This window comes from Prinia subflava, chromosome 1 (assembly GCF_021018805.1).
Source record: "Prinia subflava isolate CZ2003 ecotype Zambia chromosome 1, Cam_Psub_1.2, whole genome shotgun sequence".
Classification (NCBI taxonomy): domain Eukaryota; kingdom Metazoa; phylum Chordata; class Aves; order Passeriformes; family Cisticolidae; genus Prinia; species Prinia subflava.
The window spans coordinates 104,008,489-104,262,060 of record NC_086247.1 but is presented as its reverse complement, the minus strand read 5'-3'; the positions used below and the strand labels follow the sequence as shown (position 1 = coordinate 104,262,060).

Below are 253,572 nucleotides of genomic sequence, written 5' to 3'. Positions count from 1 at the left end.
ATATTTCTGATGTTCTGCCAGCCAAGGTTTATGAGGTGTTTTATAAAAGTCTACATTTCATTGGTATTCTCTGCTAAAAAAGTAAAGAAAGAGGTGTTAAAACTGTGAATTGCTCCAAGAGCCAAATACGTCTGGGAAAGTGAAGAACAAACCCAAAACCCCTTGACTTGCATCCATCTCCTTTGTTGTGTCAGCAATGAAATGGAACACCAGTGAGAGACAAAAAGGATACGTAGGCTTTACATTTCTATGGGTGAATTTGAACAGGAGGTAATAGTAAAATTATTTTGCTGGAACTTGTTTTCTTTATGCTTGGTAGATAAACTGGTGGTTTTCCTAAGGGCCATCAGCACAGATATATTATCAGCTAGAGAATATGAGACCAAAAGCAAAGAGAAAAAATCAAGCAATGCTATACCCTACAAAGTAATCCCCCAAGACTGAAGTGTTACTAACATGCTATATTTAGGACAGAAGTCTTCAAGGTATTTTCTAGTTCACCAGGTCTACCAGTGGCTACCACAAGCCCTACATCCTGTAACTGATATTTAAACTCTAGCTGACTCCATAACTCTTTCTCCTTTTGCCTATTTACAGGCTGCATAACACCTCAATGCCTTCCCCTCCCTGTTTTGTGCATACCCCCTGTTCTCAGGTTTTCACTGATTTACACTCAGATATTTGAATTTCTTTTCCACACTGACTTCCTGACAAGGTGCAGAGAAATCCCTCCCTTCCTCCTTCTGCTTACTTCTCTCTTTTGTCCTTACCCCTTTTTGGTTGCACAAGGGAAGCTCCATTTCAGGGAAATCTTTACATAACATTTAACATTTCAATGCATTTGAGGAACACCAGAGTCACTTAAAAACGCTGAAACAGACTGAAACCCTGGAAATCCTCAGCTACACAGTTAACTCTTAAATGTGTATTTGTACTAGACAAAACTTACCTCAGGTGGCTTTCCTTGCACACCTTGCAGCAGAAGTGACAGCTCAGCTATCCATGGGCTCACCAAAATAGGGGTTACTTCACATTTACCTCAGAACAGAGTCCTATGATTTATCAAATTAATTAATCTACTGTTAAGTGGAATTTTATTCCATCAGTTAAAGACAGACTTTATTTAGAATTTATTTGCATTAATACTAAATTAGAAACTGGACTTCTAGTTTATCTACTAACTATAAAAATAGGGCCTAAAATAAATGTCCTTTTCTGTTTATACCTTCACTGATATATACAGGTACACAAAAGCATAGTTTCTGCTAAAAATAACTTCTCTCCAATATTAAGACCCAAGTTTTGTTATTGTTCCCTGATGCCCTACAAGTATGCAACTTTCCTGCTCTCCTCTGATCACTTTGGGACTAGCAGAGATCTGGGCAGCTCTCAGCATCTGGAGTCCAAAGTCTGGGAATGTGAGTAAGGAACTGGCTGGCTCTTCCAAAAAAAAAGGAGTGAAGACAAACAACCTTGATTCTGTAACTTAAAAAGCAAATCAAATGGTAAATACCTCTCTTATTTTCCAACCAAATCTGACAGGCAACAACTGTTTTAAATCCTCTGCCCAGCAAATGTGTGCTTTATACTGCAAATAATCTTTACACACTTTGTAAAGTATCAAAGTTGACCAGCTGTACTACAAACACCTTCAACCCTTTCTGGTCTATTATACATTTTACTGCATACTTTGAATGTGTATGCACTATATGGTAACAAGTAATAAGTGTTGGCTCCTTGTTTGAGACCATGGCACAATCACATCGTATGAGGCCTTGCTACGCCTGACCTGCAGTGCTCAAGAGCTGATTGTGAGGATGCTCAGGCAAGAGAGAATGGATTCATCCATGCTTGTGTAAGCTTAAGTAAAACATATCAGAAAACAGAATCAGGGAGAAGTAACTGGAAACCAATGATTAGAAAGGACAGTAGTTCAATAAAATAAGAAATCAGTAAAAAGCATCAGTAATTCTATGTCTCTATCATCCTCTTTTAACTGCAAAATTAAATACTTTATGAGAGCACCATACAATCTGACAAAGTCATAGCTTTCAAAGTTTCAGACCAGACTGGTTTTGTAAATTTTATTTTTAATAATAAATGCTGTTCCTCTTGACTCTTCCTCTGGTACAAAACAGTGTGTTATGTGATTGGCACAGGTGAGATAAGCCTGCCAGGAAATGGTTCTAACAGTGAAAAAGCACTTGAAGAGATTAGTATATAAAACAAAATTGTCAAATGGTAAATCCTACTAAAAATACTTTTATTCATAACTTGGAAGATATTACTACTTGTTATCCAAAAATTTTAAATTAATTAATACTTATAAAACAGGTACAACCTGTACAAACAGCATAAACCCACAAAACACTTGGATGAAGTATCATATTCTTACAATATAAAAATTCTCGTGACATATCAAGGAAGACAGATATTTTATATTGGACACAGTATGTCTGTCATTTTGCAAATTTTGACATTTCAGCTGGTTGATCTCCTTCAAAAACTGAGGCATTTGGAAACAATCCAGAAAATTATTAGGACTGCTCAATTTACACAACACTATGGCTTAATTGAAGCAAGGCAGATACCAATAATTAAATTAAAACTTGAAAGATGCTGAACTAAATTGCTGCTTTCCAGTAATAAGGAGATGCACAGTCCTTTCCAGAGTTTGTCTTGGCATCTTTGACTAACAAATATATTGCTTTCTTTTTTAAAAAAATTAGGTTCTGTAATTAGAAATAAGTTGCCTCTTTTATTACAAGATATGCGGGCTTCCAAAAAATGTCATTGACCCTAAGGATAGAAAATATACATTATTTTTTGTTTATTCCCAGTGTTAACATTTTGGTCTAATCCATTTTAGATCTCTGGCAGACATTATTTCCTAAATTAGGACACTAGCAGCTTATGAGGTAGGATCACATCTCAGTGACACATGTGATGCTAAATGAATTTAAAGTCAGACTGTGATTTCATGACAGCATAAACTTGAATTCAACACTTAGACCAGCGCTGCATGAAAACCACAATGGCCATTGCAAATTGAAACACCCACCCAGTATAAACTCTCCCAATGTTTCATGTGTGTTGATGGCCTCAGACGAGGAACTTTGCGGTGGAAGGCTTTAGTGCCAGAGCAGGGCACTAAGCATCAAAGCCCAGAGAACTGAGGACAAAATGATGGCTGGGGAACTACTGCTTCACCAAAAAATATATTCAGTTCAACTGCTGCTTTTCTGAAAATAAGATTACAATCTTAAGTGTTTGCAAGTTTTTCTGCAGCCTCTGCCAAAAGATTGCAGCACTAGGAAAAAAATTATTTATCCTTTTTTTCATACAGAGAGGAAAAGAAATAAGGCAAACCAAATACAATTTGTCTTGAGTTAAATTTTGCAGGGCAGATGTTCTCTGTCCTCACTGTTTTTTACTCATGACAGACAGCTTTTTAATACAACTGAAAAATGGAAAAATATCCTGTAAAACTACAGACTACTTTCTGCAGGCCTACACTATCCCTATGTTGCATAAATTACATATGTCTAATGTGACAGATGGTTCATAAAGAAGTCACAACAGGGCCCTCTATAATTTTTCAATTACACCAAACTATCCACTTTAACACTTATATTTGATATTGTATACATGTTATTGATTTTGTATGGTACTGAGACTAAGTCTGAGCATTTTTCAACCCTGCTGATGATATGATCTAAATTTCGGCTACTCAATAACTGGGAGTAAATCCACTTCTGATCCCTCCTTCTGCTACTCTGTGGATAGCAGAGTATAGGCTTTAGTTTTCTTTTCCTTCAATAAATGTGAATTCTAGATGTTCTTTCTCAGGGAAGATAAGATTGAAAAGATCAGATTTCTGAAATTAAACAGAAAAAAATTATTGTTCTTGGTAAATTGGTGTATTCCATAGCTTATATGCATCATAAAAAGGAACTGACTCCTTTACACACACATCATGTTTTGAATTATACAAGTAATTAAAACTTTAGGAACTATAGTATGATGCCTAAATGGAAGATAAAGTGCTCTTGTACAAATTCTGACGTTACTAATCCCACGGGAAATGATTGGAGTTCATAAACATTTTTACTGCCATTGGTTATGGGCAATGAATACTGAATGGCCAAACAACAGCCACTCAAGGTCTGCACTTGCTTCTGCAGGCTACATTTTTCTTTACTCAGCACTCACAGCAGACTTACACAAGAAGCTTGGGACTAGCTGTTAATTTGAAACATTCACGTTTTCAAGGTAGCCTTATTTGCAAGCTAGGTTGCAAATCCAGCTCTAACATATGGCTTTTCCTTCTAAACACATTAAAATTATGTGATTCTTGGCAGACTTGATTTCAGCTAGAAGACAGGACTGTAAGTAGGTTTTGGGATCACAGAGCAGTGTTTATCCGAATATAATTGGGGATTTTTTGTACATGCTATTTCTATTGGTCCTTTCAGTCAAATGAAATATGCACTATCAAATTCAAAATAATAGTAATAGTAAAGGTTCAGATGTTTACTCCCTTAAAAAAATATATCAAACCAGGGACCACACTCCCTCCAAGGGGCACCCTCTCCCCTAATAATTTGTTATAAATATACAATATACACTGGACTAAACCAGTTGAAATCGTTGGTATATTTAGCATTGTAAAATATCGGTAATTAATCTTATTATACATATGCTTCAGAAAGATTGCTAGCCAGTTAACTCAGGTCTCAAACATTTATTTATACATTATTGTGTTTGAAAAGTTGTTCAGATAATAAATTGCAAAATACCATACATTTTAAAATGAAGAACATGCTAATTAATAAGCATATTTCAGCAGTCTTTAGAAGGATATATATTTTGAAGCTCCTTCAAAAAAGATGTGCTGGAATTCCTCTCTTTGTTAGTAACTTGCTGGATGTTGATCCCTTTGGGCTAACGAGTAGAAGGTAATTTAAAAATCCAAATCTGACAGCACAGAATTTTTCTCTAATTCACTAGTGTAGAATGTTAGCGACCACAAAATGCACATAGCAAGCTTCTACAACAATATTAATTTGGTCACAATGTACCATGTATGGTACACAATGTACGGTTTGTTTTACAGCACACATTAAACAACAGAATTATAGCAATTAATATATTCAGTTAATTTTATTAGAGTTTTATTTTATCATTAAGCAAAGGCTTAATCACATTTTTACAAAAACGTGTGGGCAGTCTACTTGGTTTGATCCAGATGTTACTATTTTTTTCTCAAAAATTGTGAAGTTTCTGCAGTTTAAGAGAGGCCACAATCTTGAATAAACATATAACAAGGAAAACAAGAGCAGAAAACTGTCTCCATTCAGTGCTGCATTGCTGACATAGTAATATTAACTTTTGATTTTCTTGACTTCTTACATTTTAACTAAGTAACTGTATGTGTGTATGAATGTAGGGCTTCATTTATTTATTTTTGCATGCAATTTCCTAATTTTGATTTTTTTTTAATAAGAAGGAAAGCAAATAAAAGCACAAAGCTTTCTGTTTATGCAGTCTAAAGAAGCTGATTTGGTGCTTTTGATGTGGTATTCTCTGTGTGCTGGGTAAGGCACACAGGGATAAGTGTTTCTCAGCTGTGCAGTTTAGAAAACCCTCTGAACTGCCAGTGTCCTTTGGATACAGCTTGAATCCCACGATTAACAAAGTTTCTCTTTACCTGCCTTCATTCAGTTTCTGAGGAAAACACTGTACTAAATACTATAAATAACTGAGCTGCAGCTCTGAGAACACACAAAAAAGCATGAATCTGAAGCTGTTTGCACTGGACATTCCCGCAGCATTTTACAAATGGGTTTTAATGATGCAGCTTCTGTAGCAGTTTTCTTGTCCCTCGAGTCTATATACGAAGAATGGCAGCAAAAGCTGGTGAAATAAATTTGGATACTCATGTGTCAATGAGCAGCTGTCAAATGACAGCAGCTCTTTATTATTGATCCTCTCTATCTTCACAGTGATGTGAACTTCTTGACCTGTGAGAGGCACTTTGTGAAAGAGGGACTGCGAAAGAGTATGTGACGTGCAAAGCCTACGCATTCAACTTCCACACTCTGAGGGAGCACGAGGAGAATCCTGAATAGGCTACAGGAAGTATGGGCTAAGAAGGTGGGAAAGTGCAGCACTTCCAGATGGTAGTCCATAATCTTTAGTGACCTCATGCACAAAAGTATTCATGAGGTTCTGTGCAGGCAATATTATAAGGCCAAATATAAAATGCAGAATTTAATAATTCCGGTTTTGATTTGTTTTTGTCTATTAGTCTAGTTTAAGAAACAGAGTGCAATCTGATAGCTTGTCACCAGAGGAGGAAGTAATGTGCTGGAGAGTCCCCAATGCATAATAAATTATCAGAAAGAGAGAAGCAAAATGCTCTGTTTACTGATGGGTCCTGTCACATTGTAGGGAAGCATCAGAGACAGAAAATGGTTGTAGGGAGTTCCCTATGACAAGTCACCGAAACTGCTGAAGGAGAAGGTTTGCAGATATGAAAGCTTTCCAGCTGGCTATAGACATTGCTGAATGAGAGAAATGGCCAGCATTTTATCTCTACACTGACTCAAGGATATTGGCAAATGCCCTGTGGGAGTGGTTGCAGTGATGGAAGCAGCTGAAGAAAATCAGAATAACCAGCAGACTGCAGGCTGCTAATATTAAAGTATCTCAGGTGGATCTGGATTGGCAACATAAGCGTGAACTATTTTTAGCTCAGTGGGCCCATGACATCTTGGGCCATAAGGAAGGGATGTAACCCTCAGATGGGCTCATGACTGAGAGGTGGAACTCATCCATGGACACTCTCACAAAGTGAGCCATGAACATGAAACGTGAGCTGCATCAAGCAGAACAAGTTTGTGTGGAGGATGGTGCCTGCAGAATAAACATGGGAGGGCCTGGCAGGCTGGCTGTAACACACTCCCACCAACACACCAGGGCCAGGGCCATGTGCTTACAGTGGTGGAAGCAGCCTCTGGATGGCTGGACACAGATCCTGTGTCCCAAAGCACCACCCAGAACACTGTCCTGGGCCTTGAAAAGCAAGGCTTATGGTGACATGATACTCCAGGAAAAAGTGAGACAATGGGACTCATTTCTGAAACAACTTCATGGACACCTGGCCTAGAGAGCAGGGCATGGAGTGGCTGTATCACATCCTCTACAATGTACCAGCCTCCAGGAAAATCTACTGATACACTGGACTGTTAAATATAAAGCACAGCAATGAGTGGTGAGGCGTTCAAACTTTGGGAGCCGCTGATCACTTCTGGGAGATGTGCTGGGCATTGGTCAAGAAGGGGTGAGCAAATATTCTGTGCATCATTTGTTTGTCTTGGGTTTTATTAGCCACTCTTCCTCTCTCTTTCCTTTTCATTACTGTATTATTATTACTATCATCATCATCATCACCACAATTATTATCAGCTTTATTTCAATTCTTTAATTGTTAGTAACCCATGGGGTTCATCTTTTTTTTCCACTTCTCCTCCCCATCCCACCAGATAGGCAGGGGAGAGTGAGCGAGTGGTTGTGTGGCATTTAGCTGGTGGCTGAGCTTAAACCATGACATAACTTTATGAAGCAAATGCTCTTCAATTAACCTCCGTGATCCGTGGTAGACATCAAGCCACGGCCCAAATGCAACCTTTTGAAGATCTGCAAGAGTTACATGCAGACAAGCATTTGCTTGCTCTGTGGTGTAACATTGCCCTTTCTTATCTGAAAAGTTGATCCAGCTGTGGGCAAGGTTTCTGTCTCCATGTATTTGGCCACCCAAAATAAATATGGCATGATTTAACTCCTACTTATCTTCCAATACTGTATTTCAATGTTGCATGCAAATCATCCAATATGGAATGTACTTTGAAAATTAATTTAAATGTTTCACAAGTAAGTTTCCACTCTAACAATCATATCCTGAGATCTAAAGCCTCCGTTTCTCTTGGCATGAAAAACACTTTATAAACATTCATTAATCCCATCCTGATTTTGAAAATGTGAGAATTAGCACATGCAAATATAGTTGCAAAAAACACAAAGTAAACTAAAGGAAGAGTAAATCACATCTGTTCCCTGGACCATCTACTCCTCACACATCAAGTTCCCAGCAGTTAATCATAAACTGAAGAACTAGACTGAAATAACCTATAAACCCTGTTCTTTGAAACACAGTACACTTCATAAAAATGTTGTTCAGCCTTCTCTATTCAGTAGTACTGTTTGGAATTAGTAGAAGACTTCTCTCAGAAGAACATCAGACAATTTTCAGTTCTTAATAAAGTGGTTGCTAAGAGTAGCCTTAGATAGGAATATATGTTTTGATTGAAGAAGACTTTTAATACATTTAAACTATCAATTTAAAACAGACTGACAACTTGCTGTTTTCTATAAAACAATTTTGCCATTTAAAACTTTTTCAATACTTTTAACCTTTGTTTGTTCCTGAGTTTCATCACTTTTGTCATGAGACCTGAATGACATCCTACCTAGGTTTTACCACTGCCTGGATGACTAGGACATACGTGACTTCCACCAGAGCATAAGTCACAAACTTTCACCTTTAGCATTGGGCTTGAACACACATCAGTGACAATTTTGCTTGTAAAATCATATAGCTCTTTTGGCCAGGAAAACCCACAAGAATCCTAAAACTGTTACTCTCTGTAAAGCTAGCCACATAGTTGAAAGCATTCAAATCAAGACCAAATACACTTGGAAAAGATGGCAGCAAATGCAGAACATCAGCATTTTGCTAAATCACTTTGTTCGCCAAATCATGTCCTTCTCTGGAGAACTGCCATCCAGACCTGGAGGATGCAAAAAGCAAAGGATTCGTGCTTTTTAAAGAATGGCAAAATGTTGTCAGATCATAAGGTACATGAAAAAAATACTGCCAGCTGCTCAATTTATGGAAACATTCTGGGAGAATGTAGTGCAGATGAGAGGGTAGAAATTGGCTTAGGATCAGGAAATATCTTGTACTCGATCAGCCAACAAGCAAGAAAGAACCTGAAAAAACTGTAGGATTAATTATGTAATATACATATGTTTCCCATAAACTTGACTTTCAAATTCAGAATAATTTACAATAATTAAAAACATTCTCCAACTCAGGTCAAGACATCAGAATTGTTGAAATGCTAGTAATGACTAGTGCTTGATATATTTTCTTTGACCTTTTCTACTACTGGAATTTACATTTTTTTCCATTTTTTTTTCATATTTTAAAGCAAAATGTAAAGATTATCAAGTCTTCAGGAAGGAAAAAAAAAGCCATAAGGGGAAAAAAATAAGTTTTTCAAAATTCTAGACTATTTCTTTATATCCCCACATCACACCTATGATTTGATTGAATTTTAGCATAGTGTTGACTCCTCTTAATTGCATGCAGCTATTGTATGAAAAGTGACAACAGAAGGTGATTTATATATGACATAATAGAACAAGGTTTTATTCTGCTTCTGTTTGTGCTATTTGAAGGAATAAGCTTTTAGGGTGCCAAAATTACTGCTAGCCTTGTTAACTACTTTGGAAGCAAAATAGTTGACAGAAGGATAGCCAAATCTGTTCTTTTATGAAAGTGTAATAAGACAGAAAATCATTTCATTGTCAGATAATGCTTCAGTTTATACGACACAATTAGATTTGCAGTAAACTACAAGCAGATTTGATAATGTCACTTACAACAATAATCCTGGAAGAAGCAATAGTGTGGCATTCAGCTCCCTGACGCCGACGAGCAGGAAGCAACCTGCCAGGGAGCAGCTGATTACCCAACCCAGAGTTACACGTATGAAACTGAAAACAGACTTTGACAAGCTATAGATCATATTTTTTTAATTTGTCTCCCAACTACATAACAAGTTTAGCTCTAGTCTACATGCATTAATATTCCAAACACTCAGCTCATTAGTCTAATCAAGGGATGGGAAGACCACACAAATGTATGGATTGTTCAGCAACCCTGACCCCACTCATTCACACACATGTAATAGCCCAGCCATTCACTCATGCATAGAAATGATCACAAAAGCAAACAATGCCGTGCTCACTCATTCACTTAATTAGTTAGTCACTGTTTCACTCACTTGGTTGACTCAGTCCTTCATACTTACAGCCTTAGAATCTCATCTCACTTTCCCAGTGAGTAATGCCAATTAAAATACACTTAAGGCCCACATAGATTGAGAAAATCAGGATTACATCCTCAGTCTGACAGACACTAAACTTCATGAAGCAATCCCTCAATGTGACTTGGAGTATTTTAAGATCTTAAAAAGAAATCTAGTGCAGCACAGGCCATGCCTAGCCTTCTCTTTTCTCCTCTTTAACTCTCCTGCTTTGAGGTTTCTGCCCTCAGTATTATTTAAGTTCTATTGAGAGCAAAATCTGACTTTTTAAATGTAAATTATAGACAATGTTTCAACACTTATGTAGTTGTCAGCCATCTATCCTTCAAAAAACATTTCTCATCATCAGTCTGTGTAGACACTCAGTTATTTAATAATTTTCTTGGCTACGGTCCAGTTCCCTTAATTTCTCTTAATTGTATGTTTCATACTCCTCATGAAGGCTTTGGAGAGGAAACTGATATGTAACATTTTAAATTATTAAACAATGACCTTTTTTATTCTATGATACAAGCTGGATACAAATTCAAATTAGTCATTCTTTCCATTATATATCTGACCAGCATTTTCAGCTGACACCTAAAATGTAATGTTGTCTTTCAATCTCATGACCAAGTCTTGCATCATTGCATGACAGAGTTTAATGCACAGGTCTGTCCGTATTCGTACACATAAATAACTGCAATGGTGATCCTTTCATAAACCATGGTCATAAAGCAGGAAAAGCTTATTGTCTTCTGATTTTAGAAATAGGTTATTTTCCCAGTAACAGTTTTCTCAGACCAGCAGCAGAGTATACCTTTTTTACCATTTTGATCTTCAGAGATCAAAGTGTATATTACAAAGAACCTCATATTTGGCAAAAAGTAATTAGAAATAACTGGAAATCCTTATACCAAGGAAGTAAACTCATTGACACAGTATCACAATAGTGAATGGGTCTGGGTAATCCCTTTTCTAAATTTGCGTTGATTTTTGGATATTTTTATCAAGGGCTGAGACTTGAAAAGAAAAAGCCTGGGGTGCAAATGAGATTTTGTACTTTGTACATCTCCATAAACTTTTGAGAGCATTTTATGTTTATGACTTGCATTAGTTTATTTAATGGGTGGATGACTATCATTATCTTTTTATTTTCATTGTAAAGGCTTTACCATACATCTTCTTATACTGATTTTTAATGATATAACTTACCAGTCCTGGCTAGATTTAAGAGTTTATCAAATCCACTTTCAAACTATTGGTATTCCTAGTCTTCTCTCATAAAGGCATTCAGTCTTTCATTCAGTTTAATCAAGTCTATGTTGATAAACCTTATTTTCATTCTTACATTTATGAATTTACTAACCTTGAATATGTCAGATGTGTATATATATATATATATGTATATATATAACATAATATGCATTATTTCAAAACAGGCATGTAGGGTTGCCTTAAGTGCAAACACCTCCTACTATTTTAGATGTCAAGATTATGTAATTCTAGGACAGAAGAGGACAGGACTGTAACTTTTCAAAGAAGGAGCTGAAAGTAGACATGACATAAATATCAAAGAGAAAATGAGGAGGAGTAAATGATGCTAAAAATGGAGGCACATGAATGGCAAATTCACACAGAGATGGAACGGTGGTTACATTTCAAGGTAATCCTTTGGAGGTGAAATGATGGAGAGGACAGATATTTCACAACTGCATTTGCTTTTGCAAACAGTCTGACTTATCACTAGATGACTGTTGCACGTGGCTGTCGGAAGAAGTACCTTCTGCAGCCAAACACAAAGATTTGATTCTAGTCAGTGAACTCTGTCCATCTGCTAGGGTAATTTAGCCACTGCCTCTGGAGAACTTCGACATATCAGAAACACAATATTCAAATAGAGCTCAGGCTTTTAATCTCAGATTTGGCCTGATGGGAGACCATCATCCATCAACACTGATTGAATACCCACTTGAACCTTTAAACTTGCAGCAAAATTCTCCCCTGTGAGTGGCACACTCAGCAGTATCATACAGCTACACTGCCAAAAACACCTGGAAATGGGGTCAGGGCTTTGCAATTTAAGTTTTCAGGCATATGTCTTCATGGCAATTTTGTGATATTATACCATTTAGACCTTTAAGTGGTTTAAATATAAGAGTAAATGCAGGTCAGGTAAGGAATAAAAAGGAAAATGCAAGCAGAAAAGGAAGAGAAAGTAATATTCTCACATAACTTAAGCAGCCTCTGTGACCACAAAATAATCAGAAGTAGATTTTTTGAGGTGAAAGAATTTCGTATAGATAGCCTTAAAGACAAGTTCATTTCCAGTTGAAGGCAGGGGAAGTCAATTAATTCCTTTCACAAATTGAAATGGATGATCACATGCAATAAGCTTCATCTCTGCATGTTAAAGAAAGTTAACAGAAAGACACCTACACTGCTTCAGTTGTTGCATAAAACAACACCGGAGCTTTCCTTTCCTTAGACAAAAGGATATTCTCCTGCATTTAATATAAAACCATAGTTTGTGTCAGTTGTTTGCATCACTCTTCCTCCCGCCTTTACTTGTCTTACACCCCAGTAAAATATCCTTGAACACAGTATGACAGAGCTGAGGTGGCCCAGCATAGTGAAAACACTTATACCCAGTATAAAGTATATCACACCTCAGTCATGACACATGAGGCAAACACTCAGTGAAAGGTCAGGTAGCTTTCTGTTACTTGGGGATGTGTGTGAGGTGTGTGTGTGTGCGACTGATGCATTTGCAGGAACCAGATGCATGTGTTACCGTTCACAGCATCAGATGTAGGCAGCCCATAAATGGCACAGAAATCTGTGCATTTTCCTGTAACAGCACTGCATCAGATTTAGCAACATACTCCTTGTTACACCTTTTGTTCATGCATGCAGTCTGTCAATTGTCATTGCCACTGAACATGTTTGGCACCTAGACTGAGAAGCTCTCCTTTGGCTGGGTGAGTTTCCAGGTACCAGCTCTTGCGACAAGTGCATCAAGTGAATTGGCAGTCACTCCTTTAGTTGCACAGCAGGTAGAGTCCACAGCAGGAGTAACTTCTGTTAGCAGGGACCCTTAGAGCATGGTGTGGTGCTTCTTTTGGGGGCACACCTTTGGCGCTGGGTCTGTGCTGCTGTCCTTTCCAGCCCCCAGGCCCTATGCCTTCAGCCCACAGCGTGCTGCTTTCAGATGTGAGGAAAGCCTGGAAGGAGAGTGCAGGACCCTCAAGCACCATTCCTGAGACATGGCAGGTCTGATAGACACAGTTGTATGTGTTGTATTTTGCAATGACTCATCTCCTCCTCATTTAGCCTAATGAACACCATACCCAAAGTAACATTGGCCTATTCTCTGATTATTACATTCAATTCTGCAGAGAAGCATATGGCAACTGGGGGAAGAAAAAGAGGTCAGATAGGATGTGCAAAACAGTTCATAAGGTTGCATTTCTTTCAGGGAAATTGGTCCATAAGTACCAGCAAGGTATTAATGTAAAACATTTTAAAACATAGCTGATCTCAAAGAGGCTAGTAACAAAGCATAATCATTAATTGCTTGTTAAAAGTTAACACGAAATCCCTGCTTTTTTATAATAATGTTCCAAGAGGCCAATACTTAAAAAAGGGTAGGGTATATGCTGATTTCTGTGTAATCATTGCTGTGCAAAAAGATAAATGTTATAACAGATTTGGACTATACTTACTTTAGATTTTAGATTGTACTTACATTTCCATGTATGTAAACATTTTGTGAAATCTCATCAAATTCACATAGACCAAAATGCAGAATTTCAGATACACAACAAGCTGGGGTCTTAGGAAAAGTACAGAGTTAGGAAATGAATGATTAATGTATGGATGGCACTTCTTGAATAAATAAGATATACAAAGACAACCGAAAACACAAAGAAACAAAGATCACGCTCGTAAACGTTCCGATGGATGAAACATTCCTTGCAGTGCTACCGGCTTTGATTGTAGGGGTGGGGTGGGTGTATCCAGGACAGGGTGTGCATCCTCCTCCCCTCCCCTCCAACGAGCAAGGGAGTTCAAACACAAGCAGGCTGAATCTCTCGAGGCTGTGTGACTAATCCGTGGAGCCCACCAGCCCGGCCACAGAGGAGCCCCAGCCCGAAGCTGCACGCAGCTTTGTTACGCTGCCATTCCCGAGCACAAAGGAAAGCGACGCTGCCATCAGCAAGTCACCAGCTTATCCACGAGAATTACAGATGCAGCTACCGGTGTGTCTGCTCTGGGCTGCTGGTGCTGGGGGCAGCCTTGCCATGCCTCTCCTGAAAGAAACCGGGTGGGCAAGGGGAAAACTGGTCAACATCTCTCGTTATTCCAGGCCAAGGTAGTTCCCAGACAGGTCTTGCTTGGTTCTCCCAGCCAGATGGATAAAATACCGTATGATTCTGACTACAAGGAAATTTTAGGATAATAGTGCATAAAGAACAGCCTATACTTTGGAAATACCACCTTATCTGAGGTGTTTAAAATATCTAAAAGAAACCACTTAACTGTTAATTTTGCTTTGCAGCAAAATTTTACTCACACCTTCTTTTTCCTGGACTCAAATGCCACTCTTTAAAGGATGAAAAGAGGCACATAAATATTGCCCCAGGAAGCAATCATTGTTAGGGACATCCTCTGATGCTGTTAAACAATTATTTTTATGTCTAATTGATGCTGGTGATCTAGCACTGATAAATCCTTATTCTACTATTTTAGTCATGCATACAATATAAACTTGCACATTACATTCATGTGTTGGGAACAAGGAAAAAGCTCTTCTACAGTGAGTTACCTATAAAAAAAGGTCAAATGCTTTCAACAATTCTAGAAGGGTCTAAAACTGATACCTTTTCCTTGAGCCTGATTTTATTTCATTGTCACATAACGTGTATATTTCTTCAATGTTTCTCTTTTCTCAAAAGCACTGTTCCATGCTGCCACCAGAATTCACTCCTTTCAGAAAGGAGCCTCAAAATACCAGGGTTTGTAATTCTTTCAAAAACTGTTGCACTACTTTTGCCTAAAGATCCAATCTGAATGTCTCTGCATAACACAGATCCTTGTTCAAACAGCTGTTCTTTAATCACACAAATACAGCAGAAACCGAAAACCATTTGGGTGGTTTATTCTGTGAGAACAGAAAGTCTGTACGGAGCTCGTTGCAACATTAAACCCCTGTGTAGAGAATCAAACAGTTGCTAAAATTCTCTGGGATGTTTCAGACAGCCTGAACTATAGATCAGGAAATCAGGACCTCATGGAGTTTCTCGACAGGAGTTCATTGCTTTGAGAGCCTAGAATGGAGCCTTGCTGGAGACGTTGTTTTGTACAGTGCAAAGGAGAAAGAGTAATCCAGTTCAAAGCATGTAAAGTTTTCTAGTAAGCATCAGTTTCAGGTATAGCAGATGAATAATCTTCTGTGCAAGAGAGGAAAAGGATGTGATCAGTGCTGAGGTCTAGTTCACAGGGTAGGTCATACAAAAGACACAGATCTTTCCACCTTGTGGCTGAGTGTATCTGTTACGGTAAGTTACTTATCTAGCAACTGTTATTTTTCTTGCTGACCAAAACCAGATCTCATGAAGCGCAACTTGAAGGATCAAAATAGATTGCAAAACCTAAACTGTGAAGGGACTAGGTAGCCATTTTGGTGGTGGCAGCCATCTTGGGGCAGAATAGATTCAAAATAGCTGATTTTCCAAATATTTTTCAAAGGTAATATTTTGAAGTTAATCTTCCCAATTTTCATCCACTCCTCTAGAATTTAGAGGAAGGTTATAGCCATCTACCAGGATATGACATGTAACCCTACCAGGAAATAGTTTCTGGTGCATGTTTTTTGCTTGTAACTCATGAAACGCCAGAGATTTTTAAAAAATGAGCTACTATTAGAAATCCCTTTTCAAGGCCACAAGAACATACAGTGTAGGAATGCCTACACTTGAGGCCTCACTCCAAGTTTAATACACAATGAAATCTTAAGTACTTACACATAGAAAGAGACTATAAAAACACACAACAACACCAAGCCTCACTTGTCTCATAAGCCAATTCCATTATTTGGGAATGAAGGTGCATTTATGATTTATTTCCCTCGCAAGAGACTTTTATCACTCAGGACCTCATTACAGTGGCTGCTGCTCATTTTTTGAGCTTTGACCCTGAAGAAGGACTAAGGTATTCACAAGGAAGAGGCGAGCTGATATTTGGTGAGGAAGGATGATGGAAGCAAGGGTGTGTCAATTGCTCCAGTGCACATCGGAAGTGTGTGTCCACACTCGATGTGGGATGAATGGGAAAGGGATCCTGTCGCAAAGGAGGTGAACATTAGAAAACTTATCTTGGCAATTTTATTTTTCCCTGCTGAAGAGGAGTAAAGGCTGGAGCGACCACAGAGCAGAACAACAGCAGAGTAGCGGCCCACGAATCCGCAAGGTTTAAATACAATCTCGACAATAAGATAGATGAGCACGGCTCTCGGATTAGAAACGAGGGAAAACGATAGCAACCTTAGAGGCTGGAGACAGCACGTAGCGAGCAACAGGATGCGAGCCTGATGCGGAGCGAGCACTTTGCTGCTGCTGCGATTTATGACATCCCCCCCACGACAGGGGGAAACCGCGCTGGATGCGGAGCAGCGAGGGAGAGAGAGGAAGCCGCCGGTGCGATGCACAGAAGGAGGGCTGGTGGCGGCAAAGTTTGGGCGAGCAAAGGTCAAACAGGCGGACGCGAGGCAGCAGCGCTGCAAAGTGACTCAGCCGGCCGAGACATCCGCCGGGGAGCGGTGGGGCTGCCCCGCGGGCGTGGGCTGTCCCCAGCCTCCGAGGCTGATACATCCTCGTTTTCCCTACGTGTCAGATCTGTGAGCTACGCTCGCAGATCTGACACGCAAGCCCACGGCATGATTTGGCAATGAGGGCGCGTTTGTGATTTATTTCCTCCGGCAGAGACTTTTACCAGATTACAGCGGGGGGAGCGCGAGCCGCTGCTCACTCCTGCCCCTGAAGATACCCTGAGGTGGCCACCAGGAAGAGGGGAGGTGATACTTGGTAAGGAAAGATGCCGGCACTTGTGGAAGTAAGGATACGGCGACCGCCCCAGTGCCTCTCGGAAGCAGCACTCGATGCGGGAAAGGGATGCGGTCATAAGGGAAGGGCTAAATACCCGCTAGGAAAACTTGGCAATTTTATTTTTCCCTGCTGAAGATGGAGAAAGGCTGGAGTGACCTCCAGCGGCGGAGCTCCGGCGCCGGGGCAGCAACAGGCGGCGCGGCGGCGGGGACGGAGGGCCCGCTGCGGGCATTCCCGCCCCCCGGGACCGTTACGGCCGTTACGCCTCTCCCGCTCTCGGACCGATTCAAACTCGGCAGCGGCGCCGAGCGGGAGCGCGGCCCCTCCCAGTGCCCGCCAATCCTCTCGCCTGCCTCCCTCCCCTGTCCCCTCCCTCTCCCCCTTCTCCACGTGAGGCGGCCGGAGAGTTTCAAGCCTCCCCGGCGCGGCGCAGCCCCGGGCCCGGCCCCGCCGCGCGGCGCGGGGGGGGGCGGGCGCGCGAGGGGCGGGGGGCGGCGGGAGCGGGGGGAGCGCGAGCCTGCCGTCCCCCCGCGCGGGCAGCGCGAGAACAAAGAGTTCTCCCCACCCCTCCCTGCCCCCCCCGCACGTGGGGAGCGAGGCCGCGCCCCTCGCCCCGCCCCCCGCCGCTCTCGATTGGCCCGGCCGGGCCCCGGCCGCGTCCGTCCGGCCAATGGGGGCGGCGCTCGGCGCTCGCCAATGAGCGCGATGGCGATTGGGCCGGCGTGTTTGGCGCTCGGTCCGGGAGGGTGAATCCGGCAGCCGGAGGCGGAGGGAGCAGAGCGGGAGCGCCGAGCGGAGCTGGCGGCGGCACCGGCGGGAGCGGCGGCGGCGCGGAGCCGAGGCGGCGGGGGAGCGGGTGAGTGAGCGGGCGAGCGAGCGACACCTCGCGGGCTTGAGGCGGCGGCGGCGCCAGGAGCGGCTATTTATACCCGGGTCCTTTGTCATGGGGGAGGGGAGGAGGGGAGGGGGCGGCAGGGAGGAAGGGAGAGAGGGGAGGATGGGGGCAGCGGCGGCGGCGGCGGCGGCGGCTCCTGAGGAGCAGCCGCCCCCCGCGTCCCCTTCCCGCGGGGCGCCGGCGGGCAGACACGCGCGCTCCCGGCCGGTGACAGCTGGAGGGGGAGACATGGAGTCTGGAGTGCCCTTTGTCTAAGTTGGCTCCGTCCAGCCCGGCCGGCGGCTCCCATCCCCGCCCGGCGCGGCGCAGACCCGGGCTCGGGGCGAGCTCGCCTTCCCTCCTCCGAAGGGCGGGGGGCGGCGGGCGGGTGGCGAGAGGGAGAACGGGGCGCAGACCCGACCATTCCCTTCCCCTCCTCTCCGCTCCAGCCGGCGGCACGCGGCGGCGGCTCCGGGGTGTGTGTGTGTGTGTGTGTGTGTGTGTGTGTGAGCCCGGCGCACGCCGGGCAGGGGAAATCCGTGTGCCCGCCGCGGGCAGCGCGGCACACAGCTCGTCCCTCTCCTCCCGGGAGGCTGGGACAGGTCCGCCCGGGCTCCCGGAAGCCGGGGCGAGCCGGGCGGGGAGGCTGAGCGCGCCCCGGGCCGCCCGCCCGCACCCGCGGCACGGCGGGGCTGGGCTGGGGGCTCCCGCCCCGGCTTTGGGGCGCTCCAGGCTCAGGAGGGGAGCTCAGGAGGGGCCGGGGGAACTCAGTCTGGCGGCCACTCCGGCGAACTTCCGAATCGTGGAGGACACCGTGCGATCCCGATCTTCCAGAGCGCCACAAGAAAGTTCATAAATAGCTGAAATTTCTGGGGTTTGGGGTCTAATATCGCCAAGCACGGCGATATGGAGCACTTAAAATCTAAGGTGTCCGGGGAGGTGCGAAGGAGGTACTGGGCTGAGCCGTCCGTGAGCAACAATTGTGTGGTTGGATCTTTATCCAATAAAAAGAAAAAAATCGGTGTGTTGTGGCATCATGTACACTTATTTAACATTGTCAGGTCTTCGTGGTGATTCCAGAATTGTTATTTTTACACGAAAGAAAAGCAGTGCGTGCACGGATGTGCGGGAGGAATGGGATAACAAACTTGTACGTTACTCCAGATGTTTATTTCTAACTTACAAAGGACGGCACTGATTTTATTGGAGCAAAAGGAAAGTGTTTTGCGTTTTTAAAGCTGGAACATCAGATTCTTGTTCCCTCCGATGAGAAGCATTTAAGAGTTTGGAGAAGGTAATTTAATTCTAGCAGGATAGGTTTGTCTTTGCTTAAGTGTAGCAACTCTAGTTTCAGCTATTGTGAGTTTGGTTCTTACTAATTCAGATTTCATGAAGGGTTTTTACTAGCACATTTAGTGTAATCCTCACATCTAAGTGAGGATTTTTCTCATAGATAGGTTAGGGTTTGACACGTTCAGTTTCTTTATGCAATTTATAAAAAATTAAAGGTCCTTCTTTGTTTGTCCCCAGTGTCTATATCAATTTGAGAGTCCGGGGAATGTTTTTTTGTGGTAACAATAAAGCATCTGCAGAAGGGTGAGTATTATTTGTACGTAGTGTACTATAACTAGTCTCACTAGTGATTATTAAAGTGTGAATATTTGAAAGCTACAAAGTCTCTCAGAAAACACGCTTCCAGTATTTTAGGAGATATGACTCAAAAATTTTCTGTGATGTGTTGAATGTTTTTAAGAGCTAGTACTTTACAAAGTACTGGATTAAAAATGTCACATTTCTTGTTCTGGAGTTTCCTTTACAAGAAAAAATAAAAGAAAAAAAGGAAAAATATTTTTTCCTTCCTCTGCCTTCATGAGAAATGAAAGTAACAAAGTTAAACAACCTGTGGAGAAGTCTGTGACATTGTAATGTTCCATGAGATGCCAACTGCTATTTTCGTCTGGAACTTTGGAAGGATTCAAGACTTTAATTTAGGAGAAAAATTGGGAAAAACTTTCGGATGCTTTCATAGATTTTTTTAATATGTAATTTCACATTGAAAAGTGGCATACACTGGAAATCTGCACCTTCAAAAAGTTGTAGAATGTCACTCCTCACTTTAAAATGAACCGAAGTAGTGGTGTGTAAACTTAGGCCAGAGACTTGAAATTCAACCTCAACTCTTCCCCCCCTGCTGTGTTTTTTTCCTTTCTTGCTAAAATTGCCAACAAGCTGAAATATGGTGATTACTTTGAAGATGTGCTTTCAAACTGGTTTTTGTTTGTTCTGTAACATTGGAACTTTCATAGGTGAAATGTAAAAATGTATCTGCAACGAAACTTTGGCTTAGGGAGAAAGGAATTTTTGCAGTGCATTATTAAATGCATGAGCTGTATTAGATACAGAGAGAGTGCAAGCCTCTTTCTCTAAAAGTGCTTATAAGCTACACCTAGAATCCAGTGCAGGCCAACAGTGCTCCCAGGAAAGTTGGTGCACTCTAAAATTCCTCTTGCAATTAGTCAAGAAAAGTGTTCTGTCACCATTCACAAGACACTTCAGCTTCCTTAGCTGGATAGATCATGGATGTGTTTTCATAAGTTCACAGCTGTAATGTTAAAACTGAATAACAATTTTAGATGATGGTTCTATATTCATGTGATTGAACAGTGAGAGTTATTTTTAAAAATGGCTGCAATGCTGACAGAAGGCACATTTAATAAATGTCTGCTTTACATTGTGTTTGAACAAAAGTGCTGTGGAAAAACTTTAGTGTTGGTTGTAATCTGGAAGTTCTGTAATTCTACTGTTAGTTCTTACAGATGGATCTTAGCTGACTTGAGAAAAGTATCTGTGAAGCTTTAGGGGGAATAATGTTTTTTCCAGCAGGGATGCTAGAAATCTCAGAAACAGAACCTGGCCTTGGCTAAGTAAGGAAGTTCACTGAGTTGATAAAGTAATTTTGGCAATATTACTTATCCAAGCAAAATTCACTTTACCAGATTTTTTGAAGAGTGAAGGAAATAGGCTGCATACTGTAAATGCAATTCTTAATGATTTGATGGAGGCATTTGTGTAACACATTAACAAACAAGACCACTGTTAACAGAAGCTGTAGGACAGTAACAGGAGGTTTATTTTAATGTTGAAGTTGCTTCCAGCCTTCTCTTCCTCCTGTCAGCAAGGACTATGGAGAGCTGTGCTGGGCCCGTTGAAGTGGTGTCTGATTGAAGACAGCATCTGTAAATGTATCTATCTATAAATGTATCTACACATTTAACACCTAAGTGTATGACTTGTACAACTGTTCTGGAGTGCCTAAGTCGGTCTTTAAATGGATGAGTTACTCCTGCACTGACGTAGTTTAAGGAATAATTTTAGTTAAAGTAGCTATGTCTTCGAGGAGAACAGTGAGGTAAACAAAAATCTTGTATAAAATGTACCCAAACCAGCAAAAACTTGTATAAATTGTATGCAGAGGAGAGAGGGGTGCTTCACAGATGACAACACTTGTTACAAGTTGATCAAATGCTCAGGGTTTTTTTTTTTTTTTAGCTCTGAGTATATGCCCAAGGGTTTTGTTGAGCTAAAGATTAAAAGGAAAACAATGTACAGAATTACTAAGTAGGTACTCTATCTGTTCTTACAGAGATCAGTTAAAGACTGTGGGATGATGCTCTGTAAGTCAATTTATGGATGAGGTGAAACTAAAAATAAAATGTATAGAGGGATGGTTCTATTGAGCTCCAACCAAGAAACAGGGAAATTTTCTAAAACATACTACTTTCTGTAACTGATAGTAGCAGGCAGTTTGATTGTCACAGTCTTTTTCCAATTGTACACCTAAATTTCCACCAAGATGGGTCAGACTGTGGACTTGGTTCTGAATTAAGAGGTAAAGTAACACTAGTAAACTTGAGTAGAGGCAAGTATTAAGAAGAAGAGTGAAAAGTATGATTTGCATATAGAATTGACAGATTAACCTTCTCTTATAAATACTAAAGAAGAAAGGAATTTTTAAAATATATAATGAATTATTTGGCCACAAGTTTGTAAATTGATTGTAATTTAAAAATATTGGGAAAAAGGAGGAAGTCTATTGATGTCCCTGCTGTGTCCAGACAAAAATATAAACAAACAGTGCTCACCCCCAAATTAGTGTGGGTCACACTCTTATTTAAGAAACCTTTTGGCTACCTGGCTGAAGCTTGGGCATAGGATTTTTCATTTATTGTGCCTCTGCTCTGTTTGTGAAAACTGCTGTTGACTTGGAATGATTTATAATGCCTTCTCTGCTTCGTATCTAGTGGTAAAATCAGTCGTACTCTTAAGGTAAGAGGGCCATTTGGACATTTAGATAGATGCTGCACGTGATCTGAATGCTGTGGATAAAAATAACAGTGCAATGATGTGAGTGGATCAGCACAGTGTTGTCATTTGCTTGAAAATGTGATGTAGTATTTCCAAAGCTTCTAATTGGAATATATATGATTTCATTAGCAAATGAAGTAAAACTGGTGTCTTACTGTGTGCAAATAAAGACTTCCTTGATACACAATTACAGAATACTCCAGAATTTGCTATTAGTTTTCTTTTTTTGTATGTACATATGGTGCCTGCTTGAGTAACATTGTATGTGTAATTATGCAAGCAAAGTAGTACAAATTGCAGTTCACATCCTAGGCTTTTTTAGAAATGAACTGAAAATAAAGCTTTACAGGAGGGTATGATTTCTTTATATTTTTAAATTGTTTTTTGATCTAGAACCAGGCCTATTTCCCTTGTCAATTTTTTGTTGTATCTGGCTCCTTTCCATTCTGCTTTTTACGTGGTTAGTACAGTTTTTCCTGCCATGCGTTCTCTATTCACAGCCTGCATGTTCGGTTTAAATCCCAAAGCCATCAGATGTAATTTAAAGAAACAAAGTATTTGAAAGGAAGGAAACTCAAATCTTATAACTCATATATAATTTTATTTTTTTTAATGTGTGCTGGTTTCCTTTCCGTGTTTCTTAGCCTGAGTGGATCTGGCAAGCTTTATATTTTTGGTGTGTAGCCTGATTTCGTTTTTACTAATAAGATAAAAAATTCTAGAGCTGGAATTAATTTTGCTGCTTCTGTAAGAAGACGTATGGATGTGTGTTATAGATACGTGATTTACCCATGGAACTGCACCATGGCAAATGGATTAAAGTCTTTATTGTCATCTCTTTTTTAGTGGTACAGTATATAACCAGGACAGTGTAAATTCTGTCCTTTGTGATAACTTTCTCCTGTTGTATATCCACTAGTTTGTGCCATGCTCCTAGAGAGTATTTATTGCCAATGTGTTAGTGCAAAGCTAAATCCAGTAATTATTGGAAGAAGGGATCGACATATGTTGTTTTATTCTTACCATAGTTTAACCATTCCTGGTGTTCAGTACATGGTTGCTTTGAAACTGGGAGACATAAGGTCCCAGACCTTATTTAGTATTTGCATTTCTCTTCCACAGCCTAACGGAGATATTTTCTTTTTCACTGAAGGGTGGTGGAGTTTTTTGGGGTTGCATCTTGGGGTTTTTTTGTTTGTTTGTTTTGGCCTTTTCTTTGGTTTTTTTTTCCCCAAGATAAACTGTTTCTAATTAGTTTTCTGTATTAAGTCAAACTTCTGGAAGAGTAGTGGGTTTTTCTTCCTTTTTAAGTGACATCTAATACAATGTGCAGGTGGATTTATTGGTGTATACTTTACAGAATAAGTATGCCATACATTAGACACAGTTATTTTCTGAAATTTAAAATGATAATTTTTTAAAATAACTCTTATGGTTATTTTCATAATTTGAAACTCATTTTGGAATTATTCAGGCAAATGACAAATACCAGTTCAGCTTCAAATTTGCCAGACTGCTCTACAGTAAATTCTGTGTACGTGGAAGTGTAATGTCTTTCAAAGTTTAGGCTATTTGCCTAAGCAGGGAAAGAGCATGGAATAACTATTGAACCTCAATCGTTGTGCATCAGGGTTTTTCCTGCGTGAGTGTGAGTTGCTTTTGCAAGCTTGGGTTGAACAGAAGAACCTGTGGCTATTTTAGTTTTTAGAGTATAAAAGGTGTGTCCACAAAACAAGTTCAGGTGGAACTGAACTGAGCAGTTTGTGCTCTTCAAATTCACATCATAAATTATTTTGCCTGTGGAGACGTGTCTCAAGTGCTCACAGCAAGTGTTACTTTTTCTGCCAGATTTATCCAGGATATCAAAAAGCTAAGTTTTTAAGAGATGGAGGTGTTAAGCAACAGAGGTTAATTGGAATGTGTGTGGGAGTCATCTAACTTCTCTGAGTGTCTGTGAATGAGTGTGAAGAGAGAGATTCTGGAGGTACACATTTGAGCAACTCAAAGGGGAAGCTCAAGTTTTATGCACAAAACTCTGCTTTCTCCTGACAAATAGCCAGGCTTGGTTTGCAGTGAGGAACGTGGGATGGTTTTAATTGTAACTTGTAAAAAGTATGATCAAATTCGGGCTTGAAACTTTTTGTTGCTGTGGTGCTGCTTGGAGTTTTAAAATGTTTTATTTGTTTTTTGAGCCAAATAATCTTACTCATCCATCCAAATGTTAGAAGTATTTATAGATGCAGATATTCAAGTGAAAAGCAAATAGTTGCATTACCTGCTTCATGATGTTCGGCTCACGTTGCCCAGAGTGAAGTGAGATGTCAGTCAGTTTCAGTTACTGTCAATTTGGTTCAGTCTTTAATATGAAAAATTTGGTTATGATCTCCCTGTTCTCTCTTTACACTCCCCCCACCCAAGTGGACAAGTATTTGAACTTCTTATTTTTATTTCCAAACCGGTATTTTTCTTAAAGTATCAAATGTTGAAATGTGCTGAAAGAAAGTGGTAATGTAGGGAATTCAGAAATTTTTTTCTTTTAAATGGGTTACTCTTACTCCTTAAGTGGTATTCAGTAATGATTTCATGTCTGGTTTTATTTCTCTAAATCTTGAAGTGGGGACACAGAAAGATTTTTTTTTTTTTTTTTGTAAGGGAAGAATAGCTTTGAAATAGCTTTGCAGGCTTGCTTATACATATAGAACACTCCAGTATGAATTTATCTTTTTTTTTAAGGACTGTCTCAAAACAAATTTATGTTGAGTTATTTTTTGTGTTCTACTGTATTTGTGTAAGGAAATGTATGGAAAACCTAAATATTTGTATTGAAATCTTGTTTTCTTATTAACAGACATAACATTTTTTTCTCTGCTGAGGAGAATGAAACTGGGAAGCATCCATACCAGTGTTTCTTGATGAGTAAATGTTCTAAATGAGGAACTCCTACAAAATGAAATAATGTCAAAATAAATCTGAAGGCAGTGTGTTATTAGGAAAAAAGAAGTCATCAAACTGATGCCCTCCTTCTTTGTCTCGTAGAAAATCTGAAATAAGCTTGATTTCTAGAACAGTGGTGTTGTGGGATCTTGCTCAGCTACTTCACGTTTAATCAACCTATAATTAGTTACAAAAACTTTTAAAATCATTGGGGGGTTTTGTTATGACCAGATGAGTTCTTATGGGTTTTCTTAATGATCATTATTTAAATTTCTGAAGCAGGTTATTGAAAATTATTTTAGATGTTAAGGAACACAAATTTGATTATTTTCTGAAATGCTTCTGGAAGATCAAGAGTTACTTTTAAGCTCTTAGCTGCAAAATTTTTAACATGCTGGCAGATAGAGTAAGGGGTGTTGAATACTGGCAGTTGCTTAGCTTTGCTAGTTTTCTAATGCAGTAAAATAGATTCACTTATAAAAAGAGCAGGAAGATAAACTAAGATTTCTCATGCGTTTCCAGGAAGCAAAAGGGAATGAAGCACCATTTCTTTCTATTTAATATCCAAGAGCTTCTTGACTCCTCATTCTTTCCTTTCTTTCTTCCTTGTCCGTGGGAGTTTTTAATATCTGTCTGGTCAGTATATAAATGGTAGAAACTCCTGAGAAGGATTTTAATGCACCATAGTGTTAAAACCATGTATGTAAACGAACTGTTAGGGGAGAAAGTAAGAAATGCCATAGGAGGCAAACTAATATTTTTAATTAAAAAAAAATCAGATGGGGAGCATGATTGAAGACAACATGAGTTCTGTGAGCCCTCGAGCTGACATATTTCCCTCCTGTCTTGTGTGTCAGTAAAACTGAACTGCTCTGACTTACTAAGTGAGGAGAGCATTTCAAATAATAAGTGGTATGAACTGAGCACATCCAGAAACTGATCTGCAGACGTAGGCATTTAGTACTGTCACAAGGAGCTGAAAATTGGAATGCCTAAGGCCATGGGTCAGTGTCTTTAGGTGGGGCCAGAATGACTGGATCCTCACTTTCTTCAGTAAAAAGCAGCAAGATATTTTCAGCCAGAGAACTTCCTTGCTTCTGTCAATGGCTGCAAAAATGCTCCTGCTGTCAGGAGGGAAATGATAGCACAGGTGCAAGTAAAAGGGCTTCTTTTTGTAGCAATGCCAGCATAAAGTAGAGGTGATGCTTGAAAGTCAAAGCTGGCAGGTTTTGTCTGATAAGTTTGGGCAGTAACGAGGAACTGTGTTTGGAGAGATTAATTCAACTGTTAAAAACAGACTGGAAACAGTAATCGATGAAGGAAAGTACGTGCTGTGATCAAGGCAAGCCTAAGTCAGGAGTTAAATATATGGAGAGGAAACAGGTGCTCCTACCAAATCTGGCATGAAGGTTAGAATTCCTAATATCTAAGACAGAAGCATTCCCTAGCATCATCTTGGTGTACAGTGCAGGATTGTAGCTGCTGTAAAATACTGTAGGTAATTACTACATACTGCAGTAGAGAGCAGTGACAGCAAGTCTTTGGAATGGTGGTTGACTGCAGTGGCATTGCTTGGGCAGGGGCTGCTCTCTGTTGGCTGTGTCTGCAGCCTGAAGTGGTGTTTCTCCCTAGTAAATTTCTTTTTAATGGCTTTCCCAATCTCTAAGTTTTTTATTTTTTATAGAATATATGTACATGCTGAAGCTTTTCATAATGCCAGAGCGCATGTAGTCAGTCCTTCATGAAACTATTGCAGATCATATATGTAACTTAGTGGACACTAAACCACCTCACATTTGGTTTGTGTTTTTCATTTGAATCAGAAGTTCCTGTTGAATATGCAGAAGGGTTCATCAGCCTTGTTAACACAGGAAGGCTAAAAATCAGTCATTTAGAGGAAATTTTGACACACTGCTTAGCTCAGATTCAAGGTATTGCCTATGTTATAATATTTTAATAACCGCTCCAGTGGTAACTAGTTTTGGTTTGGGAAATAATCCTGGAAATAAAAATATAGTAATTATAGTTAATAAGTACTACAAATAAATAGTTTATTTGGATTAAATATGTCGTGAAACTACTCTTAGTTCACTGAGATGGCCACTCCTACATAGCCGTAGGAGAAAAGGCTGTGCATAGTCATTTTGTATATGGTAGATCAAGGTAGCACATCAGGACCAGGTGTGAAATTGCCATGAAATGGGGATTTTTTTTTTTAATATATGCCTCTATTGAAATTAGCTGAAATTCTCACACAAAAGCTACAGGAAAGCATCTCATTGGTCTTGAGTATTTTGAAGTACGAGTTGGGGGCTATTAACTTAAGAGCTAGTGGGGTAGTAACAAGGCCCTAAAAACCATTGTGTTTGGGAAGAAATAATTGAGGCAACACATGTTTCAAGTTTTGGGGAAGCAAATCACAGAATAGTTGCTTATTGTGAATGTGTATACCACTTGACTCACTTAGTGGCTTCTTCTAGAATATGATTAAGTTTAAAAAGGAAAAAAAAAAGAAGTGAAAAAAAGCCAAAACAAATCCCAAACCAAAAGACAACCAACTATTTAATATATCAGAGTACAGAGCAGCCTTCTGATCTTAAGTATGCCAAGTGCAAGCTAAGGCTGTAGTCACTTAAATGGCAGAAAGTAAAAGGTCTGAAAAGAGTGACACTTCAAAAGTACAAAGGTTGGCCTATAAGAAAAGCAGAACCCCATTAGGATAAGGAGACAACTAATTTGAAAATAACAGCCCTTATATGTGGTCTTTTTATTTATTTTAAACATAATGTTCAGTTTAAGCATTTTAGTTAGACTGTTTTCTTAATTAGTGAAGAGCTTTCCGATCTGTCTTTTTTAATTACAGTTTCTGAGAGAGAGCTGGAAGTTCCAACTGTACTTTTAACAAGACAAGGCATCTTTCAAATGAACCAACACATGGAATAGTAGTGGAAAGGAGTGTGTGAACTAGCTAGTTGATGGACTTGTTAAAGGAAACTAATATTTATATTGATTATAAGAATCAGTGATTGCACACCAAACTCACGAGTTTAGTCTGGTTAAGCTCTTAAGCATTTTAATTCACAAGTTACTGTTCCTTTAATGGTAGTGTTTTTCACGTTGTGTCTGTAGCAGATTGAAATACTAAGGGTATTAGTGCTGATTGTTTTCATCTTTTGATTATTAACTGAAATTTAAAAGGCAAACAAATTCCCTGGCATGAGCTTTAGAAATAGTGTGGTTCTTGTTTTGAGATGGTGGGCCCAGCTGAGAGATGTGTTGACTCGTAGAATAGTTTTAGATCTAGAAGTCATCTGATCCAGTCTCACACTTAGGTTAGGCCAATGCTGAAATCATATTTTCCAGACCACTTTTAGAATATTTTCAAGAGTGGAGATCCTGACACCTTTTAATACATTCATATGCTGGACCACACTCACTGGGAAGAATTTTCTTCCTATACTGAAATGAAATCCCTTACTGAGTCTTGTCTGTTGCCTCTTGTATTTTCATTTCAGCATAGATTAGCATCAGTTTCAGTAGAAGAGATAGAACAGTGCTCAAATTCTGTGTTTGTCTGTGTTTAGCTCCAATTTGTGTAGGAAAGCAAGCTATTCAGGGAGTTAATTCCATTATGTAGTGCTTAAAATTCTCTGAGAGACTCGTTCAATTTTGATAAGGCCCAGAAACAGACAGAAGTATGACACATTCTTAAGAGTGTGTTCAGGAGTTTGGGGAGCTTACATGTGGTATTCTAGAAGAATATTTGTAAATAGAACATGCCTTGAAGCCTTTGGCTTGTGCTAATACTTATTGAGTGGCTGTAGTGGGATGTGGGATGTATGAGGCAGAACGCAATTGAAGGAACCTACACTACCTTTTCATTTGTCTTGCACTGGCAAGTGATGTAGACACGTTTGCTGCTATTGTTTCTCGCTGACTACATCTTCTCAGAGCAATCTTTAGTTGATCAAGAGATAGCAGGAAAAAGCTTCTAGAAAGCTACTCCTGCAGAAGTAGTTAACGCATTAACTGCATTGATCGTGCAAAGTGCTGTAAAGAACAAAAAACTACACAGTGTGAATGATACATTTTACACAGTGTGGAAGATAAATGTTCTAGTCTAAGACAAGTGGATGATATGCTGGAATGGTTTGCTTGCATTGAAGAGGAGAGGTTTTCTTCTGCTTTCCCTTGACTCTGGTTTCATGGTTCCGCTTCTTGCTTGCCAGTTTGGATATTTATGATGCCAGCATGAACAGCTGTGGTCCAGTTAGGAAACTATTCATCTTTTGAATGCAGAAAAGATATAGCTTGAGGTAACTGATCAGCATGATCAAACTTACAATATTTGCTATGTAATGTCAGTCTGAGATGCTGAAGTAGTGTAGACAGACAATGAAGAGAGGAAATGAATGCCGTCTTAAGATCCCACTTCCTTTCCCAGTTCAAGTTGAGAAGTACACTCAGATGTATTTGTCATCAGCTTCCAAAAGCAAACAGGTAGATGAATGTGCTGTTTAGTTTTGGTTGAAATGTTGTTCTTCAAAGTGAAATTCTGTTAGGTAATAAACTAGTAACCATTGTTTATATCAGGAAGGAGAAAGTACACTGGCCATGGATTTAACAGCAGTTCCAGTGGAGGCAAAATCTTCAGGTTATTGGTACATATACAACCGCACAATATTGTAGTGACAGGGTAGTGTAAAAGGGATTCTACTAATTGAAACGTATTTTAGTGTTGCATATAGCAATTACAAATAAATAGCTGTCACAATATAGGAGCTTACTTGTAATGAGATTGCTCATAATAAAATCATGCCTATTTATAGCAGCAAACTTTCTGCTTTTGGAGCTGCCATATTATCTGGAAAGCCTATAGCCACCAGCAGTTTGTGCTGGTGTGAGGGCTGACACTAAAATGTCTTGGATGCATGTTTCCCACACTGCAGAACAGGTTTTTAATTCTACTTGCAAACCAGAGGTTTTCTGCTAACTTGAGGAGGAAAAAGGAAATGTTGTGAATTTTTACACACAGTAATTGCTGCTCAGTTTGGAGTTGGCATTGGTGCATCTGATGCTGTTGATGGTTCTCCTTCTTCCATCAGATTAGTTAAAGTTAATAGTTTTGTCTTTGATAATAGCCTGTAAAAATTTCCACCTCTTGAGTGATCAAGAACATTCTTGCAGAACATGTAATCTTGTCAGAGCTGAGCATGAGTGTTTTGCTAACCTACATCATCCATAACCATCCACCGCTGATGCCTGTCAGAGTGAGGAAGAGCAGATGAAATGTGGAGTTACCTGCTTAGATCAGTTAACGAACTGGTCCTTTTCTTTTAGATACTTCCAAAGAGAACCTGGTACTGGTTAAGCCAAATACAAGCTGCTGGCCTTTATCTGCTCAAAGAGTGGCACAGATGGCACAGATGGCTTAATAAATTTCCTGTTTCTTAAGAATAATTTTTCTGTACCGGTAAAACCAAGTGTCAGAGGGATGGCATGGTTTGACACAGGCTTGTGTTGAAGCCTGAACTGTTGCCGTCTCCAGTTTTAGTTCTTTGCCTCTTGTTTCTGCCCCGATGTCGCCCCTCTGTCCCTTGTGTGGATTCAAGAATTCATGGCTTGAACAAATTGAGCAAATCTGTGGCTGCTGAACAAACCAGCATGTGGAGCTGATTTTGTTAAAAAAATGTATTTAAAAACTAAGTATGTTCATTTTCTGGGCTGTTCAGACAGATTTTTTTTCCCTCCTGACCTAGTTTGATTACAGAATCATAAGCACTTAAGCACTGACAGTAGAGAAGGCTGTGTGGAAGTAGAAATAAGTGACCACAGATACAGTGGACAGATGATGTCTTTTCCAGGTCAAGCTGATACCAAATAGCATTTGAGGAAGGTGATTGAACTGATAGTAGCATTTGATGTAACTTATTTCTTGAAATTTAAACTGCCTTTAATGATACAGTACTTTGGCATATGGAATAACAACATGATATAAATTTTAAAGCATATATAAGTATTTTTAGGTATTTCTTCTTTAAAAATAGGTTGAGCTCTACTACAAGTTTAAAATACCACATTTCTGTGATATAAAATAGTAAAAACACACTACAGTTTATTCCCATCTATTTTTCTGATTATCCCTGTAAAAGATTAAATGTGCTGTAGTTGTTTTTGTAGTGAAATATTAATTATAAACTATATTAATCTTTTCTAGGTTGTATTTCAGAGATAGAGATTCTTGTTAATTTGAGCTCTGAAATACCCAAGTTGACTGTGGCCTTGGGAATATTTTTATTCCCATGGAAATGAGAATGTGGTATTTTGCATAGATAAGTTTAAAAGAAAACCATGTTTTGTTTTGCTTTGGAAAATCTAGAAAGCAGAGTGGCAACTATAAAACTTCTAGTTGCATCGTTTTTTGTGTTTGCTGTAGTAGCACAGGTAAAGAGTCCTTTGAGGTTCTGTGAGTGTCATTCCCCACCCCCCCACACCTACAGCTTGCATAACTTAATGTGGAAAGACTTAGCAGCTCTGAAATCACAACTGAACAATATTTGTTACTTAATCCAAAACAAGAATATTGGGGTTTGAACTTTTTTTAAACATATGTCTCTGTGCTATTAAAAAAGTGTGATAAAAATGCAGAAGATATATCTGGTAGATTAGAGCATTGATTTATAATTAATTTTCAAGTTAGTTTCTTTGAAGTCTGGCTATATGTCTGTGTTTTATTGGTTTGTTGGGTTTTTTCAGGTGCTTGATAGTTGTAGTAAGAGTGCTGGAAGCTGCTTACTCTGAAAAGATTTAGGATAGATTCATGGACTGTATTATCTTGTTTTGCATTTAGGGTGCATGAAACAGAATACTCAAAGGAAATTTCTAAGAGTTTCTAAACAGTAATGTTTAATTTAACATATCTGAAAAATAGTTGACTGCAGCTGAGCAATCATTTTATTGTATTGTGCTGTGTAAAATCCTGTAACAAAAAGATGAATTCTTTGTGAGGTAGTTTGGTCCAGTTAACAACTTCAGGTCTAAACTGAGCTCACTGAATTTTGATACTTGAAGTGCATTCTTTGTGGGGATATTTGGGGTTTTTTTCCTATTTTCTAGCAAGTACTGCTTTTTTTTGCAGGCTTTTGGAAAAATGCTTTTAATCCTTTCTGTCGCTAAAGTTCTGAATTTTTGGGTTGAATGTGAAAGTTGTCCTAAATTCTGCTGCCCAAGTAAAATTTTTTTTTTTGTTTGTGAAAGAACATAGAAGGGTGTGGTGGGGTGTGGTTGGTTTTCTTTGGCTTGTTGGTTTTTTTTTTTCTCTCTAAGTTCTGTAGATGCTTGAAGGAATTCTGTGTTGACTTCAGGTAGGGTTTGTTATATAATAATTCATCCATTAGTAAGGTTGCATAAGCTCAGGATGAAAGACTTGTATGCTGTCTGGATCTGATAATGGCTTACAGCTAAAGAGCGTGTCTGCCACCCCAGAGCAAACTGATGTATGAAACCAGTGCCTGTTTGTGGTTTCACTGCCTGCACTAGTTTTTTCTCTAGTGTTGGCCTGATTTTCTATAAAATTCTTCCTGCTTTATAGTTGTGCAGAGGATGCCACAGCTGTGGATGGGATCGTGAAATTTATCTGTGTTTATGAAAACAATCGCTATCGTGAGTTTTTATTTATCATTGGTCAGTTGAATCTGGTAAATGAGCCGTACTGGGGTGCAAATAAGGAGTTGGGAAGGGTGGGATGAGGGTAAGGTGCCATCGCTGCTGAGGAAGTTACTTTGGTGAGTACCTTCGTGGTGTAGTATCGACTCTAAATTAGTAAGGGTACAGTATTTGGAATGACAGCGCAGATGCAGGCTTTGAGCTTTCCAGTCAGTGGCAGTAGGTCATTAGGCAGGGCTGTGGGTGTGCTGAAGGTGAGCTGGAAGGGAGATCAAGCAGCACTATGGGATCATCTATTGAGCAGGGATCTGCAGTTAAATACATTCCTTTGGACCTTCAGCTCCTGAGTAGCACGTGTGAAAGCATTTGGCTTTGTGAGAGGTAGAAGCAGTACTTCTGTCCTGCCTACCCATGCTTCCCCATCTGAAAATTATTTTATACCTTCATTATTCTCTCATACTACTCTGGGCATCAAACCCCCCCATGATTATTTATTTCATTATTTTATTTGCATCAGGTTTCAAATGCGGTTTCTCCACTGGGTTTTACATTCTCCTCCAACCTCACTGTTCCCCCTCACCCCCTGCACTGAAGCTGGTGGTTAAGAGTGCTCTGAAGTGCTGTATTATATTAGCATATATTTAAAGTATGTGAAAACCCTAACGCGTGTAGATTAATTCACAGAAAAAAAAGAACTTGTGAATGATACTATACTGTACAAAATATATTTTGATTCATAAGTATCTCCAAACAGGAATCCTGAGTAGTGGGAAGGTAATGTAGTATTTCTACAGTTTAAATACTGTGTAATGTTAAGCACAATTACAAACTAATAGTGTTCTTTTAAAAGGGCAGGCCCCCTCATTTGTTCTCCCATAATTCTCAGTTGGAGATTTTAATTAATTTATCTCTTTTTCCTGAAATTTGGCATGGTAGCCAGAGGAGCTTAAATATAGTTTTTGACAGCCGTATGACTGTTTGAATAGGCTGCCTAATTTACAGAATTATCTGTGTGCTTGTCTCTCACTGATGGATATTGCCAAAATGATCAAAGAAAAATAGGATGTTGTGTTTAAATAAGGCTATTTCTATGTTCTGTAGGCAAAACAGGAGCAATTTGAGCTGAAATTGTTCAACACTTCTTTGTCTCACTGTGAATCCTAGATATATTGTACACTATTTGTCTGCTGAAAATAAGGCTTGCCCGATTTAAGCTTCTAGACATGAATTTTCTTAAAAACTTACTGTAAAGATGTAGATCTTGTTCAGAATTATGACATGCTTAGCAGGGTTTCTTTAAGAAACAAATGTATGTGCTTTAGGACACGGCCATTTTTTGTTTTTAATTTCCAGCTATGCAAGTATGAGTAGAAACTGAAAAGAACAGCTATGTCTTTGTTTCTATTTTCTTGTAGGTTTTTGTTTTAAATTGATGTTTAGGTGGCTTTAGTATGTCTCATTCCTAATACACTCTTATTGTTCTCCTTAAGAGGGGTTAGGTTTGTTATTTTTTAATACTTGGTGGGAGTCTGGAATAACATTGGTGCTCTCGTTAGTATAATTATTTCCTTTTTTGTCATTGCCTTGGGTTGATTGCCCAGTGTGGAATGAGCCAGTTCACAGCTTTCCCTCTTCTGCAAAGAGGGTGCAGGGAGTTATGGCAAAGGTTTCCCTACTTACTGTAATGCCAGGTGAGATCTGTCCGGGCTAGCTGAGGTTTTGCATGGAAGTCATAGTGCCCTTTGGGAGCAGAGCTTTCTCTAGAAACAGTATCGCTGCTGTGGAGTTATGCTTGCTTTCTTTGTATCTCTTCTGAAGTAGCAATACTCTGCCCATAAATAACTGAGTTGGGTGCTACATTGCTACATAGGTTTGTTTTTTTTTTTTTTGTTTGTTTTTTTTTTTTTTGGGGGGGGGGTTTTTTTGTGGATAGAACTTCTTAGAACTTGACTCTGGCAGTTAGATGATTTCTCTGGACCATTTTAATCAAACAAATTAAAAAATTGGGAAAGAATAAGATTTTAAAACAATACAAACAACTGGTGGGATTCAGAAGGGGAAATGGGGATGGAGAAGAGGGACAAGGCCTAGGGGCTCTGAGAATCAGACCACTGGGCTAAGACAATCAGTATCATGTTTTATTTATTAAATGGAAACTGTTTCAAACTGTGCTGTCTTAAGACAGGCTTAACTATTCACAGACAGATGGGATTTAACTTGTGCCACTTTGGCTACTGTAGCGAGTATTCTGGAACTTTATATGAAAAGTTGACTGTGACTCCCATACAGTGTAGTTTAAGGAAAAAGTGCAGGGTTTTTGTCTTATCTAGCAAAGTGGGAACTCTGTAGTTTGTTACAGTTCAGGGTACTTTCACCACTTCTACTGTTTACATGCACAAGAAAGTGATTTGGGCGAGGTTTGTCTTACACACAGGTAGCAGGCAAGTAGACCACTAGTAGGCTTGAGACAGCATTACAGCCCTGAACTTGCCCCAGAGGTTATGTTGATGTTTCCCTGAAGTCTTCTAATTCTCCAAATTACTTTTGATCTCAGGGATGGGAACTAGTGTACAGCACCCTACTTTGATAGTTCTTGATTTTACACCCCAACACTGGCTGTCCTTGCCTTTGAAACTTCTTATCCCAGTTTCTCAGGTCTAGCTTCTTAAATTAAAATTTTGGGGACAACCTTTGAACTGACATTGAGAAATAGTCAGTGGTATTTGTCTCTAGTCCTAATGTGGAGGTGATAGATCAATTGCAGTAAGAGAATTAAAACTCTGAATATGCTCTTCCTGCCCTGCCCTGCCTTGGGTTATTTTTATTCTGTACTTTCTTCTGAGATTTGGGACACAAACCAAATTGTCTCCTACCACAGTAGATATGTTAGCAACAGAGTAATTTTACTTTGGTTATGTTAGACTGCCCAGAAACATACAAACATGGTTCACTTGGCTCTACTGCTCAGACACCAGTAATATATTAATTTTGACAGTTTCTGAAAATTTTTACAAACATGCATCCAGGACACATTTTTGTTCCTTAGATATAATTTTTCTATACTCTCTGTGCATATGCTTCCTTTCCACTAAGTGTTTTTTCTCTTAATATGGACTTGCCATTTAAGATGTAGTTTGTAATTTGTTTATACACATTGGACTTAGTGGGATATATATCATACATTGACTGTTGCACATTAACATTATGGCTTTATGTAGGAGAACTTTTTCTTGCAATAACTTGACAGAAGCACAGTGCCTTTTATTTTCATTCTCTTTTATGTGTTATTTGGTGCTTTGACTACTAAGTTGTCTGTTCCGTATCCCAGATAGCAACTTAATAGTAGTGCAAGAGGAGAGTGTTCTTATAAGTCATTTTTGTTTTCAGATGAATAACCTGAGTGTAAATTATGCTGTTTTAAAAGGAAGTATTATCTTCTTATGAAGTATTATTTTGTTACCATTTTAATATAACAGGTAACAGTGATGTTTGTTACTGGAAAATTGAAGAGACGGGATTTTTTTTTTTTTTTTTTTTTTTTTTTTAATTTTGGTGGGGCTATATTTCTCTCAGGTCTTAAATAATTTTTTGTGGGATCTTCTTGGGGCTGTACTTAAGTTGTATGAAAGAAAGATGGAAATTCTGTTGGGTTTGTCTGTTGTTTTTAATACAATTATATGTGATTTTTGTATAGATATGCTGATGAGCAGGCCTTACCTGTCAATTTAATTTCAGTTAAAAAAGCTTTTTTTAAGCTGGAGTAATTTGTTATTATCTAGGAAACTAGAATAAGAAGGGCTGTGATTGGGGCAGTATTAGAGTAAGTAAATATAATTTATGTTTCAGTTTTCTGGACTATGTTACTTCAGTATTGTCAGCTGAGCTTTCATTTATCTTTTGAGTTCATTGATACTTTTTCCATGTCTTTTGGCTGAATAATAACCAAAGCAATTTAGATGTTCTGTATTGCTTACAAATTGAGATTGTCCTTTATTTAATGGTACTTATTCTGTATCTAATTTATTTCCAGTTAATGGGTTGTTTTTCAATTTTTTTACTTTGCTTAGTTTAGCATATGATACAATGTATTTTCTATACTTCATAATACTTTTATGCTGCTCTTTAATCAGTATCGTAATGTACTTTGAATCCCTGATTATCTTCTCTGAGTTCTAACATGAATGGTCCAGGATTATTTTTTTAAGTGTCATTTTATTTTTTATCTTTTGTAACCATTAAGGTTGTGCTGAAGGAGGTACAGGTGCATTTTACTTGCTGGCTTGTGCATGGAAGCAGGGTAAATGTGTTTGACACTTTGTTCTCAATTTATCTCCCCATGATGGTTCTCTGTCCTCACCCTCTGTCTAGTCAGGTGCATTATGTAGTTATTTGTATCCTGTGTCTTTTTCCTCAAAGGATATTTCCCATGATTTGGGTTGTCAATTTTGCTATTTGTTTGTTTTTCATCCTAAATCTAAAACCCCAACATTATTTCTTGCAAAATACTATAATTAAATTCTATTAAGTCTTGTATGAAAATGGGTTCAGGCTTTTGTAGACATAATACCTTTCTGTTCACTATAAATGAATGCATAGTCTTGAGAATAAACAGGTTCTGTATTGATTTCTTCTCTCATCATCATCATAAAGTCTGATAGCCCTCAAATCTGACCTCTACAGAACTGCTGAAAATAGAGCAGTAAGCTTCCAGTAACTTGGATTAAGCTGCACTCATGACTGCTGGGGAGCTGTAGTGTGGGGCAGTGAAGGTAGCACTGAGCATTATATTCGAGCCCAAAGATGACACTTCTGTTCACATTGACCTGCCTTGATAATTAGGAGGGCTGGAATTGTTTCTGCTCATACTGATTATGCTTGTTTGAGAATGTATTAACTCTGGGCAACTGAATGTTTCAGCCTTTCAGTCCATGTGAATGATATTTTGAGGTATTCACTGAAATATTGTAGTTTTCACAATGCAGCTCTTGAGAAGAAGCCAGTCTTTGATGTAGTGGTTTAGTTTCAGGATGCTGTCAAAATAGTCATTGCCAGCATAGCTGTAGCATACGGTCGTTGATTTTGAAAAATACGGAGCAGATTGGCATATTCTAGCTAGGCATTTGGATTATAACATAAAAATACAACTTCATTGCCAACTGTCCTGTAATGTAAAAATTAACCACTTGGCACTAGGAGGTTGATCAGTAAAGTGGAATCAGTGGGCAGTTTGTGGTTTTATAGAATACTTGAGAAAAGAGCAAAGTCTCTTATTCAGGCTGTTTCAAAACTCATTTCTGAATTTCTGCAATTTTTTCACATCTGAGTGGCTGGCTTAGAGGACTGAGTACTCCTTGGGGTACCTCTTTGTACTTGAGCTTAACTCCAGAAGTCTATTGTAGGAGTTGGTGTCTTAGTGAAGAGGACCCTTCCTGCAAGGAGGGAAAGGTTTGTCAGCCATGAACATAGTTCTCCAGAAGTTAACTTACAAGGCTACTTGCAAGGATTCCAGTGTGTATCTTTGCAGTGGGAATCTTGATTTTTTTCCTCTTCACCCCTTTAAATCTATTAGATACCTTTTTGTATAGAGGCATTAGAAGTACAGATGTGAAGGGTCCACTGATTTGCAATTAAAATTACTGTTTTCTGGTGCCTGTCACTTAAATATATTTTCCTTTCTTCTGTCCCATTGGGATGGTATTGCATGTGTGTGATTGAAAGGAATTAAAGGAATTGGATATGAAAGATATTAAAGGAATGTTGCTTTCCTATCTAACTTCTTCTGTAAGCAGTGGTGTCAGATTTGGTAATACAAACGTGACATTTTCTCTTGTAGGATAATCATGGGTCAAACCGGAAAAAAATCTGAGAAGGGACCAATTTGTTGGAGAAAACGTGTAAAATCAGAATATATGAGACTGAGGCAGCTCAAGAGGTTCCGACGTGCTGATGAAGTAAAGGTACTTTATCTTTTGGTTCTATTGCTTGTAAAATTTTACAAGTATTGATTATTTTCTGAAGTATGTGTCCTGCAGTTAACACTTGCTATAACAATTTCTTTGAATATTTTGTCAGCCTACTGAGAACTTGTCTTAACTCTGTGGTCTTATAAACAGGAATGATCACATTTATATGTGATTGGGTTGAGAATGTTAAGTATCAGCAGAGGTTGTGTTGAGCTAATATGGCAACTTCTTTAGCTGCATACTCTTCCAAATTCCATTTACAATTTAGTTCCATGCTAAATGTGTGACTCTCTAGATGTGAGAATATGGTATGAATTGAAGAAAGGCATCATGAACTATATTGAACCTCACGGATGTTAAAACTAAATTTGTATGTTTTGAGTACTTCTTTTTTTTGTTATAACATGTCTGGTTAAATGTTAGAATGCCTTAAGATGCTAACAGATGAATTTAGAGTCTTTCATTTATTTATAATATGATTAATTTTTAGAGTATGTTTAATTCTAATCGTCAGAAGATACTGGAAAGAACTGAAATCTTAAATCAAGAATGGAAACAACGTAGGATACAGCCTGTTCACATCATGACTTCTGTGAGCTCATTGCGCGGGACCAGGGAGGTTGGTTAACATGTGTTGTGGTAATTCCACTTACGAGGTTGTTAGCATGTTTTTATTTTATTACTGGAAAGTTGGCTGTTCTTTCTATTTTTTTTTCAGCATGATATGACTTGGCAGCTCAATGTGTTTTGTATGAGTGTCTTAAAGAATTTATTTATTGTGTACTTTGATCGTGCAAAGCAATAAATATGTAGCAGGCTACCTGGCTTTGAATGACACACAAAAGTGAAACTTCTTCATTTCTGATAATGATTGGATCATACCTCAGCATCCTTTAATCAAACTGTTCTGTCTCCATGGTACTGGGAGTTTACTCTTGCTCCTGTTGAAGATAGATTAATGAATCCTTGTGTTGCACAAGAGAGTGGATGCTAAATTTGTGAAAAACACTTTCACAGTTGTGGCATAATTTGAGCACTTCAACTGGCTTCCACAGAATTGCTAAGGTTGGAAGGGACCACTGGATGTCATCTAGTGCAGCTTTCCTGCTCAGCAGGGTCATCCTAGAGCATGTTACTCAGCATTGTGTCCTGTGTCATGGTAGCTTCAAAAGTGGTTTAAGCCCATTCCTGCTTTCTATATTCATCCCAGTTTAATTTACCTTATTTCTAAGTTGCTCTTTAGGGCACTTCTTTACACTTAAGAAATTTGAAGATGTTTTATCTGTAATAATCTGAAAAGCGAACTCGTTTCAGTAGGGTGAGAATGAAAAGACTTTAGTGTGAATAGTTTAAAAAAAGCAAGCCAAAGTAGTTTATCTGCAAAGGAATTTGCAGTTTGTTTTCCTAAAATTTTAGTGGAGAACTGGGGAGTGGGAGTGTGTCACAGAGGTGCATTTGTGTGGGTGCATGTTCAAATGCAAGGAGGTGAGGACCTTTGGGTGTTCTCTTTTAAATGTTCTTGAATATGCAATTACTCATGTACGGCTCTATAGCTATTGTGTGGGATCAGAACTGATAATAATTGATGCAGGTACACATCCAATTTTCACTATTTTTGTTAGTAGAAGATTGTTCCTCTTTCTTTTTTCTTTTCTTTCAAGTGTAGTGTTCACTATTCTTTATGTTAATTTCCTGCCTGTGTTGATAGAGCACACTAATTACTAGATTCAATCCAGTCTCTGTCTCATGAATCAGAACTTTAATGCTTGATTTAAGGTTGCCATAATTTATAGTGAGAGAAGTGAGATGAAAAAATGGTGGAGACTTTAAAAGATTACTTTAAAATCTTGTTTTCTCAATATGCTGAATTTCTTCAGAGTTGCATAAGACTCTGGCTGGTAGTAGAAAGGTCGTGTGAGAGCCTTCCTGTGTTTGGTGAGGAGTGCAGGGTCTTGCTGGTGACAGTCAGCATCGAGTGGAGACCATAACGTGCCCTGTGCAGGCCTGCCAGACACTGACTGTGCTCCATACCAGAACAGCAGAGCAGCATAGCTGGGGCTTAGCACCAAACACAGAGTCACTTTGATATAGCCCTTTTGTCAGCCCGAGACTTCTGGTTCCAAAGATAAAAGTAGTTAATGCTTTTACTTTTGTATTTTGCTTTAAAAATGCATGAAAAATATGCTAGGTGGCTGCTAGTTAGAAAATGAAACATTAACCTGAAATGGGAACGAAAAGGTAGCATAGGGCGGTGTCTAGAATATTAATGTACACAGCAGAAATCTAATTTCATTTGCTGCAGATTAAAAAGAAAATAAATAAATCTGGCTTGTGTCATTCTGCCAGGGTACTGTCTCTGTATATTGTTTGTTACATTACTTTGTATATTTCTTTAGAAATGTGAAGCTCTGTTCATCTTTCCCTTCTGGAAAGGAGAAAGATCTTTTGTCTCCACTTCCTTTTTTCCTTTCAGGTAGCTATGATAGCTGTTCTAAACTTTGTTTTATCTACCTCCAAATCTTCTCTGTTGTACTTCCCCTAGCTTTGTATGTTCTTGTCTGCTTTTGCTTGTAACTTTTTGCCCTGAGTTCTTCATACCGCAGTCCAAGTATTTGAGAAAAGTTGATCTGTGTTTGTTAACTGTTGATTATTAGGTGCAAGAATAATCTCATTGTTGTATTTTATGGATTGTTTATCCTTTGGAGGCTACATAAATCTCTGACTACCCAAGCCAGAAGTTCTGTAGCTGAAAAATTCATTGATGTATCCAGCATTACATATTAAGGGTTAATTTTCGTATTTCCTTTGCAAGCAGTGATCGTAATAAAAGGCTTGAGGATAGGATAAACAAGACAATAATTGGGAAACAAGGCAGGAATTAAAGAGACATATGGAGTTTTTATTTATATAAGGTGTCTTGCTGGCATTAAAGTAAAATTATATATATTTTCTTAACATAAATAATACATGATTTCTGCAGTGTATTGATCTGAAGCCAGGGGGAATTCACTTGCCTCTCAGATGGTCTGAGTAAATACACTAACAGCAGTGTAGCAGCAGCAACAGGTACTAAATCTGTTTTGAGATACCAAACCTAATTTGTATTGTAGGTTGAATAGTCTGAGTAAAATACTATCACAGCCACTTAATAATAAGTGGAAAAACACCATCATGATCTATTAACAAAGGTATTGACATAGAAATAATTCTTGGGATCGTTTTCTCTTGCTAAAACTTATTTTCCTATTATGCCTTAAAAAGCTGATGGATTTTTCAAAGGTTGATATGGCTAATTTTGAGAAACTCTTTGAATTTTGTGCATTGTAGAGTGTTCTGTGGTTTATTTTTGTTTGTTTCTTCCCTGATGTTGCTATGTAAGTGTAACTTCAACTTCTTATTTCAGTGCTCTGTTACCAGTGACATTGATTTTCCAAAACAAGTCATCCCACTGAAGACTCTCAATGCTGTTGCTTCTGTGCCTATAATGTATTCTTGGTCTCCCCTTCAACAGAATTTTATGGTAAGTTTAAACAAGTGTAGGGAGGAGAAAGGTATGGAGAAAAGTGAGGTGTTAATTTTAGAAGTATGCCAGCAAAATCTATTGTTAACCTCCCTACTATAGGTATTGGTAATAGGGCAGTAATAATCAGGAATAAGCTCCCTCAAATAAAATAAATAAAATGTAACTTTTCAAACTGAATCTCTGTCCTCAATGTACCTCAGTATCTCCAAAATCTTGCTCTAAAGTTTATTTAATTCAGATGTCCTATTGCCTTTTGTGGCCGTTAACAAATGTAGTTTTATTTGAAAGTGTCTGATTAGTGTAGTGAGAAATGTTTTCTGAGGGATATGAATGCTTTAATGTAGGGCAATTACCAACGTATCTGTAACAGAATAGTAATTCTTGTGGAATAAAGGGAACTAAATCCTGAAATAGTCTCCCCACATAATGGTCATTCTCATATCTGAGTATGCCCCTTTTTTTTTTTCTGGTTAGCTTCACTGTGTGCAGAAGCCATAACTTCAGATTTCTGATATAGGTATTTGGATTTTTGAAAAGCTTATCTTATTGCAAATCTTTTCACATCCATTTGTATATGACCACCTTTGCTTACTATTATTTTGATAATAATTACTGTGAAGTGGGTTAAACAACATTTTTTTATATCAATATACATACTGAGTTTTTCCACGCATTCTTCTCCTTGCATTCAATTCAATAGTGTTTGGATATTTTGGATTGTTACAGAATCATGATCAGCAGGAAAGTTTATTTTAACAATAGAAGGTTCTTTTGCAGTATTGGAAGAAGCAGCTGAGTATCAAGGTCCATAAATTCTATTGATAAAACATGGGACTAATAATGCATTTAGTCTATATGTAGTCAAAAAAAGAGACAGTGGAGTTCAGATTAAATTGTCAGACATGTTTCTCTGTTTGTTCTTCAAACAGTTTTAATAGCATATTTTCTTATCTCTGGCCAAACAATGAAAGGATGGTTCCCATTGTGGTTTCCTACTTTACTGTAAGAGAGAACCAAGGGGGGGACAAATGAATTTACCAAATGCAAGCTTCCCAAAGCTTAACTTCAAGAATTTCCATATTAAACTTTGTGGAAATGCTCTGCTAACCTTAAGATTAGGAACTAGTGTTAGTATTTTGAAGTAGCCACTAAGAACGCAAAAAATTGTTGAAAGTCATTGAGAGTTTTGTTTTGTTTTTCTAGTTAATGATAAATGTGCTAAAGCAGTGAAGCTAGTTAACTTACTGTTATAGGCAGACTCCTGTCAATAGTGCAAAACAATGCAGGAATGGTCAGTTGACAACAGTATTTAAAATTGTTTGATTATCACTGTTGTGCCTAGGTAGAGGATGAAACTGTTTTACATAACATTCCATATATGGGAGATGAAGTGCTTGACCAGGATGGTACCTTTATTGAAGAACTGATCAAGAACTATGATGGGAAAGTGCATGGAGACAGAGGTGAGCCCAAACACTCAGGTATACTAATCATTTTTTCCTATATAAATTACTGTTGTAGTGTTGCTTAAGGCCTGATGTGTGATTGTTACAGTAGTATCTCTACAACCTTTACATTGTGTAAACACTGGGTATAACAGGCTTCCTTATTTAAATGTACTGTTCTGCATTTTCATTAGGCTGCAGAATTTTAAGTAGTAGTGTGGAGAAATTAAGCACATTAACTTTTTCCTTATATCATACAGCGATTCATGGTATTCAGTTTTGTGCTCAGAGCTTTGGAATATGATAATGTGTATATGTGCCCTGCCTAGCAGAAAGTGACAGGAGGATAAAACTCTACAAAACTCTGATAATTACAACATTTGCAAATGTGATTCAACAGAATAACCTCTTGTAGGTTTGTGGGGTTTCTTCTCCTTCCTTTCCTTAAGGAACTTGCTAGCTATTTAAAAACACCCTCTGTAAATCAGCTTATAGAGCAAAGTTGTATCCTGTTGGTACAGAAGTATTACATGTATTTATTCTGAGGTGTAGTTTACTTGTTCTCCTGTGTGGTACTACCTGCAGTGTAATCTCTCACTTTGCTAAAGTCTCAGTGAAGTGTTGACCTTTCACTTGCTCTGTGCACCCTCAGAACTGGCTTATACAAGCCTCAGCTTCACAGTTGTGGAGGTTTCTCTTGACTGCTGTGATTCCTCCTTCACAGCAATATTACCCACATACTCCACCCCTTCACTCAAACAGAGAATATCTTAAAATTGATCGTATTCCTATTAATGCTGAAGTGTCTGAGAATCACATTTTTTGAGTTCACCGTCTATCATTCATGAAGGTTGAGCCTATGATTCAATAATAAATGCTACTCAGGCTTACAACTAGACTTGTAAAGTCTTCAGTATAGCTGCTTGTATTTCGTAAGAAACATGGAGTGTTTTGTGGGCTTTGGCCTTTGGATAATTTTACACATTTACTGATTGCTGATTTTCCTGTCAGAGAACTGGTTATGCCAAAATTATGACATTACTACTAAATGTCTTCTATTATTGATTTAATTTATTGTTAGAGGAGTTCAGCTTTAAAATTAATCCTGTTTGAGCATCTTGAGATGCAAGTTTATAAGGGCAATTACTATCATTAAGTGTTTTCCATAATATATAAAATATATTAGAAGTAGAGTTTTTTTAGTCTCCCAATAGCTAGTATTGTGTGACTGTAATTAAATGTAAATACTGTGGGAATCTGTAATCCAGAGGCATTCCCATGTAAGAGTCAGAATTCTAAACTAGGTCTGTAATTGCACTTTTGGGAGATAATTTGTACCATCCTGTGTGTGTATATTAAGAGTGTTTAAAACATCCGAGTGCTATTTCCATTGTCTGCATAGTCATAAAGCTGTTATTTTCTGTTGAATTATTTTGACATCCAAACCCAGTCCAGGTTCTAAAGGATTGTAATAAGCCCTACAGTTTCCACACAGTTCATGATTGTGTGGGTTTTTTGGTGGTTTTTTTTCTATTTTTGAGAAGTAGTCTTTGTCAGCACTAATTATGATTTTTCCTTTGTGTAGAAATGCCTTACTGTTTAATCTGTTCTGCCATCTGAGTGTCACAGCAGAATATAATCTAATAAATAGATATATGCTGCACCATATCTTTCAGTTTTCTCTTGATTTTTTTTGTATATGACTGTATTCTTTTTTTATCACCCAGCCAGTGTGGTCTGTTGTGGGAAGTGGATACTAAGGAACTACCAACCAAAAATCTCTCTGTAGATTCTGTAGCTGCCTAAAGATTAGTTTATAGACTCTTAGCATGCATTTCCAGACTGGCTTGACCCAGCCATGTTGGAACTGGGATTCTGGCATAAGATTTCTTAAATAATGTAGCTGGTAGTGTCTTTTGTCTTATGAGGAAGAGAAATTTATTATATATATGTAGCACAGAGAGTTGGGAGAAAAATTGTTGGAATTTTTCTCCTTCCCTTCCCATTTGACAGTCTAAGAAATGGATAATGAACAGTTTTAACTTGTCTTGGTTCATACACTGCAATTTAAGAGGGGAAAACGGCAAAATTGCTTTTCATAAATGACAGCATTTGCCCTAATTGAATTGAAGTGTAGAGAGGATTTAAAATACTTCATATACACATTGTGCTTTTTTTTATTCACTCACAATTTTGCTGGATTTCAGAATGTGGATTTATCAATGACGAAATATTTGTTGAGTTGGTCAATGCCCTTGGTCAATATAGTGATGATGAAGATGATGATGATGGAGATGACAATCCTGATGAAAGAGATGACAAGCAAAAAGATCGGGAAGGTAACAGGATGGGTATGTCTATCTTTAGATAGACTTACAACTTAAGTCTTTAGAAATTAAACTCAAAATGTTTTGTTTAACCACTTAGTAAATTTGTTCAAACCCATTTTCCTATGTGGTAGTTTTCAGGTCTAAAGTAGCATAATTTTCATAATTTCTTTTGTCTGTTAGTTCAAGATTTGTATTAAGAACACCGTGAAAGACACTTTTGCCAGTTTTTGTTCCCTGGCATACTGAGGCTGTCAAATGCACCAAAAATCAGTCAGGTATCTGTCTAATAAATACTTTGATACTCCTCAGAAAATGATGTATCATTATTCTAAAGCAGGCAGAGTTCTGAATTTCCATCTCCATCTGCTGGTGAAATAATGATTTCTCCGAATTTTACTAGTAGATTTTTCTCATCAGGAAAGATCACTTAACACAGTTAAAATTGTAGGTGGTTTAGAAATAAAAACCTTTACTTCTTTTTTACATTAGAATGTTGGTCAACTCTCCCTTTCTCTGAACACCTTCTTGAGGTAGCATAGGAGCAGAAATATATATTTTTTTTGTTTTCCAAATTTTTTGCTTCCTTGGCAGAAAAAGAAACCCACCCACCTCGGAGATTTCCTTCTGACAAGATATTTGAAGCCATTTCCTCAATGTTTCCAGACAAGGGTACAGCAGAAGAATTGAAAGAGAAGTAAGAACATATTTCTTAGTGTATACTGCTGTGTTGCTTTATGAAACAGATTCCTCTATGAAATAAATCCTTCATTAAATATTTGTTGATTAGGAATGGTCCCCTTTGCAGCTAGTTCTGTGGCATTTGTGTAACTTTTGGAAATGGCACTGAAAGGCTCTTTCTCCCAAGTCAAACAATACAGAAGTGTTTATTAGCCTTTCTTTTAAACTACTGAAAAGTGGGTGCTTGTATGTCTCTAATAAGCTGTTATTTTTTGAGGTGCTAAAATAAAAGCTACTGCTAAAAAGAAATATTGTCTCCTTTTTGGAGTTACTGATATTATATATGAGGTTGTGATGGTCTTGAAAACAAATGCATTATTTCCTGTTCAGTTTGTATTAATGAGTGTGGAATTAATAACTTGTCATGTCACTAACAGATTTGCCTTTTTAGCTAGCACATATTTGTTAGGGTTTTCTTTTAAAGTTATGATTGAAAATGCAGAGTAGTACTGGAATAAAAAGCACTTTTATAAAAAATATACTTAATAAATAATTTCTATTATTTTCCTTTCAAGATACAAAGAACTCACTGAGCAGCAGCTTCCCGGAGCTCTTCCTCCTGAGTGCACACCGAACATAGATGGACCAAATGCTAAATCTGTTCAGAGGGAGCAAAGCCTGCACTCTTTTCACACACTCTTCTGTAGGCGCTGTTTTAAATACGATTGCTTCTTACATCGTAAGTACAATTAAAGTGTGCTTGTATATGTCTTACTTTTTTTTGTAAGTCAGGAGACTTAAAAGTGCTGTAAGATCCAATGCAGAAGGAAGGAAAGAGAAGAAAAAATAAATATGTCTAATAGTACAGCTTGTACATGTTGACATTATTTTGTAGTGAAAACTATACCTCAGAAAAACAAATGCACCTGTGTGGGTAGTTTGCTATCCTTTTTGCATTTAGGACTTTGTATAAAATTCCTAACTTGGACCAATCTGTAACATCACTTCTCCTTTTTTGTAGTCTGCAAGAAAACAACATTATTTTATACTATTGTTTCTGTGTTTCAGTTTCTCAGTTTGTGCATGGAGAATGGGATGTATTTTTCCACAAAAAATCCTGGTTATTCATCAGACTTGCTTCATTTTCCAGTAGGGAGAATGAACACTTATGAACAGTTTTCTCTTTTATTCTGCCATGTTACTTTATAGCCACACTTGTTGTACTTGGTTATTTGAAGAATTGTTTCAGAGAGTTGAGTTTTAGAAATTGTGATGTCCTATCCTCTGAACTGCTTTGATGTTGCCCCATTGTTTGGGGCCAGCAAGCTGACAAGAGCTTAGCAGTGATGTTTGCTTTCACTTCCAAAGTGTGAAGAGATTCTGAAGTGCTACTTGAGACAATTATTCTGGACAGAGAATTAAATGTAAAGGGGAAACTAACAGTCCAATATGAAGTGGTTTCAACTTGTAGCCGTATACTGTGATGCCCTCTATATCCAATTAATTTTTGCTTTTGACTTAGCTGTTCATTTGCATGTTCCACCGTGAGTGCGCGTGCATGTTCATTTGGGAATCCTTGTGCTTTGACAGCAGCTCCTCATCCAGCACACATGCAATCTGCCTGTGTTTGTACTCCACACCGAAGGCTTTGCACAGTGCTGCTGCTTTTTCATACCCCTTGGTTGCCTGTCAGTGTGCCTTCAGAGGAGGAATTGGAGTTGTTCTCAGATGGTGGGGAGGGGGAAGCTTTTCATGTTCCTAGTTCCTTTAGTACTTGAGCATTTTGGAGTTAGGTCTGTTAGTTTCACTTTCTCCTTATATTCTGTTGACAGGCCTTGCTACAAAATGCAAAATAAAAAATAAAAGGAAGCTGTTACTTTTGCATAACATTTAAGAACAGTAAGTTTCTGGAGTAAGCTGCTGCCTTGACCAGCCTTGACACAACACTGTTTTCTGTGAAGCTGTAGGTCTTGTGGTGTCTTAGTTGCCTGGACACTCATTCCAAGAAGTGCTGTGTGCAGCCCTAGTCTGTAGGACAAGGAAGTGAAGCTGTATGCTGGTTCTTGGTAATCCATTTGTCTGGCAGGGGTTTTAGGAGTTCTTGACACTCTCAATAGTCTAGCAGAGAGATTGGGTGCCAATTTTGATTAAGTCAACAAAAAAGCATTGTCTGGACATAGTGAGATCAGGGTTATTCTAGTGGCATCTCTGAAGACTTTAGATATTTCTGCTACAGTGATTTTAGGCATTTTTCTCAATGATTTTATATAAACTTTCAGGAGTTTTTCAGTGGAGATGGTGATTCTTCTAAAACATATGTATATTTCACTACTCTATTTTATTAGTCTATGTAGATTTGCCTTTATGGTCATTTTTGCAGACTGATAGAAGTAGAATGGAAAGGTTTTGCTGACTACCTGTTGGGTACCTGGTACTTTACCAGACCACAGCTTTGAGGCACCAGTTCTGAGAGACTTTTTTAATATAAGTTCTGTGAGGAATGGGTTCACAGTCTTGGACTTCTTGTCCTATTCTTGGGTGCCAGGTTCAGTCAGTGAGAATGTCCAGAGCCGTGTCACTGCTTGAAGGACCTCAGTTCTCACACCAGCAGCATCCTATAAGCCAAAAGCACTGTGCCTCCAAAGTGTTTATACTAAAAGATTGCCTAAGTTCTTGTTGCTGGTGATTTTTGATCTGTCCCTTAAGCAAGTTGGTGTTCTTTCCAAAGTGGTGTATGTCCAAGGCTTTATTTAAACCATGCCTCGTACTTAAAAGTGCCCAAACTTTAAATCATCCCATCAGGATTTCAGGGCCATGACAGAAAGAGGGATGCATAACTCTCCAACTGTGGAGGCCTTCAAGATGTAATTTTATGTCAGATGGAGGGTGAAATTACTGGTTATGACAGTGCTCTTTGTGACAGCCTATGCAGCACATTCACTGTCACTGATAATAATGTATTTGATACATAAGCACTGCAAAGAGATCTCTTGACTTTTGCAGTGTGGACTCAGCACTGGAGTCTGAATGTAGTAACCTAATTCTTCAATTGCTATTCCCTGAAAACATACCCAAATTCCGCTGCAACAGTGACTGCCCACTGCTTTGGATGCATTGCTTCCTTTTGCTTTTGTCTGTAGTTACACCAAGGGAAGAGAATTGTTTTCTGTCTGTTTGTCTGTCTGTCTGCGTGTCTGTCTAGAGCACAGAATTTTTTTGTTAAAAACTGAGAGAGTCAGTTGTTTGGCCTCTTTGTTTTCTGTTAAATGTTAAGACTGTTGGTCAAAATTCACCAGGCTCATTGCTGGGAATAAGTAACTCATCAAAAAAAAGGAAAAAAACCAAACCAAAACTGCTTTGGTTATTGGAAGGCTGCAGCAGCAATTTTCAGTGTCTCTGAAACAATTTAACAATTTAACTTTTATTACATTTCTACAGTTGCCTCTATGTTCTGTTTCATGCACTTGCCAAGTGCTTGGGATCATGTCCTGGCTTCTGCAGATGATGTTTTTGATGAATTACTTTGGTTATCTGGTGGGCTACAGTGATCAGATTTGTACTTTGAAAGGGGTATATCTCTCGAGAAGGCATAGAGAATTAAAAAAATACAGGAATCCTATTAGGCCTGGTTTTGCTTCTTGTATTTCCCCCTCTTAGATTCCATTTTTGTTAAGATTAGCCTTATTTTGTAGAGTTTCCAATCTTTGTTTTAGAACATTTGAGTTAAATATAGGAAAAGTTATCATTAGATTTTTAACGTGTCAAGTCCCCTTGACGACCTGGCAATCCCTTTATGTGCAGGTGATGACATAACTGAAAAAACTTGTGTACCGACTTCATTTGCTGACAGCAAGGAATTATGCCTAAATGTCTGGACTAACAAAGAATTTAGAAGAAGGAAAAATATCAGGTAGGGAGAATTTCCCAAATAGCTTGACTGTGAAGCAAATGTACATTTCAGGCTAAACTGTTGCCTGTGTACTTTCACATTATTGAAAATGAGAGTTGAGCCCATTGGGGATGAGACAGATAATAAATCTCGAAGACAGAAAACATGCTTAGTGACACCATTTTAGAATTATTTCTCTTAAGCAAATAATTAAAGAAATACAGACTTCAGGTATTTAGGAAATTCTACAAAGTTTTCTGTGATTTTTTTTGGAAAAAGATTACTACTGATACTATAAAAATTCATAATACAGCTATACAAATAGTTATATTCTTGTCCTGGGTCCTTTCTTTATAACAAACCTCCCCAAAAATACCTCGCAATAGAGGTGGTAGATTTTGACTGTAGTTGTCTTTACTGTACCATGTCGGGCGTTTTTTAAATAGTTGAACACAAAATGTGATTCTAATTTTAAGTATCAGATGTAGCTTAATTTTGAGGTCTCACACGTTTTAAAAATAACAAAGGTTGATTTGTTTCATTATATTACAAGTGAAGCATTTCTTCATTTTCTAAAGGAAAACAGTTTTTAAAAAAAATACTCATTTTAGGACCTTGCACAAATGAATTTGTGAAAGAAATTATTACATCTGCAAGTGACATGTAAAAAGAATAGTTTGATTTCTCTACATTGCAGTAGTGTGGTATAGATCATGGCTTGCAAATATTTTACTTTTGCATTGCTGAAAAATTATTTTCCTTATGGTATGAAGAGAAGGTAAAAAAACCAGTCAAGTGGGAAAAAAAAGCAAACTGAATGATATGGTGTACTGTGCAAATTTAAGGATGCAGTGTTGAAAAACATGGGAGTTCCCCCCCCCCCCCCCCCCCCCCCCCCCGCCATTTTTGGGTAAAGGGCTTCCATCATCTTGTTGTTTCCTAAAAGGTGGAACAACTTGGCAGTAAATTGCATGGTTTCTTTGTTATTGCAACAAAGTGTAACATATTTTACCTACAGAATATATGAACACTTGAAGGATATGTGAAACGTGAGAAGTGGTGTAGCAATGAAAGCTTTTAACTGGAACCTGGGGGAAGAAAGAGCTCTTATGGCAACAATAGACATAAATTACATTCATATACTTGCTTGTAAAAAACTTTTACATATCTATCTATATGCACATATGTAGCAAATGAAAGCTTTTTTGTGTTTCCAGATTTATAAAATATAACATATTTGTCTGGAGAAAGGGATGTAACGTTTACTTAGTGTTATTTTATATTGTTTGTACCATTTTGAGAAAGTCTTGGAAGAGTACATTGCTTTCCTGGCGGGTTCCCATGTGCTGCTATCATTAATACAGGTGCAAAATTATAGAATTTATGATTTGATTTTTCAAATCACTCTCCTTTATGGGAGGGAAACATGAAGTGATGGTTCTGAGATGGAACTGGCCATCCTCCCCACTGGTGCCAAAACGAGTGCTTGCAGAGCTATGCTGCAAACCAGACCCCTGAAATGAAATTTGCTTTCAAAAGCCTTATCTGGGAAGATGTGGGCTCTGCCCACATGCTTTAACAGGAAGGAACTGCATTTAAAAAGTTGAGTCTTTAAAGCATAGTGGACATAGAGAGAGAAGCCTTGAGCATGATCTGGAAATAACATGAATAGGAAATGAAGGAGATGTGTGAGGTGTTGGTGTGGAGCAGCCCTTTTAGATTAATCTGGGTAAGAGGGGAGGAATTTCTTCTTTAATTTTGAACATATTAACAGTTTTTATTCACTGAATTTTTATAATCTTCACTGTAAGCTACAGTTGCCCAACTGCAGCTGTGGTAAAACTTCAGCATAAGTGGTTCTGCATAGCTTGGAAATTGCACATTTTAAGTTGAGCATCTTCATGGAGCATTAGCAAACAGACAACTAGCACTGAGTAGTCTCTTCTTTTTTAAATTTAAGTCCATTCTTCATGGACTTTTTGTTCCTTACAGTTCTGTATGCCACTGTTAACACATTTAGAGGGAATAGGTGTTTATTGCTATCTCTCTCTATATAAAAAACAAAGTAATTTTTCCTTGAGCACAGATTACTTGTTTCTAAAAAGACAATTACAGAAAACTTATGATAGTATTACAAAAAGATCCTAATACAATGTGTGAGCATGAATGTTTGAGTTGTGGTGAGAGTCTAGTGGCAGGTTTTCAAGGCTTAAGAAGAGCTCTGTAAGGGGTACAGAGGAGTTCCCAAAACTTCCAGCAAAACTGTGAGAAGTCAATCTCTCTGGAAACACCCTGCTGGGAGACAGGGATTGCCCAGGAGGAGAGCTGGCTTTGGCAAAGAGAATGGGTAGGAAATTCTGCCTCATATCAAGGTGCTTGTGTTGCATGTGTAACATACCCAGTTCTGCCCTTTTCTGAGTCACTGTCTTGCAGCTTTTACAGAGCTGTACAGAATCTGTCAGATACAGGGCCAGACACTTCTCTGCAAGGTGCAAACTTGGCTCACTTGTCCAGAGTGACTGTGCAATGCTAACTTATTTCCACCCTGCAGCTGGGATACAGGAACTGAATTCTTGTATCCTGTCAGCTTAGCTGGAGTGCTGATAAACTAATAGAGCAAAAATGCTTATGTATCCTCCTCACTGATAAAAATGTGACGTGGGTCCTATTACCTTTCCAAAGCATACATGGGGTTGAATTTTTTGACAAGATAGAAATTTAACAACTGAATCTTACACATTGAACAGATGATCATTAATAGGAGAAACCCTGAATAATTCTGTTCAACATGACAACAAAGTAAAGTCTGTTCTTTTGCTGGAAAGGGTGATAACACCAAATCTTCCTTGATCCATGAAACAAATGTGATGGTTGTCTTTGCTGATGTAAATGGGCTTAATGCTTTCAACTGGAAGAGGATAGGTTTACATTTGATGTAAGGAAGACATTCTTCACTATGAGGGAAGTGACGCACTGGACCTGGTTGCCCAGAGAAGCTGTGGCTGCTCATCCCTGACAGTGTTCAATGCCAGACTACATGGGGTTTAATAGCCTGGTCTAGAGGAAGGTGTCCCTGCCCATGGCAGAGAGGGGTTGGATCTAGATGATTTTTAAGGTCCTTTCCAACCCAAACCATTCCATCATATGTGAAACTTACTTACGTGCTGTCTCTGTATTTAAGTGGTAAGTCATATGTCACTACATGGGGTTTCTTTTATGGTTTTTTCCCCTTTTGTTAGTATTTTTATTCTGGTTTTAGATTCTTGGTAATCTTGTGTTTTGGATACAGTTTGAGGTTGCATATGTAATGTATTTTTATATGAAAACTTAAAAATGTGATGTTTTGATTCAACAGCATTCCATGCAACTCCTAATACTTATAAACGAAAGAATACAGAAACAGCATTAGATAATAAGCCTTGTGGACCTCACTGTTATCAACATTTGGTAAGATAATTTTATATATCACAATTCACTGAGTGCTAATGCTGGCTGCAGTATAGGGGGATACTTATTCTAAGGATGTACTGGATCTAGGATAGTGCATCTGCTTGTGGGTCATTTGCAGTCAAGTATGTTACCTTCAGCTGCTGTGAGAGAAAAAATTTAGCTTCCAGTCTTCTTAAGTAGGAATACTTGTAGATGTAGCCTGAGATATTTGTAGGGAAAAAATATTACTATCCCCTAGTAATGGTGTTGCTGCCATTCTGTCCAATCTAGTCAAAGAACTGCAGGCTTCGCTCTCTTGTAAACTGTATCACAACTAAAAATGATAAAGATTTTTTAGTTTGCCAAAGGCTCATTCCATCTGGGACTTGTGATCTCAAGAAACAATAGGATGGAAGTTAATAAATTGAAGTCTTTAGTAATATAATTTGAAATCTCTCTCATAATTCCCCTAAATTTTTTAGTATGAGAAACTATGCAACTTTTCCATCTGAAAGCTTGCTACATGGCATACCCCTTTCCACTAGAAAACAAGTTACCAATGCTTGCATTTTAAAAAATGCAGACCACATAATGTTTAAGTGCTATGTGCAAGAAAAGTTGTTGTATTTTTATGGGTGTTTTCTGTTGGAAATTTTAATTTTTTTCTGTCATCTGGGAAGATAGAAATTTACTACTGAATTATTTTTCACTTGGCAGCCAAAGTAAAAGGTGAACCGAAATACTGACATGAGTACTTTGTAAGTGTAGATTTTTTTCATGATAGCATCAAAAGTACTTGTGCTCACAGTCGGAGTGCCTTTAACTGGAATTTTGGGGCCCGTGATTATTTTGTAGAGCGATGGGAAGCTACTCAGTATGCAAGTAGAAGGTGTTCTCCCATCAGCCCTGACCACGAGTGAGAACACCTCTCGGTTCTTTTGCTGCAAATTGCGATGTTTTGTGTTCAGGAAGGTGCAAAGGAGTTTGCAGCCGCCCTGACGGCGGAGCGCATCAAGACGCCGCCGAAGCGCCCGGGCGGGCGCCGGAGGGGCCGGCTCCCCAACAACACCAGCAGGCCCAGCACGCCCACCATCAACGTGCTGGAGTCCAAGGACACGGACAGCGATCGAGAGGCGGGCACCGAGACCGGCGGCGAGAACAACGACAAGGAGGAGGAGGAGAAGAAAGACGAAACGTCCAGTTCCTCTGGTAAGGCCAGTGGGCGCTGCTTCGCTCAATGAGCTGCACTGCGCGAGAGGATGGAACAAAACCAAAGCTACAAAAGAACCAACGCAACGAAAAACAGCAAAAAGACAGCACAAGTCGAGCTGTGCAGTCCTAGAAAACGTGTGTTTGGAGTGTATGGAACTGAGTGAGAAGACAGAATAATAATATGAGTTTAATCAAACTCTAAGAGAATGTCCATATTGTCTCCGTTTATGTGTAGGTCATGCAATTTGAGTAGCTACTGTTAGCTTCTGTAAGAGGTATGTGAAAAGTGCTTGGTTTTTCTGGCACTTGGGGAACAACAAAAAACCTGGGGTATTTTTTAACTGCAGTTAATGATTTGCCATTGTGAAGGGCATGTAAATTTTGAAATGTCGCCTTACTCTCGATTATTTATTACAGAAGCAAATTCTAGGTGTCAAACACCAATAAAGATGAAGCCAAATATTGAGCCTCCAGAGAACGTGGAATGGAGTGGTGCTGAAGCTTCAATGTTTAGAGTTCTTATTGGCACCTATTATGACAATTTCTGTGCAATTGCCAGACTGATTGGGACCAAAACATGCAGACAGGTAAGAAGGAAAGCTACTTGCTAAGAGTCATAGCAATTTATTTTTAAAGCTAAAGTATACAAGTACTAGTATTGATTACTAAAAGGGAAAAGTAATTAATTTTCTTGGTTTTCCCAAGAATGCTATGGTCCAGAATTCATAATAGAATTCAAAATACATAAACGTTAGTTTTAAAACGATTTTAAAATTAAATTTACAGGAAGTTTAAATTAGAGTATCAGTTCTTAAATGACAAAAATAATCAACTTTAAATGTATTGAAAAGAGACTATGACTGGATATAATCTGTAAGTTGTTGGTTGGAGGAAATCATACTAACTTAGAATATGAGCAACTTTGTACTAGTGAGAGATTTATCGTGGATGTGTTATGGTATCTCTTGTTAGGTGTATGAGTTTAGAGTAAAGGAATCTAGTATTATTGCACCAGTCCCTGCTGAAGATGTTGATACTCCTCCCAGAAAGAAGAAAAGGAAACACAGGTAAATCTGTTACTAAATACCCTTAGCATAACAAAGTGGAGATCCAGGGGATCAGAACAGAAAGTGTTTTGGAGGAAAAGTTGTGCAGCTCTTCTTTTGCTTCTAAAACCAAAAGCAGCAATAAAACAAAATGGTGTTTTAGTTTCAGACAAAATGTTACTGCATTGGCAAGCAAAACCTTCCTCTTCTCTTTCCCTTTCCTTTCTTTTTAAGCTCTTTAACAGCCAGGTTCTTGTAGGTGTATTGATGGAAGTAGTCAAAACTGTAGATGAGAAATCACCTATTCAGCTTGTTGCAATGTTCAAGATAGTGTGGTACAATTATTTTTTACGGTGATAAACATTAAATTTAGAAGCGTTTCAATAGGATAGGGTAATGATTAGATGGTATTATAAAATGAAAAATTAAGGTTTTTTATGATGAAGTGTATTCTGGCAAGCTTCAGATAGCAAGCTAGTAGACTTGCCTTCTTTTTTTTTTGTGTGGAGACACTACTCCTTTGTAGCACCCCAGTTTCATTAGCACCTAGAACACCAACTAAAGAACCAGGTTAACAAGTTATTATTTGAAGTGAAGCTGCAACAAAGAACAGAATTATGCTTTTCTGGAGCCACAAAGATCATTTGACACAATTTCTCTTGAAATTGCAAAGCTTGGTGGCTACTGTCTGTCAGTGAAATGCATTTTTCTTTAAGAATTCCGAGGTTTGGAAAATGCAGATCTGCATTAATTATTTTTATTCTGAGAGACAAGAACATAGGCGATAAAAAGCTGACTGAAAATTAGCAAAAACGTTTCCTTAGTAAGCAATAAGTACACTTTCTTTCCATATAATTTCAACTTCTCCCTTTAACTTTCCTTAATTTCCCTAAATTTGTCCTTCCAGTTCTTCTCCCATCAATTCTTCTTGCTTCTGTCTTAGGTTGTCTATTTATTATTTCCAGGCCTAGTGAAATTCCTGAACTTGTTCAAAGATCCTGTTGATGTGGAGTAGAATATTTCTGCTTTTTAACAGAGGCAGGCAGTGTGAGCTGGGAAAAGATTGAGTGAGCATCGGGAAGAGATTTTGTTCTCAGCAAAAGCTATTGATTTTAATGCTGTTGGCACAGTTTTCAAGTGTTTGGGCATTTGGTGGGCTTGGCTGTTTAAATTTAGGTTATTAGCCATGGTGCAAGCTTGGAATATGCAGCTGAGAATTAGCTTGCTGTCAGATTCACCCAAGTTGCTGTAAAAATGGTGCCACTACCTCTATTTAAAAAGAGCAGCTAAAAGTCTCAAGCATATTTTTTCAGCTGAAATGGATTGTATGATTACCAGACTAACATTGTTTTAGAGGAGTTCTCAGACTTTTTATTCATTTAGGAGGTTTTTTTTCCCAAGTAAATGAAAGAACAGTCCATTGCATGAGGTTTCTTGACTTTATTTTCTTTTTTATTAGGTGCCAATATAAAAACTTTAGTGGTAGCAATTTAGTTTTGAAATGCCCTTTAATTCTTTAAACTCTCATTGAAGGAAGGAGATAATTTCACAAACTTCATGTCCCAGAATAGGTGGCAATCAAGCTGTCTCCATTCTTCTATGGCAGTAGCCTTTTTAAAAAGGAGGGCAGTTTAGGCTACCTACATCCTGCTGTAACCTGAGCACTCTGAAGATCTCCCACAATCAGCAATTGGGACAACCATCTGGAAACCTTTCTGTTTCTTCCCTTTCTTTTAGTTGAGTTTACTCACTCTTGGAGTAAATCCAGTCCTAGAGCCAGGAAGGCCCTTCCTTTCCTTTTGCCCTTTTGCACTGCAGGGCTCTTACCTGTCTGCAGGTTTTCTTTGTGCATGTAGCTTTGAGCTAAAGCAGCGTCACCAGAGAGAAGAGCAGCAGCAAAAGGCTGCTTTAGCTGGCCTCTTGTAACTGGTCTGAGCGCAGATGAAGTCTTTTCTTGCAAGACTTTGCCTATTTCCCATGTTGTCTTGGTGCCCATATGGGCATATTGAGCAACTAGCCAGCAAGACTGTACCCCTCTTGGATAATGGAATGTCTTGTCTCCCTCTTTCCTGTGTCATTTTTGTTAAGATAGCTGTAATAAGACTGATCAGTGGGAGAAGAAGACTTCTAATATTGTTGCTTTTTGGAGAACCAGAAAGTGTCAGAGCCTGGCCTATGTAACAGATTAACCTTTTATTTTGAGAAAACTCTGCCTTGTTGAGAAGTGAGTACTTTGCATAGAAGTCAGTAAAAAACCTGAACGAAGAGAGAATTCTGAAAAACATGGGCGTATGCTGGAGGGGGAGTGTACTTCAGTACTGTTCATTCTTTCGTGTGTGTTTTTCTTCCATTGCTGGGAGCTGAATTGAATTAGCTTTAACTAATCAGCACTCCTTCCTCTATTTTGGCACTGATTTTAAGGCCATGTAAAGCTCCTTCTTTATTATTTTGGTTTTCCTCTTCTCCCACATACCCTATTCAGAGACTACTTAGTAATTTTATTTGAAAGTATTTTTTTTCCCTCACTTTCTCATTTTCTTCCTCCTATACCTACCTTCTGCTGGACTGCTGCTCATTGCATGTGTTTGAATAGCTTATGTAGTTCTGCCAAGAATTCAGGATGACTTTTTGTTGGGATTTTAAGTCTCACTGTTATCAGGCAAAAGGTGCAGCTGAGGCATTGGCACAGATGTTCTTATGTGCTACCTGGTTGGAAGGCTGAGTCTTGGAGTGGTGGGGAGGCAGTGGATGAGATGATCTGGGAGACTGAAGTTGTTGAGTGATGCCAGAAAATCAAACACTGCAAAGACTCAACACATATTTGACATAATTGGCATGTATTTTGAATTTTTAGTGATCTTTCTGATAGCAAGAGTGTCCCTGTGCAAAGCAAGAAATGCTGGAGCAGCTTCTTCCCAAGAGTGTTTATAGTGCTGGGTTGGCTGACACTGCTGCTGCCTAAAACCACTGGCAAAGTCTAGTAGCTTGCTGGGAGGGAAAAGCAATATCTTTGACAGCTTCTGTCATGATGCTTCTGGAAACACTTGTTTTCTAAGCTGGCTCTCCTGCAGATGTCAGCAACCAGATGTACAAATGCACCGGCTTGCTTGGAAACCTGCCACGGAGTTTCCAGTTGGCTTTTTTTAAATGAAGCAATGAAGCTTCAAGTTGTGAGTGCTTTCTCAACTTTGTCTTTTCCTTGCCTTTCCTCCCTGCAGCATGGGACCAGGTCTTGCTTTCTATTTCTGTTTGAGATGGCAGATTTATATAGGGCAGATACAAAAATTACTCACCTTTAGTATGGTGCTTGCTCAGGCTCCAGCTTTGTGCACTAACCAGGGGAACTTGCAGTGCTTTGCGGCAGTCTTTGAAAGTTACAAGGCAGTGAATGTGCTGGATTGTGCCAGTCAAAACTCCTGTCCAGTTGGCCAGTGTTGGCAGCCTGCTTCCTGTTGTCTTGTGCCATTCCCCACAGTTCCTGCTTGCCACTGTGTGTCTCCAGCCCCCCCCTCCCTCCTGTGGCACCAATCTCTCCAGAGGAGGGGCAGAGCAGATTCGTGCCTTTCCCACTGTGACTGCCACCTGTAGTTTATTTTCTGCTTTGACTTGTTACTGTTAATGCTTTGTTGATGTGTATGCACCTTTGTGTACATTTAAAGTATTAGGATAAAGTATTAGGATTAGCTTACCTTAGGAGAAAAAGTAAAGCTGCTAATTGCTAATGAAAGAGTATTTGAAGAAGTCTAGCCACAGAATGCTTTTAAGGGTTTGCTGTGCTAGTAGGTTCTTATTATCTTGGAGTGACAGACAAGTTTCTGTGAAAGACTTGTTCAAAAATATGGTATGTTACATTTTTCCAAATACCAGGCAGACAAGAAAGAAAGCAGTTTGGTATGCATTAGAGTAATTGAAGTCAAAATTGCGCTCCTTTCAGGTGCATGAGAAGTGTCTTCTTGCAGAGCCAATGTCTCATAATTCATTAATCTATGTTGGTAGCCTTTTCTTCTGGAGTGAATCACTCTTAATAGGAATGTCATCTATTTGTTACAGTACTCTGATGCTGGGCTTCTTCCTTCCCCTCAGCTTTTGTTACTTGGACAAATCTGCCTTTGTGGGTTTCTAACTCATATGGAGTCCTTCAGTGCTTGTAAGAAAGTTGGTTAAGTTAAATCTCATAGTAATGCTTTAGAAGGGCAATTTTATAGAGAATCTTATTTATCTGAAGCTTTTGGAGGGCGCTGCACACCATTTGGTTGATGTAAAAGCTGCTATGCTTTTATGAAAGAAGTAGCAGCTAAAAAGTCCTATTTAAGTAGTTGCAGTGGGAGGTGTTTTCTCAGCATGCAAACTTCTGCGGAGTGTTGCATTCACTGGAAGGCAGGATAGCTTTTGTGGTTGTTCTGTGCTGGAGATCTTTTCGTACCTGTGTTCATGAGTGTTTTGGGCAGCTTAGTAAATCTGCAGAGAAAGTGAGGTTGCTTGATGCAGCTGGCAATGTATTATTTGGCCAAGGAATGAGGCTTCTCCATATTGTCTTGATGTTGTTACACGATATACTAAGGAAGTCCAAGAAGTATAAACTTTGAAAGTCCTTAATCTATTTTTTTGTTACGTGTGTTCACTGAAATACAAGTGGTAACTAAAATACATAGAAATGAAGAAAAAATAAAACAACTGATTTTTCCTTTAATTATAAGGCTAATGAAATTAAAATTCTGGTTTTTCTTTCAGTACTAAAGGTCCAGACAGGTGTTTTTGCATAATTGTATCTGACACACCATTTATGGAATAGCTGACATTCCCTGGCCAAAGAGCTTGCAATCTGAAATGGATACAAAATAAGGGGGTAAATGTAACTTGCAAGAACTTTCAAGTATAGTGAGTTATGTTATGCTAACCAAAAGCACGTTATTCTTAAAACAAACCCAAAACACAGCAAAGCAGCAAATGCAAACAGTAAAATCCACCACACAACAAAACACAAACACTTCTGGCAAGGGGTATGCTTGGCTGAGCTACCTGAGAAGGGGCATACTGAAGGAAAACTGTAAGGACATAAGAGAAAGGAGTGTAGACTTTGAAGCAGAAGGGGAAAGGCTCAGTGCAGCACCACCAGCCAGGACAACTGGGGAAAAGTGTCCAGCCAGAAGGAATACTGAGGTCCCATCAGTGTGGCTGTGCCAGGCAGACACTGTCTCCTGTCAAGTGCTTGGCACTCCTCAGGTGAAGGGTAGGACCTGGCTGTGATCTCTAGGTGACAACCAGAGTGGTGCTGGGGCCACGTCCTGAGAGGCAAACAGTTGTCCCATTTTGACCCCCTTGTTTGGGCATGACCCTCCAGATCTGCAACTTAGTATCCTTCCTTCGCTGCTCCTGCCTGCCAGCAGCAGCTCCAGCAGCCTACTCTTGACAGGGTTTCCTGCAAGGCCGTGTGAATTTTGGCATCTCTAGGCTGGGCTGGGTGGGGACTGCTCACCTGTACAATCCTGGGACTAGAGGAGTGGTGTGGGGAGCGGGGGGAGCAGCCTGCAGAGCTCTGGTCTTGTCAAGCCCAAGAGACTGGGACGGTGGTTCTGCTGCAGCCCTGCTGACTTGTGTGCCTTAGCAGGTGTTCATGTCTCCAGAAACTTTCCCATCCTAAGTCAAGTGTGGGTGCAAGATGCAGCTGCCTTTCCCAGCCCACTGCAGGAGGAGTTCCTGTCAACCTTCTTGTTTGTTTTGTGTTTTTGCAGGTTGTGGGCTGCTCATTGCAGAAAGATACAGCTGAAAAAGGGTTAGCATCTTTCCATTCAATTTATGTCCTGAACTTTTAAGATTCTACAATTGCTTTTTTTTTTTGGTTTTGGTTGTTTGTGGGGAGGGCTGCTTGTTTGCTTTTTTAATGTTAGGCCATTATATATGTTTCATGGGGAGCTAGAAATTTTAGGGGAATAAAAATTAAAAAACATTAACTCTCGTTACACATATGGTAGGGACAAAAGGTACTCTTTGGTTTACATAGCTGGAAGAGCTCTGTATAATTCCACAAAAAGGAAAGGAGGCTCAGTTTACAGTCTTTCCAGTATGGCCTCATTGAAGCACAGGTAAAAATGGTATTAAGAATAGGAGCTGCAGTAAAAAGTGCCTTTTTTTTTTTTTTTTTTTAGACAGCTTAATTTAGAAATAGTTCTCTGAAAAGTTGTTGGGAATGGTTGGGACTTCGAGCAACATAAATAATTGATCAGTTTGTCTTTCTCCTTTTTTGTTGCTGATTTCTAACTTGAGCATTTTTACAAATTTACAAATTCATGCAAACCCAAAACAAGCTCAGGAGTATTAATAGCAAATATAATTTACATAGCACCAAATTCTCCTAGCTGCACTATAGGTAAAGCTCTAGAATTGTCCCTGGTAGTTCCATTCTTGCCTAGAAGACTTCAGCATTGTCTGCACTGGAAAACTGACTTGGGAAAGCACAGTGGTATAGTAGTAGTAGTAGTAATAATAATAAAAATAATAATAAAAATAAAGGGATTACATTGCCAGTGTTACCTGTTTAAAGGCTGACTGTTGTTCCACATTAAAAATTGCTTTGAGTATTTAAACAAATTTATTTTGCTGAGTAATATAGTGCCATTCCAAAACATGCTCAGACAGGAAATTTTACCATTGTAGTTTCGTTTCTTAGTTTTCCACATAAGCAGCTTTCAGCTCTGAGTGCTCAAAGCAGCTGAGCATTGGCAGAATGAGGTGCTCTAGGAAGGCAGGTAATGGTGCAAAACACCTCACTAATGTTACAGTTCTGGTTTTGTGTTTTTTGGGGTTTTTAACCCCACTTGTGGGTTTGGGCTTTTTGTTCATGTTTGGGCTTGCTTAGTTAAATGACTAAAAGGGAATTTCTGCCTTAGAGTGAGAGGGGAACTGTAGATTGTTTATTTGCAACTTTCAACTTCACAAAATGTTGCTATTTTTATTCAGATGGGTCATCGAATCACGTTTACAACTATCAGCCATGTGATCACCCACGTCAGCCTTGTGATAGCTCATGCCCATGTGTAATTGCTCAAAACTTCTGTGAGAAGTTTTGTCAGTGCAGCTCCGAATGTAAGTAAGACATTTAAAAGTTACCTATAAACTTGTCTCCCTGTCCCACCATCGAGCTGTGTACTGCCAGTCTGTCCGTACTGCAGACAGCTACAGGAGCAGCAGATTGTGTCAGACAGCCTGAGCGCGTTCAGTTTAATTTGGCCCTTGAAACTGCCCATTGCTTAAAGTCAGAAGCAATCTTCAGACTTAAAATTGAGGAAGAGTAATGAAAATCATGGAAGGAAAGAATTTACAGTACTGAATGTCCCATGCAGATATCAATGGCTGTGTTACCAATATTCTGATATATTATAATCTGCAGAATTTTAATTTTATGCTGTATTTTTTCACATTTGCCATTTTTCTTTCCCACACATTCCTTTGTAGGCCAAAATCGTTTTCCTGGGTGTCGTTGTAAAGCACAATGCAACACCAAGCAGTGCCCCTGTTACCTGGCTGTCCGTGAGTGTGATCCCGACCTCTGCCTGACTTGTGGAGCAGCTGACCACTGGGACAGCAAAAACGTTTCTTGCAAGAACTGCAGCATTCAGAGAGGATCCAAAAAAGTATGTCCAGAGTTATACTACTGCATGTCTGTTACCTGCGTTTTGAGGTGTTCTTGTATTTTCAAGGCAGAGAATGGAATTTCTTTGCCTTCATGCTGTCAAATGGGAGAACAAAAAAACCCAAACAAAACAGCAAGGAAGGGAATTGTCACTTGTTCACTTGCTCTCATGTGTTAAGCTTTATCTACATTTTGTCATGTACCAATTAGTGTTTTCTGTGCAGCACTGCAGAATATCTCCTTTTTCCCATTCAGGCTTTGCTTCTTAATTGCAAATAGGCTGTTTTAAAGTGATACCTCTGCAGTCTTTCCCCAGATCAGCATAAGTAAGTTTATTTCAGAGTCTAGAGGCTATTTCTTTCTTCAGTTGTTGATTCTAAAGCATAAACTTCTATACACTAGACTAAGTCATGAAAGCCCATTCAGTTCTGGCAAATAAATGAATCAATAAGTCAACGTTTATTTCTACTCTGGAATGTCTTCTCACAAAATAGTTGATTGCTGAGCTAATCAGCAGTGGGCTCCTGTCTGCAGATTTTTTGAGGTTGAAGTCTTTAGTAAATGAATTTTTATGTACCCTCTCATTTCAAGGTGTCTTGGGTGGTTAAACTAAATTTTTTAGTAGTTTTCAACTACTTGGTCATTTTTCTTTTACATACATCTTCTGATCCACAAGCTGTAATTTTAGTGTGTGTTTGGTCATTAGAAGACTCTGGATTTGTCTGCTCTCCTGGAGTCCCAGCATATAAATGTCACTAAGTGATACAAAACAAAATGGGAAAAAACTGAACCCAAATCTAAGCTAGGCATATCTAAACTTTTTGGTTTTTCTGTTCCACAGCACTTACTATTGGCACCTTCAGATGTGGCAGGCTGGGGAATTTTTATCAAAGATCCTGTACAGAAGAATGAATTTATCTCTGAATACTGTGGTGAGGTAAGGATGGAGAACATTGGATATGAGCTTAACTGGTGAAATGATGCAGTGGCAGGGACTGACCACGGGATACCACTGTTGGTAACCTGGTGTCATGTTCAGACAGAGCCATGTGCCTGACTAAATGTCACAGGCTCAAACTCCAGGAGCTACACAATTGAAATGGCACAAAAATTTTGGAACAGATTCTTGTGAGATGGAGAGGCTGGAATGTCCTTTTCATTTTAGATGGAATTTCAGTTCCGACATGCTTGGAATTTGGTGGCAAATCATTTATTGTAGTACTGAAAGTAGGAGCTTTTGCTAAGCTATATTCTGTAGCAATAAAACCCTAAGTCAGGTATGCAGTTCTGATTTTGAGAGGAGAAGCAATTCTTGCTTTTCTTCTGCTCTGAAAGAGGTTATTTATGCGAAGAGCAAGCATGGATGTTTGCTAAGTGCAGAATGCTTGCTGAAAACAACACTTTGTTTGGGAATACTTTGAATTCTAGAGAATAAACTACCACCTGTCTTTCAGAGGGTGGAGGGGTGGTTTGACATTAAGCTGCTATGGTTACACAATGGAGGAGTGCTTCTCTTTTTTACAAGTGATGTTTCTTTCAGATTATTTCTCAGGATGAGGCAGACAGAAGAGGAAAAGTATATGACAAATACATGTGCAGCTTTCTGTTTAACTTGAATAATGGTATGTATGTATTATTGCAACCCTTGGCAATGTATCTAAAGTATGTATGCTCAGCATTTTGTTCAGCCCTGTTCTTCTGCATACAGCAGGCAACAATGAGAATTTTTTTTCCACATATCTTTCTCTATCAGTGTGTGGATTCATCCTGTTGATAGCTGGTCCTCTAAGTGCTAGTCAGCTAGATGGAGTGATGGAGCCTCTTGCACAAGCAACTATACAGGAGGAGTAGAACTCATGGAGTAAAATTATGTGCAGACATTAAGTAGCCTAAAGGATGTAAAAGGCTTGCCAGGAGTTGTCTGAAGTAATTTTACTGAATTAAATCAGCAGTAAGTTATAATGGTAATTGTGTTGGGGGAAAAAGCCACATACAGATATGTGGTATGTGGCTGCTGCCACTAGAAGAGAAAAATACAGACTGCACTGTGTCAAGCATAAAACACTAGAAAATAGTTGAAATGAGGGAAAAAAACCTGCTGCTTTATGTCAGTATTGACTTAACATATTTATGGAGCTTGTCCTTGTGGAATAAAGGAGAGAAGCTTCAGGGAGAAGCTAAGGTGGTGCCACTGTGGCAGAGGGTAAAGGAGAAGCACAGTGTGCAACAGCGGAGTTCAGCTGTTGTAGGGTGGTGGGCCAGCTCTTGCATCAGGGCAGCTGTGCAGTTACCTTCTCCAGCTGCCAAGAGCCAAGCACACTAGGTATTAAACTCAAAAATGTGTTTGTAGGTGACCCATCCATCATTTGTGGGTATTGTTGTTTTTTCTGTCCCCTGTAGATTTTGTGGTTGATGCAACACGCAAGGGCAACAAAATTAGATTTGCAAACCATTCAGTAAATCCCAACTGCTATGCAAAAGGTAAGTTTCACATTTACTTGCCTTTCATCAATGTATGAAATACTGTGAGATATTTCTTTTGCATGCATTTTATAGTGTTTGTACTAATACCTAATTTCTTTTAAAACAGTTATGATGGTTAATGGTGATCACAGAATAGGAATATTTGCTAAAAGAGCCATTCAGACTGGTGAAGAACTGTTCTTTGACTACAGGTGGGTAGATGGATTTCAGATGGGATGAGCTTTCAGGATCTGCACAGCTCAGAGTTAATTCCTGTGCCTGCCTGGTCCCTGCAGCCTCAGGTGTCAGCAGCTGAGAAGCAGCACTCCCCACACTGGTTTTGTTAAGCAGATGCCACAGCAAGACTGATTTGAGCAAAGCTGCTGGTTAAGAGCCTGCAAACCTGGCACAGCAGCTCGTGTAGAGCAAAGTGTAGTGACAAATGGGGCCAGACTTTCTCTGCTTGGGTTTTCTAGGTAGCAGTACAAGTTAACTCCCCTATCATTCAGAAATAGGCAAGAATTTCAGAGAATGAAATCACAAAATTATTACAGACAATTAGTGCTTGCTAAGCATGTGTCCTTACTTTCCTCTACAGTCCTCTCACTTGACAAAAAGCTGTCCAGTGGCAATACTGTGTAGGTCAACCTTGAAAAATGCAGTTGTTTTCCAGTACTGAAAATGAACTTCAGGACTGTGAGATTCAAGGTGAAAAAGTATGGAATTTTAGTGATTCATCTCCTCTTGATCAAACACCTCTGAAAGTAGTTTCTTGAGCGGGTCAGCAATGTTATGCACCTGCAAATTCACACAAGGAGAAAACACCCCAGCTGTTGAGGAAATGATGGAAAATCTGAGGGTATTACAGGCTGTGGTGTCATTCTGTCAGAACAATGAAGCTGAAACGTTCCACGATAATGGGGTTTTTTGTGATTTTTTTTTTTTTTTTAAATTTCAGATATAGCCAAGCTGATGCCCTTAAGTATGTGGGCATTGAAAGAGAAATGGAAATCCCTTGACACCAGCTACCTCTTCTTTTAAACAAACAGCTGCCTTATCTTCAGGAATTTCTAGTACTGTGGGCAATTTTAGAAAATTAAAAATGATGCAATTTGAAATTCTGTATTTGCAAAGTACTGTAACAGTAATTTATAGTAACAAATTTAAAAAAAAACCAACTTTTTATTGCCTTCTCACCAGCTGCAAAGTGTTTTGTACCTATGAACTTTTGCAATAATGTGGTGTGGTACATTTTTCAACCTTGAATAAAGGATACTTGAACTTCTTCATTTTTACTGGAATTGAGTTGGAATTTTGTGTCAGGCCCTTGAGAAAGCATGTGAATTTAACCTGTGACTTCTGTGCAAAGGCACCTCCATACTTGTCTCCTGTTACTGTTCCTTTGGGTCTCAGTTAAGATCAGTGTGAAGATGCAAACAGTGTAGCTCGGCCAGGTGCTTGTGGTGCTGCAGTGCCCCAGTGGGACAGGTGTGGTCTTGCAGCCCTCAGCTCCCTGGGCATGCAGCTACATCCATGTTCTCTGGCTCCTACAACTGCCACAATAGCTGTGATTTCTGTGACAAACACTACTTGCAAGACAAAGCTGTGGTACAAGGTGCCCTCACTGTGGCTTCTCTGAAGCACCAAACTGAATGATGAATAGAACAGTAATTACAAATATATTAAAAAATTAAGAGATGCAGAAAAGAAATGTATAGTTTTCACCCAGAGTCATTTAGATTGCAGCTAGATGTCTATACAGGGCTACCACATTTATTTCTTGCTAGTGGACTGTGAACTCTGCAGCCTCTTGCAAAGTAGAGTACAAAGCTCTGGTCAAATCAGCTGCAGGGTGAGGAGAGGCAGAGGGTGAGTCCATGAAATCCTGTCCATTTACCTGCTGTGCCAAGGGGGCTCCAAGCCTGGGGCTGAGTTCAGCTCTTCTGCTTCCACACTCCAGGCACAGCAGGCAGCTGCCACGTGCCCTCCACCTTGCTGGTGGCCCAGGTAAGACCAGTAAGTTCATGAGGAAAAGAACAGTCCAGAAGTAAAAACCTGATTTTCTCCCTCCTCGGGTAGAGCACAGCTCCTGGATGCACAGTATACAAAGCACTGCCTTAACCAGCCAGAGGCTTTGAAAGGCAGCTCAGATCAGGTGATTTCTGGCCTTTCGACTAAGAAAGGAATTCAGGCTGCTGCTTTGTCATCATAGCACACACATCCTGCTAAAAAATCTATTAGCCCTGAACTTTCTGCAGGAAAGGTTTACAAAAACAAAATGTCTTAGAAAAAACATAAAAAATTGAGGAAGCATCACCAGCTCCACTCTTCTAAATTTCCAAAAGCAACTTTAAAACTGAGCAGCGAGATGCTCCTATTGCCCCTAATGGCAGTCTAGCTCTTTCAGAACAGAAATCGCAAGCATACAAAATCTCAAGTGCAGATGACACCCCTCCCTTTTTCCAAATCAGTTTGGATCACATCGGGCACTGCTCCATAATATTTTTTTAAACCCAGAGTTCAACTGTAACTATTAGTTTCCCTCAAGAGGGAAACATTAGCGACACAAAACCTGTCTCCTTTTCTGCGAGAAGAAACACTGAACAAATCACAATTTCCATAAAGGGTAAAACGGCTACAGAAGTTAAGTTCTTTTCACGATCAAGATTAGGAAATACAGATTACCAAAAATCAGACCTGTGAGAATGGCAGCATTTTACTTGTAGCATGTGAAAAGTCAACACTCCTTTCATAAAGCATTGTGAGAACAAAATGAGGCCTGGTCAATCAAGGTCTGTGTAGTAACACTTGAAAGCATTTTAATTCCCATCACAGGTTGCATTTAATGGGAATTGTTCTTCAGGGACATACTTGATTTTCTGCTCCAGCCAAAGAAATCAGCTGCCTAAACCTCCTTTATTCTAGGCAATATTTATGCAAGTGTGATGCACTTTATAGCACAATGAGCAATATTAAAACCAGCTCAAATTTCAGATGACCAAGCACTGCCACATATATTCTGAGTGTTTACTGTTCTGCAGATCTTGTGAAATCATCACAAATTTATATTTTCAAAGCACAGACATTTCCTCTTCAAAAAGAAATAACATGCAGAGATAATGATAGATGACAGTATCTTCAGAGAACAAAATGTTCTTAAAGCACCAGAAAATGGGGAGGAAAAGCAAAACGAATTTCTAATAGCTTTCATAACCATTATACCTTTTATTTACATTTAGAAAGGTAAGTCATGAAACTTAAAACAATAAAACCAAATGCAACTTGTACAGAAATCTTTTGATTTTTTTTTATTATTTATCACACATTAAAAAATGAAACACACTATACAAATGGTTTTTCATAGCAGATTACACATGGGTCCATTCAGACTCGCTCTCCAAGTGCTGCCAACATGTATAAGTGCTGCCTGTGGTAGCAGCTGTTTATCATATAGCCAATGTATTGATTTAAATGCAGTAGCATGCAACCCTTAAACGAGAAGGGTCTGATTCCTTTCTGTTCTTAAATTAGGTTAAATGGCATTGGTGTCCATATTTACATACTTGAAATGTATCAATCCTGAGCAGTTCTGATGTAAATCTGAGACTGGCTGATGGAGTCCTGGTCTCAGTCATTAAAAAGGGAGGTCCAAATGGCAGCAGGGGTGGCTGCTATGAAGTTCTGTCGCTTTCATTCTTTCCATCACATACCTACTTGCCGAGTGTCACACAGTCAGGTAATTGCTAATAAAAATGCTAAGCCAAGTAACTGTAGGTGTCCTTCTCACCATCTACACGTTCCAAGTACTCCTTCTCAATGAGGATGTCGATGCATTTCTGTGGGAGGGACGGAACACAGGTAAGTGGTGGGACACGGGTGTAAAAGGCCACTCTGGGGTTGCTCCAGACTTTGATTTTGGCCCCCAAGGGAGTTCCCTGCCAAGCAGAGGACAAGAGTGTGCAAAGGACACAAACCACAGCAGTTCACTCTCCTCCTGACCACATCCAAGCAGAAGGCTTTGCTGGTCCACTGAGCTGAATTGCACTCACTGGATGCCATTCCAGGGGTGTGACTGGGAGATCATCAATATGCTGAGCAACTTCATAGTAAGGCAGCAAATAAAGAATTACACTAAGGTGCAGAGAGCTTATGTAAGCTCACAAAAGACAGCAGCAGCAGTGAGGAGCTGCCTCTGTCACTGCCCAGCACTGGTGCCAGTTCATGCAACTGCTCTCACTGCCTGTCCTTTGCCCCATCTACCCCTTGGCTGTGGATGTGAAAACTGCTGGTGAGCTCACTTGAACAAACTGATGAAGAAATTAATAGATATAAATGAATAATTAATATAATCAATATAATTATGAGTAAACAATTAAATACAATGTCCCACTCCCCAACATTTTTCCTGTAAAGGAAAGCAGAAAACAGTTTTATCAAGCCAACCTCAAGGTTGTCCCACAGCTGGTAGAGCAGGAACAAAAGGTAAGCTTTGGGCTATGGTAAGCTGACACTGACGTGAAAAGATGCAATCCAGCCACTATTTTACCACCACTGCCAACAATGAGAAACATGGCTGTTACCCTAACAGAAATGCAGTATTTCTGGTTATAATGTTTCCTACTTGCAACTCAAAAAAATCTGTCCTAGCCCATCCCATCTCCCTAGCTTTCCTTTTTAATTCAGAAGCATGTGTTTTGTCTGTGTATATATCCTATCCTCCCGGAATCCAGGTTCAGAGATGCGGGTCTCACATACCTTAATTACAGGAACTCGTGGCTTGAACCTTGAGGACAGCTGTGTTAGCACTTCTCCAAGCAGTTGCTGGTGTTTTAGAACCTTCCTCATTTTCATGATTCTCACAATAGCAGCCTGCACAGCAAGGTAGGGAAGGTGTTTAGGAGCAAAGCATTTTCCCTCTGCATTTACCTCCCCAAGATCACATCTGCCTGTGCAGAAGCACCACCACAACCAACTCGAGCACCAGCCAGGGAAAAGTTTGACCATAAGTGTCAGCTACTCACACAGACTTCAAGAACTCATAGAGTCTCCACAGCACACAGTCATCAAAAGTGCTTTTGACACTTGAATTTTTAGAACTGTGCTTACAGTCAGTCATAATAATACTACTAATAATAGCACCAACTGGTAACAAGAGCCACACAGAACTACTTGTGTAGCAAAAAGCCTTTTTTATATATTTAACTTTACTGTGACACTCTCTTAGTGGTACATCTGTATTTCCTTGCCTGCCTCTCAACTGATTCCAAATGAACTGATATAAAATCACTGTTAATTTCATACTATCTGGGTTTTACTAGGTTATTATTCAGATTTCACCCAGGACAAGATCTGGTGAACGTGTGCATGCAAGGAACCCAAACACTCATCGACATCGACAAACGTGAACACATCCTCTCTGCAGAAATGCCTTCCTCCACTGTCTACTACAGACTCCAAGCACCTTTAAGAACATTTTAAATATATTTTTTGAACTCTAACATAGTGCACTGCAATGGCATGTTGTCTTCTAATAAAAATTAGGAAAACCCTACAGTAAGCTTCATTAAATGATTACGAAGTTGTGATTCTGAGTTCATGACAGCATTCTGCAATAAAACTCACCTGAATCAGTAGTTTCCTATCTTCCTCTATATTTTTGTGTGTAGTTTCTTGCTCCTGCTTCTGTTCAGTCTTCATTGGCACATTGATGTTTACCCTTAATTTTTTGCTGTAAAGAAAAGCAGAAGTTAATGAACAACTGACTGTTTAAAAACCAAAGAAATGACTCCAAACAAAACCCAACTTCAAAATAAAAGCCACACCACAGTAATTACTTTATGGTAATAGAGGACTTCAGCTCTTCTGAAAACTCCAGACACTCTTTATTCAAGTTAAAAAAATAAAAATAAAGAATGCCCACAGCCAACCAACAAAACAAAATACCCTTCTGGTGGGCGTCTGTGTATTTCACAACTTAACTGAATCCATCTTAGTGATCTGTGAGGTCTAACTAGCACTGTACAGGCACACTGTATTCAAAAAATTTCTGTGTGTAGTAAGAAGCTTGGAGTCAGTGAAGAGACCAAAGGAAATCAATGGGAGCAGAATCACCTTTCTGATTTACAGACTGGATTCTGACCATAATGTGGAGAAATCTGTTTGCTCTGTAGAACTGAGCTCTGCCTTCCTTTCACATGCTCCCAGGCACTGAGGGCTGTGCTGAGGTGCACCCACAACCACACATGTCCCAAGACATGGTCCTGTGTCACAAGTGGGGAGCAAACCTCAGCATCAGAGCCCCAGGGAGCAGAGAGATCTGCTCAGCCTCTTAGCTGCACCGGGTAGAGGATCTGTGAGTTATTTAGCACAGTGCTCTCCATAAATTGGGAACAAGCAGCTGCACAATGCAGTAACACTGAGCTGTTTCCATCACTGCATTAATGCAACAGACCATGAGTTCTCAAACCTTTAATTATTGGTAAAGGGGGACAGAGCAGATAAAGGGTGAGGTACAAGGAAAGGTTTAAAAATGTTTCTTTCACTTGAGATCTTATCTTCGGGAAGCACTGAACTGCTCACTGAATTTATGTGTGTTTATATCTGTGCTCTGGTAAGCATGATAAAAACTACCACAGTGCTGTAAACAGCTTAAAATACACAACTGGTTAATGTAAGTAATAAAACTGACTGAAAATTGTGTTTATTAACTCCTCAAATCACTGTATCCTCTGTGGTTATAAAACGAGCCCGATCTTCTCATGCTAGCAGTAGTGGGTGAACATTTGTGCCTTTGACCTTTGCTGGTCTATGGACACTGCAGTAACCTTATAAAACATCCTGCATTTTGCCAAGTGCATGCCAGTAACGCACCTTGGCGAAACGGCAGCACTGAATCAATTATTCAAGAATTAGACAAGAATCAAGGAACAAAAAGCACATATGAAAATATGTCAGGCATTGACAGACTTTATGACAAGGTCAGAGTTAAAGAACTGAAATCACACCCTTCCTCCACCACTCGCCAGCCCTCTCCCTTAATGCTGGTACGCACTGGATGTACGTTTTATTTGGCACTTGAACCCTGAAGCTTTCACCCCAAGTATATTAGATTTCACCCAGATTTTGCAAGCAGAGGAGGATGCTACCCATTACATCTAAGTGATGTACTTAGATGCTGCTTACTTTTTGTAACCAAGATACAGTTTTATTAAAGTATCTGGTTTCAACTCCACTTCATCAACATTTGCATTTTCATCTTCCAAAACCTGCAAGAAATAGACAAACAAACAAATAAATAAATAGTCTTTAACATATTTCACTGTATGTTAAGAAGTCATAAAGCAAGAGTACTTACAAGCAATTTTGATTTCAACAGTATCTGTAGAACCTGCGCCAAGATATCCTACAAAATTATAGAAAATATTATCAGCGCAGATAGACAGCACCTTGTCTAATTTAAAAACTTGAACAAGAATGCACATATTTAGACTAAGAACTAATAAGTACACAACACTGCAAAATGAGGGGGCAAAAAAAAGCAGTAAAAACATAGTTCACAGAAATCAAGCAATGTCCTTATTAGGTGTTATGACGTATCCCCCTTGTGGTTGGTCAAATAACATAAAATTCTTAAGAAATACTAATTTCAAACAAGAGATCTTTCCAGTAGCTGCTTTAGGAACTATTTTGCAAGCAGATTTATAAGCCTAAGAAATCATTTTTCCCAAACCATGCAAATATATATACCATGACAAGCTTAAACTTCAGAAAGCAAGACTCTCTGCTTAACACCTTTTTGTTTTAACAGGGATCCACTCTGGTTGCTGTTGCTGGTTGGTCACCCAGAGGGCTCCTGGCAATATTCTGTGCAGGCCTGCAAAGCTGCTATTTTACCACAGTCTGTGATACATGGCAACCCCCTAAGACTTCTGGGTTTGCTGTAATCCATCAGCAACAATAACTTTCTTAGATATGCATTTCTGGAATTAAAGATCCTACTGAGTAGGAATATGTAACTTTCCAGAAGTCAGAGCAGATCTGATTCAAACCTACAACTAAAGGTCAACTAAATGCCAATTTGTGGGCCACAAAGCCTGCTTGGAAAGAAAAGGAGGGAACCTTTTCCACAGGAGAGAGTTAGCCAATGAACTGCAGATTTACTACATTCATGTAAAAAAGCCTTGAGATACAAAAGAGTGACAGATGCATGGATCAATCATTTAGGGAAAATGCTGGTTTTGCAAGAATGTTGTCTTTTAACATTAAAATATATGCATTGAAACACTGAAAACTTCCAATCAGAGCTCAGCAGAAAGCTAGACAATTCACTCCAGTCATGAACAGGAACGTACATGCACTAAGATTCATCAGAAGACCAGGCAATTATGATCACAGGAAAGTAAACCAGGAAAGTGAATTGACCAACAATAGAGCACATCTGTCCCCTTTGGGACAGAAACTGATTCTGGCTACAAGCGTGTGTAATCCAAATTTCTTATGATAGCAGGAAGAGCCCTGAAGACCAAAACACTTGCTCGTGATAGTGTGCTAAAATGTGCAAAGCCAGTACCATTTTTATTTGAGTACTGTCTGTCAGCTGCTGCACGGTGTAGGCATCTTCTGTGTTGTACTGCAGTAAAATCGCCATCTGGAATGTGGATGCCTGACAGATCCAAAAACAGAGAACACAGGGGAGAGGGGGGGAATCAGAAAATGAGAACTTACAAACACTTTCTGAATTTGAACAGCCTGAAATTCACCAGTTAAACACATACACTGGAATATGTGGACAACAGAGAACACCCAAGTGGTGCTAATAAAAAAAGAAGATTCTAATGTTGCTTTTACAACATTTCCCCTCTTCCAGCATTATCTAAACATAAACCCCAGGATTAGGATCATTTAGCTTGCTTCAGAGACTTCATCAAATCTTCTATTATAGTATCTTCTATTATAGTATAGTATAGTATAGTATACTATAGTATTAAAGTATTATCCTTCCACTTGCTAATATAGTCTTAAATTGTTTTCCTCTATCACTCCAACTCTTTCCCCTTTAATCTTCATTAAACCCAACACGGACTACTGAATTCATCCTCACAACCCTCCCAATTCCAGCAGAATAGTGAAACCAAATTTATACATCAAGCAGCTGTCAGTGGCTTATCCATGTCTATCACTACAGGGTTAACCTATGCTGATGACAAGGTCAAAGTCTGACATTATCTTGTTTCTTCTCACTGTAGTGAACTCCCCATCCCACCTACTTTTTGAGAGAAAGCAGACAGGAAAGTATAAGCAGCACAAGATCCTAGGCAAAGAGGTTGTATTTGTCTCACAAAATACATTTCAACACCTCTTTAAACTACAGGCAATGTGTTCCATTTCCTAAGTCAATTTTCTTTTAAACAGAGATCTTTAGTATCAGTACAGTAAATAAAATAAACATACAATAAAGGTTCTGCTGGCTGCATCCAGTCCTCTGAATACAACCATCACCAAGTGTTTCTATTGGCATGACTGGTCCTTACCTGTAATGTGTATCTGTTTTTGAAACAGTTGGTAACCAATTCCCCTTTGGACAGCTGATACAACCATGTTAATTTTCTTCCACTGTGCCGACTGGCATAAAATGCAGTAAATCTCTGGTAGCTCCGTTCTAACTGTATTAAAACATCAGTAATAAGTAAGTAAATATTATTTACCTTCACTTACCCTTACATGTTATGGAAGCAACAGGGGATCAGCAAATCTGGTCACCCTCAACCACTATGTTGTCTAAGTAACACAAACAGAAACTCAAAGTACTCAAATTTGGCAGAATGGATGAAAAATTTCCCTATGATGACTTTCCCCTTTAAAGTATTGTTAACAGTACACATGTAAACAGGCATTTAAGGTTCATTCTTCCTTTTAGGATACATTTAGCATGGCTAGAAAAGCAATTTGTTTTAACCACCTTCATCCTCCAGGTAACAGCATTAAACTTACTTCTCATGTTAAATATTCACGTCTTGTCTTTTCTGGATACGCATTTAGCACAAAACTAACAATTATAATATCTAAAGATTTTAGCAAAGAAAGATTTTAGCAAAGAAAGATTTTAGCAAAGAAAGATTTTAGCAAAGAAAGATTTTAGCAAAGAAAGATTTTAGCAAAGAAAGATTTTAGCAAAGAAAGATTTTAGCAAAGAAAGATTTTAGCAAAGAAAGATTTTAGCAAAGAAAGATTTTACCAAAGATTTTACCGGGCAAAGCTGAAGCAATGTAAGAAAAAGTTTCTTAAATTAAGTACACCCAGATTTGCTTTAGTTGCTGTTGAATATTTTGAAGGAAGATTCATTACCAACGGAGTTTTCATTGGAAAGATATGAAAACATATCTTTTCATATTATGTATGTAGGCATGTACACATAACATGTATTTCACACAGTTCCCTCCTACCACCTTACTCATCTATCTTGTCCCAAATATCCTCAGGCCAAATAGGCAAATACCAGAGACACTCGTAGTCCTCTCTGATACACAGCAGAACAGAAGGAGACACCAGCTTTATAAAATTAATTTCATCATGATCATTCCATGTTCAAATGAACCAAGTTCAAGTGCCTCACCTCAGATGGCAGAGCAAACGTGCAGGACTGCTGGAACGGCCATGATCCAGAACTCAGCACTTGGATGCTGAAATCCACTGAAAGAGAGGTGAAGAGGACGAGCTGAATTATCCCACTTTCTCCTAACCCCCTCTTCATACACAGTCCCAGCTCTAACACAGAAATGGTTCTGGCCTTGTGGTTAAACTAACAGTAAAAAATCATTAAGTACTATTTTATTTTTGTCAGAGCATAACCAAACCTATTCATGAGAGATGTCACTGCAGTTGGAGAGCTTTAGATTTACTGTTACAGGCACTCAGTCTTCTCTCATTTGGAGAAATTATTACTCTGTTTCTACCCCTACAATGGGTTTTCTCTTTTAAGAGTTCATCATCACTTCACAGTGCACAACTGCAAGAACAGACCTTTCCCACCTATACTTGTAAGGCATTTTGGTCAAGTCAAGTACAAATAATACAAAACTAAGTAAAATGTAAGCCTGATAGAACACAATTCTAATTGTAATCCAAGAAATAATTATTAATTCTTGACAGAATTTGGTTCAACGTGCTTCAATTGAAAAGTATAAAAAGGTGATAGGAGAAGCTAACAACGTGGAACAAATATACTTTTATCCTTAATACTTTCATATAAGTCTAAGTATTAAACAGATAAAAATCAAAACTGTTCAAAGAAAAACATTTCTCCAATCAAATATAAAAAAGAAGAAAAAAGAAAAAAAACAAGACAAGACAGTATTCAACTTAATTTAGTTATGTACCTAAATGTGAGCTGCAAGATCAGGAGGAGGCTACTCACAAAATATACAAAGAACTACTAGAAGACAAAGAACAGACTTAGAAGACTAATTTAAACATCCCAGCTATCATGGTCAGAAGAACACTAAGTCTAATTTGTGGCAGTATGAGTAAGTCAAATATTTCCCTCACACACAGTTCTGCAGAAATAAGAGGAAGCTCTAATATGCAACAGTAACTTAGATAAAGGTATTACTTACAATCTAGTGGTTCTGAATTGGTCAGGTGCTTTTTAAATTGCTCATTCAAATCCTTGCTTACACCAATATCTTGGAACATCCGCTGCAGCTTGGAGGTATACTCAAAACCACAAGCTTGCTGTGTTTTAAAAGCACAGATTCATCAGCAAGACACATTTTTGACATTGGATAATGAGAAGAACAAAGTGCTGGAACTTATTTCCTTAACAGAAGATGTACAAAGTTCTGTATTTCCCTTACTCAAAGTGCCGATACCCCCTGGAATATGAGCTTTAATTGTCATTGAAAACTCAAGAAAAAATTGTTTAAAAATTAAGCAAAACACAATGAAACAGACTACTCAAAGGGTAGCTGATTGTATTTTGCTTAACTCTGCATAAATACAGGTTAACAAAATTAAGCAACTTTCCAGTACTCATTCCCTTGAATAATTAAATGCATGTCATTAATATGGTTAAGAATAATTAAGCTTAGCTCCATCAGACAGACATGAACTGGAAGTTTCTACGATTAAAAAAAAAAACAGAAAAAAAGACCTAGGCTGTGTATTTTTCTGTGCATAAAATAAACAAGTGAAAGGATGTACATAACATAAGTGCTTTCCAAAATGGTGTGAAGACCTGCAAGGCAGTAGATCATGGGACAATCATGGAATACTCACTTTTAGTTTGGAGATCATGCTTGCCTCAGCATCATCACTAGCACTGTTTTGATGCACAAGTCTCTTTGCCAGCATTTTAGCATAGAATTTTTGAAACACATCTTTATCCTCAATGTACTTGAAGACAACCATCTGGAAAAGCCAACATAATTTGTAAGGAAAAAATATTTAAACATTTGTCTTGAAAAAGCAGTAAGAGGACCTACTTAGTTTGCACCTAAATTTTAAAGATTGGAGGCTTTGTTTGGCCTTTTTGGGGAGGGTGGAGGGACTGGTGGTATGTGTTTGCTTTAAATATGGACACTATTTTAAAACAAAAACTATATATTTCTCACGTAGAGCACATTAATACCCATATGGATAAACAATGATATACAAAGATGCTGTGGAAATTATGTATTTTCTATGTATAGACAGATCAAGTAAAAGCATAGCTTCAACACAGCCACTTTAAATCTGTTGTAAAGGGGTTTTTAATAAACAAAGTAAAATAATTTTTATATTTTATGTGTACTTATAGACATCTTACCACTTGATTGAGCGTATCTTCCAATTCTGCTTCTTCTGGATTCTTTGAGCTGCAATTAAAGAAGTGCATTTTTAATGAGTCCCAAACTGGCAGAATGAAACCAACATATGTATGCATATGGAAGATTCAGAAAGAAAAGAATGCAAATTTGAGTAGTTCTGAGATCAAAGGCTCTTTAAACAGGAAACAATATAATGAAGTGAACAGTTCACTGCTCCACCTGTCAGCAATCTGAGATTCCCAAATATCACAGGCTGAAGTCCTGAACCATGACTTGCTTGGCCCTTGTTGGTAGCCTGGTACTTCTCAGGATTTATGAGCTTAAACATGGACATCTCTCTTCCTGCTGTTAAATGCTATCTTTATTTCTTATCTTAGATAGCACAGTGAGAAGAAACCAGCTCACAGAGCTAGGAGTTGACTGGGTGAAAGCTCAGGTGGCACCACATTGTCTTCCTCCATTTCATGCTTGTCCACCAGGCAAACCCCAAACGTGCCCTGCACACAGTCAGTATTTGTAAAGGAGAAAATAAACCCTTTACTGAATGAAGGAGGGGATGGGAAAGGGAAAAGTGAGCAAGTTCTCCCATTTTTAGATTGTTTGGTGGTGGCTTTTTTTCCTCCATGAAAAATGAAATGTAGAAATGTTGCCAGGGCCAAACTGACATCAGTCCAGTATGAACTGAACTGATACCAACTCAGCATATGAGCTGCTGAATCACTTAAAGCCAAGTACCTAGAATTAAAACACGAACTGTGAGAGGTTAGAAAGCAGTTTTTGTCCTCCTCAATTTCTGCCCAGATGGAAGAAGGTACAGAAAAAACAACAGGAGGAAAGCAACAGTTTTAATGGAAAAAGAGAATATGCATCTCTTTACAACATACAACCCAATTTAAGTTTCTCAGTGTAAAACACCCTACCTAAAAACCCTTCTTCAGTTTTACTGAAAAACAAAAACTTAAGATTCCTATAAGGCAAGAAAAGTTTGCTTATTTGCTCCACTTTTTTTAAAAAAGAAAAGCAAACAACACAATCTTTAGGAATGGTCCTACTGAAATTTTTGTTTCCAGAGTTTGATACAATTAATTTCTTGCAAAGTGAATTTCTGTTTCTGAAGGCAGTAGAAAACTTCCTAGGCTAAAACCTTTCAAAATAAAAGCCAACATGAAATGATCATTTGTCTTTGAGGACATACCTTTTCTTTAGTAAGGAGTCACAGTATCGTGCCAGTAGCTCTGGGGATTTACTGGATGATTGAGCCATTTTCGTCACTGCATTATTATTTATAAACCGACCACAAGCCTATAAATCCCAAAAGACAGTGAAATTTTGGGAGACAGTTTTTTTTTATTTTGCATGGAAATAAAAAACAAAGTCCAGCATCTGCCACTACACGCACTTACTTTGTCTAGTGCAGCCACGAAGCCAGCATCATTGTTGAATGCAGACATGACTAAAGCGTTGTATTTCTTATGGACATCCAACACTGTCTGTACATACATTTTTGGATCCTGCAATGAGGACAGACTGGATTTTGTAACCTGTTGACTTTCTGCTTTCTACTTCCTCCAAAATGGAGCTATTCACTGGCCCAAGAAAATATGTATGGGCAAAGTCTATGACGTATTAGAAATATTTTAAAGATGAACTAATATCCAGACTGGTTCAGATCCTATGTCCACGACTGACTGATGTTACTGCAAGCTTTCATTTACAGCACCCAAAGTGCAGAGTGTACCACATAACACAAAAGACAACAAAGAAACAAACAATTTACTCAAACACTGCAAATATTTCCAAAGACCTAAACTTATTTCAAGTCACACCTGAGAGAGCTGGACAATCATAAAACGGCAGCTGCTATAGAGGAAAATCTCTGTAGTAAGAGGGTGACTGGTGTATATCCAGTAGGTACAACTAAGCACAGATACATCAGTCACTGGTAGTTCTTAAAAATTATCTGCTCAACACCCCATGGCAGCCAAATGCCAATAAACATCAAGTTTATTGTACCCAGAGTGAGTTCTATGTGCAGTTACTGATCTTTGATTCTCAATAAAGATGGAGTGGAGTCAAGGAGTAGGGACCATGATGGGCAAGTAAATCATCAGGCACACAGGACAGTTACTACACAACACACTAAAAAGGGCTGGAAGTCTTCAATTTGGAGATCAGAAGGTCTTGTTGGCAAGAAGTGGTGGAATATGGGCAGGGTTTTGTCAGAATACTGAAAACCATTTCCTGCTGCCACTGAAGACAGACACAAACTACCACGGACCACCAACCTAATGCCATGCTTGAGATGAAGAACTGAGATTATTGGGAACTTCTGAGATAAGGAATGCAAGTGGATTTGAAGGACTTCAGAAAGGTACTGATTACGAGGACTGAAAAAAAAAACCAAATCAAAGGCACAAAAGGCAGCAAATCTTCTGACTGAAAAGCAGTCTCGTCAATACAGCTAACAGAGACTAGGGCACAACTCCTTCTGCAGTAAAAATCTAAAATAGGTGAAATGAGTCAGGCTGGTATGACTATTTCTGCACTGACTACAGAGAAACTGAGAAGCATTTGTTCAGCTTATTATGTGTTTAGATACAGTAGAGGTAAATGAAGCTGGGAAAAATCAATCCTACCTAAGTGTGATAGACAACTAACAAGGCAATGATGAACAGCAATACAGTGGTGTGAAGGATACTGGAAGACAAGGCAAGATGGTTCCCAAGGGGAAAAGCCAGAGATACTGCTATGAAAATGAAGAACAAATGTGTGGAATAAGGAACAAAAGAAAGAGGTGAGGAAAGAAGAAAAAGTGTCAGAGGCAGAAAGAGTTTTGTAAATGGTTGGAGTCAACTAATACATACAAATCTTGGACCTCCTCTCTCTGAAAGTTGAAACAGCTCCTGGAGAAAGAGCTTTCATTTTTTTCTGGCCTAATTATTCAAGAGCTAAACAGAAAAAAATCTCAAGAGTGATGACCACTAGGGGGATGTGCCAAGCATGGAGCAGATCAGATTTCAAAATTTATGGAGACGTCTACAAAAGAAACTGAAGATTCCTCAACTTGCTCATGATTATGATTCATAAAAGACCAACACTGCTTAAAAGCTATGCACTTAAAACTATAGAATTGAACAACAGACACTACACCCTTCAATACAGATCACTGTTTTAGTATAAAGCTATTTCAAGAAATTCTCAGGAAAGAAACAAATTAAAATAAACTTTGTCAAAAATCCAAGTTGATCATAGAATCATGGTGAATCCTGATGGAACGAAACTGCAAGGATCATCAAAGTCCAACCCCTGACCCTGCACAGGACCACCCTAAGAATCACACTGATATGACAATGTGACAAACATCAGTGACAATGCCTGAGAGCATTGTCCAAGTGCTTCTTGAATTCCACTTTAAGTAAAATTTACCAGAATCTATATCCTATCCTGATCTTGCTTTGTGCAGTGTTTCGGTCTTTCTTTTCCCCTGGAAAACATCATATTGTCTATAGAGAAGAAGGTCGGCAAAGGATTTATACAACTTCATGTTGCCAAGATGCAACCCTAATCAATACAAAACGAAGTCTGAAATTACAATTTTGGGATAAAAATCAAAAAAGCAGCCTTTCCAAAGTCCTGATCTCCCCCTTATATTGTGACCTTTCCAACCATTTCAGCTCCTTCTTCTTCTATTTCTTATGCTTTTCCAAACGGAACAAAGGCACTATCAAAAACCTGAAACTAACAGAAACTTTCTCTAGAGAGTCCTATCCAAGTCAGAATTCTTTAAGATGATGAAATAAAATACAGTTGACTGGAGATAATGGTTCTTGAAACAGTGGACTTGCAGGTGTACTTGTATTGTTTAAGTATGGGGTGTTGTATTTGCACAACCAGCTTTCCAAGCAGCATGACATCCTGACAGAGAGCACAACCTCAGAAGGAAACTCATCTTCCTCAAAACCAAACCAAAAATCCACACAACCCACTCAATCCAAATGAAAACAAAAAAACCCACCCCAAAGACCCCCAAAATTTAAAGAGTATAAACAGAGTGATGTAAGTTTTTTTTTAGCCTTCTATCAACATCTGAGAATTGTCAAGTCCTGACAAGTTAAATTAGTGAGAGGGAAAACAAACAAACTGTAAGTTTTGTCAGAAAGCATTCACTATCCTCTAATGTGAAAGTGGCAGCAACCACACTCAAGAGTTGTTTTGATAGGATACTTGCATTTAGTGCAGCTTCTCCACATTTCTCAATTGCAGCTAGACCCTGATTATGAATGTGGGTTTCCAAAAGTTTTTTCAGTTCTCCAAGGCCATCCTGGATTCGAGATACAAGGTTATACATGCGACCCAAGTCTGAAAAGACAAAATAGGAAAGCTAACATCTTTCATCTGTACTGGCTATTACTTCAAATTCTCATTTAAAGTTGTCAAGAGGAGCTAAACATCCACTGTCAACATAAACACACGTGCAACTGCTTCTCCAAAAAGCCAGAAAAAATGACAGTAAATGATCATACAGTACAGCAAACCTTTGCACTCACCTGGAAAGCTAACACTAGTTAAAAAGAAAACAATCTGTTATATTAGGATCTATTTTTTACCTTCACAATGCAACAAATCTCAAGAATGAAAGCTCATCACTTAAATGGTAGAAAACTTACTTCTGATTTTTAGTTTTCACATGTTTAAAGCAATGATTTAAAAATGGTGTGAATCCTCTCTTATTTAAACAACATTTTGAGGTGCTGCCATGAACTTGAGACTGTTATTAATGTTACTACTGGCTGTGCTATATGCACTGCATTTTGCAGCTGACTGCTGTCCTTTAAATCTTATTCTGAAAAGGACAGTTCTCAGAGATACCAACACTTTTACTCTGGGCAGCATCAGTGGAAACAGTTGGAAACTTAAGGCAAAATGTTATGTATTGATATGACCTTAGCAGATAAATCGAAACATTATAGATCAAATTTCCTTCAATAAAGCACTGTCAGTAAGATATCTTTTAAAAGAAAACTAACTGACTGATTATCAGTAGAAATAATTGTGTCTGAAAGAAAAAAGAAGTTCTGAAAAGCATTACAATAGAACTAATGAAGGTAAAAATAAACTGCATGTCATGTCATGTATGTTAAATTAAAATCTCACCAGTTTTCAGCCAAGACTTTCTAAATCAGTTAGCAATTTTGGAAATTCTAATACTGAAGAGGGTTTTGATTTCTATTATTTAGTTTCAACAGGATAGATGCTTTGTATTTTCTGAGAGCAGAACTCTGTTTAAAAAACCCGCAAACTTTGAATTGGCCACAAACCCACCAGTCACCTCCTGCAATCCTGCCCTCACTGAACAGGCAAGTGAAACAGTAAAGAATCAGATTGTTTACTGTAAACTAAGGAGGATTTTTCACCATGTGGACTCCATCTAAAGGTTGACAGCTGCACCTAGCTCCTCTGAAGTGCAAGGACTTCTCTGCAGGGCTTGTGAGCAATTTTTTACCAGCAGAGGATTATCAGAATAAACAGAACAGAGCAATCTGTTCTGGTACTGGTACTCTACCTGACTCTGAAATACAACACATAGGGTTTGATGCCTTCTAATACTGAAGGGATGACATTTCAGTTCAGTTAGATTTCTGTATAACAGTTCCCTTTCCTTAAAACTTTGTCAAGCTAAACTTGCAGATTTGAAAAAGTAACTTTTTTTCTCTCTGTGAAAACCACGACTGCAACCTGATGTTAACTTTTTTAAGAAAGTAAGAATACCCTACAGAACTTTAAAAAAAGGTAGGAAAATAATGCCATGCATAGATACAATAAGCTGCTTCTATATCTACCCACAAACAAGTGCTCACAAGTTGGTTTACCAGGATGTCTGTGTTAGGTGAAATAAGGAACAGATGCTACAAAGTCTCATGGAAGATTCTCATGGTAACTCCACCTACATCATTACAGCCTTCTCCCAGTAAACCCAATGGTTTCCTATAGGTGTCATACTGATGTACGTAACACATAAGGAATGTGTCCCACAACCTTTATAACCAGTTTATGTATTAGCTGCACAGTAGCTTAAAAAGTTACAGAACACCAACAGGAGTGGCCTGTAATACGATATCCTCAAACAGTTTGCATGGGAGGACCTCAAAAACAGTGTACTTTCAAGAGCAAGGCAATAAATATTCTAATCAAGAGCAATCTTTTATTGTAAGTATAAGATAGTCTACCAAAGGCTACGTTAGTATATCACAAATTGGAGAATGAATTGATTACAGAGATTAAAGAGTGAATTATCAGACTATTATTGAAAATAAATTTTCTAATCTTGAAACTTCATGGATCTTAAAAAGAATGAGGGAACTGCTACAATTTCTGTAAGTGAAGCCTGATAACAGAAGAGAAAATATTTTGGAAGAGAAGAGAAAAATAATCAAGAATTTCAAGAAAGTCTAGTTAATCTTAGAAATAACCCACATGAAAGTAAACCCAAACAGTGCCCAAGACACTAGAAAACTTATTTGCTTTTTTACTTATTTGCTTATTTGCTTATTTGCACAAACTTATGGAATTGCATCACTATGGTAAGTGATTGTACTAAGGGCTCTTATAATCCATGAGGTTGATAAAGTAGGAGAAAAAAAAGTCTGTGAAGGCACCCTAAGTCCAGAAAAAAACCTTCTTGTTTGTTCTATTGCTGTTTCAATTGTCAGAAGTCATTTAATCATTTATAAATCATTTCACAAACCAACACCCATTAAAATCTCTTCCAATTATGGAGTAAATATTTACAAATACAAACAACATCTGACTCAAATACTAGTACAGATTATTCACATTTGAATCAGCCAACTTCTGACCTACTAATCATGCTGAATTGCCCTTTTTGATTTTGAAGCATGTCTTAGTTATCAACATTACTATTACAGATAGTCATAATTCATGGTTGCTATTTTAAGACTGATATACAATGAGACAGAGTCATAGTTACAATTTAAAACTCTCAAATGAACAATTTCATCATTAGTAACTTAACCACAGCATCTCTTACATTCTGCAACTTTCATAAGAGCAGTATTTCTGCTATACAGCCATACTCAAGACTTGAAATACAGATTTCATTAGTTCCTCAACCGGGAAATCACAATCATCATTCACTGTTATCATCTCTATGATCCACAGGAATTAGTTCTGGCTGTTATTTTGTGCTCTTTATTAACTCCTAAAGAAACTCATACAAACCAACAACACAACTGACAATTCCTTAAAGATACCTAAACTCGGAAAATCTTCACTTATTTCAGAGGAAGAGTTGAAGAAGTCTTTATTTTATGTATTGTCTATGACAATATAAACTTGATCTATTAGCAACACTTAAGAATAATTTTCACAGCCAAAATTAACTCATCAATTAATAATTTCCACCCTTTCCTTGTGCTCTATATGCAATATTATGTATTTTATACACTCCATTTCAAAAGCTGCTTATTTGCATCTATTCATCTTTTAACATTTCCTATACATACTTCTGAACACTTTGGATTTTAAAATTCACAGTGCTGACTCAGGAAGATCCATGGATTAAACTGAAACAGCTGGAAAGAGTACGGGTCTGTTTTTCACCTCCAATCTCACACAAGCTTTAGCTCCTGCTGGAAAGATGGCACAACTGCTCTTGAACTTCTTCCAGCCACATTAAGAGAAATCAAACTAGTACTGTTCTGCCTTAATATCTGGGATTGGGGTAGGGTCCTTGAAGCAGTATCCTCAGCCATCCTCATTTCATCAAAACTTGCCTGTCCATCAGTTTAGTGACTATCTTCTCTCTTAATCTAATTCCTGAACAAATGACATTTAGCTAGCACAAGATTTTACATCATTCACATACCATCAGAGAGGAGAGCTCTAAGCCTAAAGCCAGTGTTTGAAACTCCGTACCTTCATTTTTGTCAGCATCCAACAAATTCTGAAACTCTGTATGGAATATCTCCAGGTGTTTCTCGATAAGTACTTGCTCACACTTTCGTGCTAGCTCATCTTGTGTGCTCTCATGGAGATACACCTGAACTCTACGCTGCTCCTCCAGAAGGCGAGCTTCGGCCTACAGAAACACAGACAAACATGAAACCTGCAGGGAAGGCAGAACACCAATCCAACAGCAGAAAACAGGTGACTGTTCAGTAAATTCTTCTAGAAAACAACAATAACAAGCAAACCACTCTCTAGTTTGGTGTTATGGACCACCTACTTGAGCAGTTATTTTTCCAGGAATCATAAAATACATTTGGAATTGATGTTTATGTTGATGAAAATGCTATGTGCTGTTTAAATGGTGGGGGAGAATCACAGCAAGACTGTTTTCCTGTTGCTGGGGAATAAAGAGTTTACAGATGAAAATACGCTGTCAGAAAAAGAGCAAGCTGCTGACATGAGGTGCTGGCAATTTTAGGATCAGCAAGCTCTCCAGCTACAGAGGTAGTTTTGTTTAAGACAAATGTGAATGTATTTCATAGCTCCACAAAACTAAAAGGCAGGAAACTACAATTTAATGCTATGCCCATAACAAATTTATTTGAATATTCTCATCTACATTCTTACACAGAAAAGCTTCCCAAGAAATTACAATCATTTAAATTATACTAGCATTTAATCTGGGATATGAAATGCTACATATGCATATCTTCCTGGCAAACTAAAATTCTAAATGTCATTCAAGGAATAGAACTTATGCCGAAATGTAAAACTGAAATTGTTTACATAACAATTACCTCTATTTTGTTTGCAAAATTGTTAAGGATTCGCATTACAAACCATTTGTAACTGCAGCACATTATTAGGGATAGAGGGTGTATGTCCTCTTATCAGCCCAAATTATTCAAATTAACAACATCATCAAGATAATGTAATTAGGTTAATTCATTTTCCCAGTATGCCAGAGTAACAAGTAAGCACGAAAGATCATATTCCAGACAATAAAAAAGGAACAATTAGACTGCCAGTGCACTCCATCACACATAGACAGCTTTCAATCATCTCAGCTACTGTTAGCCTCACTCATTTTGTAATGATTTTGCAATTAGATCTTGTGAAATGGTCTTGGATTACTGTCTCCTAGAGCTAAACCAGTACTGATCAAAATATAGGAAATGAAATCAGCAATTTGAGAAGGGATATAAGCTCCAGCTCCAAAGTACTTGCCAGTTTCCTACCAGTATGGAATAACAATCAACTTCCTTACTGACAGCAAATAGCAGCAAATCTTTCTTATTAACATTGGAACTACTTATCCTGTATTTAACTAATTCTGTACTTCTATAGTTCAGGAAATTACGCCACTTCTAATGCTGTTTCTTAAAATATCCTTAGACCTTCGCTTTTAATCTTAACAGTCAACTGTCATTGTGAGGTCTTTTATGAAAAGAAATATTTACTCTAACTTCATGTTGTCTTACACTCTTTTTTTTTTTTGTTGTTGTTGTTCTTATAACTCCATTTTCCTTTCAAAGTCACATTTCAGAAATAACTGAAAAATAGTTCACACAACAGTATCTTCACTTGTTTCAACTATGAAGATGAAAATGTCAGTGTAAGACTTTGTATCAAGGCACAGTCTTAAGAAATATCTCCCTACAGCACATCAGGCTATGCCAGCTTTACTCATGAGATCTGGCCTGAGAAGAAAAATTCACAATCCTTCTAAACTCAGGAAGTCTGCCTATACAACTACATACACAAATCCTAGTTCTAGTTAAGATTTCATTGACTATTCTACAAGACACTAACACAATTCTACCGTAACATGGTAACAGTCATGCTATGCTGGTGTGCCCTAAGGTACTCCAAGGTTTCTTTTTATTTTGCAATGCTATTTATCGCCAGACAGAACTCAAAGTACAGTGCTCCAGTGAGAATGTCAAGTAAGTGTACTAAGAGCAGATTACTCAGTTCACAGTTCATGCTTTTATCAGATTACTTGCAAGATCTTATAGCCACTAGTCTGTAAGGAGATGCCAAGAGTGCCCAAATGGCTTGTATAAATCTCTAATACAATAATTTGAGCAGATATGTAAGGCTACACATTGTCCTGCAGAACATTTCCCCTGCTGTCTGCTAACTTTTTATGTGCTTTCATCTTCAACATCAGCTTCAAGCAAAGCAAGTTACTGTTTTGTGGATTTCTGAAGCCTTGAGGATTGTTTGGGGTACTAATAAGCTATTTCTACTTGTCCGTAATCTCTAGCTCTTGAAATAGCAATGACCTTCAGACAGCTTTTTACTGTCCTGGACTGAGAAGTCTGGATGAGCCAGTCATTCAGGTTCTGAATGACTGAAATTTCTTTATACATATATTAGGATGAAAGTTAAAAGGAGAACTTGAAAGGGAAGTAGCAAAAAATAATTAATTCAACAACAGAAAAGTAAACATAGGTTGGGTCTGGTAATTATTGGGAAACTACTAAAGGCACAGTTCCTTTTACTGTGTTATTTCTAGGACTTTCCCTCCCATGTTTTTTTTTTTCTTTTTGGGTAATTCATTGACTTTAATGCCACGTTAAGAAAGGATATTTTCTCTGGTAAAAAGCATTAGAATACTGCAGGGAGGGATGTGTATCTGCACATTGTATACTCGAAAAGCTCTCTTATTTTTTTAACTAAGCTGAAAGGGAATAAACAAGCAGCAATTCAGAAAGTGATGAAATGTGCTGGGAAAATATATATATAAAGCAGCACTTGTCCAAGGTGGAAAATGACCTATCTACTACTGGGTCAGTAAGACTGACCTAACAACCAGGCTAGAAATAGCCAATGTTTATCCTGCTTGCTCTTAGTTGCCCTGTCTGGGATCCCCAAAACCAGAGACAAGTTAAGTATTTAAATCTGGCCTCTCTGATAAGAAGCACAGTGTAGAAGTTCATGACACTAAAATATTCTGAGAGAATTAAAGCTAATTAATGATGTATTTCCTTAGCCAGCTTGCTCAGGCAGGTATTTCAATAAATGTGTCAACACACTCTTCCTTGTAAGGGAAGGGTAAACTTGTGGTATTAAAGCAGAATTATTGTTTTGGTATCTTGAAATCTTCAAAAAAATAATCTGAATTTATTTTAACTTAATCTTCTGTTTTGACTGTTCAGAAAGTTCCATACTTTCAGTGTACTCATTGAAATGCAGTAAGGAGACAAACTTCAGTCCAGATAAACACAGAAGCACATCACTACAGGAAAAAGCAGCTGTTTCTGTAAAATAACCATCATTTCAAGAAACTGATAATAAAAGCCTAGAACTTATATTCCATTATCTCTAAAAAAATCTGTATCCAGAAAAACAAAAAACACAAAGCAGATTAAATAATTTACCTTCTTCATGTACTCTGTGACTGGGTTCTGTTGCAAGAATTCAGTACTTTCTCGTGTATAAAATCTCTCTGTGTCAGCAAGAAACTGAGATTCAAAGGATTCCTTATAGACAGTTAGTGTAGGTCCTTTTGCAAATGCATCATCTTCATTCAGCCCCAGCTCCACTAAAGGAAAAACACAACCAAACAAAAAAGACCAAGAAATGACAAAATTGTTTTTTATGAAGTGGTATCCTGAAAATAAACAAGGACACTCCTTCTAACATAGATGAAAGCAATCAATTGGGACTGTATCAGCATATTTTTTTTAAAAAGTACATTGATTTTGCTTTTAAACAATATCAGTACAAGACATTACTAATGTCAACTATACTTTTAGATATTTCTTCAATGTAGGATTATAGGATTTGGAAAACTTCACTATCTCAAATGCTAGTTCAAATTCTCCTTCCATATTTTGTTCTTCCAGATTATATGCTTTTGCTTTTATTAATGAAACTAGTCAGTAATTTGGATGGCAATGCTCTCAATATTATGAAAAAGGGAAAAAGCAACCCCACTCTACTATGCAAACTACTATCCTTCCCCACTTCCAGATTTAGCTCCTTAATAACTGATTTGTGAACGATGAATACTCTTGTCTATCAGTTGCACTCTCAAGTTTTACAAATATGGTATGATTAACTGTTACTGTATAAAGTATCAGTACAAATGTGAAGTTAAACAATACATAACTGCATTTACATTACTGTAAGAAAAAGTCTACTGGATATCCGAGGAAGTGGGATGTTACTTCTGAGCTCTGCTAGGGTACATAAATTTATTTCTTTATTTTTAAGAAAGTAACAGAATCTTAAAGAAATCACATTTACCATAGGATTGTACAACTCCACTGATCAGCCTTGTATTGATAGTTTCACCATTTCTTTCCTTTTCAATCAATTTCAACACTGCATTTGTTACCTTAGAAAACAGGGATTAAAAGTTAAATCAAGCACAGAGAAAGCAGCTGGTACATCAAACACCATACTTAATTAGGAGTCTATTTTCATATTCAGGAAAAGTCAGGCACTTTGAGAACAACACTGAAGGAGATCTGAACATATAAAGTTCCTACAGAGAATGATACACCTTTAAGTTATACAACAATTACAGTCTAATTAGTGGCAAGGTGTACCTGGGTATTAAAGTGCTTAGTATTTTTTTCTTTAATTTCAAAATACACCTTCTAAGCCAAACTTCTCTTTGTTTTATTCTTGAAATAGAAAACACTGTAGCAGGAACTGAATTAACTACCTGTTCTTTGGACAAATAATCTGTTGCAACTAGTTTATCACGAAGTACTGCTATGAAGTGAAATCAACTTACACATGTACCTAAGAATTGTGATGGAATGTGTTTATTTATATTATAGTGTCAATTCACTAATTGTAAACATTTGGCTAACCTGAATCTCCCAGGCATCAGCATAAATGTAACAACTCACAGTAACATTAGGAGAGCCCAAATCTCAGCCTGTCACTATCTGTTCTCATCCAATCTTGACTCCCAAACTTTAAGACATGACTGTCATCAGCCTGTACTCCTGCTTAGCTTACTAACCACTGAAATTGCTACCTTCAGTCCCCTTAGCTTTTTTAAAGAAAAGCCAAGGGTTCTCTCAGCAGAGAGGTAACAGAATAGTCTTGGTATCAAGGTTCAATCACACACACAAAGGCCTTCAAATTCCTTCAAATATTTATATTTTTTTTAGTATCACAAAGGAGAAGCATAAAGTTTCATTGTATCTTCCAGGTCTGTGCACAATCTCTGCCCCCCCCTCCAGACTCCTTGAAGCTGTTACTAACAATATATGAAATCAACCCTATAAAATAATACTACAGTTGTAATATAATAATTTATATACCTGCTTATTTAATGGCCTGAATAAGCAGTCTCTCCAGGTCACCAAGGCAAGCTAGAAGTAAAAGAAGGAAGAAGATGGAATAAAGAAAATATTTACATATACACATATACATGTAGGGTAACTCTCTTTAAGGAAAGTTGATATAGTATTCTAACTAATCAAAACTTCTAAAACTGTATTTTGGCATTCACATTTCTCAAGCAATGAGATTGTTTCACATTAAAATTACAACTGGCTTTACCACTAACTTTACTAAGTTGTTCCTTTCTCTACCAGGGGATCCACTGCCAGCTCTGGAAACTAACAAAACCCACTTTGAGTTACTATGAAAACATATTTTTTGTTGGCAGTTTCCAAGCTGACAGAGTCCCTTAGCATCAGGCTACTAAAGTTAAGAGGAAGGGAACTAAGGATACCAACTGTTTTTCTACCATACGGAAAATTATTTTAGTGAAGCGGGAAAATAGCATGGCACTTTCCTAATCCTTCACCAGTGAGGACAGTAATTATCCTTTATTTTAAAAAAGCCCTTTTAGTTATCTGAGATACAGAAGTTCTGTTAAGTTCTTATTTATATTACTTCACATTAAAAAAAATTATCAAGATCACATATTAATCTTTCAGAACTGTACCAAAATAACTTATACTACAAACCAAATGTTGTCTGAATCTTAGCAGCTTGGATGGTAAAAAAATTTTAGAAATGTATTGAAGTCATCAGAAAAAAAATACTATTTACTGCTTCATTTGGTGTTTGAAATGCTTGGCTGAATTCTAAGTGGGATGACAAGGCCACGCTGAGGCACACAGATAACACTAAGCAGCAAATATTCAGAAACAGACAACCCTCAATAGTCTACTACTGGAAGTCCCAATACATACAAGGCAGATTAAACATCTCACAGACTTGGAATTTTTACAAATATACTGGAGCAGGAGTAGGGAAAGGAGGGGGAATGCCACTTTGCCCACTTCTTCAAAATTTCTATGAACCTCCTACAACATTCAAGGAGCGATCTGCAGGATGATAATGCAAACACGGCAGATAAAATGGACAAATCATTCACTTCAAAAAGCTACTTACTGAATAAATTTCATATATTCCTTTACGACCTTCATCGCACTCACGACGAACCCAATGTCGATTGAGGTAGGCACATATCCCATTCAATACTTTGCTTGAAAACCTATAATCTTCCCACTGCTGAGTGTAGAACTTCAGCACACTCTCATCCATCAAATCTTCACCATCCTGAAATCACAAGTTTGCCAGTACTGTTGCAATTTTAAGGTACAACCAAGATACATCAGGGTATAAAAACCGACTGTGTAATAAATCCACATCATGCAATGTATTTACAAGAACATACTCCTAATACACTTAGTTCTACATTATTAAAGCACAAAGCCAGTAGGAGATTTTCAAATTAAAAGGCTGGGAAAAAAATGCACAGCACAGATAAAGCTCCAGAAGACACCCCTGTCCCTCTGGATTCAAGACAAAATCCAGCTCTATTAGTAGTTTATTTATAAACTAAAATAAAGGCTGCTGTCAGGCATTTTCAACATGATAGGCATCCATTTTTTCAGCATCCCTAATATGCTGGTTGATTGTTTGGAAAGTCTAGCCATTCTTGCTCAAGTACAGGACAGCTTAAGATGTCATGTAACATTACTTCTATAAAATGTTGCTTCGGCTTGAAGAGGAAAAGCAGCTCACAGGTACAAGCTTAGGGACTGATCTGTATCTGAGGTAAGGTCAACAAAACATTCTAATGGCTATGGAGATAAAAGCACATTTGAAGATCACTCTGTTTACTTCCTTGGCTGCATAGACCCCTAGGCTTTTTGACACAGCTTTTCTTCTCACCCCAGTTTATGTTACAAGTGCAGATCAATCTCATACCCCATCTTACCTTAAGGAGATTTGTCAAGTAGTTCTTCAGAAATTCTTTTAGCCGTTTGTACAATTCCAAGCCCACAAACTGAGCACCTCCAGGTGTCTGGCCCTTTTTCGATTTAGAAGGAGGTACTCCAGCTCCCCGTGCTTGATTAGACTGGTGTACACTGGTACAGTAGTTATAAACATGACTGACAGCAAAGTTAAGGAACATACTTGCCATCATAAGACATTAAAAATAAAATGAAAAACAATGTTAATTTCAATAAGCTATTATTTATACAACTGTGAGTGACTTAAACACAATGCATTACAAGATGTACTAGCCCACATAAAATCAAACCACAGCTAAGAAAATTAAGTAATTTTCAGCAAAATTATCTGCAGCAAAATTGTGTCAGACTGCTGAGGGCATTGAAAATACTGACCCCAACATTAAATTTATTTAATGCTTACTTAACAAGACCACCAAGGAAACAACGCAGTGGAATTTGCTAATACGATTACTTAAATGAAATTTATTTGATCTATTATATTGGTCTTCTACAAATACAGAAGCTTTCATTTGAACTGAAAGAAATTTCAATACTAGTCTCAAGCAATATTCAGTAGTTGAAAACACAAGCGAATATTTTTGCATTCTTTCAAACACCATCCTCTGTAAAAGATTTGGCCATTTAAGATTGGCACACTGGACAAACCTGAAAAGCGATAATAAATGTGTGAGACACACACACATTTAAATGCACGCCATAAGATGAGAATCACTAAAACCCAATTGTAGGCTACAGGTTAATCCCGACATTTCAGTGTAAAATCAGAGTTATAGAATTGCTTAGATTAGAAAAGAGTTCTAAGATGAGTTCAACTGCTAATACAGCACCAAGTCCACCACTAAACCATCTCCCTAATCACCATATCTAAGGGTCTTTTAAATACCTTCTGAGACATTGATTCCACCACCTACCTGGGCATACCATTCCAATGCAGGACAATGCTTACTGTACAGAAAGTTTTCCTAATATCCAACCTACATCTCTGATACACCTTAGGGCCATTTCCTCTTGTTCTCTTGCTTATTACACGGGAGAAGTGGATGACCCTCCCCTTGCTCCTTTCAGGTAGCTGCAGAGAGCAAGGAGCTCCCCCCTGAGCCTCCTTTTCTCCAGGCTAAACACCCCCAGCTCCCTCAGCCACTCCTGATCAGCCTTGTGCTCCAGACCCTTCACCAGCTCCTTTGCCCTTCTCTGGACACGCTCCAGCCCCTCAATGTCTCTCTTGTACAGGGGCCCAAAACTGAGCACAGGATTCGAGGTGTGGCCTCACCAGTGCAGAGTGCAGGGGAGCAGTCACTGCCCTGGTCCTGGTGGTCACACCATTGCTGATACAGGCCAGGATGCCATTGGCCTTTTTGGCCACCTGGGCACACGCTGGCTCATGTTTAGACAGCTGTCAAACAGCACCACCAGGTCCTTTTCCACATGGCGGCTTTCCAACCACTCTTCCCCCAGCCTGTAGCACTGCCTGGGGTTGTGCTTGAAGAGCAGTACCCAGCACTTCACCTTGCTGAACCTCATACCTTGGGCCTCAGCCCACTGGTCCTGCTTCTTTGGACCCCTCTGCAGAGCCTACCCACACGCCAGCAGATCAGCACTCTCACCCAACTCGGTGTCCTGTGCCAAATCACTGAGGGTGCACTTGATCCCCTTGTCTCATTGCTGAAGAGATGAAACAGAACTGGCTTCAGCACTGAGGCCTTGGGAAGAAAGCTTGTGTCTGGCTACCAGCTTGCTGCCTGTGCTGCTTGCATTCATACAGATGCACTTGGTTGGACTGTTGATGCCACCACGATTTTTTTCAGCTAGAAGCCCTGATTCCTTTGTGACCAGGCAATTCTGTGGTTTCTCACACAGTGATCCTTTTTTATTTGATGCCACATGGATCTCCATCACCTACCTCCACTGAGATATCAGGTTGAAGGATCTCACTAGTGGATCTCACTAGCACACCATCCCTCAAAAATTTGTATGCTGTCCCCTGGTTTTATCCCTTTTCCTTTTCAAATCTAGTTTAAAGCTCTCTCTAGAAGACCTGATAACTCTCATAATCTGCAAAGATACTCTTCCCTTTTTGAGACAGGTGTATAATGTCTGTCACCAGCAGGACTGGTGTCACATAAACCTAACCCTGATTAAAGAAAAAAAGGCAAAAAATTGCCACTGACACCAGGCTCAGAGCCAAGTACTGATCTGTCAGCTCCTCCTGTTTCTTCCTTCATCATTCCTTGCAACTGGAAGGAGAAAGGAAAAACTACTTCAGCTTTCGATCTCTTAAGCTATCATCCCAAGTCTCTGAAGGGTCTCTGGATTACCTTTAGAGTTCTTGTTGCAACTTCACTGCTGTGTACCTGAAAAATCTGAGATCTGTCACAGGGTAGGAAGTTTGCTTTTTACATCTTTAAGCCAGGTATCAGACAGGCAGCAGACAACCCTAGCAAGTGCCAGCAATATTCTTCCTGTTATACTATTACAGCCTGGAAGATTTGCTGTAGCTGTTAATGTAACACTTCAAGAACACATTCTCTTTTCTGACCTAAAAAACTCAAACATTCAGAATTCTTCCAAAGTAGTAAGTGGAAGTCACATTGCCCTAAACACCTCAGAAGGCATCCTTAAAGAAGTTGCATTCCACAAGCAAGAAAAAAAAAACAGCGAGGTACCATCCAAATTGCACTTGATGAGGACTCACATCTGATAACAAAAATTACCCTAATGACTCACACAAATAACAATCAGCCAACAGCAATGAAGCTACTGAGCACTCACTCTTCTACTGACAGTCCAAACACAGGCTTTTGAGTCACATCCCTTGCTAGAAAACACTGTATTAACCAATACAGACGGTTTAATTTGGCTCTGGATTTTCACAGAATCACAAGGTCGGAAGAGACCTTCAAGATCGCCAAGTCCAACCCAGCCCTAACACTTCAACTAGACCACAGCACCAAGTGCCATATCCAGTCTTTTTTAAAACACATCCAGGGATGGTGACTCCATCACCTCCCAGGGCAGATTATTCCAGTACTTTATCACTCAACACAAGTGGACCCAGCTTTAATCAGAAGACAGGTTTCCCCCACGGCACACCATGAACTAGGAAATAAATATATTGCAGAGACTTGACTTTTATCTTTCCCTTCACAAAGTCCAGCACAAAAAAATGGGAAGACATCAGCACAAATAAATACCAAGAGAATTATAAACCACAAATATATGATGCATTACAGTCATTTTAAACAGATTTGCTTCTAAGTAGTATAAAGCTCAAGAAAATTGTCTTCAAATATCCAGTTAACTTCTTTAATTAATTTTATAAAACACTCCATAGACAAAACATACCCTTAAACTGTGTTTAATTATTACAGTATCCTGCATGCCACCACGAGCAAGGCTCAGGATCTTCACATCAAACTGCAAGGAAAGCCTACTCACAGTCTATATTTACATGCTTGTTCAGAAAGTCATTGCATAGTAATGCTCTTTGTTCAAGATTAACCCTTTTTGAAAATACACACCATACATTTATTTCTAATCTGTTACCTCATCCAGATGCTAAATAACTAAATTTCCCACAATGTCAACCAACAACATAAAGCCTTCATTTGTACTGAATTGAAGTAATTGAAGTTTTAATCAGCCTCTTATCTCTATCAGCCACTGATTTCCTAGACTTTATTGATTTATTTCACCTCCTCCTCATTTGTTTGTTCAAATTCCCTGGCACTGTTGCTACTTTTACTATCTACACTTTGATTTCAGAATTCCTTGTTCAGGTGAAGAACACCACACAACACAACCATTTTCCTCTAGATATGCAACTTACTTTCTTGCTACAAACAAGAAAAGCAGGCTTGCCCCACAGGTTAATTTTAAAATAGCTAATAAATAGATTTCTCTAAATTGTTTATAGAAAACCTCCCCATCATGATAACTAGGCGTTTAGGGCTGATTTATAAATATCCCCTTGACAGTCTTGCCTCCTTCTTCCCCTAACTCTCTTATCCCACATGGCTTTGAGCTTGCCTGAAAATATGAAGATTGTCCACATGAAGGGTAATTCTTGCAGTTTTGAGAGTACTGCCTGACAAAAACATTCTATTCATCTCTACAAACAATCACAACAGCCTTCAGAAAAATAAAAGGCCAAGATTAGACGACATAGGCCTTTTTCTTACCCCATACATTTTATTATTGAACCCACGACTCCTCATAAAGTAAATACAGAGACTGAGGCTTTTTGTCCATGCTTGACAGAAATCACCTGAGCTGCAACAAAAGTAATTCCAATAATGCTCATCTTTACCTTTTATTCTGGCTTGAGATTTGCTAGCCAAAGGGTCCAAGACAGCACTTTTGAAGTGCTCTAGTTTCATTGTTCCATACAAGTCAAACTAAAGTTAGTTTGCCCATGCAGAAGGCAGTTTGCAAGTGTAACTCTTTGACATATTTTACATAAAGCATGCTCTCTCACACTTTGTTTACAATCTGTCCCCCCATCTGCTAGAGCCAGCCCCTGACAGAAAGACTGACATATTCAAAACAAAATTAGATTTGCACTGCTTACAACAAAAGTGTATGACAGTCCATCTGAGAATCACAAGGGGAATGATATGAAAAGAATTCTTAGTTGCAGAAGGCAAAATAAATCCCTCAATGCTTTGTGTGCTGTAAGGTATACACATATGCAAACAGCTACCAGGAAACATTCTGGGGGCGTTTGCACCATTCTGTATAGCATTTGCATACCATAACAAGCAGAGAAGTTAATTCATCAATAGAAAAGTTTGAACCACAGTGAAACTGTGCTGATCCTCAAGCTTTGGGCTGCTGAACTTCAGATTTGGCTCAGCAGACAAACCATCTACAGGAGGAACAGATCAAGATCAATTCTTCTAACCTCTACACCTTCCCTACAGTAAAGGAAAAATTTAATTTACTAGTCTAAAAAAAATTTAGGAAGAAAACTGCAACAAAGTTTATAAAATAATTCAGCATTGTGCTGTTCATGAAAAATCCTTTTCAGAACTATATTCTCCTCCAAAAGTCTTCAAAACAAAAAGTAGCCAATGACAAAAAAATTTTACCACCTCTGTTATCAATATAATTTACACTACTTTTGACAACCTTGGTTCAGTTCCTAAAGACAGGCAACACAACAACAGCAAATCCTGTCCTGCCACACCCTAATGGATTTAAGGCCTTGTGTAAGATCCCTTTCACTGAAGGAACTGGTCCTAACACACAATCCAGGTGGAGAGCTTACTTGCCACCTGGTTTCCAGTAACATGGGAGCTCATGCAGGCAGTCACTTGTGGACTGGGGAAGTAACCAACATTACAACCAAGTGTGGTCCCTGTCCCAGGACCCTTTGATGAGCAGATCTCAACTTCTGTGTCCACTCGGGGGAAGGGAAACAGGCTCTTTCAGCAGCACTGCATACATTTTTTGAGCAAGTATGCCAACTAAACACAAGCTTGAGCATGCCATGGTCAACCCCAATCTACCCTCTGCCCTTGAAAAGTACCAAAGTACTCCATACAGGTTTTTTCCTCCGGAAGCAAATGCAAGCCTAAGCTATACGAGAAAATTTATCAGTTTTGTAATTCAACACACAACAAGAAAAGCACTCAGACTCTCTACACTGATGAGTATAAATCACTCAGTTTTGCAAAAGTCTTAAAGTTTTTAAGAGAAAAACGTTCTGCTCAGATAATAAAGTGATTCACCTTTCAGCAGCACAGCCGGGGCCCCAGAGTTCTTCCATTTTTCTATGAAAAATTAACATAACTGGAAGAAGTCTGTGCAAGGAACAGATATGTAAGACTAAAGGAACTGAAAGGGAAGCAGAATTAACACAACACAGCAGAAAACTACAGCGCAGAGATGCCCACAACCCAAGTTGAACAACCGTCCAATCACCATTTCTCATTACTTCCAGTCTCCTTATTATAAAGATCAGTTTTAGGCATAAATTTGCTATTTCACAGATCTTAAGCAGTCATTAACTTCATGCTCAGTAGCTGGCCTACAGGACTAAATTGAGATTAGTTCCACTTTTGTCAGAAATCTAGGAAAATTACACCAAAGGCATTCAAGAACATCATATAGAGAGTTACTGAAAACACTGATAGGAAAATTGCTGGGGAAGTTTATAGAAGCTTTGTATTATTGTAGAACCACTTCTAATACAAACAACACAGTTTATTATGTTTACTAAAGAACAGCTTTACATATTTTCTTCAAAATTAAAGCCATTCAAGTCCTGTCAAAATCCAGAAGACTAGGCTGGATTTCCCCAGACATAAGAGCAGCTGCTAAGAAAAGTGGACATGCCTACATGAGTTTAATGTTTTGTGAGTTAAATGGATGAAGGAATTTTGCATGAGTTTGTGAAATTGTGAAGTTGTAAAAAACCAATTGCTTTTCAGAACGAGTGCTTTGAGCACTCACTTTAGCTTTGTGAGGAGCAGCAGTAAAACAAACAACCCCGAAACCTTCATTCTTTTCAGGGAGGTATTAGCAAGAGATTTTATGTATGTTCAGTTCATCACCCGGTAAGTAAGGGTTACCCCCACAAACCAATTCAGAGAAAACAAACCAACAAAATTAAGATCCTGTACCCAGCCCAACACATTCACCACGTGCTAAAAAGCGATTCAGTTTTAATTGATACATTTAAGTCTTCAGATTTGATACAACTGCTCTGCTAAATCACTCAGTTTTAGACAAACCATTTTAGTCAGGGAAGGACTGAGGCAAGAGATTGAGGAGCTATTACAGCATCAGCCATGCAGCTGCTATGAAAATCCAGGCATAACTCAGCTCAAACATGTTTCTACAAGTCTGAGATCAGAGATCTCAGAGACACCTTCAGCAAAAGCCAGCTGAAGATTAACAGGTAACATCTTGTTTCCCTCTCCCCAGCATAAACTCAAGAGAATCACAGAGAAGCACTGAGTTACAAGGAAAACACAAAATTTCAAAGCCAAATGCATAAACAAAGTGTACAGTCTTTATGCCAGGGAGTGTAAGAACCTCCATAACTGAGGTGGCTTTTAAATTACTTTCCTTGCATTGACAGAGGTTGATTCTGAACAGAATATTACTGGTTACTATAAAAAGCAAGCAGAACAGCAAGCAATCATTGTGGAAGAGTGCATAAAGAAAGGAAATGATTGCACAAATAAAAACATATTCTGTCCTTCTTTCAAACTGAAGATGCAATCTTTGTAAATATACACAAATGCATACAATTATATGTACCTTTCCACACAAGAAAAAGTGTATTATGTACCCTTCAAACATGTCAACAAATACATTGACTTCTATCTTCATGTTTCACACAAGCACTAACTGGAACATGAGAAGTCCTATGAAACAGGATATTGAATATATGCAGGACTAATACTAGCAGACAGAAGAGGCTGTCTTGATGTATCCAAAGTGACCTTAAACAATTTGACATTGAAGTGAAAGGATGGCTTAGAGTGACAGAATATTAAGAGAAAGTGGAACAGTGTCTGAGATGTAAATAAAAAAGTGCATGCTCTAACACCTCAGTATCTTTTTTGCATAGAAAGAGCAAAATAATCTGTTCACAAAGAAAAAACAAGAACATACCGTGCTGCCTGGTAACAAGAGATTCATGTGATTAGAAAATAAAATATTTTCACAGTTTTAATATGCATCTGCTGATCTAAAATCCTACTAAAATACAGGAATTCAAGACAGAAGACGATTGCAATAGAAAGAATTACAAAAGACCTAGGCAAACAGATGCCAGGAAAGGGGCTTCATGGTTTTGCTTGGTCAACATATACCACTGGTGCTGAATCTACTCACAGCAAAAAAAAAAAGTTAAATATATTTACACTTTCTATTTTATGAACAGACAGATTATCCTGAGTCATCTGGTATTTTTAGAGTGTAAGCATACTACACTTAATTATTTAATGTTCAACATAGTATTTTCTTATATCACTTCCTAATATGTGAGAAAAAAATCCCATTTTATAAAATTATTACAGTGACCTTTTCTGATATACAATTACTTACATTTGATCCAATGGATATTCAGTAGCAACTACTTTGTTAAAATAAGTGAACAAAACTGAATCACAATAAGCAAGGATTTTTCATAAAATAATGAAATGTGACAGAACAGCCTAGCCTTTACCTATCCTCGACAAACTTAAAACAATTATTTTGAAAATATTTACTAATGATGCCTAATAATGGAATAATATAAGAAACACATTTGTAAGATCCAATTCATTGGTGTAAGACAAGCAAATTTTAAATCATAATAAAGCTAGTCATTTTCTTCAAATTTCCACATAAGATCTATGTGATAATGATGACAATCAACTACTCAAATGTATTCTAAGAACCTGTTGAAATCAACGGTGTAATTTTTATGTGTATAACATTTGAAAGACTTTGAAAGCCTATCTGAACACTGTAATGTGGACACTGTCATTTATATCTTAGTTAAACAACCACATCCTATCTTCCACAGTACTATTATTCCACATCTTCTTATCAATGAAAATGTTTAAAGACATCCTCATGCAGATACAAATCTTATTTGTTATAAACTAATAGCAATTGGAATCTTTAAACTCGTCTTATTTTTCTCAAATTTTCTTTAAATATTAAACTTCAACAAAAAGATTAATCTGTTCTGTATGGGCATAAATTAGCTCCATTGTTTAAAACAATCCCTAAAAATGCTTCTCAGGTTATGTTTTGTAAATCAGAGCAGTGAAAGCATAAGTTTATGTCAAAATTTCGGCATTTCAAATAAACAGTGCACACATACAATAGAGAAGTACACCACTAACCTTTCCATTCACTCATGCTACCTGAAAATTGTTGATGTGTGCTTCAACAACAAAAAAAGTATTTTAGGAAAGTTACTCAGCTCTTTGTCTAAGTCACTGTGAAAAATTACACCACTTTGATATAGTGCAGCAAAGTTTTCTGACATTTTAATATTTGGCCTGAGAAACTTCTTAAGATACATAAAACAAGAAAAGTAACAAAACCCTTTCATTCTCTCCACTGAGTTTCAATACAAATGTTGAGTAAACCCCTATTCATCCTCTCATACCATGAGGTCTGAGAAAAATAAATCGCAGGCTTACCATATAGTTAGTTTGAAAAACGGACATCAATTTCTGCCAAAAGAGAAGAAAATAGCACAGGATGTATGAATATTTTATCACTGTCAAATGGAGTTAAGAAGAAGTGGCTATAAAGACAAGTGGCCTACAGCAACATAAATAAGTTGAGTAAGAATAACTCTAGTAAACCAAGTAATAGGTTTTCAACCAATTCAAAACAAAAACTCAAAACTTGCTCCACAAAAGTACTGATCTCTCTTGCACAGACTAATTAAGGCTTCCTCCATATATATATATGGATTATATTATATATTATATATTATATGCATTATATATATATAATGAACGCTGACTTTTACAAGGGAGTCCTGTGGATCACAGCCTCCAAACTAATAATCACTAAATGGGAAACAGGGTGCTCAGGTCCTTCCCTCACAGTATTAGTGGTGCTGCTAGGTCTATTGTTCCTAGAAATCTAGTTAATTTTATTGACTATTTCTCTTTTTGGCATAAAGTCAATCTTGGCATGTAATTCTGAGCTAGCTTGTCATACTGGTTGTCAGATAATGTTACTGTTGTAGGAACAACTAGGCTCTTCAGTACTAGAAATTACATAATATCTGGGTAGGAACAGAAAAACATCATAGATTTCATTTTCAAGAATCTCACATGGAGGGGAAAAAATTGAAACACCAAAACAACAAACCACACAAGAAGGAAATACATGATCATCTGATCTCACAAAAAAAGGTACCTTGCAATTAAAAGCACAAATAAATCTAAATTACAAGAAGTACACATGAGGAACTTGGTAATCACCATTCAGAAACAAAATTTTTCGTTCACTTCTTCAATATTCCCAGATCTAGAAAACTCATGGAATAATCAACTTGTTTCTGCTCCCACTGAAATGAAGGGGAAAAAATCCCATAGGCTCCAGCCTTTACTCAAGAGACTGAATTTAGTGTTTCACAAAAAGAGACCTTCTGAACAAAGAAAACAAGTGCAGGTGTGACAGAGGTCTGAACTGCTTGAATCACGTAACTATTCTAATTCTTTTCCAGATGGACTTGACCAAGGCACAACAAAATCTACATCTCCAATCAATTTTGATTGAAATAGCAGATACAGGACTGAAGGTAGGTTTGGTTGTATGCACAGTTCCCCTCTTATAAACTAGAGGGATGAAATGAAATCTACTCCAGGAGCAATATCCTGACAAGAAAAAAAAAAGGGGGGGGGTGGGTGAGGAAAGAGAAAAACAGGACAAAAGAGGATGAGGAAAGACTAAACTGTCAATTGTCAAGACGTTCTTGTAATAGGGCTGATCTTCAGACCAATTACAGCTGCAGCTGAAACTCATCTGCAGCTGTTCTGCTTTCCAAACTAAGTTGGTTGATCAGCAAAGCTTCCTGAAATAAAAGTCTACCACTACAATACTTGCTGTACACAAAGACTGGGCAAATATGTCCCAGTTATTGCTTTGAAAGGGGTGTAATCTTTTAAGCACAACTTTTGAACACATGTACTTGGTATAGGATGTAAAATGCATTGCTATCTTCATAGCACATTAAATACTCAGCCTAAACAGAATCAAATATTCTGAGTTATCAAACTATTATATTAATCCAAGCTGGCCCCCAAAATTACCCCCTAAATCAATTCACTTACAGAATTAACAAAAACAATCCTTACTTTCAAACCAACAACTCCTTGAAGCAGAAGCAAGGAAGAAATGAATAACTAATAGATAGCATATCCCTTTTACAGCTTCATTCTAAGCATCTTGGGAGAACTTCAGGAGAGGGAAAAAGCCAGTGTTTTACCACTACCATTATAATCAGTAGTCTTCAGCTGCCCTGCTTAACAGACCTCACCAACAAGAATATATTAAAGCCACTCAGAAGAAAAAACTCCCAGAGGTTCTATTACACAGGTCAAATTTCTATCAGACGTTCAACTTTTACAGACCTGTTTCACTAAATCAAAACCAATGTTGAACCTAGTGCTGCAAGAAAACACTAATTTTAAATCTTAGGAAAAGTTCTGACCCTAAACAAATGTTATTTCATCTTCCCATCACTATAAAAGAAGTATCCTAGAAACACTCAGCAGGCTACTAAGGGCTTTTCCCACCACACCCTGGAGCCTGGATTCTACAGGGACAGATAGAAAAGACTACACACTGATGTTAAGATTACATGTACAGAAAAACTTTTCTACCTCCTTAGAAAGTCCAGGGAGCTACAGAACTGGCTGGTCTATAGCCTTCAAGCTCCTCTTTCTTTTATAAAAGCTCTGTCCTTTCAAAAAAATTATTTCAGGCTAAAATTTTATATGCTGCAACTCCAAATCAGTGCCAGCAACAACTATAGACATTAGTTCAGAATAATAACCTCATTAAAAACCATAACTCCAAATACTGATAGAGAAAACCATCAGAACAACTTAATGATAGGAAATGTATTCAGTTATCATTTCTATCATACGTACAGCAAAGTGTGTAGACCACCACCTCCTCAAGCAGTGCTGATTTTCCTGAGCAATACAAGGTTACAAGAGGCAAGGCAGAGCAAAAGATGTAAAACAAAGGTCATCAAATTCATTTACATACCACCTTATGGGCTAAATAAAAGAGAATTTCCTTTCTAAATAAAATCCTGAAGTCAAACACCACAGCTATAATACAACAAGAGACACATTTCTCCTTCAAATTAGTTTTAGAAAATCCTTATACACTACCTGACAGAAACAAGTTTCCTACAAACTTCCAAACAGTACCTCAGCACATTTGTACAAGGAGGTGAACCCCTTCCAGCATCTTATAACAACACCCAGAATGGGGAGATGCCAGAAAACAGCTCTCCAATGCAAGCTAGGAATTAAAGCAAAATCCACTGCAGACATTCTCACTCCAGCTGGGAAATTACACAATCAAGTCAAAAGTGAAGTATTACATAGAGAATGACAATTGAAAAATTTCCAGCTAACTGGACATCATTATCAGTAAGACCTGAAGCATAATGCCAGAGGCTAATAGAAAAAAGAATTTCTGTTTTCTTTGTATGCATTGTGGACTCAAAATCTGACCTATTAATAAAATTTCTTTAAACATGTGCTGTATTCAAAATAATAGTAATCAAACCTGAAATACAGAGGTAGCCTTAATAATTATGGAAGCCAGTTTTCCAGACAACAGAATGTTCCTGCTATTTGCCAGTAATATTAAATAGCAAAGGTCAATCTTCAAGACAAAATCATGCATTCTTAAAAATCATTAAGTGAAAGAGTTACAGAGCACTTTTGTAACTAAAAAAGTAAAAAGCTATCTCTAATCTACCAGCAGTGAAAGCACTACCATAGGTGCTAGGATACGTGTAGAGTTCCATGTATCTGGATTTTGCCATACTTTGTCTGGTGTAAACCTGTTGAATTCCAGCTCTTAGGTCATCCCATATCTGGTCAAGGCCAATCTGTTTAAGTCCATGTGGGTTCTGACTCCTATTTGATGACATTTTGTATTTCCTGTAATGTCTTCCAGTGCAGCAGCCTGAGCTCTTGTTATTCCTCCATCAGAATCACAAGTCAAGTAACATTCTACACTCAGTTGCAGCAACTCAGCGAGATATTCTTTACACACAAAAAGTGATGTTTCCCAGGAAAATAACCTGCAACAGGAAAAGAAAACATATGCATTATATGACAGTCCAAATTTATCCACACTAAAGACACAAAATTTATTATTTCACTGAAATATTGTTGTTGATGAGAAATCCATCTTAAGACGTGAAATACCAAAACCAAGGAACATAATTTTGCAATTCAGCAATTCAGTGCAAAAAGAGCCAGTTAGCACCCAGAGTTATTCAAAGGCTGTAGGTACTTAGACCAGCACAGCTGACAACAAAAACCTAATGCTAACAACAAAATATAACAGTAAAAAGCCTTCCAAGCAGCAGACACTATTTATCAGCAAGGGCAAATAGTTTCTTCCCATTCAACAGCTAAACTCCAGTACTACTGAGCAACTCTGGGTTCTGTGGTAGCTCATTGTTTAACAAACATCCTTATGGGTATCAAAGATTAACCAGAAGACACTACAAATAACTTTTTCTTCAGTTATCAATAACTCTTACAGACTTGAGATTCTATTACAGGTAACCTGAAAGGCCAAGGCATTTTGGTAGCAGAGAATTTTTCTATCTGGCATAAGCTGTAATTAATTTCTTTGCTAAGTAGAAGAACACCACTTCCTTCAACATCATTTTACCAGCAAGAGAACGTACAGTCAATCATGGTGGGAAGAAAGAACTACTAATAGGAGTACAATGAATAAATATTGAATGAACTGTGAATGAAACAATCAGAAAGTAAGAAAATGCACTACTCCCATGAGTTTTAAGTGCACAAAGTTTGGGATGTGGTGAAAAGATGGCTACCAATTCATCAGCCTCATGATATAATGGAGAAGGAACACATTCACCTGGAAAGGCCCACTGAAAACATCAAGAAGAGAAAATCCATTCTTACTCAAGTCCATAAAAACATGTTTGCAATTTCAACATGTCTTTATCCTCCAAAGAAACAAAATTAAGAACATATCAGAAAATGACAATGTACAAAATTAGCCCACAAATAAGAGAGTTGTACTGAGTCACAACCAACTTAATCTCACTGGAGTCTTTCCATTCATATAGGGAGTTTATAAGAAATATGGAGAAAGACTTTTTACTAGCAACTGTAGTTACAGGAGAAGGGTCAATGGTTTTAAATTAAAAGAAGGTAGATTCAGAGTGGATGTAAGGAGGAAATTCTTTAGGAATTCTTTAGGAGGAAATTCTGTGAGGGTGGTGGTGAGACACTGGAACGGGCTACCCAGAGAACTTGCAGATGCCTGATGCGGGCAGTGTTTAAGGTCATGTTGAAAGGAGCTTTGAGCACCCTGATCTAGTGGAAGGTGTCCTTGTCCAAGACAAGCAGACTAGACTAGATGATCCCTTCCAGCCCAAACCACTCTGTCATTCTGCACCTTAGAGCTGATTGACTGGAATACTCAAACCGCAGTGAAACATGGTGGCTTTCCATTTTTCTACAGTTTTGTACAGCTTTATGATAAATCTGTCATCCAAGGCTCATACGAACCCTTCCATAATTTCAAGAATAGTATAGGCTGAGACCAAAGAAATCTCATTATTTGTTCTTGATCTCTGAGCAGCAAAAAATAAAACATATTCCTTCAGGACCTACCATTAAGTCATACTTCTAGGCTATTCTATGTTTCACTCCAGGCTTCACAGAGTTTTGAAGATCAAGTATTGTTATACCCTCCCTGACCTCCACCCAATTATCTGAAGTTCTCTTTTGCCTTTTCTTCTGGAACCTAAAAAAGACCAGTTGAGATAGAGACATTTTTTCATTCCTTTCAGTCAATGACTGTCTTACTACAGTAACACAGAAATTACCACTCCTCAGAGTCCTTTGCTTTCCCATCACCCATACGCATTTAAATCTCAAGCTCTAAGTGAAAATACCAAGAATTATTTTCATTATGTGAGTCTCAACAACAAGTACTGTCTCATTTTAATCTGACTATGTAGCCTGCTTTCTTTTTCACAAGGGAAACAGTTACTCCGAGGATTAGGTGGAAAAGCAAGAATTCAATCAATATACATCTTAGAAAACACAACACTAAAATTCAACCCTGCCATTTTTGTTTTTCTAATTTCTCTAGTATAAGCAAGCTACTTATTAAAGACACAAGACAATTATGAATCATAATGCTGAAGTGCAATCTAGATCATACTTTGCTTGCATTTAACTTCTTTAATTTCTGGAAATTGGACCTGCAGTGGTACTACTGACAATGAACTTTCAGGACTGAGCAACAAAAGCCAGGAAGAACAAAGGTCCACAAGTGGCGATTCACCTCCACTGCGGGAAATATTCCGTGCATGCTACACACCCACAGTCTTGGACTGTGATCCCCAGTCAGCATTCCAATAAAAGCAAGAAAATTAATTCAATGACTACAACCCAGGAGAGCAGAAACACTTTGATTTCTTAAATCTGGTACTAAAGAAGACATGGTTCTGGAATCTGCAACCCCATGACAACTGCAGTACGTGTAAGAATTAACTGATTGCTACTCACTTATTAATCTGCCAATAGCAAGCAGCCTGGGTTAGAGTGCATTTGTGTAAAAACGTGTCAGTGTACCTAATACAAAACACTCCACTGCTGTCTAAGAGCTTCTAGCAACCCCTTGCTAACTAGCAGAAAGCAGACGTTGAGTTTCCCCCTCTATGATGATGGAAATATTTAACTCTCTTCTCTAATTAAACATCTCCTAGTTTTTATGAACCCTGGTCCATCTACAAATACTACCTTTTCCCAGAATCTTTTCAACTCGAGGTGCTCCTCATTCACACGTTATTAATTTTCCTTTCTCTTAAAGCAAACCTCTGTATTTAAGTCAGGATGCAGCTACTAAAAACAATGCTCTGAAAAAGAACTTAATTTTGGGTTTTATTTTCTCATGCAGTCCACTATATAAAAAAATTCTTTGTAAGTCATAAATCCACTGCATTTGATACGACCTCAATATCCTCTGGTTGGCTTCCAATTTGAATTTTGCAGTTAAGCACATGAATACAGAATGCCAGTATCATCTCACTAACTACTTAGACTCAAACAATTTACTTCTTCCAGTTCACAATCAGAAAATAGAGCCATGAATAATTCTGTAAGCTACTATCATTTTTTTCCAGATTTATTCATGTGCAGAAAAATAGAAAGGTAGTTATTAATATATTAATTTAACAAGAATAGCATTTTGATGCGTAGGAATACTTTAACTACACAAGCATATTAATGAAAAGATCTATTCCTATCTAGTGGTTAAACTAAACTATGGTATTAAATTTATAGAAAGAGCAGGGATAACACAAGGCTTTATTCCCTGGCACAGCTGCTATTAAACATATGACATTCTATTTCACCCGAAAAGTGCTATTATTCTGATTCACATGCAAAAAACGCTCAAAGGTCAAATAGACTCCTCCATAGTTACACTGTATCTCTTCACCCAACATCCCAATTGCCAAAAAGAGGGGGAAAGAGTTCCTAAGCCAGATTTCTCAGTGCCCAGGCTGTGTGCAGCTGCCTGAATTAAAACCTCACCATTAAGTCATGACCTTTAAATCAGTGAGATCTCTCCCTGGCAAAGTGCTCTTGACAGGACTATGCACAAGCAGGTCTTGAACTGACCACCACTGCGCTTTCTTGCCCAAACAGATCAGACTTGCTGCTGACCTGCTTCAAGGATAAAATCAGCTGAGTTGCAACATCCACTCTGTAGCTTTGGACCAGAGAACCCAGACTTCATTACAGCTTCAGAAACAGCTATATTTGTGTGAGATATATTACCCCTGCAGCTTCCAGACAACATATGCACAATTTGATGTAGCAGGATGATAGTGTTCAATACTAACCAATCTTTCAACCCTGCACTCAAGTACTGCAATTAAAACAGTCCGAACAAAAGGAGATAACACTTCTGGCAAAACTTTAAAACAGCCTTGAAGGCTTTCTTCAAAGAAAGGTTACTCTCTCTTTTTCATTTTTACTCTCTCTTTTTTACTTGGGGACACACATCATGCAAACCTCCTATGCAAAGAAATGCATTGCATTAGAAAACACTGGACTTGTTTTTATTGATAATCTAATAATAAAGAATATTTTTTTAGATATCCCACCTCTTTGGAAAATGATGTGTATGCTGGAAGAGGCCTTCAGGAAAATGTGAAAGTTAACCCTGCATTTATCTAAAAAACATAATAAACCTCACCACTTTTTCAGCATCCTAAGCCATCTGCTGGAGAAAATATCTAATTTTAACATCCTAACACAATACAACTTTCAGCTTTATAGCTCCAAGGCCTGTGCATCACCTGTTGTTTTCCCATAACCCCTTATTTCTAAATTACATACTCCAAGATAGTTTACTTCTGTAATTACAGATAGAATTTGAACTTGTCAGCTTCTTGCACAGTAAGAACTTACAGGTTCAGAGCAAGGTTTCCCAGCTGACGTGAGCCCAGATAGCACTGTTTTAAAGATGCAATAAAGAGGCACAACCTCTAGACTTATTTTATCTCTTGTCTAATTTCAAATATGACGAGAGCGTTCTTGTCATCTAACAGCATGAGTTTAAGTGATTGGATTTAATCATACTAAACTAACCTTAACTAAACCCAACACATTTGGGAAGAGAAGCATTTTTCACTAACAAGCTATGGCGAAATGAATGTCACTAAGAATAAGTTCAAAAACCTTTAGCATTATGAAGTTTCCAAAATTTACAAGTATATGTATTAAAAGTCAGAATTTCACCTCTGTACACTGCCTCAAATCCATTTTTAAAACTGAATGCAAGTTCTCCAGTAACAAGAGTACAGTGCTAGTTCATTTGGACAGTGGCTGCAGGTTGGTATCTTTCATAAAAATTGGTGCAGTGACCATGCTCATTTTAGTGGCCACTAAAACCAAAATATCAGCCCTCTGGGCTAAAAGAATAAAGCATAATGAAAGTTTAATCTTTGGCTTTAAAAGACAAGAAAAATGACTAATTTTAGTACAGGCACTCCCTTAAAAATGCAGGATGAAATTCCTCTTGTTAAACTCTATTCTCCACATTTTTTCAGCCCAACTCCTCTAACTTATTTTATTTTGTTCTCCTGTTGCTGTATTTCAGCAAGTCTGATCCAGAAATTCAACAGATGCTCTTGTGTTCACCAAAAAATAACACTCAACCTTAGTTCCTGACCAGTTTTACTCCCTTCAAAGTCTCTTCTTGGAGCCAAGGCAACTACTCAGATTACCCAAGATACTCAATACTGAATGGACACTATATGACACATGCACACAAGTATATTATTTTAAAAACAACCGAAAGCATTGTAGGCTAATTTATGCTCTAGCTGACATAAATTTCAAAATGGCTATAGTTAAAGTGACCCTTAGTATTACCATATCAAAATATTTGGCAAGGTTTTGCCTTGCAATACCCATCCAAAGGTACACCTGTTTTTTCACCATTAAGCTTAATACAAAAACGTATCATATAATAAACCAAATGCATAATAAACCTCTTGCAACCAAAGTGGTCAATTCACTTTTCATATATCCTCTCTTACCAAACTCGGACAGTTTCAGAGATAGGAAGGACACGGTCAATGATCCAGCCTACGAACCAGGCTTAAGATTACTCTTGAAGGCACGCAAACACCTTTTGAAAAAGGCATGCAAATGCTAAGTTCAGAGCTCAGAACAATATACCTCCCTCCACTGCTGTGGAGTTAGTCTGTAAGATACAATCTACATGATTAATTAGATATAAGTGCTAGGAGCCTCACAGAAGCATATACTTGTATACTTATACAGGTATATACTTATATAAGTATTTAAGTATAAGGTGGGGAGAGATATAAAATATGTTTGTTTTCACCTTTTACTTCTTTGCCTTTACAATTTATAAGCTATCTCTTTGAATTTTTTTCCAAGTAAAAAAATGCCTCTTGATTTCTAAAGGATGCAACTGCCATTCCAGCACATATTTGTCTGACAGAACGGAAAGAGGCAAGAGAAATATTTCTCTTTTGTCCCTATAATCACTTGCACTCACAATTTATGATTTCAAAGACACCTTTCATACCCAGGTACCTGCATATTAATTTTGTGTTTACGTGACTTCAGTTGAGGTTAGCATTATGAGCTCCAAACTGTAACATTGCTTAGTTGAGCCATGGCCCTGCATGTGACATCATACAGCACTCACATTTCTGTCCAGAATTATTTCAAGCCACTAAACATAAAGGCTATAAGCTAGGGAGACAGTTTATGCAATTCACATGACACAATTCTTAAAGCAAGACTAGGAACAAGCATAATGTCTGTAGCACTTCACATGCTACAAATGTGTAATTAATCAACATCGGGAGAATCTGCCTATAGCAGACGTTTTCACTGTGCCCCAGCAAAATGACAATCTTATTGTAAAAAATGGTTTGTCCAGAAACCAGTACCAGAAGAGAAATACTAGATTTTTTTTCTCCTTTTTCAATAAAGATATTTAAGAGACAAATTACAAAATTTACAATGTTCAGTTCCTCTGTATTATTACAAAACAGAGCTATATGTAGTGTGAAAAGCTTTAGCTCATCTTATTTTCAAGGGACTTAAATTCAGCTTATTATGAGAAAAGGCAGAGATTTATGCATGCATTCCTCCCTTCCAAAAGTTGTCTTTGGGTGGTAAAAAATTCTGTGCAGCATTAAGAAAAAAAAAAAGCAGAAGCAAGTATGTGTAATTTGGCAGTAATTTAAGACCAAGCTGTGTAAATTTGGTGTAAATTTTGGGTGATTAATACAGTATCTCCCTAACGATGACTTCATTTAGGGCTTCAATGTTCTCCCCACACCCCCTCCTCCATGTTTTACAGCTCTGATCAATGATATCTAAAGCACTGTAATTAATACACTCCTACATTACTTCATGTGCCAATGATACAGTTGCCAGCTGAAAAAATAAAACAAAGCCTGGACATGTTCTTCACAGCTAGAGAGACTCTAAAATTCACTTCTATGTTCAAATTGAAACACAATATATGGAAGTAACTTGGAATTGCAGTTTTCACACTTTTCTTATTTACTTAAATTATCCATGATTATGTTCACTAAAAACCTTTCCAACTGATGTGGTTCATCTGGATGCCCGAATACAAGGATTTTTCTGAAATATCAGTAACTATTCCTCAGAAGAAAACCAAGAAAGTTGGAGTGTGCCACTTTCCCTTCTCTTTGCCTATTCTTTTGCCAGCTCTTTAACATTCTTTCTTTATTTCTTCCTTTCGGCTTTACCTTTGTCTTTCTTGAACAAACAAACAAGTCCAGCAGCTTTTGACAAGTATCTCCCTACAATAATGTTACAGCTAATACAAAAAGCCTTAAACAAGCCACACCAAACTTCATCATATACATGCTGCCTCATAAACAAAGGTCAGATCTAGACTCAACAAGGTTTGCTGCTGTATTCTACTCAAGCAAACTCTCCCTTTTGCAATTCCAGACAAAGTAAAACCTGGTCATTATTTAGAATCCCACCAACAATAAGCTTCATGGTTGCTTTACTGCATCAACATCAATTTGGAAAACAGTGCAAGAGACTACATCCTTAAGTACTATAGGTAAAACTTTCCAAGTTTTGCTTGAAAAAAAGCCATCTTCAGAGAGAGTTCACTTTGCTGTTGATGAAGTAATCCTTATGTACAAAGATTGCAGATTGCTTCTAAACTGAAATGTCCTTCCCAACCTAAGGTCTTGCAAACTCCTCTGTCAAAAACAGGATGCAGACCCTACAGTATTTTTTAACTGAGCCTGCAGTTAATGTGCCTCACAGCTTCTTCGAACACTGATTATGCTCAGCTTTTACACTTTGGAAAAAGGAATGCTGCAGATTAGGAGAACAAAGAGAATCAAGTCAAGATATGGGGGCACTGAAGAGAAGGAAGAAAGTTTTATAGAAGTGTAGTGGGTTTGTGTGATCAGGTTTTGGTAGTGGCAGGGGGACTACATGGGTGAATTCTGTAGAGAAACTGGCTGTAGCTTCCCCCAAATCCAAGAGAGCCAATGCCAGCCAGCTCTAGGATGGATCTGCCACTGGCCAAGGCTGTGCCAACCAGAGATGGCAGTAACACCTCTGTGAGTACATATTTAAGAGGGTAAATGAACCATTGCACAGATGTAATTGCACTAAGAGAAGAAAGGAATGAGAATATGTGAGAGAAACTCTGCAGACACAAAGGTCAGTGGAGGATGCGGCACTGGAGTGGAGATTCCCCTGCAGCCTGCGTGAAGACCATGGTGAAACAGCTGTGCCCCTGCAGCCCATGGAGGACCACAGGGATGCAGAGACCCACTCAAAGACCATGGAAATCCACAGGAGTGCAAATTTCCACCAGCGGCCCATGGAGGAGACCCATGTCTGAGCAGGTGGATGCCTAAAAGGAGCTGTGAGCCCCTGGGAATCACATGCTGGAGCAGGCTCCTGGCAGGGACCTTCTGACCCATGAAAAGAAGAGCCTATGCTGGAGCAGGTTGCCTGGCAGGACTTATGAGCCTGTGGGGAACCCATGCTGGAGCAGGCTGTGCCTGAAGTACTGCACCCTGTGGAAAGGACCACATCGAAGCAGTCCATGAGGAGCAGTAGCCCATGGGAAGGACTGATGCTAGCTAAGTTTATGAAGAACTGTCTCCTGTGGGAAGATCCCATGTCAGAGCAGGGGAAGGACTCTTCTCCCTGAGCAGTGGTAGAAACAGCCTGTGGTGAACTCACAGTACCTTAGCCCCCCTCTCCCTGTGCTGCTGGTGGGGAGGAGGTAGAGCCCGAGAAGCATGGAGAGGTGAGGGGAAAGTGTTTTAAAATTTTGTTTTACTTTTCATTAACCTGCTCTGATTTTGATTAATAATAAATTCAATATATTTGCCCATGTCCAGTCTGTTTTGCCCATGAAAGATGGAGATTTGTCCTTGTCTCAACTCATGAGCCTTTCACTGTATTTTTTCTCCCCTGTCTACTTGAGGGGAGTGATGGAGAGACTTTGGTGGATACCTGGCATCTAGCCAGGGTCAAACCACCACAACATAAAGAGCTTGAGTATTCCCACTTTTTCTCTGGCTTAAATAATATATATGATACAAGCTGCACAATAAACCCAAACAAAAATCAAACCAAACAAGAAAACAAAAGACTAAACAAAGCCCAATGAAACCCAAATAAACATAAATAATGAAGGACAATGCACATGAAGATGCACTTCTTGAATCAGTCTGGAAGATGCAGAAAAGGAAAAAGAGGGAGGACAAGCCATGAAAAATGGTAGATACACAATATGCCAAGCAGAAGACAGAGTAATATACCTTGTTTTCTTAGAAAGTGAAAAAGAAAAAAACAGGAAAAAAAAAAGGAAAAAACCCAACAGCAGCAAAGAGTTAAATCCAATGCAATTCAGAAAGAACAAACACAGAAGGCTGGAAACTCTGAAATACCTTGGGCCAGTTTAGAGACCTTAATGATCCTGCAAGGACAATTCTTACACATAACTGTTTTCCCAAAAGATCTTACCAGACATCAAAACTTCAACTAAATCCAACTTACTAGGCTAAAACATCACAATCCTACTGATCGCCATCAAGAAAACATTAGTGATGTCTTACAGTTTGATTCAGACCCAGCATGACCTCCACCAGAACACCCAGGGCAGGCCTCTGAGCCCTAACACAAATCCCCCAACATTTTAACAGCACTCAGTGCACCACTACATACACTTTTGTATTGCCTGGTTAAAGACACAAACAGAAAATTTCACCTGCAATAATATTTCCACACAGAGCTTTTTCATGCCCTTGGAGACCAGCAGTTCTTACCAATAATTTTAAAACAACCATTAACATGTTGCTAACAAGCAAAAACCAATTCTGGCTGGAATCTCTTCCCAACAACTTGCTAATTTTACAACTTTTTCCCTCTTGTTACTTGTGCAAGAGCTCGACCGGCCAAGGCAATCCAGTTTGCCACTTCAATTTATAAATAAAGATGACGGTCACACTGATTAAACCTGTGAACAGTCTGATATTTTGAGACACTTGAATGTACCACAAAAGCACAGCTTAAATACTGAAGAGCTTCCTCCTATATTCACCTTAATACTAATGTTTCATTTTGAAGTGACAAATAATGGGTAAATCAAGGACTGTTGCAGTTACTTACATTCATTTCCTACATACGACAAAATCATGGCCTGTGAAAACTGCTCCCTCCTTATTTTCTTATTTTCCTGTTAAATCATGTCTAAATTACGTGCACAGATATCTAGTGCCAACGATCTTGATTCCTACTGTGGTGTAAATGCTGCAAACACTGTTGGCAATGAACAGTAGACCTCTCATATATTTCATTCCAGATCCCTAAATACAGTCAGCCCAAAAAAGAATGAGAACTTTCCCATTAAAATCTAGAAAGGGATTAGTATGTAATTTTCCTGGTTTAACTACAAAGTCTGAATTCTAGCAGCCTTAACTTACAGCAAAGAATTTATACCTCACAAAAAGTTAGTTCTGCTTAAATTCATTTTCAGCAAATTTTTAATCAGTTTTGCTCTCTAATGACTGCAGAAGGCACCCTTGGTATAGAAGTGAAACAATTTAACCTAATTTTGTAGAAGTTAAAATTGCCACACATCCCTAACACCCACATTTATATTCTCCTTCTTGTTGATTAAACTTGCACCATTAAGTTTTAAAGCTAAGCCTGCATTGGAATCTAACAAAATCAATTTAACTACTTAAGGATATAAACTTCAATTTTATACAACTCCTATTAGTAATGGCATCCTAGCATAGGCACACTTTCAGAAATAACAAAACTTTTTCAAAGTTATCTCTGGAAAAAAGAGAGTAAGAGAACAGTCTTTCTTAAAAAAATGCAAACATTCTAAAAAAGCATTTTCAATTGTACAGTGAAAAGTTTTATCCTTTGGCTACCCAGAAGCAAGCAGAGCATTTACCCATGAAATTATTACCACGAAAAGCAAGATGAAAAGACTAACAGCTAACAAATGAGGAGTATTTCCTAAAATCCTCTTTTTTCCCATAATTCAGTCCTCCTAGATAAAACTTCCAAGTGACAGTCTCCACTGTCTGTGAGACTAGAGGAGCTTGCAAATTTACATATGAAATTAAGTTTAAATTACAGAGCAAAACAGGGTCAACTAAGGTCAGACCACCAGCCTTAGCTCTGAACTCTAATCCACATTAAGATATTGTACAACCCGAAACACAGAGCAACAAAAAGCCAAGCTGCATCAAATGCATATTAAAAATACAAGAAGTTTCTGACTTCAGTTATGGCTGAAATTGCCTTACTAATAACCCAAATTTTTGTAGGTCCCTCCTTGAAATTTAAAAACTTCACTTTTGTCTACCTTGTATATTAACGAATCAAATACATCCGGGTCCCAGTAGCATTCCAATAAAATGGAAGAAGCATGTGCATGTCTTCAAAAGATAAGTACATTACTGGAGCAGAGTGAGAAGCTCCCTGCACTGCAAAAACTTCCCATCATCATGATCCTCACCATCCTACATGTAAATCCATTTCTTCTGCACAATAACACCAAGCTTGAGACATACAGCAACAGCAACTAGAGCAAATGTAATGAAATCCAAAGACAAGGAGAATTTTATATTACCTTCAGGTACTTCTAATTTAAAGAAAACCAGAAGCCAATGGTATTGAACTGATATTCAAATCTAGCACATAACTAAAAGATGTCAGAGAAAATATATTTTCTTAATCCTTTATTCCTAGTTGTGCTGTCAAGTAATGCCTTGTATCCACTAGATCAAACTAAAGCAGGGAACCTTTTGACTCCAAAACCAGAACAATCCAAAGGGGAAGAAAATGAGATAATATATTTTTTTTTCCTGAGATTTTGGAAGAACATCACATTGAAGTTACACTGTTTATTCAAGAACCATAAAACAGTTTGGGTTGAAAGGGACCTTTAAACATCACCTAGTAATCACCTCTCTTCCACAGACAAACACCTTGCACTAGATCAGGATGTTCAAAGCCCCATTCAACCTGGCCTTGAACACTGCCAGAAATGGGACATCCACAACTTCTCTGGTTAACCTGTTCCAATGCTTCACCACCCACCACAGTAAAGAATTCCTTCCTTATAACCAATCTAAATCTGCCCTCTTTCCATTTAAAATTTGTCCTTTGCCCCGTCCCTACAGGCCTTCATAAAAAGTCTCTCTCCATCTTTCTCATAATTCCCCTTTATACACTGAATGAAAGCCTCAATAAGGTCACCCTGGAACCTTCTCTTCTGCAGGCTGAACAACCTCAACTCTCTCAGCCACAGGAGAGGTGTTCCATCACTCTGATCACTTTCGTGGCCCTCCCTTGGATCTGCTCCAATGAGTGCATGTCTTTCTTGTGCTGGGTGCCACACAGCTGGATGCAGTGCTGCAGGCAGGGTCTTCTCAGAGGGTGAGAAACACCTGCTTCTTTTTACACGTTTAGGATACAACTGGCAAAGAAAGTAGTGCAATTTTGGAGACAGAGAGATACACCAAATCTGGCAAAAATTTACATATTAGTCTACACCCATTCCCTGAAGTGCAAAATGAAATTACTATTTTCCTATTTTCACAGTAGTTTCCATTTATTTTTCTAAGGTTCATAGATAAAGAAGGATTTGAAAAACACTGCATTAAATAAAGTGGAATGTAATCAATGTTTGATTTACATTAAATCAAAGTTAAAAAATATGTATTTGATTTTGACTTGTATCATTTATAAGAAGAAGTAAGGCAGCAACAGGAAGAGGTTCTCTCTTGTAACATCAGAGGTTTTGTGGGTAAAGAGAAAACTGACAGAGAACTACCCACTGGGACACAGATAATTTCCTAAAGCAGTGCTCTTTCCAGAAGCTGGGATAATGCAAAGAGTGTTTAAATCTGTGGTTACATTAAAGGCTACAAGTTGGAGCACTATAGCAGGGCACATCAGCTCAGCGCAATTTTATTACCAAGTCATTTAGTCATGTCTGTAACAGGTCTGGACTGCAGCGCTGTCGAAACATGAACAGTCACTCTGTTCTTGTTCTAGTAGTTCTTCTATCGAAAAACCTACAACTCTTACAATAAAATAGTAAGTTACTCATAGACAAGCTCAACACGTCTCTATAATTCTCCAATTGTTATATTTTCTTGCTGAAAATTCCCTTTTATCAAGCAAGGGAAACAGTGGTCTCCACAACAAACCAAAAAAATAGTTGTTTAACTTGCATGCTGTATAGATTATAATTTGTAATCAGACCTCTAAATGTTGGTTCCAATAACCACATCTTTAAATGGAGATAAGCTTGAAAAATACAGTTAACTAAAATTTTTCTAACAGCATACTCTTACCTAAAAAGCATGCTAACACCTAAGTATTCTGTTTAAAATGAGATCATGCATTCCTAAAACACATGCAGAACTTCCAAGGCCAAGTTTTCCATACTCTTCTTTTTTCCAGGTCTATGCAGCAGGAAGACTGTATCAAGCTGCAGGCTGCTCTGACTGCCTGTGCACATCCTCCTGATATCCCATCCAAGTGGGACATCTGCCCTGTTTTCCTTCTGATGCACAGACCCTGTTGGACAGCATGGGAAGTATAACAGCAGAGCTGGTAACATACTGACCTCTTACTAGGAAATCCCTCACCTCACATGCATAATACAAATTTTTGATGTTGAGAGTGGTGTAAGTGCAAGTGGAACATCTTTAAAGCTGTTTCATTCACTGGAATTTTGTGGGGTTTCTGATTAATTAAAACAAATCAAACTTCAGTGGCAAGAGAGAAGATTCCAGGTATTCCCAATTCATGCCACCACTGGCACCTGGGATATGACTCATTATTAAGCTAGGCTCTACTGAAATAATTGTTACTACACAAAACTAGGCACTACCTAAGAAACACAACAGATGAAAAGCAGTACTCCGAGGTCTTAACATAAAAGTTGTAGGATAACACTTTTTAAGCTGAGTATCTGAGAGCTTTCTCTAAGGACTCAGTATTGTTTTCATAATAATACATCTAGAATCCAAGAGCTTGCACCAAAACTACAAACAAGCTAAATCAAAAAAGAGGCATCCCCAAAGCAGTATCCAAATAAGGGTGTGCATCCATTTAGCTTAAATGAATTTAGTTTATTTAAATTAAAGCAATGCAATTTTCTCATGCCGACAGTTTGAGTAACAGGCCCAAGTTTTAAGGCCAGTTCAAACCGGTGAACAAAGGAGTAAAGTGGAAGAAGAATCATTTCACTAAAGCACCACCACTATTTTGTCAGCCAAGGAGCAGAACGCATATGCCTCACTTAGGTGCCCAAATTAAGACTGTTTTCTACATGATGCTTGGATAAGCAATGGAAACTTTCCTCCAGAGACGCTGTTAACGCAAGGCACTGAACAGGGATTCTAGAGCTAAGTGTACGAATAACTCCCGAGATCAAATGTGTTCACCACGCCTCCATGGGGCAAGTGTGTCCAGTGTTAAACTGCACCTCAAATATGTGGTCATGAGGTGACTGTGAAATGTAAGCAATCTTAAGAACCAAAGCAACTAAGACAGACACAAAATAAGAGGCTGAACAACAAATATTGGAAAGAAAAAGTTACAAAGCAGACGGAAAAGACTTCCTTCTGGTCAAGCCACCATCAGAGACACAAAGTGCCAATGCCACACAGACACCTAACCATCAACACAAAACATGGCAGCAGTTCATTGTCCGTAAAAGCTACATATTGTGGTACCTGTATAGTGTATTACCACCAAGAGGAGGCATCCCAAATACACTCCATATCAACTGAGTACTGAGTCACAATATGGTATTACAAACATTATTTGGCCTAATTCAAGCTATGCAGCCACCAGGTATTTCTGGCCCCTGTGCACTATTCCTTCCATTCCTGCCAAAAGGAATTCCAACACAGAGTTTTTTCTCTCTGAGTAGCATCAGGACACATGTCTGTATTACAGCTGAGGTACGTGATTATATATGAACACATATACCAAGGGAAAGGTTGCTGAGGAAGTCAGTCAAAAGGCAAAACAAAATAAAGTAAAACAAGTAAGTCATCTCTGCCTTTTCAGTGTTTAACTCTACCCCAGCTGAAACCAGAACACAAGTATTCAGATAACCTAGGGTAAAATTCCTTTCTCCTCAAAGGCATAGCTACAGGATTTAAATACAAAGTGGGGGAGATAGCATATGAATCTACAAAGGAAAGGAGTATGTGGAAAGAAAAGAGTATTCAAGTGAGATCACAAGGAAGGTTTTAATGACAGGAAAATAAGATCAGAAGGGCAAAAAAACATGAATAAGGAAATAGTTACAGGGAAAAAGAAAACTGGAAGGGGAAAGGTAACAGAGGGATAATGATGGTGCTGGAATATAACTTCAAGAGGAAACAAGAAGGATGGGGAAAGGATCACAGTCAGGACACAGTTAGCTTGCAGTTGCAAAGTTACTGGGAAACAAATGAGCTGGTTATTTGAAACAACAAAAAATGCAGGACTAGTCATCTGGACAGAGACAATAAATACACAAACAGACAAACAAAAGGTTACAGGGGGCACCTTCTCTGGTAAGGCCACAACAGTAGGTGGCAACAAGGGGAAGCCTGGTGCAGTCCTTGAGAGCAAGAGCAAGCTAGAGGTGACAAAGACGAACTGTGGCAAATATCCCCCAGCCACGATGGTACTGGGGGCACTAGGGAATTTCTCTAGGTACAACCAAAAAGCTCCTAGACAGACCTGAATATCACTAGGGCTATGGGGACTGCTGAGATACAACAGGGTGAAAGGAAGCAGCACAGAAAAGGACAGCGAGCAGGTGAACACCCCAAAACAGTGCCCGGTGAGGTTACGGACAAAAGCTCACAGGGAAAAAAGAGGGCAGAGACGTGGGATGAGTAGGGCCTGGCATGGCTGGGGTGGGCAGTCTCCGGGCCGAGGGGAGCACGGCGAGGGCTGCGGGAGGACGGCCCGAGGCCTGAGAGCCACCGGGGCGGGACGGAAAGGCTGGGGCAGCCACCCAGGCGCCCTGGCCATGCGGGGGCCGCGGTCCCGGGGGAAGGCCGGGGAAGGACGGAGGGAAGGAGGGAGGGAGCGGGCAGCCCTCCGGCGGCTGGGCAGAGCCTGCGGGGCCGGGGCAGCCAGCGGGGCGCTCCCGCATCCCGGCGGGGGCGATGCGTTCTGAGTGCGCAGTTCGCGGCCTCCCGGCTCCGGCCCGGCCCGCAGCTCCAGGGCCGGATCCACGAGCGGGCCGGGCAGCCACCACCGCCGCCCCCGCGCCCCGGGGCCGGGAGCGCGCCCGGGAGAAGAAAGGCAGGCGGGCGGGCGGGCAGGCGGGAGGGCCGGGCCCGACCGCCGCTTCCCCCGTTCCCCGCGGCGTGACTCAGTGCCGGGCCCCGCGCCGCCGCCTTCGCGTCCTGCCGGGCCGGGACAGGCTGGGCCGGGCCTCGCTGCGACACAACGCCGCGGCCTCCCCGCACTCACCAGCATCGCGCGTCCCGCAGAGTCAGGGCCACGTCCGCCCGCCCCTTCCGCCTCCGCCGGGCCCGGATCCGCCGCCGCCACCTCCCCCCGGCGCGGCCCGGGGATCGCGGAGACGCCGCCCCTCGCAGCCGCCCCGCCCCGGCTCACGGCGGGCGGGGGAATCGGGACTGCGGCCGCCCGCTCCGGCAGGGCCCGGTAGGGCCGGGGTTTGGTCTCGGCCTCTGGTGGAGCCTGCCCACCCGCCCGGCCGCATGAGCTGCTCGGCGGGAGAGGCCGACCGGCCGACCGCCATCTCCTTAGCTGCCAGGCCTGCCCTGCCCCGAGGGGTCGTTGCTCCGACTCTTCTGCCCAGGCTAGTCCAGTGCCAGAAGAGCTGAAGGATGAGCTGGAAGACCTCGGAGTGGTGGTTGATGAAAAACTCCACATGAGTAGACAAGTGTGCTCTCGCAGGCCAGAAAGCCGATCGAACTTGGGGCTGCATCAAACGCAGCGTTGGGGCCAGCAGGGCGAGGGAGGGCATTGTGCCCCTCTGTTCTTCTCTGGCGAGACCCCAGGTGGAGTGCTGTGTACAGGTCCGCTGTCCCCAACATAAGAAGGACATGGAGCTGTTGGAGCAAGCCAAAAGGAGGCCGCGAAGTTGATGTAAGGACTGGAGCACCTCCCCCAGGAGCACAGGCTGAGAAAGCTGGGGCTCTTCAGCCTGGAGAAGAGAAAGTTCTGTGGAGACCTCAGGAACCTTCCAGTATCTGGAGAATCCTAAGCAGAAGCTGGAGAAGGGCTCTTTGTCAGGAACTGTAGTGATGGGACACAGGGCAATGGGTACAAATTCAACAAAGGGAATTTTAAGTTAGGTATTTGAGAGATACTCTTTACTGTGAGAGTGGTGAGATGCAAGGGAATAAGTTGTGCAGGGAGGTTGTGGATGCCCCAACCCTGGCAGTGTTCAAGGCCAGGCTGGATAAGGCCTTGAGCAGCCCGGTCTAGTGAGATGTGTCCCTGCCCATGGCAATGGGGTGTTGGGACTAGATGATCTTTAAGGTCCATTCCAAACCCTTAAGATTCTATGATTCCATGTGTTTTAGGATGACATTGTTAGACAGGATAAGATTTTCCTCCATCCATAGCTAAGCAACTGCTTCTGTATTTATGAGAAACATGGGTTTCTAAGGTGTTCTGGACACAGCGAGTGGCACCACAACAGGTCTGGGAGCCCAAGGGCGTGGTACGGCTGTGCGTTAACAGTGTGTCTTTGTCACGCGAGTGTTAAACTGTGGAGCTCCTCTGAGTTATAAACATCAGGAGTCATTGCCTCTAAGAACATTGCCTTGAAAACTTCGATTGAAGTGTGCTTTTGTAAGAACATAGAAATCTTTCTGTAATTATGAGTTTCACAGTAGTAAAAAGACAACTTGGAAACAACACTGTGGAGAGAAGAGGGTAGAAATTGAAAGAAAGGTATTATATTGTTCAGCTGTGAGCTGCTTGGAAGATGTGTTAAGGTATTTGGTCTGACTTATTCAGGGATAAAAAGTTACATGAACCCGTTTGCAATGTGCAAATAAATTTAAGCAAAACTATCTACTGTAGATAACTTTATTGTGTGGTGATAAAACATAAATCTCCGAGCAAATTTGCATCTCTCACTTATATGGAGATTGAAAGTGGGGCAGTTACTTTTTCTTTCTAAGAGTATGAAATTGATGATACAAAAACATACCAGAATTAGGACAGGTTTCAGAAAAGTAGTATTTTGGAGTCAGTTCTGTCTTATTTATTCCTGAAGACTGGAATTATATTGCTGGACCAGTGTTGTAAAGGGAAAGAACAAGAATTGTAAAAGATGTCATAAAAAGTTCTTTATATTTGTATCAGCTGTTAAACCCATGAAATTCAGTAGTTTCATGGGAAAGGAAAGAGAAATGGGGAAGCAATAGGAAGAAACAGAAGATTTCGTTTCTTTGCAAAATGCTTCACTTGCATTCTGGTTCTACCAGCTGTTCACCTTTTCTGAAAATTGGCCTTCTCAAAGCTAATGGTCCTTAGTCATGTTAGTGCTGGAAAAATTATTTCCCCATATAATAATGCCTTCCCATGGCCCAGCCTGCTGAAGTGGACACAGGCAAAGTCAGTGACACAGGTCTTCCAATGGAACAGTGCTGACTAAGGAGCACTGTCTGAGGAACTGGTTTAATGCGTAGCAAGGACACTGTCTCAGTTCTGGCATCACGACGCTTAGAGTAATTTTGCCTATGTAGATATACTTTGCAAATACCATTCCTGGGCATGACTAAGCTTCTGGTTTGCTGACATTTGTGAATTGTGGTAGAGGAGCGTTTGTGTGGGTCGGCATCAGCATGGCTAGTTCTGCGTGGTGTGTAAAAGACTGGGACAGCGAGGGCAAACAAAGTAGTCTGTGGGGGACAGGAACCAAATCCAAAGGAGGCTAGCCTGTTTATGAAAAATAAGGACTGATTTAAGGACTAGTCTTGGGAAATTCAGTTTTGGTGCTCTATTTTACAGCAGTTGTTTTTGCAAGAGGGAAAGACAATGTTTTAAAGCCCAAAACAAGGGGAAAACAGAGCTATGGATAGCAAGGAAAGTGGAAGAAAAATGACAGGAAGGGAACAAAATAAGGGGAGAAGGAAGGCCTGAATTGGCACTATCTTCCATTAAACTGTATTGGTTTTTTTTTTTAGCTTTTGTGTTTAACTGCAGTACAAGCCTGAGATCTGACAGTTTGGAGTGTTGAAATTTGTTTCTCTTTTTCCCCAGGGTTGCATTATGATTTGTGTTCACTTTATAGAGGCAAGGCACAGTTCTCTGAATTTATTCGTGATAGTGGTAGCTAAGCTGGCGCTCTGAACAGGTACGTCATGAAAAAAGTCTCACTAGACAATTTGGATATGGTGCATAACAAGGCTCCATACATCCATTGAAAGAATTCCAACAGCAGGGTAGGTGGTCACAGAGAGAAAAGGGAATTGAATGCCAAAATACCTATTACCAAATGACTCATAGCAGGATGGCTAATGCATTTTAAATTGTCCAGTGGAATTTATGTACTTTACATGAAAGGAGAGAAGCTTCCCCTAGAGACTGAGGCAGCCATAATTTCAAAGACAAACTTCATGAGAGAAATCCACTGTTTTTTACTGAAATGAATTTACGGTGCTGCTGAGAGGGGCCTGTTTTCAAAATAACTTGCAGGTCTCACACTTGTTGCATCAGCAGTGAATCAGCATACACTAAGCAAGAAAATTATCATGATAGTGTTTGCTGTCAGTTTAAGTAGGTAGCTTCCTCAGCAAAGAAGAAAAGCCTGAGTCGTTCAAAGACACAGAGTTGCAGCGGCTGCTAGTTTATTGCTACTGTCAGGAATCTGGGCTGATTTGGAGGGATGCTTTCCCTGCTAGTTACATATGCAGTGATGGTCTGAAAACAGTAATTATATCACCCCCTCTGTACAGCCAGGAGGACAGGCTTGGTGTAGGCAGGGTAGATGCAACCAGATTGGTAAAGGCTGCATGGCTGTATTAACTATCTCTTGCTTTTTATCTGTTTTCCTCAGTCATGAATATTTGACTAAGCTCTTAAGTGGTAGTTACCCATGTAAATGCTTTATTCTTGCATTTGAGCTCAGCACAGTTTACTCCCTAGCTCTGAGAGCCTGTTTTCGAGCTAGTGAGAGGCTGCAGGCATGTTTTTCCTCTTACTATTTCCTCTTGGGAGGGTTGCAAACTAAAATACAGGAAAAAAGCCCCAACATGTTTGGGAAAGGGATATATGGTTGTATACAGTATGTGAGCATACTAACAATTTCTTCAGCTTTTTCGTTGAGTAGAAAATTTGAGTTTCAGGATTTTCCATGGTTGCTTGTAAATCAGTCTTGGGCTCAGTCTGTCATGCACATTTGTATAAAGTAAATGAGAGGAGATATCTTCTGTGCTTCCAAATTCAAAGGTGCCCAAAAGAATCTGTGAATGACAGATAATACTCCACTGCTCTGCTGCTTCTTGTGCTGTGAACTTTTGTGGGAAGGTGAAAAACATTTCGCAGAGATCAAATTGTTCTTCACAAAGGCCAGCCTCTGCATGTGTCAGACAGGTGGTGCCAGGCTCCTATATTAAATAAAAAGGCAGCCTAGGAACGTTCACAAACACAGTAACCTTGGTTTAATCTGCTCCTGTTATAAGCACAGGCCAATGCTTTTATTGTTAAGCGCTCTGGCTGTATCACCAGCAGGAGAATACGATGTGTATAGAGATGTGTATAGAAGACACATGACCAGCTCTCCTCAAGCCTTCTGGTTTTTTCTCTGCTCTGACAGGTTGTCTGTCACCTGGACAATTGATTTTTTAGAGGTTTATAACAGTCTGAATTCCAGCATCAGAACAGAGAAGAGGAACAGAGAAAAGTTGAGTTAGAACTGAGCTACAACCATATTTTGCTCCGTGAACACTTTGGCCTAATCACTTCTGACCTCAAATTGGGATGTGAAGATATTATGCAGAATATAGGATCAGAATAGATCACAATAGGAATAGAATAGGATCACAAGAAGTGAAGCATCATTGCCCGTCCAGAGAAAAGACAATTAATTTGGGTAGAAGATGAGCAAATATTCACCTTGTTCTCAACTTTAGGATATTTAAATTCCAAAATGGAGAATATTTGATCGTACATCTAAAGGCACACATGTGCTCTGTGAATTCATAATAGAAAGAAGATGGTGGTAGTTTCTTTGTTTGTTTCATTGGGGTTTTTTTGTTGTTTTGTTTTTTCTTTGCAATAATTTCTAGACTAAAAGCTTTCAATCAAAAGTGGTTTCCTTCTACTAATGCCTCTGCTGTCTACTGTGGCATATAATGCACTGATCCACTGCCTTTTTTTTTTTTCTGTCCTGTTCTGCATTGGGCTGAAGGTTTCTCTTGAGCCTGAGATCCAAGACTTGGCACTGGTTTAACTCATTAAAGCTCTTTCTTTGTAGAAGTTTTTACAGACTGAGAGACAACCTTGGTTATGCTTCTCTTTTTTCTTTTTTAAATTTTGAGTAGCAGCTAATCTGCTGCTAATGTAGCAGAACTCTAAGTTTCATTGATCTTTAGGAAAGGTAGTATTCCTTTTGTTTGTTTTCTGTAGTTATTTGATATTTTGTGAAGATAAACAGGCAGCTGTTCACAGACACAGCATGTGTAAGGAAGGAAATTGATGTTCTGTATGAACATTTTTCATAGAGGAACACTGCTCTTTGGGCTTGTTTCTCACTATATTGTTACCTGAGGGAGGAAGAACAAGGAAGACAGTGTCACAGGAGCAAGCCACAGCTCAGCTTTTCACACTCAACAGATTCAAAACAAGAGTTTATCATTACTGTTTCTTCCTCAGGCTGAAATTTCAGACCTTGCAAGGCTCACTTTCCTTGGTTTGAGCCCACTGAGATTCTTCACAGGACACATACTCTTGTAGAGTAATTAGATTTTCTCTGATCAGCATTGGGTCTAGCCTCTGTACACAGAATCCTAAAAGCAGGAAGGTCTAGTAAGGAACATGGCAGGAGATTTTTCGTAGTATATTTAAATACTGACAAGCTTCTGATTTTTCCTTCAGTGCCATGATACTTCAGAGTTTGTGTGCTTAAACCTCATAGTTTAGGTCTTATAGAAGTTTTTAGTAAGAAAATAAGTGGAAGAAATACTTGTATGCTAATTTATCAATAGTTTGGCAGGTAAACCTAGTGAATTGTAATATATTAAATATGTAGGTACAAATTGCAAAAGGAGAAATTTAAGCGAAGTATTAGGAAAAAGTTCTTTACTATGAGGGTGGTGAAGCACTGGAACAGGGAGGTTGTGGATGTCCCAACCCTGGCAATATTCAAGGCCGGGTTGGATAAGGCTTGGAGCAGTGTGGTCTAGTGGGAGGTGTCCCTGCCCATGGCAATGGGGTTGGGACTAGATGATTTTTAAGATCCCTTCCTACCCCTTAACATTCTCATTCTAAAACAAATCCAAAGAGAATGATTTGTAGTAAGCTAATGTGTTATCTGTACATGTCAGTGTATGGCATTCATCAATGTAAGATGAATGTTGGCAGGAATAGTAAGAAGACAGGTGGTTTGTGTGGTCACAAAATCAAGTGATACCTGAAAAGCTGTCTGAAATGTAGCCTTTGCCACAGAAATCTCTGCAAGTCCCTGCTTTTGATATTTGATATTTGTGGTGTGGGTCTGTGGGTACTAATGAGAGTGACAGGAGCTCCAACACCTCCAGGGGATCTACAGGCTCTGAGGATTGCTCTTTCCATGAAAAGACCCTTGGTGTGGAACTGACAGTGAGGCTCATGAACAGACAAGTCAGCCAGTGCCCGAGGACATCGGTCCTTTGCCTGGCACAGCGAAACTCAGCAGTGCTGCCCTTTACTGAGCATGCAACATGTTTCTCTAACACAGAGATTTCAGTCCTTTGCCTCTTTTCCCCCATGGCCTGGCTCTTCTCCCAGCTAGGGAGGTCATTATTTCTTGAGCTTTTACTTCTAGGATTGACCCTTCCCTTTTAGTACCAGTTCAGAGTTCATCTCACAACTGGAAACAAGCTGCTCCTTCACGGCTTCTGTTTCCTGCCTTTGCTTGTGAACAGCTTTTGCAAGAGCACTGCTGCTGCAGCTTCCTCCAGCTTTGCCTGGATGCAGCGCTGCTGTCTCTAACTGGTGCACTCAGCACAGGCCCTCCATTGCACCTGCCAGTGCTGCTGGAATGTGGTTTGTTTGCACTAACTCGGGAGCTCACTGGAGGGATAGATACAGGCATAGGTATGGATGTGTGCTTTTGTGCCTGAACCTTTTCTTCCTCGTTGTTTCTAAGAGCTCATTATGCTTGTTTTGTACCAGGAGTGGGCAGAGGCAGTACCATTTTCTGCTGCTGTTTTCAATGTGAGTAATGGTGTTTTGCTTAAAAGAACAGTTTGTTCAGACAGACACAAACATTTCTTCATTTCAGACGGGAATCCATCCATCTTCAGTAGCTTACACCAACATCTCCAATGACACACGGGGTGCCTTTCCCTTTCCCCCCACAGACCACTCAAGAAATAAGCCTTATGGGGGAGAGACCAACAGTCCTTCTGCATTGCAAGGGTGCCAAGAAACTTGGGATGAGATGTTCTCAAAGTGTCAGTCTCTACCCTCTGTACAGGACCCTTTCCTTCCGTGATATTTAGCTGAGGTGTTTTAAATGGATCTACACAACTGAGTTGGTTGTTTTTCTTGAGTGTTTCAGGGAAAACTTTTTCAGTCCACATGGCTTAAAGCAAATTGGAATCCAAGTGCTTTACTGATCTGTCAACAACATGAAATTAGGCAGCAATCAGTGAAGTGTTGCATTTGAGATCAGCAATAGTAATACAACAGGTAAACTCCCATACTAGACATACACTCATTTTAATGAGCACCAGAAGATTTCTAAACTCCCCTCTGTAGCAAGAGCAGAAGAGATTCTGAAGTGCTCCAAGACTTTCCACAGGAAAGACATGGACTGTGTAAAGCCCTGATGAGAACTCCTTTATACTCATGGTATAAATTGCTTTCTTCACATAGTCTGGATGTGCAGATGAATTTACAGGGGATGCCCTTGCAGCTGTACCCGATGCATGGCTTCCAAGGGCAGGGACAGCCTCCTGGGCAGAGCACTTTGTCTCTAGACTTTAAAGGTCCAGTAAAGTCAAAACCTTGAATTAATTTGCCATATTGAGGTAGTATAATCACTAAATGTCCAAAAATGTGTGATTTTTTTGTGTTATTCCTGTCTAGATCAGATAGATTTTAGTGATTGTCTAATTAGAGCTGCCAAAATGCCTTCATGTTCCTATCTCAGAAGTCTGAGAAAAACCTAATGAATCTTTATAACTTGGAGACCTATTCTGTAGGCTAATGGCAACTACCTTCACACCATTGCAGAAAAAAGCAGTAGACTTAGAGAAGCAAGTAATCATTTTTACCCTAATTCTCTTGTGTTTTTTCAGAGTGAAGTACACAAAACCCAGATAGTAATAGATGATGTACATTTTTTTCTTAAGAAAGAAGGTAATTTACAAGTCAATTATGAAAGAATTAAAATTGCTGTTGTAAAGTAAACCAAGTACATTGTGTTGTTTATGACTGATGCTCTTAGTTATTTGTCATTATGTTGGCTTTTTTTGTTCAACAATCTACAGTGGGGTTTCTGCATATCATTGCAAAATTAGCCCACTTTGCTGGACAATAAATACTCTTATCTCTTTGCTAAATAAAAGACTGCATAAAATGAGTAATAGTAGTACTAGTATGTGAAAAACCTAGTGCTCAGAAAAGCCATTATAAGTACACTTGAGCAATAATTACAGGCAACAATGCCTCCATTCCTTGAAATTTATCATAGAAATTGTAATAGCACTAAACTTGCTTAAAATCTGGGACAGTTTAGAATGCTGTCTACTTGGAGACATTACCAAAAACTCATCAACCTCCCTTAGAAATAAACGCACAAAAATAGCCCCAAAAGCTGAAAATGTGCTCATTTTCCTCTATTTTTGTATTTTGGTTTCTGGAAACAAGGTGTTCCCATGTAATAATAATAATAATAATAATAATAATAATAATAATAATAATAATAATAATAATGATGATGATGATGATGAATGCATCTATCTGTAAGAACCTTCTGGACTTCAGTTACACAATACAGCAAGACAACAAAACAAGATGTTTTGTCAAGAGCTGCATGTAATGTTGGGGCCCAGATGCCATATCCAGAGTAAGTGTTATGCCACTACACACACCCCTTGGCTCTATGCAGATCAGTTTTTAACTCCTCTTACCTTTATTTTTTCTGCTGAAGACACAAAATAGCATAAAAGTTGATCTTGGCTATATGTTTGGGAAGGATTACTTATCTTTTGTTACATCAGAGTATGAAACTGATGGTCAAAAAGTACACTATCCCTGCTCTGCACTAGTTAAGACTATCAGTCAAGATCATGCTATGTCAGTAAGGAAAATAATGGTAAATAATACAAGTGATTCCCAAGGCAACTAATCCCTGGAGGACAACATATGAAAATATTTGGAAATAATTCTAATGACATCAAAGTCCGTAAATCATGCAGGTGCTTTGTACACCCTCACAGTACACAGTGTGAATGGTCAATTCACAAGCTGTAGAGTGGTAGGCTGAACACAGATCAGCTGCTGGACTGCAGACATTTTTCCTCTGTTTTTACCAGTAAATATGATACTGATTGTTCCTTTTACTGATTGTTTCCATGCTATGTAAGATGACTTGATAAACTGGGACTAATAATTACCAAGGTGCTCTAGACAACACATGCTGGGCTTGCTGCTCAGGGTTTTAGGGCTTTTTTGTCATGTTCAAGAAATGTGTCCAATGGATTGTCTAAACTGGAATATTTACCATGCTTTAGAAAACATAAGTGAATAAAATGTTAAATGTGACTTAGTTTTCCATGTGAATAATTTTGGTTTTGCCATATATTTAACATCAATGTCATTGGTCAATGTCTGATAGTAACTGATGCATTGCTGCAGCCAGGCTCCACCTCAAAGGTTTTGTGTACTCAAGCAGGACAGCTGGTGTAAAGATACTTGAGATGCCGAGGATTAACTCCTCTTTAACACAAGTGTGGACAACTTTCCATTTAATTTGAAACATCCTGAATACCATTGCTTAATATTGGAAATGCAATTGAGATTTATTTCAGTAGCAGAAGATTACCATTGCCAATAGACTACACCCTTTTACAGAAATCTCCAGAAAAGCTGTTACTGTCCAAATTAAGGAAGTACATACAGAGAGATTTTAAAGTGTGAATCTACATTCCTGTACCTTATTTTACTGAAGTATGGTTAGTTATTGATCTGGTTTTCAAAATATTCAGAAACTAGCACTTAGGAGAACTATTAGTTCTCCTAATATTTGTTAAACTGATCTCTAGTGAGCCAAAAATTTTCATTTGCTCGTTAAGTGACTCAATCACTATCATTAAAGCCTCCATCACTTCAGAACTGTGATCTGTTCTCAGTTTACTTCTGATTAAATAAACAGTAAAATTATCCTAACTTCTAATAAAGTGATTCATATATCAATTTTTAATTTTTTTCAAAGCAATACTGATATCCCTTATAAAGATCACGTAAAGTCAAGCTTTTCCTATTTTGTAATGACCTCTCAATTTTTATAGATTTAAAGAGCTCTATGAAACTATCATTACTGTAAATGTTTTATATTAGCCCCATTCCTTATTGTTAAGTCTTTGAGAATTTACTTAAAGGTAGGAGTTACAGACCTCTACAGATCTTCCCCTATTAAGTTTGGGCAGCCATTTTTACAAAGCATTACAGATTACTTAGAGACAGTCGAGTCCTGGCTGCTTCACATTGCTGAGGCTGGTCAGAAGGCTTGTGGGATCTTCTTCAAGGACCTATGGTGCCTGTTCTTTTTGTTTGCTGTCCCTGACATTTCTACCCTCCAAAATCCCAGGCATCAACAATCAGTCTCATTAAATTCTTGCTAAATAAAAGCTGTAAATGCAGCAATGGGAGATGATGGGTAGGTGCTGAGCTCTGGCTCCAGCACAAAGCACAGTCCCTGTGTGTCATTAGGCAGAGTGATCTGCATGTGTGTGGGGGCACGTAGTGAAGAAATGGGACTCCCTCCCTCTCTGTTGCTCCCATGTACTGGTTATTAGGATATTTTCATCAAAGAGGTCATTTATGGACCAGTGTTGCTCTTCTGGAAGTCAGTGGTGCCCAGAATGAATGGTGTCTGTGCTTCCAGAGGTGGTGGATTGGTTGAGGGGGAGGAGGAGGAAAGGAATCTTTCAATAATGCTGTCTTAAGAGGCATAGTTTCTATTTCGGTATAGCTGGAGGGTTTTGAAATGTCCCGCTTTTAAGCTGCAAGCATATTGTATAGCATAGAACAACTCTTCAGACCTGGGTTAGATATACTGCCTCATATTTGTGCAGCCAAATTGCATGTAGACTGACTTCTAGAGGTGCTGAGGAAATCTAAGTTTCTATGCCTGCTGTTGGTATTCAGCACTGATGGCGCTTTATTGAAATGCCTAACAATTATGGCTCCAAGTCTGAAAATGTGATCCCTTATAAAAAAGCACAGAAATTTAGCAAGATTATTCTCCCATGATTTTATGAGCATAGTCCTTGGTTGCAGTGTGCTTCACACAGCTGTTGTGCATTTTCAGCTCTGAGTATTGCTAGTGGAAAGTGCAAAATCCTATGAAGCAAATTTTTACAGCAGCTCAGGAAGGACTGAAAAGACTTAATTTCTCTTAGGAGTGTGTGCCAGAGAAAAACTGATCAATGAAGGAGTCGAATGCATAGTGCTAGTTGCAGGTGCAGTCTGAATTTCTGCAGGATAAGTATAAAATACCGGAAGTATTTACAGAAATATTGCCTATCAGAAAGCAATCGGCTGGTCTGACTGAAGCCATCAACATACCAGAATAAACCAACAGCAGGAACACCACAGCGACTAAAAAAGCGTGCTAACATTGCTATTTAATTTATAAGATTCTGACAAGGGAGAGTCTAAGAATCTTTCTGTGATAAATTTGTGTAATTCTCTTCAACGTGCATCCATGTTGTAGGGAGGCACTGTTTTGGTAAGAAACTGTAAGAGGCAGTGAAATTCTAAGATTCTGTTCTTCACATCTAAAGATGAAGGCAAGTACACAGGGAGATTTCCCAAAGCACATAGGTTCCAAGCCCCTCATGTATTGAAGAAAAGTTAGGCATGGACATGGTGTTAAAAATAGTACCTGAATTGTGATTTGCAAGTTAAATAGATAAATAATACATAAATAATAGATAGAAATAGATAAATTCCTTTTCAAGGGCTTGCAAAAACCGATTTTCTCCCTCTCATTTGTTTCCTTACTGGCTCTACAGAATTTGCTTTGGGGAAAAAAAAAAACAAAACAGAGAAACCTTCAGTACTGAAAGCATTTGAAAAAAAATATGGCGAGTCAGAGGAGAAATGTATCGTAACCATTGGCAGGTGATGTACTGCTGGATGGAGGCAGCACAGAGAATGGAACATTTTGAAGTAACACAGAACTGTCCCTTTGCCTGAAGCACAACTCACTCCCTGCTGATAGAGATGGGCAGGAAGCTGGTATTTAACATCCCAGGCCTTTCAGTACCTAATACAGCACCAGGACCTCTTCACTACCTCAGTGTTTAAATGTTGACCAAAAGCAAATATTTATGAACACCACAACCTGTGCCGAGATTACTGGATGCAGGAATGTATTTCAGCAAGGACTCAGCTACTTTGTGAATTGAGGTTGTTCTCCATTCTATAGCTGTCAATGAATTGGGCAAGCCTTCTAACCTCTGTTCTAGCCAGTGATTGCTGAGAGTTTGAGGGAAAGAAGTGCCAGTGAAAGCTGAGTGTAGGTGCAGTACAGGAGACACAAGGCACTTTACCTTCATGCTGCTAAAATAATGTAAACCTTACCAGCCCAGCCCAGCAATGAACGTGCTCGAGCCCTGTGTTCTCCTACCCTGTTTTAGCTCTGTGAAATGGCATCAAAGCCAGGAATAGGAAGGGCAATTCCTCACCAGAACAGGATAGATACTGTTGGCTGTGAAGCCACCCCCATTTTTCATTTTAATGGGCAATTTTAAGCCTTCTTCACTTGGGTATGAATTCTGCCTCTCATGCTGGGTCTTGCACAATCAGACAAGAAAACGGTGACATCTGGAGATGCCCAGGGAAATAAAATGCCCAGGGAAGAAATTTGTTTGAAACAGAAGAAGAAAAATTATAACATTATCTCAGAAAAATACTGTTTCTGCATCAATATTATATTAAATATTAACATTAAAACTATATAGTAATACTATTGCATTAATAATTTTTAATGTAAAGTTTCTGCATTTTAAAAGGTGTGTTTAAAAGTTATTAAATTATTGTTGCACAGTAATCACAGAATATTAATGATAATATTGTAACCTTCATAGGTATTGAGCAGTGAGGATTTTAGCTATGAAAAGCTGAGGAGTCCCAAAGCCATTACAGCTAAACTGTGTAGTAATCACGACTTTTAAAATAAGGGCTGATGACTTTCTTTGTAACTTCCTCAGTCTTTGCATTTCTATAATTAAAAAAGCAATGTAAGTCATCACAAACATTTTCTTTTTCCCTTCTCTCCATTTTCTTTTTCCCTTCTCTCCATTTTCTTTTGTCTTTCTTTACTAATCTTTCTATTTCATTACCTCAATTTTTTTTTTACCATTTAAATCCTAAATGTTTTAATAGACTATATGACATTTTCTATCAAAAAAGCAAAGCAAAACAAACCAACAAAACTAGTTCTGGACATTTCTGCTTGATTTTTCTGGATATATTTCACTTCTGAACTTTTCTTCTCTGCTATTTTGTTTCTCTTATGAAATTTGAAATTGACCTTTTGCAATCACTCATTCATATTTATCTTTTCCAGTTATCAGTGTCTTTCTTTTTACTGCCTCTTTAGTCTTCCAAACTTGTTTAACTCTGTCTTCTGTCTGGTTTACCTTTGAGAATCATGAATGATAACATTCAGAACATGACAGAAAATGTTCAGGTTGACTTCAAAGACTGAAAGACAATCCTTAGAACACGAAAAAGAGAAGATATCATTGGTGTGAAGGATAGGCTCAGGGGACAGTTTCAATTGATCAAAAAGTCCTTGATCTTTGGAGAACCTCAAACAAAAGACTAGCAATATACAAATTTAATGGATGTGCTTATTAATGTCTTTGGTGAATCAGGTTAATACCCGTAGCACCACTTTACAATTAAATGCAGATAAGAAAAATCCTATTCCTCATCCTAAACTTGATATTCATCAAGTTTATATGCTTATATAAGATTTCTCCAGGGCAAATTTCATCAAAACAGAGAACAAAATTTACAAAGATGAATTTCTAATTGTGCTGAGATGTATCTTAATTTAGTAACCTAAAAGAAAATTGGCAGCCTGATTATCAGAATTATTGAGTACCCACAGTTTTTGCATAGCTTATATGCAGCAGCTAAACTCAGTGGCTCTGGCAAAGAGACCAACTTTGTTAGAGCATCTAAAGTCAGGCCAATGGTTTTGAAATATTTGTCTGCAAGAGGTTGGTACAAGTTGCATAGAAAACCTGGGAAAGTCATTATTCAGATCTTGGGTTTCCAGATGTCAACTCTGTTCATTAATCATGGGTCATCCTTGGGTGTTTTAAATACACATAGTGCAGTGGTGCTGTGGGTAGTCTTACAGAACATAATCAGGCAAATAATTTTACATGTGGCATGCCCAAGTTTTCATAAGGTGTCTCTGTTGTATGCTGTTTCAGCTTGCATTCCTGCAGACGTATCATTACAGAAGCTAAAGTAACACAGCTGGCAGAGGCCTGTAAGGATGTGGCTGGGTCTGTTTTCAGGTTAGCTCCATAGCACCTGAAAGCTGGATTAAGTCTATGCATACACAATAACCTCTTTTGGCAGTGCCTATAGCTGACATCAATAACTCCTTCAAATTCCTTCCCAGACCTCAAAAACGCAGTGAAAAGACCACATCTATTTATGAAAGGCAGAAGTGAGGTCTGGAGAAGTGGGGTGGTTGGCTTGTGCTGCAGCCAAAAGCAGATGCTGAGCCCGCTTGCCCTCCTGCTGCTGGGCAGGTCTTTGGCCGTGGTGCCTGACCTCAGCAGGATGGCTGCCTGGATAAGGGTGAGCGGCAGCAGCAGGAAGGGCACCAGTATGGAAGCAGGAAAGCTCAGTCAGGACTCACCCGCCTTTGATGTTGCAGCCTCAGGAGAAGAGGTGTTCCTTTCCGGGGCTCAGCAGGGACTTGTGTGAAGCCTACCTAAGGAAAAGGAGAGAGAGAGGCAGCAGAGGTGGTGTCTTTGCTGTTCAACAATGATATGTTCACTAGGCCATTAGCAGTTGAGGAGTGGGAAGGAGAAGCAGGCACAACCTGAGCTGATTAGGATGTTCAGGGGGATTCAGATTGCAGGAGGTGAGAGTGAAAAAAAAGACTAACGTCAAAATAGCATCCCCTTAATTTTAACTGGCTTTCTAATTTGATGTAGAACAGAAAGAACACATTCACTGTTTGGGATTACCTTAAATCAGTTAAAATAATTCTTGGAAAATACTATAAAAGATGCTTACAGAAAGTGAGTTATTCACCTGCAAGATTCCTGTCTGATTTTATCTTTTACAGTGATTTCTGCATTATGATTTAGAAATGGAAAGCTATGGATTTGCTGTGATTTGGAAACAGAAAATTATTAGCATAAGCTATATATGATCCACCAGCTATGAGGATAAAACTGATGCTGCTCTGGGGTGCTGGTTTTTATCAGCAGGAGTATTTTGTAATAACCCAAGCATCCTAAGCAGGACAGATGCTGGGGGTGCTATCATACCCAGGTAACGTGGGACAGGCTATGATTGTGATCTGATTGTCACTAAGCCTTGGCTTAGGCCATGACTTAGATGTTGTGGCCTTGGTTTTGCCTCCCCCCTTTGGAATGTTGCAGATAGAAACAAAATTAATCATATAAATATGAATAAAAGCTAACATAGAAATACCAAGATCCTAAAGATACTATATATATATATATATATATGTATATGTATGTCATACAATCTTTCATGAGCATTTTGTCCCCACAAAGACATGCTGCAGCTTACCAGGCAGGCCACAGCTGCCTTCTTCAAGAAGAAGATTGGTCTGTTCTTGGCTGTTTCCACATAGATGTCAGAATTTCAGTAAGCTTGTGTTTACAAGATTTGCAGACAAACTTTTTTTCTTCCCCCTTGCCCTTTCCTCCCCTGCCCAGCTGCTGCTTTTGCTTCACAGAAGACACGGTGCTATGTCCCCAGCTGGAGATAGGTCATAGTAAATGGTCATAGTAAAATGACCATTTTAAAGAGGTGAAACAACCCACAGACTAGAGTGTCTCCAAACCTCTGTGACCCACAGTGGTACCTGAGACACTGACAGTGTTTTGGTCCAGCCACGTCAGCTTTTTCAGCTGCTTGGTGTTTCTAGGTCAAGTCTGGCTAAGCAGAAGAGATTGCACTGTCACCTATGGTCAGTGATCTATTACAGGCAATAACCTGATATACACATTTGTTTTAATAGATCTGGAAAACTCCTCAAGTGAAAGATTTTGGGGAGAGGGAGGATATTTCAGAATCTTTTGAAAAATGGTTCTCGTTCTTGAGGTTTTGCTAAATCTAACACTGACCTTTTCAGTTCCCCAATTCTAGTGGTGTATATCGTAACCAGACACAAATCTGACCCTAAAGATGAAAAAAAAAATAGAAACACACTCATAAAACAGAAAACAAATTAATGCCTAAGCAGTTTAAATAAATGCCATATTAAAATAAACAATTTCAGGTATCATTCTCATGGAAAAGTTTTTAGAGAGTTCAATGAAACTGTAGTGTTATCTCAGTAATAATTCAGTTCAGTTGTTCTCAGTATGGAAAATCTTTTGAACATAACCACATCTCTTCATACTTCTAAGGAAAAATTAATAAAACTTAAAAAGAAAAAGAATATCCCCACCCTACACGGCTCTCAAGCTCTCAAACTAAAAAAAGGAATTTTTTATCTTTATTGCACAAAAACTTTGAAACACATTTACCTAGCAAGTAACATAGTTAATTCATCCAGTCTGTTGCACAAGTCAGGTAAGTCCAGTCCTTTATAGGATGAGTGTACCAGAAGGTATTAAAAGAAATGAATATGCCCCAGTTAGAGTACAATGAAAGCTTTTGCTGGTCACACTTGTTGTCACAGAACCTTCAGTTCCTTAAGTTTGTTTCAAGGTACTCTAGAGATTTCTGTGTTCATATTTTAATTGCATTTAGGAACAGACACTATTGAAATTTTTTCAGTTAATTTTTTCAAGAATCACTGCTTCTTAAGTTTATATAACATGAGTACCTGTATAGTTATTAATAAAAAAACTGCAAAAACATTATATATTGTTTTTACTGTTAGCAAATACTTTGTAACATAAAATTCTGAGATCTTAAAAAAAAAAAAGCAAACCCATCATCCTCAGTATTATTATTTTCATTCAATCTGAAGATTATTAGCTGTTGACTTCTACAACTTAAACCAGGTGGAAATTCTCTGTGATGCACAACTGGGTACTGGAAATCTTCTTCCTTTGTGTCACTTCCAGTTACAGACACAGGAAGGGAAGCAACTAAAAATGTTCTGGTGAAAATAATAGATTAAAAATCTTCCTGTTGACATGGGGATGGGAGTGAATCAAAGTCACTGCCCTTAAAATGCTTTCAGAAAGTGTAACTGGTTAAAAAAACCACAAGCCAGTGCTCCATTAAAGCAGGATAATTTAGGGAGGAATATTTCAAGTCTCCATTCTTCATGTTTGGTTGTAATTTAATTTAATTTCATCATTTTGCAAACACTAGGAAATGAAAGTAATGACCTCGGGTATGTAATGACCTCAGAAAAATAGTGACCTCAGCCAGCCCCTGGACTAAGAAGTTACTGGCTGCTCCTGTGGCTAAGACCACCTCCATGGGTATCCTTTCACTGTCTCCCTCCTCACTTCTGACTGGAGACCTGTCCCCTACAACTATTAGGCACATATAAAAGGTCTTGTTTGCCCCATAAATTCATGTTACTTCATATCTGGGAAGATAAGATGTGGGCTTTTTTTCCTCACTTATCCTGAAGGATAATTCTCAACAACAGGTATAGGGAAAGGTGAAAAATATTGCAATTTTTGTAGCACTCCCAACACAAGAAGTGCTTCTTAGGATACTAAGTAAAATAAAAACAAATTACCAGTGCTGAAAAAATAAATTTTAATGTTACATAAGGACAATTATTTTCAATTCTAGATGCATGGAAAGACTATGGTATTTTTCAGAGACATGGGTGTGGGTATATGTGTAGTTATCAGTTAATAATTTTTTCAAGGTATTTTTCAGTCTGCCATGAAAGAATAGAAGACGAATAGAAAGATGATCAGCAGGGAAAGGCAAACATGGGCTGACTTCCAGCTGCTTCTTGTAATAGCAAGCTGTCAGTCAGATGCAAATAATATATCTGTATTTTGCACATCCAATTCCACAGAGACAAGTAGGATACTTTTGGTTTAACTCTCTCAGAGTGTAATCTCCATTCTGATCTGTTCAATGTCCCTAAATGCAACTTAGGTAAATACAGATCACAATGATTTTTTTGTTAAAGTTATTTATTTATTTATTCATCTATTCATTCATTTATTGCAGGGGGATATCCTGGAAGTATGTTATTAAATGACTTCTTCTGAGGTAGAAGGAATAATGAAGTCTTTCATCTCCTTGGGTCAATTGTATGGTCTGGCAACATGTAGCAAGAACTTCTGCTCACCTTGCACAGCAAATATTTGCCTTCAGAATGTAGTAGCATCAGTGCCAGGTGTTTTCAGGTCATCATGTGCTGCAGAGGACAAGAAGAAAATCCAACCCGTGGGCCATTCTGCAACCCTCTTCCACCTTTCCTGGCTTCATTGACACGAGCTAGAGCATATACCTGTAAAACAGTATTCTGTTTGCAAAATCTGTCATGGTCTCCTTTTGGTTACTGTTGCTTGGAAGAGATAAACAATTTTTCCAAACACACAGGAAGCTTTCCTGTGAGGAGCCCAGGGCTGGGTGAGAAATCAGAGGCATTTTGCTGATGTCTCTCGTTTTGTTGGCAACTTGTTGTCACTTCATCATTCTATGCTATGTTTAACTGTGGTTTATAGATGCAGACAGAGAAACCATCCCTAAAACTATCCTAGCACAGGACCACACTAAGTACACAGCTGGCTGTGTGATTGAGAAACAGATTGGATTAGTGTTGTTTGGTTTAAATGAAGCAATAGGACGGATGCAAAGTATTTGCTTAAGATATTACCAGCAGTTTTAAAAACAAAACTTGACTGTACTAAGAAAACCAAAAGTCTGGGAGTAATATTTTTAAAGTGGGCAAGACTTGCCTGCATTGTACCTTCTAGCAGAGCAAAAGCTGGCTTTGAGTGTCTTTAATGGGAATATGGAAGGCTCAAGAGTACTGTCCTACAAAGTAGTTTTTTCCACCACTGGTGAATATGGTACATTGCTTTTGTTTATGAATCATCTGCTTATAAATACTTGGCTGAAATAGTCCATTCTGTATCCGAGTTTTATGTACATGTATTTTAGTATATGCAAGTGCACAAATATTCATGCACATGTATACACACACAGGTATGTTTTATGCACATATGAAGGCACACACAGGCTCACATTATATACACATAGAATCACAGGTGGTTTAGGTTGGAAGGAACCTTAAAGGTAATCTGGTTCCAGCCCCCCTGCCATGAGCAGGGACAAATTCTACTAGACCAGGTTGCTCAAAGCCCCATCCGATCTGCACTTCTGCTGGGTTTTTGGCCCAAATATGTTGCTGAGGAATTCCATGCTGTTACAAGATAAGTGGCTGTACAGTTTAACAACAGAAGCCAAGCTGATAAGAGAACATCATGGGTCACAGCTTGGGCATTGATGGAGATTAGGCATGGTGTAGATTAGCTCAAAGTCATCCAAGTGCCTGGAGTCTCTGCTGTGTACACTACAACCTTTCTGTGAAAATAGGGCACTCTACCACTTGTTTGCTTTCAGGAGCTCTTTATCAACAGCCCTGGTCTAATGTACTTATCAAGACTACTACACATTAGAAAAATAGCCATCAGACCATGGCTGAACTACTATGGTATTTGCCTAGAGGGTTCTCTCATGCATCATATATATAGTTTAAATAAAAGTTTAAAAGTGGACATACATTGTTCACAAACTTTTCTGAAATTTCTTCAAACTGTTTGAAATGTAACAACAGCCTGATTACTTCTACACCAACCCATCTTTTTAACCCCAAAGGCACAATTTGCATGAGAGTTACCTTTACAGAATAGACTAGGAAAAAAGCATGCCCAGACAGCTGATATAATCAGGACAAAATATCCTTGCAGTTCCTGAAATATGGAAGGCAAGTTACTGTGTGCTTTAGATCTTGTCTTCAAAATCTTGTATTTCCCTTTCATTCGCAACAGGAAAGTACTGAATGGATAAACTTTATGCAAAAGTTGACTTTCTGTCATGACAGTGCATGTGGTTCCTGTACCTTCCCTAAAACTGATCCATCCAGAACAGAAAAGCACTTGATTTCTCAGAAAGACTGGTCCAGTAAAAGAGACCATGTTTGGCAGGAAACATGGTGAAAAAAGTTGATTCTCTGAATTCCTATTAATAATTAATTTCTATTAAAATTAATAATTTCATATTCCTAATATGGTCAACTATCAAAGAAACATTAAAAGACAGTAAGTATATCTATAAATAATGTAACATAATGTAATGCAACTTAGCATAGCAGAATCCAGAGTATGTATCATATTCATACTATATAATATATAATGTAATATGTGGTATATGTGGTGTAAAATATGCTATATATCATACATATCTTCTGTCACATACTATATGTATTTGTGAGTGTGTATATGTAATATAAATAGATATATATATATTTAAAGGCAATGCTTCCACATTTTCATAATGACTGCCCAGAACTCTTGGTGCTATAAGTGTGAATTCAGCTATGCATTTGTGATATATAGCAGGAAAAATTCTAATACTTTCTGTAATATTAAAACTAATACTTCTAACTGAAGTTTTATGCTAATCTTACGTGTCTGTATTAGCAGTATAACTGGAAAAAAGCCCCCATCCCAGAGTCATTCAAAAGTATTTAGGGATTATCAGGTGCATGCATGAAAGCTAAATCAGATATTTTTTCTTCAGCTTATTAGCTGTTCATCTATGGTTTATGGTACCGTAGATGAACAGCTTTTAATGGTTTTAATGTTTGGGATGTTTTTTGTTTTTTTTTTTTTAAATCCCCTACTAGCACTTAACCTCCATCCTGTAAATTCTCTTAATTCTTCCAGGGCAGAGAAAAAATCCTTTGAATGTGAGACAAGCATGGGACCTTTAAAAGCCAAGCTGCAGGAGAAATAATTGAATTTAGCAGGTTCTAAGGTACAGTTTCTAAATGACTGTGTGGCAAATCACAAAAATCCCCATGATAACTGCTCAATAATTCATTCTTTGACTGCATCCACATAGCACACAAAATATTTATTTCATGAAATGGCAACAATATCTCATGATCTTTGTAGAGACACAGTCTAAACTTACATAATTTGAAATAATTTACAGACTTTGGAAAATTGGTATTGCAGAATAACTATGTTATAGATTTAAAAAAACCCAGTAAAAATATTTGTGCAGATGCAGTCTTTGATAATAACCTCAGATGCCTCTCACTTCTCTGTGTGTTCCTCTGAGTCCTGGGTCAGCTAACCTGGTCACCACCCAGGTCAGTGGTGATGCTACCTGTAATGCAACCTGTTAGTTCAGGATGACTGTAAAGCTTTGATACACTCTAAAATTATTAAATTATCATAGTTAGGAAATTATTACAATGCTTTTGTGGAGGCTGGTGTATGTTTACCTTCTGCATGTGTAAGAATGTGTTTTATTAACTCAGTCCTGTATACTTAGGCAAGGACGCTGAACTCTGACTGCATTCTTATCATGCTTTTTGTTGTTAATAGCCATGCTCCAGACCAAAATAAGCCCTCAGCTACGCCCAAACACCTTTGCTCTCTGTGTTAGCTTTGCACACACCCTGGCTGAACCTGCACTTGGGCAATTTCTTGCAATTTTCCTGAGGAGCTGCAGGAGAAAGTTAATTCCCAGCTTTACTTTGCCATTAAAAGCAGTAAGTGTGGTTTAGCATGCTCTAGAAGCAGAACAGCTGCTGAGATTTTTTTGTCCTATCGTTTTATATGGTTGAATACAGGATAAACCCACACTTCTGTACAAATTTTGGCATTGCCATAATTGGTTCTCACTGCTCTGCTTATGCAAATCAGTCACCACAACCAGTTTAACCAGTCCCTTGGGAAATCCCTTTACATACGGAAGCGAGAGTCTGGTGGTGCTTTTCCACATCACTTAGTTAAATAATGCTCTGGTCAGTGTCACAACTCACCTGCCATGCTTCTCACCTACCATGGCTGCCACCTTGCCCAGGGCTGGATCTTGAAAATAAGATTCATTTGAAGATGAACTCAGACTGTACCTTGGTTGTACTGTGCAAGCCAAGAACATAAAATGCAATGGCTCATTTCCATGGCCATCAGAGCAATTGCTTGCTTGCTGGTTAATTTTGCCCAAGTTTCTCTGATTGCTGGAGAGAAAAGGTAATAAGTATATTTTGTGCTTGGTGAGATGAATTTGAAACTCAAACTTCCCTGTGCTGGTGATGGGAGCAGGGTGGAGTAGGGGATGAAGCAGCACTGCAAATACTTGATACCATTCCTTTCTGCAAAGAAAGGTGATGGTTGGAGATGATAAGCTGAATTTGATAGTTCATTAAATCTTCCTAATGTTGCAGAGTTTTAGAAGATGTAGGGATAAGTAGAAGGAAAAAAATAGAAGGAAAGCCAAGGAAATGGGCTTGGGCATATGCTGGACCTGACTGTTGCTGATGCTTTGGACATGAAGACTCATCAGCACATGCATCAATCATTTGTAGAAGTCCACTCAAGGCTCCAAATATTTAATGTCATGCTGTGGATATCACCCAGGCTGAGGACAGCTGTGCCAGGGCAACTCAGGAGTTCAGGGCAGGTGACTTCATAACTCCCTGCAAAACATCGTGTGGATGTGCCCTATGACTTGACTGCTCCTGGTAACCAGTTTATCAATATCAATGGCTGCTCTTGGTATGTCTGCACATGCTGCCCTGGAGGTAAATAGGCGAATAAGAGAGATAAAGGTAGGAAGAGAAGAGCTGGAGAAATCAACTGCAGATTTTTAAAATGGATATATGGTTTCAGAGACCTTTATTGATGATATGAGAGAATATTCCCCACTGTGCTGTTGCTATTTGATCCTGACCATTCCGTGGGAGCATTTTTGCTTCCTGTAGGCTCCCAAAAGACTTGAGTCTTCATATTCCGCTTGCACTTATTTATATCAACTGCCTGGGACAATTTTTCTTTTCATTTACTTTACTTCTCATTTAGTTTTTTAGAGCAACAGTTCTCATCTCCCTAAGGTTAAACAAAACATAACTCCTTGGTGTCTCAGAAAAAATCTAAATGGCAATTGCAGGAAAGCATTCTATAGAAGCAACTCAGATTGTGTTATGTTCCTGTTTATGTTACTACTTTCAGTGGGGCAGAGCATTTCTAAAGACACCTAATCTGTGTATTCATCTCCATGGCCCATTAAGGCAAGCCAAGGGAAAGTCAGCCATATCATTGATTTGCTTGGGATTGTTGGTCTGAGGAACTCAGAGATAACAGCCCCTATAACGAGGAGACAGAAAGGATGTCCCTCTGAGCCAAACAAGCAAGTAAAGCTTTCTTCCCCTCAGGACAGCTGAAAACAATCAAAAGGTGCATGTTGTGACAAGTACCCAGCAACTCAATCAATGTGTGTGCAGGATAGCAGTGGAAGGTTCATTAGTAATTTGTAGATGGTTCAGAGAATGGCTTACTTCCTCGGGAGGTCCCTCATCTTCTTCCCCACCATCGCAGGCTTCCATCTGCAGCTCAGACACCAAATACTCCTGGGACAGGAGAAATGACATGGTGGCAATTTTATCTGTAGGTGTTTATGGCCCACTCTGTGCTGCTTCAAACTGTGTACAAAATGCCGAATGAACCCCTCAGAAGATATTAAAGATATTACCTGAGGGACACAGGATTTCTCTCCCCACCCAGGCTGGTTTTCCTCCTGTTGGAGCCAGCTTCTACCAGTGGTAGAGCTTCAGAGTCAACCCTGTAAAGGATTCACTGATTAAGCTGCCACTTTCTTTCCCATCACTGTGTGCCAATGTACTGTAAACAAGAAAGCAACAGGGGACTGCAGGGGTAATTGCTGGAATGAATCATCGTGGGCTAATTCTGGGGGAACTGTTTCCACCTTTTCAAATTGTGAGTGTTGGGGGACAAGCAGAAAAAACCAAACCCCAAACGACCTGCTAACTTAAGCTTCCACATACTTCTGAGTGTGCAAATACCAGGTTTTTATAAACTGATAGCTTCTGAAAAGTTCTTGAGATTTAAGACAAACTGAATTGTCTGCCTTCATGGCTTTAATGAGGAAGGCAAAAAAGACCTTCTCCCTAATATAAAAGTCTTTAATCCCCCTAGATTTCAGAGCTGAATGCAGTTTGCTGTGTTTTATCATGCCTTATCAATTATTTTGATGAAAAGCTGTCTTTCCCCACAAGAGGCACAGTAATCTGCCGCTTGGATGCCCTGGCATTTGTCCCAGCTGCCCTGCAGGTATTGTGGGAGGAGGTCGGCTTCCCCTTGGTGGGGACAAGCTGGGTTGGTGCTTCCACATGCTTCTGGCAGAAAAGCAGCTTGTGGCTTGACAGAAGGGGCCTGTGGGGCTTGTGCTCTTCCTTAACACCAACAACCAGCCAGACACACCAGGTGGCAAGGGACTGCAAAGAGATGTGCAGGTCTGGAAAGAGATGTGAGAGATGGGGATATGCAGCTCAGAAATTGGGTCCTTCATTATTTTTCCCTTAAATAAGGCTTCTGTATATTTGACCACAGCATCAGAGATCTGATTCTCTAGCTGCTGCTCCTGTCTTGTCAAGCTTTTCACTGCTGTTCATATTTCACAGCCTGTACAGAAACATCTGACTATGAAATCTGTGACTAACACCTTATTTTTTGGGTACACAGTGCCATCTAGCCCCTGACTAAATAAACTAGAGAGGGATTTTCAGAGTCCTGAAATGCTGTTCATTTTACAGGAAAAGCTGCAGGAACAGCTTCTGTTCAGTCCAATGTTCAAGCCTTGCTGCACTTTTCTCCTGTCCATAAGCCATCTACATCCCATCATCTGCTGCTTGACTTGTACTTCTTGCAGGTTACCTGCAGAAAGCAAAAGTTTTTTTATCTCTCTCTCTATCTCTATATGAGTTCTTGTATGTCTATGGCATGTCACTTCAGTTAGTGGCACACATTTCACCAAAACCAACCACTTCAGCTGCTTGGATGCCCCTTCTTACCTTTACATTCACCCCTTTAAATTCCTCCTCCCAGGACTGTTACTGACACACTCAAAAGGAGAAGCTGGCATGCTCTGGTGGCTGCCCAGACAGCAGTTGTAGTAAGCAAACAGCTTGAAGCCTGTTACATCTCTCAAAAACTATAGACCAAGTCTTCTCAGCATGCAGCAGATAATCATCAGGGTGATGTTGTCAAGGCATGGATCTGAATGGGTGTGCTGGGAACTGAAGCAAGAAATGCAAAAGAGGGTTTTGCTACTTGCTGCCATTTGTCCAGTGCCTTCCTGCAGCTGCCCAGGAAAGCCTGCCACTCAGCAGGGATGCTCCTACTATGGCAAATACCTTGGGGGCCTTTCTCATGGCACTCTGCTTCTCTGTAGAGGGAGAAGCTACCCTTCCCAGTGGAGCAGCCATGACTGTTGCAAGATCTAGGAGGCGTGCCCTGCACCTGAAGAAATTTTCATTACTATGACACTAAACCTGGTGAGGGTTTTTATTCCTGGGCAGATGTCAGTGGGCTTTTCCTACATTTTTCTTCCAGAGACTTTCAGTGACAAAAGCTCAAAACATTTAATGGAAACTGAACCTTGTCAAGAAAATGCTGTTTTGAATGAAGCTCTCTTACTTGGAAAATATTTTGAATGCCAAATTCTGCCTAATTGAAAAAGTTCCTCTCTGCCATTCTTTGATAAGGAATTAGTTAGCATTAATATCTGATACAAACTATTAACTACCGGATTAGCATCTATTGAAGTGACCGGGGCAGTTCACAAATCTCATCTAAATCAGGATGTGTGAAAAAATCACACATTAGATAGCTACAAGCTCCAGCTACAAGCTGATCATGCTGGTGAGTGCTAGTGCTGGTTAACAGCTCCACCGAGGTGCCTCTTGCCATGCTCCACCCAGTTCCCCAACCAGACACTCCTACCACAGGAGAGCAGCTTTGAAGAGCATTGCTGCACAAGAAGCTTTCAGTCACATGCGAAGTCTTCTTTATTCCTCAAGTCAATAAACTTTGATTTGGATACTTACTGGGTTTTCCAGGGGTTGATACAATTAAGGGTAGCAGAGATGCTGATTTGTTTCCTAAATGGAGCATGCACATTGCACATGCAACATATCTGGGCCTAAATGGACCTGCTATCCGCCAGGAATGAATATACTATCTATATTACAGTACTATGTGCTTTGGGCTGACAGGATGAGATAAAGTGGTTAATTTTGTTCTACAGTATCATGGGAAAAAAGAAAACATCTGGATCTGAGTATCAGTGTTTCAAAAATCATGTTTTAGGAACACTAAGGTGATAAATCTGGACCCATCATGATTCAATAACAGCACATGATGTTTCCAATATGACTGACACTTAGTTTTGTTTTCAACAATTGCTCATGTAAGAGCAAAGATATGAAATGTATTTTGAACAGAGGATGTAGATTATGCTGATTTAATACACAGTGATTTCCAGTTAGAGGGATAAAGGACATCTTAAAATCCCCCTTTTTGTATTTTCCTCAGGCAACATACAAAGACTTCTTCTCTTTGCTGGAGGTGTTTGGCAGTAACACCCAATGTGAGTGCAGAGTATCTCACACACGTAGCTCATGATCTTGTACCATCACAGTTGCAACAAGAAATGTGTAACAACTACTAAAAGTCCTCTAGGGCCAAGTGAAAAGTCATTCAGTGCCACCTTGAGCTAGTCTGTAAAACAACCCAGTCCACAGAAAGCCGCTTAGTGGTGCTTTAACATACGAACAGATATTACACAATATGAATTTATACGTGTTTCAATTTGTTATTTGCAGACAGGCAGCAGCAACCTTAGTGCAACGCCAGTAGGTTTTTTTTCCCCAACCAAGAAGAGAAGAGCTGTAATGATCCTGTGACAAGCCTCAGAACTGTGAGTGACTAGGGAAGAGTAATGGAGACATAGAGGCAATTTATGGTCTTTAAGCTTGACTGCAGCCTGCTATTTGAGCAGTGTACCAAACAGCAATCCTGAAGCCTTCCCTTTTACGACCACGCTTTCAGACAGCCAATGTCTTGAATGGGGTAGGTGTACTATCACACAAAGTGCATCAGTGCCAGTTTAAGCTTGCCTTGAGATGATAAACTGGGAAGTAACCTGAGAACAGAAGAAAAAAATAGTTTCCAATGTTGTTGGAGAGGAAAGCTCTGGCACTGTGGAAGTGCTGACCTCTGTAGCAGGTCTCCCAGCTTTGGGTTAGTCCCAAGAAGGATCTAAAATGATCTGAAATGCTTGAAATCCTCATATCATAAAACCATATTTTTGCAGGAAGCCATGTCCAGCACCAATTTGCTGTGCTCACAAATGCAACTTGTTCTTGTGAGCAGTAGATGGCACTCTTTGTATTAAATTGCTCTAAGAAATTTCTATATTAATAAAAACAGGCACACACATAGATACTTGGTTCTCAGAAAAATAGATAAAATAAAAATCTGTTTATCTGAAATTTTACTTTAGGCACCATTAAAAAAAAAAAAGTGAGAACAAAGGCTAGTCTAGTTTCCAGGATTTTGCCATTGCACTGTGTAATTTCCAATGTTCCCATCTCTCTTTTTAACTCCTTAGTGTTTCCATCTTGCCTTCCACTAACACCTTTCAAGGCTGCAAAATTACCTACACAGATGAACATCCACTGCCAACACGAGAACCAGCCTTTCTTACAGCTTTTCCCCAGCATGTTCCCAGTATATTACTGGGATGGGATGATAAATTTTCTTCTATGCTTTTTAAAATGGGAAAGCACAAACTCACAAAGAGCTGCCTACATAAAGCCTGTCCTGCTTGGCCTCTGCTTTCCCATCTCCTATTCTACCTTCCTTTTCTGGTCTCTCCAATGAGCTACATGGAGACCCTGCTGTTTTGATAAGGTCCAGGGAAACTCCAAACTTCAACCCTTGTTCTCTGTGCTCATAGAGGAGCACTATGCTTGTTAGAATTCACACCATAGGAAAGTAAACCATGTGCTGCTTTTGCCTGGCTTTATTTGGTTTTGCTGCTTTTTTTTTTTTTTAAATTTCGTTTTCATTTCTGAAATTCTCTTTTAAGGAGCTTTTCTGAATTCACAGCAAGCTCCACCTGTGGAGCCTTCTGACTCTGCTGAAGTTGTTGACATGTTGAGATATGCAACTGATGCACTGTGATTCCTGTAAATCCAGAGAGCAGATGGCCAGCCCAGTTAATTTCTTTCTGTAGCAGAAGCTGTGGATTTCTCTAGGAATTGCTACACAGTAACACAGCAATGAATATTTGTGTGACAGGGTTAAGGAAAACCCTAATCTGACACTACAGCAAATCCTTTCTGCACTTCAGCCTGTGTTGGGGATAGGAGAGTACCAGTCACACTGTGTCTGTGCTGGGGAGGCAAAGATTGCCAGGACAGTCCAAAGAATAACTTGGCATCTTGTGTCACTCCCCCTTGCACAGGTCACAAATGCTGTCATTCAGGTGGTCTGTTGTACAGCAGGAAATACTTCGGAAGAAAATGGTTCATGGTGCTTCTTTAGAATCAGAGTCTGCTTAGAGGCTCGGCTGGAAGTTTGAATCCACAGGTTTTGATTCTGTCATGTGGATTTACAGAGAGGTAAAACCATTGAAAAGAGAAGCTGGCCAGTGTGTTTTACCTATTTTCTACTTACCAGCTCTTGTAGGAGGTGGGAAGAAAGAGGGCTTTGTCCTAGATTGTAGCCAGTCAGTCAGTGCATAAAAGATAATACTCAGATGCTGTTAACATATTAACTTTTGATGGTTATTTTGTTACTGGAAGTTTTAAAAATACTTTCAGTTTACACTATTTTTTAAAAACAGTTTTAATTATTTTTATTCCCCATTCCTTCAGCTTCCAGTAATAAAATGCAATTCCTGACAGAGGTCCAAAATGCCATTGCTATTCCACCATAAATCTCAAGGGCATCCTCTGTAGCAAATGGAAGTATTAATGGAAGAAGTGATGTAGAGAGCAAGCTGGTAATGTTTATTGAGACTGAGTCCCTAGTGACAATATCAATCATTAGCACTTTAAATTCTACTATTTGGAGGATATGAGGTGTCCAGAGGCACCCAAAGCCTCCTAAACTGACTCCAGATATTTTGGCATTTCTGCCTTATCTTCCCTGCCCTTTTTCCAAACCTTTCTTATTGCTTGCTGTGTCACACTGAGTGCTCCTCCTGAAACTGAAAAATACCTTACACTGCCATCCACAGCAACCTCTTTGCCCAGGACAATTGTTGCCATTGTGTTTTCTCATCTTTGATGTCCTTAAAAATGAAATGATGCTCACAACTTAAGAGGTACTTGAGCTCACCTTGCCTTCCATCCTTGTCTGTCCCTGACCATGAGCTGCTGGCTGTGCTGCCTGTGATGAGTGCTACTCCAGCATCCTATGTTCTGCATTCCCTTCTTTCCCCCGCTTCTGCCTGCCAGATGTCATTACTCACATTTGTGACAGGCTGCAATAAGACTTTCCACCATTCTTTTAGCTCAAGTTCCTGCCTGTGTCTCCTTGGTGTGCCCAGCACTGAACTGCCCTAAAAGCAGTTCAGATCTGAAGAAAAGAAGAAAGATATAATGTTCCTTCACAGAGTTCTCCCTCCTCCAACCCTTTTCCCTTAGGTATTTCAGTCCCTGCTGTGACAATGTGAGTGAGTTGTGATTGCATGCTTCATTCCAAAATCAATTGTACAAGCAACAAAAGGAGAGAAAAAAGGGGAAAAAAAGTCAATACAATTTATTGCAACTTATTGCAATGCATCAGAGTAATTCTTCTTTCTGTCAGAGTGAAAGAGTCCTTGTAGACTTCACAAATGAGAGAAGACTGGGAAGGTGGAAGGAGGGCAGTCTAGAAATTTGTTCTGGACTAGGTAAAAACACCTTGCTAGGTCTGAAAGCCCTGACAACAGTCAAAGAACCCATTGCCTTTCTGCATGGTGCAGAGGCCTGGGCTGGTGTCTTGCTTACCATCCTTTAAACAGCTCTGGCCTTGGCTGCTCTGGGAGCAGATGCAATTGCACCTTCAGCTCACAAAGGTGATTTGCAGCTGCTATAGTTCATTCATTTCCAAGTGAGTCATGGGAAGCCAGCAGCCAAACCTGTACCCTATTCCCACCTAACTGCTGTGTGGGAAAGCCATTCTAGCCTAAGGAGCTGGCAGCTGAGGGCTGAGATAGAGTTGGCATCAACTGAGGAAAGAAAAAGGCATTTTGCATGTCAACAGTATCACTGTCTACCTGCAAACCCTTCTTCTGGGTGGCAGGAAGTGTCAGCAAGGTTTTGGCCTCCTTGCCTCCATTCTGTCATCTACCTGCAGGGACAGGCCCATTTTTAATTTGCTGTGGTGTTCCTGCTGTGGTGGGATGTGCCTGATGTAACTCTCAGGGCACCCTGCTTCCCACATCCAGGTTCCTACAACGTGACACACAGGTTCACCTTTTTCACAGCTCCCTGCATGCAGAGGACAGAACAGCTTCCACACAGCCTCGTGCCTGGCATGAAGATTGGTGGCTGGAACAGGTAGGGGACTGACCACGGCAGTGTGAGTGCCTGCAGGAAGGAAGTGGTCTTGATGGACCACTAGAAGAATCATGTCTATAAACCAGGAGTTTGTCTTAATCTGAGAAATGCTTGCCCAGGAGCTGCCATTTCCCTTTTTTTTTTTTTTTTTTTTTTTTTTTTTTTTTTTTTTTTTTTTTTAAAAAAATAAGAAGGCAAGAACACCCCCCCAAATGAAGCCAAACTAAACTTCCCCCCCCCAATAAATTCTACAGCTTGAAACCCTGCTTTTTTTTAAGCCTTCTTTCAGCACAGTAGAAATTATTACCCCCAAATCCCTTACACAAAAAAGCAGCACTTTCACTTCACTTCTTATCCAGCTAAGTGTGCAGGCATCTGGAAATGGAGAAAAGCCAGTAATGGTGACCTGCCTACAACGTCCCATCATGAAACAAGTGAAGGATTTGGAGATTAACAGGCTTACCCAGCACAACGCTGCATAGGGATATCCTGTCTCATTGACTTCTGAGGCTTCGTGTTTGATAGGATTTAAAATGTTTCTTTGCTATAGCCCCTATAAATCAAATCAAGGAGCTAAACCCCTTAGTTCTACCCTTCCCTTCAGTGTATCCTGCTAAGATACTTAGCAGTTTGAACCTGCTGTATCTATGCAGTTCTTTGCCACATCTTTGTGATCAAACCATCAGTATGAGAGGGTATGGGAAACCTTTTTTTCCAGCTAGTGAAGATGCCCTTCCTAAAACTCCTGGAATAAAAACCAAGCTGACCTCCCTAGAGGAGCAGCCACTGCAATGATGCGTTTTCAGCATTGATGAACTTCACACCTGTTGGAAGAGAGAGGAATTGCTGAAACTCTTTTGGGATCTTCAGGGTTTTTAACTGCATCCTCTAAAGATGGAAGATGAGGTGCATTGTTCACAGTTTGGGGAGAAGCATCTGCTGTGTGCTTGAGGATACTAATGAAATGGAGATGTACAAAACACTGTGAGAGGTGTGAGGGAGTAGCACAAAGGCTGGTGGGAGAAATGAAGCCATCAAAAATACTTTTGCTCATCTCCTGGGGCTGTTGACTCCACAAACCCCCACAGGGCACCGCTGTACTTGAGGGATTCAGACAAGACTGGTCATCAGGATGAGGTGAAACCCTCTCCCAGGAAGAGACTGCTGCAGAAATACATCATGAAACATCACAGATGTAATCCATGAGAATGGAGAGGCTTGGAGAAAGTCAGGTGACTCTGGCTTTTCCCAGTTTACATGTGATCAGACCCATAACCCAGGACCCTGAGGCAGCAGTGCCCACAGTTCTCCCTGTGAATATATGAAAGGTGCTTTTCCATCACATAGCTAGGTTGCATCTAAAACCAAACTAGCAGAAGGGAACTTCTGGAAACAAAGAAAAGCAAAACACAACAAGCCCTCACCTTTGAATGGTGATTCAGAGGAGGAACAAAACAGGTCTTTCCCTTGTCTGCATTGCCTTCCTAGGCCAGCCCCTTTCTTTCACCCTTGCTCTCCATCCAATGACTGTTCAGGCCCTTCTGGGTTGCAACAAAATTAACAAAGCCTCTTTCAGGGCCCTAGGAAAAATCTTTCTTTCTGTCATCCCTGATGTTGTCTCACTCTTCCTCCAGGAAGCCTTCCAGCCCTGATCTGTGCTGCCTCTACTTGCTTTGAGCTCCCTAGACAGGTCATCTTGCACAGGTCCCCTCTGTCCCTCTGCCCCAAAAGCTGCTGCTGCTCAGGCTGGAGCTGCAGCATCAGGCAGCCTGCAGCCATGCTGCTGGGGCCTGTCTTTAAACAAGGGGAAAAAAAGCAGAGTGTCTGCCTGCCTGGCTTTCAAATCAGCAACATCACTTTCCACGAACACTGAGAGATGAGGAAGTCACAGATAAAAAAAAATTCTCTAGTACATGTGCAATGTGGGATCAAGCTACAAATCTTGTTAGGTGCTGATGGGAGGTATCAGTCAGAAGTCAAATCACACAGGGCTGCGGATCTATCTGGGTATCAAGGCTGTGCAGTCTGTGCTCAGTGTAGCATTATAAAATGCAGTGATCTTTATGGGCACGTGCAGAGATATAATTGGAACTGTGCAGAACACAAATTAGATTTGAGAGATTTCTTTTGCATCTCTGCTTTAAGTCATGGTGAGGTTGTTTCATTAGCAAGCAGACATAAAGAAAAAACTCCCTTTCTTGCTCAATTGCTGGTGGGTTTTTTTAATTAAGTAGCACAGCAATTCACAGTTTTGAAAGGACTAGAGCTGTGAGGAGATCTCACTTGTTCTGCACAAGAACATGGCAAGTAGGTTTGAAAGAGATGACTAAACATATAAAAACACCTCTGGCCCCAAAAGTCCATTAGCTGCCCCTGGTTGGCAGCTGAGAGGTTCTTCTGAGGAAGCAGAACAAGTACTTTGTGCTATGGACTTGCCTTGTTATCATTGTCCCTAGACATCTGCTTCTGGGCTTGACAAAACCAGGCCAGGACCTGGGGCACACCTTTGCTCTGACCTACCCTGGGCTGCATCCCTCAAAGGCTGAAGGCAGCTCCTGAGACTCCATGAGCAAACCAGAGGGTTGTCAGAGACGAGAATCCCTCTCCCCTTGAATCTCCAGACCTTCTTTTCTCTTGCTGAATTTCAGGGAAAGGCTCCCGTAGTGGCCTGAGGGAGGAAGAGTTGGCTGCAATTATGGGCCAGCTGAGGAAACCCAAAAGCCTTGCACAGAGAGGCAGTGGGCCATTGCACCCTGAGTACAATGGTGTGGTTTTTGTTTTGTGGGAAGCACTGGCATGCCTTCAGTACTCACAGCTGGGCTGCACAGAGGGAGAACTGGCAGGAGAAGTAGGAGTAGCTGTTGGAGTGTAGAACATCCCTCTGGCCACCCTGGAGGGTTTGGAGACCGGACAGGGGGGTCTGGGATCTGTACAGGGGGGTCAGTTAGACCCACACAGATCCCAGGAGGACACTGACTCTGATTCCTGTCCATGGGAGTGAACACTCACATGCAGGAAGAATCACAAATCCTAAGAATTTAAAATAAGTAGTGGATGGTTTATTATAGAATATAAATATAGAAATTAGGATTCTTAGCATATGGGGCTGAAGAGACAAGATGGAGGAATTGGGGAGTGGCCCCTGTCTTCCTTGTTCTTGCTCTCGTCCCCCATCTTGTGCTGAGTTGGGTTTTAGAGATTGGTTTAGAGTAGAACTGACATGTTAGCATAGGTAGTAGGTATTGGTAAAATTTTGTAAATAAAAAATACGTCTCGGACAGTGGTTGGGTCAGGGGTACTGTACATAAAGTGCAGGGCTCTCTGATCCGCCCAGTCCTGCCGCGTGTCCTGCTCTGCTGGGGACGCCTTGCAGAGCTGAGAAAGAACTAAGATAAGGTACCCTGCCAGGGAGGCCTGGCAGAGCTGAAAAAGGACTGAGATAATGAAGAATAAACAACCTTGGAAATGTGCACCGGCGGACTCAGCTTGTCATCTCTACCTCTGGTGTGTAACACTTAGGGCAAAGAGAAGACTGAAAACCTTATTACCTCTGGGAACAGCAACCCAGGGGAAACTCCCAGGGAACAGCAACCTTGGGGGAACCCTTATTACCTTGTGGGCCAGCAACCTCAAGGAGAATCTCAAGGAAACAGCAACCTTGAGAAGTAGCAGCCCATTGTGTGGCAGAAAGCTGTTGCTGGTCTGCACGGGGCCAGGGCAGGATGATGCTACAGGAAGAACTGCTCTGGGATGTCTGTTCCCCTAATGAGTACCTCCATGGGCAACACTAGTCATTGTTCAATGACCATGTGTCTACAGCCTGTGGCACACCAGCTCTTGCTCTGAAGGGGCCTAAAGCTTCCTTAGATCTTTCTCCCATTAAATAAACAATATTTGCATGTGCGTTGGTCTGAATTCTTTCTATTGATGTTATGAAACCTTTAAAAAATCTCCAGCCGGTCAGTCGTGCTACCTTTTGTTTCCAAAAGAAACTGGGTCCAAATTAGTCAGAAGATTCACTTACTCTCTCCATGGAGTCACTGTACACAGGAATCTGAAGAGCCCTCTGCACTTTGGCTCTTATACATGGTCTGTAAAAGTTTGGTTTGGTTTTGGGTGTTTTTTTTTTGGTTTTTTTTTTTTTTTTTTTGGTTTTTGTTTTTGTTTTTGTTTTGTTTTGTTTTGTTGTTGTTGTTGTTTGCTTGTTTGCTTTGTTTTTTTGTGTTAAATGAAGATGTCTAATATTTTAAAGGAACTGCACATGCACACACACACACAAAAACAGTCCTCATCTGGCAAGGCTCTTTTAATGTTGTACTTTTACCAAACCACAGTACATACTTCAAATAAGGCCTAACAGATTATACTCTTTATAAATTTACAAACAGTTTATTCTCCTTAAAGAGATCATAATACTTTTATCAGTCTTGTGTATTTCAATGAATTATATGTTTATTCAAGCATAACATAGCAAATGTAGCCATAAATCTGGTAGACTAAGTGTCTATAACAGAGGAATCTCAGATACACTATACTTTCAGATTAGGATGTTTTTTAATATACACATTTTTGTTTAATTAGGGTAACCATCATCTCCTGGTTATGCGTCCCGTGGGAAAATTGTGCTCAAGAAAGAAACCTGTGGACTAGAGTAACTGCAAACAGAGAAGGTCTTGGTTCACCTGACAGGAAATTGGGCCAGCTTTGTAGGCACATAACCCTGGGATTGGCTTTCTACCTGGTTTGGAGGGAAGGGGTGAGAGGCTGCTTTTGCTTTCCTAATAGCTGATGGCCCTGTTTTTTTTCTGGGTACAGACTGCTCCACAGCAGCAGGAACTAGATCAGTAAGAAAGCACAATTGCATTTCCATCCCTAGCCAACAGCCCAGGTTATTGAGAGCTGGCTGGCTGGTAGAGATGAATTACTCAGATGTGGCATATAAAAAAAAAAAAAAAAAAAAAAAAAAAAAAAAAAAAAAAAAAAAAAAAAAAAAAAGAAAAAAAAAAGAAAAAAAAAAAAAGGAGTAAAAGAAGAAAGGAAGTAAAATGACCTGCCTCTGTAGCAATTATCACAATCTTTTGCTACTGCTATGTGTATGAATCTAATTCTGAACCATCATTCATGTCCTAGTCTCTGCTGATCCCTTTTTCTACTCACAAGGCTATACCCATAAAACAGCAACTAGATGTTGCTAGTTTGCTATCTCGTCAAGCAAAGCCAGCAGAATAGGAACACCTCACTATGCTGTGAAACCCTCCACAGACTGCTAAAGAAACTGTGTTTTGAGGACCTCACACTGAGCAACATCATAGGCTGTGCAAGGCAGGTGTTTCTGAAGTGTTATATGGCACTGATGGCTTCAAACCATCTCTCAAAGGCTGAGAAATAAGTTCCTGCTTGAGCCCAATATGTCCCTGCCAGAGAACCAGTGAGGAAAAAAAAAACCCGACACTGAGATAAAACCCAGATCCAAACCATGCAAATTATAATTCAATAATAAAAACCAAAATCCAAGCCCGTACCCCAAGTGTCCCTTGCAACAGAGACAGCTGACTGCTTCCTAAACTGCAGAACCAGCCATTTCTGTAGCTCCTAAATAACAAGTTTGGCAATAGTTACCATGCACAAAGTAAAGGCCACTTATAAAACATCTCCATAAAAATATCTATTTATCTCTATATCTCTATTTATATATGTCAGTAAGAAGCATCAGACTGAGCACAGCCCAAGCACTCCATGACAGGGGGGGAAATCTATTTAATCTCCACGAAATTAAGCACTCTTGGTTAGGATTGGCATCCACACTTAGCATTAAGTCAGTACAGGTAATTTCCATCAATCTTCTCGTAGTTAGCGCTAGTCAAACGGGGTAGCAGAGTTATTGGGTGGGGAGCTGAAGCCTTTCAGGAATATTGTGCCAAATCATGCTTTTGTGTCAGAGGAGCTCGCTGGATTCAGGCGGCTCAATGTGTGAGTCAGCTCTTTAGGACTGAATATAATTTAGGTGATCCCTGCCCAGCCAGCCCACTGATGGGTCTTGATCCACTGAAGAGCAGAGGAAAAGTTCCCCATTGCTCGTGTACGGCTGAGACTGACCATGCAAAGCAGATCTGTGGAAAGCCAGGTCTCTGTGCTTCAGAGTTAATAGCAACCAAGTGATGCCTTAGCTTTCTTTATTCAGTTGACTTTGATCCCTTCTCTTAAACAGCTGTAGCTTCAAAAGATCAGATACAATGCAGGAGTTACAGTAGGGTGAGTGTAGTATCTCAGGTATTCCACATACAGAAGCATTTTTTCCCCTCCAAGATGCTGATCCAATGAAAATAAAATTATTCAATAACCAGTTGAGAGTTTTCTCGGATGTGTTCGTAACTGAAACCTGTAGGAGTGCTGACTTGTTGGCCCTGTTGGGCTGGACCTTTAACTCTCCAAGAGTTAAAGAGTTTTCCTAGAGGCTTTTATAGTACAAATTTTTGGTTCTACTTTGGAGATTACCAGCAGCCTTGTACAGCTGCTACGAAAGCACAAGGAATGGCTGAGAGCTCAGTCTGACATCTTGTGGCCCTAACAAAAATAGATGTTGTCTTTTGCTAGGCATTAATTTTATTATTGATATCTCTTGGGAAAATTTGAACCAAGCAATAGAAAGTAACCATGCTGAATGGAATGAAGTGCAGCTGCCTAATTTTCAGACTCTCTTTGCCAGGCAATGCTGTGATTTTGGAACAAATACAAACAAGTTATAAAATAATGCCGCAGACGGCAGAAACCAGAGTTGCACTTCCAATGACTGAGTACTATGAACAGATAAAAACCTACTGCAAATATAAAAGATGACAGAATGGAGTGGCACATAACCCTTCCATTACAATGGTTACATTTTAGGAAGGTGAAAGGCTTCACCTTGGTCAAAGTAGCAAGCACTGCTGGAAAGAAGTTTAAAGGTGTCAGTGAAAGGCAGTAAATTTGTCAGTGAGGGGGAACAATTCAAAAGTAGAGAAAGAGATGTGAAAAAACCCAGAACTGTCTGCAATTTTCTTTCCGTGGAGTGATGGGTAGAGAGTTTTGGAAAAAAGGAAACATTAGATGTCTAGAGAGATCTTACTCCTTACTCTCACCAGGAACTGTGTAATGAAAGGGACTGTAGGCTGTGTTTCAGAGTGTGCAGCAAAAACAATTTCTCTTTGTTACCTTGCCCTGCTGTAGTAGTTTATGCTTCAGGGATAAATGTCTCATTAGTGCAAGACACACAAGAAAACTCTGCAGACAGGTCTTGATTTTACAACAGAAATAACTTATAACTAGCTGCTGATACTGTGTCCAGTGTTTTATGATGGCAACTCATAGATCTACTTTTAAATATTTACCCAAAGGAGTTTTTCAAGACAAAGCAGTGCAGGGCTATTTGTTCAGCTTGTGAATGATTTATTGACTGTGGCAGGGTCAGACTCCTTCAGTGACACCCGCACTGTAAGCACGAGAACGTGCCCTTTGGAGAACAAATGTTAGCATACAGGGGATGGCTACCTTGTCTTTGTTCAGTCAAGTTTATCTTCCATGCTCCCACATGGTTTTAGGAAAATCATACACAGACTTGGCTAGTTGCTCCACTGTTAACCAAAGCTGTGATGAAATGAGGGAGAGCTGTTAGGCTGGGAATGCTCCAGATGAAGCCTGCTTCCACCTGAGTCACCTAAATTTATGGTTTTCTGGCCGATTCAAGAATTTGTTGCCTTGCTCCAGTGACTCCATCTTGTCTTAAAGAGCCTGTTGGTAGCTTAACACCCTGGAAATGGAGTCAGTGGGGAAAAAAACATTATGACTGGACAGGATGCTAGGTTATCTCATCTAGGTTCCCTTTCCCACAAAATGTTGGACCAGAAGGCCTTTTGTAGTCCTTTTCAATCTGTGATGTTCAATAAAGCGGGAAAAAGGTGACAAAAGACAGGGACAGGCAGCAACACATCTGAGAATTGTCTTCTAAGCAGGTAAAAGAGCTTGGGTCTTGTGACTGTACTCTCACCAGCAGACTAGAGCAGCTTGTTTAGGTTTCACATCTTCAGCAGTACTCTTGCAAAAGCCTATTTCAAAGCATGTGAAAGACAGGAGCTCAAGTATTTTGGCCAAAAAGGCAATGAACACCTGGCAATATATAACTGGGCACAGCACTGTACCCACCCCAAACTCCCTACTGGAAGGCAAGAATCTCTTTCTGGTACAGTTTATTTTTCTGCATGCTAAACATCCCCTCAAATGGTTTCTGCTCTACTGTCATTCCAGTTATTGACATTTCTCACCTGTCAGGTAATATGATCTACCTGCTTTTTCAATTAATTAGAATTTCTTTGAGCAGCTCTGTGCTAGAATTCAGAATGCTGGTTGTTAAATATTATCAATATAAATACCTCTGCATTATACCAATTAAAATGGTGATAGTACAGCTCTGATCCTTGGAGATAGCAGAATTAATGCTATGGAATCTGAGGAAATAACAATTTGCTCTTCTTTAATAGGCTATTACATACCAAACAAGAATATTAATCTATGGTAAAACTAGAGGTACACACCTTTATGTTTGTTGTTTAATCCAGATGCTTTTCCTTAACAGCAGCAGCAACAGCAGTGGGAGTACAAAAAGACATTATTGGAAGCTGCTGAATCACAGAAGCAGGATGTACTAAATTTGTTATTTGGTTATATGTATCTTTCCACAATATACCTTGCCCCCTTTTCAATGAAGTGGTTCTGGTTCTGCTTAAATAATTGCTCAGCTTTTCTCACAGGATACTTTGAAAACAGAAGACTAGTGAAAAAAACACTTATTTGTGAAAGAACCTGTTGATACCAAACTTTTCTTTTTTTTTTTTTTTACAGTAAGTGACTTTTAAAAAAATGCTTCTTCTGTAAAAAAGCCACAAATTGGCCCCTTTTCTTCCTGATTCTTAAGCTCTTGGCATAATCAGGGTTTTGAGCATAGTGCTTCAAGAAAAATCTGCTTATATGTGCAAGTCAGAGTTAAGAGAACTGTGTTACAGATTGTTAAATAAATGCTTTTCCATTACCGGGTCCAAGTCTTGTCTCATTTGAGGCACCATATGTGCCTGCTACTGTAGGGCACAGCCTGAGTTTATCTTCAGAATTGCACTTAATTTCAAGAGCGAGTGATTTTGCTAGCACTGCAGACTCAGGGATTTGGAGCAGGTTTGGTATCTTATCCGCCCACACCATGGCAGCGATTGCCCGAGTGGTGCAGACATCACATCCCCAATAACCTCAGGTTTTGGAGGGGCCCGTGCACATCCACTCAGCTGCAGTGAGACATGTGTGACAGCAGAAGGGAGCAGAGACTCTCTGTGTTACTGTGTTCAAGTATCAGTCGGGCTTTACACTTGAACATTCACTCCCACCTCTTTGTCCTAGAGCTTTTTTATATGAATGAGAAACATTCCTGCATAAAGCATGGCTCTCCTTCTAGGGGTTGCAACAGTCAGCACAAAACAATGGTCACAACGTGGTCTGACTGTGTTCTGAACACAGTATCCAACCAGGACTTGGCCACTATTACATTCCACAGAGGAAGTTAAGGTCTTGGAAGGATCCAGGGATTTGGTGGGTGGTTAAGGCAATGCACGCTGTAGACAGAGCCATCTGATGCTTCTTTGCCTAGGTTTCACACTCTCCCATTCAAGTGCATTTAACACAGTTCTTTTATAAAATGCTTCATGTCATAAAAATGTTTTAAAGCCTGACAAAGTAGTTTATTAAAAGGAACAGACACAAGTCTGTTGAGCTGGGCGTACATTTTTTCTTGATGGTTTCAATAAAAGGCTCTCATTCACGAAAGAAAGGACAGAGTTATGACAGGAAAGGAAGGCAAACAACCCGCACTCAGTCATTTGTAGGATGTAACCCTTGTGAGACTAGCAATGCCACAGAATCTGCAGTAACAAAAGTGAGCAGAACTGGAAGCAGACTGCTTGCTGCTATCTGCAATATGATCAGAAAGGGAAAAAGGGAAAGGGAAAAAGCAGAAAGGCAGTCATTAAATTTCTATCCAAACCCTGCCCACCTCAACAAGTACAGATATATGCTTCGTAACAGATAATGCTGATGCAGGAGGAACATACTTGCACTTCAACAGATCTTCCCTGGTTTTAGCACCCTCTTCTTATGTATAACTGCATTCTGAAGTACCTTTTTTTCATGTACAGGAGGTCTTTTCTTAAGAGGCCTTTCCAATTTCTGTCCTTTCCAAATTGATTTCCTGGTACTAGAGATGTTAAAAATACAGGCAATGATAAGAATATACAAAACATGAGGAAACAGCTGTTACAGTGATTAAAACTATTTCAAATGTCTTTTTTCTTTTTTTCTTTTTTGGCCCCTCCTTTTTATTTACCAATCTGGCTTCTAATAGAACTTTAGTTAAAAGGAAAGACATTCACAGAAGATGTTTATGCATACAAACACACTGCCCTTCATTCATTTTAATTTGCATGCTGTTGCTGTTAGAAGGCAAGATTTCTGTTTAATTTCTCTAGGATGGATAATGACATCTGATTATGAGAATTTAGGGTCTGCTTTTCAAGAATGACACCCTTTCAGGATTAGCATGCTTGATGGAATGTAAAATCATTCACGGGAGAAACCATATTGAAAACTATTGCTTGTCGAACTTAGCTTCACATTTCAACAGATACCCTGGAAATTAGATGCATCTGCCATTAGAGTACATTGTTTTAATTAAAATGAATTCTTATCAGTACAATGAACTTGTACATATATACCACTGCTTCGGCAGTCTTACTAAAATATTTGTGATGACCATCCTCTCACATATATCAGGCTGCCTGGAGCATGACCCTAAAATGCTGCCGTACCTTTGAAGTGGTAGCTGCTAGAAGAGATATAAAAGGTACAGGTAAAATTTAAGACACAAAAAATACAAAGCAGAAATGCTCCAGTATGAGTTAAAGATACATATTCCTATTTCATACATCAGAATTTTCTGTCAGTAAATACGGAATGAGCAGTGTGTGAGAGACCTGATTCAAAACCGCCAGACTGGATTATGGATTTTCCTTGAGGCTGGGTTGACATCAAAATAAGATTTCCATTGTTTTGGCTCCTTGAAGCGCCATGTCTCATCACCTGGTGGTCTGCAAGTCTTGTGAATGAGAATCCAAAATATTGCTTACATTATTTCACTAACACTGAGAGCCCTGATCTCCAGCCCAGGCTTGCTCTCCCCACTGCTGGTGGCAATTTTGCCATCATTTCCTGTGGTGTCAGGAATGACCCTTTAGAAACACAACTGGGACACTTTGGTTCCCAAACCAGTACAAGAAGCTACATTTTTCTGCACAGTTCAAATAGGTGAAACAGCTAAAAAACAGGTGATAAAAGACTGATTATTTAATATTCTTTGGGGAAAGTACAGAGTTTTATAAAAGCAGGATCCACTCTCCCCTCAAACAGATTTTCCCACACACCTATTAAACAACATGTATTTTTGGCACAAGTAAGAGTGGGTGAAATAAGCTATGGATGTTGTTTCAGCCTTCAGTGATAGGCTTGCAGCAGAAGAAATTCTCAGAATAGGTATAGTGCTAGCAAAATACACAGGCTACATCTCTGAGTCTGCTCCTGCTTCACTGCCAGGATGCTGAATGTCCAGTGCCTACAGTTGAACATACACCATTCTCAGAAATGTAATACAAAGCAGACAGGCAGGAATTCACAGCTGCTTGTCAATAACATCATGTCTAAGGTCCAGTTTAAGGAGAAACAAGAACTCTAATATTTTAAGGTTTCTAGAGTTATGAAAGTGACTGTATTTTAACACAGCACTAATGTATTCCACAGAAAATGGTCCATGGTGTCCAGTCAATGGAGAGGTGCAGATGCCCCTGACTTGATTTCAGAAATTTAAACTGTTTTTCAAACTTAGACAGTAATTTTTAACTATTCCTTCTGCAAAGGTCAAAGGTTATTTTCCAGAAGTCCTTGCCTAATCTCCCAGGGTTGTGGGATATTAGCTGGTAATTTTTTAGAAAATCAGTGAATAGATACCACAGGCTTCACTACCATAACCACAGACAATTGTCTCTTGCTTTGCCAAGAACTTGGTTAGACACGGGAGACCAAGCTATCCTTCCCTTCTAATGCCATGCTGAGGCATTTGGCAATTTGCACTATGGCCGGTAAATCTGTCTCTCCCACATAAAGGAACAGAGGACTCTAGTTTCTTAGGATACATAAGTCTGATCTTCCTCACAGACATTAAATTCAGATTAGGAGCTTTTTTTTCTGCAAATCAAATACCAATCTATACAAATGATGTTGTATTCACTTCTCATGGTAACTTGACGTTCCAGGCAAGGATGTTTTTCAGAGTGGGCTGAAATACCAATAAATAAAACGAAACATAAAATCATAGAGAAAAGATAATGTCTTTTCAATCCTACAGAGACATCCGTGATTGCTAGTTTGCTGAGCGGTGGTACAGGGTAGATCCATCCCCTGCTGATATTCCCTAAGGAGAGAAGACTTATTTTACACCCATGATCAAACCCAGGACTCATCTGCTTGATTGCAGACAAGAGAGGGAGAGATTATACTGGAGGCAAGGCAAAAGGCTGCAGAGCACAGGAGTAACAGAGGTAATTTTTATGCCTACCTGAACCTCTCTGCCATTTATGTTACCTGAGAAACAGTAATTGCTTTTAAAACTGGCAACTTTTTTGTATGCTAATTCCAAATCCATAAACAGAAGAAATTAATGGGCTTGATTTGCTCTGATATCTATGTTTCATGATAATGTTCCTCCAGAACAGGACTTAAGGCTACCATCCTTAAAACCCAAACTATCTGGCTTGCCTTTCTGATGAATTGTGCTTATCAATGTCTTATCTGATAAGACTCAAATATTTTCTTTCCCCTACATGATTTTTTTTTTATTTTCAAAGTATCAGTTAAAATAATGAAAGTTGCAACCAAAGAAATAAGGAAATTAAAAATGCCAGCACTGCTCAGTGTAGTAGATTGCAAGTTTGGGTGAAAAAATACATCTTTCTTGTGCAGAAAAATTAATTAAATCTGTGCATACGAAACCCAGAAATATTAAAGACAATGCAAATCTAGGGCTGTCACAAGAATAAGTACCTTTAAAGGGAAATTCCTGGTATTGCGTCTGCTCTTTTGGCACATGGCAAAGCCCTGCAGTATATTTATTCCTTCATTCTGTTCCACTGCAAAACCTGTCCATTAAAGCCTTACATTCCTATCAATTCAGACCATAAGAGAACCATGCTTCTCTAGAGAGGGCAAGCTAAAGCTTTGTTATTGCCACTAAAAGATATTAAGTCTTCAGGCTGCCCCTTTGTCTTTCCTTCTGGCTGCCTGCCTGCTGTTCAGGTGACACCTACAACACTCCCGATTTGAGAGGAAAAATGGGATGCAATGCTGTACTTGGTATTGGCCTTGCTATTCTTAGAAATGCCTTACAAAGACAGTAAAATAGTTTGGGTACATCTCTGTATTGAAAAGTAACTCTGCCCTGTGTGCTGTGTGTTCCTCACGTGCTCTGGAGGCAGTTTTCAAGCCTCCTCTGCTTCACCTTCCTGACTGTGCAAACACTGCCAGCGGGGGCTTTCCTTGCAAAGGGACTGAAACAAGGGATTTAAGGAGTAAATTGCTTCTCTCAAGTTGAAAATAAAGAAGGATGTGAAGTGTGTGGGTTCAAATGCATTGACTGAAGCTGTATTAATATTTCTATAACAGCCTATTAAGAAGAAACAGAAGCAAACAAATTCTGGCTCTAATTCCCTACTACAATGTACAGTATATGCCAATATGCCACAGGCAGAGGTGAGTTTGACCTGGCACGTGCCTCAGGTGGTGACCTGGTGCCATAGACAAAGACACAGGAACAGACTAGGTCTACAGACTCGCACAGCATGATCCTCCCTCAGAGACCAACAAAGTAATACAAAAACCCTTTAAAGCCTGCTGTCCTTTATGATAATCCTCTTTAGTAATAGTAGTAGTAGTCATAATAACGGTATTTTTACATTGCTGATAAAAATTGCACACAATCAGTCAAGTGCCTTGGTCGAGAAGATGGGTCCTGCCAGGGCTGACACGGGCTGATGAGATGTTGAGAAACTGGCGAGTGAGATTTGCATTAGTCCTCACCCCGTCCCACCCCCAGCCCAAACCCCTGGATAAATGTCACCAAAATAAACGGTGATGTGGTCAAGGTGCGGGGCTGAGGGCAGCCTGCGGGGAAGGGGCCTGCCAGGAGGGGACACAACGCCGGGAAGAAAGGGCTGCCACACACTTCTGTTCTCAGGACAGAAACCACCCACATTTTAAACAGCTTTTAAAAATATAAAAAACCAGCCCTGTTTCTTGTCACAGGTATCCAGAACATCTCTAAACACACAGAGAAATAGACAGGTATTACTGAAAATTGTAACCAATGCTGAAGCTGCAAAACTGCTCTTTGTTGTAGTTGTTGGGATACAGAAGGGGCAATTTGCTGTAAATAAATATTAAAAAGTATTTTTTCTTAAATGCTTGAGATATTCTTTTTTTTTTTCTCCAGTCTCAGTGGTATATTCCTGTCACTTGCTCCTCCAGTTGTGCTGATCTTTTTATCCTATGTGTGCTCAAGTGTCCGACACAGAGTGTTCTCTCTCCACTGCAAGAGTCATCCCAGTCCCACCCTGGCCCAGCTCACGTCCCACCCCAGGCCCCATCCCCGTGGGCTTAGATCAGCCACTCCTTCTTGCTCTCGTCGATGGTCTCCGTGAAGTTGGGGTCGTTGTTCATGATGGCGGCGTCGGCGCTCTCGGCCGACTCTGCCCCCTTGGCCTCGTTGGTGTGGTAGGTTCCCTTGTGGCGGAACATGTAGCGGATCAGGAACACCAAGGTGCACAGGATGGTGAAGATCACCACTGCAATCACCCCTACACATGGGAGGAAAGAGAAGAGGCCCCCGGTGAGACCAGCTGCAGACTTTAACACAAACAAAGGATCCCAAAACTCCTCTGAGCTGACTTGAAGATACTCAGGCAGGTGGGCATCGCCACAGTTGCTTGGTTTCTACTACTCTAATATTTATATACTGTTTTCACTATATACAAAATGTATCTCCATGAAGTCTGCTGGTGACTCTCATCCCATAGGTAAAAACTTCAACATTCATGCCTGCCCACTTCAACATTCATGCCTGCCCACTTCAACATTTATACCTACTAAGCTTTGCTGACCATGAGGCAGAGGGTGCTGAGCACTCCCAGAGCAGCGGGGTGTATTGGTGATGCGTGGGCAGCTCTTTGAAGGTGGAATCTCTGGTGTTCACTTTCTAGTCAATTAGTCTAGTAAAGGCCTAGTAAAGACCTGTCATAGCTCCTCTGCATGTCCTTGAAAACTGGCTTGGTTCACTGTTGGCTCATGCCACCCACCAAGCACTGGCTGCACATAATTGCAGATGTTCCTGCTTTATCATCTGTTCTAGCCTTAACTGCTCTCCCTGCGATGGTCTATTTTGGGTTCAACCCTGTTATAGAGAAGCCTCATGAATTTTATCCTCTTAGGCATAGGTATCTATGTGATAAAACAGCACTGTAACTGTTTGGGGCCCATCTCTACAGGCAAAGAAAATTTCCAGGATGAAGATGTTATAAAATTTTCAGGTTAAGAAAAATCTTGTAATCAGCCAGAGTTATGTTATGCCACTTTATGTTAACTGATGTGTTGGGCAGGTGAACTGAGGCTGTTCAGGCGTGGGCTGAATTTTTCTGAGGAATGCAATGCTATCCTTCCAGTATTGTAAAGTTTCAAAGTATAAGGCAAAGTTATAAGTAATAACAAAAATATTAACTAGAAAGAAAAAATTACACAGCAAATCAAAACTAAAGCAACAAACCTACACCTGGATAGGGAAACACATACCCTTGCTAACAACTGCAATTCAGCCATCAGAGACACTTACTGCAAAGTATCTTAGAAAATCAGACAGTTTTCTTACCTCCAATAATAGCTGAGTTTCTGTTAACTCCATCTCCTATAGCTTGACCATTGTATGGAAAATCAGCACTTGCTGTAAATAGAGAATTAAAGTTTCATGTTATCTTAGCAGTGAAAACTTCCGTAAAAGTTCAGAAATACATCCAACATCTTCAGATACAACTTAAAGAAAACTGTGATCACTAGGTATTTACCTATAGATGAATAAAACCAAAAAGATCTGTCAATATTATCTAACCCCTCAGAACTACTTCCTCCTTGTAACAAAAATAAAATTTAAATAAAGGAGATACCCTAGGTAAGCGTTGCTATTGGTACAGAAGGGCATTTTGGCCTTTACTAACATAAAGTCAGTAAATTTTGAGTGGCAAAATAGCACAAAACTAAACCAACCCCTCTCTTTTAAAAATGGGTGATCATGCTTTTTATTACAGAGATTCTTGCCTTTGTCACTGCTAGGCTCCAGAAGCTTCCAGGATTTTGTGACCACCACTGGGTACAAATTCAAGCTCCTTGAAAGAAAAACTTGAATCTCTTTTGCTGCTGCACATTCCAAGGTAAGAGAGGAGCTGCAACTTCTGTTGGTCAGAGCTATAGAGCAGCTACCCCACAGAGCACATGCTGGCACTTCTGCCACTCTGGGAGAAAGCCCAGCATGCCAGCTGAGCCACTGCTGGAGCTGCTTTGGAGCTGAGCAGCAAGATCTGAGCTGGAGAGGCTGAGGCATGGCAGGCATGGGAGGCTGTGGATGAGGAGAGCCTCCAGCACACAGGTAAGGAGAGGAAATACAAGCAGATGTGCCAGCATTCACTTGCCAGTGATCTGAAAAGGAGAAACTCCTTGTAGCAGAACTGGATGAAATTGGATGAATTTGGACGGTAGTCTTGGTTTTAACCTCCAGAAAATATCACAGAGGCTTTTCAAAGGCAATCTCATTAATTAAACTTATCAGCATTTTCATTATAGTCAGACATAGCAACTAGACACTGCAATGACTAAGCAAGCCTAGGGAGCCTGGGTGAGCTGTTGCAATAATTGCCTTCTTTGCCACTGGACTAAGACATTGATTTTGAAGTAGAGAAAATGTTGGTAAAAGTGAGTTAGCTGGAGAAAGTTAAAATAATCAAGGATATGGACTGCTTCTTAGGGCAGCATTTAAAAGCCAGCTGTATTTTCCTCACTTGATGGATTAGGTGATACTGTATGAAAATAATCAGTTGCCTTTACAGACCAGTGATGCATTCAGTATATCAAAAACAGGCTGAGGGAATTCAACTGCCTTTCTGTTGTCATGGACTAAAATCCATAATAAAGTTCCTTTTGTATTGTAAAGCAGCTGCACAAATGAATGAATGGTTTCAGCTTGCCACATGGCCTGAAAAGAGGTTTGGGGCTAGAGTAGCCCTCTGTGTGCCTGCTCTGGGAGAGAGTGGAACCAGCTGTGTGTTCAGCAGTAGTTTTTGGCTGGCTCCCCAGGGGACAAACAGGAGTGTGCTTCTCAGAGCTCAGTGGAGGGGCCCTGTCCAGCAGTTTTTGCCAGCAGCACTTGTGCCTTTGACATTGATTGGTCCTCTGGCTTCTGAAAACTTCTTCTGCACCCCTCTGAAATGAATCAAGGTATAAATTGCAAAAGATTAATAAATCCCTGGTCCTGTATCAGTGGATTTTGCTCTGAAGAACAGTGCAGGACCATTAAAGAAGACATTTTGGCACAGGATTCAGAAACATACCCTTGCAGTGCTAAAAGGGAAGGGCTGGCAGTGGGAAATCCTACTTTTAAATCTGTCCTTCCTGCATCTCAAGGAAGATCCTAAAGCCAAACAATACTAAGGGGAAGCATCAGTTTGCCCAATCACAAGGACTTCCTCTGCCATTCTAACCCCAAAGGAGTCCCCTTGCCATCCAAGCAGCACCACAGGCAGTTAACAAGTCCTACCACTTGTCACTTGGTTGAGAGCTAGTCTCCTGTGTCTGCACACAAGAAAACTGAAAATCTACAGTGGTCACAGCTCCTCCTTCCCTTACAATTGAATATTATCTTTTATTTTCTTTTAAAAGGTTATTTCAAGGACAATGGCACCAATAAAGAGTGAAGGAAGAGGAAAGCTGCTGTTCACAGCTCTGCATCATCCCTCCCGAGCTGCCACATCACACTGGCTATGCTACAAGGGATTCCTGGCAGGTGGAAGACCACAGCCTATGATGTTCAACAGGCACTGAAGCCCACTGCAGGGTAAAGAAGAACCTGATGCATGATGTGGAGCTCCATCTTTGATCTTGTCTGAGAGCTGCTGCTAGGACTGGAGCTGATACTCCACACACAGCTGCTCTCCAGTCATCTTACACACGCAGGAGGAGCTCTCCATCGGATCAACAGGCACATGGGATTCACCCTGAGACTCTCACCTCTGACAAAAAGGGAACAGGAACATGTGTCTGGGAACAGGGGACACTGTATTTCAGCAAGAGCTCACCATCATATTGGCTAAATTGTGCCCTGCTGCAGCTGCTGCATAAACAGGAGTGCTGAAGGGAAAAAAAGGAGCTCAGACTTTCACAAATCTTTTGTTTGAAGCACTTGCAGCAGTGTTGGCAGACATTATTGCTATGCATTAATGAATCCCTATTCTATTATTCTCATGTAACTGAGTGAACTGCCTGTGTATTATGGGGGGATTTTGACTGAAAAATTGTACCAAAAATCCCAGCCAAATGTAGGGTTACAGAATATATTTTGCTGCAAAAGAATTGATGCGATTATTTTACCCAGTGTATTACTAGAGATGGATAGAGTACAAAGAAAACAACTAATTAGTTTCCTTTTTTAATGGGAAGTTCCCTTGAAACTCATCAGTAGCTTCTCAAAAGATCAGAAACAGCTACAGACCAGAGGTCTAAGAACCATGAAAGGGCAATTCCTGCCACAGCAATTAGGCAGAAAAGAATCTATGAGGGTACAGCCCTTGACCTCCAAGAGGAACTTAACAGAGTGTTGTCCCCAACAGGTACCAAGTGCAGGTATTTCAGACAGGAGTTACACCATTCAAACACACGGGGATTCCTCTCTGACCTTACTACAGTCACATTCCTTGGCAATACTAAGCAACTCTGCTGAAAAGACAACTAACAAGAGTTTTTCTTCCATTGCTGGAATTAATGTGAGAGCATGCCAACAAGGGGACAGCAGTAACACTGATCCTCTGGTAAAAGCACAGAAGACTATATAAAGTGCTGTTCACAGGCTGTAAAGAGTAATTCCTAAAATGAATCTTCCCTAGGTTTCTCCAAGTAGCCAGGGTCTCATGTGTGTGATTCAAAACATGAAGAACAGAGCAAAGAGCTTTTAAATCTATCCTGGAAAACAGAAAATCTATCCTGAAAAGCTAAATATTGACCCAAGAAATGTCCTGCCAGCTGCCTGAAATTCTCTGCTCACGCAGCTGTGGCACAGAGCCATCAGTTTGCTGTCACGGCACACCAAAGACCTTTCCCTAAAACCTGCAGCTGGTGCAGAGACAGATTGCTCTGTATCAGGAAATGCTAAGCTCCTCCATGCCTTACAAACATCACTTTGTCTGGTTCCCTTCCAGCATCCAGGCTGGCTTATGCTGTTCTTTGCACTCTGTCTTTCCACAGCAGGACATCAGGTCTGCTCCAAACACCGCCATCCTGCAGCTAAGTTATGTAAAGGGACACAGTACACTTTTCTTTCTCTTTCTTTCATGGGCTGCTGTTTACAAGGCCATAGTTTCAATAAGCACAGAGTAAATCTACAGAGTCTGTACTTATGTTTTGCACTTTTCAACTTTCTGTTATTAGGCTTAGGGTAATTGGGATTAAAGAAACTTTGCAGCACCTAAAAGGGTGATTAAAGACTGACTGCAGGCAAATTCCATATTCTGGCCATCATTTTAATGACGTTTGAAGCTTTAGATGAGCACAAAAATGCAGTAGGAGACCTACCATCCTTCAGCATGCCCAGCATGCTCATTGTCACAGCCAGATGCAAAACAGCAGCCCTCAATGAATGGTGAGGGAAGATGGGACTGGATAAACAGAGCACAATCAGGATTAGATGTTAAAGATGACAGATGTGCTTGGTTTAGCTGAGTGAATTAATTCTGCTTCATTATAACAGGCATGATTTTGCATCTGCCGTTTTCAGAGTGAAAATGTTTTACAATGGATCCCACTTAAAAGCCTTTTGCAAATTCACAAAATGGAGATAAAAAAATGACCTTGGTAAAGTAGTCCAGAAGGTGAGTGTGGGCTGAGAAATTAGCAAAAGGCTGTTCAGTAAGGGCAAGGGGAAACCCAAAATCAGAGCAAGGGTAAGGATTTTCAGATAAAGAGCAGTATCAAGAAGCACCCAGTAAAAAGGCAAATTTTGTTTTGAGATACATTACCAGGAGTAATATATGAATATATATGAGTCATTGAAAGCAATTTTTTTAACTGAACTTTTTTACTGAGTGGGCAAGTCTTGGTTAAAATATATCACATTACAAAGGAAGATACAGTTTAGATTTGCTCCAAAGAAGGAAGTGTGAGAATTATCACAGGCCTAAAACAATCAATGAAATGTGAAATGTTGGAAAGTGAGTTTGTTCAGACTAGATCTAACGTGCTGCAAGAATTCTTTGGCCTTTCATCTCTACAGATGTCCACAATTTTGGGAGGTGTTCTCCATTATTAAAACCAGCTAGGTTTTTACATAAATATGAACTGGAGAAGCAACCAGAACCACTGGATGTGGTGATCACATGGTATATAAAACCCACACCAATCAAGGCACTGATTACAAGCAGAACAATAAGATAACAAAAGAAAAGATGTGACCTATAAGTCCTTCTTCCAATTTCTATTTTGCAGCCAAGCATTCAAGAATTGACTTAGCAATGAGAGCAAACACTCACTTACATGTTAGGACTATGAGAAAGTGTTGGACACTAGATCCATTCACTAATCTGGTTCTCCATAGGACCACAGCAGGGAGGAAAACAAAAGCAAGCTCTCTGGTGGCATTCTGTAAATTATGTCAGCTCTGCTGGTCAGGTGAGACTATATGGCTGTGGTTTGAAATTACAGAGCTCTTCTTATTACAGACTCTAAGTACAGAACCTAATTGCTTGACTCTTGATAGTATAAATTAATGTGCAGTTGCAGCCACATTCCCCTTCCTGGATCACAAATGAAACTCTAAACACATCCACAGAGATGATGGAATAGGAGTAAACAAGGCCATTACACAGTCCTGCATCAAAGGTGAACCACACAACCCTTAGAGTGGCCTTCTGTGCTCATCTCACTACCCGTGCCCACGCCATTGACCTCTCTCCTCCAGAGCAGCAGCTCAGAAAAAGAAAAAAAATCTGAAGCAGTATTTAAAAAGCTGTCTATTTTAATGCACATTTTTATGTGTCTTACTTAATATTGAAAGTTCCTATCTTTTTATTTTTTAAATTAATACATCTATATTTTTTCCTACTTCTTTAAGCTGAAAACTCAGAGAGGAGTAAAACTACCCCCACTCCTGCTTTTCTAGGCATTTGAGAGCAGATTCTGAGGGAGGACTGTTTAACATTAAACTCTGTTAACAGACTTTACTTGAAGTCCTACTAACATCAGGTTAAGTATAGAACCAAGAATTTGGCTGATTTTTAATATTAAACACTTCCAAGTTTTTTAAAAAACCAATCTCACACTTACCCCCCACAAAATATTATTAATCATGTTTGTAAAAGGTCAGGTTTGTTCTAGCATACTGTGTGGAGTCAATAGTCATTCCTTGAATTTTCAGTGATGCCTCAAGTGTAGTGTTAGAAGGTTATATCTGTGTCCCTATTATGAACAATTTTCCTGACTTTATGGAAATAGAAATCTTCACAGTCACAGACTTAATAATTTTTTTTTTAGCACAAGTTACAGGATATTGGAAAAAATATATTCACTTAGCAATTCTGTAACTATCAGAACAGACGTGCAGCTTAGAGGGAAAACTGGGGCTTTAATTTTAAAAATGTCATCTTCTCTCTGCTGCCAACAATGCTAATTATTTGGAACATGAAAATCTCCATGTTGGAACAAAATTCACTAATTTCTTCAATCTTTTACAACCATCTTGACTTGGGGGGATAGAGAGGAAAAACCTAATGTAAATGATAATTCCTCCAATGCATTAGTACTATTTGGACTGATTACTTAAACTTAGATTTGTCAGGTATGTTCTGTTAGATCAGAAATATTTTGAAAGGTTACATTTTGTTTTCCCTAAGAACTTTTCATTGAATCACAAGTGGTTTTTATGTCCTCTTCTGGTGAGTTCTGCTGAGAGAGATACATGCACAGAGATAATGGAAAACACAAAACCTGTGGGTTTACATTTTCAGTGTGAAGGCTCTTCCATCCTGTCTTTTTATTCCAATATGAAATGAGTATAAACTACAAAAAACCTCTTAAATGATGGCTTAATAGAAACATTGTTCTCTGACACCCTTCTGCATGCAAATGCCTGGACAGTTGGAAAGTAACTGGGGATTATAGAAGAAAAATGTTGGATGTTACTGTAAAAAAACCCATGAATTTTAAAATGAATAATGGAAATGCTAACAATGAACAATGGCAGTGCTGGGAGAAAATGAAGTGAAAGCTCCATGGTCAATGAACTGGGACAACACAGACTCTCAACACTGGACAGCAGACAACCCAATCAGTCAAGATAGCTGTTAGTGAATTGCTGTGTTACCAGCCCTTTGATTTCTTTCTGCAGGTGAGCCTTGCTGTCCATACTCTTAAGGAGAGGAGGAAATGGAGTTTTATCAATGGCTTACAGTAAGAGAGTTGTATAATACTATTTCTTTTCCTTTTTGGTCTTGAAAGGCAATCTTCCTAGCAAAGGGACTGAAAAACTTGTGCCTTATTAGGAGACCCATCCCTGCAGCTCAAATTCCCCCAGTCAGTCCTGGATTTCCAGCCAAAACAGGAAAAACATTACTGCACTGTCTGTTTGGATAGGTTAGGTGACTGTCCCTTGCATCCCTCTTTGCATGATTGTTTCACACCTTCTTTTGCACACAAGCAAGTAATTGTACAAAGTAGTGGTCAGGCAAGACAGTTTGTAATACTAATATCTGGTACTTGTAAATGACAGAATTTTATAAACTTAAAAAGGAGAACAGACATTTAGCATCACTTTTTAATTTTGTTTATCTGCAGTTGAACTTCAGAAGTTTGATCTCAGAATTAGTATTTTGAACATTTGCTCTGCCAGATTTCCAATTGATTTGCATCACATTAGAGCACCCTCATCCATCAAAGACCTAAACTCATCTATCTTTTAATTCCTGGTAGTAACATCTGTTTGACACTGTCTCACTATGACTCCAGACAAGAGTCATGCTGGCCTAAGCTATCACTTCCATGAAAATTTTATGAGCAGTGCTTACATTTCACCTGTTAAGGAAGACACACAAATACTTCCTTTTATAATTAATGTAGAAGATGAAGTGCTTTGGTGCTCTCAGAGGAACAGTGGAGTTAATGCTGGCCAAAGCCTGGGTGAGTATAGCTAATCACTGACAATGGACCCACAGGGAATATATGAAATAAAAACCCCTCCCCTCCCTGCCTCCCCCCTCAACCCCCCAAAAAAGGAAGAAAATCCAACCCAATGACCAAGAATACCAAACAAACCTGTAAATTTAGGACAGCTATGAAAAAAAGGAGAAAAAAATAAGAGAAAGGCTTGGACTGGGGATAAGGAATGGGTCAGATTGTAGAGTTTAAACCTAAAAAACACTTTAATAGCTGTAATGACCTGACTGTAATCTAGAATAACCTCTTACCCAGGAAGTAAATGTTTTTCTGCCTGAGGAAAGGTAAAAGAAAGCAGTCACATGAAGTGCTCAGGCACCTAAATGCTTCGTTCTCTACTCCATTTTCTCCCTAATTTATGCCATCTCTATGTTCCTGGTTAAGACTTATACTTGCGTAAAACACCTTTGCAGAGGATGGAAAAGACTCTCTTTTTAGTATCAGCACCTTCTCTTGACTTTAGGTAGCAGCATTAATATTCAAATCACTGCTTATGAAACAGCTACAATACTGGTCTGTCAACGAATGCCAGAAGAATTTACAAGCTTGGCAGTCTGCCAACTGTCTGATACACTAGACAGACTGTCAGAAATCCCACACTGAAATTATATAGTCTTAAAGTTAAGAGAATTCTATGCATAATTGTGTGGAGAAGCTACATGAGACTGAGGCAGGCATTTTTATTCCAAATCAATAGAGAGATTTGCAGTAATTCAAGCACCATAATTAAACCCTTTAAGGATGGAGCACTGATTGTGCCAAATTTCAGAGAGATGCTCTTCCTAGTTAGCTGTTTGATGGGCAGGAGAAAAATAGAAACTGTTGCATTTAAATGTTTATCACTTACTCTCTTGTCTTCAAGAAACACTTGGTGCTTAGAAACAGCTATGAGTTTCTGCTAGACTTAATCCCTCCTGAATGACAAAAAATGCTACCTTCCTTTTGAAGGTAGTCTGAAAACAACTCAGGTCAAGGCCATGGACTTCTGAGACAATATTTATATTGGGAGCATGGGGAATAAATGCTGGTGACTCTCAATAGAGTAAACAATCCCAGAAATGCACTAGAGACTGGCAGTGGAAGAACCTGTTGACCACAGGACAGGTTGTAAGTGCATCTTCAGTCTCTTGTATAAAGAGTATAAACATTAAGCTACCTTACTGGCAGACAAACAGCCTCCCAAATGTTTACATGCTATGTTAATTAAAAAAAACAAACAACAAAAACCAAACCAACCACCCTGAGTAATCAGAAACCCTGAAGAGAGAATCTGGCATCATTCTCTGATTGTAGTACAGGCTTGCTATGCTTGAGAAAAGAAGGAGCATCATTTTATTCTAGCAAATGCCTTCATAGCTATTTCTAATTTTGCTAATGCTAGGAGATCAAATTTAGATGTGTAAGGCTGCATCATGAACAAAAGTGGTGCAGCTCCTCTGTGGCTCCTGCCTGGATTTGCATGCCCTTGCAGGAAGCCCAGGGAAGTAAGTGACCCTGCTCCCCTCCCATCCCTTATAAGAGAGAATGAGCACCATGTCCTATGTCACCACTGACTTTAATGCTCATGCATTAAGACTCACTAATGTGTACAGGACTCTCTCAATGTCTGTGGCCAGGAGGCGAGTGTTATGTTCATGTATTTGTGACTTCAGACCACTTTGAGGCTGTATTGTCACCCATCAGCAAGTAACACCTTTGATTCTTTCCTCCCACTGTGTCATTTGTAACAAGCCCTTGACAAAGGTGAAAGCTATTTCCCATCTTCCCAGCCACATCAGTACCAGCACACATATCTGACCCAGCTTCTCCTCAGGTGCTGCTGCTCTGCTCTCTGAGATGTGGTACCAGTGGTCAGGGAGTGAGATGAGACACGACCGACGGCGTCTGAATCTGGGAGGTGACCTTCAGTAACACGTGTGACACTTTCTCTTAGTGCAGAAATTGACCGCTCTCTTTCACTTGACAAAGAAATTAGCTGGACAAACAGGTGAGGTTGGATGTATGGCCAGTGCTCAGTGCTGTTGCTCCCCTCTCCTGCCATCACTTGTTAAAGGAAGAGAGACGAACTCATAACAAAAGGAGTGTGAACCCTGCAAGAACCTGTTTTAGTCTTGGTGACAGTGGTACATGGTTTTGCCAGACATGCTCAATACAGGTTTCAAAGTAAGCTGTTCATTTGTGAAAGGCAAGACCTTTCAGCTATTATGAAAAACTGAAGAGCATTTAGGGTTTAAACATGCAGAGTCAGAAAAAAAGTCACGCCACTTGGAAGAACACTGCAGATGTAGCGTTTAATCCCACTCCATTTAATTTGTAATATGTTGAAGCTAATATAGGTTTAACTAAATTCCATGTTAAATACTCTAGATGCCATTCTGTTCATACTCAGAGTAAATGCATCTTGCAGCTACAGAGTGCTATGACAGCTTAGAGCTGCTAGATCATACTTTGCCAACTATTGTGTGTACATTGCCTTTCTGGGATCTCCTGCTTTTACTAAATTCAGGACTGGGGGGTTTGGCAAACTGGAGCATGTTTTACGTAAAACGGAGAGGTATATCCATGTAACAGGTTTCTTTTATCCTTTTTTATGTAATTAATAAAAATTTGGAGGTGAAATATCATTAGTAATTGGAAGAACCTTAGATAAAAGCATCCAGATACTGAACAATGTCACTGCAATATGCAACTTACAATTTTAACTACAAGGCATTTTAGGTGTGGAATTTTTTTTTGTACTACAAAAATAATAATGTTGTATAATAATATACAACAATATACAAAAATAATAATGTTGGGGCTTTTGTTTACTTCTCTACAATGAGCAAGGTATCAGCTATTATTCACCCATATCTTAACTAATTTGAACTGAGAGATATTAAAAACTCCTTGTGATTAGCTTTTATTTAACCTATGCAGCAGTAATAAATATCAAAATGCATATCAATACGGTTAAAGGCTATAGAAATTACAACTTTTGTTTTTAATTGTATGCCAGACACCTAATTAGATGGTTTGGACAATATGTAAAGGTAGAACATGTAATTTTTAAATACTGTGTTCATCAATCAGGCTCTTTTTAGCCTCTTTTCTACACTCCTATTGATGTAACCAAGGCAAATTGCATTGTTTGACATAAACTAAGATAATACTGATGGGAGGAAAACACAGAAAGTGAACTACATTGATGATCTGCTTGAATGTCATTATTGACCTTTTTCTTTTAAATCACCAGAAAGTCATGGTCCAGAAAAGAATGACTTGTTGAATTCCTGTGCTTCATCATCACCAAGAAAGGATCACCATAGCAACAGGAAAAGACTACGCACTGTGAGAATACTCACAAGCTGAACAAGATCATGGTTTAAGATAAAGTCCCATGAGCACGGCAAAATGCCAGCCAGGGGTGGGGAGGGAGGGAAGTGGGACTTCTACAATGACAAAGGAATTTAAAAAGACCTAATATTGTAAATATGAAATATATATGTATTCAAGGCTAACAGAAAATGCAAGACAGTGAATCAACAAGCTGTACAGCTCATTTGTCTGGGGAGAAAATCAACAGGACTTCTTATTGATAAATCCCTGAACTAGTTTTTAAAGGTCAGCTGCCAAATGACTGATTGCATGTCATCACGATTTTCCCTTTAGCCTTCCTGATAGGGCATCCAAAATGTTTTGCAGCTAGCAGGAGATGTTCATGCAGTAGCTACACAGAAGATTTAAAGAAAACATTTCATGTAGGTCACCCATCAGGCAGAACCTGCTTAACTTCTAGTAATTATCTGCAAAGTCTGATCCAGCACTGCAGGCAAGAGGTGAAAGGATCATTACATTTGTTGTCTGGTGTATCTGTTCTATTTAGACACTTATCTTTGATACCCTCCTACAACATTTTTCAGTCCTCAAAATTCAATTCCACAATATTTGAGAAACAAAGCTAAAAACCTATGCTTAACTCAAAATATGAATCAGAATGAGTTCAGAGTATGTCACTGGGTGAAATTCAAGCCAAATGATACTTCCCACAATTTTTTTCCTGACTTTTTTATTTTCACTATGAAACATCCATCCTCAGCTCTCATGTTTTGTTAAGAACTATTTTAAATTAAATAGGTATCATAACACTAAAAATTACAAATAAAAACATGTTTGAAATGAGAAATGTTGCACATAGTAATTGCTGCTTTCAAAGCAATTATTTGCAACCATTTCTTTGTTGCAAAGTGTGAGTGGCTTTTGCTTTAACATCACTACAAGTGCTTCTGTGAATTTCAAAGCCGCTTTTTGTCTTTGTCCCTTCAGCCAGTTTAGCAAAGGAGTAAATTCACACTGAGAGAACTGGGACTATTCCATTTGTGGAGCAAATAACTTATACCTCTGATTCCTCCATTTTCTCTCACATGATTTGTGTTAGAAAGTTTGGGAAACATCAAAAAATCCTCAGTGAAGACTGCCAATTTACTAATGCAAAGTGCCATTAAACCCAAGCATTTTAATTTACATGAAGATCATTTTGATGACTGACAGGCTATGACTTTGATGACTCAAGGTTACACAGTCTACAGGATATATTCTTCCTGTGACTGAACTACCTGTGTCAGGCCACCACTGATGCTTTCACGAAGTTGTTTTTACTGATATTGGTAAATGAGTTGCTGAGATACCTCTTCTTTATACCACGGAAATGCCACCCACAGTAGCAGTCAGACATTGCTCACCAACACCTGAATATCCTTTTACTCCTGAACCAGTGAAGCATCACTCCTTTGCTGTGAAATTTATTTCTACCATAACTCACCCGACATCGCTGCATTCTTTGGTGTACAGCAGTCCCTCACTAGAAGTCTTTGAAGCAATATGATCTTTTCCCTTTACTGTTGTGGATCACTGGAGAGTACAAGAGGAGGGGCTCCAACTCCCAGTCTTACTAAAATTAGTCATTACGAAAAATGAAGATGGTCTCTTGTGCTTTGTCTGCCCATGACTTGAAACAGTTAACTCTGACTATGGCAATGAAATTTATTTTTTACTGGCAAAAGTTAACAGACAGCTTGAGCCAACCTACTAGCATGCTGCATGTTCCCTGACATCCCTCACGCTGTCTCTGTGTCCAAGTACTACAATTTATCCTGAAGAAAAAGTGTAACTTGTAATCTCTCAAGTCAACAAAGTTTACAAGATGAGATTGAGCCAAAACAAGGTCAAACATAATAGCATGTGCCAAGGACAAATAGGACCTCTTTCTTTCAACTGCAGGAGCTATTAGGAACAGTGTAAATATCCTGAGTAAATCCCACCCTAGTGGGATTTTCTTTTGCTAGCTTGCATTGAATGAAGTCAAAAGAAAAGTAACCAACAAAAATTAACAACCAAAGCCCATTAGATGCACATGATTCACTGCAGCAGCACATCCTCAAGAAGTTTGAGGCACACTTTTTAAAGACATGAGCCAGTGAGGAATACTTCAGAAAATGTGTTTGTGTAGAAAGAGGAGTACAGACCATAACTTTCAGGTACAAACAGGTCTAATAATTTCAGAGAAGAAAGGGACTACTAATATATGATGAAAAAAATTCAGCTAGAAAATTGCATGTTATAAGTGGAGAAGAGACATACTGGGATCTTACAATAGCATGGTGTGGCAGCAAGGAGGGAATGACAGGTTTTAAAGGATGATACTGCTTGTATTAAAGTTTGGGCTCCTCAGTTCTACAAGGAGCTCTGTCTCTCCTTAGAAACAACTGCCCTACTTTCTGCTGAAGAAGAGATGAAAGGAAATGCTGCAAGGAATTTCTTGACACTTAAAGGAAAAAAACCCGCTAAAAAACAATGATAAACCAAACCAATCAACCAACCACTCACAAATAAAGGAACCTCAAAGGTATGACCTTGACATGTACTTCTGAGAAAGACATATATACCTGCCTCCTCTCATATAAAAACTGGCATATAGATGCATCCCCAAACTCAAAGACTAATCATTATCAAAATCATTATGGACCAAGTTTTTCCTCCAGCATTTTAATTTTATACCACTTCAAACAACAAATTTGCTGGGACAGGTTCTAATTTACACTCCACAACTGAAATCAGAATGAGGACAAAATGCAAGGGAGGCATCAATGTACACCTGACCCTAAATCTAAAGGTAACCTGATACTCAAAAAGCAAAAGAGAGAAAAAATCCTCTAAAGTTAGTCACAAGGTATATTTTTCAGAGACTGTCAGTCAAAGCAGGGTGAAATTCCGGGGATCCACAAATTATTTTGGCTTCCAGCATTTTCAGTACTAAATGAATGCCACCATGACTAATGGGATTTTCTATTAAACACAGCCTACGGAAAGTAGACATTTCAGAAAACAAATCAGCACTTTACATAAATGCATTTATGCCTAAAATTAGATTTACTTCTTTTTTTTTTGGTATGAAGCTGACTGCAATATACTCACTTATTAGGAATACAGCATAAGAAACGCTACTGTACCTTATTTATATGCACTTGAAGCTTTTTGCTGACTACAGAAAAAGTGCTATCACAGCAGTTAGGTCAAAATGCAACATTTGAATACCCTAAGACTTACAGAAAAGAAAAATAAAGCAGAATATTAAAAAAAAAAAAAAAAAAAAAAAAAAAAAAAAAAAAAAAAAAAAGAAAAAGGTAAAAATCGCCCCCCGTAACTGCATTCAAAAGTGGCGGAGGCGGAAAATCTCGGTCATTCCAATTTCATATTTCCTGCCATGGTTATAGTCCTACAGTCAGCTATCAATCACTTAACTCTCATTTTTGCTTTTCTCTACAGAGGAAGGCAGACGGGTTTCTCCTCTGAACTGCTCTGCTGAGTCAATGTGACATGAGCTCCAGCTTACCTGAGTCTAAGTGCCAAGGGTCAGTGGCGGCCGACATTGGTGGGATGGTGAGTGGAGATGCTCCGCAGTTGGATTCCACCAGCTCCCCTTGGATGTGGACGTGAGAGGAGGCGTTGGTAGGTCTCAGGGCCGCTTTGAGTGGAGCAATCTGGTTGAACTGGACTCTTGATAGGCAGCCAGTGAATCCTGGGGTGTTGTATTTGTATATATCTTGGTCAATCTTCCCAATTTCTATGGGAAATTGAAGATGGAAAAGAGTTAATCAAAACAGTTCATTGCTTTGGAAAGCACGGTTGGTCTGAACACTTGATACCCAGAGCTCAGTTCCCAAGTTCCTCTCTGAAGGTGACTGAGGTTGTGTCAGACCTTGACAGGTTTCTTTACATTTCATTACAGATTAAAGCTGGAAACCTTCAGGCCTTAGCATGACTAGGTTTCACTGCTATGCTATCATTAAAATGAAAGGCTGGCATGAAGGAGTCAGTGAAGGAATCATCAAAGAAGAAAGGGCCAGAAAAAAAAAATCTTTTCTGAGAAGCATATGGGAAGGGAAGGCAGAAGGCAGGACAGTCTTGGCCAGGGTCTCTCCTCCCAGCTGAAGCCACTGCTATGAGAGATGCCCCTTCCTTAGCCCTGGCCTGTTGCCCTCTTAGTTCTCCTGGGGGGGCTGGGACCACTTGTGGTCATTCCTGTCCCTCTCCTGTCTCCACACCAGGAGAGCAAGTGTCCCTTCACCAGGAGACCAAGGGTGACAAGATCTCTTGGATTCGTTATCCTGGGAGCCAAACACTCCTTTGCCAGGGAGCCAAGCTTCCCCTCACCAGCAGGCCACGTGTCCCTGTGGTCTGAGGTAGAAAACCATCCACCTCCAGTCTCCTCTCTTTATTCCCCTGCAGTGCTGAGAGGTGGCAGGATTTCATCCAGCCCTGATGAAGGCTGAGGGAGCTGAGACCTTGCTGCAGGTAACTTTGCTGCTGTGGGCTGACAGACAAGCTGGCAGCTGGCATCCATGAGCTGAGCACAGGGCTCTGCTACCACTCTCTAAAACAGCTGTTGCCTCTCAAAATTGCTCCCCAGGTAGCTTTCTCCCTTCTAAAACACCAGCCAAGATGACCCCAAAATCATCTAAAATGCCCTTACTACCCAGGAAACCAGCATCTGCTCCCAGCTGTTTGATTTCTGCCAGGACCTGCTGCAACAGCCTGAGTCACAACCAAATCAAAACTGTCCCTCTCCGTCAGCTGTCTGCACCAGAGGGGCATTAACATTACAAAGCCTCACTGCAGTGTCTAATATAACATTTACACGACAGTGGGGAATTTGGCTTCCTTTCTTCTATGGTAGTGCAGAATGAATGAAAAGGACATATGGAAGCATCATGTTTGTGCTGTATCAGAGACTGTTGCTCCAGAGGCACCAAGACACTTCCAACCACCTTTCCCTGGGTCGTTAGTTTAATGCCTGCCCCTTGAAGTCACTGGTAAAAGTCATACTGAGCTGAGCAAAGAAGTAGGGGGACAGAAAAAAGGGAGAAGCAACATGTTATTCAAAGCATCATGTTACTCAAAGGCAAACTTTTCAGATAGGAGCAATGATAAGTGTTGAAAATTTTGGTTTTTGTAGAAAAAGAAAGGCCTGTAAATTACAAGACTGTGTCATAAAAAAGAAAGGAAGGAAACAGAGGTGGGAAAGAAAAGCTTCTGAGAGGTGTGAAGAGGAAGTGGGAAAGGGGTTTATTTCAAGGGGGTTAAACAGGGAGGCAAAGTTCATCTGGGTTTGAATTTTGCTACAAAAAAAGAAAAAAAAACCCCAAACTAAACCCAAACCCAACTAAAATAATCAGAAAATGCATTACTAATCTTTTGGAAATGTCTGTGTTCAGTTCTAAACAAACCAGGAACAATTCCATGAGGTCTGAGCTGTTTAGTGTCCCTAAAAACTAGCATGACATGTCAGTGCTATATTCCTAAGTATACTGAGGGCTTGGTATCAGGGATATGTACATGAAGTTTCAAGGCCACAAACCAGACAAACAATTTCATTTTTGGGGTTTACACTCTAAGCATGTAATATGAGAAAACTGTAGAATTGGGTGAAATCTAGAGCATGACTGAAACAGCTTCTTGGCTTTCACATGGAACTAAGCTACCTTTTCTGTCTTTGCAATCACGTCACAATGATAAACACGCAACATTTAAGTTCCCCTCATACCTAGCATAAGGACACACAACAAAGATAATCTGAAAATTACTTGCATTAGATCATTATACAATCCACTGTACAGAAATGGATTTTCTAGTTCCCGCATTTTCCCTTTTCTTTCTCACTTGAGAATGTCTCTTCTTTGCTAGGGCTTATCCAGCCTGTATTAATGTTATTGCCACATTTCATGAGGTGGCAGTGAGCAGTGACTGTCACCTCTGACAAGGTGGACACATTCTCGGGACTCAGCTTAAATGCTTACAATAATTGTATTAGTCATATCCAGCTCTCCTTCAAAAAAGTAGTTTGACCAAACCATTAGCAACATCTCCTTCAAAAATTTGATAGTAAGTAAAAAAGCCTCACACATGCATGCACATTTTCCATAGTAGAAAAGCTGTACAAAAGCCAGTTCATGCATTTGAATGCTACCTGCAGACCACATCACTCAGATAAAGCTCCTTTCTGACCACAATATTCACTCTCTCTTACTTCAATAAAATATTCATGGCATATTCAGTGAAGAGCTACATTTTTGAATAATCCTTATAATCTAAGAAACAATTACAAGGCTCTTCAAACACTGTAACCACTGTTGCCAACAGCTTAGTGATTTCACTCACATTTTAGCTATTCTGTGAAAGTTCATGTAAAAGCTAATAGCCTCCCACTCACAATCCTGACTGACAAGAACAAAGATCCATGAATATGGCTGTGCTAATTTAGCAACTTCAGCGCCATGCTTCTCTAACTCCATAAATAAGGGATGGATAATAGATACTGAAAGAATTTAAAAAACAGCAACAAATTTCCCCCCCCTCTCCCCCCCCACCTAACAAGGCACCTTGCTAAAGACCCGCGTTTTTGTTTAAAACATTCCACAAGTGACGGCTGTGCAAATCACTCCATTCAGATTTACTGCTAGCTCACATCTCATCAGTGCTAGAACAATATAGCTCAGCTTCCATGGCTGTGACCATGTTCCTGCCTCTGCATGTCCCTTGGGGCTCAGCACACTGATACCCTCTGATGTTAGGCCATTACACTTTGTTTCCCTGAGCATTTGAGCCTAATAAACCAATTCCTGGGGAGTACAATGATTGCAAAATGAAATATAGCTTTGTTCTCATGACTAAAAATCAATTTTCTCCCTGTAACAGAGAGGAGAAAATCAAAAGATGATTACAATGACATTACTTAAAAAAAAGGAAATGTACAATGCAACTACTTTGCATTGCTCCAATTGTCAGTGCATAAGCTGGCAGCCTACAGTATTATTATTACCAAACAGCAACATTAATATTATTGCTTTCAGATCTGATGCAGCAATCTCCTGCTGGCAACTTACCCTCAGGTATTTCTGTAATGAAAGACTGCAAAAAAGTAACTTATAAAAAAAGTCTCTTTCTTTTACTTCAACTGGTTTTAATAATCTTCTGCCTTGACCAACTTCTGACTTGAGATGAAGGCCACAAGACCTAAGACCTACAAGGCCACAAGACCTTAAGTAAGACCTACATAAGACCAGTCAGGTGAACCCATTCTAACACAGATACATTGCAGTGTACAAATCCTTAAGACTAAGCATTCACACAATAACTATGCAACTGCCCACCTGCATTACTTAAATATTTTAAAAATCTATATAGCATCTCACAGATGTTGCCCCACATCTTGTGTGTTATCATTCACTGAAGATATCATTAACATCAATTACTTATTTGTGTTTTGTTATTTCTTTAACAGTAAAAAGATACAGGAATTTAATCCTTAGTTACTCATTTTGATTTCAGGACTTATTTCTCATGCTTGTGGCAGAAATGTGCCACATAGCGATGAAAATAATACTATTTCTCTCTTGAAAATTATGTGCCACTACTAAAGAAGCTCTTCATCCACTAGGTGAAAAGATGTGAAGAACATCTATTTTCAAGCATATTTCACAGAATCACAGAATATTCTGAGTTGGAAGAGACCCACAAGGATCATCGAGTACCACACTTAAGTGAATGGCCCATCAAACTACAACTTTGGCATTATTAGCTCTAACTCAGCTCTAACCAACTAAACTATCTCATCTGTGACACAAAGCACCATTAATGAGTACCCAACATGCTGAAATTGATCATCTTATGAATCTAGAAGAAAACAAACAAAAATAAATTATATTGAGGAAAAAATTGTGGCTGGACCAGTGCATATGTGACAAATGTACAAGCAGCACACAGCAACACTGGTCAGTGTAATTAAGTTATCTGTTTTTTAAGCCTTTTTGCCCTTACTAAACTACCTGGAGGGGCAGAGTTGTGCCTAGCCATGATTACAAGAGAAACTAATAAACACTTTGATTCAGATTGTTACCCAAGTTGACCTAGTCAGCATGTATATGATGAGGTATGTGTAGAAGTAGACACATCACATCACCAAATACACTTTTCATCTACTTTCTCTCCCTTTTCTGCTTTCCATACTTAACATTAAAATATTTATAGAGTAGCTCAAAGGGCCATAGAGCTTCTAATAGCACAAGAAGTTATTGCACTGCTGGAGAGGTCTGGCTCCACTTAGTTCTATTTTTTATACATTCTTGTAGCATCACTTAAAGAGACAAGAAAAAAATGACAACATGATGTAGCTGAAAACGAGATGATGTATTTGGTCCCACAGCTCTGAGCAAGTTTTGCATAGATGAAGAACAGTTTTCTATTTTATGTAAAGTTCCCTGTGTGAGGATCCTAGAATGTTTCACATGTACACAAGGCTCTGCAGCACAAAGCTGTGCAATCCAGCACAGTACTGTGCCAAACCAGCATTGCCATGCCACACATGGAAAGTTGGCCTTGGTCTGTGTCACACATGGACCTTGGAAACTGGCAGAGGAGAGAGAACCAGCCACGAGGTAAACATACAAAACATGTTTTTATTAAACCTATGTGTTGAGCATCTTTGCTCAATACCTTCTTGCTGTGTAGCTGATGTGTGCATTTTTTTTTCTTGATGGGCTCTCAAATGCATATAAATACAGAGAGCTATAATAAATTCTGAACCTTAGCAGTGTTCCTAACATACAGAGATCAAGACATCTATTTATAGTAAATGATGCTCCATTAGGAAGGAAATGTAACAGAACTTGAAGTAGTTTGTGGGTATGTACTACAATGTATGTAATAAATATCCTCTTATGAATTCCCTTGGAGTTTTCCAATGGAGCCCCTCAAAATAGAAATAAGGTATAACCAAGGGTATTATTCTGGTTCAGCAAGGCTCTTGGTAAATGCTACAGCCATCTAGCTCTTCTTTCTTTGTTGGTAGTAGGAAAGCTCTGCCCAAAGCAGCACATGGGGGGGGTAGGGAGAAATAAAGCTCTGTATACTGATGTGATTTTGGTCTTGACAGAAGATACCTTTTAAACCAAATAAAGTCTCAGAAGCACAACCAAAGCCCCTTTCAGTTCAATTTGCTAAGAAGACTACTTCTTACACAATTTACACAAGACATCATTTGAGTTTTGAAAATAGTGAAAAATCCATTTTGTTTGGATTTTAAGACAACGACTCATTTATATGTGCCCATGTATGCTCAGAAATACAAGAGCTTAATGATTTTGGAAAGCAAGAAGCCACATCAGCAGTGGGAGAAGTTCAGTTTTGCCATATGGTGGTATTTCTGGCTGAACCACCAGGCTGCTCTGCTATTTCACTTAAGAACAAGCAACCACTCAGTGGATAGACAAAAGGTAATCTATTATCAATCTCTACAGCCCTTCTGCCAGTGGTACTAAATTGAGCCTAAACTATATAATATTTTAATAGACTGCATAGGTGAATTCACCAATTCAATTAAATGAACCACTAATTGCTTTTGGGTCAACCTTAGCAATAGATTTTCTCCTAGAAATAAAGTACCACGTGCCCCCTTGTCCCCTGTACTCAGAAAGATACCTTGTTATGTCACCCACTGCTCAAAGAGCAGCTCAATCAGCATCTTAAGCATCTCTCTGTTATGGAATCAGGCTCCACATAATAGAAAGCAGTTTGAACTCCACTGAAAGGAAGCTATTGATTTCAAGAATTCACAGTCCACAGAGATTACTAAAGCAGTTTCACTGACTTGAAGCCAAGATGAGCTGTTCAGTGCAACATCAAACCGTAGCACATGCCAATACTTGAGAACTGGCACGTAAAAAACCCCAAGAGAATAAATTAATTAGTTTGGATCCCAGTCATCGGGGGAACCTATCTGGGGTGGCATCTATCTTCTAGACCAAAGCCACAGGGCTAAAAAGTCCATGTCAAGAGCAGTTACTACACATCCAAAAGAGGGATAACACCAGGGAATGGGAAAATGACATTCTGACACACTGCGTGGGTCTTCTGGTGAATATCCTCCAGTGTGAAGAGGGATCGTCTGTTTGCTATCTGACTGTTTATATCTCCTCTGTTCTAAGAGCAGCAATTTCTATACAAAAAAACCCTGAAAACATGCTAATACCCATTAACTGTAGATAACATGTGATTTTACAGATGCTAAATATTCTCAGTACAAAGCAAAGAAGCTAAACTCGCAGAACTATGCTGATTGAGCTGTACCTAGTGTAAAACCTCAGGACATGTATGGGGACTGAACTGGGTTACCATAAAGACTCTTCATGGCTCTCAAGCTTCCCTGGCTTTTAATTTCAGTCTATGGAGTAAATTTCAGTTAAGTGGTACAAACTAAGCATCGAACAACAGGGACTCTACTTTGTGCATTACTCAAAACTGAGCTAGTGCATGCTGCTTTCTGGACACTCGTACCAGGGGAACAAGATGCTCATTTATGGAGAACATGCTCAAGGGATGCTGAGGGCACAAAAGTTTGAGCAGCCCCTGAACACGGGCATCTGAGCTTCACAAGACCCAAGTGCAAATGGCTACCAAGTGCTCCCTATGCAAAAATTAAAATCCTGAGCAGCAGATGCACTTTTTAAAGTCCACAGGTCTGCAAGGGCCGGGTGGTATCCAGGTGCCTCCCCAGCTGTTCCCTTCCCATCAAGTTAATGCAGTAAAGCTGCAGGTGGCCTCCAGCCCCCAGTGTGTTGGGAAAGCCATCCTGTCACTCCCTATTCTGTCACGGGAGTCTCATCTGTCCCCTTCACCCTGCAACCATGATCAGACCCTGAAGTCAGATGCCTCCAGATATGCCTACAACTGATTGTTTTCCAGAGCCTTAAGGTGCCACTCACAGTATGGCCCTATCCTGTGACATGATCCTTCTGTGGCTGTTTTAACTTTTTCTTGTAAATTTATGTTACTTTTTGTAACTCTTCTGATTTCCTTTCATAAGATGCTATAGCTTGCATGAAATAATTTTATTTAGGCAGTTTATATCTAGATGGCAACCTCACTGACCATGCACTGAAACACAGAGGGGATGTTATTTACAGTCTATAAGCACTGTGCCAGAAACTGAAGGGTTTAACATTAACCCAGCAGTGCCAACCAACAATGTTGCACAGCATATGCATGGTGCTTTCATGTGCTGTCTGACACTCAAGAAATGGCCTTTCCACCTACAGTACGAGCAAGAGGAAAATGACTTATGAAGACTGTAACAGCTCAATGCACATTTTAGTTGCACCAGTGGCTTTATTAGAATTGCCCAAACAAAGGCCATTCCTTTAGGAAACATTTTTGATTCTTTCTGCACAAGCTAGAAATGATTGAACTGGGTGAACAATCAGAGAATCTGAGCTGGCCTGGAAGCTGTGCTGCAGCCCTGGAACACTTCCAAACGCCAGTCCCTGGCAGAGGAGTTACGGCTTTCGGGTCATGCTGTAATAGAGACAGTAAATCACTGACATGAAATACACTCCTATCAGAGTCCCATTATTGCAGGAATAATAAAGACTAGTGCTGGACTGCAGCTCCTCTGTCAAAAAAGGCACTGTGAATAATGCTAAGAAATGGAGATGTTATTTGACAGCAGTCGGTTTTCACATTGCCACAAATGGAAAGGGCTTGAGAACAAACAGGATTTTTTTTTCCCCTGCTCTTTTGTACTGATCTTATAATTACTGAATGTAATTGATTGAGCCACTTCATATATTCATGCCAAACTCTGTCTCTCCCTCTTGGTAGAACACAGAAATTATCCCAACTCTGTAGCTTAGGTCTCAGGGTGTTTGAGACCTAAGTAAAAAAGGTATGGGCATTGCTTTTAAACATGAAAATAAAATGAAATTGTTTTCTTTTAAACACTCTTCAAAATTCTTATGACTTTGGAAAGGTGAGTAATGGAGACACAAAATTGTATGGCACATTTGCATAGAAGGAAAAGAAAATTCTCCCAAAGGTAATGAAATAATGCAAAATCAGAGCAAAAGAGAAGAAATACTAAGTTTCTAGAGATCCTTTGTTGCCAATGAACTATATCCAGCATGCAGATATCAAATGAAAGTCTTGAACTTGGCAGAAGTCTTGAAATGTTCCCACTCAAGAATGGCCGCTGTGAAGTGTTCAGGGGCCAGAATCTCAATAGGGCCAAACAATCAAATCCTTGCCAGCGGGACCAAAGTTCCCACTGGTCTTGTGGAAGGAGTTACCTCTCTGTACATTACCCTTTATAATCAACTGTGAGAGCTAATACAGTTGTTTCATAAATTTCTGTGGCATTCTATTCTCCTCTAGAGCACTAATCATTGGGCACCAGAGACAAAAAGTTCAGGCTGTTGTTTTAAAGAAGGAGTCCAAAATGTAAGGGGAGTTAAGAAGAAAAAGAAAGGCCACTCACCCAGATGATGACCTCAGCTGACAAAACAGAACACTGACACTGTTCATTCAGGCTGCACCTTATACCTTGGCTGAAAATCCTCCTAAGAGCTGATGGAAATCTTTTGATGGAGAAGCAAAGTGCTCAGCACACATGGGTGTAACCCACCAAGCAGCAGAAATCGATATCAGCAGTTCTCAGGGCAAAACTGCATAAGAAGTATGACAGTTTGCTTCAAGAACTATTTTTTTTTTCTATTCCATCCTCTATCCTTCTGACATGAAGCAAAAGCAATCAGATCATGGGTTGAGGGCAGCAGAAGAACCACCACCAGGTGTTTCATCCACAATAAAGAATTAAAATGTTTCATCTGCTTTTTTTTTTCTGTAGGCAGGCTCTAAACAAAGTGCGAGGAAGTGGAAGATAGGGGAGGAGAAAAGATTATACAGACAGAATTTCTTAAAAAAATACAAACAACAAATTTAAATGACTGACAAAATAACTAAATAATTTTGTCATCATAGATAGCACTATGAAAAAAAAGGGTTGTTATTACAAACAGAACATCCTCAGAATCAGCTGCTACACTGTATTTCAGCAGGATTTATAAGCCCATTCTAATTTATGCTCATGATAAATAACCTTGACAGCATCCTTCATAATCCTTAGAGAAGGATATAAAACACATACATTTTGCATCACTATGTAAAAGAAATATGCGGTTTTATTCATATAATTTGTCTAAATGTGCTTGTATATCTTAGGGAAGCTTGCTGCAACATAACACAGAAAATTCTTTTCAGGCCAGAAAGTAAATAAATAATCAAATTTGTCTTTTGCAGCCTGTAGTCAAATGTAATGTGTCTTGGCCGAAGTCCAGTGCATTTAGTTACACTCTGCTTTTGTTACAACTCTATTAAATAAATTACATAATTTCAATCTGCCATTACTTTGCATTTTAATGGGTATTCTCCTATGACTACCTGCAAATGACCTCATAATATGCTTTTCATTCTATATCACAAGCCTCAAATATCTTAGTAAAACTGCAGTGTCATCAGAGTGGGTTGGCTGAAATTCTCTCTCTTGCCTCACTCCCCCCTTGCTTATCTTAGTCTCACTTGGAGGTGGTAAAAATGCTAGAATTAGAAGATGTGAAGATCCATGGTATGCAAATAAAACTAGAAAATAATTTTTCAATAGGATATTATTCTTATTTGTGTATCATTTATGCCACATATTAACCTTATATATTCAGAAAAGTTTTTGAGGGTTTTTTCTTTTTTTAATAATAATTAGAAAGATAAAGTATCTGTAATCTGTTAAGAAACCACTTTTAGGGATCTTAGTATCACAAAGACAAAACTTCTTCAACAGTTTCACATAATTTTTCTTATTTAATTTTAAAGAAATCCATTGCTATTGCACCTATGATGTTGGATTTCAATCCAACATCACATACAAATAGAAGTCTTTTCTGGAACGGACATTTTTCAGAAGATATACACACTGCCACTTTATGAATAAGTAAAGATGTTTTGAAGTAGTGGCAATTTGAATTCAGTTACCAAAAGCCTGAAAGTAGCAAGCAAATGAAAAGCAGAATGACAGCAAGAATAAGAATGCTATAACTTAGTAGGTGATTTTTTTCTTCCAACATTTTCCGTTGGTTTGCTTTACTTCTTCATTTGCTATTTAATTTTTCTCAGATCAAGACATCCACTGCTTTGTATAGACAACACCAACCTAGCTGTAGTAATGAAAACAAATTTAACAATTCAAAAAAATATCGTAGGAAAAAATAATATAGGACAGTCCAGGGAAAAAGAATCAATTTAATTTCTTAGAAGCAATTTCTTACATGGTTGGGATTTTTTTCCAGTATTGTATGCTTTAGAATTTGAAGCTGAGCAATTTATATTTGAACAATCTGTATTATGTGCTTCTTTTCTTTGTTACAAGTATAAAATGCACTTTTGTATTTCCTCCGCTGGAACAAGCTTATGTGTAATAAATTCACTTCTGCTAAGTATTACTATTTGATGCACAGATTATCATAAAAATTTAACAGCCCCATTAGATAGATCAATGACTTACCTAGTTCATTGTTCTCTCTCAGAAATGAATAGTGACTGATAGCAGCTGATTCACAAGTAGTGGAACAGCATGGGGCTTGTAAAATGATCCTCTCCCAGAACACCTTTTCAGCTTCCCATAAACATGGGCTTTAAGCCTTTCTCGGATGAAGGTTGCATCCTGCCTTTTGCATTTAGCTACCCATGAACTGTCACCCATGAACGTGTCCAACCTTTTCAGAAACCACTAACCCTGCTGACCTTCTCATCTTCCCACACCAGTGAGTGCCAGTGCTGAACTACTCACTCTAGGACAAATAACCTCCTGCAGGTCATTGTAAGGCTGCAGCCTGGCAAAGGTAATCGAGGGTCCCAATTTTTTGTGTTGAGAAAACCACTGCACACCTTCAACCACTACAGGACTGTCCAGTATCAAAATTTGGGTGGACCAAGTGTATCAACTATAAAGAGCTTTTAATCTTTGGTTTACAAGAAACCTTAATGCACTTCAGTCAAGAGTGTCAAAGCTCAGCATAAGATTCTTTCCACCTTTAGGCAGAGGAAATGATGATTTCATAAGCAATGAAATGTAAAAGCATTACACTACAATCTGGAAACCAAAAATGCTCCCTCATTCAATAAATACACTGGACTTGATAGACATAGGTGCAGTTTGATGCCAGCCAACAAATTTCACTCCATGAGAAACAGTAAGGAATATGTATAGTTAAACTGGACCTTTATTGCTTTTCAAATCACATCCAGAATATTACATGCCAGGAATACTCAGTGTACATAGCTTTTTCACTTTCTATGATGTGCTTACCCAGAGTCTTATTCAGCAGGTAATGACAACAGACATTTTGACAAAAAAGACAGAGCTGGGTGTGTGGAGTGATGATGGATGAACCCGAGGAGACAACATGCAAGGACTAACTCAGGGACTCTCTTTGCATCTCATCAGATGGTGCAAACTGAACACTTCTAGCTGGGCTAAATCAAACCGTGCACTATCAATGTGCTTTATTACTATTATTACATTGCATCCAAGCACAGAATGATGTGCTGGACTCCTATCTTGAGGACACAATGCCATTTACAGTATAATGGCTTTGTTAAGCACAGCTGTAGCATGTGCTCCCACCCAAATACTGAAGCAGAGCTGTGGCTATTTCTATTCCAAAACGTAATTTCTTTAGAGGGACAGGGAGACCTTTGATCAAGCTGCAATAAAAATAAATATAAAAATATTGTAATTCTAGGATCTTGTTATGCTTGCTCTAGCAGAGAAATACATTACAATCAGCCATTAAGTTCAAGATGCTATACTGATAAAATACTGTCATTTGCCTAATTTTCTTCAATGTTGTACACGATTAAAAGCCTCGTGTCGCATCGGCTGGATCAGACAGCAGACATGTCTAACACAGGACTGCTTATTAACTTGCTTCTTTTACAACCAGATCGTATAACAAATAAGAAAAAAAACTTACAGGTGGATCGCAGCACCAGCGCCAGAAGACGATCTAGATCAGCTCTCCCTTCTCCGTCCCTTCGAGCCGCCCCTGTCTCCTCCCCCAGCCCCGATTCGGCGGAACCCCACGCAGACACGAAGCGTGTAGGACAAGCTCGGGAGTCCCAAACCCCAGTGGGGCACTGGGACGCGCCTGGCAGCTTTGTTCTGGCACCAGAGGTGCGCTCGCCCGCCGTGCGGGCGGCTCCCGGCGCTGCGGGACCGCGTCCCTCCCGCCGCCCCCTGCGGGTGCCAACCGGGACCAGCTCCTCACACGAGTGCCCTGAGCCCCCCGCCCCGCAGGAGAAGCCTGGCCCCGTCCGCCGCGGCTGCCTGCGCTCCGGGCCGCCCTGCCCGCCGGCACCCGCGCGTCCCGCCGAGTCAGGCCCGCCGGCCCCGCTGCTGCGGGCGGGAATACACGGACTGGATCCGCGGGGGGAGCGGGCGGGGCGGCCGGGGCTCCGAGCGCCCCTCTCGCTGCTCACCGTCAGGCATCGGTGATGCTAAACAGGGAAAATGTAGCTGAAGGTCATTACTGTGATAAGTTTCGAAAGGTACGGTTCAGAAATATTTTTTCTTCTCATTTATCCGCGTAGAGAAGTGAGATGAATTCTCTTGCCCTCTTTTCAGAAGGCAGACGGGAGACTAATCATCCTACCTACAGGGCACTGGAAAAAGAAGGGGTAAAAATCAATCTATTGACACAGAGATTATGACAACACTTATTATTCATCTATCCCTATTATCCATCTAATACAAAGATTATGGCACCACCTATTATCCAGCTATTAACACAGACATTAGGAATCTCTCCACTTGGTCTCACAACTGCCTCGTTTCCCTCTTCTCCTCTCCCAGCTGCACCACCACCTTCCTATCTCCATCCCTGCTCCATCACTCTTGCTACCAGATGGAGAGAGGGCCCCGTGTGCCGGAGGGAGGGGAGAAAAAGGCAGAAGAAGCAGATACAATCTAGGGATTGACATAAAGCCTGAAGAGTCAACACCAATGCTGGCTATGGCTCACTTGGAATGGCTGGGCTTGGCCATTGCTATTTGCTGCTCCTCTCGCTGCTATGAGCCCCATTGTGGAAGCAGATGCTGCGTGGCTTGAGGGGAAGGAGGCTGCCAGCACTGACTCAGGCCAAAAGTATCACTACAGCCAACAAAATGCACTGGCCAGGGGGCAAACGGGGCCTGCTCAGCTTTTTCTCCAGTGAAGTGCCAAAAGTGAGCGAGTAAAGCAAGAAAAAAAAAATGTAGCACTTTACCAGAAATAGGTCATAATGGGAATAATTGATCTTGGAGGACCCAGGATGGAGGAAATGTAGGACTACTGGTGTTCCCAACACCTCCTAGGGTCCAGCCTTGCAGAGAAATGGCTTAACAATAGTGAGACAACTTCTTAAGACATGCTTTGTAAAATAAAAGGTTTTAATAATGACGAAAATAATAAACACAACAAAGAAATACAAGCTGAACACAGCGTAGAAAACATCTTAGACTGATTAAGGCATTCCAAAAAAGCTTCAGGCACCTTTGTGCTGTTCCTTTAGTACTTGATTGTTTAGGTGGGCTAATGGCGCCTTGCCCAATGAACCTGGCAACAGGCTTTGAGGTACACTTCCAAAGCCCAGTCAGGGCCTCTGTGCTGGCACTGAGCCAGTTACAATGAGAAGGCTATAGAGAAGTCTAGTTTAACTTCCTTACATGTTCCAAGGTAAGCTGAAACTCTTTCCCTGGCATAGAAACGTCTGCTCGGGTGTGGAAATGCACTGCTACATAGAACCAGAGTGTCGGATTACAAGTTGTGCAAGTTGTCACTCCAGAAGTAAAACAAGAGGTAATAGCACTCTTCAACAAGACCTCATCTAAGGCCTTTATTCAACTAGCATGGCATCACAGTTAGTCACATCAATTTAACTCACAATTTTGATTTCAGTATCTTGTCCCTGTCCTGGACATTTCTATATTGTCCAGAACAGCAAAACTTTCACAAAGCCATGGCTGAATCATTCATTACTTACTGCTACAGAAACAGCCAGAGTCACTGAAATAGTTTAGACAGAGTGTTTTTTAGATATATCCGAGAAGAAAACAATAGTTTCTCCTCTCCCTATTTCCAAATATACAGTATTGCTTACATATTCTTGGTGGACTTCATCAGTTCTATCTTTTCATGTGGGTTAAAAGGGGAACACTCATTTAAAGCACAGTTTCAGTTGTGAATTATAATTTATAAGTATTTTGTCAAAGGAGCCTCTTCAATATGATCTGTTTCCCTCCCCTCTTATTTGTGCTGTGTCAGTAAGGATGTGTCTTGAGCAGTGTTTGCCATAGCATTTCATTAACACCACCACATGCACCAGCAGGTACTTTCCTCACTAAATGACCATAACATTATTGTCCACATATTTAAAATTCCGTGATGCTCAGCTCTTGAGCAGAAACTCAGAGAAAATAGCAGCAGCTTGACAGAAGGGCGTTTTTCCTATTTGGATTTATTAAAGGAAAATGTAGAAAAATGGAGGGCTTTATAGAACAGAACTGGCATTGACTGTACATACAATCCATGTGTTTCTTTGGAGAGTGCAATCTGAGACCTGTAAACCAGCTGTCAGTGCCATTTTACTGGGGTCCACTATTATGGTTGTTCTGAACCAAGCCAGGTTTGATGTAATAAAACTGGATCCTGTTCTGCACAGGCACACAATGTCCTGTTCTGTTTTAGTATTTCACACAGAAAACTCTGAGAGCTCCCTCAGTCCCCCACAAGCAATGCATGAACCTGCAAATTTTTTGAAGGAAAAAAACCCCAGTAAATGAGGAATCTCTAACTGGTGAATGGTCATTTGTAATAATTGTAGTAGAGACAATATGCAATTTGTGTGAGCAACCTTAGGTAATGAAGGCACTCAAAACTCAACAGAGAAGGTCTCTCAGCATGGTGATCTGCAATTTAGAGATATCCAGACTACATTTAAATGAGCTGGCCCAAGTACTGGCAGCAGTTTAGCTGCAGAGGAACAGAATTAAGTGCAGGGAATTCATTCCACCTTTAGCTGAGAAAGACCCTGCCAGAATCAATTTTTAATTGCCTGTATTCATAAGCTCTGAATCTGAGATATAAAAAAAGGGAATGGAAAATTCTTACTTATAATTACATTCTTGAGAGACAATTTGCTTGACAGGATTGTTAATTACAGAATGCTGAGGACAGCTTGGTAGGGAAGAAAACACATCACTCGTGGATTTCTGTTGGTGAATAATTTAAACCAGCATGATCTTAAAGGTATGTGTCCCAACATGTATACTAATAAAGTTAATGAAAAGGGGATGATAGGCAGGTCTGGTGTGTGTGAAAAAAATGCCCTCATTCTCATTTCCTAGAAACTTCAATTTGGGATGCTTGTGCTGGGATCTCATGCAGCCAGTAGTAGAGTATCATTAGATTATTGAATTTTTTTCCCCTAAAAATTTTACTGACTATGACATAAGGTAATTAGTTTGGACTTCATTATGATGAGAAAAGAGGACTTAATCACTGGCCTGGAAGATGGTGGTTGCCTAGGGACCAACAATCCTAACGTGATTATGTTCAATATGAGATATATGTGCTTTAAAAAGGCTATCTGGTCAAAGCTGAGGGAAATAATGAACAGCAGGGAGAGGGAGGAGAGACTGGAAGAACCCTGTCAATGAAAGTAGATGTTAAAGAATGGGTTGTATCTCAAAGAACAAGGTGCCACACTTTATGCTTATATCATATGAAGATGTGACAATTCTTTTTAATCAGAAAAAAACCTGCCAAGTAAAATCAAAACCATACATCAAGGATCACTACTGGGACCAGTATTGAAGATGCTATTTAGCATCTTCACTAATGACATAAATGAGTGGATCCAATGCATCTTCAGCAGATTTGCAGATGACACCAAGCTGAGTGGTGCAGTTGACACACCTGAAGGACAAGATGCCATCCAGAGGGACCTGGACTGGCTCAAGAAGTGTGTCCCTAGGAATTTTGTGAGGTTCAACAACACCAAGCACAAGGTTCTGCACCTTGGCTTGGGACAATCCCCAGTATCAGCACAGGCTGGGGATGAACAGATGGAGAGCAGCCCTGGGGAGAAGGACCTGGGGGTGCTGTGGATGGGAGGCTGGACATGACCCAGCCATGGGCACTCACAGCCCAGGGAGACAAACGTGTTCTGGGCTGCATCCAAAGCAGCGTGGGCAGCAGGGCAAGGGAGGGGATTCTGTCCCTCTGCTCCTCTCTGCTGAGACCCCACCTGCAGTGCTGCATCCAGATCTGGGGTGCCAGCACAGGAAGGACATGGACCTGCTTGAGCAGGTCCAGAGGAGGACACCAAAGTGATTAGTGGGCTGGAACACCTCTCCTATATGGAAAAGCTGAAGGAAATTGATTTGTTCATTCTGGAAAAGAGAAGGTTTTGGGTTGACCTAATTGTGGCCTCCCAGTGCCTTAAAAGGGAGCCTACAAGAAAGATGGAGAAAAAAGGACAAGGAGACAAGAGACAAGGAGAAGGAGAAAAGGTTTCAAACTGAAAGACAGTAGGTTTTGTTTAAATAATAGAAAGAAATTTTTTGCTATGAGGGTGGTGAGGCACTGGGACAGGTGACAGAGAAGTTGTGGGTGCCCCACTGGAAGTGTTTAGGACCAGGCTGAAGTGGGGGGGCTCTGAGTAACCTTGTCTAGTGGAAGGAGTCTGTCCATAGCAGGGGCATGAAACTAGATGATCTTTAAGGTCCCTTCCAACCCAGGCCATTCTATGATTCCAAGATTCTGTGCTTATTTGGATATATTTGTTAGCGTTCTCTAAGAACTCCTGGGTGTCAAGTGAAGAGATTACTCTTCCTACAGCATTCCACAGACCTTTAAGCACTGGAGAAGTTACACAAGACTGGAAGATTCCTTAGGTACTTCCAGGAAAACTGAAAATCATATGATTAGCTATTGGGTAATAAGCTTAATAGCACTTTTCAAAAAAGCAGTGGAAGAAACATTGTAGAAATCTGTAAGTAACAAATACATGAAAAAAATCAAGTAAACACTGGAAACCTTCAAATAAATTAACAGCTAAAAATGTTTCCTTAAATAAATTTCAAATTTCAGATTTCAAGTATATGTTTCATCAAGCTATAACTGTATTTTAGAAAGGTGCATGTGTCTTCATGGCATATTGAATTAATGAAGCTAGATCTGCAATATCAATAAAGAATTTGTTTAGTAAGTCAGGGATCATAAACTAAGAAGCTTAGAAGGTACCTAAGAAGGTACAAAAAGCTCTTTGTACCAAGCCAATAGAGGCGTAGCAAAAAATCAGTGTCTGTCAGCAAAACCCAAACACATTATGGAAATAACTGCAATTTTTGAAAGTATAGCAGACTAATTGCAGCAAGAAGGAACCCAGGGAAGTACACTGTGTTACATTATGGTTCCTGCTCCAATTTGCACAGTTCTGTTGTGCTTCAGTACAAGCCTTAGAGTTTTGTGATATTATTTAGCTAGGTTCTCTCTCACTCCCTATATTTAAACTCATGGCTGCCCTAATTGAAGGGAGTGGAATTATTTTTGGGACTTACCACAAGTGCTTAGTCATTTTGCTAAATGGTCAAGTCATTATTAAATTATGAGTACCCTGTAATCACCTGATGTTGTGTTGTAGTTCCAGAAGCACGTTCAGCTTTGCCATCAAGCATTTGAATGTGAGCAATGCAACTTTGCTTTCAGTATTATTTCTGGCACCTCTTTCATGTTACTGGAATATCGGTGCCTGTCTCTGGCTAGCTCATTACCAACCTTTGTTGCTTGCTTGGCTGGAGTTGAAGAAAATGTATGCAAATTTTCTATTATTCTGTGTGCCATGCATGAGGGAAGGTGCCTCAACTGTTTATGAAAACGTGATAGAAGACACCTGCAGAGACATGCTTGAAGCAATACAACCCCACCACCCTTGCAGAAAAGCTCTGCAAACACACTCCTTGAGACAGGCAAATTCAGGTGATGCCAAAAAACCGCAACTGACTGAAATTCCAAGAATATTGCCATTATTTTTGTTATTATGGGTATAGAAAGCTGGAAAAAAATTAAGGAAATCTGTAAAAATTGGCCAAAAAAGCCCCACACTGATAGCCCAATTAATCTGGGTTAACATAGCAAGATCATAGTTGAGACTTAAACCCAAGCCATTCTCTGTTATGACAAAGAAAAAACAGAAACATTATCTTTTTCTATTCCACTGAATGAAAACAGACAGTGATGCTTTACCTCGGCTCATTAAGTTAAAACACCAAATTATATAATAGGTTTCTGAGCTGGAAATGTCAGCCTGCTCTTGCCTGACAAATTAGAAGCAGTCTTTGGATATTTATAGAGATGAATACCTTTACTACTCTGCTATCTGATCTCAAAAAGTAATTTTCAGTATTGCAATGGGACTTATTCAAAGTCTATCACTACCTGGTTGAAGCTCTCCCAAAGGGCTATCAAGTGGCTGCAGTGTCCTTGTGCTCCCAGGCTTTAGCCCTTCCTGGGAAGCATATTTTCTGAGGTCTGCAGCCCCATGGACAATAAGGCACTTTTACTCTAGGACCATGTAATAATTGAGTAACACAAGATTTCTTGCTATTATGTGGAGAGATAGTCTGGGAAAAGAGACACAGAACACACTGGAAAACATATTTTAAGGAAAATGTCTCTCTGCATTACATGTGGCATATGCCTCCAGTAATTTTTAATACATTAAAAAAGAGAACTCATCAATCATTTTAAACACTGGTGTTGGACCAGCAGTAAATCCTCTTTACAAATACAATCTTACTATGGCAATTGTGTTGATGTTAAGAGAGCTGACCCTATATAATAAACTTGGATTCAGGCAGGCTCCTATGCTCTCATGGAAGTCTTGAGCAAATTGTCACTGATTTTTTTCTTTTTGAGCACATGCTTATTCCAAAACCAAGAACTGTAGGTTGAAGGCTAATTTTGTGGACGAGGGCGTGAATGTGAGAATACTGATACATGTGGCCAAACTAAGTTGCTGTTGGCACACTGAGGACAGTTTTGGTAGCAGATAAGGCATACCTCATAGTAGAGAAAAAAGTATGAAAAAAACTTTCTGACCTACAGCATGTGGGAATTCTAAATAATACTTAAAAGGATGATGATTTAGTTAAAGTGTTTTAACTGGAGGTTTTCCAGTGCTTTGTTTCAGATGTTCAAAAACTTCATCACTAAATTCTGGAACCAGATTATGTGCATGTTACCTTACCTCCAAGCCTACTCTCCAACCTGGCTTTATATTTTAAAGATTAAGTCAGTCATCAATATGAAATATACATCTCACTTGCTCGATTATGTGTGTGTTAGTCCCTGAAGAAACTGTAACTTAAAATTCAGCAAAGAGGGAAAAAGGAGCAGACTCCTTTTCTTGTTTCAAGAGTAAACACCTGGAGAAGAAAATTGGCACAATGACCATGGTACAAAAGGCCCAGAGGCTGTGAAAAATCAGTCTATTTCTATGTTTGCAAGAGAGAGGGCAGCGTGCTTCCATTCTTTCCTCTGTTTCCTCTCAAATAAATGCAAATAATTATGGAACAATTATAGAAAGAGTTCGTGTCTCTCCTGTTGAAACACCTGCTCTTCCTCTGTATGTTAGAAAATGAGCACTACGAGCATAAAACCTATTTTGTTTTTGAAGGACAAGGCTATAAGTGAAGGAGGTGATTCTTTTGTCCTCCTGAGGGGAGGCACTTAGTGCCAGCAAAAGGATTGGGAAGGCCTTTTGTTTATATTTGACTTTGCAGATCTCAGGGCATTCTTTCCACTTAGTTATTTCTGCCAAAGTTTCAATTCTTCTACTCTTCTTATGGGAACTGGCAGCCTGCTGGTCACTCTGTTGGCAATGCTTTTTGTTGCACAGTCTTTGGTGAAGGTCCCACTCTGAAATGAGTGCAGCCCTAGGGCAGCTGGTTGAGCTTTTGCATTATTTGGGAGCAAGATTATTCCCTGTCTCCCCAAAATGTAGACTGCCACTGGACTCAATTCTTGGCTGCAAAGATTATGAATAGAAACACTAAAACCAGGTTTTACACATTTTTCTTAAATTACCTCTTCAGCCAGTGCCCTTTTGAATACACGGTCAGTGATTGTTTGGAGCAAGCTGTGCACTTAGGGAACTCTTACAGAGCTCACACTTTATGTTGGGAAATAAATATGATTACCCTGTCTAGCAGAATTTCCTGGTACCACCTAAATATAAAAAACAACTTGTTCCTTTATAGACAAAGTAAAATAGTTACAGATCACCTTGATTTTATTGTATGGCTTTTAGATTTTCTGGCTCATTGCTAGACCAGTAGGCTCTACAATACAGTTCCAATGTACTTTCAGTGTATACAAATAAGAGATTTCAGTTGGAACTCTTAATGCACTTATCAGGGCTCTAAAACTGAATTACTATCATGGCTGAAAGTGGATGTGTTGCTCATCATCCAGTGAGATATCACTATAAATAACAACTATTGATTGAAGCAAACACAAGAAATATTCCATGAAGTTTAGAATATTTTACCCAAATAACAATAATGTTAGTAGTTACTGTCTGCATGCTGCAAATACCAAGGGAAGATACATCAGAGAAGGAAATCCAGATCTTAATTACTGGGACATGATGATCCAAATGGCATTAATCACCCCCTCAAAAGAACTTCCAGAGATCTGCTGCAAGAATTGAAACTCAGCTTGTCATCGTTGCCTGCTAGGAAGCCACTTGTTTTCTCATTGCAGCACCTGTTCAGTTTGCTGTTCTGTAAATCACTGAATTTAGAACAATCAATCAGTACAATTTTGTCTTCACAAGCACTCTGTGTTTCCCTCATATGGGATATTAGTAAGTCAGAGAACAGATTTTTCAAGCGATAAAAGGAAAACAGCAGCCATCCTTCATTATTGGAAACAGACTAATGTGATACTGATTATATACACACACTTTCCTGTTTTATTTGCCTGACAATAATTTTCCTGAGCTAAGGTAAATCAGCACACTAAATTTCTTTTGCTATTTTTGGCCTTTGTGCTGTAGTAGGGCATCAGAGGTAAATCTGTTGGTTCCTCATGCTTTGAGCATCATAGTAGAATGCTGGGTCTTGAGAAGTTTGCCTCTCCTGATGGAAAGATATGCCTAATTATCTATCCAAGGAGTGGAGCATGTTTGCAGAGGTCACATTGCTCAGACAACTTACACAACCATTTTGCTGCTCTGCTTAAAAAGGATTTTAGTATTTAAAACTATAAACCAGGTTGCCTCTATAAATAGAAGATAAAAGAGCCAACAAAAGTGTATCTGTAATGTATATGCATAGCTCATAAAAAGACACATATTTGGCAGTAAACCAGGAGTTTGCTTTATGCCTTTCCTGTCTTGAGTCAGAAAAACTGAACCCCAGGGATCTCTGTCTATTCAGTATGTTGAAAAGTACAGAAATAAAATGTTCCTCCTGACTGGAAGCTAAGAAAATCAAGAGTTTTATTATATCAAAGAGCTCATTAAAAATAACTATTTTTCACATCCTATGTAGGTAAAATTTATCCCTGAGACTGACAATTCAGAACCTAGTTGGGATGGAAGGATGCTTACAAAGCTTCTGTGGTGCCTCCACAGCTCAGGCCAAATGGGCTGCAGGTTTCTCTGGTTAGTCAGAAGACTGCTGCTGCCATGATCTTGTTACTCCTGCTGCCTGATGGTTTGTGCAAAGACAAATGGCACAGTGCTGTTTTGAACCGTTTCTAAAACTCTGGATCTGAAATCCCAAACTAGCAGACTGGTTTATTTTCCACTACATCATTCCAGCTGACACTACAAATGCACTGCACAACTGCCTTAAAATGCTGCCAGCAGAGTTTCCAGCACTGTCTGTCTCCATCCTATTGAACATATGCTGTCTCTGTAACACGTTTATCAGGACAGAGACTGGCTGATCGTGTGGCTATTTCAAGAAGCCTTTAAAAGCTTCCTAAACAGCCTGATTAAAAGGCTTTGCATGTGGAAAATAGAGCTGCAACCATGGAGGTTTGGATTAGGCTGTTGTATGGGCTATGTCCCAGTTGTACAGTGGGGAAAAGGAGAAATAAAAGCAGTAGATGAATGTGTAGGGAGCCTAAAACTGTGGAACAGTCTCTATTTTTATGTCAAATACTGATCAGGCTGTGAACCACTGCAAAAAACAGTGATAGAAGGTCTCAGAGCCCTACTGAAGCACAAAATTTGCCAGGACTCAAAACCAGGCTGGTGGTCAGCTGTCCTAGGGCAACACAAGCTGTTGTGCAGATACAAGAAGCTTTTGCCATGGATATTTCACCAAAAGAAAAGGACACCTAGCAGATGAAGAAAAAATTAAACTATTGCCTAAAAGCAGGAACAATAGGAAAGGAAATTAAATGATCGCCCCTGAAGTACAAATATTCCAACCCCTTCCTGACTGCCCAAATGAAATTCAAAGAATACAAATATTTCTTGTTTCTTGTAAAATACAATGGGAAGACAGAGGACAATCTACTTCATTTGAAGTGCTTGAAATATCTCGACAAGAATAGAAACGGCACAGCTCCACGTCATGAAGAGATGTATTTCCTGCCGATGTGTTCTTCCTTGGGTTAATTTTTTTTCTCGACACCATTCAATGTAGTTGTCGGTGACATGAACAGTGGGACGGAGCACACCCTCAGCAGGTTTGCCACAACAGCGGGCTGTGTGGTGCAGTTGACCTGCTGGAGGGAAAGGATGCTGTCCAGAGGGATGTTGACAGGCTGGAGGTGTGGGCCCACGTGGGATACATCGAAGGCAGTGTGGCCAGTGGATTGAGGGATGTGATTGTGCTCCTCTGCTCCACGCTTGTGACGCTTGTGACACCCAACGTGGAGTGCAGCCCTGGAGGCCTGACTTATGGGCCAGGGGAGGGCCTTGAGGATACTGAGAGGGCTGGAATACCTCTGCTGTGAAGACAGGCTGAGACAACTGGGGTTGAGAAGGGCTTGGAGAAGAGAAGGCTCCAGGAAGACTTTAAAACAGTCTTCCAGTACCTAAAGGGAGCTACAAGAGAGCTGGAGAGGGACTTCTCACAAGGTGCTGTAGTGATAGAACAAGGGGAGATGGCTTCAAACTGAAAGAGGATAGGTTTAGCCTGGATATCAGGCAGAAATCCATTGCAATGAGGATGATGAGACACTGGAACAGGCTGCCTGGAGAAGTTGTGGATGCCCAGTCTCTGGAAGTGTTCAGTGCCAGGTTGGATGCGGTTTTGAGCAGTCTGGTCTAGTGGAAAGTGTCCTTGCTCATGGCAGGAGGGCATGGAACTAGAGGGTTTTTAAGGTTTCTTCCAACCCAGGCCATTCTATGATTTTATTAACGCCCTTTCAATTTTAAAACAATGCACTGAGGGTAAAAAGAGGTAAAGGATTATTGTGAGATACCAATGAGAAGAACATTAGATTATTAAAATAATATTTGCTTTTAAATAATGACTATATAAACAGTATTCCCTTTGTCAAAGAATGAATATATTTTCAAAAGGGTAATATTGACTAAGCTGGAAAAACATTAGCTCTAAATTGGAGACCCAACTAGAAAATTAGATATTTAATTAATACATACAGAAAAGCATGAACTGTAAAATCTCTGGAATGGAAGAATATTCAGATAAGATTTCACTGGAAAATGAGAAATAGTATTTGCACTGATGAATTAGATGCAGTGTTTGTTAGTATACTGAAGAAGACACACACTCAAGGAGGAAATCAATTTCTTTCTACATTCTGCTTGATATCATTGTACTTGAAAGTATTTCTATCTTATATATTGATATAAAATATAAAAATAACCGTATAGATCCCAGTCCCTTTAAGATTAGGATTAATAATTAGTATTAAGACTCTTAAAGACTTTAAGATTGATGTGGTAACTTTCAGTTGTAAAACACATATGTTAAATCATTAGAGCAGAGAAACTAAATCCCTGCTGTTCCAAGGTGCTAAGTCATTTGCAGTATGACTAAGAGAAAAACAGCAGAGAATTAATATTAGAAGAAAAAGCTCCAAGATGTAAGGAATCACAGAAAAAAGCTCTCCATAGAATGTGCAGAGATATTTGCTAAATCAGCTTAAGCAGTGCAGATTTTAAGTAGAATTTGATGGCTTACCTGGAGTAAAGGTATTATGTTTCACTAATTTTTGGCATCCTATGTCTCAGGGGATTTCTGTTCAAGTATTTGAGGCTGATTATGTGATACAAGTCACCACCTATCTATTATGGTTTTCCATCCAGTGTTTTCTCCCCATCCTCCTTTTTCACCACTTTTTTTCATATCTTTTTTATTCTTATTTCAATTGTTTCCTTCTTCCCTGTTTTAATCCAAATATTGTCATCCATTATATCCTTTATTCTATTGTTACATCTACCAGTTCCCTTCTACTGTTTTTGTTTTTGGTTTTTTTTTTTTTTTTTTTTTTTTTTTTTGGCAAATACTTTTCTTTGCAACATTCAGCATTGTGGTTGGTTCATGCCCCTGGGTGATGTGGATTGGTAGACTGAGGAGGGGTGATAAAACAGTTCTTGTCAAGACACCTGTCAGAGACCACAAGAGTTCTTCACAGAAATCTGGAAAAATTGCCTTGTTTGAGAAGGCTCAGGTACTCCAAAAACATAGGTATGTGTGAGAGTTTCTGTACTAGGAAATCTTTATGTTGCTCATCACAATCTCTATGTTGAAGCATTAAATCCTCTAAAATACAATCATCTTCCTCTGCTTCTCAGTACACCCTTACTGGTTGAAGCTGTTTGATATAAGCTGAGGAAAGAACAAACTACAAACACCGACAATCGTTTTGCCCTAAAAATCCACACTTCTCTTTCCACTCATACTTCCTCTCTTCTGAAACTGGCAAAAAAAACCACTTTAAATATTGCTGGTAGTTCCAATCTAATAGTGAGCTTTGTGACAGTCACACGTCTGACAGCATTGAAATGCACAGAGAACACTTAGTCTGACACATCAACAGATGCACAGCGAGGCTGAAATATTCTGGATATGCTGAATTTGCTGGGTATAGCATTTAGCTGGGCATCTGTGCATGCAGCCACAGCATGTTCCAGTTCATGGCATGTGCAAAGCCCTGTTTAATTACACAGGCACAGTGGAGAGCTGTCCAGGATTTCTGCATGACGAGCAACCCTCACAGAGTGTCTGCTGAGCAGCTGAGTGGGTGTGAGTCAGAAGAGGAGCTGGACAAAAGGAATGTGATAGGTGACCTGGAAAAGCAAGTTGTGTCTTTTAGCAGCTGCCCAGCTGGTAGGTACACATCTGCAGAAACTCTGTGCATGGACTGTATTTAAGCATGCTGTCATGGGTTAGCACTGGCCAGATGTTAGTGCACCCATGAATATATGTTTTTTTCTCTAACAACTCTTGTGGGATGTGATCAGGAACAGAGCAGAGCAGGCTTAAATCTTGAAAACAAAAAAAAAAACTCACCAAAACTTTATTAATTACATAAGAACAGGGACAGAAATACTCTTAAACACACACAGAGACAGAAATAAAAACTTCTTAGAACATTTCTTCTCCCAGTTTCTACCTCCCCACCCATCACTCTTCACAGACTAACCCTTGGGTTTTAGATCAAACAATCACCACTCAAAAACAAACTAATCTTCAATTCAGCAAGGGAGAGAGGAGTCTCTCTCGCACCACAGACTGTTCCTCAGAAAACACGGGTCCACCCCTTATGTGTTTCCATGTCACCCATAGCACTGCCCGGAGAAGTCTGCTAAGGTGACACTCTCTTTTTCCTATGTTTAGCGCTCTCACTGCTGTCTCATAGGCCAAAACTACATACAGGGCTTTTTAAGGATGCTGCATGCCGAGCTCTTCTCTTTTCACCCAGGGGCCGGGGTTCCAGGAGCAGGTCTGCCCTGAGGGCAGAGGGCACCACCTCACCCTCCCCCTCTCTTCTCTGCTCGTTCTAACTCTTCAAGTGCCAGTCACTGTAGCAAAAGCAAGGGGCAGCTGCATCTACTTAAAAATGCAGTTTATGTTCAAAAGAGACTCAAGTTCAGTCCATGGCTGACATTATGTAAGAGAAGTCTGGCTCAAAAAGCTACTCCTCTCATTCTTCCATCGAGTTCTTTCCAATCATGCCTTATCATTTCGGTCCCAGGCCGCTTCCCTCTCTCCGAAAACCACCAGTCATGAGAATCAATGTCTAAGAAAAGTTTCTTTCTACCAAGCAAGGGTTAACAGTTTCTTCTCAGCAGGGTGCCGCAGGCTCAGGCACTCCCAGGCTCCGCAAACCCCCACGTGGTTGGGCACTTTCTTTTGGAGTTTGGGGGGAAGGAGGGGGGTGAGCACACACAGCAGGCACTTCCACAGTTTTCCACCCCTCCATCCTGGACGGGGCAGCTCAGTTCCAGTCCTGTCCCTTCTCTTCTTCCCCCCCCCCCCCCCCCGGGGGCTCTGGCTTACCTGAGCCGACCACGTGTTTCCCCTCCCCCACCCAGCCTCGTGGCCGGGCAGGGGAAGGAGACTGGAGACGTCTCTCTGCTGAAAACCCGGATCGGAAAAAGAGGCCGAGCCCCTCAGACTCCTGCTTTTAACTCTTTGTGTCCTCAGAGACGTGTCCAAACCTCCGAGTGACCAACCCAGGTGCCAGCAGAAAAGCTGATCACTGATTGGACTGCCCACATCCCCCTGGAAGAATTCACCTCCCCCCCCAACCACGACACATGCTCAGCACCAAGCTTTGCAAGGGAGCTAAATAACGGCACATGAAATCTCCAATATCCTTTAGAAAAAAACTTGGGATTTTTGTGGATGAGTCCCTCTGAAAACTGGAAAATATTTAAATGAATATTTTTTAAATTTAATTTCTCTCTGTCTCCAGTTCTTTAACAGTTCTTTAACTAACAGGTAGAGTTTGATTCAGGCAGCAATCTAGATAATAAAGATGAAGGCAAGATTGAGATTGCAGGAGTTTAGGATGTAGAGAACCGTGTCCCTTTGTCTTAGGAAATCTGTGGCTATTTTGGTGTGTTTGCCATAAGAGGCTGGCTGGTGTGTTTGTAAATCAGTTAAATAGCAAAGCAGTGAGGTTGCTGGTCAGAGAGGGGCCTTCTGTCAGCTGCCCAAACTGAAAAGGTCACAGCAAGGTCACTGATCACACGATTCTGTCCATCAGCTCATTCTTGCATATGGAGAGGGTGAGCAGTGTGCCGCTAATTTTGTCCCTGACACTGAATTGCTGTGACCAGAGGTCCAAGAGGATGGAAATGAGCCAGCCCAACACTTGATGAGCTCTGTTTGAGACCTGTGAAAGCAGCACAGGCTGAAGCCAAACTGCCACAAGCTCAGCTGGGACAGTTGTTGTGCATTTTGACAGGACATCTGACTTTGTTAGGGAGCAGATGCCAATCCACAATAATTAAGAAGAAGCAGATGGGTGAGGTAAAGATATATTTGCTCATTTCCTTGACTCATGGTCATGCAGTAAGAAAAACTCGAAGAAACAAGAAAAACTGTTACCTCCCAAGGACAGCTGATCAAGTACCATTTCCCAAGGTGTCTATTCCTCCAGTATGGCACCAGAGAAGCAGGAAATCCCTATTTGATCTGCATCTGGCATCAGCCACCTTTCTGCCTCATCAACACTCTTGACTTGTCACCACAGTTTTGTTCCCTATGTGTTTCTCACAGCTTCTTCCATGCCACCCCTTAGTCCCTTTGGATCTTCTTTATTTTCCTCCCCCTCCAGAGGCATTTACCCTATTTCACAACAAGAACTTGAAATCCAGAAGGCACCCCAGCTTCTTAAGTCTCACAGAAAGAAAATTGCCTAACCAGTGGATAGTAATTTCTACTTTCTTTTCAAACCATAGACTTGTTTGATGATTTCCATTTGAGCTCTGGAAGAAGGAAGGAAGGGTGTACAACCTGGTCATGCTGAGAGCCTGGAGAAAGCTGACCTGCAGAGCTTTGCCATGTCTTACAGAGCACACCACAGCTTTGGGTGTCTGGGCTCCTGGTGGCCGGGAGCTCGAGGGCCACTGAAATGTGGATGAGCAGAGAAGAGAAGGAGCAGAGCAGCAGACACAGCACTCCGAATCCACCTGCAGCAACAGGGTGCAGCCTGACCTGAGTATTGCTGAGATGAAAGCTGCCTGCTGCAAATTTAGATGTGAGCTGCAGCCAGAGGGAACCAGGCAGATCAGTAAGGGGAGTCAGAGGATGAGAGTGGGAGCAGAAGGGAGATAAAGGGCTAGCAAGAGGCCTATGACAAATGTGTGCATGAGGACAGCTCCCCAAATTCTTTTCTTTTGGAGGCTGATAAAGCAATTGAAACATTATTGAAATGCAGCACACTTTTTAGTTAAAGAAGGTGTCCTAAGCCTCTTGCCCTCACATGGGGCTGGGGGAGCTCAAAGGCAGGCAGGCTGGGAACCGGGAGAGAAATGCAGGGGAACTTGTGTACCTCTCTGCTCTATATTATGATTTTGTGTTTAACATGGCTTTTAATTTGACTGAATACAGTATTTTGACAATTATATACAAAATAAATTTCCTAAAAAAAAAAAAAAAAAAAAAACCCCACCAAAAAAAACAAACCCTCAAAAAATCCCAAGTGTTAAGGAAGGACTGGAAATGGTCAACTTGAAAGTACTAGAAATTAATTTGGTGTATAACTGCCATGCACACCATTGGAAAGCCACAAAACCAGTGCAGAAAGAGCTGAGTGTGCAGCACTGTTGGTAAAGGAATCATATTGAAAATAGAGGATAGTGTCTGAATGCTGTGATGAACATCTTACTAGATAATTCCTGATGAGAGAAACTAGAAAGAGGGCACATTCAGGGCTGAACTCTGAACATCATGTCCCACTCTTCCTCCCTGTTCTCGACTCCCTCTCTGATCCCCTCAGAATAAAGTGATTGTGCATCACAATTCTAATATTTCCCATTCATTTATTTTCCTGCATGAGGACAGGGTACAGCCTACTATTCTAATTCCAGAAAATAAAAAAGTCATTCATAAATTTAATGCTCTGGTTTCAGTGCATTCCTCAGCAGAAGGATGTGGCACACCACAAACAACACCCAGGAACCAGATGCAATGCAAACTGAGCTGCCAGCCAGGCATTCCTTCATCCCTGGAGGGGACACTATTACAAAGTTGAGATAACAGACTCAAGCAATTAAGATATGATCAATGCATTAATGGAGAGAAATCTGTGGATTCCTGCAAGCTTGCAGGCACTTAGTGCAGAGCTGCTGCATAGGCTCCTTTCTCAAGGTAAAGGAAGTACCAGAAAGTGTGGCAGTATAAAAACCCATTTGCTCCAGCTGACATAATGTTACACCACCACTTAAATATCCTGCCTTCTCATGCTGGCATAGAAACTCAGCAGGGTCTTGTTTCCCCTCATATAACCATGTCAGTTCCTTTGCTCTGAGCAAGATAATGCTTGGGTTTGCCCAAGGGAATGTAAAATGCTTTGAGAAGCTGTATCTGAAGTTCTTGTCCCTCTCTTTCTCCTGTAGCTTTTGCAATCATCAAGCTTCTGTACTTCAAGAGTCAGATCAGTTTTAGCCACTGATACACTGCTGGTTTTTCTCCATATGCTCTCTTCTCCATATGTTGGTGTTTCTCCATATGCTCTTTTCATATACAGAGAATGGATTATAGAGATCTCATTAGCCTTTGCATGTCCTTCACAACCTCTAACTCTCATCCTGTGATGCCAGGAAATCAGATTTGGCAAGTATCTTATTAAATGCATAGTTTTATCTACATTTATATTAGTGGAAATCTTAAGATGCTCCCTATGAAGAATGTAAAGGAAGTCTTTAAGTCCTGGTCGAATTAATACAGAAATAGTAGACCATTCCCAGCTTCATTAGTCATGTCATTGACTGTCTTTTCTGTGAAAGCAGAAGCAGGAAACCAAGAGGTTGCCATTGCTCCAGGAAGACTGACAAATATGCTAATTTCATGTCAAGTGAGCTTTTACTGAGTGAAGAAAGTACATATTTTCAAGGTGAGAAACTGAAATCAAATCAAATTTGGCTAGGAAAATTGTGACAGCTTGATGAATTACATTAGCAATTGTAATAGTACTTTGCTTTGAAGATGTCACACAGTATAGTTTTTCTGAGGTGTCTCATCACCTAAGACCCAAAAAATTATTTTCAAGTTATTCTAAAAGAAAAAGGGGTTTTATTTGAGAAGTCATTCTAGCTGAAGTATTTTAAACAATTCAATTCTTCTGACAACTTCATTTCTCTCCCTGGACATTTTTGAGATAACTGTAAATATTGTGGCACAACCTTTACACAGTTTCGATTTTGCAACTGATAAAAAGGATCAGGAGACAATTTTTTGATCATTAAGCATTTTCATGTAACAATGAGACAGATGACAATCTCTCTCCAAAAAAAGGAGAAGGAAGGAGTGGTAAAATTCAGAATACAGTCTGAAGAGGACAGAAAGTAGGAAGGAGTAACAAAACCAGTGACAGCATATATTACCTTGCTGTCAGACTGAACAAAAGAAAAATATTACCTTTTGGTGGGAAACTGACTGTAACTTTACTCAACTGCTTCATTTGCAAGTGGAGTACAGACCTGGGGGTACAGTATCTGGGAGTCACTGAGGTAGATTTGTGGGTTCATATAGTCATAAAGGAGAGATTTCTAGCTAGTGGTCTGCATTTATGAGAGAGGAAACAGGCCTCTCTAAAAAGAAAGTTGTAAATGTGTGAGTTTATTCCTGTTGTATTTAAAGGAGAAATTTATGAACCAGTCACTGTACCACAGATTAAGCAAAATTTTATTATGGCATATAAATCTAAGAATCAGTCACTGTCACGTTCAATGGCATAATGCTGCTACTATGGTGTCAGATTTAGTATGAGAATAAACAACAACCACAATAGTTGCAGCACAAGGCGCCATTAGGGACATTGACTCTGCAGTGAAAAACCTCTGAATCTAATTCAGGAAGCTATTTAAAAACAATGCTATCCCTAGTCCTGTCCTGTCCTGTCCTGTCCTGTCCTGTCCTATCCTATCCTATCCTATCCTATCCTATCCTATCCTATCCTATCCTATCCTATCCTATCCTGTCCTGTCCTGTCCTGTCCTGTCCTGTCCTGTCCTGTCCTGTCCTGTCCTGTCCTGTCCTGTCCTATCCTGTCCTATCCTATCCTATCCTATCCTATCCTATCCTATCCTATCCTATCCTATCCTATCCTATCCTATCCTATCCTATCCTATCCTATCCTGTCCTGTCCTGTCCTGTCCTGTCCTGTCCTGTCCTGTCCTGTCCTGTCCTATCCTATCCTATCCTATCCTATCCTATCCTATCCTATCCTAGTGCTACACAGCATTATTTTCTTTAAACTTCTAAAATATTTTCAAAACATTCAAATATGATTCCCTAAGACCCACCCCCAACAAAAGAAAAAACACCCCAAACCAAAACCCCCAAAACAAAAAAAACCCCAAACAACTAACAACAACAACAACAAAACAAACCCAAAATAACCAAGAAAAAAAAAAAAAAAGATTTAACAGGATAGTTTCAAACCACCAGTTCCTACTGAGTGGTGTTAATTCTGTTGGCCTGGCAAGTTTTAAAGCAAGATCACTGATACAACCACAGTGCCTGTTATTATTTACAGCATGGGTGTAGCTGAAGCCATTGGGAATCACACAGTCTTCCAAATGAGTTCCTTCTCCACGACAACTAATGGTGTTTTAAGTGTTCCCTGAAATATGCAGATGGAGAATGCATTACTGTAGCTATGAGAAAGGACTGATTTAGAGAGTGTATATATAGCTTTAAAATTTGCTGAGCAGAAACACTTGAAATTGAGACATCAGCCAGGTTTTGGCTCTGTAATTTAAACAATGAGAGCATTTCTTTTAAAAGAAAAGCTTAGCCTACAGCCAAAGGTCTGGCTAAACAGGAACATGTTGAGTGTCTTTTCATAACTTATATACTTACCTTACTTTTTGTGATAGTGGGAGTTAAGCAAATTATTCACCATGAATAATTTAGTCTATGAATTTATAGTTCTATATAAAGGTCCTAAAGAAAGATTATCTTATCTTCACATTTATTCATTACTTAATATTGCTTGAGGAATATGTTTATTTTACTATGTCTTGAACATGCTCATGCAGCATGAGGTGCTTTTTCTTCTGCAAAGAGCAGCAGCACAATATAAACTTACTCTACTTTTTCTATATCCAGTCTACTTAGGCAGAGTTTAGTAGTGTCAAGATCGTATTGAGCCTTTGAACAGAGAGAAATTTCATCTTAAAAATCTGGACAGCTTAAAACCACATGTACAGGCCCAGGCTTCTCGGAGAGAATGAAAAGTGTCCAAGCCTGAGGCACAGCAGCACTTACCATGAAATTCCTACCCAATTCATACTTCAGAAACTCCCACATCCCCTGCTTTCCCCCAGGTTCTCCAGCCACCTGAGCAAACTTTCCCCAGGTTCTAGAAAACCTCTGGTGCTTCTGGCATAGGAGACCACTGCAGATCAGAGGAGGACACAGGCACTTTCAAATTATCAATGGAGGGAGTGAAAACTAGGACAGCTCTTAAGGGAAAGGGTTGACTTGATCCAGTGATCTTCTAAAACATGGGACGAGTCACTTCCCTTTCTGTCTGACAGCCTCTGCAATGTTTTGGTGAGGCTATGTGTTGTTTTGTTATGATTTTTCCCTAAGTGAAACAAGTGTCAGATAAAACCTGAGCTTTTTTTTTCAATTGTCAAACAATGAGTAAATTTTGAATTAGACAGTTTCTGTACCTGTTCTTAAAAGGAATGGCATATATATAATCTGCACCCTCAGCCAAAATAATATGGCCAGAATGCTATTTCTATAGCTATTTCTGATCAAATCATTAGTGTATATTCACATTATTTTTGAATGTTTTATGTCTGGAACTATGGACAGAGGTTGCTCAGGCTAGCTAAAGTAATATGAAATTTTCAGACTTGTGCCTTGGCTTATTAAAGACAATTTTTTCATCAGTTCTGCCTGTTATCTTAGGGGAGTTCTATTCTAATTTTTGATTTTTCCTTTGACTATACTTGGAGGAAAATTATAAGATGCTATACTTTCAGCTTCAGGAATACCTTTAGTTTTTTCAGACTGTGTAACCTTTTATTTATTTTTATTTTCTAATGATTTATAAGCCTTGAAGGTGCTCTGAGCTCTTCGATTTTGCTATCTATGCCATTAGAATTTTATGGGGCCAAGAGCAGGTTTTATTGATGCCCCTGTCATTCAGTTTCTTTCTTTGACCCTTGAAAGCAACTTTATTTGAAATAAATTACTATTAGACATTACACAGTACAGGCAATATAGTGCCTGTCTTCCCATGGTAGGGAAAAATTGTATAACCAAGATATGCCACCTTAACGAAATACAGAAGTTAGGAAAAGGTCAACCTAATTACTGGAGTTTAAGTTTTCATTTTATTCCATTGCTTTTAAACAGTATTATCAGTGTTTTGAATGTCAGATAAGTCTTGTGCAAATACACTGTTCAAAATGGCACTAACCAAATTAAATTGTCTTACAATTTTTTTTTTTTTTTTTTTTTTTTTTTTTTTTTTTTTTTTTTTTGAGCCAGCAGATGAATACTTAGGAAAGAACTATAAAACAATGGGATAATTTTCTCAGCAAGATTCTGTTGAGCGATTTATACAAAACAATTTTCTGAGATTTGTTAAAGCACAAGGGAAATGCCTTTAGAATTTAGGAATTTAGGAGACTCCTGCATCCTGTTAGAGGCTGGTATGTGTGCTAGAAGACCATGAGAATAAAAGGTGACCTTCTGGAGCTGTTGAATGCCCATGGATGATTTGAAGACTGGGTATCAGTCTTCAGTGAAGCCTTTTTACAGGAAATGAAAAGACAGCTGCCAGTAAAGAGTGTGAGAGAGGAGCTCGGAAGTGAAGAATCACCTGAAGGGTAAGAGTGAAAAGTTTGTGGGAGTAAGTGACTCCAGCTAATTTTTGGAAGAGCAAAGCTGGCTATACTTATAGCAACTAAGATTATCTAAGCCTCTAATTTAATTCAGTTTGTCTGGAGTCTACATTCTGCCTCTCTGGAGCTGCAGCAGATGAAACTTGCAATATTCTGAAAAACAGAAAGAAGATGTCGTGTGGATGCTGAGATGCATCAATGAATATTCTTGACTTCTCTTCTTCAGTTTGGTTCTCAAAAGATAAAATTCCCTTGGGCTACCCTCATTTCTGCCTCAGAAGTTACTGGAGTCGAACTGGCAAATCAAAGTGTTTATCATGTCCCTTGGATGGGAGACTTGTAGATGGGAAATGTTCCTTTCTGAATATGGATAGTAGGGAGAATTCCCAGAAAAAAACCCCAGACAGATCAAAACCAGAGGTCTGAAAGAAAAATTACTTTTGTTTTGGTCAGGTTTTGATTAAAAGAGCTGTGGAACATTTCTGCCTTTACCAGAAACACTTCAAAGAGTGAGTACAGACAGACAGATCTGACATCAGAGAGTCAGGCAATATTAAATCCCAGAGGTGTTCCAGGCAGGCTGATAGCATTATAGAGGAGGAGTAGGAGAAAGAGAATTGTCCAGATGTTATATTTCTGAATGACAATTCATACATAACGCATGCAGGGGAAAGAACATCTTTAATATTCAGCTGCTACCTGCCGTAGCAGGAGGGCTCCCAATATGACAAGATGCATTCTCAGTGAGATTACAGTACTGAATGTTAATGCTGGTGCCCTGAAATGAAGCAGCAGGCAGTTTACTTTGAAGTAAGTTGGTGGGTGAATTTACTGCATGCTATCTGTTTTTTTCCTCATTATCAGTGAAAGTTGCCTGAGCTACTGCGTGCTTAGAGTCTCTCTGCACTGCAAAATGAAGGAGAGCAGCAGAGCTCAAGCTGTGCAGCTCTGAATGCCACACTCCTAACATATATAATGAAGTGTTAAACTCATTATGATCATGAACTAGTAGTAGATACATGTCAATGATGTGTAGCAGAAGAACACTTTTAGATTATTCGTGATCTATTTACAGCTCTGAACTATTTTCTAAGATACAAATTTAAAAGCTGACAAGAAGTGGCCTACAGTATAGACATCTTATTCAAAACTGATATTTTATATATTAACATTGACTTCATATCAGATGATTTCAGTATCTAAAAGCATACCCAAACTGAGCACCTATTATGAATATGCCTATATCCTTTACAGATTTTTTAATAAAAGCTATCAAAATGCCCTTTTTAATCAAGGTAAATGCTCTCATAGAGATAAAATGTTCATTCTTTGACATGACACAAACCCTCTAAGTGATAAAACTCTGCAGCTGTGTGGAAACATGGACACTGAAGCTGGTTTTGAAAGTGTGTGATGGTTTTGGTAGGATGAATTACATTGTAGGTCACTGATATTTTTCAGCTACAAGTGTTGAAGCACCAAACTGCCAAGCTTTTTCTATAGAAAAGAAAGTATCTTATCTAAGAGTAAAGAATGATTACCTCTTGGAATAATTGCCATTGTTCACTACTGGAAATTCAAAGCATTCTGAACTTTTGCCTCCTATCATTCAGTATCTATTTGTAGACAGATGCCATGCAAGAAAAAAACCAGCAATTTTTCTTTCTGTATCGTACCTAAGCCATGAAGCAATATCATTTATCTCCTCCTTTTTGTGAAGTCTATGTTCTCTCCTTTGCACATTTGAAACTAATTACTTGGCCAGATAAGCTGGTCTTACTTCCCATCAGTCCAAGGTGCTGAATGTCACAATAAATCCAGAGAAATGTCTCCTCACCAATTTTAATTTTCACCACAAACACCGGTAAACACCCAGAAATTCCAATCAGGAAACAATAAAAAATTTTTGCATTAACATCAGGAAAACCCCACCACATCTAGAAATTGACCTTCTACCACTTCTTCTCAAGGCAACAGCCTTTTGTGTAAAGAATCCAGGCCCTTGGGGTTGACTTCTAGGACATCTCATTAGCTGTAGAGTTGCTTTTGTAAGAAGGAAGGCAGACCTGAAAGGTGTTTCCCTTTTGGTTGCTATTACTAGAAGTCCCTGAAGAGCACTAGCTTGAGGCAGAGACAAAAATGGAGCCCACAGAGGTGAGCTGCAGGGACAGCTGTCAGTTCTGAAAATGATTATCTGTGCGATGATGACTTGTGTAATGTCAATTGTTTCCAAGTGGATATTTAAGTATTTCTTAAAAGAGAGAATTTGATTTGGAGTGGTTGGTGAAGATTAAGACAAGAAGCACATTTCCTTTACTTCCCTGCCACTTTCTCAAGAGCAACTCTTGTCTGATCATGGTGTTTCTGTGCGCAATCATATATCCTGTTAGACAAACTCTCAAATTATTTCTGTTCACCACAATGATACTTTTACAAAATTATGTGTAATTATGTCTAGCTAATTCCTTATAAATACACATTAAACGCCAAAGAGATGTTCCACTTTTATTAATAAAGTACAGACAAAGAGAGTACAGGTGTAGTTCCCCAAAAAAGATGTGAAGACAAAGCTGAGTACTGCATCCAAACCCTCTACACTTAATGGAAAAAAACAAACCTCTGCTCTATTCTACCTCAATAATGAGTTGTAAATTGCAGTCTACATGAAAATGTGGATGCCTGTCTAATTTTCACTTTTTCGTCGTCATAGCTTATCATCCAGATATCCTGGTTTTCCCTCTTGCCTTGTCTGTCCGCTATCAAAGCCTGAATTCATCTAAATAACAGATTAAAGAACTTCCTTGAAACATTAACAATACCTTTCTATCATTTTTTGTGAAATCCTGCATTTCTCTAGTGCTATTATTTTACACACTCATTTAAAATAGGATTTTTCATTTGTTGTGTCTTTCAGCTTTATTTCACACCTCAAATCATAATTCAGTTTGCCTAGGTAAGAATTATATAATAAATGCCTTTACCTCCAGTTCTCCAAAAGGCTAAAATTATTTTATATCAGTATTTTTCAAGCCAGTGAACAAATGCATTTTTTAAAATAGCGTTTCAAAGAAAGAGAAAGTATCTCAAAGAAGAAAAGTTCTCCCTGATTGCAACTCAAACGTTTTGCTGTTGTTGTGATGTGACCTTCCCGTTTTACAGAAAATATTCTGAGCACTTACAAAGCAACATTTTATTAATCAGCCATGTTGTTGTAACACCTAGAGCAGAGAGAGGTGTTGCATTGTGGTAGCTGTTGTACAAGGGTTCATTTCTGACAGGGAGCAGATGAACTCTATCACAGCAAGCACAGCTGTGGCAGAAGAGACTGTTCCTATGCAAATAACACTAATAAAAATGGAAATAAGACAGAAGGAAGACCTGTTTCCTAGTAAGATTGTTCCAGAGTGCTCTTCAAAAACCCATCTGCCTTAAAAAATAGGGTCTTGCATTCATTTTTGCTGACAAATAAGAATTGCATAGTATGGGAACAAGAGAAACTGAATGCAAGTGATGCCAGAGCAGCATTGGAGGGGGAGGCTACTTCCATGTCACCCATTTGGAGAATGTAACTGCATATGGGCACAAATTGCAACCTGATCTATGTATCCAGATCTTCTGTTGGTTCTGATCCCTCCAGAGCACTAAAATATCCCTAGTCAGTATGAGGTGACAGCTAGAGGCTTTAAAGATACTGAATTCTATATTACTTTGCCCTTCAAACTGCTGTACTTGGGCAACCCTGTTAACTGAGCTCTTCCCTCGTCAAACATGACTCCGAGAACTGCACAATAAAGCTCATCAACAGACATGGTCAGCTGCACAATTTCACACCAGGAACTCCACCTCTTTTCAGTGAAGTTCAATTTTTCTTTGGTAGAAAAAGCTTTTTGTTTTGTTTTCTTGTTTGTTTCTTTAGTAGTGATACATTTTTCTGCTTTAAAAAATGCCCTATTTGCAACAAGGAGAGAGGAAGAAGCAAAAAAAAAAATCATATTCCCAATATAATATAATCCCATGCTATTAAAAAAAAATTGAGTCAGACCATCAGCTCCAGTCCAGCTGTTCAAACTAAATGCAATAATGTACTCAGATTGCAGAGACTGACCAAAATCAGACTGCATCATCTTTTGTGCTATCAGCAGAACTGACTTGGAAAGCACTAGAAAATAGTTCATGACTCTCCTGATAGCCACTCATTTTAAAGGCATTTCATTTCCTATTTCATGGAAGTTCTGCATGTTAAATTTTAAAAACAAAACAAACGGAAAAGCGTGTCTGCAAAAATCCCATTAGTTACGTGGCAATTTCTTTCCCACTTAAAAAAAAAAAAAAGTGCAAAGGGTTCACAGGATAATGCCTTCACCATTAACAAAGAAGAGTTTGCAGTCTTCTGGATTAAGATCTTCACTGAGCTCAAGTAACTGTACCTCTATATAAAGAGCTTAGAGGAAATAATATTAATTCCCCTTTGTCTCTGAAAAGGGCAAAAAGCCCTCCTTAAAAACTGCAAATGTTGGGAAGAATTGCTTCTTGAAGTGAGTGGAAATTCATGTAAGAAGCCAGTAGCAGAAAAATTAGGCAATGGAGTATAGGACAGTCTAAAAGTGAGGCCAAGTCATCTGTATTGCCCTTTGAGTTAATCTGGGGAGCTGGCCAGGAATCTGCTGCACTGGAAATAACCCTGAAATCTGTAAAAGGGATAGAAAATGTCCAGATGAGTGTTGCTGCAGGTGTTACAGACTCCAAAGGACCTCGCTGGTGGGTGTTAGTGGGAGAGAGTGGTGCTTTGCCAGAGTTTGATGAGGGACAGTTATGCCACAAGAGGATGCTCTGGGATAAGAAGGCAGTCTGCATGGATAAAGACATTATACAAGGCACACAATAACTTCACAGTGAATGACAATAATCAAAGTAACTTCAGTATCTCCTGCTAGAAGCAGTGGTCTCAGTAATTTCCTTGGATTGCCTTCATCTGACACCAAGAGGATAATGAAACCTCACAAAGACAATGTTACAAGGGTCTCTTTCCCATATATTTTTTTTACCCTGTACATGGCAGAAAATTGTTTACTTGTGTGCTCATCAGGCTCTGTGACAGGGTGAACATAATCCCTCCTTCAGGGATAGCTCCAATATCACCACTTGTATCACGTGTCCAGCAAGCATCTTGCTACACACATGTCAATGTCCCAGGTATAAAATGAAATCTTACCTATAACTTTTCCTAGGAATAGTGCCTTTGGGGAATTGAACTGAATGTCAGATGTGGCTGGCAGGCTGTAACTTGTTGGAGGATAGTGATCAAGCTGGAGAAAGAGAAAAGAAATGATGAGTATTTTGAACTGATCTGCTTGTTACAGTTCTGATCAATCAGGCCAACTTCATGGAGTTTATGCCATCTCTTATAACTGTCTAATACACTCTGCATTCATTTTCATAAAGGGAGAACAATAGTAAATACCCTTCCTTCCATATCTGCCATTTCCACACCCAAGGCCTGGAGAATACCTATACTGAATATATTTTTGTTCTGATTGCTGTAGAATCACATCAGTTTTTGCTTATGTGCTCTTCAATTGCTAAATATAACAACAGCGTCAATAATAAAACAATTTTTTTCTTTCCATAGAAATAGATTTCCATTTGGGACCTATGTTATTGTTAAAGCTAGATTTACATGTCTGGGAATTTGAGACTAATTCAGGTGCTGGGTATTTTTCTTTTCTCCCAGAAAAGCCATAAATTAATAAGTCATTCTTCTTTTGCACTTCATGCTTATTACTTCCTTGTTGAGAGTGTTCTACAATCTGATTGTGATGAGGCCTATTGAAACCAAAATAAATTCAAGAGTAATCAACTTAGCTAAATAGTTTAATCTATAGGAAATGCATATTGTCCCCGGTATGGCACAGCAATCACATTACATTAGCATATTTCCCCCTGGTTTTTAGCTATTTAACAGAAAGATGTGAAGAAAGAGGGTAATAAAATGAATTGCCTATGCTTAGTAATGGTGGTATTAACATAGTTTAATATAGCTCAATAGAGTTTTGATTTCTCATTTCATAAAGGTAATTGAGATGAATTTTTATCTTTACTGTTGTTATTTATTTCCCCAGATTTACATGTTTATTACACAGGCTTAAAGAGGACAGAGCAGTAATAGTTTATTTTATTCTGGCCTTGCCTTGGCGCAAAACAGGATAGAAACTCATTTATATGATTTAAGACTTTGCAGGGTACAATAGACTGCAAAAGTAATTCTCAAGAAATGGCAACACTATGGGGCATGCAATATTTTCACATATCTTTTTGCTATATTTCTAATTTTAAAATGCAATTATTGTGGATTACTTTGTTTTAATGATACTGTAAAATACTCAGTTCAGTGGTTAGAGGTAAATGAATGGTAGGTAGCATGGTAGTGAAGGGCTGATTCCCCTGATACCCTGGAATACCGTGAGCTCAGGTAGCTGTAAAGACAACTGGTGTCATGAATCTGCAGAGGCAACCATCTCAAAAAACTATAACAATTGGAGGAGTCCTGTCTTTCTTATAAACCCCAAGGAGAATAGTGTATATACATAGTAGTAGACAAGAGAAACAGTCTCTGCAGATTGCCTAGAAAGGTCTAGCAAGTCTTAATGCTCAGAAATGTTTTTTAATTTATCATGACTAGTATTCACACCAATTATTGTGAGATAAATACACGGAAAAACATGGTTCCATCTTCTTACTCAGATAACAAGGAGCTTCAGTTTGTTCAGAATATTGTGAGCAGTTTTTCTTAGATTTATAATAAAGAGTAGAAATACATATTTTACCTGAAATTAGAGTTAAAGGGTTAAAATAGTGAACAAGTCACAACCTCAACCACTTCAGACTCTACTAAATACAGACTCCATTGAGTGCTTGCTTTTGCTTTTCCTCTGATGGATGGGAAATGTTCCAGCATCCAACATTCCAAGTGTCAGACCCATTTTCAATGGGAACTGCTGACATATCAGGTGAAAAAAAAATTCTCTTTTTATTTCAGGACAAAAATAGAAATTGCTTAGATCTGTTATGGTATTTACCCTTAAGGTTATTAAATGAAAAGTTTAGACTTTAGAGAGATGTTTCAAGTAAAGATTGGGGGAAACTAAGCCACAAAACACTGATTCTCCATCCTCTCGTATGCTAAGAGGTTAATCTTATGCAACTTCTTTGTTCGCTGTGGAATTGTTTCTAATACATACACATGACTCATCCTCTAAGTTTTCCTTTTATTAATTGACTTAAAATATGCTGAGGTAACTCTGATAAAATAATCAGGCATGCTATTACCTACATTGGTATCTGTCAGTATCATCAATATTTGGAATCAGAATCAGCCTGGAGCAATTTAAAAATATTTCTTTTTATTGTGATCCAGAATCTAGGCAGTGGTGTCAATCAGATCATCATTAATCAGATAAAATACTAATAAATTAAATGTCAATCTATGTCTAAAATCAACATATTGATGTATGCTGGATATCCTAAAGCAGTAGCAGTGTCCAGTGTCGGAGTAACAAATAAATAGTAACAAGTAATAAAAAAGTCATCCCTGCCAAATGTACAGGCTGCCTCTACCTGTGTACACAGGTTATGTGTGCAGGATATTCATTAAAATGAAAAGTCAATTAAAATGATGAATCACTGTGAACATTTACATGGACAATTACAGAATATCAAATCCTGCCAGCTGTGGCATGATAGGACCCCCTTTGTGTCCAGGTAGTGTTCAGGATTTGGAAAGGCCCTATCTTTCCCCATCTTGGAACAGGTTAGTTAGCAGTAACCTTGGCCAGGTTTAAAAAAAAAAACACAGTCCTTCCAGTGAGCTCACCTTCCCTTGGGACTTTAGCATAGCAGAGCATTCTGTCAGAGGCAAAAGGGATTGCAACAATGAGAGTAATGATGTGTTACCTTGCAGGCTCTAACAGGGACAGACACTTTACTGCTGAGATTTACTCATTTAAACGTACCAAATAAAACCCTGAATGTCGTTGAAGTCAAGGACAGATATCCCAATGGGTTCAGCTGTGGATTATTTTAATGATTGAAGTTTTGGGTTGTTCTGATTCCTACTTAAAATTAATTTCTATTTAAAAGCTGTTGATACCAATTTTCTGGGGCAAGCATTTGTGATCCGTGATAGAGCCAGCTCCTGCTCCACTGCCAGCCCTGGAATCTCCTGTCAGGGGACACCCCCTCATTGCTCTGCACAGCTTTGAGGGATGCCTTTCTCTAATCCTGGCACCTGGAATGAAATAATGCAGCAGAAGACAGTGGGTCTAGGGCACAGTAGCTGAGGGAATAAGGGAGATTTCTGTCTACTTGATTTTATTGCATGTGTTTGTACTAAACTAGAATTACCTAATAAAAGAAACCTATTTTTTTTTTCTTAGAGACTCTCAGCCTGGGATTTCTTTACAGGTCTGTGAGTTAAAGCACCATGCTGAATTCTTTCCAAAGCTGTATGTGACTGCCATCCAGTGGGGGCTCGAGTGTAAGCAGCTGGAAAGGAGCAGCCTGCAATCTTTGCATGAAATACTAGCCCACCGATTTAATAGAAGACACATAATAAAAAAGGAATTAGTAGTGTCAAATGATACTAGAATGACAATTTGATTTCCTTATTTAATGAAAATTAAATAGAACCTCGGTATACACAGATGCGGATGTCATGATTTTGCATTAAATTATGGATTTAAAATAATATTTAAGATTTTTCATTACGCCTCCTTTTTTAAAAGCTCAATAATTTCATTTGAGCTTCAAATAAACATAGTATGGCTTTGAGTATCACAAAGATGAAAGTAGGTGTCAGCTTCTGAGGAACCTGCAGTTTCTGTTCTCAAGTCACGTCACACCAAGGCAGATTGCCTTTTTGTGAAGTTGTTTGGATTTAAGCAGAAGTTCAATAAAATGCTCTTTCTTTAAAATTGCTGTTCACTTAGATAATAAAACTAATCTTGATGGGAGTTCTGAGATTAACAGAGATATCAATCTAAGGGGAAACATAATGTCTGCATCACCTTAGTAGTCTTGGGAAAAAAAAAAGGTATAAACACAAACACATACCTTATATTCACCCTGTGGATATATTGACATCTGAATCATTGTCAACCCAACCTGTGTACTGCTGTAAAGTTAGGGTTTTTCTTTATGCTGGAGACATTTTATTAAAAAAAAAAGTCAAAATCAGATGGAATAATAGTGCTGTAAATCTTAATCTCACATCATCTGGTGTCAATACAGCTCTGCTATTGACTTCAGCAATAGCAGGATAAAGAAGGGGGTGTTACCATCATGATCAGTGTAGTATTTCTCTTCTGGATTATTATGATGATTTATCACTTGTGTTACCAACTTCTCTAGTCCTGAGGGCTTTTTGTGCTAAGTACTGTAATAATACGTAATAAAAAATGTTCCTGCTCAAAAATGCCTACAAAGTTAGAACAGACTAGGCATGTAACCCCAAGAAAATAGCAAGGTGGCATGCAGGTATTTAGATAGAGTTCTTCACTAGTATGATAGCAGTGTTTGAGAAGGGAGGTGTTACGACATTCTTTTTATTAGTGTAATATAGATGATTATTCACCTGCTAAAAGGTTAGGAAAAAACTTACAAACAATATTTTTAGTATCGTGATATTTGATTTTGTTTCTCTTTTCCTAGTACGAGAGGAAGGGAGCAGACTGGAGTGGCAATTGTGTAATTAATTGCTTGGGCTGGTCATACTCTTAGTGCAGTTCAGCTCCTTCCTTAGCGTGGCACTAGCGCTCCGCTGATCTGCCTCTGACGGTCGGGTCCTTGACCCAGCTTAGTGCAGACCAGATCAGATCCACAGCGGGACCAGCCACGGACTGGAAATGAGTGCTGCACCCAGAGGAACAGGCAGGGCCATAAACCAGCATTTTTTACTGCCTTGGACTGTCGCAGAACTGCAGCCTCACTGCTCATGTGGAACACAGGACGAGGCACACGCTGGTGTGGTGTAAGGCAAACTAAAGGCTGGCAGTGTGCTTTGAGCTCTGCTGATGAAATTTCTATCTAGGTATAGTAAATGCTATTTTAGGAACCATTCCTAAAAATCTGTTTTGCTGGTGTAATGCACTGATTTAGCCTTTAGCAGTTGTTTATTTGAAATAAAGGTCAACTACAGTATTTTATGACAAAGTCTCTTTTTTGCAAGAATTTATATTAAAAATGTGATTAATGTGAAACAGACATGGAAAAAACATAGATACATTGCATAAAAAAATAAAGAAAAAACAAACTTTTTTTTCTGGTTTAAAACTAGAATCGTTTATATGCAGAAAGCTTGTATATATACCTGAAAACTGCTGTTGCTCCCCTACATAACAATGGGGATAATTTGTCTCCCTCTAAAAACTCACAAAATTTTGGATAAAATTTAAATGAAAATGTAGAAACATAACTCAAAATGTAACAGAGGCATTGATAAGGAAAGGCACACTATTTAGTTTGGCAGCCTTCATTTGGAATGATTCTGTGATGCTTCTTTCACGTATCTGTTGATTTTTTATTGCTCTCTTTAGTAGATGAATTACAATAAATGTTAACAGAAGCAATAGCAAGTCATATAATGCCAAGTCATTAAAATTAAAGAGATCTACCTCAGGTACCTAAAGATGACTTTCACAGGACATTAATTCGTGCAATGTGTGCTTTCATACAATAGAAATCACCTATTTCATGGTAGGTTTTGACTTTTTTAGCTTTGTCTTGGACTCTGGGATTACTTAATGATTTTTTTTTTTTTTGTTCTCTCCTTGTTTCTTTAATCCCAATAAAATTATATAAAACCAGCTATCACACAGGCCAAGGGAGACACATACACACTCATCACTGAAAATATATTATAGAAGAAGGAAATAGTTTCAGCATAGCCAGTGTAGGTAACACATTTGTGAGGTGGATAAGCCTGCTGAGATGCTCTGCAGACCTTTGCTCTGCTCTCATATGCAGACTCAGGAAATACCAAACTGCGCCATGGTCCCTTCTGATCTGAATGGCCTTAGCTTTGGAAAATGGGGGTGTGGGGTGAGGAAGACATTTCACTTCTGGGTCTTATCACAACACGTGGCCTAGGCATGGGCAAAGTTTGGGACAAGGCAGCTGAAACTTGCCTCTGAATCCAGCAGTACATGCTCTGCTAAAAGGATATGAGAAGGATGGATATGTAAAGGAGTTCCTCTCCTGCGGAGAGGTTCTGTTGGTGGAGGGTTAAAAAAATATGATTTCTGTATAAGTTAACCACGGGGTTAAGTTGAGGTATGTATGGGGGGGAGGAAGGTAGAGAACGTACAACTGGAACTTGACGCAGCTCAGCTCGGAACAAGCGTCAGCTTCTGCAACCAGCTCCATGCTATTGTAATGACTGAATCGAGTGTGACTGCAACTCAGGGGATAATTGAGAAGCATTGTTTTAACCAAATCAAGTGTGGATCAGGGTAGAAGCGTAGGTATGATTTAAGATAGTAACTAAGGAATAGGATAATCAGTATCTAGGGGTGGAGGTTAGTTAACATGTGTATAATTTAAACTATAAAAATCACAAATTGGCTCTGTATTTTTCGGACACAAGATTTGGGCACTGTATGCCCCTGTGTCCCATGCGCTTGAATAAAGAACCGCATATGATCGCCTTCGTGTGATTATATGTTTTCCTATGCTAACAGTTCTACGAAGCAGAAAGTAAAGAGGAATATTCTTCCCAAAGCCTTCTAAGTTTGAAATGATCTCAGCTGATGCAGAGAGGGTAAAATTTTTAAGAAGATATCAACTTTGTCATCTGCCTCTGCCTCTCTGCAGCAGCCACAGGGAAACCACAGGGAATGATGGGGGTGTCTGGATGATGTTTTTCCCACACTTTCACCATGTTTTTCCAATAAGAGAGAGATATGATGCAATGTCTTGATGTTCAGGGTGAGGATATTCCACCCACTCATTTGTTGATGAGTGAAAGGAGTTCTAGTTTTTGAAAAAGTCTTTTTGTCTGTCTTTCATCAAGCTGAGATTCAATGGGAATGTGCTGGCTTACCTTGGCAGGTGCCACTAACCAACTCTACCACACACAAAAGGGTAGTAGAAGTTGTTAATTTATGAGGTTCCTGTCTACCTATAACTGCTCTCTTTAACTGAAATAATGTGTGTCACACTGTAAAATTAAGAAATTGAGTAAATTCAATGAAGGTTTAGATCAACAAAACTGCTTGGAGCTCATGGTCATCCTGTGAGCACAAAAGAACAGGTAAAAAAATTAATAATCAGTGAATGATTTGCTCATTTCTGATTCTGATGCACACAATTTAAATTCTGTTCTGCTGTTTCTTGCTGTTGTTTACAGACACTTTTCAGTGTTGAACATCTGGTCATTTGCAACATCTGTAACATCCTTATAGTTGGAGGGAACTTGAATTATCCAAAGATCAGATCTATAATTGTTTATATTTTGGAATCCGGATGTTCTTAGGGTTATAGACATGATATACTGTATCAAAAAAAGCTTTATTTTATTTTTAGAAGTTTATTGATAGCTATTGATAGCTTTTTATGCTATCAATAATGTAGAAAAAAAATGCTATCATTTTGTGGAAAAAAAAACCCCTATATTTTCAGACCTGAGTAAAAACCACTTCCTTGCAACTTCTGATTGAAAAAAGAGCTTAGCAGTTATAGGTAAACTAAGTGCTAATGCATTAAACATGCAAATCTAATGTATGTCTCTGCTCTAGAAAATGGTCTGAGTTTGCCTTTCTGTGGCACTAGCATTCTGAGTAATACATTGCTACTACAGAAGGGCAATACATAGTGAAAAGGATGTATCCCCAGGGATTTTAAATGATTCATTTCAGCAGGAAGGCCTTTATCATTGATAGAACAAATGATTTTTTTTCTTTTAAGCAAAACGTGTTTGGAAATTCATTAATTATTCTTTCAATATAATAGAATTACCTGGATATTAGGAAACAAAGCAGAGGGTTAACTGTTCCATTGATGTTAACTATGGTTTACATGTTTTACCTGGGTACTTAACACATGTTTTATTCATGTCAGTGGCTATGGAATTTGTAAATACTGTCTGACTGGATCCTTTCAAATCATGAACAGTACTTCCCCTATCCCTACCAGCTGAATGTTAGCTAAACCAGCCTCCAGATTAATCTGGTGTCTAGACAATTTATGGCACTACCCAAAGGATGCTGAGGCAGCATAATTCCCAGAAAATGAAGGAAATAAATAAAAGTGGTATTTCTACATAATTTTGATGGCATAACAACCATTACCATCTCTAATGCTAGGGTAAATGTGACTCAAAAGGGAAAGTTTTCAGAGAAGAGTTAAAAAATTGTTTTAAGTCTCAAAAATTATAGATGGATGAGGGTATACAAAAATGGATCAGTTTATCTAGCATCTTCCAGACAAGATGAAAAGATGTTTTAATCAGCATCTCTAAGAAAGTGTGAAGGGGAGTGACACCTGACACTAAACATTTCTTTCATCTATCAAGCCTAGATACAAAGATCTCAAAGTTAAATGTTGAAGTCTGCAGAATTCAAACTGTAAATTAGGTGCAAATTCTTTACAAGGATGTCACTTATGCACCGTAAGACATAGCCAAAAGATATGGTAAAATTTCTATCATTTGAAGTCTTTAAAGCTAGATAAAATGTCCTTCTACAAAATTTGTTTTACTGCTATCATTATTTTTGGGTTAGCTGCTGAAAATAATTTGGTGATTTTTTACAGCCTTTCTTAGGCAAGAGCTCAAACAATGGTCATTTTCTGTTGAGGCTTCAAAATATAGAAAATATGATAGATGTGATTCTACAACTATAAGGATGGGAGGTGACATTGAAGTCATTGAGTGACTTCTCATTGAAGTCTATGAGAAAGTTCCCACTCACTTTAATGAGAACAAAATTTAATCTACAATTATAAAATCTTTGATATATTAATTGCATTTAAGATGGGGATTATATACAGACTGCTTTGCTCCACTTCACCCATTTTATTTTATTGCTATTATGTTTACAATTTTATTTTGCAATTCAGATTAGTTTTGAATTAACTTTGTATGATTTACATTTTTAAAGCATCTAGGAGTTTGCAATTGTTCTCTCTTTTCAAGTAAAGAGCTCTAAATGGAAATGGACTTGCAAAAATTCTGTTTCCTCTTGATTTCATTTGGGTAAGTGTCAAACAGTTCATTGATCATTTTTCCTGAAGATGGGTTTATAGTCTTGCTTGCCTCTGGTGCAGTTGGAAAATGGAGATTTGTACAAATACATTTTCTGTACTGTTATCAGCCTCAGCTGAGCTCAGGTCAAGATTTAGCCATAAAACCTCCTAATTTAGCTGATTTTGAGCAGAGTCAGCAATTAACACTGAGATTATATGGTACTGTTGTGTACAGCCCCTCCACCACAGTTTGGCTGAAGGAGAGAAGTCAGCACTCCTGTGTGGCTGTCTGAGAAGATGAGCAGTGGCTGCTGATTGTCCTGAAAGCATACTGAGAGTTTAGGACAGAGTTTCTTCAGAGGCCTGAAGAAGTTGCTTCAGTTTAATCCTTTCCAGGAAAAAAGGAGGTGTTATAAACTGTGACTCATAACCTATAACCAGAAATAGCTTTGAAGTAGGGATGGAGACCTGGAGACCTATTGAGAATGTACATGTGAGGAAGCTGACAGGCCCAGTCTGAGTCCTGCTGACTATTAGCTTTATTCCACTAACTATCAAAGCACATCATACTTTTTTTCCCTCTTTTTTTTTTTTTTTTTTTTTTTTTTTTTTTTTTTTTTTTTTTTTTTTTCCCTTTGTAGCAGGCTGATCTACCTTTGTGCGACCGAACTTAAAACCCTCTGATCCAGATTCCATCCTGATTTTTCTCTGGAGACATGCAAAGAAGTAGAAGGTATGAATCTTGCACTCAGGATGCAACTATCACAGTTCTTTAAGGTACAATTTAAAGCCTTCTGGAGGCAGTGGAAGGCCTTTGATTTACTTCAATGGGCTTTGGATCAGAACCTCTGCTAGGGAGCTTTTGTCCTTGGCTTTCTTCAAAGATGATTTTACTGATGTGTGAATAGTGTTAATCACCCATGAACACTTGGTAAAGAGTGATCTGGTTTTTATGATATGTAAAATACTCTGCTGAAGCATGAAATCTTCTAATGAAGTCAAACAAAGTAAAACTTGCCCTCCATAACCTAGAGCTCAACTTTTGAAATGTCATTTACTGGCATAATGCATTCCCCATCTCCCAGTCTGGGCTTTTTCTTGCCACAGGTGAACCAATGGAGCCTTGGAGGTGTGCCATGGTTACTAGTATGTGGTATTTTACTGGAGGGGGGGGATAGGAATTGTTATAAAGAAATATTAATTTTGTGCCCCTCATGGAAATGAGAAAATAAGTATATCTTTGTCCCCGAATTTATGGAATTTGCTTTTTCTGACATGTAAATTGACTGTATATCCTTAATCTTATCCTTGAGAAACCACTGGCAACACAATTGAGAACTTGTTATTTAATGTAGAACAAACTATTGATTTGTCTGCAGTCAGTGAATGTATAAAACTCAAATATAAAAGCCATTTGACAGAGCCTTTGCTACTACCTTCAGTCTTGAGTGCCATGGTATGTTAGGAATAGGGATGCAATTACAATGAAAGCAATTCACACTAAATATTTGTTCTTGGGCTTATTTTGTAACCTTATGAACATGTAATATTATGGATATGTTGATTTCAAATTCCACCTCAAATTCTGATTTTGTTTAAGTAATAGGTGGCCTCCTGTCTGCCAGCATGAGGTGAAGTCTCATAGAGTTCACTAATGAGTCTTTTTTCATATTTATATGTAAGTGAAACTCCTGAGAATCATGATAAAACTCTGGTTCACACAGTTCATATGGTACCAATTTATTGCCTGGCTTCAGATTTTTTAAATCTCTCTGGCACTACAGGGTTATTACAGTAAGTTAGAAAGACAGGTACTCTAAGTTTGAACTTTCTTCTAAGATCTCAAAAATACTGAGTGCTCTTGAATTGAAGCTTTGATGAGAAATAAATCCTCCTTGTGACACTTTTATGCCCTGTAGAGATGTGGAAGTGTGAGCAACAGCACCTGGCAAGCAAGCTGTCTTCTTTAAAAGCAAGCAAACCAGCTGCTCATCAGGCTGGAGAAGGATTTAGCAGGAAATAAAAGTCTACTCAAATGTTCATAGCTCAAATCTGCAAGACAAAACTCATACTTTATGATTTGTCCTCTGAATACTGAGAAAAACTGTATTCATATCTTCTGTATTTTCAAACACTGTGAGGAGTTCATTTTTGAACAGGAGTAATTTTCAAATGAACAATCCATTTAGGAAATTTATTTCTGTTCAAATCAGTTCCCTCATTTCCAGAAGGCAAGCATATAAGTAATAAAATAAACGCATGGAGGACAAACAAAATTTGATAGAAATAGTCTCTGTCAGGATAGAGTAGGGACAGGATTTCTGGATTCACTTTGGGACCCTTTTTTCCCTATTCTTGCATGTGCATCAGACAGATCCTCTCATGTAATAACTCTCAAATATATCTGCTTTCTGGTTACATAAATCAGTTGAGTTTTGAGGAGATTGAATAGATGAAAAAATTTTAGCTCACCAGATCAATACTAACCAAAATATTTCTGGCCCTCAAAGTCCTAGACAGAGAGTGGTCTCATAAAACACAGGGAAAAAACTGTTGGCAACCAAGTTCAGGTAAGTTGGTGCAAAGCTGGAACATTTAACTGTGTACATAATTTCCAACTGGGCAAGGTATCTCATCTGATCCCTTTGGAAATAATTTATTTATCCTTACAGCTGCTGAAATCTGCCAGCTAGGATTCCATAGGAGACTTCACCAAAATAAAAGCATTTAACACTAAACTATAAGTCTACCTTTGCTTCCATCTAGCTGTAGGAGACAAAAAGGCAACAGCATGCAAGACAAACACATATATTAATATATATCCCTCCCAACCTCCAAAAGCCTGAAAAGAGTTGGGATGTAGCACCTATATATTTTTTAGGTTGTTTGGAATTTTGTGAATAATTTTGTGACAATTCTACTTTAATGCATTCAGTGTTATTCTGAGTACTGTGAGCCTCAGTCAAATGACATTGTAATGCACTGAAAAGTTTCCTTTTGATGCCTTGAAACAATAACTGTCAGGGATTGATTTTAGTCTTTAGGTAGATAATACTGTGATGGCTACCATCCTTTACCTTTTGACTTGGTCCCCAAGAGAAATTCCCCTTTTTATATTTCATTTGTTATTGTTTTTGGTTTGCTTCTTCTGAACTTACAACTCCAGATTAATATCTCCCGTCCACCTGACTCTCCTACTGACAAAACTGTTCTTACACCCTCCTCACAATCTCCACGTTTGCAGATGTGACAACCAGGGAATGAAAAGAGAGTTCTGGGGTGACCACAGAGAGGAGGCTGCCTGGAAACATGGTCTGTTTCTTGTAGTGCTCCCCTCAGTTATTTAAATAGCATTATACTACCTCAAAGTTTTTTAAACTGGGACATATGGAGAGATGAAGTTCCTATGTGTGCTGTACCAAAACCTAAATAAGCCAGATGTATGTGCCTTTAACAATACTCTGTCTCAGACTCATGTCACACAAACTCTGAGGCATCTGCTCATTGCAAAACAGCTCTTGTGATTTCACTGGACCGCAGGGTAAATTTAAATTTAAAGACATCCTCATTTGCACACTCAGGACTTACAGAATTATATTATTTGCATCAGGCTTCACTACCATTTAAGATGCTGCAGGGTATCCCTCCTGGCTTCCAGCTGCTGCTCCAGAATGTCACAGGTTTATCCTAAGCCCCACGTTATCTATCAGTCCAGATGTCTCTGATGCCCTCGAGCACCTACAGTGACACCTGTATTAGCCCAGATGTCATCACACTAAAATGAGGATTTCAGAACAACACGAGCTGATGCAAGAGAGGGAGCTAATAGCTTTTACTAAGTCCCAGGAGTGTGATCTGCAGGCAGAACCCATCTCCTGTAGTTTTTATTTTCTAAATAGCACTGATCTTTTCCGAGGACAGGGCACCCATCAAGGAACAAAACGCTGTGAGACAGGAGCAGTGGAACCAAACCAGATACCTGCAGGACGATGTCCCGCCCATTCCGTGTGACGTTGACGGTGTGGGGCTGTCCATTGGCCATGTTCCTGTGGTCAATGTCAATGTTGTACGGCTCCTTGGTGCCCCCGAGGTTGTACCGAACTTGCAGATTCCCTAGTGAAAAAGAAAAAAAGAAAAAAGTGAAAAGCACCCTCAGGTATTTTGATCTTTATTCACCAGCTATTTTCCTGTCTTTATTTTCACATACAGCTGTTATCATTTCACACTTAATTGCTCTCGTAGCCGGTCTCTGCAGTAAGAGAAGAGCTGGTGTTTGAGATTATAAAGTTACTGGGCTGAAACTGCCTCCACTTTATAACCCAGAAGTGTGACAATGACCAGTACTTCCAAACCACAGTGTTTGTAAACACTCCAGACTGCAAACCAAACAAATTGGAGTTGTGCCTTGAACAATATGGACAACTGGTACAAAATTGAGCACATCAAGTAATGCTTTATTGTTGAGATTATTATACTTGCTGCAGTAAAATTCTTTGAAATTATACAAAGCACGACATTTTCTAAAGAATAAACCACTGACATGCATTGAATAAAGGCAAAATTACAACAAATTAGCACTGACACATAATTCACACAAGGGACTTTCTTGCTCTCACATTTAATTGTTGTTGATGGGTGACTGTCTGGACTTCCATGGAGATTTAGTATTATATTGTGAAATAAAAACCTGAGGTTACATTGTTAGAAAAGTATAGTCAGGAGTGGCTAATTGATATTCATAACATACTGCCAGACAGATTTTTCTTCTCTAAACAAAAGTGAAGTGTCTGCTCTTCATAACACATTTAAATATTTGATTAAAAGGAAGAATGTTTGAAAGGAGAAATGCTTCCCCCACTCTTGATGAAAAATGGAATTATTCTGGCCTAAAAGAGCAGACTTAGACCTCTATAACTACAGTTTAGTTTTGTGATGTTGGATTGCTCTCATGCACGTTCTTTCTTTCCCATGAAGGGAAAAAAAATGAGTGACATGTAGAATATTCATATTATCCCATAAAAGAGAACAGTAGCAAAATCATCCTAATTATGATTTTCATGGAGCACTAAGGCACTATTTGGAATCACAGTATATTTAGTTCATATAGAGTTTTAATACTGTAGCAGCAAATGGTCCATATCCAACGTTCATCCATCACCAAAATGTTTGGGACATTATATACTGTTCTGCATCCATTTTTTAGTCACCTCAGTGAGTATCCAGATTCTCAGAACAGTACATGACACTTTCTACCTACTGCTAGGGATGCTGCCAGTTCAACTATTCAGGTGCCTTCATGTGGATGTCTACTTGTCCCCACCAAAATACTGGTTCATGGCAAGGATCTGACTGTTATATGAAGTTTTTAGTTCCCTTTGTTTGTTTGGTTTTGCTTTGTAGGGAGGATTGGCTGAAGAAACACCACTAAACAGAACAGTTACATCAGTACCAAATCTAGTAGAAGCAGCATGACCAGGGTGAAGAGACTTTCTCATTAGTTCAGAGCTTCCCCTGAATGTCAGCCTGGTATTGTCAATTGTGCCTTCAACGGAGAGAGCCCAGAGCAGTCTCTTACCAGTGGGGTTCACAAGCACAGCCATGAAGTCCGGGGTGTAGGAGCTGACGTACAATAGGACACAAGGGGACTTGGTGGTGCTGAAGCTGAAGCTGAGCTCCTCTTTGTTCAAGCTGAGGTCAGGTGCTGTGATCTCAGGATCTGCAGAACTCAAAAGTGTCCGGCTAACTAAATCCTTCGCACTAGTCCCTGGGGAGTGGAAGTTGTAACGAAGCCACATTCCCTCTTCAAAGAATGCTCCCACATCTTGAACAGAACAGGAAAAGGAGTATGGAAAACAAAGAGGTAAATTAAATGTGCTGACACCTTTTGGTTGAAACATATTACTGTGACTTGATCAGTACTAATCTGTGTGTGTTTCTAATGCTGTGTTATTTAAGCACAATATTTTGGTCAAGAGCCTCACTATTTTCCTATGGGAATAAAAAGAACAATCTCTGTTTTATTGGTGGTACTTGGATTCACAAAGCAAAGGAAATATTTCCTTTGGGGTGCACAGAAAGCCTATGCCTATATCTCATATCAATACTACAGGCAAAAATAATTAGGATTTAAATTTATTCCCATTGAAATTTTGCAGTAGATAATTCTCCAAAGAAGGAGACACAAGGAAGAGTGGCTTAAAGGACACAGTAAGCCAACAGTCATGGAAAAGGAAAAACAGCAGTTCTGACCAGCAAGTTTGAGTGGATTTGGAAGGACCTCCCAAAGGAATGAGGACAATTCCAGCCTAATGGAATAAAAGGACTGGACACAATGCTTGTAATTAATCCACTGCTAGAACAATCCTTCATGAGAACTCCATAACAAAGATGCTCTTATGGGAGATAAAATTAACTAGGGGGTTTGACTGAGCTGGGAACAAGAGGCAAGAGATATCTGAACAGTAGATCCCAGGAGGTGCTATTGTTTTCAAACCAATTTGAGATAAGGTGTGGTGTTCCAACACTCCTGACAGAAAATAAACCTACTTTTGACAGAATTAATACTTTCAGCTGAGAAGGCACTAGTAGTGCTTTCCATGATAATGCAGTCCTGCCTCTTCCTCAGCATTAAAATCATAATTCCAGGCTGGTGTTCTTGCAGCAACAGCTGACTTTGATAACCTCCTACAGGAATTACTGCACTATTGGCCGCCACTGCTATCATCTACTCCACTGGGTATTGCTTGACTGACTTCCTAGGGCAGTCATTCATTTAGAGACATTGTGGTACGGGATCAGTTGTGCTGTCTGGGACAACACTGTGAAAGGAAATTTTTGAATGATATATGAGCTTCATTAAGAAGCTGTGTTTGTGAACATTTTGTAAGATATTAAACCATGATTAAAAATATTATAATCATAACATATGAGTACTGTTTTCAAAGAAGGGCTATAAGAAATGTTTAAAGCCATAAACAGTCTTTAAAAAAAAAGTCTTTCAGTGTCTACTACCTTTCTACGTGATGCAAAGTTGCCACAATTTCTTTCAAAATTGCCCATCGAGACAAGAAATTTGTTTTTATTCTGTTTTAACATTTTGAGTCTGCAAACAATTCTAAGCAAAGGCTTTATCTCAAAACACATGAAGGAAGATGCCTATTTTCAATGCTTTACACAGACACAAAGCACGTCAGGAACGAGTCTGCAGAATTAATTCTGAGTAGCTGAGCAGAGAATAAGTAGGAGGATAAGTAAAATTATAAAATTATATTGATGATTCTTTCCAGAATTTTTCTCAATCTAATGCTGGAAAAGCTTTATGTTTTCTTGCTATCATATAAAAATTCTCCCAAACTCAAAATATCACAGTTGCTGTCACTAAATGGATGTAGAAAACACAGAGCCAAGCTGTGGTCCTGAAGTGCTATAAATAATTCAATCATTCTGATGGATTTGTAGCTGCAATTTTATAGGGGAAAAGTTAAATCACCCCGAAAAAGTTATGGGAGAGGCAATTTCATTTAACAACCATATTTTGCAGTAGTCTCAACTTTAGTGCTCCTGGATGAAAAGTGAAAGTCCCTGTCGTGAAAAACTTCCCCAACCCGTGATGCCCTCTGCTTTGAACAGTGGTGTAAGGAACAAGCGTTAGCACTCAAAAACCTAAAGCAGTATCTCCAAGTATGTGCAAGATGGGCCTAAAAATATCCCTGTGACCACTAATTTATTCTTCAGCCCCTGCTTCTGGATCATGCAAGCTGCTTCTGGGGCAGCAGATGCCCTACCAATTACACTGGCAGAGCTGCCGGCCGTGCCGGGTCCTGCCGCTGGCGCTGCGGGTGGGGAGCACAGCCCCGTGGAGGCTCCACACATGCACACAGCACACTGATGCACAGTTGTGTTCACCTCCAGCCTGTTTGCTGCTTGTCATGCCTCTCATTTCAGGAGTGATCTCTGGAATTGCCTGGCGCCGCGCTTGCCTGGGGCCTCACGCCCTGGGAGTACTGAGGCCTTCAGTCCTGACCTCAGCACTGCTCTGGGGCTGAACTGGAAAGTGTGCAAAGCATTTTTCAGAGCTGTAAATGTTTTAAATTGCTGTGTTAAATGTTCATTACTACAAAGAAAGCGTAAATTAAATGGCACTCTCTGAAATGATATTCAGATTATTCTGCAGTTCTGTGAGGTGAATTCAATCATCCTTGTGGGTCCCTTCCAACTCTCAATACTCTGTTCTGTGACTTTTTATTCCAAAGGGCTTCATGGTGAAGCCGAGTATGTTCTGTATGTTTAACTTGATTTGTGCTGAGAAAATAATTTTCAGTGTAGCTGTATTATTACAGGCATATAGGGTATTGTAATAAACCTTGAAATTCTCCTCACATGCACATCACCTCTTTTAAAAGGCAGGATAATAGGAAGGTTCACTTTGGCTTTGTGAGTGTATTGGGCCTTCAATAGGAATATATTGAATTCTCTCAAGTTCCAGCTCATCAAAGAGGTTGATGCACGTGATTATGCTCTTTACTGAAAGAAGCTGAAATCCTTGCAGCAGGACTGCAAAATGCTCAGCAACTCATGGGAGCAGGCTGTTTAAACTATTAGGACATACTAAAAATAGCTAAAAGATATTTTTCTCTGTCTTGAATGCAGGTGTATGATGACTTGTAAATGCTGAGGGCTGACCAGCAAAAAAACTACCTACTTTTTTAGTCACAAGTGGTGACCTTGAGGTTTACACTTCAGGTCATAAGTGTAGCATCTTCCTGAAGTTGTGCTAGAAGGAGTATGGAAGTCCTTTATCCAGAAAACCACTCGAGGTCCCTGAATACAGAGAGCCAAATGCAGCCCAAATCCTGCTGCTGAAATGTGAGGGAAGTTTCCAAGCACAACTCTCTTTTCTTCTGAAATATTTGAAATGCTGTCTGACAAGGCGACTTCAGGGACATCAGGCATAAGGTGTAGTAAAGGTTGCTCTGCAAACTGCCCATTCAAGGCAGAGGCCTTATGGAAATGAATGTGGTGGTAACAGATCTGTTTTCTTCAGAAAGTAATACCTATTTTTACACCAATATACAGTGCAATCACTCTCTGTTGACAGACTTTTCAAATGTAAACACTTTTGGCTGGCTTTGTAGAGGAACCCAGAACAGGAATTGTTGATCGTTAAAAATAATTTTATCAAGCAAGGTGTGTGTTCGCAGTGTGAATTGCACATATGTTACAAAATTGTCCAATTTCAGTTTGGAAAGGTGATCCAAAACTTGCACAGAAAATTACATGTACCCAGGACTGACAATGTTATTTTGAAGGTTATGATTCTTTGGTCATCTCCCTAGTCTCCTTCTCCCCACTCAGCTACTTTTATTTTTGTACACTCTCATTCTGTCTGGGATCAGGAGTACTGAAAGACTGGAGGAAAAAGCCAAATAGCAACAGAAATCCCCATTTCTCTGGCAAAACTTGGGAAGTCTCCTGACATTTCTGAGCTGGTGCTGTAGACTTAAGAAAATGTAAGTATGAATCTGATTTCCTTTACTGCTTTTTACATCAGTGAAATGTCAATGTTGGTTCTTCTGTTCTTAGGTAGTTATAATGATTCTGTTAGCCATACAAACACATAGAGAACTTGTTTTCTTTCTCCATAACCTTTTTCTCACCTCTGAAAAACTCTGCCAGCATGGCATAGGTGTGGCTGAACACAACTTGCATATATAGAAGAGGTACACAGCTTAGCAGTCTTTACAGCAATTGAGTTTACTCTATGCTGACAGTTGGGAATGTTAACAGGAATTGTCATGAATCAAGTACTAGATATTATTCTAAATAAATAAAGAAGCTGCAGGTCTGTGAATCTACCAAAAAACTCCCAAACCACAGCACTAAACCCCACAATTTCAACACAAGACCTTTTCAAGAATGGCATCGTAAGAAGTGGATTCTCCCTTCATTAGTAGGATAGCTCTCACTGGCTCAAACCTCCATCTCATAATTTTCCAAGTAAACTGGACCTGATTTTTGTCACCTTTTACCTGGAGATCAAGGAGGAAGTAGTGCTGATTATTTACTTACTGGACATAACAGGATAAACCTGTCTTATGAAGCTGGAGACAAAATCCTGGCAATTATGAAGCCTGTCAAGGGCATGAGAAATGGTGAAGGAAAAGACTCTCCTCTTTGTTTCACAAAGCTGACTTCTTACAGCTGTAAGCATGTCCCATATGGAGGCCCTAAACACCTCCTTGGCCCTGCTCAGATTCAGTAACTTGAAATTATCACTCTGTGATGCCCCTTACCAGTGCCCAATGATAAGTCTTCCCTGCATGGAGTTTTGCATGTGAAAAGCAACTTTTTCAACACCCTAAGCAAGGACAGTCACTGGAGATGTTCTAACAGTTGATGCATGTACAAAGATTCTTCAAACAAGGTAGATGGTTGAATAACCCCTCTTTCTTTTTGTATAATTTCCCTTCTTTTTTGATTTTACATGTAGTTATGAATATTGAATATAGATTAACCAGAGCTTTCTTGTTCATCTCATGGCAAAAATTGTGCTAGGGAGCACCTAAAATTGCTGCTATGTACACTGCTACTTCCAGACTGTGGTGACAAAGACTAAGACTTGTTTGCTGAGATACCTTCTGGCCACAGGGCATCAGTAAAGGGTCAAAATGTCACAGGTGTTGATCTGGAAGAGAATTTGAAAGCTCTGAAGGTGATAATGTTTAATTGTTTATCTGATTAGCTCACTCAACATTTTATTCTGCCTTCAGGCACATTTAATATGTGAAATCGGGAAGTGGGGATTTAAAGCTATTGTTCTACATCCTCAAGTCTCATATTCTGGCTGCTCTTACTCTAATAATTTGTGATGCATGTTGGAACTTTCCACCAAAGTACAGCAAGTGCTTGTGGACATTATTAGAATACATAGCAAATGAGGACTTGCTTCTTCTATATGAATGTATCAGTACTCAGGATAAAAAAGGCTTTCTTGAACTATCAGGACCAGGGGATATACATTTTCTGAGCCAGGACTAAGTATTTTTCTTCTTAACTTATTCCCATAATATATTTGTTTTCTGTGTATAATATAAGGAATTTGTGCTTTTTATAAGTAGTTTATTATGGATGATAAGTGAGCTAGCAATGATAAAATCAGGTTGATGGGCAGTTTATAACCAGGTTGATATCTCTTTAAGATATGCAAGTACTGTTGAGAAGGTTTGTTTTCCTTTAAAAAGAAAAACATTTTGTTTTTCCCAATGAAAGAATTGTTGCACTGAAGTGCAACTTTCAAAGCACTAGAGCATAACATAGTGGATGTTTAATAAGGCAATACTGACAGGACTGGAGAATGGAATAGCTTTAGAAAGTATATCTTTTTTTTGTGAGTGTATATATTTATCCAAAAGAGGTGAAAACCTGAGTCCTGAAGTATGATCTAGAGGTAAAAAAGCCTGACTGCAGCATGCAGACTTACCAGAGAGGGGGCTTAACATTAACAACCTGAAGAAAATTTCTCAGGTAACTCTCAGCTAACAGATCACAATCATGTTGCAAATAGCAGAATTTTTTTAGTCTGGGAGGGAATGTTGCCTTGATTTTCTGGGTTCTGTGATTCTGAACTATGAAAACTAAGAAGCTAGTTACCTTAAAACACTCTAATAATCACCTTGCCATTGCTTTCAATATTTGTACAACCAGCAAAATAAAGGGAAGAGAAGGAGTACAAACAGGGCAGAATTTGGAGGTGATCAAGTGTCAGTCTGAGAGTTGGTGGAAGGGTGCAGAGCTGCTGGCCCCTGATATGTCTTGCATCCACTCAGCCTAGTAAAAAGCTGTTTTTTCTCTTTGAGACATAGAAGGGAGCAGGAAAAGAAGGAAAAGAAGGAAATCTGACTGTGACAATACTAAGTGCTTTCAGGGTTCATACAAATATAAAAACAAACACGAAGGAGTTAATTTTGGGCATTGTCCTAAGGATCACAAGAATTCACACTCTGAATCTGAGTTTTATTCCCAAGAAGAAAAGAAAAGAGTATGGCATCTCCTTGCTGTTGGTTAATGCAAATTGAATAACTGCAGAGAAACTGGAAAGCTTTGAATTTACTCTTCCAGCATACCTGAAGGCACAGGTGCTATGAGTCATAGCACCAACTGTTTAATTTTTCTTTTTAAATTTTATTTTTTGGCTTCAAAAATTTTGGCTTTAAATTTTATTTTTTGGCTGCACTCCTGGTGGGTGCAACTTCTCCTACTGTTGTTCCACTGTGTTTCAATACCAAAGGAAGAATGTTTTCTCCCTGGGTGTATCCCACATCAGAATGCTGTCACAAGTCCTGCATTTGAACCTTTGCCTTTTTTGTTTTGTTTTGGGTTTTTGTTTGTTTGTTTGTTTGTTTAAAGGCAGGAGTTTGTTTTGTAGAGGAACAAAAATTAATTGTTTTCTCAGAAATGCTTTCATGATGAAAGGACAGCTGTGTGAGAAAAAAGAAAAAGAGAATTTATGCTCAAACAAAGGACAGGGAAAGGTCAGAAAGCAATCTGCAGGACGGCACAAACATTTCAGCTATTCCTCAGAGCAATTTCTCTGAGCAATGAAAGAAGTAAAACCAATTGCATATGCCTCAAATACAAAACAAAAATACAGTTAAAACAAATGTCAGACTGCATTTTCATACTTCTTTTTGTCCTTGTAAAAAAATAGTGTAATTTCCAGGCCACTACAGCATCTTTCACATTGTGATGTGCTGCTAATAAGACTGGAGACAATGCAATTTCTTGTCAGTCATCAGTCAGTGGCTCTAAGGACAGATTTCACCAGCAAAAGAATCCAAAATATGTGAGGCCTGGTTTTGTTGTGAGGTGTATTTATTACTCATGAACCATTGTATGGTGATTTCTTTACAGTAATTTTTTTCCTTTGATTTTCCCATGTCTTCTGTTAGCACTTTCAATATATAATCAAACCCAAAAAGTTCACTGTGGGCAAGTGATTTCCACATCAAAATAAAGCTTTCAGGTAAGGAAAGTTGCCTGTGGCAAATGAAGATCAAAGGGAAGAGAAGTCTGTGCTATATTGTAAGGGTTACTTTTCACTCCAGCTGATCAGCATATTTTTCTGGTGATATCTCATATGGGTTTGGATGGGATGTCAGGCACTACTGATTATCAAATCAACAGACCTATTTGGCTTGGAATATTTACTCAGAGGAGTGAAATAATGAAATCTAGGCCTAGTCTATCCTACAAAACACTAACCATGTTATTTTCTGGCAGCCAATGTGAATTCCTAGGGAAGGTGACAAAGGAAAATATTCTTCCTTGCCTCATATTAGACTTATGCAACATTACAGCAACAAACAGCATACTGTGGTGCAGGTTATAGAAGTGACAGAGCAGTACTCAACTCTGTTATTATAAAGAACAAAATTCATTGAAAACAGATCGTACAGTATTTGGAAACATTCATAGATATTTCAGTGCTTTTACAGCAGGGAAAGCGTCAAAGAGTTAATGAAAAAATGGATTGAAATACAAGGATTACATCTCTTCATCAAAATCAATTAAAATAAAATGTAGGCATAATTTTTATTTTACAAAAAAATTTCCAATAACCTTTCCAGTTTTTATAAATGTTTAGAATATTTTTTTAAACTAAAACATATTTGGCTGTTTTGCCATTACTTACTTTGCAGTTGTTACATATGCTTGTTCTTTGTTTCTAGGAAATACATTCATTCTTGTCTCATGGACCAAGAGGACACAGTAAAAGATTCTTGGAGTTGCTATTAGAAAGAAAATGTAGGACTCCTTTCTTTCACAAGTCTAGGAAGCTTGACAACACCCATAAGTTGTTCCATTGCTTTACTTGATTTAAAAGGCTTAATGCAAGTTAAATTGACAATGTAAATGCAATGGGCTGTAAACAAACTGTTCTAAAGATCTCATCATCAGCATTGTTTGTGACAGAGATTTTACAATTATTTCAATCATAGGATGCCCCAAATCCAGTCTAATTTGTGTAATTTATCATCTAGCCTTTTCCCCAGTGTCCCATTGTTCTTTCAGTAGGGAAGCCTCATAAACCCACGCTAAATCACACTTAGGGATAGTCTAGAGGAGTGCCGCAGTCTTCAGCACGATCAGAAAGGAAATTGGCAATATGCACCTTGTACATAAGATCTAAAGGATTTAGAGAGCCATTTTTAGCCTGGAACAGATTTGATATTGAAAGCAGAGATCTGATGTCACGTTTAAATGGCACAACACCGTATGGCAAAGTCACCCCTGCACTAACAAGAGTACTTTTGCATGAACACCAGCTCACAGGAAGTTTCACTGCATGCCCAAAATATCCCTGTCAGAGCTCTGGGCCCTTGGCTGCACTGGGAGACTGGTAAGGGGAAGAGTATAACATAGCATGTATAACATGGCATTACTGCTGCTGCTGTGGAAGTGCTTACAGGCCAGCCAAAATCAGGGTTCGCCTGAGCTAGGTGCTCAATTATTCCCCTAATGGTATGTTTTTATTCTGCTCCACATCCAGGAAAAATTAAACACTTTAGCTTAGAGCTAAGTTTGGTGGAAGGTTGGGGCTTACCTATCTGTAAGAGGAACAAAACCCTCACAAATAAAAGTCAGTGTGATATGTTCTGGCAACACAGAAAAAGCTATAAAGTGAATTCAGTGACTGTGCAGTGACTGTGGCATAGCAGTAATTATCTTTTCTTTTCCTTTTTTTTTTTTTCAGTCAACACATGCGATCTGTAAGAGATTGACCCAATTCCAGCCTGAATGGGTTTTCTCTACCATATAACTGCATTAGTGAACAGAAATACAAAATATGCATTACCATTATTCATGACAAACCATTTGCTAAATTAACTGAAATTACTGTATTCACATTCTCAGGAGTTGCTGTATATACAGTCCTGAACTGAATGGACATGTTTTATAATTTGCTTTTGAAGCAACACAGCATGGTGAAAGCTGATGAAAGCTTGCAAGCACAGTGGAAGCCATTACCTAGAGAAGGAGCTGCTTTCCTTCTGCTGTGCTAGAAATACATCATATTTATTGAAATTTATAAAATAATCACACCAGAGATTCATCCATATCTGGTGGTGTGCATATTTGGTGATATGAAAACAATCCCTTGGTTTTTAGAGAAGAGTGGTCAATATGTGAACAACACCAGCAAAGGACAAAGCTTTGCTGTAACAGAATGAACCAAAAGTGAACATACATATAAATGAAAGTGGATATAAATGAAAGTGGCTGAAGTGTGTGGGGAGGTAATGCAGTCCATAACACAGCATCAGGTAAAAAGACTGCCTATTTCAGTTATAAACTTTGTGCTTCCTATAAGTGTGGCTAAAAGACAGCAGGGTATGGATATTTGCAAAATAATTCTCAGATTTTGACTTGGCAGAACACCCTGAGATGTTAAGAAAGATCTGGTGTCTGGTGACCTAGACTGCCTGCAAGATTCCTGGTTCAGAGAGGAATGTAAAAGCAGTCTGGATGCACTTTATGAGGGTACAGGTTTCTTTAACATCAGGGATACTGATGAGAAGAGTCTTCACATTTTTAGCTGAAACTTTGAGAAAGCTTTTAAAATGATTAGGAAAAACAGTGGATTAGACAGTCAAACAAGAAAAAATAAATTAGTACTTTTCTTCTCAGTTTTTGTTGCTGGATCCTTCTTTCCCTTGGTTCTTGCCTTTCTTTCTCATGCAGACCTGTGCAGCCACAGTACATTGTTCTCTTACAATCATTGCTTTTGAACATCCAGAACATATTTTAAGCATTTCCAAAGGACTGACATAAATGTGGGAGCTCTGTGCCTTCCTTTATCCTAGCAGGTTCAATCCCTAACCCAGTCTGAGGTACTAAAAGACTTGATCTACTTATGGATGGATAAAATTTTTAAGCCAAATGCTAGCCTCCCAATATATAGGACATTCAACCCAAATGTCATACCTACATGTCTGAATGACTTTTGTTTAAATCCATGTTTTTCTTCTCAAGAAGTTGCCATGACGTTGTGCTAGTTGGAATTTATGGTTCTACAGGTCAAGACTATGGAATACCCTCTGTCAGACCTGCTACTACTACAGGCATTCCTGACGCATTTTGCTGTTGTGTTATTTGATCTAAAGAGGTAACATGTAGCTCCCATAAGAGATGTGGTTTTAAATAATTGCATTTAAATATTTGACTTGCTAGCAAGAAATGTTAAATCGGATTTACTTGTTTATACAAAATCAAAGCTAAAGCATCTAATCCATCACTGTTTTTGTTTTCCTCAGGCAAATAGCTCCCCCCAGCCCCCCTCCTGCTCCGAGGCGTTTACCTTTGATGCAGAAGGGCCCATCGTAGGCGGTTTTGGAGCAGTCACAGGAGTAGCCGTTGTACTTCTCCACGCACTTCCCGCCGTTGGCGCAGTACATCCCGTAGCTGGTGCAGTGGCCGGAGCAGCCGGGCTTCACCCCGGGCGTGACCTTGGCTCTCTCCTCCAGGTCCAGCGTCACCCCATTCATCCTCAGGGAACGAATGCAGCCCAGGAAGCCTCGCTGGCCTCCTGCAGCACCTGAGAGGGAATGTTGGACCGTGAGACGGGACTGAGTGGGTTTAATTGCTGCTGCTGCATGTGAAATATAGTGCTAACCCTGCGGTAACTTCTCTCTAAGGGCAAGGAACTGCCTTGTCCTAATGACAACAAATCAGTGAAACCCAGCCCTTTGATATCATACCATTAGCAAGCATAAATAGCAGTTTTTTATCAGTGCTTGCTTTATCCTGATTACACATTTGAGATTCTAGCCCTACACTGTAAGATTCCCTTTCATTTCAACTTCATTGCTTCTAGAGATAACAGTGGAAGAAATGGGCTTGGCTCAGCTGCTAAGGTGTAGCCTTTCTCTCCTAATAATTAATAATGGGGGATGCTAATAATAATGCCATTATATGCTATGCAGTGTTACATTATTGTGCCACAATGGGCAAAGACAAAAGGAGTCAAATCCCTATTCTCAGTTACAATAGGAAAGATTCACATTAATTTCCAAGAAACATCATGTATACTATTTATTTATCAGAGCATAGACTGAAGGGTGGAACACTGAAAAACTACATGTGACAATCTGGGTTAAGATTTTTTTTATAGCAGTTAATAAGAACTGCCCTTTTTCACCCCTAGTAAACACTCACCGAAAAATGTGATTTCAGCTAGGAAAGTCTTATCTGAGGCTGGATTAGAAACAACAATCAAAAAAACCCAAACTAAAAAATGTGAGTAAATAACAATTAGTGCTGGCACCTTTTCTGCTCATCCCTCCTCTCTTTGATTACTGCAGTGCTGCAGGTGCCAGAGAGTCCCTGAGGAGATCTGAATGCTCATCCCCACAGAGCACAGGGGCTGATATTTACCTGAGTGGGGAAGAGGACTAAATACAAACCAGAGTGATCTGCTTCAAACCAAGTACTGGTAACTAGATGATCTGGAGTAGGAGCATCATGGCTTGGTCTCTGCTGAGTGCACACGGCAGAGGTGTTCTGGTGTGATTCCATTCTATGTAAACCCATATCAACTGCAGTGGTGAAAAACCTTCTTTCTCATCTCAGTGACTGTCCTAGCCCCTAGCATACAAAGTCCCCAAATACCCCTCAGTCCCTCTCGTTCACCCAAAGAATAGATATTTATTCTACATAAAATGGAAAAAGAGGCATTAAAACAATTCTTGTTAAGCATTCCCCTCCAGGGCCCCGATACTTAGGTATTCATTTTGGGCACTCCAACTCAAATCCATCGTTTAAAGCTGTTCCCTGATACGTGTGCCTCAATCACCAAGTTATATGAAATAGACGTGATTCAGAAAGAAAAAAAAGCTGGTGCAGATTATGACATTTAGTTTTTTGGCAATAAAGATACTATATATTTCAAAACATTGCTGGTGTTACAGTCAATTCAAAACTAACAAATAAAATCATCATTATCAACAATTCTCAAAGAACTCTGGCTAGGAAAAAAAATTCCAGCTCTTCATGTTTAACAGCAAAATACTTGGGTTTTTTTTTTAAAGGTTAAATGTTGCTCTTTTAAACAAACTTCATCTTTCAGCTTATTTTGAAACTGCCATTTACTAGGATCACAGCAGCAAAGGACAACTGAGCTTGTAAATAACACCTGCACATCTGGTGACATATTATCTACAGTTTGCAGTGACACTGGGCTGATTACTAAGGCAATGAATGCTTTAAACATCATTTTAATTCGAGTAGTTGAATGCTGACTAACTTGGAAAAGGAAGATATATGTTTTTCTCTTTTCACTTCCTTCTTCTTTTGTAGCAGATATCTAGAGAGGTATGAAAGTGCTTCTTTGCTCAACATTTCATGCAGTTCTGATTCCAGCTGATGACACTTGGCATGTCAGCACTTTGCAGCCCTGCGGCTAACAGTTGGAGAAATACCAATGCTGCTGGAATAGCCTGCCCCAAATCTAGTGGAAACCAGTAGCTCCAGAAAGCAGCTGGACTAACTTGGTTCCAGGGAATGCATTTGTGTGACACTGTGTGGTGTTTTCCTGCACTGAATGAGTAAATAGCCCATGGGACTAAAGGCAAAAGACTGCAATGAGAGCTGTGAACGAAAAAGTATGGCCAGTGATCAAGTCTGAAGAATGCTGCCAAGGCTAGGATGGGCACTGCAGGCACATGCCATCCTGGCAAGAGCCCTGAAGAAGTTTTCACTTCTGTGGTGAAAAAGTGTTTGTGTGTCTGGGAAGAGACTCAGCAAAAAAGGAGTTTGGCACTGCAGTCTGCTGGAGGCACTTTCAGCCAGGAGATGCAGGTGGAGAGAGACAAAGAGGACAGATTTCAAATTCACAAGGTTCTTCTCTTAGCTAACCTTTGTATTTCTGTAATTATGGACCCGTTTTTCTTTTTTCTTTTTTTCTCTTTTGCTCCTCCCCTACCCCCTTCCTTTGCTGTCACACAAATACTCGAGGAGCACAGCTTCCCACATTCACTAGCTGCTGCTGGCAAGACACGAGGCAAAGAACGTTCAGCATTGTGAGAGCAGAGCCCGGCTGCCCCCTCTGCGCCTTACCGACATAGAGCTGGCTGTACAATTCCAGCCGCGTGTGTCCTTCTGTCGGAGCTTTCCTAACCTCCAGGGGTAACTGGTCCACCTGCAGGCTGGCCTGCTTGACGTTCCTCTCGGCATTGACCCGGTGCCACTGGTCATCATTGAGCGGGTTGGGGGATCTCACCGCGATTTCCACCGGCCCGTTTCCCACATCGAAGGAGAAGGAGACCTCGGTAGCGGCTGGAGGAGCAAGCAAAGGGTGTCCGCAGTTTGTTGGCGGTCTTAAATTGTGAACACATTCACTTCCACTTCCCAAAGGGTGAGGAGTCATATCAAACAGAAATGTG

At 39.4% G+C, this 253,572-nt stretch overlaps 3 protein-coding genes across 9 annotated transcripts in view; 1 reads left to right on the top strand and 2 right to left on the bottom strand.

The window, feature by feature from the left end:
* Positions 1 to 17,943: 17,943 nt before the first annotated feature.
* On the top strand, positions 17,944 to 68,331 carry EZH2 (enhancer of zeste 2 polycomb repressive complex 2 subunit). Of its 7 annotated transcripts, none has more exons than XM_063405880.1 (21): positions 17,944 to 18,116; positions 19,665 to 19,730; positions 38,932 to 39,055; positions 39,552 to 39,653; positions 42,465 to 42,581; positions 43,927 to 44,065; positions 46,237 to 46,380; positions 46,951 to 47,053; positions 47,613 to 47,776; positions 54,282 to 54,373; positions 55,324 to 55,564; positions 55,985 to 56,154; positions 56,540 to 56,634; positions 62,346 to 62,386; positions 63,571 to 63,696; positions 64,066 to 64,244; positions 65,085 to 65,180; positions 65,784 to 65,865; positions 66,644 to 66,724; positions 66,834 to 66,918; positions 67,665 to 68,331. In XM_063405880.1, the coding sequence occupies exons 2-21, from the start codon at positions 19,693 to 19,695 to the stop codon at positions 67,723 to 67,725; spliced, it is 2,280 nt and encodes a 759-aa protein (XP_063261950.1). In that variant the 5' UTR covers positions 17,944 to 18,116; positions 19,665 to 19,692; the 3' UTR covers positions 67,726 to 68,331. The 7 variants fall into 7 exon arrangements, with proteins under 7 accessions (XP_063261950.1, XP_063261923.1, XP_063261959.1 ...); XM_063405853.1 differs by having other exon boundaries at positions 17,945 to 18,116; positions 39,552 to 39,680; positions 46,237 to 46,368; positions 67,665 to 68,328; XM_063405889.1 differs by having other exon boundaries at positions 17,945 to 18,116; positions 43,927 to 44,047; positions 67,665 to 68,319.
* Positions 68,332 to 69,988: 1,657 nt separating this feature from the next.
* On the bottom strand, positions 69,989 to 125,593 carry CUL1 (cullin 1). The gene is made up of 22 exons (XM_063405829.1): positions 124,025 to 125,593; positions 107,228 to 107,520; positions 94,685 to 94,859; positions 93,853 to 94,020; positions 92,769 to 92,819; positions 91,735 to 91,825; positions 90,864 to 91,027; positions 87,445 to 87,607; positions 83,738 to 83,868; positions 80,913 to 81,020; positions 80,705 to 80,811; positions 79,509 to 79,557; positions 78,980 to 79,111; positions 78,319 to 78,436; positions 77,319 to 77,395; positions 76,237 to 76,368; positions 75,276 to 75,368; positions 74,061 to 74,108; positions 73,889 to 73,971; positions 72,329 to 72,434; positions 71,462 to 71,575; positions 69,989 to 70,542 (listed from the first exon to the last, which is right to left on the bottom strand). Exons 2-22 carry the CDS (start codon positions 107,365 to 107,367, stop codon positions 70,462 to 70,464), a joined length of 2,331 nt encoding a protein of 776 aa, XP_063261899.1. The 5' UTR covers positions 107,368 to 107,520; positions 124,025 to 125,593; the 3' UTR covers positions 69,989 to 70,461.
* A 42,285-nt stretch (positions 125,594 to 167,878) lies between these two features.
* The window catches only part of CNTNAP2 (contactin associated protein 2), a 1,042,914-nt gene continuing 957,220 nt past the window's right edge, over positions 167,879 to 253,572 (bottom strand). Inside the window, exons 17-24 of the mRNA XM_063405816.1 lie at positions 253,247 to 253,465; positions 250,491 to 250,727; positions 239,709 to 239,954; positions 238,113 to 238,246; positions 225,111 to 225,204; positions 185,281 to 185,511; positions 170,818 to 170,889; positions 167,879 to 169,753 (exon numbers count right to left, since the gene is read on the bottom strand). Coding sequence (XP_063261886.1) covers positions 169,554 to 169,753; positions 170,818 to 170,889; positions 185,281 to 185,511; positions 225,111 to 225,204; positions 238,113 to 238,246; positions 239,709 to 239,954; positions 250,491 to 250,727; positions 253,247 to 253,465 — 1,433 coding nt within the window. The 3' untranslated portion in view covers positions 167,879 to 169,553. The remainder of the gene's footprint in view (positions 169,754 to 170,817; positions 170,890 to 185,280; positions 185,512 to 225,110; positions 225,205 to 238,112; positions 238,247 to 239,708; positions 239,955 to 250,490; positions 250,728 to 253,246; positions 253,466 to 253,572) is intronic.

What these genes read in the sequence shown, in the direction of transcription:
- EZH2 (XM_063405843.1), top strand. Translation starts at nt 19,693, where the DNA reads ATGTTTTTTTGTGGTAACAATAAAGCATCTGCAGAAGG. An exon ending in GACGTGCTGATGAAGTAAAG is followed by an intron (nt 39,056 to 39,551) that starts GTACTTTATCTT and finishes ATTAATTTTTAG; the next exon opens with AGTATGTTTAATTCTAATCG. An exon ending in CCCTTCAACAGAATTTTATG is followed by an intron (nt 42,582 to 43,926) that starts GTAAGTTTAAAC and finishes TGTTGTGCCTAG; the next exon opens with GTAGAGGATGAAACTGTTTT.
- CUL1 (XM_063405829.1), bottom strand. Translation starts at nt 107,367, where the DNA reads ATGTCATCAAATAGGAGTCAGAACCCACATGGACTTAAACAGATTGGC. An exon ending in TCAGGCCATTAAATAAGCAG is followed by an intron (nt 91,826 to 92,768) that starts GTATATAAATTA and finishes CTGTTTTCTAAG; the next exon opens with GTAACAAATGCAGTGTTGAA. An exon ending in TCGTGGCTGCACTAGACAAA is followed by an intron (nt 80,812 to 80,912) that starts GTAAGTGCGTGT and finishes TGGGATTTATAG; the next exon opens with GCTTGTGGTCGGTTTATAAA.